Source organism: Dendropsophus ebraccatus, chromosome 2 (genome assembly GCF_027789765.1).
Source record: "Dendropsophus ebraccatus isolate aDenEbr1 chromosome 2, aDenEbr1.pat, whole genome shotgun sequence".
In the NCBI taxonomy this organism is placed as follows: Eukaryota; Metazoa; Chordata; class Amphibia; order Anura; family Hylidae; genus Dendropsophus; species Dendropsophus ebraccatus.
In genome coordinates this window covers 139,863,985-140,152,342 of record NC_091455.1, presented here as the reverse complement: position 1 = coordinate 140,152,342, position 288,358 = coordinate 139,863,985, and the positions used below count along the sequence as shown (strand labels likewise).

The 288,358-nt window shown below is 41.7% G+C and overlaps 1 protein-coding gene across 2 annotated transcripts; it reads right to left on the bottom strand.

The window, feature by feature from the left end:
• Positions 1–48,089: 48,089 nt before the first annotated feature.
• On the bottom strand, positions 48,090–228,802 carry GLI3 (GLI family zinc finger 3). Of its 2 annotated transcripts, none has more exons than XM_069958403.1 (15): positions 228,450–228,802; positions 212,024–212,186; positions 162,912–163,154; positions 131,003–131,108; positions 113,116–113,321; positions 111,002–111,154; positions 102,770–102,971; positions 88,741–88,957; positions 81,243–81,359; positions 78,499–78,639; positions 57,903–58,052; positions 56,774–56,938; positions 54,544–54,834; positions 51,839–52,169; positions 48,090–51,728 (listed from the first exon to the last, which is right to left on the bottom strand). In XM_069958403.1, exons 2-15 carry the CDS (start codon positions 212,145–212,147, stop codon positions 49,594–49,596), a joined length of 4,581 nt encoding a protein of 1,526 aa, XP_069814504.1. In that variant the 5' UTR covers positions 212,148–212,186; positions 228,450–228,802; the 3' UTR covers positions 48,090–49,593. The 2 variants fall into 2 exon arrangements, with proteins under 2 accessions (XP_069814504.1, XP_069814505.1); XM_069958404.1 differs by having other exon boundaries at positions 51,839–52,166.
• Positions 228,803–288,358: the final 59,556 nt, after the last annotated feature.

Below are 288,358 nucleotides of genomic sequence, written 5' to 3'. Positions count from 1 at the left end.
TGACAGGTCTTCCTGCCAGTGGATCTGTTTTGTTCTCAGCTGTCTGTGCTTGGAGATCAGGGGGATGGTCCAATTATGTTCTGGATCAGAACCCTGGCCTCCTATATAACTACCTCAGTCTTGGATATCATTGCTGGTTATTGACTTAGTCTCTGCCTGCTTGTGGATTCTGTTTCTTTGCATCTTCTGACTACTGCTTTGTGTTCTGACCATCCCTGCTAGCTGCCTGCCCTGACCATATTGCCTGTTTATAGACCTTGCTTCTTGGATTGTGTTTTTGTACTGCGCTGCCAGACTGTTGTGACCCGGATTCCTGACCATTCTCATTGTGTTTTGTCTGTCTGTCTTGTCTTTTTGTCCCACCAAGCCAGTACAGGGACCGCCGCCCAGTTGCTGCCCTGGGTTTTAGCCTAGGGGGGCAAGTAGGTAGAGGACAGTGGGCGGGGCTGAGCTTAGGGTGCACTGTCTTGTCTTGTCCTGCTGTCTGGTTCCTAACAGAATAACCAGCCCTACTTTTTTTTTTTTTTTTCTCTCTCCCCACCTGACTATGGACCCCGTGAAAGCTCTTTTGGAGCAAATGCAAAGTCTCAACCAGCTTGTTCTGGACCTTACGCAACGGGTGCAGCAGGTAGAGTCTTTCCTGGGCCAAAATGCTATGCTATCTGCTGCTGCTCCCCCAGAACCTCCAGTGCAGCTTCCTGATAGGTTCAAGGGCGAGAGAAGGGCCTTTCGAATCTTCAGAGAGGGATGTAAGTTGTTTTTCAGACTTTGTCCTCGGTCCTCTGGGGATGAGAGCCAGAGAGTGGGCATAGTTATGTCACTCTTACAAGGACCTCCGCAGGAGTGGGCCTTTTCTTTGCCTCCAGATGCCACTGAATTGTCTTCTGTGGATCAGTTTTTCTCTGCATTGGAATTACTCTATGATGACCCTGACAGGGCAGCAGCAGCTGAGAGGCAGTTGACTACTTTGAGACAGGGCAAGCGACCGGTGGAGGAGTATTGTGCTGAGTTCCGCCAGTGGTGCGTTCCATCCGGATGGAACGATCCTGCACTTAGATGCAAGTTTAAGCAGGGGTTGTCTGATGGCATTAAGGATGCCTGGACAGGGCATCCAGAACCTTCCACCCTTAAGCAGGCCATGAATTTGGCTATTCGTATAGACCGCAGGCTCCGTGACAGACATAGGGAGAGAGTAGACTCTGACTCTTCTAAACAATCTGTCTCCTATTCTGTCAAAACCCCTCTTGTTACCCCTACTATTCCTGAGGACGAGCCCATGCAGCTGGGACTATTAGATGCCAAGACCAGGCGAGAACACCGGAGACACAACGGTCTGTGTTACTACTGTGGTGACAGTGGCCATTACATCAGTTTCTGCCACAAGCGTCCCAAGCGGCAAGAAAACCTGAACCCAGATCATCGGCGTCCAGGTGACTCCCAGGAAGGTCACTTGGGCGCACAGGTACCCTCCGGCGAAATAAACATTGCTAGTTCTACTGTAACTGATTTGCCTGTTTCTGATGCCAATTTATCATGTTCTTCTGCTCGTCCTGTCAGTAAGCCTGTTCTCCATGCCATGGACTCTTCTTCTGATGAATGGGAGTCAGATGGCAATCTTCTAAGTGAAGTTGAGTCCTGTGAGGGTCCTGAGGCCCCTCGTAAAAGGGGGGGGTACTGTCAGGATGGTATCTCTGCAGAGCATTATGCGTCCCTCTGCTCGTGCTGTTCAGCCGAGAAGGCACTGATTTTCTTGTATCCTGTTTCTGTGTTTTGTTTTGCTGTGTGTGAACTCTGGTTTATTGCTCACCTGGGTTGGGAGACACACCCGACTTCACCTGGTGAGTTCTGTCTGGCCATGTCAGGGTTAATCTGTATTTTGGTTCTGCTGTGACTGACAGGTCTTCCTGCCAGTGGATCTGTTTTGTTCTCAGCTGTCTGTGAGGGTCCTGAGGCCCCTCGTAAAAGGGGGGTACTGTCAGGATGGTATCTCTGCAGAGCATTATGCTTCCCTCTGCTCGTGCTGTTCAGCCGAGAAGGCACTGATTTTTTTGTATCCTGTTTCTGTGTTTTGTTTTGCTGTGTGTGAACTCTGGTTTATTGCTCACCTGGGTTGGGAGACACACCCGACTTCACCTGGTGAGTTCTGTCTGGCCATGTCAGGGTTAATCTGTATTTTGGTTCTGCTGTGACTGACAGGTCTTCCTGCCAGTGGATCTGTTTTGTTCTCAGCTGTCTGTGCTTGGAGATCAGGGGGATGGTCCAATTATGTTCTGGATCAGAACCCTGGCCTCCTATATAACTACCTCAGTCTTGGATATCATTGCTGGTTATTGACTTAGTCTCTGCCTGCTTGTGGATTCTGTTTCTTTGCATCTTCTGACTACTGCTTTGTGTTCTGACCATGCCTGCTAGCTGCCTGCCCTGACCATATTGCCTGTTTATAGACCTTGCTTCTTGGATTGTGTTTTTGTACTGCGCTGCCAGACTGTTGTGACCCAGATTCCTGACCATTCTCATTGTGTTTTGTCTGTCTGTCTTGTCTTTTTGTCCCACCAAGCCAGTACAGGGACCGCCACCCAGTTGCTGCCCTGGGGTTTAGCCTAGGGGGGCAAGTAGGTAGAGGACAGTGGGCGGGGCTGAGCTTAGGGTGCACTGTCTTGTCTTGTCCTGCTGTCCGGTTCCTAACACTACCTCTTTTTTAATGGTTCCCTGTGTTCTCACTGCCATGCTGTGTCAGGCTAAATTTTGGGGTGCTTCATATGCTACCTCTGTTTTAATGGTTCCCGATGTTCTCACTGCCATGCTGTGTCAGGCTAAATTTTGGGGTGGTTCATATGCTACCTGTATTTTAATGGTTCCCTGTGTTCTCACTGCCGTGCTGTGTCAGGATAAATTTTGGGGTGGTTCATATGCTACCTCTGTTTTAATGGTTCCCTGCGTTGTCACGGCCCTCCTGTGTCAGGGAAAATTTTGGGGTGGTTCATATACTACCTCTATTTTAATGTTTCCTTGTGTTTTCACTGCCATGCTGTGTCAGGCTTATTTTTGTGGTGGTTCATATACTACCTTTATTTTAATGGTTCACTGTGTTCTCACTACTATGCTGTCAGGCTAAAATTTGGGGTGGTTCATATACTATCTCTATTTTATTGGTTCCCTGTGTTCTCACTAACATGCTGTTCTCACTACCTCTGTTTTAATGGTTCACTGTGTAATCACTGCCATGCTGTTGCCCAGAATTTGGCGTAATGGTGCGATTAGGCAGCCTCAGAGGCATCCATGCATGCTGCCCCTGCTGTTTCCTGTCTATTTCTGTGGTGTTTTCATCATTTTCTGAGGTTGACAGGTTTTCACACAACCTAGTTTCCCATTGACTTCAATGGGGTTCGTTACTCAAAATGAGCACCCGAGTATCGGGAAATATTTGTCTCAAGCAACGAGCACCAGAGCATTTTAGTACTCGCTCATCACTAGCAGGTACAGGTAGTAGTGCTGGAAGTAGTGACTTGAATAAGAAGAAAGTAGAAGAAGTGTAGCTTATCTGAGAAAAAGGTATAGGGACCATCTTTGGGGGTTTTGTCTAGTGTAGAAAAGTACTTTGCCGAGATTGTGCTGAGAGAATAACTTTGAGTACAGAAGAGAATACTTGTACTCACATACAGTATATAGAAGACAACGTTTTGCCCAACCAGACCAGAAAGTGCCAGGTTGGGTAGTACAAGCCCCAGGCCTAAACAATTGTAGCAGACCCCTCCTGACCTCCCAAGGTAGCTGTGTTTCTATCAGTAAGATACTGCAGCTTAAGCTCTTTGTCTTACTGGGGATCAGTCCCTTGCCTCTTGTAGACTGTCCTGACGAATCTGAAGAAGGATCCCTCGGATAGACAAAGTAATCCTAGAGGAGGGTTAGCCCTCCTGTAGAATTAGCACTGCATTTTGGCTAGGGTCTCTTTGTAGAAAATCTGTCTCTGTGACTTAGTCTCTCTGTACCTTCACTACTACTGACAGAAGACCAAAAAGAACTCCCAGGGTGCCAGGCCTAAGCTAAGCCTGGCTTGGAACGGCAGCAGAAAACTCTGTTTTTCCACGCTACAGACAACTAACTGAAGACCTTCCACTAGAAACTAGCTATCCTTATATCGGGGTGACCAGGTCAAATCTCCTATTGGTGGGGCTGTGTATAGAAAGAAGAGGGAAATAGTGTGAGTTGATGAGAAGTGTTGGAGGCACCTGTACCTGTGATTGGTCAAAACAGTGAAGATTTAAACAAATAGTTTAACCTTTTGCCTTCAGCTATGCTCTTACAGGACAGGAGTAAAGTCAGACACCAAGTGGTGTAAGTGCTAATGGCAGCCTCAGCATGACACCTGACAGAGTTATCTGTCAGGTGTAGCAGGCCAGATTAACCCCATCTAGATTATAACCAGGTATAGTTTGGTCTATGAAATAGCCTAGGCCAGAGTATATCCCAGGATAAAAAAATAGCCTAGGTCAAACTATACTCCTCCAGGCCAGAATATACTCCGGGGTGTAAAACAGCCTAGGCCATATGGTATCCCTCCGGACCATAATGTTATTACCTCGTTGGTTTTCTCACCTCTGACCCAGGCCACAGTATACCCCAGGGGATACTTTCATACCCAGGAGTGTAAAATAGCCTAGGCCATAATATAAACCTGGGTATAGTGTAGCCCAGGCCACAGTTATCCCCGGGGATAAACACTATATTTGGGGGGGGGGGGGGGGTAAAACAGTCTAGGCCAAACTATAAGCCTCCAAGTTATCATGTCACTGGTTTTGTTACTTCTGGCCCAGGCCACAGTACACCCCAGGGGATATTTTTTATATCGGGAGGTGTGAAATAGCCTAGTTCAGAATATATCCCTCCAGGGATCATAACTTTATCACTTCACTGATTTTCTCACTTTATCTCTAATTTGGTGAAAAGTGTGCAAATCTTTTTTTGATCATTCTCAGATAAAAAGCTGCTTCCTCTTGTTGGGAAATACAGTGCAGTGCTTACATTGAACTGACAATAGATGGCGCTGTCCCATCACTGCTAGTGTTGAGCTGATCTGTCAAAATGTTCGAGTGATTCCCGGTGGCTGCAGAATTCGGATGCTGCCCTAGGTATGCCAGGAGAACATTGATACAACCTATGGTCATGTCCATGTTTTCCTGGCAGCCCTAGGGCCGTATCCAATTTCTGCAGCCACTGGTAATCAAATGCTGAGTGTTCCAGTTGCCAAACTCGAACATTTTGACTCAGCTCAACACTTATCACTGCATCATCTGCACAATTGTTTTAAGCAGGGGGTGCTTTGTGTAGGCTATGCAAAATTTTAAGGTTGTTCATCATCATCATCAAAATCATCATTTGATGCAAATGCCTTTTTGCACCTGATACATCTTGCACAATTTATGCCTAAATCTGAGTTCACACTGCGTTTTTTGCAGTTCGTTTTTTTCATCCTATTTTGCAAACAAAAAATGCATCAAAATACATCTTTTTTGAAAGTGTACACAAAATTGGATCTGTTTTTTATCTTAGAAGTCAATGGAAAATTGGATCGAAACAGAGGCACACAAATGCATCCTTTTTTTTTTTTTAAACTGAAATTTTTATTAAGGTTTTTGTATATAAACAATAAAGACAATAACAATGAAATGCAAGAGTAAGGCGAAAAAAAATATTCGCAGGCCATAGCTTCAAAGCATCTCAGAAACTACGAACACAGGGGGGGGCATGAACAATAAACTCAGACGACATTGGGGGACGTAATAGAGACAAACATAGAGAACAAAGAGATCAAGGAAAGAGGGGGGGGGAGGAGAGGGGGGGAAGGAGGGGAGGAGAGTTCCCAGATCAGGTCAAGTATAACCTAAGTCTACACAATAAGCGTCCATGGGGCCCAGATAACCTCGAAGGAAGCTACCCTGTTATTTAACATGGCCGTGACTGACTCCATCGTCCTCATCTCCTTAATTCTTGCCACCAGATCAGCCATGGAAGGGGGAAGTACCGACTTCCAATCAGAGAATCTGGCAATCAGAGTCTTGGCAGCGGTCAGCATTTGCAGAAGTAACTTAGTAGGCTTGTTCCCTATGGGTTTAGGGGTCAAGTTAAGGAGACAGGATAATGGGTCTAGGGGGATGGGATGATTTGTGACTGTTGCAAACATGGCACAGGCCCCGGTCCAGAAAGGCTGTATAACTTGACACCCCCAAAAAATGTGATATAAAGAACCCACCTCCGCGTTACAACACCAGCACAAGGGGGAGACGGAACTGTTTAGTTTATGTAATAGCTCGGGAGTGTGATACCAGAACATAAGTAATTTATACTGGGTTTCCTTATAAGTGACACATGGCGATGATTTGGCTGCCCGTTCCCAAATGATCCCCCAACACTCCGGAGAGATCGGCCTCGCCAATATTGTCTCCCATTTGGCCATATAGGCATGTCGGACTGGTGAGTCATCCAGAGGTGAGCCCAAAATTTTGTAGATATCCGAGATAAGGCCCTTCATGCCCGGTCCTGCCCTAGCTAATTGCTCAAAACTCGTGGGCCTAGAGACCGCGGTGGTTTCAAGCAACAACACCATAAAATGGCGAGGCTGCATATATGTATATTGTTCAGAAATTGGCAGAGCTCGCCTCTCACAGAGGTCCTCAAAGGGGAACAGAGCACGTGTCAGTGGATCCACAATATCGGCAAATTGAAAGAGCGCCTGGGCTCCCCATGCTTGGACCACCGCGGTCTCCGTACCCGGAGGGAAAGCTGGAGTAAGCAGGAAGGAAATCAGTGGAGAGGCTACTGAAGAGAGCTTGAATCGCTTGGAGCATGTGTCCCAGATATGCTTAATGAACTTGATAGGACCCAGGAGTAGGCGAGGTAGTGCCACAACCGGATCTGCGCGCCAGAGTAAGGAATTGGGGTGGATCGGGGCCAGCCACCTCCTCTCTATCGCCATCCACTTGCTATATGCATGGTAGGCCGAGAGTTTCAAAATAATATAACAGTTTGGGGAGGATAGTCATTTTGACCGCCGCCACCCGGCCTAGAAGGGAGATGAAATGTTTGTTCCACGATTGCAGAAGAGATTTAACGTCTCGAAAGAGCTTGGGGTAGTTGGCCGCGTACAAGGAAGGGTAGGTCGGGATGAGCCGTATACCAAGGTAGCGGATGGATTCACGGTACCATCGGAATCGGAAATTTGAACTAAGATGGTGAAATTCGCCCTCAGATAGATTTAAAGGGAGAGCCTCCGTTTTTGTAGTATTGACCTTGTACCCGGACAGGACCCGAACTCCTGGAGAAGCCTATGGAGAATCGGAAGAGTAGTAAGTAAATTAGTAAGAGTAAGGAGAACATCATCCGCGAATAGCATCAGTTTGTACTCCCTACCCAGAATGTGAACTCCCCGAATGTCCGCATTCCCTCTAATGGCTGCCGCCAGGGGCTCTATACAAAGTATAAATAACAAAGGAGAAAGAGGACATCCATGGCGGGTGCCATTAGGGGGTGGGAATGTCCCCGAGGGGTGATGAGGCAACTTGATAGAAGCAGTCGGTCGGGAATACAGCCCCTGGAGAGCCGTGACAAAGGAGCCAGAGAAGCCAAAAGCCCGAAGGGTCTCGAACAGGAAGGGCCAACCCAGGCGGTCAAAAGCCTTCTCCGCGTCAAGGCTAAAAATCAGCGCCTTGTCAGACTGGAGGTTAACCGCATCTATTATGTTAATTGCCCGCCTGGTGTTGTCCGCTCCCTGCCGTCCCATGACAAAACCTACTTGATCCTTGTCCACCAAAGAGGGCAGCCACAGATTGAGGCGGTTTGCCAAAATTTTCATAAAAACTTTTAAATCAGCATTAAGCAAGGCAATAGGTCGGTAACTAGAGCAGTCTAATGGGTCCTTGTCAGGTTTGGGGATAAGTGTAATTAAAGAATGGAGCATAGAGGAGGGAATCCCAGAGCCTTCCATAAAAGAATTAAAGAGAGACAGCATTCGCGGGGCTAGGTCCTCAGAGAAGATCTTATAATAAAGATATGTGAACCCGTCTGGTTCCGGAGAGCGGCCCGAGGGAAGGTCTTGAAGCACCTCCAAGAGCTCCTCGAGGGAGATAGGGGCGTTCAAGTGCTCCACTGCCTCCAGAGTAAGGGTAGGCAGCTGGCAGTTCGAGAGGAAGGTTTGTATCTGTCGAGCTCTCATCTCGGGGTTGGAGGGGAGGGAAGAGGGTAAGGAATATAGTTTGGAAAAATAGCGTTCGAAGATCAAAGAAATGTCTGCAGGATGATATTTGGTGCAACCTAAATGATCACGCAAGGCTTGAGGAGACTGAGCGGCAGATCGGTCAGACAGCATACGAGCCAGCAGAGTATGAGCTCTGTTGCCTTTTTGATAAAAGCGCTGTTTGGAGAACAAAAGCAAGCGCTCCACCTTATATGTGGCGAGATCTTTAAGTTTAGCCCTGGCCGCAATCAGTCTACGCAAGACCTGTACGGTTGGTCGGGAGGCTAAGGTCGCCTCTAGATCACCAATATTACGTTTGGTTTCTCGAATGGCAGCCATCCTATCTCTTTTCCACCGAGACCCCAGAGCAATACAATGCCCTCTGATCACGGCCTTATGGGCCTCCCAGAGGGTAGAAAGAGAGGAGACTGAGCCCTCATTGTCCGCAAAATAAGCCCTAATGTGTTGCTAAATAGAATCCTTTGTTACCTGCGTTTTTAACAAGGACTCGTTCAGACGCCAATGGCACTGGCAAGTAGGAGTTAGGAGGGAGGTCAGGGAGACAGTAACCGGCCCGTGATCAGACCAGGAAATGGGCTCAACAGTGGACCCTTTAAGGAGACGTACAGTGGGGATGTTACCAAAAAAGTAATCAATCCTAGTGTGTGTCTGCCGGGGGTGGGAATAAAAAGTGAAGAGTTTCTCCCCAGGGTGCTCAATGCGCCATAAGTCGTACAAATGGTGCTGCCGGATTAATTTTCGGAACTCAGTACATAGCCGGCATAGGTCGGGAGTCGGGGGTACTCCAGAGATTGAGAACCTATCTGCTACCTCAGAGAAGGGGAGATTAAAGTCACCCCCCAAAACCCAAGGAGAGGGAGGGTATTTAGTAAGTCGCTTGAGCACCCCACGGAGAAAGGGGACCTGTTTTCTGTTCGGGGCATATATATTACACAGTAGGAGGGGCTTGCCATGGATAGAACCCTCAACAATTATAAATCGGCCACCGGGGTCAGAATGAGTGGAAGTAACCTGCAGAGGGCAGTTTCGAGACACCATAATGGCAACTCCCCCCTGCTTACGACCCATAGATGCGGAATGTACTAACGGGTAAGAGTGTTTAGCAAAATTAAAATTAGCAGATGTGTCAAAGTGCGTCTCCTGTATGAACGCTATATCGGCTTTCTGGGACCTTAGCTCCTGTAAAAGCAAGCGTCTCTTCATGTTAGAGTTTAATCCCCCTAACATTAAGTGTAACTATCTTAGCCATCTGGTAAGAGAAGTGTAATGGAATGTGCAAGTGTAGCATGACTCACCAGTCTTCAATGCCCGGAACACCCGTGGGAGAAGAGTGGGAACTACCGCATACCTGTAGGAACATTTCTGGGACTGTGGGAGGAAGGAAGGGAGAAAAACACAGAGGGAAAAACAGGAGGAGAAGGAAGGGAGAGCAGGATCAGGAAAAAAAAAGGAAAAGACGGGAGAACAAAAGAACAGAGAAAAAAGAAAACTTCCACTGAGGGAGAAAATGACACAGAGCCAAAAACCCATGCACAAAGTACATGGGAGGGAGCCCAAGGAAAGACCTTAAATGATGAGAAAAGGTCAAAACAGTGAATGGACAAAACAGAAAAAAAGGCTCCAGAGGGGGTGAAGAAAACAGGCCGTAAGCCATCAGCACAAAGAAATACAACAAGTAGGATGGGCATTCCATCCGTGCAGCTAAGTAGTAAATAACCAACAAAGTGATACAAGCCCGCTGGTATTATGGCAAGAGTCCCAGTAATTACGTAGAAAGGGAACCCCCGCATCAGTACGGGGTAAGGTGGCCTACAGAGACCGCTCAGGTAGGCTGCGAGGTGACTCGGGATCGGGACCTCCGGCGCTTATGCTGTACTGGCTGCCAGACTTTGTCCGGCGAGGGAGGAGGAGCGGGGGATACCACCCACTCCGAAATCTGTGGTAAAGGAATGTCCAGAGTCTCGCAGAAGAGCGGAAGGTCTTCCGGGTCACGTAGCGTGGCCGATCTGCCATCCTTCCGGGCCGTCAAAGAGAAGGGAAAGTTCCACCGGTATGTCATCTGGCGTTCCCGTAAGGTCTGCAATAGGGGGCGCAGGTACCTCCTCTTTTGTAGCGTGACCCAGGAAAGGTCCGGATAGAGTTAAATAGGAGCCCCGTCAAAGTCAAAGTCCTTGAGTGAGCGAGCTTTGGTCATAATGCGCTCCTTCAGCACAAAATCGTGGACACAGCAAACAACATCTTGCGGGCTGCCGTTGGTGGATTTGGGCCGCAGGGCCCGGTGAGCCCTGTCAAGTTTGATTCTATGAGAGGCAGGTTCACCCAGAATGGTATTGAAAATTGCTTCCAGAGTTTCTGCGAGATCCTCAGTTTGCGTAGCCTCGGGCAGCCCTCTGACTCGGATATTGTTTCGGCACCCCCTATTGTCTAGATCTTCCAAGTGGCGTTGCATATCATTTAGCATAGACGACTGAGCAGCCACTGTGGTATGTAATTGGGTAATATAGGCACGGGTGGCGTCATGGTTCCCCTCCACATCATCTATACGGCTGGCCACGTGCTGGATATCCTTGCGGATTTCTGAGATTTCAGTTTTAAAAGCCTCTTTGACTTCGGAAAGCAACAGCTGGAAATCGTTCTTAGTTGGCAATTGAGACAAAAGGTTATGCATGTCCCTTTGAGATTGTGCCCCAAAAAAAGATAAATCAGAATCAGAGTCCCGGTTAGCGTGCCAATCAGGATTGTTTTGGTGAGCATTAGTAGATTTATTCCAGGTATCTGCCTGGGATGAATGCTGCCTAGGAGCTCCAATGTTCTTAGTGGAGGTCGTATCCCCCCTGGGTGGTTTAGGGGAAGCTGACATGTCTGCCTGCAGCAGGGGAAGGAGAGAGGCAGGCAGGGAAACACCTGCTAATGTTGAGGCTCTGTGTACACTTGTGGCCTCTGATACCCCCAAAATAGGAGTCTCCGATGCAGCAAGGGGGGAGTCTATTGCTGGGGTACGAGCACCCGATAACCCCCTGGGAGAGGAGGATGGGGGTGATGGCGCCACTGCACAGTTCTCACCAGGTGAGAGAGTCCGGGGACAAGATGGCGTCCTCCCGCCACTAGGTGAAGACAGGGGAGTCCCATGGTGTATCCCTTCCCCCTCACTCACCAGGCCGACCGGGTGCCTCAATACCTCTGAGAGAGTGCCTGGGGAGGAGGATTGTAGCTGCGGTCCGGTTCGGGGAGACAGCCGGGGAATGCCGCATCCGGTCCTGTGTGATTTGCTGCGGACTCGCAGGCAAGATGGTGCCCGTCTTCTCTGCCCCCTCAGCTCCGAGCGCTTCCGCGGCCCCTCTTCCGCCCGCTCAGGGGGAGTAGGCAAGGAGGGAGTCGGTGAGTCGGACACAGGCGGCACCGGGACAATAGAGGTTTCCTCACCGCGGTAGTCGGCTGGCTTCTCCGTCGGGTGATCGAGCCGGGAGCGGTGAGTGCTGCTAGGCCCTGGAGTGAGAAACCGGTCCAGCGTTTGCGTCCGGTTCCCCCGGTGACTCTCCGAATCAGGGCACTGCGGGTGGCTTTTGTGGGTCTTCCCCATGTGTGGGGGGTTCAACTGGGTTGCTGGGGTGCTAATTTGGGCTAGGTTCGGTGCTGCACGGACGGAGCTCCAGCGCCACACGTCCGCTCACATAGCTGGCTCGCTCCCAATGCATCCTTTTTTTATTTATCTATTTTTCTTCCTTTTTTTTTTTTTTTTTTGTGAAAAATGGATGAAAAAACGGACTGCAAAAACACAATGTGAACCCAGCCTAAAACAGCTTGGCTAAAAAGCCACGCAAGGGTAGGATTTTGCGCAAAAACTGAAAATTTGCAAATGATGAATCTAATGAGAAAAATAGTTACTAGAAAACCACGCTTCCTCCCAGTGCAAACATTAAAAAAAGACGCAGGCAAATGAAAATGAAAAACCTGCATGGTATAGTAATCCTTCAGTAATGGCAAGGTGATTTTGGGGCTTTCACTGCTGTTATTGAGCCCTAAGAGTTCTCCCAATGGTGCACATCCCTTTCCCATTCTCTTTATTTCAGGGTAAGGGACCAGAGCTTTGCTGTTTGTCGTCAGTACTCAAACCTGGACTTACCTTCCCTTTTCGTCTTCGCCAAACACAGGATATGCATATATGCTGGAGAGAGTGCACTGGACTGAAAAGGCTAGCATCAGGCCCGGACTGGCCCCCCCGCCGCCACGCTGCTAACCGGAGGCTGAGGGCCGCTGGTGGACTGGGGGGGGGGGCGTACACTTTCACGACACTTCGATCACATCTGGCAGTGGTTGGCCCCTTCACTCTGGTGGCAACCCTCAGCCTCCGATTAGCAGCGCGGCGGCAGGGGGCCAAGGCGCTGCTATTCCAACTTCAGTAGTAGGTAGAAGTAAAGTAAGTAGTAGACTCAACACTGGAAAACTACAGTGTGAAAAAGATATTTATTTGGTGAATAATAGTGTTTCATATGTACAGTGGAAACCAATATACCAGTATACAAATTATTTGGCAATCCTATGTGTGATACGTCTTGAGGATGGGTGTACGTGTAGGTAAAGTATTACACCCTGCCTAACATCTAAGGAGCCGCTTGGGTTGAGCGTCCCCAAAACCAAGCAGAAGACTTCCCCTATCACTAAGTCGGAGAGACAGTCAGGTGGAGTGGAATGTGACGTCACTCTGAGATGTGGGGAATATCCTACAAAATATGCTTGGTAGCTGATAGGATTGAGTCTGCGAAATGAAGCAGTATATACTCTTGTATTGACTGGTGACGAGGCTGCTGTTTTAGAGCAAAGTCTGAGTGATTCCACAAGTCATCCGACGCGTTTCCCCCTTCTTCCTGGTAGGGATGTCTGGGTTCATCAGGGATGTACAATAAGTGGATATTCAGCCATATGATACAACGTCAAAAGAGTCTCTCAAAATGTTCAGCCCGATGTTTAATTTCTCCCCGTGGAGATGAGATGGCTCAGTCAGAGATACAAGTAATGGTAGGTGTATAGGTGAGCACTGGTGTTCTACTCCGGAGGGTGCCCGGGAGTATTATAATAATAGCCTGGGTAATAGTCCTTTAGTAATTCCTCATGGTGGAGGTATTCGGCTTAACTGATAGGTGTAGATGGGATACAGGCTAGACCTTGTTCCTCGTTTGTGATGTGGAGGAGGGATCCGGTGTGGCCGTCCAGACGCACATCTGCTGTCTGGACGGCCACACCGGATCCCTCCTCCACATCATAAACGAGGAACAAGGTCTAGCCTGTATCCCATCTACACCTATCAGTTAAGCCGAATACCTCCACCATGAGGAATTACTAAAGGACTATTACCCAGGCTATTATTATAATACTCCCGGGCACCCTCCGGAGTAGAACACCAGTGAAATTAGACATCGGGCTGAACATTTTGAGAGACTCTTTTGACGTTGTATCATATGGCTGAATATCCACTTATTGTACATCCCTGATGAACCCAGACATCCCTACCAGGAAGAAGGGGGAAACGCGTCGGATGACTTGTGGAATCACTCAGACTTTGCTCTAAAACAGCAGCCTCGTCACCAGTCAATACAAGAGTATATACTGCTTCATTTCGCAGACTCAAACCTATCAGCTACCAAGCATATTTTGTAGGATATTCCCCACATCTCAGAGTGACGTCACATTCCACTCCACCTGACTGTCTCTCCGACTTAGTGATAGGGGAAGTCTTCTGCTTGGTTTTGGGGTCGCTCAACCCAAGCGGCTCCTTAGATGTGAGGCAGGGTGTAATAGTTTACCTACACGTACACCCATCCTCACGACGTATCACACATAGGATTGCCAAATAATTTGTATACTGGTATATTGGTTTCCACTGTATATATGAAACACTATTATTCACCAAATAAATATCTTTTTCACACTGTAGTTTTCCAGTGTTGAGTCTACTACTTACTTTACTTCTACCTACTACTGAAGTTGGAATAGCAGCGCCTTGGCCCCCTGCCGCCGGATGTCTCTGCAGCCTCTATCCTTCTGATTGTGAGCGCTTTCAAAATGTACACACGCAGAAGGATAGAGGCTGCAGAGACATCCAGCGCCAGGAGATGAGAGAGGCTGGGGAGCAGGACATGTACTGAAGCTGGAATAGCAGCGCTGCGGCCTCTCGATGTCGGCCACCTCGGAGCTGCAGCTGTGAGTTTTCGGCCTGTATGACACAGCGTGTCTGTGCCGGAAGCTCACCCGACCCCGCAACTGCTCCCACTGCCACCCGACTGCTCCCCCTGCCCCCCCCCCCAGCTTCTCCCCTGCCGCCGGACTGCTCCCCCTGCCAACAGACTACTCCCCCCCCCCCCCAGCTGCTTCCCTGCCCCCGGCTTTTCCCCTGCCCCCCCAGCTTCTCCCCCTGTCACCTCTGCTGCACCCCAGCTGCCCCCCATCTTCTCCTGCCGTTACCCCAGCTGCTCCCCCTGCCCCTGTCACCCTAGATGCTCCCCCTGTCCCCCATGTTCTCCCCTTGCCACCCCAGCTGCTCCCTCTGCCCCCCATCTCCTCCCCCTGCCTCCCCAGATTCTACCCCTGCCCCCCAGCTGTTTTCCCTCCCCCTGTCACCCCAGCTGCTCCCCCTGCCACCCCAGCTGCCTCCCTTCCCCTGTTACCCCAGCTGCTCCCCCTGTCACCCCAGCTGCTCCCCTTCCCCATGTCACCCCCAGCTGCCCCTCAGCAGACGGGTCGGAGAAGCCTTCATGATGGCTGCGCTAGATGGAGAAAAAAACAAAGAGTGAGCGACAGCAATCGGAGAAGACGTCACCTGTGAGTCAGTAGTAACTGCACTGTAATCACTTCTATAGTGTGCAGAGCCTGTGTACCATTTTTTGTCTAAATAGGTCAGTGTATCGTTTACGTAGTGTACTGACACAGCCCACCGGTCACTGCAGTACACTACCGCAAACTTTGACCCAACTACAACAGCTGCAGGTACTACAACTCCCAGCATATCCTGAGCACTGCAGACAGTCAGTACATGCTGGGAGTTGTAGTGCCTACAGCTGTTGTAGTTGGGTCCTAGGTGCATTATACACTGGATGCTTTGTGGCAGATAAGAATACATAGATCTGTGGGGGCTCAGTGTAGGGAAGTGACCCTAGAACATCACTAATAGTCGTAGATATTTTTGTTCTATCCCCTATTAGTGATGTTCTGGGGTCACTTCCCTACACTGAGCCCCCACAGATCTATGTATTCTTATATGCCACAAAGCATCCAGTGTATAGGACCCAACTACAACAGCTGCAGGCACTACAACTCCCAGCATGTACTGACAGTCTGCAGCCCTCTGGATATGCTGGGAGTTGTAGTGCCTGCAGCTGTTGTAGTTGGGTCCTATACACTGGATGCTTTGTGGCATATAAGAATACATATATCTGTGGGGGCTCAGTGTAGGGAAGTGACCCCAGAACATCACTAATAGGGGATAGGGGTAGATGTTTTTGTTCTATCTCCTATTAGTGATGTTCTGTGGTCACTTCTCTACACTGAGCCCCCACAGATCTATATATCACTCACTGGTTCTATATTGGTGGGCCCCAAGAATCATTTCCTCTGGTGGGCCCCAGGTACCCCAGTCCGACACTGGACAGAAGCGTTCCCCAAACTAAGACGTCCCCGGCCTCCTTCCTTCCTCCTTCTGTTTGATGGGAACAGCGGGCATCAAGCAGAGCGGCACCCCAGCACCCAAGCAGAGTGGCACCCAGTACTACTGACCCCCCCCCCCCCACAAGAGTATATACAATGTATATCCGGGGCAGCACAGTTGACGCAATGGTTGGGGGAGATTTGTGTGTGGGCTGGTGGGGTTTGTGTGCCAGGACTGCTTTTTAGTCCCAGTCCGGGCCTGGCTAGCATTTTAGTCATAGTTGAAATTGTGAGGGGATCATTTACAGTAGAATATTTTAGACAGCATGTGAAGGAGAAGGGAGTTATTGGTGCACTGGGTTTGCAAAATGCTACACAAGCAGAAAGGAAACAAAGAGCATCAAGATCACAGCAAGGAAGGGGTTACACAAAAGCAGCACTGGTTTAAACTGACTCTGTACCCACAATCTGCCCACCCCAAACCGCTTGTACCTTTGGATAGCTGCTTTTAATCCAAGATCTGTCCTGCGGTCTGTTGAGCTGGTGATGCAGTTATTGTCCTGAAAAACAACTTTTAAACTTGCAGCCCTGTGTCAAACTGGCGTGGCCTATAGTGTCTGTACATTAAGCTGACACAACCTCTCTGTCCCCCCTTCCCACCCTCTTCATCATTAGGAATGCTCCGGGCAAATTTTTTTTTACTATTCATCACCTGTGTTAGCACGGCACATGGGCTGGATCATTAAGGCACCTGTGCAGTGTTCAAGACAAGTGAGGAATAGGAGAATACCTGGCTGGAGCATTCCTAATGATGAAGAGGGCGGAGAGGAGGGACAGAGTGGTTGTGCAAGCCTAATGCACAGACACTCTAAGCCACGTCAGTTTGACACAGGCCTGCAAGTTTGAAAGTTGTTTTTCAGGGCAATAACTGCATAACCTGCCGAACGGATTCCAACACAGATCATGGATTAAAAGCCACTATCCGAAGGTACAAGCGGTTTGCAGGGGACAGATTGTGGGTAGTGTTGATCGAACTGTTCGAGAAAAGTTAGGTTCAAGTTGAATATCTCGATTTTCTCGAAACCAAACCGAACATTTTACTGTGTGTTTTAGTTAGAGTTCGAGGTGTAGGGGTCTCATTGGCTGCTAAAATCACATGACCATCTCATATAAAGGTCACTGCATTCTGGACGCCATTTTCTCCTCATTTACTGTGCTGTGCACATTGCTTTCTCAGTGTATCATTGTCTCCCTGCATGTAGCCATTTCGATTAGACAGGTAGTGAGATTAGTGATATTTCTGAGATAAGTATTGAAATTTGAGCGATTAGTGGGTTGTTTATCAAGGTTAGGCTAGCATATTTGCAACAAGCATTTTCCTGTGCATAGACAGCATTGCAGTCACAGCAATACTTAGCTTTGGGATTGCAGGCTGCATATTGGATTTGCCAATCTATAAATAGTGCCCAAAAGTGTATTTTGGCCTGTTCACAGTAATTAAATTATACAGTAATTAAACATACATCTCATTTGTGTACGTGCATTTGTTTAGTGATTACAGGTGTATTCCTATAAGCTGAAAAACATCCTCTGTCTGTCACCAAAAATATGAAATACTTGACATCTCTTATACAGTAATTAAACATACATCTCATTTGGGTACGTGCATTTGTTCAGTGATTACAGGTGTATTCCTATCAGCTGAAGAACGTCCTCTGTCCGTTGTCAAGTATTCCGTATTTTTTGTTATCTGTTATAAACAGTAATAAATCGTACATCTGATTTATGTATGTGGATTTATCAAGAGTGGGTAGATCTGTTGATCTGTTTTTTTTTTTTTTTTTTTTTGTATCTTCCATCAAAGATTTCATATCTATCTTGTAAACATGGTGAGAACCAGAGGTGGTAGGCAACCAATTTCAGGTGTAGGAAGGGGAGATAGAGGTAGTGCACAAGGTAGTGCTTCCACCACGTTCTGGCCCTGGCATGTCCCCAGTATCAGGTGCCTAGCAGGCATTTCTTTGCAAGAAATGCTGTCCCTGCTCTGGCCAAGCACGTTGCAGAACATATCTCAAGCGCGTTGGCTGCATCTGTGTCCACCAAGGTCCATCTGACTACAGACACATAGACCAGTAAGCACGGTCAAGGTCGTTAAATAACCCTGACTACTCACTGGGTGACTTTGGTGGCTGACACTGCCTCTGGTGGCTCTGGGTCTCTGTTGACAGTCTCCAAAACTGCTGGGATGGTGCACAGCCAGGATTCCCACAGCTGCCCACTGATAGCGTTTCAGGTGTTTTAACAGAATGTATTTTTGAAAAATACACCTGTATGAACTTGATGCGCACTACATACATCCTCTTTCTCCTCATCCTCTTTGTAGGCCTCAAAATGGTAATTTTTTAAATGCCTCTTTCTCTCCTGCCATGTTCTGCTACCTAATTTAGTTGAACCGCAACCTCCGTGAACACTACTGGGCTCTTCTAGCTGCCACCAATTGTACCAATTTATTCTCAGTGGGTAAAAAGCCAACTTTTGACAGTCTGCATTGCAGAATATTTTTTTTTTTTGTAAAATAATCTCTTCATCTGTTAGATGAATCAATGTTTCTTACAGAGGAGTTGGTGGTTAAATTTATTCTGAGTGGGTACAGAGCCCATTTTTGACAGTCTGCATTGCAGAACAACTTTTTTAAAATAATCTCTTCATCTGTTAGATGTATTGATGTTTTGTACAGAGGAGTTGGTGGTTAAAGTTATCCTGAGTGGGTGCAGAGCCCATTTTTGACAGTTTGCATTTGCAAAACAACTTTTTTTTAAAATAATTTCTTCATCTTTTACATGTATGTTCTTAAAGCCAAATTTTAGGCTATCAGTTCTTCCATGTTTACAGTTTACTGTTGTGGAGGATAATTACAGTTTCTCCTACATATAGGTGTCAAAATTAACCCGCACATCTCACATTGAGGGGTGTCCTCTGCCTTGCTTTCATTTTGTAGCTGTTTCAAAGGCAGAAGCCAGCAGCTCGGTAAAGGCCACTTTATCAGCTGTTTTTTTTTTTTTAACCTTCAATTTCAAATCAAATAAAAAAAAAAAACAGACAGTGAAAATGCAGCATTGTGATAGTAATGCTTTAGAACATCTTCACATTCTTGCAGTTCTCTTCTGTATTTCAGGTACACATAGTAACAGCTATCCATTTAATTAATTTCCTGTAGAGAGTTGAGCATAATGATTCTCTAGTGTTGTTAAATTCAATTTCATTTATTAATTTTTTTAATCAAATTGAATACTTGAGGCACCCCATCGCAACAGGCTAGGGATATCTGGCTATTCCCGTGTTTTGAGACTAGCAACTTAGGCTCCACGGACTCCTTGAGCTAAGTTATTGCTGTGTTTTGCAAACTGAATACTCCCAAGGGCCATAAAATCAATTTTTGTTTTTAGGTTGAAAAAGTCAGTTTAGCAGGCTGGATCAATGAGGTCAGTAGAGACGGTAGTAGTGGGTGGTTTGTCCATCTAATTTAATTTAAATTTGCCTTCTCTTAGATACTCTTTAAAGGATTTAAAGTGTGAACATTCAAATTACAGGGTCTCTTACATGGTTTCTATGACAACCACACCACTGTACAATGTGTCTGACCAAATAACACACAATGACAGTTAGCGGTGGGTACTGTTTGCAGAGGAAGCATGCCTGGATGCATCTAACACTAGTGATGAACGTAAAGTAGAAGCATACGTTTCGGTCTAGCGTGAATAGTGTACTATTCGATTGAATACTATTCGCTCATCACTAAATTAAGTATTTTACCCTCTTAATTTTTTTTCTGTCATTCTTAGAGCCAAATTTTCTTTACTAAGTTGTTCCATGTATTCAGTTTCCTCTTCTGGATGGTAATTCCAGCTTCCCCTCGCCTGTACAGATATAAAAATTACCCCAAACATCTCCCTTTGACTTGGGGTTTGAGTTTGAGTCAAACTTTGAACTTCACTACTGTTCGAGGTTCGACTCAAACTCGAACATTTTACTCTTCGATCATCACTAGTCCTATTTGCCATGTCACTCACTATACAATATCAGTTGTAATATAGGCTTTTTGTAGCCTCTCAGAATGAAGTAGGGTGAGTTTAGACATGCAGAATTTTTACAGCCCAATACATGTGACTAGCGGTTGTACAACCAGGTCCAGGAGCATAGCTAAGGGCTGTTGGGATCTGGTAGAAAATTTTAGCTTGCCCCGCCCCCCCCCCCCCCCCCCCCCATCCCATCTGATGAGGCACAGTCAAAGGGCAAAAAATATTATTTCCAACTACTAGTGATATTTCCATTTAGGCGATGCCCCTTAATGTGCCACTGTGTCCTAATTAACTGTCACTGTGTCCCCTCATGTATTGCACCACTGTCCCCTATAATGAATGAACTGTACTGTGCCATTCTCTAATCATTGTTTTCTTATCTTTGACTCTCCAGCTGAAAAATTACAACTCCCATCATGGCTGCCAGCAGGGCATTATGGGGGTTGTTGTAGTTCTGCAAACTTGAGAGCCCCAGGCTGCCAAACTACAACTCTTAACATGAACTGCAGGGCATGATGGGGGTTGTAGTTCTAGGGATAATAATCTTACCTGTCCAGGTTCCTGCTGTTCCCTGGGGCTCTGACTTCCTCTGGTCAGGTCTGGCTGCTTTATATGATGGCGGAGCTAATTGCTCAGCCTGTAATTACACAGAGCAGGAGTCTCAGAGGCAAGAGAGGGAGCATGGGGCTCCTGCCAACAGGTTATTCAGTTGTATCAGCAATTGCGTAGGGAGAGAGAGCAGCCTCCCGAATCGGCTGCCATTATTACAGATGATTCACAGATGAGAACTGCAGAATGACAGGACGGGACTGGTCACCATGGCAACTGCTGCGACCCCTTATAGCTACGCCACTGCTTGCAACACACAACATAACATGACTATGACAACCACCGAAAGTCCAAATCTGATGGATTTTTGGTTATAGGTGTAATGCAACTTTGCCAGGATTGACCTCAGTGCAGGTCATATGCAATATAATATCCAAATTTTAGCTATAACAAAGTCACACAACAGCAGGTCATATGAACCCAACTTTAGCATTTAGTTAGTAGCAAACAGTTTGGAGACTTATGTACTTTATTTAATCCTGTGACACCCATGATAATACAGTGTGGGCCCCCAAATGAATGTTTATAGTGTATATATAAAAAAGTATACTATAACATATCCCAACCAAATATCATCTTTCTGTAGAGATTAAAGGGGTTTTCTAGTTACACAGAACATCCTCGGGAGTGCACCTTGGACCAGAAAGCCTCACAGTAATGTAGATAAATATGGTCTCTCTCTGTGTTTATGCAAATTTTCCCTTTGCTCAGAAAACCCCTTTCCATACTTCCATACCGTTACCTTACATTGCAGAACAAAAAGCAATATAAAAGATCAGTTTTACTAATAATACCCCCTAGAGGCCCAAGTAATACTGCCACATGATGACCTCTACCATCACATAGTGAATGCATAATATTACTATCCTGTTACTGAATAACGTGAAAGACCAATAATACTCCTATACAGTAACAACCATACAATAAAAATACGCACACCCAAGACAGGTAGCAGAAAACTCACACAGAGAGCTAGGAATCGGAAATCACACACATTATTTTGGTCTCTTTCTTTTTAAGCCATATAATGTCAAGATCAGAGACAAGTACAGTGGTGCCTTGAATTACGAGCATAATTCGTTCCAGGACCGCGCTTGTAATCCAAATCCACTCTTAAACCAAAGAAAATTTTCCCATAAGAAATCACTGACATGCAGACAATTGGTTCCACACCCCAAAAATAATGATTTATTATTCTGAATAACATGTAAAACAGATGAAACAAACATTCAGAAACAGCTGAATATAAGATATTATAAGTTACTGTACAGTAATGGAGCAGGGCAGATGTGGGCACATAAATGCAGCTCTCTGTCCAGGGAGAGAGGGGTTACAGCTATGGAGAGATTACATCCACAGTCCTGTCCCCTGATGTAAACCCCAGCCTGAAGTGGATCTGCTATGATTTGGAAGGTGAGGGAGACTTCCTGGGTCAGAGTACAGGGCTGTAGACCCCGCTATGCAGACCATGACCCTGCCCCACTCCCACGAAGTACAGGGAGCTCTTAAACCAAAGCAATGCTCTTAAACCAAGTCACAATTTTGAAAAACTGTGAGCTCTTAAACCAAAACACTCTTAAACCAAGGTACCACTGTACTTATTTTCTGATCTATCACTCATCCTTTAAGGGAAACGGTAACCACGGATCTGCATATATTGGGTTCTGGGATATGCGTATATCTGTGCTGCCAGTTTCCTGTTGCCGATTACACCAGATGTACATACAAACTTTTAGCGCTGCAGTGTGATCTGGCGTGTTCCTAAAAAACATTCTTTATTCGGAGCTGACAGTGTCACAGAAGTGGGTGTGTCCTGCTCTCCGGCCACTGCTGTATCTTGAATTCGCCCACCTCCTCCAGAGCGACTGACAGCCGGAGGAGGACACTGGTGGCCTGAAGACACATCAGTAGCAATGACTGTATATATGCACTGCTGGTGTGCTGAGCAACTGGCAGCATGGATGAATGCATATTTATGCTGTCACATCTCTTTAAAGGGAACCTGTCACCCCCCGTACCGGGGTGACAGGCTCCCGACCCCCCGTTAGAGACCCCTATACTTACCTCATCCCGCCGGGTCCCGCTTCTGGAGGTGGTCGGGTCCCGGAGATCTCAGCCGCTGCAGCCCGGTGCGCGCGCTGAGAGATGAGTCCAACGCTCATAGAGAATGACAGGAGAGTCCAGCGCTCCGTCATTCTCTATGAGCGTTGGACTCATCTGTCAGCGCGCGCGCCGGGCTGCAGCGGCTGAGATCTCCGGGACCCGACCGAATCCAGAAGCGGGACCCGGCGGGATTAGGTAAGTATAGGGGGCTCTAACGGGGGGTCGGGAGCCTGTCACCCCGGCACGGGGGGTGACAGGTTCCCTTTAAGTTAAACCCGTCAATAATTTAGCTGAAAATGAAAGTCAGTCTGTCTGTCCGTCTGTCCCATATAGACTTCCAAACGCCTGAACCGTTTGACCCCAAATTTGGCACACAGCTACATTGGGCAGGTTAGAGCGAAGGTCCCATCCCCGCCAGATGTACAGGAGGGGAGGGGGAAGGGGAAGAGCGCCCCATAGAAATGAATGGGAAAATATCCACACTGCACACACAGGTGATATAATTAGCTGCAGCAGCTTGCCAGCAGAAACGGCAGTTGGGAGCCTTAGCAACCAATAGGATAACTACTTTCATTTTCACAGGGAGCTGTGGTTGCTAGGGCAGCTGCCTTACAACATCCACAGAAATAACTGGTAGACCCCCTTTAAACACCACCATATCAGACCTGACCAATACCGCCATACTAGACCTGACCAATACCGCCACAGTGTGACTGGTTAACACTGCCATACCAGACCTGACCAATACCGCCATACTGTGAATGGATAACACTGCCATACCAGACCTGACCAATACCGCCATACTGTGACTGGATAACACCGCCATACCAGCCCTGACCAATACCGACACACTGTGACTGGATAACACCGCCATACCAGACCTGACCAATTCCGCCATACTGTGACTGGATAACACCGCTATACCAGACCTGACCAATACCGCCATACTGTGACTGGATGACACTGCCATACCAGACCTGACCAATACCACCATACCGTGACTGGATAACACTGCCACCCCAGACCTGACCAATACTACCATACTACCATCTAGAGACACTAGATTTTCTGGCAAGTCTGAACAGGAGGTGGAAGACAACAAAAATAAAAAAAATTTAAAAGTTTTTTCCTTCCCCCTGCTCTCTGGTGCTGCCCCCATGCAAGGTGCTGCCCTCGGCAGACCACAAGTGCCTAATGGTAAATACGACCCTGCAGGTATACAGGACACTACATGCATACAGGACCCCAAAACTATACACTACAGGTGCACGGGACCTCCACCGACTATATACTACAAGTATACAGGACCCCAAACTATACACTACATGTATACAGCACCTCCACCAACTCTATACTACATGTATACAGGACCTCCACTGACTATATACTACAGGTATACAGGACCCCAAACTATACACTACAGGTATACAGGACCTCCACCAACTATATACTACAGGTATACAGCACCTCCACCAACTCTATACTACAAGTATACAGGACCCCAAAACTATACAGTACAGGTATACAGGACCCCCCAACTATATACTACAGAACACTACAGGTATACAGGACCCCAAAACTATACACTACAGGTATACAGGACCTCCACCAACTATACACTACAGGTATTCAGTACCCCAAAAGTATACACTACAGGTATACAGGACCCCAAACTATACACTACAGGTATACAGGATCCCAAACTATACCTTACAGGTATACAGGACCCCAAAACTATACACTATAGGTATACAGGAACTCCACCAACTGTATACTACAGGTATATAGCACCCCCACCAACTCTATACTACAGGTATACAGAACCCCAAAATATACACTACAAGTATACAGCACCTCCACCAACTCTATACTACAGGTATACAGCACCTCCACCAACTTTATACTACAGCTATACAGGACCCCCAAACTTTACACTACAGGTATACAAGACCTCTACAAACTATAAACTACAGGTACACAGGACCACCAAACTATACCCTACAGGTATACAGGACCCCAGAACTATATACTACAGGTATAGAAGTCCTCCACCAACTATACATTGCAGGAATACAGCACCTTCACCAACTATATATTACAGGTATACAGGACCCCCAACTATACAGTACAAGTATACAGGACCTCTACCAGCTATACACTGCAGATATACAGTACTTCCCAAACTATACAGTACAGGTATACAGCCCCCCCAATTATACACTACTGGTAAACAGGTCCTCCCTCAACTATACACTACAGGTATACAGCCCCCCCCATCTACACTCTACAGGTATACAAGACCCCCTCAACTATACACTACAGGTATACAGCCCCCCCAACTACACACTACAGGTATACAGGACCCCCTCAACTATACGCTACAGGTATACAGTCCCCCCCACCCCAACTACACACTACAGGTATACAGGACCCCCTCAACTATACGCTACAGGTATACAGTCCCCCCCCCACCCCAACTATACACTACAGGTATACAGGACGGATGTTGACGTTTTTAGTTTATTTTTAATGTGCATTAGCTACAATTTACATACAGTGCAGAACTGTCGGGTATATAGGGGCATATAGGGCTACTGGCGATTTTCCCTTAAACAAAAAAAAAACAAGGACATAGATTGGCCTCCTGGGCACCTTAGAATAAATCTAATTAACACACTGACACTTTATACCCGGGAAGCGCCGGGTACATTTTCTAGTATGGTATATTTTCAAGTTTTAAACAGATAAAGTATATGTGGTGTGAGCCCCCAGTGATGTTGTGTCGGAGGATTGGCAGGTCACTTGCTAGGTGGTGAAGTGTGACGCCACTCCGGTGGTGGTTGGCTGAGATACAGTCGGACCTTAAGGTGTTACTCTGTGACACCAGTGCCAGTTGGACACACAGGTGTGATGGCATGCCTGCTTTTATTTTATAAGGACGGTTGTACCTTTTTCCTCTGTGGTCAGTGTCCTGCCGGGCTGCTACTGGGTCCCTTGGGATAATGTAGTCACGGATGGCCGGACCGGTGTAGTGACCCTCCCGGACTTTTGGAACTACCACCCACAGAAAGGGGAAATGTCCCAAGGTTGCGATGTATAGTGTGTCAGTGTGGGGTGAAGTATCTTTAGCATAAATCAACTTGTTTTTACTTGAAAGGTACTTGTGTGCAGCAAGTTATACAGCTTTGACAAGATAGATAGTTCCCTTAATAAAGCTGTTGAGACACTTGATAATACTTGTAGACAAATACTTGACAATATAGCAATCAGATCTGTGATAGGAATGTAGTAGAGGATACAGTTGTGTGAACAAAGAGATAAGATTGTGTTAAGAGATACAAAGAAGCAGAGTAGCAGAGAGGAGGATGTCGTGAGAGTCTCAACCCAAGTAGTACTGCGCTCCGCCGGGATGTTGGAGGATGAGGTAGAAGAATACTTAGAAAAAGAAGAGAATACCTGTGCCCTTGTATTGACTTTTGGGTCTTCGCACCACCTTATGCCCACTAGATTTGGGGATCCCATCCTGGAGGGTGACACAGGGCCCAGACCTCATTACCTGGGATAAGCGGAATGCTGACCCGGCTGACAAGCGCACTGCGAGATAGAGCAAAGTTGCTAAGACCTATAAACTCTATCTGGATCAGTTCCTAGCTTACTGCTGTCTGTGGATTCTGTCCTGCTCTATTACTCTTGTCCACAGCGTGGGTTTAGTTTGTCTCTGACTTCTGTCCTCTCCTGAAAGGGGTTTAACACTATGTGGTGTTGTGTAGTGTTACTGAGAAAAAAACTGTTAGCTGCGTTTTGTCTTGCGTCCTACCCATACGTGATTCTAGCTAAGACTGAACTACTCTTCCTGTTTCCCACATGACTTCCATCCTCAGCGTATCTAAAGTGCATCTAAATACACACATCTATAACAGTGACATCTAGTGGCGAAACTTTATTACTACCTTCATCACCACATGCATACAATAGGTACAGACTTTTACGAAGGGTGTAACCAATAGCAACACCAGTGGTGGGACAGCTTATGTATTTACATACTATAGCTGGGTGCAGTCTAGAAAGGGTTAAATCAGCATGTAGACTGGTAGCACAGGCTGTAGCTGCTTAGTGCTATGTAAAGTAACCGTCAACCGGCAGCAATTAGCTGCAGAGATGTTTACTTTTGCTGCAATCTCGTGCAATGACCAAAGGGCAATACAGCTGCAGGGGACCCTCAGGGGAGGAGGGCCCTGTTTGCCCCCCCCCCCCCAATGCCGGCCCTGCATACAGGACAGAAGTGGTACTGTGCAGTGCCCATATATATAGAATACGAGCAAATAATGAAAATTACACCCAGCATACAAGACAGGACAGTAGTAAGGGGTGCTGGGGGCTTCTGATGGTCCCTGTAGTGGGGATGGGCAAAGGGCAGCAGTGAGGGGTGCTGAAATCTCCTATAGTTCCTTGTTATGGGGATGGGCATAGGGCAGGACAGCAGTGTGGGGTGCTGGGGGCCTCTATAGTTCTCTGGTGGGGATGGGCACAGGACAGGACAGGACAGCAGTATGAATCTTCTCATCAGTCTTTGTTGCTCTTCAATGTCTGCCTGACCAGAACCCTAAGGACTGCAGCTGAAAACAACCCCCCCCCCCTCCTGGTCTATACTTCCCGACTCCACTGTCACAGAACCCTGACAAATGGCAGATAAAGGGCTGAGAGGAGCAGGGTAGCCAGGTAGCCATCGTGTGAAGAGAAGGGGAGTCAACTGCAATGCAGCAGCTCAGAACTCCTGCTCCCTTGTATAAATCTAAAACTTGTTACCTTAAAGGGGTTGGCCACGTTATAGTATAATGGATCAGTACAAAGTATTAGTAAGTGTACTCACTGTATATACTGACAGCAGCTCCCTGTGTACCTCATAGAGCTAATATCAGACTCCCCTCCTCCAGGCTGTGGTGCCCTGTTCTGTTTCGTTTCAGTCCATAAAATGGCTGACATGGAGGAGCATGTGACCACACCCTGTCCCCGGTGTCCTCCATAGACATATACAGGCTCAGTGGTGGACACTGGGGGGTGGAGCCTGGTCACATGCTTCTCCATGTCAGCAATCTTATGGACCAAAACACCACAGAACAGGGCAGCACAGCCTGGAGGAGGGGAGTCTGATATTAGCTCTATGAGGTACACCGGGAGCTGCTGTCAGTATATACAGTGAGTACACTAACTAATACTGTACACTGAGCAATTTTACTATAAAGTGGCCAACCCCTTTAATGGAGTTTTCCGTTTACAGCAGTGACAACTGGACTCAGTTCAGCTCCTGCGGCTGCTGTATGGGTGACAGTTCCTTGCAGGCAGTCCTAGGCTATAGGCAGGCCACAACGGCTGCTCAGCCCTCTCCACCAGCAGGGGGCACAGAAAACTGTTAAGAGCTGTGTGCCAACAGAGGTAGGTTCCTCATCTCATTTATCCCTGCTATGTATTGGCCTGTACTTGCTCTTTCTAAATGTAGGCTGCTTGGTGGTTATAATCCGGTGGCAGCAGGCCACCAGACACTTTTATAGTGTCAGAGCGGCCTTAATGACATCCAGCCGCTGCTGCCCTTAAAGTGTCACTGTCGTTAAAATTTTTATTGCAGAAATCAATAGTCCAGGCGATTTTAAGAAACTTTGTAATTGGGTTTATTAACCGGAAAATACATTTTTATCATGAAAAAGCAGTTTGAAGCTCTCCCCCCTGTCTTCATGGTTTTCCTATGGAGAGAGAAAGTAAAGGCAGCAAAAACAGGACAACAAAGAGTTAATTTACGTTCATGTCACGGGCTCTCACCTCTGACATCACCACTGAGCTATCTGACCACTAATTAGGGCTCTGAATAGCTCCCCTGCTGAGCAATCCTTTGTTCTTGTCTCTCAGCTGCCCCCTAATCTCGCTCCTTCCCCCTCCCCCCTCCCCTCTTCATAGACCAGACAGGATCCCACTGATGAGAGTGATGAAAAAACAGTTGAGACTTTCTGATTCTGAGGAGTGGACAGCAGAAAGGAGAGGAGGGGGGACCTGGGAAAAGGCTTTTTACATGCAGATAATGGCAGATTTGGCTAATAAACCCAATTACAAAGTTTCTTTTGATTTCTGCAAAAAAAAATTTAACGACAGTGACACTTTAAGTGTACTGGGGGGTGAAGAGGACGGCCCTCTGCCCCAGCCCGCCCCTGATTTGAGGGTGCCGAAAGGGATTCAAGTTTTAGTATCTCAAGCTCTGGGACCCAAGGCTCAGATTTATCAAATTGTGTAAAATAGGAACTGGTGTAAACTGTGCACAGTAACCAATCACAGCTCAGCTTTCATTTTACTAGCAATGAAAGCAGAGCTGTCATTGGTTGCTACGTGTTGATTACACAAGTTTCTATTTTAAACAATTTTACATAGTGATAAATCTGGACCATGTACGTATTTTCAAGACATTCATGACACGTCACATATACGAGGTAGAAGTATTTGTGCAGTCCAGTGGATAGGCTATCAATACTTTTCTCCTGCAAAACCTCTCTAACTTGTTATAAAAAAGGAGGGATAACTCACTTATACGTATGCTTGGCTTCCAATGACACGCTTGGTTATTGCAGTCCCACTTTACTCCCCAATCTCCTCTTTCATTTAGAGCCGTATTAGATGGCCCAATCACTTTCGTAAAAGAGCGCCGACGCTCATTTACTGAACCTATTACAATGTTCAATTATCGTGCAGCGATTGTTAGAGATGTCTGTGCAGCCCTTGCTTTTAAACTGAAGGAGTAGAGTTCATACGTTACTTCTCCACTCTCCCCGGTGTCTTCCTTGATTCTCCTCTCTCCCTGCAGCCGCCAGTGCAATTTAAGAGCTAGTCTTTGAAGTCTCAGGCCTCTCAGTAGGTCTGATTTGAAACTTGCATGTAAATTTAGCTTATTTTTGAGAAAGGGGCCATGCATAGTGAATGCAGAAATAGAGGGAGAAATCACCAATTCATGTTGCAATCAGACCTGTCGTGTCCCAGCTGTGTCACTACATCTTGTATATCACCTTTCTAAGGTGTCAGGTGTCCCACTCCCACTTGGTGTCTCACTCTCCCCTGTTTGTTCTGTGCATAGCTGAGGGGTCTAATTGTTAACTACTGGTTCTTGTATGTTTTGTTCTGCCAAATCACTGTTGCAGGTACCATCAGGGCCGCTTTAACCAGAGGGCACATGGTGCACGTGCACCGGGCCCACTGGTTAAAGGGGCCCCCCCGAGCAGGCCGGCCGTTGCTATGTGCGACCAATGCGGTCGCACAGGGCTTCGGCCACCAGCCTGTCAGGGGGGAGCGCCATGGATGGGTAATCTACTTACCCCTCCATGGCGCCCCCTGCAGGGCCCCCCCGTCCGCCGCTGCCCCCGCCCGCTGCTGCTGCAGCGCTTCAGCAGCAGCGATACTGACAGAGAGAGAGACATTGGCTCCCTCCCTGTCAGTCACTCTTGTGGCCGCACTTCCTGCGATCACAAGAGGCCGCACTCTCCCTCTAGCGGCCGACGTCACTGGAACGTCAGCGCGAGGGTAAGGGGAGTGCAGCCTCTTGTGACTGCAGGAAGTGCGGCCACAAGAGGGAAGAGAAGAGGAATGCAAGGACCTAGGTGAGTAACAGTGTTTGTTTTTTTCAATGTTATATGGGAGGGGGAGCTATATACTATTTGGGAGCACAGGGGGCTATATACTATGGGGGGCACAGGGGAGCTATATACTATGGGGGAGGACAGGGGGCTATATACTATGGGGGAGCACAATGGGCTATATACTATGGGGGAGCACAGGGGGTATATACTACTGGGGAGCACAGGGGAGCTATATACTATGGGGGAGCACAGGGGGCTATATACTATGGGGGAGCAAAGGGGGCTATATACTACTGGGGAGCACAGGGGGCTATATATTATTGGGGAGCACAGGGGTCTATATACTACTGGGAGCACAGGGGAGCTATATACTATGGGGGAGCACAGGGGAGCTATATACTATCAGGGAGCACAGGGGAGCTATATACTATGGGGGGAGCTATATACTATGGGGGAGCACAGGGGAGCTATATACTATGGGGGAGCACAGGGGGGCTATATACTATGGGGGAGCACAGGGGGCTATATACTATTGGGGAGCACAGGGGGCTATATACTATGGGGGGCACAGGGGAGCTATATACTATGGGGGGCACAGGGAGCAATATACTATGGGGGAGAACAGGGGGCTATATACTATGGGGGAGCACGATGGGCTATATACTATGGGGGAGCACAGGGGGCTAGATACTACTGGGGAGCACAGGGGAGCTATATACCATGGGGAAGCACAGGGGGCTATATACTATGGGGGAGCACAGGGGGCTATATACTACTGGGGAGCACAGGGGGCTATATACTATTGGGGAGCACAGGGGTCTATATACTACTGGGGAGCACAGGGGAGCTATATACTATCGGGGAGCACAGGGGAGCTATATACTATGGGGGAGCACAGGGGAGCTATATACTATGGGGGAGCTATATACTATGGGGGAGCACAGGGAAGCTATATACTATGGGGGAGCACAGGGGGGCTATATACTATGGGGGAGCACAGGGGGCTATATACTATTGGGGAGCACAGGGGGCTATATACTATGGGGGAGCACAGAGGAGCTATATACTATGGGGGAGCACAGAGGAGCTATATACTATGGGGGAGCACAGGGAGCTATATACTATGGGGGAGCACAGGGGAGTTATATACTATGGGGGAGCACAGGGGGCTATATACTATGGGGGAGCACAGGGGAGCTATATACTATGGGGGAGCACAGGGGTCTATATACTATGGGGAGCACAGGGAAGCTATATACTATGGGGGAGCACAGGGGAGCTATATACTACTGGGGAGCACAGGGGAGCTATATACTACTGGGGAGCACAGGGGGCTATATACTACTGGGGAGCACAGGGGGCTATATACTATGGCAGGGCTCCAGACTAAAAAATTTACCTAGGAGCCATTGGCTCCTAACCTGAAAAATTTAGGCGCCAAATAGAATATTTGGTCGCCAACATTTTAAACCATGTAAAATTAATGTTATGTTAAATGGGACTTACTGTGTGCAGAGGCCGCAGCCTCCTCCTCCTCCTTTAGATTCTTTCTTTTCTTAGTTTGAAAACGTTCAACATGGAAACTTGCAACTTGACAACCATATACAGTCTGACTCAGTACTTCAGCCTCACTTGGCTAGCCTTTTAATGAGGCTTACTCTTCTGAACTTGAACTTAAAGGGAACCTGTCGACCCCCGTGCCGGGGTGACAGGCTCCCAACCCCCCGTTAGAGCCCCCTATATTCACCTCATGGCGCCGGGTCCCGCTTCTGAAGATGGTCGGGTCACGGAGATCTCAGCCGCTGCAGCCCGACGTGCGCTGAGAGATGAGTCCAACACTCATAGAGAATGACAGGAGAGTCCAGCGCTCCGTCATTCTCTATGAGCGTTGGACTCATCTCTCAGTGTGCGCACCGGGCTGCAGCGGCTGAGATCTCCGTGACCCGACCATCTTCAGAAGCGGGACCCGGCGCCATGAGGTGAATATAGGGGGCTCTAACGGGGGGTTGGGAGCCTGTCACCCCGGCACGGGGGGTGACAGGTTCCCTTTAAAAGCTTGCAACAGTCTATACATACTGAGCTAGACTTCTGACTGCAGCCATAGTGACCCCCCACAAGATGTGTATATAGATAGATATATCTCTCACCTAGTGACTAATGCAAGTGACCCCCTACAATACAGACACCTGAGGGGCCCTGATAATAATAATTGTGCATATATCTATCTCCCAGTGTCTGCAGCCAGTTTGCCCTACACTTATAGATGGCCCCCTCCCCTTATAGATGACCCCCTCCTCCCCCCCATTATAGATACCCCCTCTTCTCCCCCCCATTATAGATGCCCCCTCCTCCCCCCATTATAGATGCCCCCTCTTCTCCCCCCCTTATAGATACCCCCTCCCCTTATAGATGGCCCCCTCTCCCCCCATTATAGATACCCCCTCTTCTCCCCCCCATTATAGATACCCCCTCTTCTCCCCCCCTTATAGATTCCCCCTCACCTTATAGATGCCCCCTCTCCCCCCCCATTATAGATGCCCCCTCTCCCCCCCCCATTATAGATGCCCCCTCTTCTCCCCCCATTATAGATACCCCCTCCTCCCCCCCATTATAGATACCCCCTCTTCTCCCCCCCTTATAGATACCCCCTCCCCTTATAGATGGCCCCCTCTCCCCCCATTATAGATACCCCCTCTTCTCCCCCCCATTATAGATACCCCCTCTTCTCCCCCCCTTATAGATTCCCCCTCACCTTATAGATGCCCCCTCTCCCCCCCCCATTATAGATGCCCCCTCTCCCCCCCCATTATAGATGCCCCCTCCTCCCCCCCATTATAGATACCCCCTCTTCTCCCCCCCATTATAGATGCCCCCTCTTCTCCCCCCCTTATAGATTCCCCCTCACCTTATAGATGCCCCCTCTCCCCCCCCCATTATAGATGCCCCCTCCTCCCCCCCATTATAGATACCCCCTCTTCTCCCCCCCATTATAGATACCCCCTCTTCTCCCCCCCATTATAGATACCCCCTCTTCTCCCCCCATTATAGATACCCCCTCTTCTCCCCCCATTATAGATTCCCCCTCTTCTCCCCCCATTATAGATGCCCCCTCTTCTCCCCCCATTATAGATACCCCCTCTTCTCCCCCCATTATAGATACCCCCTCTTCTCCCCCCATTATAGATGCCCCCTCCTCCCCCCATTATAGATACCCCCTCTTCTCCCCCCCATTATAGATGCCCCCTCTTCTCCCCCCCTTATAGATACCCCCTCACCTTATAGATGCCCCTCTCCCCCCCCCCCCCATTATAGATGCCCCCTCTCCCCCCCCCCATTATAGATGGCCCCCTCTCCCCCCCTTGAAGATGGCCCCTCTTCTCCCCCCATTATAGATGCCCCCCCTTCTCTTCCCCCCATTATAAAGCCCCCCCCCTCCCTTTCCTCTATGCTAAGCAATATTTAAAAAAAAACAAACACACAAACTCACCTGACAACCCGCTCCCCCGGCGATCCTCTTGTTCTTCAGGCGCTGTCCCCGGCTGATGCGCAGCTGCCGGGGGTGTCCCGTCCTATCCCCGGCAGCGCGGCGCGTCAGTGAGCTCTCTGTACGCCGGGGCTGTGACTTCTGACACAGGAAGCGTCTCTGACGTGCGCTTCCTGTGCCGGAAGTCAGGGCCCCAGGCAGCTCACTGATGCGCCGCGCTGCCGGGGATAGGACGGGACACCCCCGGCAGCCGCGCATCAGCCGCGCATCTTAAAGAGACAGCGCGCCGCCGCCGGGGCCAGTCGCAAATGGCGCCCAGATTAATAAATCTGGGCGCCATTTGCAAAAAGTCAGTCGCATTGGCGACCATTTTGGTCGCCATCTGGAGCCCTGTATGGGGGAGCACAGGGGGCTATATACTATGGGGGAGCACAGGGGGCTATATACTATGGGGGAACACAGGGGAGCTATATACTATTGGGGAGCACAGGGGGCTATATACTGTTGGGGAGCACAGGGGAGCTATATACTATTGGGGAGCACAGGGGTCTATATACTATTGGGGAGCACAGGGGTCTATATACTATTGGGGAGAGCACAGGGGGGCTATATATTATGGAGAGCACAGGGGGGCTATATACTATTGGGGAGAGCACAGGGGGCTATATACTATTGGGGAGAGCACAGGGGGGGCTATATACTATTGGGGGAGAGCACAGGGGGGCTATATACTATTGTGGGAGAGCATAGGGGTCTATATACTATTGGAGAGCACAGGGGGGCTATATACTATTGGGGGAGAGCACAGGGGGGCTATATACTATTGTGGGAGAGCACAGGGGGGCTATATACTACTGAGGAGAGTGCACAGGGGGGCTATATACTAATGGAGGAGCGCACAGGAGGGCTGTATATAACTGGAGGAGCACATGAGGGGCTATATACTACAGGGACACCTTAAAACTATGGAGGCACAGAGGGGTGTAACTATGTAGGAGTACAGAGGGGTGTAACTACTGTATAGGGGTACAAGGGACCTAACTACTGTATGTGTTGGAGCCTAAAATATTTGTCTGGCAGAGTCTGGAGAGAAGATTCACAGCCAGGAGAAGACTTCAAGGTGGCCCAGGCTGGATGGAGAGAAAAAGAAAAGGTGACAGACTCTGATCAGAGAAGACGCCTCCGGTGAGTCACTGGATGTAACTGCACTCTGTTATAGGGTTGTAGTGTTAGGGGTCATGATGTGGCGGTATTATGTAATGGTATCATTGGTGATATCTTTCTGTTTTGTTTAGTGCAGTTTTTATGTAATATGTAATCACTGTATGGTGGAAATAGTGTTATAAGGTAACTACTGTATGTATTGGGGCTCTTGATACAGTGTGGGGGCAAATTCAGTACATTATACAATGTGCCGAAAGGGAAGGGGGGGGGCCCACTCTTGAGGGCTGTGCACTGGGCCCACCAATGTATTAAAACGGCCCTGGGTACCATGCATGCATCCCATCATACTTCTTCCTTCTTTTCCTTTGGTATGTTCCCCACCAGTAGGAGGTTAGACCCGGTCACCCCTATATAAGCTAGTTAGTTCCTGGTGGGAGGTTCGTCAGTTTGCTGCAGTGAGGAGACACAGAGAGTTGTTGCTGCTGCAGTCTACAACCAGGCCTGGCTTAGTCCTAGGCCCTGGGATCTTTGGTCTTTATTCAGTAGTGGAGTTGGTGAGAGACAAAGAGACACAGGGCCTAGGACTAAGCCAGGCCTGGTTGTAGACTGCAGAAAATCTTCAGTCACAGATTTTCACAGTCGGCCTTTTCTGGTAATCTCGAGAGGTTAGCTTCGCCCAGTAGTTCAAGCCTGGGACTCGTGCTACCAAACCTGACAGTCACTGGACTTGTTTGGCAAAAGGCGGTCTTCTTCACTACTTACCCTAACCATGAGTATGAGGTCTTTTTCTTCTTTTTCTGCAACACTAAACAACAATAAACTATCTTGCACAAACAGGCAGAGTATTGCACCAATTAGGCAAGGCCGCCAACACAGCCCTTGAACCTATTCTAAGTCAAGCAACTTACTACTAGCTATTACCTCAAGCACTGCCAACACCAGTACAGTACCTGCACCTACAATGCTGTGTAACGTAAAGTCATCCATTGGTTAAATGCTGTTTTTATTCTTCTCCACCGCATCTGCACCCACACATTGTATTGCTCTTTACAAAGCCCAGTGTCATTGTGTCCGGGGGTGGGTGACACCACGAGTGCCCCAGTGAAACACTAGAAGCTCACCTGCTATCTGCCATCTAGCAACCCTAGGCCACTGCAGACCTACCAGCTATCCTCACTCCAACCCATAAGGACAGCAGACACAGTGACCGACAATCTGTGTAAACAGTAGCAGATTATAATAGGTCCGTTTCGGGCGGGCCACCCAAAAAGACATTAAGTAATGTATTATCTCCTTGCTACAGTTCTGCCATGATTTGCAAAAAAATGCTGCTTTTTTACTGCAATTTTGCACAAAACAGGGCATTACATTAACTATCCTGTACTCTGAACAGCAGGCTAGTGCCGCCATAGTTACAGTGCGATGGGGGGGCCCAGGCTTGATGCACAGCCCCGGGCCTATGGTAAAGTTTATCCACTCCTATGTGTAAGTAATAAAATGCTGCCACTGATCGTCACTGAATTCCGGCCGCAGAAAACTGACATGTCAGTTTTTTCCGGCGGCGTATGGGATCCCATTGCAAATAAGGCATTGTTCCACACCGCAAAACTACGGCCGTAGTTCTGCGGCGAGAACTACGGCTGTAGTTTTACGTTGTGTGAACATAGCCTAAGGCTAGCCATACGCCGCCGGAAAAAAACTGACATGTCAGTTTTCTGCGGCCGGAATTCAGTGAATTTCTGGCCTCAGAAAGACCTGTCAGTTCACACAGTGAAGCGAGCGGCTGCGGCCGGAAAGTTCACACGGCCGGTACTTAAGTACCGGCTGAGATGATCCGGCCGGGGTCACGGAACGGCCGGTCTCATAAGTTGTGTGAACATAGCCTAAAATACAAAGTTACCTTCTTCTGGTGGATTATGCAGAAGGTTGAAAAGAGTGCCCCATTAACAGTGACTTCCCTTTAAGAGAAAGTTTAACCCTTGATACCCTCTCTTTAAGAACGACATTGGTACAGTCCCTTAAGGAGCGACTTTGGTGCCAACGCTTTGAGTGACCAATATACTGTCCCTTTAAGACCAGCTTAAGTACTGTCCCTTTAAATGAGACTTAGTTACCATCCTTTGAAAACCAGCTTAAGTTGTGATCCTTTAAGAGCGACTTGGGTACCGTCCATTTAAGAGTGACTTGGGTATCGTTTCTTTAATAGCGACTTGGGTACCGTCCCTTTTAGAGCGGCTTGGGTACCGCCCCTTTAAGAGCAGCTTGAGTACCGCCCCTTTAAGAGCAGCTAGGGTAGCGTCCTTTAAGAGTGGCTAGGGTACCGCCCCTTTAAGAGCGGCTTGGCTACCGTCCCTGCTAACTGGCTGGCTCAGCTTTGCTACTTTACTGACTGAACTCTGCTACTTATAATGGCAAAAATCATTGCTTGGTTACCATGACAATCTTACTCATGTCAGTGTGACAAAATCGTTAAAGACCTTCCATCTTCTTTGGCCAATAGTGGACATGTGACTGTGTGGATGTGGTGAGCCATTGACTAACAAGACCTTTGAGTTCCTATTGGCTGCTATATTTCAGCTATTTGCATATGTGCTGTGATTGCCTGTTAGCGTTTACAATGTGGCTATTATTTCCAATGGGCCATTATTTTCTACGGGAAATTAGGGGTCTTTAAATGTAAATTTCTTAAAAACGACAAACCCTATCGAAACCAAAAATCGATAGCACACCTGTCACCGCCGAGGACTTCAGAACGTAGTTTGAACTGAGTCTGTGCGCAAAGCGGTCTGGGCTGAATTGACCCTTAGGCGACACTGGACGTACCTGTACGTCCAGGGCCGCCTACGTGTGTTCAGAGCGGGGTCGCGCGGCGGCCGCACTCTGGACCGCCGCGGTCCAGGGTGTCGCATGTAGCCCGGGACCGTGGCTATTAGCGGACATGGTCCGATCGCCGTGCCTGCTAATAAAGTAATCGGATGCAGCTGTCAAAGTTGACAGCTGCATCCGATTACTTGAATGCAGCCATCCCTGGTGTCTAGTGGGGTGGATCGCTCCTCCGGAATGTTATCCCGGAGGAGCGATCCACACATCCTCCTCCGTCCGGGCTCAGCGCCGTAATGGTGCTGATCCCGGCTAGGCGCTCGATTGCTTCCAGCTGCAGCAGCCGGAAACAATCAAAGTGCCTATCTCATCTATCTATCCTGTATTAGTATACAGGATAGATCTCAATGAGAGATCAGAGTGCTCACACTAGAAGTATCCCAGGGGGGCTTCTAGAATAAGTGTAAAAGTAAAAAAGAAAAAAAAAAGTATTGTTATTATTAAAAAGCCCCCTCCGCTAATAAAAGTTTGAATCACCCCCCATTTTCCCATGTTATAAATAATAATAAATAAATAAACATGTTTGTTATCGCCGTGAGCGTAATCGCCTGAACTATTAATTAATCCCATTCCTGATCTCGCACAGTAAATGGGGTAAGCGCAAAGAAATTCCAAAGTGCAAAATCGCATATGCACAATCAAGGTACCAATAGAAAGAACACATCATGGCGCAAAAAATGACACCTGACACAGCCCCATAGACCCAAGAATAAAAGCGTTATAAGCCTGGGAATAGAGCGGTTTTAAGGAACATATATTTGTTAACAATGGTTTGAATTTTTTACAGGCCATCAGATACAATAAAAGTTATACATGTTACATATCGTTGTAATTGAAACAACTTGACGAACATATATAACAAGTCAGTTTTACCCAAGGGCGAGCGGCGTTAAAAACGAAAAACCCTGAAATAAAAAAAAAAGGCGTTGTTTTTTTCAATTTCACACATTGAATTTTTTTCTGGTTTTGCAGTGTCCTTTATGAAAAAATTGAGCCTGTCATTGCAAAGTACAATTAGTGACACAAAAAATAAGGGCTCATGTGGGTCTCTAGGTGAAAAAATGCAAGTGCTATGGCCTTTTAAGCACAAGGAGGAAAAAACGAAAATGCAAAAATTGAAATTGGCCCAATCCTCTAAGGGTTAATCACATAAAAATGGCTGGAAGAAGAAGAATACGCATTACATTATAGTGCTTTTTCAAGCATTATAATTATCATGTCAGATTTACTAGAGCTTCAAGGATAAGCCAGTTAGGGGAATTTCTGTTAAATTTAAAGCCAATTGGGCTATCTAAGCAGTGTAGTAGTTTGGTAAGCATATGGGTTGTGACAGGTTATATAGCAAGGGGCTACCTGGGTGCAGTGTATATGTCATGAGTGTATATGTTTCACTAACCCAATTTCCTTAGTGTACCACACAATCGTTGTCAAAGAAACTGGTTTTAGTGATGTGCAGTACAGGTTTATCAAGGCCCTTTTACACAGCCAATTGCTAGAATAGCTCCTGTGGCCAATAACCGGCCCATGTAAAAGTGACAGCGATCAGCCAAGGATAGGGAAAACGCCCACTCCTTGGCTGATCAAGTCTTTAGTGCAGACTTTCAAATTTACAGTTGTTAGGCACACATCTTACTGTTAATGTCGGATGTGATGCCGATAACAATAAAGGAAAACTGGATCACAAGCAGCAGTGTGTACTTACATCAATGCTGCTTGTGATCCGGCACATCTCTTCCAGCCCTTCAGTCTGGACACCAGCTATAACTTTAGGCCCCGCCTCCTCCTGAATGATTTACAGTTGGTAATGTATAGGTTGCAGGTGTACTTAAAGGGAAATCAGTTCTATTAGCTTTATGTGAAGTTTTTACAGAACTCAGTTCTGTAATTTCTTTACCCTTGTACAAAATAGTCAGCAGTGCTTTGACTACTATTGTGCCAATGGACTAGTGTAGGAAAATATAGTGCTGATCTTCAAAAAAGGCCTCTAGGACTTCCCCAGGAAACTATAGACCGCTAAGCCTAAAGTGAATCTGTCATTTCCTGGGCCCTACCTAAGGTGCTGACAGTGTGCTGTAGCTGGCAGTCCCCAGAGAGCATGGTGACTTGGTAATTTTCCGTGCAGTGGATTACATATAATCTTATGTCTCCTACTATACTAAAGAGTCACAGAGCAGTTGTTCGTGCCACACTCTGGCATGCATCCTCCTGCCTCTTCATGAATAATCAATTCTTCCCGGCCTCCTGCTCGCTCAGCTGTCAGATTGCAGATCAGTCTTCTGTAGGCAGTTTGTCTGAAAGAAACACTTGGGTATAATTGAATCTCTTCTCCCTAATGTGTTGGAGCTGTGGTCTAGGGGTAACTCACCTGTCTAGAGACCTGCCAGCAGTTCATTCTCTGGTTTGAATCCCCTGATGGAAATTAAATAGATCTCCTTTTTCCCTCATTATTGTATAATTTTTAAAGGGGAACTCCAGGTAGATGTTAAAAAAAATGAAACTTCTGCAGAAATATATAGCCTTACTTACCTACCTATTCCATTTTTTAAACTACCAAAAATCCCTTTTTTTTGGGGGGGGGGGGGGGGGGGGTTGTTCTGTTTTGTGTTTCTGCACTTCCTGGTTTGTCAGTTGTACGCAGTTCTAAAGGTTCCAGAATGCAATGCTCACCCTCAGCTGTCCATCACAGTCCTCCACCCTGCCTTTTCCCCACCCAAAGCTGTTGCAGAACATCTATACTGCAGTTTCATTGTGTTACTGAATTATTTGCAATAATTTATTATTTTATTGTGGTCCCACCCACACAGCCCGCTGTATTCTCTACCTGTAACACCACACAGCAAGCTGTATTCTCTACCTGTAACACCACACAGCAAGCTGTATTCTCTACCTGTAACACCACACAGCACACTGTATTCTCTACCCGTAACACCACACAGCATGCTGTATTCTCTACCTATAACACCACACAGCACGTTGTATTCTCTACCTGTAACACCACACAGCATGCTGTATTCTCTACCTGTAACACCACACAGCACACTGTATTCTCTTTCTATAACACCACACAGCACGCTGTATTCTCTACCTGTAACACCACACAGCACACTGTATTCTCTACCTGTAACACCACACAGCACAACGCTGATATTGGAATAAAGTATAGAACTTTTTGAATTTTTTTTTCTTTTCATTTCCAAGCACATATTATGATAAAGCATCTGTTATCTTTGAAGTTGAGCCCCACAATAAGGCTCTGATCATATCAGCACCATTTACTTGGGTTGCTGCATCATTTTTGTAAATACGCTGCAGTACTGCAATGACACTCCAACATGTGTGAACACAGCCCTAATTTCACTGCACACTTCTGCACAATTAGAGAAATCAGTGTTGCAGCTGCTTCTGGCTGGTCAAACATGGTGAATCACTCAGGGGATTGGGGGATCCAGCCAAGCCTCCTGGGAGATCACTCCCTGCCCCCTGTCTGCATCATCAGCCTGTGCTCAGCAAACACACACACAATGTGAGACAGAGGCATGGAATATTTGTCTCCTAAGGGGGGAGAGCAGTGGGAGCAGGAGACAATGTGGATTTGCACAAGGGCCATTCCTGCATTTCTATCAGCTACCGGTGTGGCACAACCGAACAGATACGGTATTACATTGTATAGACACATCTATATAACTTTCAATGTACTTTAATAGAAAACAAGTTTTTTCTTATCCGGAGTTCCCCTTTAAGGCTATGTTCACACATAGTATTTATGCTCAGTATTTTGCAACCAAAACCAGGAGTGGATTGAGAACACTATGTACTCACACTGTTGAAATTGAGCCGATGGCCGTCATTTAATGGCTAATATTGGACATTGTTTTAAAATAACAGTAATTATTTGCTATTAAATGGCAGCCATCCACTCAATTTCAACAGTGATAGAACATAGCCTGTCTGTGTTCTCAATCCACTTCTGGTTTTGGTTGCAAAATACTGACCAAAATATTGAACAAAAATACTGTGTGTGAACATAGCCTTAAAAATTATACAATAATGAGAAAAAAAGACATACATTTAATTTCCATCAGGGGATTCAAACAAGAGAATGAACTGCTGGTAGGTCTCTAGACAATTGAGTTACCCCTAGACCACAGCTCCAACACATTAGGGAGAAGAGATTCAATTATACCCAAGTGTTTCTTTCAGACATAAACTGCCTACAGAAGACTGATCTGCAATCTGACAGCTGAGCGAGCAGGAGTCCGGGCAGCATTGATTATTTATGGAGGAGGAGGGAGGAGGAGGGAGTAGGATGCATGCCAGAGTGTGGCACGAACAACTGCTGTGTGACTCTCTAGTACAGTAGGAGAGATAAGATTGTACATAATCCGCTGCACGGAAAATTACCAAAAAGGCGCCATGCCTACTGGGGGCTACCAGCTAGAGCACACTGTCAGCACCTTAGGTAGTGCCTGGGAGCTGACAGATTCTATTGTGGTGATAACCAGCATGGTTTTACTAAAGACAGAAGTTGTCAAACCAACCTAATATGTTTTTATGAAGAAGAGAGTAGAAGCCTGGACAGTGGGGTCGCTGTGGGTTTAGTGTACCTGGATTTTACTAAAGCATTTGATATTGTCCCTCATGGGCGTCTGATGGGCAAATTAAGATCTATGGATTTAGAAAGTTTAGTCTGTAACTGGATTTAAAACTCAATGATTCCTACTCCGAATGGTCCCCGGTCATAAGTGTGTACCCCAAGGGTCAGTACTGGGCCCCCTTCTGTTTAACTTGTTTATTAATGATATTGAGGCTGGAATTAACAGCAATGTTTCTAACTTTGCAGATGACACCAAGCTTTGTAGTACAGTACAGTCTATGGAACATGTGCAGATGTTGTAAACTAACTTAGACACACTGAGTGTTTGGGCGTCCACTTGGCAGATGAGGTTCAATGTAGATAAATGTAAAGTTATGCACCTGGGTACTAATAACTCACATGCATCATATGTCCTGGGGGGAAGTTACTCTGGGAGAGTCACTGATAGAGAAGCATCTGGGTATACTTGTAGATAATAGACTACAGAACAGCACACAATGTCAGTCATCTGCTTCTAAGGCCACCAGAATATTGCCAAGTATTACAACAGGCATGAACTCTCGGGACAGGGATATAATATTACCGCATTATTAACATCTTAAGGACGGAGCCAATTTTCGTTTTTGCGTTTTAGTTTTTTCCTCCTTGTGTTTAAAAGGCTATAGCACCAGCATTTTTCCACGTAGAGACCCACACGAGCCCTTATTTTTTGCGTCACTAATTGTACTTTGCAATGACAGGCTGAATTTTTGCATAAAATACACTGCGAAACCAGCAAAAAATTCAATGTTTGGTGAAATTGAAAAAAAACCCCACAATTATGTTATGCATGTTCCTCAAGTCGTTACGATTAAAACGATATGTAACATGTATAACTTTTTTTTATCTGATGGCTTGTAAAAAATTCAAGCCATTGTTAACAAATATATGTTCCTTAAAATTGCTCCATTCCCAGGCTTATAAAGCTTTTATCCTGGTCTATGGGTCTGTGTGAGGTGTCATTTTTTGCGCCATGATGTTTAATTTCTATCGGTACTTTTTTGATCACTTTTTATTAAATTTTTCTGGATTTGATGCGACCAAAAATGTGCAATTTTGCACTTTGGGATTTTTTTGCGCTTACGCCGTTTATCGTGCAAGATCAGGAATGTGATTAATTAAAAGTTCGGGCGATTACGCATGCGGCGATACCAAACATGTTTATTTATTTATTTACTTTTATTAAAAACATGGATAAAGGGGGGTGATTCTAACTTTTATTAGGGGAGGGGGCTTTTTTCTAATAATAACACTTTTTTTTTTTTACACTTATACTAGAAGCCCCCCTGGGGGACTTCTAGTATAAGTATACAGATCTCTCATTGAGATCTTTGCTGTATAGTTAAACAGCAAAGATCAATGAGATCAGCAGTCGGATGCTTTCGGCTGCGGCAGAGACCCTGGCCGGCACCAGTCACGGAGATCGTTCCTCCGGGACAACGCGCGGCCCCGCTCTGAACACCTCTTGCGGGCGCAGGACGTACGGGTACGTCATGCATCCTTAAGAGGTTAAAGGGGTACTCCGGGCAAAATGTATTTTTAACCCCTTAAGGACAGAGCCAATTTAGATTTTTGCGTTTTAGTTTTTTCCTCCTTGTGCTTAAAAGGCCATAGCACTTGCATTTTTCCACCTAGAAACCCACATGAGCCCTTATTTTTGGCGTCACTAATTGTACTTTGCAATGACAGGCTGAATTTTTGCATAAAGTACACTGCGAAACCAGAAAAAAATTCAAAGTGTGGTGAAATTGAAAATAAAAATGCATTTTGTTTATTTGGGGGAAATGTGTTTTTACGCCATTCGCCCTGGGGTAAAACTGACTTGTTATATATGTTCCTCAAGTCGTTACGATTAAAACGATATGTAACATGTATAACTTATATTGTAGCTGATGGCCTGTAAAAAATTTAAACCATTGTCAACAAATATACGTCACTTAAAACCACTTCATTCCCAGGCTTATAGCGCTTTTATCCTTTGGTCTATGGGGCTGTGTGAGGTGTCATTTTTTGCGCCATGATATGTTCTTTCTATCGGTACCTTGATTGCGCATATACGACTTTTTGATCGCTTTTTATTACAATTTTTCTGGATTTGATGCGACCAAAAATGCGCAATTTTGCACTTTGGGATTTTTTTGCGCTGACGCCATTTACCGTGCGAGATCAGGAATGTGATTAATTAATAGTTCAGGCGATTACGCACGCGGCGAAACCAAACATGTTTGCTTATTTATTTACTTTTATTTATAATGTGGGAAAAGGGGGGTGATTCAGACTTTTATTAGGGGAGGGGGCTTTTTACTATTAACAACACTTTTTTTTTTACTTTAACACTTATACTAGAAGCCCCCCTGGGGGATTTCTAGTATAAGTGCTTTGATCTCTCATAGAGATCTCTGCAGCACAGATATGCTGCAGAGATCCATGAGATAGGCACTCGTTTACTTCGGGCTGCTGCAGCCGGAAGTAAACGAGTGCCGAGCCGGGGACGGCGCCATCTTGGAGCGGTCCCCGGCCGGCTTCAGAAACGGAGATCGCTCCTCCGGGATAACATTCCGGAGGAGCGATCTCCACCACTAGACACCAGGGAACAGCTGAATCCGGTAATCGGATGCAGCTGTCATGTTTGACAGCTGCATCTGATTACTGTATTAGCGGGCACGGCGATCGGACCATGCCCGCTAATACCTACGGTCCCGGGCTACAAGCGGCACCCGGGACTGCCGCGGTTCAGAGCGGGGTCGCCGCGCGGCCCCGCTCTGAACGTCCTTACCGGCATCAGGGCGTAAATATACGCCCGATGTCATTAAGGGGTTAAATATGTTATTAAGAAAGTTATACAAATCCCTGATATACACTAATTATGGGAAATGCACATATTCTGCTATTTCCCTCACTTTAGTAGATCAGGCAGGCTCACTTCCTCAAAAAAATGTGACGTCACGTCTCAAGTGTATGCACCAGCAGGGGGCGCATGTAAAAGTATAGCATTAGAATAGACGTCTATTCTCCATCACTCCCTCCCTGTGCTGGTAATGTCCCCCTCCCTTTGTCCCACCCCCTGCCCGGTCCTATTACATTTGCTGCAGTGGGGTGAGCGCTCTTTATCTGACGCTCACCCCAACTAGCTGCCCCCTCTGAGCCCATCTCTCCCCTGGTCGGTCCGTGCTCACCCGCCCCCCCCCCATCCCAGCAGGGTGAGAGCTCCTGCACCTACCCCCAACTTGCCGCCCCTCAGGAACTGAGCCTTCTGACCGGTCCCTTGCACGTGCGCTCACCCGCCACCCCGCGGGGTGAGCGCTCAAGCACCTCCTCAGAGTCCGCCCCCTTCATCACAGCCCGCTGCCTGGTCCCGTGCAGAGTGCTCACCTGCCGCCACGTCCCAGCGGGGTGAGCGCTTATGCACCTCTTCCTAAGCATCTGCACCTTCTCCCAATCAATTTGCTTCACAGAGCACGATGAAGCAAGCTGCTTGGGAGAAGGTGCAACCGCTTGGGAAGTGGTGCATTAGCTCTGCACAGGGCATTAGCACAGGCGGTGGGCTGTGATGAAGGGGGGCAGACTCAAAGGAGGTGCATGAGCGCTCACCCCGCCCGTGCAAGGGACCGGTCAGAGGGCTCAGATCCCTAGAAGCAGCAAGTTGGGGGTAGGTGCAGGAGCTCTCACCCCACCGGGACGGGGCGGCGGGTGAGCGCTCCTGCACGGGACCGGCCAGAGGAGAGATGGGCTCAGAGGGGGCAGCTAGTTGGGGTGAGCGTCAGATAAGGAGCGCTCACCCCACTGCAGCAAGTGTAATAGGACAGGGCAGGGGGTGGGACAGAGGGAGGGGGACATTACCAGCACAGGGAGGGAGGGAGAACTTTAATGCTATGCTTTTACATGCGCCCCCTGCTGGTGCATACACTTGAGACATGACATTCATGACACTTCATTTTTTTTTATGAAGTGAGCCTGCCTGATCTACTAAAGTGAGGGAAATAGCACAATATGTGCATTTCCCATAATTAGTGTACTGTATATTAGGGATTTGTATAACTTTCTTTATGTAATAACATATTTAAAAATACATTTTGCCCGGAGTACCCCTTTACGCTTTGGTGCGGCCTCATCTGAAGTATGCTGTTCCGTTTCAGGCACCGATTCATAGAAAGGATGTCCTAGAGCTGGAAAAGGTTCAAAGGCAGGCAAAAAAACTGTTAGGTGGCATGGATCTTGGATGAAACATGTTCCAGGTAAAACCCCCTCAAAAGACAAGGGGGCACTGCCTCCGCCTAGATAAAAAAAGGTTCAATCTCAGGAGGCGACAAGCTTTCTTTACTATAAAAACAGTATCTAATTACAGCAGGCAGATCTGGTCACAGCAGGTAGATGTTGCAGGATTGGTGGGGGGGATACTTACATACACTGATCCCAGGGACATTTGTCAAGACTGGCGTACTAGTACGCCAGTCTTAAATAAAGCTCCATCCCCTTTTCCCAGGCCGGATTTACTAAGAGGCGTACGCCTTTCAGTAAAGCTGGCTGGCTGCTCTGTTTCTGTCTTAGGCATTGCAGCACAAATCTACATACCTGCTCAGGAGAAGGTGTAGATTGCATCATTATTTATGCCTGCAAGAGGGCAAAAATCACAATACATCTGGTGTGGGAGGAAACCACACCTCTTTCCCGCCTTCCCGCGCCGCCTTCAACTGAGCGGAGGGGTAACCGCTGGCATACACCAGGAAGAAAGCAAGAATCTACTCCATCCTTGATAAATCTACCTCAAAATACATTCAAGTTTTCTATTATTAATATGCAACTATAGAGTCTGTTTTAGTTCTTTAGGATAAGTCATTGATGTCATGGGGGTATATGATAGGTTCTAAAGCTTGTTGCCTTTTTTACTGGGTACAGAATACCTATTTCATTATTTATCACGTTTTAAACTGTACCTTTTAACCAGGGGTGTAGTTAGTATTCATGGGGCCCCGTAGCAAAAAATAACTGTACACCTCCCCCCCCCCCCCGCACAATGATTATCAGCCGTATTCAGCCGATAATCATCTTGTGTAATAGAACACAGTGATAAGCCAACATGCACGATGTCTGTCAGCTAATCGTTGTCTTTAAACATGTTATCAGCGATATGTTTCCGCCGCTCCGCGTAATAGGAGCGCTGGCAGCAGACCGCTGCTAACTCCCCTGGGCTATTAGGTCTAGCGATCACCCGGGCAGCACCCCCTCCCTGTCTCTTATTCGCTCGCAGGGAACAGGGAACATGTAGCAAGGGAGCGCTGGCCCTTTGTTATAGGGGCTTAAGTGTCACAAACCCCACTTACATGCTGCAACACAAATAAGGGTTAAGCAGAGATCTCCTTCTCTTCTGCTTTTAACTCTTTTTTTTGTGTTGCAGCATGTAAATTAACTTTGGGTCACTTACACACTGCAGTACATAAGGGGTTAAGCAGAAAGACACAGGACAGCACTTATCTTCCCTGTACATCCCCAGGCCCCATTCCCCCATGGGCCCCATAGCAGCTGCCTACTCTGCCTCTATGGCAGCTACGCCACTGCTTTTAACGATATAGCTGAAGTAAGGAGACAGAAACAAACATGGATAATTACAAAGTTCTTTTTTATTAAGGTAAGAATTTTTTTATTTTGTTACAAAAAAGCTAATTGGTTCTGACAGCAAAAGGTACATTTATTGTGTACATAGTGCTACAGATCCATCCTGCTGGCCCAAAGCTTGAGACTCTTGGATCCACAGCTGTTGAATTGCTGTATTGAACTATGGCTAGCAGGCCTATAAATTTATACTCCTATCTCTAACGCACTTTAATATATTTACAATGTAAAAAATGAAAAGGAAAAATAAGAAATAAGAGTACACATTTTAATACAAAAACATTTGTAAAAAAAAAAATGACAATGATTTCTATAATACATTCTTTTCAGGATGCACCAAACAAAGGCCATTCTAAAAAATTTTAAAATAAGCAGTCATGGAAAGAAAACATTTTGGATAGTAAAATAGTGGCATGCCATTTGCTGACTGAAACTGTTGTAGGATGACAAGTTTGGCAATAATCTTGGTCCCCATTAAAAAATTAAAAAAAAAGACAAACCAGAAACAAACATAAGGCACATAGATTTCAAGAATGTACTAAAATGCTGATATGTTATTGACAACATAATAGGCTATAAACAAAATACAAAATAACGTGAGAGGAAACATAATACCTTTTGAAAAGCACGAACTAGTTTTCTTTGGGAAATAAAGTACATAGTGCTACTTGTAGTCAAGTACTGTACCGTTCCACCATATACACGAGTACCATACATTATGCACATAACAACAATAATTCTACTACTTAAAAGTGGATGCGTCCCTTTCTACAAAATTGCTGTTCCACGAATCACAAGTGAAGTAGAAGTGTGGCTTATAAGAAGTATGACATAGTATCATACAGTGATGGCTTGAGATAATAAGATACCCCTTTCTAAGTATTGGACTTGGTTAACTTCTGGGTTAAAATGTCAACTGAAAAATCATGAAAAAAGAACAAAACAGAAATTTTTTTGGGATGTGTCATTCATATACCCATTTTTCATGCAACCGCCATTAAAACTCACTTTTAAGTTCTTTCCTCTAGTAGCTGTGCAGAATTAGGAGAATTAGGACTTTTAGGTGAGGCCATACAGTATGTAATATGAACAGGCGTATTCAAATAAAATGTGAGCAAAGTAGTTACCATGGATAGTGAGGAGTCTCATAGCAACTGGGCCGTGAGTTTCCAAATACAAAACACTTTATACAGTACCAATTGACTAAACAGAACAACTAAACATAATTAAGACTTTTTTTTTCACGTCAAACATGCACCGACATTACACAGTTATGCTGTCATACACAGTAAAAAGCATATAGACCCATTTGGAGAAAAAAAGAAAAAAAATGGTCTTGAATTGGCAATACTGATCCAAAATTGAAATGGAAGACTATTTCTCCCTACAACACTTTAGGGTTTGAGTCTTTATTCCATAAAAGGAACATACTTGGAATGTATCCCATTTATTAGGGATAAAATTGCTAAAATACGTACATACATATAAAAGAGTTGCTTTCTTGTTGATGCAAGTTTGTTTTAGTCTCCAGTCTATTGCATAACAGCAAGAAACTTGCTTTCTTCTGCAAGTGAGGTTAGCAATGAACTCATGTCCCCGATTGCCATGTTACCGGTACTCACTGGCATGGTTGGGAATGTAAGAGACGCTCGAGGTGTGGTAAGACGTGATGAATTCCTTGACAGATTTTGAATGATGCTTGGGCTAAGAGCTCCTGAAATTAAACTGGCATGATCCCCATCATCTATAATGGCATCAAAATCAATTTGCACCCCATCTAAACTGCTGCCATCAATATTATTTACTGTGCTGGTCACTTGGTTAGCTCCTGGAGAAAGAAGCTCAGATGCATTGGTATTACTGCTATCTTTAAGGAGACAGCTTGCTTCTGTTATCGTGTGAGAGCTTGGTTTTACCCGCTGTTGAGTGTATCCCATTGTTTGGTCATAGAACTGACCTGAATAATTCTGTGGATTGGCACAATGCTGCTGTGGCTGCATTTCTAGTTTAATACCGTTTGCTTTGTAAATTTGTTGGTTACTTGCACATGACAGATAATTTCTGGCCTGTTGATTCCCACTGGGCTGTGAGGTTGACAGTAAGCTCTGTGTACCTTCCACAATGTGACTGTTTTGAACTGTCTGATTAGATCGGTTCATGCCTAAGAAATGCATACCATGGACCATATGTTCAGTTGCAAATTGCTGTAGATATTCCTGGTTTAGAAGATTTTGATTCTGGACGATGTTAGCTGCATTAGATGATTGCTCAGTATAGTGTGTGGATGGTACAATGTTCTGCTGACCATTACTCATTTGATTGTTGCCTATAAACTTCTGCCCCCGGATAACTGGATTGTAGAAACTGCCTGCTATTGGGTACTGTTGATCTTTCATAGACAATGAATGATTGTACAGGTTAAGATTTTGCTGTAATGCTTGAGGATTGTTTTGCATATTTTGATATCCTCTTTGCTGTGATTGTCCACTTTTTGACATGATTTGCTGTTGGACCATCATATTATTGTACATTCCAAACACTTTATCTTGTTGAGTATTTAAGCGATGTCCATACCTAGCTCTGGAAGGGGAGTGCTCAGCACTGCCTGAGGTAACTTCATTCCATTGTATAGGAAGGTCATTTTTATTATTTACTTGGTCTGTCTGCTCAATATTGTGGAAAGCATGATTATAGGAGTTATTATTCATTTGGGATTGGTCATAGTTGTTAATGTTCCTTGCTGTTTCTGCATTGTTTTGTGGTTTGTCTAACTCAATATTTTGAGTGTTTTCGTACAGGCTTTGGTTTTGCGAATTAAGGTACTGAACCATATCATCGGGCAAGAAATCTTCATCATCCAGGTTCCCTTCTGCTTCCATGATCATAGCTTCCAAGGCAACATTTTCACTTATACTAGGAGGACATGGAGAATACACACTGCGGGTATAGTTTTGCAGAGCTAAGTTGCGCCTTTCTATAGGTGGAGCCACATCGTGAGTGCTGATGCTGTTTAGGCTGTTGAACCGCTGAACTCTACCAGTGGATAAGTTTGCAGAAACCATTTTTACAGGGTCACTTGCTCTTCGCATAGCATTCCCTTGAAGCTCATTTGATATAAAATGTCTCCTTCCAAAAGTGCCAACTCCACCATCACTACACCTTCTAGGAACATTTGATGAAGAAAGAGGAGATAATCTACTATCTCTACTATCACCAAGCAATGCCATTCTAGTCTTCAGACTTATCATGTCCATGTTTGGCAGTGGTGTAGGTGGAGGACCACCTGTAGCAGCAGCATATTTTGCTTTTAACCTGTATTGCTGTGCAGGAGTAAGACTGAGGAGGCTTGGTAGCCCATCACACTGACTGGATTCGCTAGATCTTCTTGAGGCATCAGTGGATATGGGATCATAGGAATCGGCAACACTTATGTTATGAAGTCTTCCTTCTACCTGGGAAGCTTCACTGGATCTTCGACTAGAAAAGCACGGTGAAATTCCAGAGGACCTTCTACTGCTTAAGTAGGCAGAACTAATTGTGCTCGTATTGCTGTCTCTCCTGTTATTCAAAATATTTAGTACTGTGATGTCCGTGCTTGAAAGTTCATTCCTGTTTGGAAGTGCAGCCATAGATCCTCCTAAATTTATGTTGCTGCCCAACTGCACACCTAGAATAAAGAATGATAAGAGAATAAGTTTCACCTTAAAAAGGCAAAAAGAAAAGTAACCACAAGAGAACACAATGCAAAGAAATAAAGTATAAAAAGAGAAATAATACCATTTCCAGTGATTGGTGGTAGACATGGTGTCTTTGAAGGTGGAACTGGGTTCAGTCTTGGAAGCACTCCATTAATCTGCTTTATTCTTTCTACTTTGACTTGTTCCATCCATTTGGTTCCTGTCATGATCCTTCTGCCTTGTAAACCAAGTCCTGTGGTTGCTGTGGAAATGGTAGAGTCCATGATTGGGGTATCATCCAGGGTGCTGAGGTCTCCTATGCTACCTCCATTATTCAAAGTAAGCTCGATCCCACTGTTGGTATAGTTGCTGATGGGGGACTGCTCGCTGCTGCATGAAGACTTACCACCAGGGCTTGGCTGAGATGTCTGCTTGACAGAAATGAAAAAATAATACTATTAAATGTGCAAAATAGCAACATACATTGATAATTAATAAAATGATCTAAAATAAAGATCTGTTTATTCGTTGGCCTCTATCATACAAGCACCACAAATACTATGCAGGTCTAATTGTTTTTAATGTTTAACAAATGTAACACATTTCAAAGTTATATCTGGTTTTTATATACTTTTAATAGTTTTAGAACAAAAGCAGTGAAAACAAATGATAACACACAGAAACAAGCACGAAAACAACACAAAACAATGGTCAACTATTGACACCAATGCTATCAGTTCTCAAGGAAATGATAGAAATCATAGCACAGAACTACTATAGTTAATACTGTGGAAATGAGAAAATTGTATTTCTGATCCAAACATAGAAAAGATTAGCATCCCTCACCTTATTACCCACTGTCCTTAGAAAGTATGAGAAAGACATTTGAGAACATCAGACAGAAAAAAACATTACATTAGTACATTTCAGTTGTAACATTGTAATATATTAGTCACTAACACATCATCTGTGTCTTTCTAAACAAGTTAGTTGGACTAATTCAGGTTTAAAGGTGTGGTCATATGAAATATTCCTAAAATAATATATTGTGTGAAACACCACAAAAGTTCAACAGACAGGATCTGCCAAATGCTAGGATCAGTATTTTACTTGCAAAAAAATGAGGCCATTGGTAACATTACATCAGTGTCAGTCAGATCTGAGGGACAGCATTTGTAGGCATGTTGTAGCAATTAAAGCTGACCTTCGGTGGTAGTACAATAGCTTTGTAAATGGAGAGGAGTGTTCTTGAAAACCAAGGGGAAAATATTGAACATTTGTAGCTTGATTTGCATAGCTACAGTGCTACCTACCCATGAATATTTGTACTAAAAAAATTTAATACATGGCAAGCGCATCCTCTGAAGTTCCTGCTGTCCAACTAGTGTCTTAGGGTGGTATTACACGGGCCAATGGGGGCCCGATAATACCTGTAAACGAGCAGCGATCTGCTAGATCTTTGCTCGTTTACTTGGCCTATTACACGGCCCGATAATCGTTAAACAAGGGCTGCAGGGACATCATTACCGATGTCCTTGCAGCCTTTGTTTAAACTGTATACATATCTAATCCATGGTCCAGGGTTCCTCTTCTTAACTTCTCCCCGGTTCCGCGCACTTCAGCTTCACAGCGGCTTGTCTCTGCTGACAGGCCGCTCGGCCAATCACTGGCTGCGTCGGTTCCGGCCTGTGATTGGCCGAGGGGCCTGTCAGCTGACACAGGCCGCTGAGAAGCCGGAGCGCACGGGACCCGGTAAGAAGCTCTGAGGAAGAGGAACCCTGGACCATGGATTAGGTATGTATTCTTCTTTGCTAATCGTCAGCGTCGGCCGTGCACTGCTATTACACGTAGCGGTGCACGGTCGGTGCACGATGATTATAGGTCTGAACTTATATCAACGATCAGCCATTGTCTTTAGTACACAGAACAATAATCGGCCGAATAGGATTATCGTTCCTTGTAGTAGTACCCTTACTTGGAGCAGCAGACATCCCTCCAGTGTATGTATGTGTGTGTGTGTGTGTGTGTGTGTGTGTGTGTGTATATATATATATATATATATATATATATATATATATATATATATATGCGCAGTGGTCCCTCAACTTTCATTGGGGTTACAATGGGGGTTACATTACTTTTAACTTAACATCTTTAACATGATCTCTGTTTTTATAGTTTTACTTCTTATGGTCACCTTAGCCTAGAATAATTGGAGCATATTAGGTCTCCAAGAATTTAAAGCTTATGTAATAATACCTCACTATAGCATAAAACATTGAATGAGGTCATCTTCAATGTTTTTGCTGATTTTCTATCTTGTCTGGGACCTGCGTGTTCCTATTTGTTACATGCTTTGTACTTGACTGACCTTTTCAATAAAAATTTTGTTTGGAAAAACATGATCTCTGTTGCCCAATTCTTGTCATCTATGGGGGTTCCAGTGGTCAGACCCCCACCAATCAGAAACACAACTGGGGGGTGATTTATCATCAAGCGCCCCTGGTGTACACCATGAAAAAGGGGCAGATTAGCAGGCCAGCTGTATCCCCCGCTTTACTGATACGTGGGCAGGGGGTGCGACAAGGCAGGGAGAAGGTGTGGCCTACTCCCGCACCTGATTTATTAAAGTTTGCACCTGGAAACAGGCATAAGCCAGGCAAGAATCTACAAAATCTACTCAGATTCCATTTTATTAGCAACTACTAAGATATAAAACCTGTTATTGTGATTGGTTCTTGTGGGAAAATCCAGACACATGGAAGGGACAGGACACAAAATGTAAAATGTCTTTATCCTACATACCATTGGCTTTTCAGTCTTCACCGATTTCACATGGATGCATTCTTCATGCTTTGAGGTAGTGTTATTGAGGTCCTTGTGCTCGCCATGCACACCCTGAATTGGATGGCCTGGTGACCGGGACTGCGAATGGCTTCCTGGTTCTCTTGGTGGAGGAGGTCTTGGGTGGATGTCTCCCCGCTGTTTCTTTGTTACATGCGCTTCAGGACCATGTACTGTTTTAACATGTTTTCTCAAAGAGCTTGGATCTGTGTAACGCTTAGTACAGCCAGGGATCTTGCACACATACGGTTTCTGCAGAAAAAAAAGAAAGAATAGTAAGCAATTATACTTATTGCTGTAATAATGGATGTACTGCTTTAAAGGCACATTATTATAATCAAAACCGAGCACACGTAATGTTTACCAGAAACTGTCTACATAGAGTAAACACCATGCAGGCAATAGTGAGCAACATGACTGATGCATTTTTTGTTGGAACCACAAGATGGGGCTAGCTTCCAGAATTTTAACAGGAATTTAGACTAGCAGTATGGTATCTTACGTCTATACTGTACATTTGGCATGACTGATACTGATACTAATTTAGAATTTTGACTCACTTATATGACTGGATATATACTGTCTGCCAGCCTAATAAGGATGCAAGGGATGCATATGAAGGAAAACAAAGATAAAAAAAAAAAGGGGAACATTTTCTGGAACCTGAAAATTAAAGACTGGAATACACACATTAAACTAAGGAATCATAGAAGGAGAATAGACTCAGCAAAGATACAATAAAAATTTGCAGGAAAAGTCATGTTGGAAACCTAAAACATACCATGGAATGTCAGTTTTTCTAACTTTATTGTAATGAATAGACATGGAAAGTCTGAGTCATAATACAGAACCCATAAAAGCTCATATTAAATCCATTCTTTTTCTGCTTTAACTATATTATCTAGTGCTCACTCAAAAACAATCTTGCTGTGTCCACTTTCATATTGGGCTTTACATATGCTAGTTACATATGTACCTTCCTGCCTCAACTTAAAAAGAGAAGTACAGCTCTGCAGCACAAACTTCTAGTCAATAACTAAAACATATTGCGAACTAGGTGAACAACACATTATTCAGCACTAAAGATGAGCAAACCTTGAGCATGTTCAGATTCAAGAAGTTGGATGCAGCCCTAGAAAGTCCCGGAAAATATGGATACAGCCTATGGCCATGTTTACTCAACGTATGTATTGCATAAATCACAATAGAGCACAATAGAGCGTGTAGCTCTGGCCACACGTTCCGTTGTGTGCAGTGGCAAACTGGGATGTGTGCGCACACAGATGCGCCCGCAACCCAATTAGCCAGAAATGAAGATCAATATCGGCCGGGATGATCTTCCCTGACACTGGCCATTCAGTGACCCAGGCGGGTCACAGAACGGCCGGCGTCTTACATCATGTGAGCATGGCCTATGCATGTATCCATGTTTTCCAGTCTTAGGGCTGCATTTACTTTTTCAGCTAACAATATTTAAATACTAAGGGGGAGATTTATGAAAGGGTGTAGATATACACCTGGTGTAAACTGCCCACAGCAACCAATCACAGCTCCTCTTATATTGTACCAGAGCTGAAAGCTGAGCTGTGATTGGTTGCTGTGGGCAGTTTACACCAGGTGTATATTTACACCCTTTCATAAATCTCCCCCTAAGAGTCCGGGTTCAGACGAACCCGAATGTGGCCAAGGTTTGCTCATCTGTATTCCGCACATATTAATTTTGCAGTAATTTTTATTTGTCAGAAAAATAACCTTCAGTAGGCTTAAAGATAAAATACAAAGTAAAATAATAAGCAAAGTGTAGACATCACAACTTCTTCTTATTATTGAGCTATCCAATTCTTTGTACAATATTAATGAGCACTTAAAATTCCAGGATCCTGCAAAAACTGGAGATCTCATCCTAATGTGGCACATTCCTAGCATAGTTTTCATCTAAGAAACTACACAATTAAAAGATTATCATGATGAAATATTCCCCAGACATTTGCTATTAGCATTGCTCTAAATTCCATAAGAACAAAGGTATAGAAATTGATCACAATTAGAGATGAGCAAACCTCGAGCACTCTGGGGTTCATCCAAACCCGAGCACAAATGTCATCTTTAAGATTAATGACTGTTTTAAGTGTTCTAATGACATCTTAAAGCTACAGTATGGGGTATAAATGTTATGGCTGTTGGTGCTTACCTCATTGGAATGAGTTCGGTTCTGATGCTTCGCTCTGTCTGATGCGTTGGAGAAAGCCTTGTTGCAGCCCTCATGCTCACAGACATATGGTTTTTCTCCAGTGTGAGATCGCAAGTGAGTTTTCAAGTTTTCTAATCTGGAGTAAGCCTTTGAGCACCCTTCAAACTAGAAGAGAAGAAAGGTTTTTTTTTTTATCAAATTGACTGTAACCACTGGTAACTATTTATAAGAGAGTACAATTTTTTTTATTTTTTTTTTTTACCACAATGTAGTTTAAAGAGATGTTTTATCTGCATAACCCATCTTTAGCCCTCTAAAGGCCCTATTCCACGGAACGATTATCATCCGTATTCGGCCGATATCGGACGCTACGGATAATCGGCCCGTGGAATAGAGTGCAACAATCAGCCGACATCGTTCATGTCGGCTGATCGTTGCAGTCGCTTGTTTTTCAACATGTTGAAAAACAAGCGACTGATACAGCAACGATCTGCTGCCGTCGCTCCGTTGAATAGGAGCATCGGCAGCAGACGCTGCTGTATCCTATGGGCTGCCCAGAAGTTCAGCGATCACCCGGGCAGCCCCCCCGCAGGTCCCCGCCGCCCCTCCTGCACTCACCCGCTCGCTGCAGCCGCGTTGAATAGAGGCGGCAGCGAGCGGGGAACGAGGAGCAAACAAGCGCTGAGAGCGCTCGTTTGCTCCTCTAGACGACCCATGAAATAGAGCCATTAGATGCCAGAAACTGTTCTTTTTTATACTGTTTCTATTTATTATTATTATTACTGGGGCAGCAATCTTGCCTGAGCTATTTATGACAGCATAAAGAGATATGCTTTACAGCAAGCCCAATGGATTTACGCATAATAGACTAGTGTGAAATGTGTTATTTACAATTTAAATGAATTGGCAATAGTAATGCATGACCAACTTCAGTCTTATTTAGTCAGAGATACTGTTTGCAGTGGCTGTTCTATGTAGCTAATTCATATTTAGATATCCATATCATTTAATAAATTCATATGTCTTTAATAAAGCTAAGGAGTCGATTTAAGTCCTGTCAAGAATTCTTCCCTCTTCTCGTCCATGAATGAATCTTGGTGTTTTTGTATGACATATCACCACTACTTACAGTGCATTTGTGTGGCTTCTCCCCTGTGTGTCGCCTCATGTGGACTACCAACATATACTGAGCCTTGAATGGCTTTTGCTCTCGAGAACAATCCAGCCACCGGCATACAAATTCTTTTTTTTCTCCATGTATGTGATCGTTGTTTATATGCTGTAAATAAGATAAAAATATCATTTTTATCATTCTCATTAAAATAAAACAAAAAGACAATGAACAATATAATAATAATAATAATAATAATAATAATAAATAGGAGTAGAAAGTGTTAGCATTGTGTGTTGCTATGGAATTATCTTATACCAACTTTAGTATAAATTGTATTCTCCATTCCAGACAACTCCTTAGTGAAGTATTACTAAATCAGTCACTTTATTCCATAACTAGATATGTTGGGACGGTATAATCACAGTCACTTCATAGAGTATGCTTTTTAGTGATTTTAATGTGCCACAACAAATTACCAATGACTTCCAATCATGCTGTGTACATTTCTTACTTCACCATACACCAATGTGGTTACTGTATTTCATCTTGCACCTTTCTACAAGGCACAGTAAACCTCTAAACTAGTATAACTGTGTCAATAACGTCTAGGTCAAGGTTGTCAGGCAGCTTTATGTTTAGAAAGCCACAGGGACTAATCTCTGTAACTATTCCAGCTGTACTGATTCCGGTAAAATGACAGCAGGCGTTGTACAGACAAAGACATATAAACCTTGTTTCCTTTCGAGGGAGGAATGGGTCAAGCAGCAATTAGAGTTGATGACATTTCAGAAAAGCCTAAAGGGACTGTTGCAAAGTCCAACGCTTTCAGCAGAGGCAACCTCAAAACAGGTTAGGAATGATCTGGGTACAAATACAGCCGAATGAATAGCTCCACACTGTGAACTATCAAGGAATAGGAAAACTCTCTACTAGAATGAACTCTGTTTTCTTAAAGACTCTTGTACACAACTCAAAGACCATGTACAGAACATCTGCATCTACAGTATTCTTCACAATATTCTTCACTATATGCTATTTTTTCTCTGCAATGAGGTATATAAAATCAAAGACCCATAATAGGCTCCGGTTGTTGTTTTAAAGATATGGTTGTGCACATGAGGACATAAAAAGTTCTGTATAAAAATTGGTGAGCTTTGAAAACTTAGAAAATTGTCCCGGTAATGTCAGTTACAGAGAGTTTTGTTGTTAAACTATTTCACTATTTGAGTATTTGATGCAAACAAACTGGCGTACAAGTAGTTAAAGAACGTAATGTGTTTGACCATGCATTCTTACAAACCTGTGTAGTAGCAATTCTTCCACAATACCTCTAGGTGGAGCAATGAACCAGTATGTTCCATAAAATTGCAGCCTTTCTGCCTATTATAATAATCATATACACACAATCCTTAGCCTGAAGTGATTTGACTTTGTACAGACGCATTCGCATGTTGGAAAAACACTAATTACATGAAATCAGAACCTGACAGGGATAAATCTAATAGTTTAATTTGACTGCTGCCTGGGGTACAGATCCTGTAAAACCAAAACTCCAAGACAAAGACAGGCGCATAATACAACACCTGTAACTTATCTTCAAAAACAGCCCAAGGGGTTCTATGAAATGAAGCATCTAATTTTCTTACCTGAAGTAACATTCACATGGTTGGTAATGAATGTTTTAATACATTTTAAGGTTGCTTTTCTGACTCAGGGCCATGTCAAAAGGGCAGTATGACAGCAGAATCACTGTGTTGTGTGATCAATAGTGGGGTCAATAGTGTTTTGACATATCATTGCTTCCCAATGAAAAAAAAGATTCCTTATTACATACAGGGCTGGGTTCACAATGCGTTTTAGCAGTCCGTTTTTTTTTTTCATTAAAAAAAAAACTAAAAAAAAAAAGGATATCATAGACTCTATGACAAGATGGCCAATCAGACTGAGGTAAGTTGAATTCCTTCTGCAGTTCAGTACAGCAGTCTAGACCCCTGCAGTCACACTGTAGGGGACCCGATTGGTAGGTGACAGGACACACTCCTATCACACTTATAGGCTATGTTCACAGGACGTCAAAAATAGAGAAAAGGTGGCCGATTTTGATATTTAAACAAACGTCCGTTATTGCTGCAATTTAACTGACTGCAATGGCAATGCATTAAAGTCAATGGAAAGACGGACATCCAATGCGCACCATGTATTGAATAACGGACGTTTTAACAGAGGAAATTGAAATAATGAACATGATCATTATTTTTGGACGACTTTTGCAAACAGCGGACGTTTTTATTAGTTTTAACACACAGTTTTTCGTTAGTCACCATTCTTTCTCCGTTTTTTACTTTAAATCCAATGGACTTTTCAATTAAGCCGCAACTTGTAACCCCAAACTAGAATAATGTACAAACACCAGTCATTGCACTAAGGGGAGGCCAGACAACTAAATGAAGTCCGTTATTTTAGAATCAGAACAAAGTTTTTGTACGGAGAAGAAAAAACGTTATGTGAACATAGCCAAACGCTGCAATCCTGGCAATTAAGGAGTTAAAAGGAACAAATCAGCACAATTGTGCTGATATGGTTCCCTGCAGCATAGTATAGAGGTACTGTGCAGCGGTAGCTTTGCAAAGGGTGAAAAAGAAGTTTTATTATGCCACACGAGGCAGGGAGAGGGGCAGCAACTAGTCATCTGGGCAGGGAGCAATCCGTAACTAATCAATGCTCTCTGCCTGTCAATCATGACCACACTGCACACTGACAGGTAGAGAGCTGTGACTAGTCACAGACGGATACCCGCCCAGATGACTAGTTGCCTCCTTGGTATGCTCCGTGAGCTGCACAATAGCTCTAATCATGCTGATTGGTTCCCTTTAATGACATGCTACAGTGCGATCGCTGCTGCCTGACATTAAGAGTGAGGGCCCAGCTGCTGATAGCAGCCGATCCTTACCAGCTACGAAGCAAGCTCAGTTCCTGATAATGGCGTATGGGTACAGCATGGGTTGTCTGGTCACAGGCGCCCATGCTGTAAGTGTACACCATAGGTTATCTAGGGGTTAATAAGGTTAAAAAAATACAAAAGTTCATCGAGTTCAACCTACAGTATAACCCTGGTTAAGCATGGGTGTAACTGCTTGTTAATGGCTCTCTACTCTTTCTCCATGAGAACCATATGGACAAGGGGTATCTAGATGGTACAACCCCTTTTATACAGTACATACTATAGCTCCAAATGCTGGTACAGAAAAACATGCTAAATAGTTTTTTTTATCTCTAAACAGGATCTGCAATCGTAGTTGTTTCTTCAGTCTCTTGTATTCACCAGTTTATGGTATTTTACAACAAATATTTAGTTAAAGTAGTAGTATTTTGAACAGTTCTTCTGTTTTGACAAAAACATTATATTTGCACAATATAAGCACCCCCTTTTCATACTGCCCTTAAAATGATAGCATAATGTTATTATTATTATTATTATTATTATTATTATTATTATTATTATTATTATTAAAATGTCCCTTATAACATTTTATTTTCATTCCATATGTTGGGAGAAAGCAATATTAGGCAGTGAAAAGTGTGGAAAAAAACTAAACTAATAGTAAATCAGGCCCATTATACATGCACTTAGAATATGCAATGCATACTACATAAAGCCTTGTGCATGTAGGAAAACAGTGTATAATATTAGTAACTGCGGTCGTCACTGAAATAAAAAATATGGGGAAAAAAGAGTTATATGAACAAGAGACAATTGTGTCTGTTTGTCAGATTTTGCAGGGTCTCCTATCATTCTACCTGTCAACCTTTTGAATCCCTGAGATAAAGTGAAGCTGTGTAACCAGGGTAGTTTATACTCCTGCCCCCGTTTCATAATATACCTTGACTTTCTTTTTTATCCGCTGGTTTTGCAGCTGCCCGCACATAACAGTCAATAGGTTAAACATGCTCGGTTTGTATGTTTAAATACGAGTCCGAGAATTCCCAAAAGAGAAGAAAATCCCTGGCTCTGGTACAAAGAAAACATAGTACTTTGCTCCAAAGAGCTTTCTGTGGCAATTTAAATGTACAGAGACAGACACAATATCCTGCAGAAGTCAAATCTACCTTATAACATTCCTGACCCCAAGAAGAAGATATGCCCCCGCAGGGACTTGTTCAGAAGGTATCTATTCAGAAAAATACACTTATCCATAATGCAATGCTCCCCTTCTTGTTACAACAAGACATTCAAAATGACAATAGTGCAATGTGAACTCAGAAAACAATGACTTGTGCTGTATACTTCATATTGTTCAGGAAACACAGAGCAAGCCTCTTATCCAGGCTTCTGCAGATTAGTGAACAACTAACAATATAAAATATTAATAGTATAGATAAAAACACTTGATATACCAATCATTTTACTAAACTAGTTTGGTTTTCTGAAATTTAAGATCATCATGTATCTTTTTGAATTACTGTAGTGAATAAACTGCAATATATATATAATTTATTTATATAGTCAACCTGCAATAAACTAGATAGGCTATAAAAGTATAAAGTCCCCCATATAGTCCATAGAAAAAGAAGTGTTGCAGCAATGTGCATTCTTCTCCAGGAGGTTGAGGGTTAACAGTGCTCTCAGCCTTCGATTTACAGTACATGCTTTCATAGCGGTGTTGTTGGGTTTGTCTTTTAGACTCTGTCAACACGGCTGTAGAAGCCTGTAGCAATGTGATGCTGTTTTACGTTCCATGGCCATCCTGTGCTGTGCCTAAAGAAATGGATTCCAACAGGAAGCTAGTTAAGGAGGTGGTATTTATGATGTGACATGCTTCCCTTGAGATCTGCACTTTGTTGGCCTATGTAGTCTCCATGGACTGAAGACCAGCTCTGAATGATGCATTTAGTTCCATTTTTTTTTTATAAACTGAGAACTGTGACTGCATCAGTACTAGAGGAATACATAGCTAAACTAAAGGCAATGCTGACATGGTTCAGTTGGGTTACTGTAAAGTGCAGCTCTATCCAAGACTACACTATTAAGATATTAATAAGGAGTAGCTACTCCATTACAGAGTGTTGATGCAACAGAAAATACACCAAAGTTGACTCTAATGGCAATATGTGACCTATTAGTTGATAACAGGCTGCCATAAAAGTCAGCTAGCCGTCTGTACTGAGGTAGGAAAGCACAAGGTGTAGGCTCCATTCAGACCACGTCAGGAAGGGATGCTGACGTACAGCCTAATGTGCCATGGATGGACCCATTGACTTAAATTGTGATATGTTCAGACCATTTACATTTGACCAATGTACAACCCAACATAAACATGATATAAAACACTCTAAAGCTGCACAAATTTTGGGATAAATGGACAGTCTGGTGAAGTCTATATTTTTCTGTTCCCAGCTGCTTGAATTTTGGAAGTGGCGCAAGTATACTGTAAGTTATTTGGTGGGTAATAAACCTTTTTCGTAGTTTAAAGTTCTGTTTCCAACTGTTTCAAAGTATTTACTTGTGTGCCACTTTTGTGCCGAAAAAATGCTAGCTTTAATTTGAAAAATCCCCAGGAAATTCATTTTGTTCCTGAAAAATATTGGATTTCTGATTTTTTTTTTGCTGCAAATTTTGGCACAAAGTGCATTGACCCAAACAACACTGCACTTATCGGTGGGTTGTGTCTGGCATTTGATATTTCAGTTGCAATACCAGACACAGCCCCCAGAAAAGGAGGACATGGGGGGGGGGGGGGTAATAGATCCTTTAAAAAAAAAAAAAACCTGGAAAACCCCTTTAAAAGTGTCCATTCAGATTTCTTGATGAAAAGAGTGTTGTCACTGTTCTGCACTGGTTGCTACACAATTCCCTTCTGTGTTCATTCATTAAATCAGTGTTACCATGGTACAGACAGTTTATTGCTTAGTGAGCTTCAGTTTCATATTAAACATTTCAGCAATGAAAGGGGGATAAAGGGAAGGGTTTTATTCCATCAGGTGCTTTTCCAAGCACACATCTGCAGGGCAAAACAATGCAAAACATAGGCAAAAGTAATGAAATCTCTACCAAATGGACCAGCCCCAAGTTGCTTAATATAGAATCTGCATTGGTTTTACTGGGTAAATACAGCCACGGAAAATGTTGCCCTTTTTCCATATAAATGTAAGGCAATTTTAGGATCAAGAGAGGGAAAGACATATGCAATTTTAATGGTGAGACATTCTACATATTTTTCTATTTGCAAGAAACACATTTTTATAGTGGCTATGAATTTTCTCATAAGGTATTAAAAATAAATTTCAGCTTAATTCAGGTATTGATAGCTGGAAAGTTAATAGCTTAATATGGTACATTCTGGTGTTATGGAAAAAAAAATTATATAACACCTCTAGTCTGGCTCACAGACTGAGCCTTGCCAATCTCTTCCACACGGTGCTGACATTTTTATAAAGCATTTGCATTGGTCCAAGGCGAGCGTAATTGTTTCCACACATCATGAAATTCTATTGCCAATTTAGTGTTTTCACATGTTTATGGCAAGAACATAGAAATTTGGGAGACAAATTTTACACTTCAAGACATGTTTTGTTTGTAACCACTATAATATCAATGTAGACAGTTATTGTACCCTTATTGTAGTCATCATTGTGTTCTGTGTAATGGAATTGGGATTCTGAAAACAAGCTGAGATTCTGAGAGAGGATTGGACACCTAAGCTTAAAGGCTTGCTCTGAAGAAAAAAATAGTTTTCGAATCAACTGGTGCCAGAATGTTAAATAGATTTGTAAATCACTTATATTTAAAAATATCAAGTCTTGCAGTACTTATCAGCTGCTGTATGCCCTACAGGAAGTGGTTAATCCTTTCCAGTCTGACATTATGCTCTCTGCTACCACCTCAGTCCATGGACAGTCTAGAGACAATTTACCATGGCTTTGCTATGATTTATTGCTGTGGTTTTCTCCTTCCTTTTTGGGTGATAGTATTATACATTTTTTATGCACTTTATTAGATTCTGTCATTCTGTCATTATATGTTTAATGGACATACTATATATTGGTATTTGTTTTATAATTTATGCAGAGTAGCACTATGAGAAAGTATTGAGAAGTTTTATTGGGGGTGTATTTTTGTATGCTATAATATGTACTATTGTTACTGGCAGGCAGAGCTGGGTTATACATTGTCTCACACACACCTACACTTAAAGGGGTTCTCCGGAGATTAAAAAAGATTTGCTTAATACATTGTTTAAATAAAGTTATATTACTTGTAATTGTGCAGAGGGAGCGGTGACTGCCACTGTATATTAGCATATACAGTCCATGGATGAACAAACCCCCTGCTCTGCATATCAACAGAGCTGTTTGGCAGTGCTAGAACAGAGCAGGAGATTGGAGCCCTGCAGCTTGTGTCAGGAACTGCAGGACTTGCCTTGCTTAGCCCTGCAGTTCCCGACACAGATGTTGGTAGCAGCAGAGAGGCCATAAGAAAGAGGCGTAGCCACCAACAACCATCACCACTACCTGGCCCGTTGCACTAATAAAGATACAGCAGGATACCACAATACAATACTACCAAAGAAAAGCTTTTTTGCATGGAAGAAAGCAGAAATTTTTCTAATCCCGAACAATTACTTTAAAACTCCTGGATCACAGTGCAGAATCTGTAACAGCACCTCAGCATCAGGTATGAGATTTTAATATGTAGTAGCTATTCAGCTGCTGACAAAAGTTTATAGAAAGTATCTAGAAAGCCGAAAACTGAAATGCCTTTAAAAGGTGCATTAAAACAGCAGTCAATGCCACATTTTATATTTTGTTCACAGAGACACAAGCAGCCAAAAATCCGTTATTAACTGCTGGCCACATAGCCTGTGATGGGAGCAAAACCCGCTTCCTGCAGAGAAGGCAGACAGGATACTATTAGGGAGATCAGCCAGATCTAGAACAGGTTTACTTAGTCCTGTTTCCAAACACATAGTACATTGTGGGTTTTTATTGCACATTTCCAACATGGAGGAATCCACTAAAATTATTATAGGAATGAAAAGAGTTGGCTTGGAGAGTCTCATCAACTTGGCACCATTTTCACTTGGCACAGTATCTATGTACTTTCTGTGCTATGAAGTCCAGGATTCACTTAGTCATGCTAATAAACTTTATTAAAGTGCACCATAAATACAGATATTGCACAGGTCAGCATCTGGACTTAAACTTTAAAAAAGGAAATCCAATGACATTTAATTGTTATAAGGGTAAAAAGGAGATCATTGGTAATAACTAGTAGGATCTCTAACTTTTTTTGAGGAAGAACCTAATGTCACCAACCATGAGGCTAAACACAGCAATCTTAGCTGTGCAAAGTGACAGGTCCAGGGCAGGTTAAAGGTACAGTACAGACACATGCAGACAAAACCATGCCTGTATGCACTGGCCAATGGTGCAATGTTAGGCATGATGCAAACTAAAGAACAGAAACACAATGGCCTCACAATTACTGGTAAAACAGTGCAGCCCTTGGCTGCTGCATGTGGGTATGGTTTTGTCAGCATTCAGCAACCCCAGCACTACAGTATACTAAACTAAACTATCATTATCCCAAAATGAGCTTTAGGCTATGTTTACATGTTTTGTTTTGTTTTTCTCTCCGTTTAAATATGACACCAGTCATTTTGAGGTTAAAATGATGTCCGTCTTTTCCCTGTTTGGCCACTCGTCAGTGCAAAGACAGCTGTTGTACATTATTCTAGTTCAGGTGGACTGATTGGCCCTTGGGTGTGTCTTTAATTAAAAAGCCATTTAATTTAATAGTAAAAACGGAAAAGTTGACATGATCATTATCTTGACGTCAGTGCAGACAACATCCATCATTTTATACACAAAGTATTGGATGTCCGTCATTCCATTGACTTCAATGCATTGCATTAAAGTCAACTACATTGCGGCAATTATGGACGTCTTTTTAAATAGAAAAGGCGCCCGTTTTTTCTTTTTTTGGCATTTCTCTATTAAGAACAGCACTCTATTCTGGGAGTAGTATGTTAATAAAATAAAGTCTAAACAGATAAAGGCGAGAAGCAACCCTAGTTTACTACTTTGGGGAGATGTAAAAGAGTGTATATGGCATTATCCAATATAACTGAAAAAGAAAAAAAAATATCTTCCTGATTCCTCTTGGCTATCTTAACAGAAACCCCATATCTTTCAAATATCTTTTTATACTCTCTGATCAACACTGGCAAAAAACATAAAATTTCCTATAAACCAACATGCAATGCTTCTAGAGGGGCAAAAAAGTAGTCTGTCTTTGTATGCTGTGGAGCTTCAATAAACTGACAAGTATTTCCTGTGGCAGCACATGGTGTGGAGGCGATGAGTGAGAAGAAGAGACATCAGTCATCAGTAAAGAAAAAAAGATAAGGGCTGATATGTTACAGGGGGTAGCGACAAACTCTTTCACTGTAGTGGAAATCATCCACCAACCAGTTGAAATAGCTAAAACTATAAAAGGTTACTGATTCTATTTTACTGAAGATGTACGAGAAAAAGTTTGATCTATGGGGTCTAACCATGCAACTTAAAGGGGTAGTGCGGCGCTAAGAAATTATTCACAAAATAACACACATTACAAAGTTATACAACTTTGTAATGTATGTTATGTACATCGCCCCCTTCCTCGTGTTCCCCGACCCCGCAAGTTGACCCGGAAGTGTAGTGTACCATACATACCTGACGCGCGTCGTCCCCGATCTTCTGTCAATAACGTAATCTTCGGGAGGCCGGCCGAATCGCTGCAGCCGTCCCTGATGCCGGCCCCCTCTGCCGCGTCATCGGCTTAACATCGGCATCATAACTGTGCTCAGCCAATCACGGCTGAGCAGCTGATGAAGTGTGCCGTGTCATCAGCTGCTCAGCCGTGATTGGCTGAGCATAATTGTGCTAAGCCAATTGCGGCTGAGCATAGTTATGACGCGGCAGAGGGGGCCGGCATCAGGGACGGCTGCAGCGATTCGGCCGGCCTCCCGAAGATTATGCCGTTGACAGAAGATCGGGGACGGGGACGACGCGCGTCAGGTATGTATGGTACACTACACTTTCGGGTCCACGTGCAGGGGTGGGGAAACATGGGGAATGGGGCAATTCACATACATAACATACATTACAAAGTTGTATAACTTTGTAATGTGTGTTATTTTGTAAATAATTTCTTAGCGCCGCACTACCCCTTTAAGAGAGCTGAAACGATCTACTGCTAAGTTCTTGGTGCCAGATACTATAGAACCCCTTCAGAGATCTTGTAGAGTTCATGCCATGAATCACAGCTATTTTATTAGCATGAGGAAGACCTACACTATATTGGACTGGAGGTTTTAATGTTGTGACAATTTCTTGCTTGGTTAAAGGGAAAATACCAGCAGGTTAGAGGCAAGTAACCTGCTGATATGTCCCTATAGCGCACAGAGGGCCGAGGATGACGGTATGTTTCTTACCTCCATCCTCAGTGCCATTTGTGTGATATTAGCTGTTTATCTCCTATGCTAATGAGGTATTTTGATGCACTGGGACAGGATATGAATACCAAGATATGAATACCAACTTCCTCTTATTTTGTAGCCCATGGTAATCATAGTCCCCTACACTCCCCCCACCCCCAGGTATTCTTTCATTACCCCTTGAGGGAGGGTTGGGGGTTTGATGTGCATTAGGGCCTCTCATCTAGTTCCACAATTTTGCTCCAATTTACTGATACCTTAGTATTTGAGAGAAGTTAAAAAATTACTGAAATTTTTCACCAATTTTATTACATACAATCCAAATTATTTAGATAAACACAACATTTGATGAATAATATATTCCATTAGTAAATGCATCCTTAAATTTACAAGGAAAATAAAACACCAGAGAACCTTTACTCTAGAGAGCACTATGAGGTATGCGGAAGTGAATTGGGCATGTCTTACAATCCAATTTTCAGTGGGTTGGAGACGGGACAGACAGCTTAATATGATGCCAGTTTGGCGGACAAAGCAACGTCTAGCTGAGACATGATGAGTGAGTGGATTAAAATCTTGGAAACATCTTAAGTCAGAAAGTAATAATTTCTTGATATGCTTTGTAAGTGATGAACCATGAATAATGAGTCTGGGATGTGGATGAGATTGTAACAGTTTTTAGGTTAACATGGGGACAACATAGCAACAAGGGAGAAACAGCAGAGAGAAATAAATAGGCTGATGGAATACACAGAATGAAAAGAGGTTGGGAATGGACAAAATATTTGGTTGTCTAAAAGGTTAAGATATATAAAGTATACATGTATTGCATAGTTGCTGAGACTTTTTATTGGGAAATATTTCTTTTCAACTAGAAATGCTCCAAATGGAAATCTTTATTTCTCGCACACACTAGGAAAAAGTCAACAGGTTTTTTTAAGTTTAGGGAGTTTACTGGAGTACCTGGGGGAAACCCACAAAAACATTGAAAGAACATACAATTCCCATGCAGGTCCAATCTGAACCTAGAGCTAGCGTTGAGCAGAAAGGCCGAACTGATCAGGTTCGACAACTTTCTCCGAACCCAAACGCTTGGCATTTGACTCCCTGTGGCTGCAGTAATTGGATGCGGGTAATATGAGGGTATACAGCACAAAAAAAACAAAAACAAAAAACAGATTTTATTTACAATGTTAGGGCCAGTTCACACAAAGTGTAACACTCTTTCTCTATGGGAGGGCTTGCGCGCCTCTGCTTAGCGTGGCTCTCAATCTTGTCTTTATGGAAGATTGGTGACTGTGCAAAAAAGAAGAGACATGTCATGTTTTTTTCCATGCAGTTATGCTACGGTGCAGCACTTCACATATGCACAGGTATTGGCCATATGAACATAAGCTTAAAGGAATAGGAAACAATAGTGTTATCCATGAATCATGTTGCTAAAGCAGGGCAAAACAAGCAGAAAAAAAAAAAAAAAAAAATATATATATATATATATATATATATATATATATACTGAACTCAAGCAGAACAGTGAAAAAAAGTGGAGCCTCAGTTGCGAGTCTCCTAGTGGGGAGAGCACCAAACCACCCTGATATGTAGTCCCTCAGTTCCTCGCTCTGTTGCGATATTATATATATATATATATATATATATATATATATATAGATATATATATAGATATATATATATATATATATATATATATATATATATATATGTGTGTGTATATATTTTTTTAAAGTATAACTTAAAACATATTGGTCTTAGTCACCACCCCTGGGCTCCTAATCTCAGAAAAAGCAGGGATTTCAATCATATTAAATTACTAAATCTTTTCCAACAAACTATATATCTATTTGCTTATCATCGCCAGCTCAAATATGGTGATGATGGATCAGTTCAACATGTCAGGTTTTCTTTCGCAGCTCAGTTCCATTGAAGTGAATGGAATTGGACTGTAATGCCATACACAACCTGAGGACATGTGTGGTGTTGCAGCTGTGTTTTTTTCTAGTCCTAGATAAACCCCTTTAATTTGTTTTACATAAGATCTTGGATGTACCTCCATTCAAACTTCCTTCTTAATTTTTTTCTCACACTATTGTATCCTTCTCTGACATTTGAGGCATGTACAACTACAGTTTTCCATGTAGCCTGTGTCATCTGCTGCCAAACATCCAAACAGCTTGTTGACCAGTATCAAACTGTAGGATGAACTGTTGAAGGTTTTTTGGAAATCACAATTCCTTTCCTCAGTCAACAATACGCTGTTAGCCAATTCTTAAAGTAAAAAGATTTGTTCAGCATCTTTCTTTGGTGGGAACATTAAATGGGTAAAATCATGGACATTTTTAAATATTACTTTTTCATAAATAAAATTGGACATACACACTAGGGCCAATTTCACAGGAAGCAGAAACTGGAGTACCCAAAGGAAACCACACACATGTAAAGAGAACATACAAAGTCCATGCACACAGATGTCAGATCTGAACCTAGGCCTGTGCTGCAATAACACTTATTGTGATTAAAGTGCCCTCAGAAAAAGTGCTGCAATAACACTTATTGTGATTAAAGTGCCCTCAGAAAAAAGGCTTTTACCACCTTGTGAAATAAACATTTTTAGCCTCTAAAAACGTGGGAAAGTAGTATTACGGTATGTGCACACTGAAGAATAAGCGAGGAATTTAAGAGAAATCCGATCTTAAGTTCTGCTTCAAATTCCTCCCATAAAGTATGAACAGAGCAATGTCCTACTGTCTTCATACCGCAGAATTTCTGTTGTTCATACCGCGGAATTTCCAAGTAGAATTTTCTGCTGCAGATCCGCTTTCCGTCCAAAGAATTGACATGTCGATTTTTGAGCACATTCTGCTAGAGGAATCCCACAGAAGTCAATGGAGGCTTAAATTCTGCTTGAATTTCGTTCAAATTCTGCTCAAATTCTGCCCCTATTCTGCCAGAGCTTAATAGGCAAAGAATTTTAAGCAGAAAACTTTCCTCTATAATTCCTTGAGAATTCCCTAGTGTAAGGCTATGTTCACACTGCGTATAAGTCCGTCCGTAGTTCGTACGCCGACGTACATGTGCAGCTAAAACTACGGGCGAGGGGAAAATCGACATGTGGCCGGATGCGTACGAACCGCGAACATACGCCCGCAGTACAGTTACGCTTCCCTAGCTTGATTCGAAGCCATCTGAAACAGGTAATTTACTTGGAAATCTTCGCCCAGCCCAATAAAACTAACAGAACCTTTTGGATCGAAAAATCAAGTTCAATTTGGCTGTAATAAGTACATCGTACGGGACCGCATGGAAATCCACGGCCGTGAGTTGGAACATTTCCGTCCTCAAACAATGGTCATTTTTCACGGCGCCGTATACGATCAGGCCGTAAGCTCATACGTAGTGTGCACTGTGCGGGCGTATATCGTATACTTTCAAGCGAACGCATCAACCTCAAAACTACGTGCGTACAGTATATTCGCGGTTCGCACTACGGACGGAATCATACGCAGTGTGAAAAAAGCCTAAAAGTTAATATGCACTATATAAGTAGAGACAACTTGTAGAATGGTCCTTAATTTTAAACTTTCCTGCGCTATATTGGAGTATAAGCAGAATTTCGCCATTTTTTAATTATTTGTAAATACTGCATTCCACTTTACATGCCAGAATAAATAGCTCAGCAGCAATCGTATCCTATGTATGCTCACACATACCACAACAGGATTTTCTAGCAAAAAATGATTTGTGCTCTCATCCCCATCACGAGTGATGTGAGACCAATTCACAAAAAGGAAAACAAGCACCAGACCTATCTAGTATTCTCTGTGATCAATAAAGTCCTTACTTAGTGGGCAATCCTCAAAACAAATTACTGCCACCCTCTGTCCTTCTTCCCGGATGTGGCTTTGTCTCTGTCATATAATGCTGCTCCTAATCTGAGTGTTGTTCTTCCTTTGCTGGCACGTATATGAAATGGATGTCCCTAATAGGTGCGGATGTCACAGCAATATAAACGAGTTAGGCAAAAGGTTTGATTCATGGTGCTACATCTTACCGTCCGCTGCTGTTAGTGATTATGGATCAACTCCCAACCTAATGACACTTCTTATTTAATCAATAATTTCCATGCTGAGCAGACAGGCCTCTTACAGGGAATCGACAAGACGCTACTGATAGCAACAAGGCACTGTTATTAATCTTTCCTTTGCCAGCTTATCAGGCAACAATGAAAAAGAACCACCAAGATAGATTTGAAGTAACACTGACTGGCGTTCATATTCTAAAAATCTGCTTAGCAGTTCTCACTTTTCACGTTTCTGCATCTCTTAGTATTATTTATTCTAAATGCTGTCATTTTAGGAAATATTAGCAACGAATTGTATATAAAAGCAATTCGTTTAGAAAAAATTTACAAATCAGCGGGACCTTTACTAGATTACTTAGGCTAGGCTAGCCAATACAGACTAATAAATCACAGTTTCATTTGAGATGTCAGTCGCCACAGCGCCTTGCAACAATGTTGGCATCTGTGATTCAGCGAAGCCTTTTCATCTTCAAATAAGATGCTTTATACTGATAAGAACAGTAATCCTCTCCTGATCAAAAAAAAAATCTGCATTTTACCAATTAAAGCTTCTGCCAGGAGCAGCACTGAGACTCCAGTGAAGTTTATCTCTGCTAAACACAAGGAGGAATACAGTCGGAGCTTTGTTTCATTTTCAGCTTGAATACTTATCTTTCTTTAAGAACTGCAGTGCCTAGGCCTGGTGATATGCCTGTCCCATACCTACACTACAGCTTACTATATGACGATAAATGCAGACACAACAACTAGACATTCTGCAGCTCACATAAGTAGAATCGTTGGTTGTAAACAAATAGGTGCACTAGAAACAGAAAGTACACAGCACACTGTAAATAGTCCACTGGACAAGTTGTAATTCTCCTTTAAGAAGTAGAAGTTCTTTAAAAGAAAATCAATGGGAAACATGGAGGATTAGGAAGAACCTTGTTGGTGACCATGGTCAGCTTTATAAGAATACATTTGTGACTCTCCAAGATGGTTTCTTTACAAATGGAGTCAATGGCTGTATGCCTGTATATACCGAAACTTTCCATTGTGGGCACTATATTTTTCAAGAAACCATCTAGATTGCCCTTTCATTATTTTCTTTCTTATTATCTTATGATATATGTTTATCCAGCCATGTTTAAATTCAATTATTGTAGATTTACTAACCACATCTGTTAGAAGTTTGTTCCACATATCTACAACTCTTCTCAGTAAAATTATATTTTTTCATGTTGCCTCAGATTTTTCCTCCAACTAACCTCAGACTGTGTTCGCTTGTTCAGTTATTGTGATCACTTATTAGGACTTTTTACCATATTTAAAGTAATTACAGCAGTTTTTTGTATAACACGTGCATTGATGGAGGCTTTTTCATACACTTTAAGGTTATGTTCACACTACCTAAGTACCGTAGTGATCACGGCAGTGATTACTACGGTACTTACATAGTGCTGCCGCTGAGGGAATCCTGGCTGGAGTGTATACACATAGTATACACTCTGTTCGAGATCCCTGAAACTGACATGTCAGTTTTCTGCGGTCGCTATTTATTGACTATCTGCCGCAGAAAACACTGTTAATTCACACAATGGAGTGTGTCTGGACGCACGCTCCATTGTATGCAGTGGGGAATTCTAATGTGGGCGCGCCCGGATGCGCCCGCATCAAAATTCAGCAGTGGCAAAGATCATCAAAGATTACTGCAGCCTGGAAGGATCTTTTCTGATACCGGCCAGTCTCTTACAGAGTGGAACATGGCCTAATAGAACATTCATTGCGCGACCTAGCTCCGCTGGATCAACCACCACACGGTCTCTGCCTGGTTTTACTGTCCGGCTTCCACCAGCCCCGACCCGGCTCGGACCCCAGCCGCCCCGGACCTCTTGTTACCAACTAGCAGACCTCAACTACTCCGCTACCCATATAATACAACAACTTACACAGACCCCTGATAAAGGTGTCACCACCGAAACGTCGGAATTTATGTCTGTGACTACACTATATACCAAAATAAAATTGTGCACAAGAGCACTTGCATCAAAAAGCATTTCTTCTATGATCATTGTCTACACAGTGGATAATTTTCTAACAAGAATATCTCTACTTTCCACTTGGAAGAACCATACTGAGTGTTACTCCTTACGCCTACAACTAATAGAACATGTGATTAGATTTAAAAAAATATATAAAAACTTTAGCTGTTTATATATTTTTTGCTGGCTGTTTTGTTTGTTCATTTTATAGTATGTGAGGTTCTTATAAGCAAAACTGTCTGTCCCGTGTTTAGACACTCCTAAACTTATATTGGTTAAAATTACTTGGTTCAACACTGTTTATATAAGCTATACCAAGCTCAGAATAGAGGTTTTCACTTTTTAAACTCTGAATTTTTATTCTTTTTTTTTTTTTTTTTTTGAACATTGAGTAGTGGAAACATTCTGCTTCTTTCCTAGTAAAAATAAGAGGAAAATATTAGGGCTAATGTGGGGTAACTGCCTGGGAACATAAACTGTTACAGATGACTGTAGATAATTATAAACAGCTCTGCTCCGCACAGAGAACGGTGAAACAACAATTGTTTTTAATACAAAGCTGAATTAATGCAACACACTGAACTTGTCCAGAAAACAAGGGGAAGATTAATGGAGTCCAACTGTCTTTTGACCTTGTTTCAAAGCCAGGGAAAACTCAAAGTATGGCCAACACTCCATAAATTAAACACCACAGGAATGGTAACAAGCATCCAGAGAGTCTTGAAGTAAGACTACACACAGCACTGTCTTTCTGATGAGGGGCTTTTTACTGCTTCCCCAGTCATTTGCTTGTCTGCCCGGTAAGAGATGGCCTTTATAGCTTAACCAAGAGCTGCAAAAGCATAAAACTTTAACCACTATTTTTTTTATCCTAGATTTTTTCCTAGAATATGTTACGTCTCACAATATACTCTACTAGCTGGACAAAAATTGCAAATTAGGCAGACCATGGAACCGTACACATTGGTTGAAAGAGGGCATCATCCATTGTTTTTCAACATCTGTTTCTCAGTTTTTATATAAAACAGTATGCGTGTTCAACACATTAAAAAGAAGCTTGTTTCTCAACCAATACAGGAAAGAGACAGGATTTAAAACTGCTCAGCAAAACTCTGTTGCAGCCTATACCCCACCGCATGGAAGGATATCAATTATAGATAGTGACTTGCTATAGCAGGGAGCCTGTACTGTCACACACTAGATAGACAACCATGGAGAATCATGAATCCTGCTATTAACTGGATGTAGTAGTGACGATGGATAGGCGCTGTAAATAAGACGGGGAGTAAGGATGGTTTAAAACACCTTGTCTGCCGATTAATGTATCATGAAAGCTACACTATATCAACAGTTGAAAGGTGTTTTTCAATTTCTCAGATGTCCCTTTGTAGGGTGGCATCTATGAAAATTGCATGTGGATACCTGACCTGCAATATTAAACTAGGTAACTTTGTTCTCATCTACTGACATAATGGTACAATTGTATCCAGAACACCGAATTTATGATGGAGGCATCATTATGGTTCTTTCTTTTATTATGTGGTAAGGAGAAGCTTGCCATGAATATTTATACAAATATTAACCCTGTATGCAAAGATACATGGGAACTCACATGACACTAGTATAAGCTTGTCCAGGATTGGGGGGAGCTCTGTTTTCTAGAAAACAGCACTACACCTGCTTGTAGGTTGTGTCTGCCATTGCAGTTCAGCCACATGCACTTCTATTAGTTTGAGCCGCAATACCAGGCAGCAGAACATGGACAGAAATGGACAGAAAATGAATACCCTTTTCTGGGATTGAAAAATGTTTTATATGTTGCTGGGGCAATGGTAAAATGCTAAGAATAATTAATACTCACCCTATTCACTGGCCACATCCTGTGACTTCTCGTGTCTTGCTGGTCTCTATTTGTTCCTACTTTGGAGAAGATATCTAAGCAGCACCTGCCCGCTCAGCTAATTCTGACTAAAAGTACTATTACAAGGCCGACAACCACCTAATCCTTTTAGTAAACAAGCGCCAATCTACTAGATCAGCGCTCATTTACTAGAAACGTCGCTCAGGCACTGCAGCCACCAGGACCGGGAAGCTGCGAAGCACAGGAGGGAAGACCGGCAGCAGGGAGAGGTAAGGTGTCAGGTGTTTGGGGAATCGTCAGCCATAGGCCGGGCATTGCTATTACACATAGTCATGCACAGTCAGCGTCTGGCGATTTTAGGTCCAAACCTAAATCAACGATCAGCCGATGATCATTGTCATCGGCTGATCGTTGTCTCTATTACACAGAGTGATAATTGGCCTGATTCGGCCGATTATCACTTTGTGTAATAGGGCCCTAAGATGGCTGGCTAAGATGGCTAATCATTGGCAGAGTGGGCAGGTCCTGCTCAGACATCCCATATCAGAAGGAGGATAGTGACCATTCGGGGACCAGTCGCTGGACAAGAAACTGAAGTGGACTGAGATGTTTGATTTGTTATTTATCTGTACCAGCTCCCCAAAAACATATAAAATGGAAAACCCCTATAAGCTGTCCTTGTTTGTTAGAATTTCCTAGCAGACATACATCTTGGTAAGATGCGTTTCAGACAGCTAAAATACATTTTAATGTTTATATTGTGGCTCAAACCTGGGACACCCATTGCTGTACTGACCCACCATGTGCAGATATGTTATGTATGTTTCACGCTGACCTTGTTTTTAATTTTTGTAAAAATCTCTGTAGTATGTTTGTTACAGTAGGTTAGTGAGATCTGTGCGACACATTCTCAGTAAATCCCTGCAGCATGTTCTCATACTATATGACTGGTATATTCCTGTTCATATTTTGAATTTTGTATTTTTTTCAACAGAAATTTCTCAATGTGGTAAAACATAGTGCACAATGAGAGAAAGATATCAGAACGTGTGCAGTTGCCTATAGCAATCATTCAGATGTTAGCTTTTATTTTTCAGAAGTCTTTTTAGAAAGAAAAGCTGGAATCCGATTTGTTGCTAAAGATTTGATACCACTCCCCCATGTGCTAAAAACTGCACTGTTTCTATGTGTATGTCCACATTATGGAATCCCAGCGGATTAACTGCCACAGATTCTGCAGCTTGCCCCCGCTCGTGGCCGCACGGATCCCCACTGGTCCCATAGGCTTCATTCTATGGTTTGGTAGATTCCGCCGGAATCTGCCAAACCATAGAATGCAGATGACAGTGTATAAAAGAATCATTCCTCTTCTCCTATTTCCCCTATCTCCCCCAGTAGAGGGATTCTCTTTACCTCTTCATCCCCATTCTACCAATATACCTATTACATTGCATGTGTTTACAGTAGGTGTACTTGAGTGTTAAACAATAATGAATTACAGCTACAGCGAATGATTCACACTGAATGTATATGGAAAACATTGTTCAATAAATCTAGATTTTAAAAGAAAAGATGCAGACAATGCGCTGCCTTGGTTCTTCCTTTGCATAAGTTCCCCATAAACAATAAAAGTAAATATCCCTCCCCTTTGCTTGAGGATGAAGAAGACTCTACGGTATTAAGCTGAGAGGTGGTCCAGAGGATGTAAGGGTCAGAAATGATTTTCTGCCTGAAGCAAACAATCTTCTTTTAACACAACTAATAATGTATTAAATTTGTGAAGAAGAAAAAGACGCTTTGGTTTATAGAAGAAGTCCTGGCTTCAGGTTAGTATTAATTCATGTTCAGCTTACTATTACTCAATAAATATCAAAGTCTCCTAGAGAAAAAAAAAATGTTTGCTGGCTTACAAGATCAGAGCCATTACAGTCTCTGCTGAAGACTTTATTGAATTTTGCAGTAAGCTTTAGCTGACTGAACAGGTCAAGCACCACAGCTAAGACTTCCCTTTATGCTTTGAAACTCATAAAGACCTCTCCAGCATGCAATGCTGCTAGCTAAGAAACTTGACTCAACACAGGGTCAAAGACCCTGACCTCTATGGAGAAAGGTCGCATAGCTTTCAAACCCCAGTTCCTGAATTCCATTAACTTACATGCACTAGCTGTTCTTGTGTGTCAAACTCTCTGGAGCAGGCTTCCCAATGGCAGTTTGTCTCATAGACGACTTCAGGCTCTTGTTTACTTTCATCTTTGTCCCCCTCCTCTTTCACCAGAGTCATTCCATCTGGCTGATCCTAGACACAGAGTTAAAAGATGGGAATGTTAAATTACGAGGAGCTTCCATGGAAAGACAGAGAGATCTGCCTAATAGCTTAAACTTTAACATTCCGTCAGTGATATGGATAAAACATTGACATAAATGTGAAGACATAGTATTATTAGCAGAAAGTTGTATTATTTCACGGGACATGCACATATTTTACTGAAAACCTTTAACATGGAAATCAAGATAAGAAGATGACAAGGAATTTAAAATTGTCTGCAATATATTATACTAGAAAAATTACTGTGCTGCCCAAGTTCTAAGTAGCCATCTTTTTGTGTGTTCACTGGATTTGGTCCAAGGGTGCCCAGATGCTAATACATACCAGTGTTGTTTAGGGGAAATTACTAGTAGCCCTATATACACAAGCAGATCACACTTGCCAATGAGAGTGTGCTGTATATGTCTGGCAAGGTCAGGACCTACAAAAACCTTCCCTGACACTCAATGTGCTAAATTTGTGGTCAAATGGTTCAGATGTTTAGATGCTAATAAAGCAAAGACTAATAATGGCTGATAATGGAACAACATTGAGCAAGTGCAGTTGAAATGGGCAGGTTTTTTTTTTGCAAAAACATATGGTAAATAATGAGCATGTTCATTATTTTAACGCCTGTACTCAATTATGGTAAATTTTCTCTATTGTATGTGTAGTGATCGTCAATTCCCCATTGACTTCAATAGAGCACATTAATAAATTGAGAATATGGCTGTATTTTTCACTGAAAATTGTGGATGTATTTTGATATTATTATACTGTTTGTGAACATAGCCCAATAAAGTCAATCGGAAATTGGAGAGCACTGCACACACAGTATAGAATAATGTAATTAATTACAAGCATCTAAATAAAGAATATGCTCATTATTTAAATGCTGCAAAATGGAGCATTTTCTTACCTGTTCACACATTTTATTACTGAAAATTGCAACCATATTTAGATTTTTTTTACTGTGTGTGAATATAGCTTAAGACCGTCTAGTCTAGATTTTATACTGACTAAAAATTAAGCTATGCTCAGACAATGTTTGTTTCTGACCGCATTTTCACCTAAAAATTTCATCTAAAAATATGTTCAAAAACAAACATTGTGTGTGCATACCCTGAGACAGATTTTGATCCTTTACACTCCCAATCAAAAGCTCATGTTCAGTGCAAAACACTATATCAGCTCCTGGGGAAGTGTAGTGATGTATCACCCATTGAGTGGCTGCCAATGTCTGGTTGCATCAGTTCTACTGCTGCAGGAAACCCTTTTAAATGTCTTAAGGGTGCGTTCCCACGTACAGGATCAGCAGCGGATTTGATGGTGCAGATTTGATGCTGTGTTCAGTTATTTAGTTACAGTGATATAAAATCTGCTGCGGATACGGTACGTGTTAACCCACCCTTAGGCAGCGGGGAATTCGGATGCGGGTGCGTACGGGTGCGCCCGCATCCAAGATCAGCGGCAGTGAACATCTTCTCTGACGCCAGCCATTCTGTGACCCGGACGGGTCATCAAACGGACGGTGTCTTACGCTGTCGGAACATGGCCTACCCTTGCGTTCACACGTACAGGATCTGCAGCAGTTTTGATGGCACAGATTTAAATCTGCAGCAGATCCTCAGCAGATTTGATGGCCCAGATTTGATTTGTATTGAATCTGCAACTTCAAACCTGCACCATCAAATCTGCTACAGATCTGCTGCAGATCCTGTACGCATGAATGCACCCTAAGGGTGCCTTCACACACCGGATCCGCAGCGGATTTAGTGTCAGTGCATCCCTATGAGAATACATACTCGCAGCGAGATTGACATCCCACTGCGTGTATGTAAGTTAACCTCCTGGCAGCCGGAGCATACATCACCTCCTCCCCGCTCCGGCTTGCTTCGGGGGTTCTCGGTAGGACGTCTTGCTCAGCCAATCAGTGGCTGTGGAGGGGCAGGCATGGGATGTCAATCCCGCTGCGAGTATGTATTCTCATAGAGATGCACTGACACTGGATTCGCAGCAGATTCGCAGCAAATCTGGTGTGTGTTAGGGGAACCCTAAAGGGGTTTTCTGATATAAACATACCTGTCCCCTGTCCACAGGATAGGGGACAAGTATGAGATCACGGGTGGCTCGACCTACGTATCCCCGAGGATCTGTAGATTGGTGCCCCAGCCCCTTATAAATGGAGCTGCCGGAAAGAGCTGAGTGTTTCTAAAAATACCCGAATACAGGCAAGAAAAGACATTTGGGGTGATTTATCAAAGGGTGTAAATTTTAGACTGGTGCAAACTGCCTACAGCAACCAATCACAGCTCAGCTTTCAGCTCTGGTAAAATTAATGAGCAGCTGTGGGCAGTTTGCACCAGTCTAAAATTTGCACTGTTTGATAAATCTGGGCCATTGTGTTAACATAGCCTAAATGTCCATTACATACAAATAATAAAAACTGAATTTTAAACCTAAAAAATATAAATAATATAGTAGTAAGTCATATATAATAATATATAAGTAAACATAAAATATAAGTCATAAGACATAAAATTAATGTATATCCTGAAAAAAATATCATAAAACATAAACAGAGATATTGATACCTGTATGTTCCCTGCAACAGGACTTGGCAGCTCATCCTCAGGCTTGATTTTAGACCGCTTATTGTGCATTGGATCTCCTGTACTGCTCACCGCAGACTCACTTGTTGGTTTATTCTGCTGAACAACAAGATAAGTTTGTAAACAACAGGCAACACCTAATGTACTCTACATTATAAATTTACCAGTGCAGTTTTTTAAAGCACACTTTTAGCACTTTTTTGTTATTTTTTATGTATATTTTTGTAACATTCTTAGTTAAGTTTTGTTCACACATAGTATTTCCGTCTTTGAAGAAACTTTGTAATCTTTTCAGCTTAGGTTAAAACATTCACAAACTTTATTGCATATTTCCTAAAATTGGCCAATTTACGAATTTTTTCTCATGTATATGTAGTGAGACTGGAATCATACAAGGCGGGAGTGCTGATGATCTACCAGTTATCATTTCCTTTCTGTCTTTTGGTCAGTCTTTCTTCAACTAAAACCAGGAGTGGGTTAAAAAACAGAAATCGTGCAATTCTATAATTTTGCTCTGTCAGTTCCTCAACTGGTTTTGGTTAAAAAAAGACTGACCAAAAGACTAATGGAAATACTGTGTGTGAACATAGCCTAAGGGTACAAACACACACAATGTATACGCAGCAGATACGCAGCAGATTTGATGGTGCAGATTTGATGCTGTGTTCAGTTATTTAGATCTAATCTGCTGCGTATCTGCTGTGTATCGCAGCAGATACGCAGGACTAAATAAGGCTCAAAAGGGACAAAAAAAAACTGAACTCAAGAACAAAGGGACATAATCTGAGCTTAGTTAGGGGAAAGATCCGAGGCAATGTGAGAAAATATTACTTTACTGAGTAGTAGATGCTGGGATCAAACTTCCAGCAGAATTCAAATATGGCTGGGATATATCCTAAGATAATAGTAAAAGAAATACAAAAAGGGCAGACTAGATGGACCAAGTGGTCTTTTTCTGCTGACAACCTTCTCTCTCTCTCTCTCTCTCTCTCTCTCTCTCTCTGTAGCAAGTATTAAGTATTATGTAGAATCTTTTCGAAATTTAGGCAATACATTAGGCAATTGTTAATTTCATATTTTCTTGCATGGTGGTTAGAGACAACATAATTCAAGTTTTCACTACTTTCTCCACAATATTTGTTTTTGGACTTGTCAGTGTAAATGATAAAAAGTTGAGATGGAGCTTTTATTTTTTTTAGCAGACAAACACAATGAACTATTATAGGTACAACTGGAAAAACAACACAAAAGGCAATTTGCCAAGCCTTTAAGCTGATGTCATCAGTTATTTTAATGAGATTTAAAGGGGTAGTTTAGCAAGCAAAAAAAAAAAAAAAAAATCTTTCAAATCAAGTGGTGCCAGAAAGTGCCAGAAATTTTAATTTACTTCTATTAAAACCTCTGTCTATGTCAGCAACTGTCCAGATCCCTAGCAAATCCTTATAGAAACCCCCTCCTGCTTTGGGCAGTTCCTGTCACAGACAGAGGTGGCAGCAGAGAGCACTGTGTCAGACTAGAGAGGATATCCCACTTCCTGCAGGACATACAGCCACTGATAAGTATTGGAAGATCAAATGGCACCAGTTGATTTGAAAGAAAAATTATTTTGCTTAAATACCCCTTTAAATACACAGGCCCATGTTCATTGTACTGCAGAATTACTGACATTCATGCTACATACCTTTTTTCCACAATAAAAATGTGTTTGAGAAAAAAATATACACAGGCCCAGATTTAAAATAGAAACTGGTATAAACTGCCCGCAGCAGCCAAACAGCTCAGCTTTTATTGTACCATAGCTGAAATCTGAGCTGTGAATGGTTGCTATGGGCAGCTTACATGAGTTTCTCTTTTATATACTTTGATAAGTCTGGGACATAGTTGATATTTTGTCATCAGTCTGTATCCTGCTGAACAGAATTATTTGCCTCTGTTTCCTACTTTTTTTTCTAAACTATTCAAAACATGTTAACAAAAAGTAGAGATATGACTGTGGAATCAGACTGCACAGGGTTTGTTTGTAGCCTTTGCACGCTGAAATGTCTGCAATGCATATGTGACACATACAAATAGTAGGAGCCTTGAAGTCAAAACTTCAAATTTTTTTTCCATATGCAATAAAAACTTTAAAGTACAAGAAGTACAATGTGGCCAGCATGTACAGTAAGCATAAACACTTTGAACAGCAATCTCAAAGGTTCACTTAGTAAAGAAACATCATTTATCTCCTGTTTAGACTGAGTAATGTGTGGCCCATAACGATGGTTTTACCGGCCACACAAAAGATCAGATTCCACTGGCCGATGATCTGGTGACTAAGCTTTCCTAGGAACACTCATTAACAATAATCGGGCTGTGTAAAGGGACCTTTAATGTGTGGTCCCACAATCTTGCCCATATACCGTAACATTCAGTTATTACTACCCGGCAGCCATATATCAACCTCTTTAATGCTTTACTATAATAAAAAAAAACAACAAAAAAAAACTTTTGACAAGTCCCACAGAAGTTTTGATCATGGTATCCCATGCTAGGAACTCCACCAATCTCTAAATGCAGCGTGGAAAAAGAATGCGGTGGAGCACGCCACTCGCCAACTCGGAGCTTGATCCGTCTTGTTAGAGACAGATGCCACATACCTGTAATGGAACCCATCACCTGCAATGAGCTAGAGCGAGCAGCAAGCCAGGGAATCGAGCGCACTGCCCTGACTGCTTTCTACTCGCACTAACCATTCCACAGATCTTTACAACACTGTTAAGGTTTATTTGCACTAACCATTCTTAGGCTATCCCTGGCTGCAAATGAATGCTTATCTCGATCAGTGCCTTAAAGACTTGAAGTGTCTTTACACGGCACAATTAATTGAGCAGCTGGCCTGCAGGTACAATGCCTGTATAGTTCCTGCAGCTACTTAAATAAAATGCTATTGTCAGCACATCCCTGGCAATAAACAATGATTTTTAGCGCTGCTCAAAAGATGTGCGATCAGCTGACGAGCAAGGGTTTTCCCTCTTCTTGGCTGATGGCTGACACTTTTAGACATGCCGATTATAGGCTGAATGGCACTAATGATTTATCAAGATGGGTAAGTGATTAATCTACTTACCCAACCATGCCGTAACGAGTGCTCATAGTTAGATGCAGCAACACTGACAGAGCAGGTTTTAAAACAGTTTAGTTTAGAGCAGTTTGGAGGCAACATGTAATCACTGTATGGTGGTAAGAGAACAGTTTTACAAGAAAAGTACTGTATGTAATGGGGCTCTTGATACTGAGTAGGGGCACTTTCAGGACATTATACTGTGTGTGTAGAGCACTGATTATGATAAAGTAAATTCCTTACAGGGAGCCATCTACCCTAAGGCCAGCCCTGGTGTAAACACACCATGAAGCTATGTCAACAAAAGGCAACAATGTCGGCACTGTCCCAGTGTTATGAAACAAATATAAGGACCTCCACGTGACACTCCCTTCTACGATGACACTAAACCACTCGTAGTGTCTGCTATAAAAGTCCAGTAGTATCTTTACACCAGAGGATATGATAAAGGCGTCACTCACCAGATTCGGTAAAAGATGCTTTATTATGACAGTAAAGGCATCAGCAACAGGTGCTTTCCACAGAAATACAGAGCGACATCCGTTTCATGTGTAAAACCCTTCTTCTCGGCTCACAAAACTGAGAAGAAGGGTTTTACACGTGAAATGGCCGTCGCTTTTTATTTCTGTGGAAAGCACCTGTTGCTGATGCCTTTACTGTCATAATAAAGCATCTTTTACCGAATCTGGTGAGTGACACCTTCATCATATCCTCTTGTGTAAAGACACCATGAGGCTTTTTTCACACTACCTTTGCAAAAAAGCACGGGAATAGCCAGTTATCGCTCCAAAGAAGGAAAGCCTGTGTCTAAGGGGTGCCTCCCAGTGGGGAGTTCACCAAACTAACCTGATACGTAGCCCCTTAAGTCCCACTCAGTTGTGAGTATTGGAACATAAATAGGGAAATACCAGATTGGCCTCCTTTGTGTCAAAGTCTAACTCTGTACTAAGGGGACAGGGTGGGCACCACCAGGTAAAGAAATAAATAAAGCTGGGTGCAGCTGACTACCCTAGGCGCAAGACAATGTGAAGCAAAAGAAGGACAGAAGGAAACTAGGGTAACTAAATCAAGCGCACACCAAAATGAAGTAGAACAAGAATAAACTTTATTAAGTACCAGCTGAACAAACAATATAAAAACATCTAAAAATCCCCGAAAGAGGGGAGACAAACTGCAGAACCTATGAATAAAGGTGAAACTGCACTGCTACAGTGTTCTGGGCCAAGAAGGGCCCCCCAGGCATGGGACTCAAGAAAGGGGGAAAGAAGAATATATATAACTATGCGATCACAAACAATGTTAAGAAAGATGATAGGAATAATAATCAGGAGATCACAAAAATCATAGAAGTCATACCCTTAAAATATATCACGTCCCCATGTAGCAGAAAGGAATACCCCACGCGTATCGCCGCTACATTGCGGCTTCGTCAGGAGTCCTGGAGTCATCTTTCTTAACATTGTTTGTGATCGCATAGTTATATATATTCTTCTTTCCCCCTTTCTTGAGTCCCATGCCTGGGGGGCCCTTCTTGGCCCAGAACACTGTAGCAGTGCAGTTTCACCTTTATTCATAGGTTCTGCAGTTTGTCTCCCCTCTTTCGGGGATTTTTAGATGTTTTTATATTGTTTGTTCAGCTGGTACTTAATAAAGTTTATTCTTGTTCTACTTCATTTTGGTGTGCGCTTGATTTAGTTACCCTAGTTTCCTTCTGTCCTTCTTTTGCTTCACAAAGTCTAACTCTGTGGCGAGTATTGCGACGTGACAAGGGTTACCATGGCTAGGCATCTATCCACAGACAGCTGTTTCAGGGTATTTGCCCCTCGTCAATGTGGAGAAGGATTCTGGCTACCAAGGGCAATGAAAAATAGACCAACAAAACACAGCAATCACTGAGCTTAAGGATCTCCTTGAGCTCAGTGATCTCTGTGTTTAGTTTTTTTATATTCACACTACATAGCAATGGACGCTGTTCACACTACATAGCAACGGCTGGCTGCTGGGCTGCATTCAGGATGTTCCTGTAGCTGATACCTCTGTATCAGCGGCAGGAACATTTTTTTTCTAACATTGACTTGCAAGCACCGTCATGTGTGCCCACAAATCAATTAACCATTCACTTCAATGGAGGCACATTAGATCGTGTGAACAGCTATTATTTCCGGAAGCTGTTCATTGAACGGCTTCCAGAAATAACAGGCAGGTACATTATTTTAACGTCTATGCTAAATAACACATACCATTGCAATCAGCATCCTTTCTTTAATGAAAAAGAAGGTTGTGTGAACATAGCCTAACACAGGAAAACGAAATGTGTCCATATTACACATATGAAAGTGTGTTACTGGTTTACAAGGTTTACAATTGCTTAACTGCCTTATTGATGACTATAATGCCTTTGAATCTAGACTCTACAGGATAGGATAAGATGTATATGTCTACATTTGTAAAATGAAGTGTCTTCCTTTGGAAATGCATCATGCTAACTTATACAGAAGCTGGTGTATGCTTAGTGATGAGACTGGTGCCTACAGCTGTTCATTACCAATGAAGACAAGAGGCAGAAGGCTCCACTGACAGTTAATTAGGAGCCGGGTGGATTCACATGTTAATATAATGATGTGCATAATGTAAGACATCCAGGACATGGGCACATATACAGCAAAAACAATGGGCCAGACAGGAATGATGTATGTGAGTATAATGTATGCTCCGCATAACTCCTCTACAATCCATCCTACAGCTTTGAAGTGATAGCCTGGGATGGACAGGCAAACTGACTTTGATACATGAGTGCAATCACATTTTCATATTAGAAAAAAAAAATCCATTGATGTGTACCCATAACAAATATTTCAGAAACTTAGCCTTAAAATGTCGTCTAGAAGGTAAATCTGCAAATCCAACTGAACAAGTTTTCCATTATATTTTAAATATGTATAGCCCTGATCTTATTTGCATCCATAGCAAATACATGCAGGATATATATATATATATATATATATATATATATATATATATATTTGCTCTCAATTGAAATAAATGGACATTGTACATTTGTTGTACGTGTAAGAAATATACCATCTATCATGCTTATAGGGCTTCAAGTATGGTGCAAATTATATTTAAAGGGGCATTCTAGAGAAATATTTTTACTTTACTGCATTGACTGGTCACTGACGTCATTTCCACTGTCAGCTCTTCCTGCTCTTTAAACACACAGAAAAGTCAGCTTAGCCACGGGCAAAGTCACTGCTGCAGCCAGTGAGTCACTGAGCAGTTTTAAACCCTGTACCCACAATAAGCAATACAAGTGATTTAAAAAGTTGTCTAACCCCTTCCTGACAGCCCCATGTAAACAGATGTTACAGGTAGGGGAAAGGAAGTATAGAACAAGCTCAGAAGCAGAGTCTGCACTATACATACCTGGTGTCTGCTGCTAACCAATATCAGTGATCCTGTTGATGCCAGTCATTTAACTCATGATAAATGCCGAGATTAACAGTGATAACAACATTTAGCTGGTTGTCTGACATCTTGTCTGACAGGACCATCAATGGCAGCCCCACAATGCATCCTTGCGCCATACCAATCTGTTACCATGACAGCCAGAAAATCTGAAGGCACCTGTCACTCCCAGTTATTGCTCATACAATAGATAGACTACAAGGCTATGTTCACACTACATATATTTCCGACCGTAGTGCGAACCGCGAATATACGCCCGCAGTTATGAGGTTAATGCGTACCCTGGAAAGTATACGATATACGGCCGCACAATGCACACTACGTATGAGCCTACGGCCGGATCGTATACGGCACCGTGAAAAAAGAACAAGACCATTGTTTGAGGCCGGAACTGTTCCAACTCACGGCCGTGGATTTCAATGCGGCCCCGAACGGAATGCATATTTTTTTTCTGTTTTGCAGTATAGTTTTTGTAATGTAAGATGTAATTTCAAGGTAAAATTGGTCACACACAAAACAAGCCTTCAAATGGCACTGTAGATGAAAATACAAATAAGTTATTACAAAGGAAGGAGGAAATATATATAAAGTCATATTGTGCTGGCAATGACCTGCCAAGCGGTGGGGTATATTTTGCTATAAGTAAAAAATCAGTTCTTTAAAATCATTTGTTAAAAGCAGAAGAATTGGTAAAGTATAAGGACCTGACTGACTAGGGCTAGAGTGTGACAGAGGGACAGCTGGGTCAAAGCATCTCCATACTGGGTAGGTCTTTTGAGGCATACCTGGTATACAGTGACTACCAAAAGTGGTCCAAGAAAGGGAAACGAATGCATCCTATCTCGTCTGATCCGATAATAAGCTACTTCATCCAATTTAAGTGAAGATACATCAAGGATGAAATCTCACCTGTATGACCTCTGATGGACCCACGCTGACCTGGACTGGATTCAAGACGCTAGGAATTCCTGGAACGGTTCTCTGGCTGGGAAATGTGGGTGCTGGATGTATTAGTGGGGGGCTGTGTCCAAAAGCTGAGCCTATACTATGTTGCCTATTTATTATATGTTGATGCATCTGTTGCCATGATACTGGAGTAGGTGGATACGTAAAACTCAATGCTGGGCTGAAAAAAAGAGAAAAGCAAAAAATAATATTACAAAAGGTACATAAAACCATTAAGTTTTAAATGTTATCATCTTTGCATAATGGTACATTAAATATAATACTTTACGAGTAGATGGGTGAAAATATTGAAACCTAATATGTTGTACATAGCAGAAAAAAAAAGCTCACTGTAAAGGGAATGTAACAACAGATAATGACCTACTGTGTAAATCAAGTTTTTATGTAACACATATTTTTATATCTAAAATAAACTTTCAATCTTGCAGTTTGCATTCTGGCCACTAGACTTATAGCTAAATTAAGACTTTCTTTTTCTTCTGTGATGGTGAGTAGCGGGCTGCTGGAAAGTAATCTGTACAGAATTGGAGCAAAAGCAGACACCAGTAGATAACAGAAACAATGGATAATGTCTACAGCTCAGCCTCCCTCTCCCTGTGCACTGACCTTTGCACAGGTCACAGAGGTCGCAATGCATGCTTACAAATTTGTCCCATGCAAAGAATAGAGTCTGGAGATGTTCATTGTCCCTGTGTCTGTGAGGCTTGCTGTAATGCATGTCACTAAATGCCGTAAAAAAAACAAAAACAGCTCAGATAAGATGGCTGCCCCCATAATGTACTAAAAGTGAAATGAAAAGAAATTCTATCAGAAAATAGAAATAGATTAGAAAAAAAGAATGTTTCCATATCAGACACTGATCAGTACAAACAAATCTAGGCAATACAGTCCCTTTAAGGATTTTTCGAATACACCTGATGAAATGGGAGACTGTTTTGGTTCACACAATAAAATAAAAGCTAAATATGACTTTAATTTTGAGTGAAAATATAACAGTGCATGAACAGATTTTGCTAAATCAGGTGGTAAATAAACATGTTTATTATTCTGATGGTCGCTTACAATTATTACTGTATACAGTGTGTGCACTGCCTATTGATATAAATGAAGTGCATTACTATATTATAAATACACCCATATTTACCTTTATTTTATGGTTTGTGCAAAGCCTAAATCTTAGAATGTGAAAATCCCTACATAAGTTTCCAGATCACATTATCAGGAAAGAAAATCATTTGGTAAATGTGCCTTGTGCACAGTGCTTGTCATATCACTTATTTAGGGAGGGGGGCAATGGAAGGTTCTGCTCAGCCAGAATGTCACCTAAAAAGAATTTCCATCACAGCAGCTTGCATTAAAATCTGCTGTAAGACTGCTGATCAATGGATTTCAGTGTGGGGATATTCCAATGGGAGATCCCGTCTCTCTCTTCCAGTTTAACATCATTAAATGTCTATTAAAGCCCATTATGCATGCTAATACCTGTCATCACTTCATTACTCCTCTGTGTTCCTGAGCCTACGGTTCAATTCTGAGGAAAATTATATTACAGCATAAAGACTTCACTCTTCAAGCAGGCATTGCCAAACCACTCTTTATTGCACGCTTCTCAAATAATTGTTCCCAGTGATACACTCCAATCGCTAATAGGAGATAACAGAAAGTTATGTTTAATTCTCACATTTTATTCTTAATGCAACTCTTTACCTTCTAGCTTGATCTGGTTTATTTCTTTTATTGGAAATCTTTACCGAGGTTCACCGCTTTTTTTTTTTGCTTTCAGGTTTTAGCTTTCTAAAGTTGTCTTTATATGTGATATTAGTACTGTATTATTCCTATATAACAGATTTATCCCTACATTTACTGTACATAAATTGCCTTGTAGGAGTTATAGAGGTAAGGCCACTCAATAGAAGAGTCGGGGAGGCCAGACTGTAAATAGCCCCAATCTGGAATGACTGACCCTCCAGAGCATTGGATACATTGACTCAAGTCCTCTTCTTACAGGCTGGAAGCACACTACACATGAGCCAAACCCAATATGGTGGGACCCCCAAAGAAGCCTTCTTTCACAGAGATACATGTTGGGCTCTTTCACCTATATAGAACACTTATTCTTCTTTAGCTTTTTTGCTACTCTCTACATTCTCCGATATTTATTTATTTATGGGGAAACATCTACCTTACAGGGATCTCTGTTCTTTAGATCTTCATCCCTTTTCTGTTATTCTGCTACGTGCTCCTGTTTATTATAAAGTATTTTATTTCCATGTGTGTTATTTTGTTGGTACCTACAAAGAATAGGGGTTTAGTTTTGGGCACCTCCACCTTCATGGTCCTACAATGTCCGTACAAGTGGAGATTGAACTTCTTTTACAGATTGCAGCTATTAATATTGCAAAGACAGCCTAAAAAGCTAAACCCCATCAATAAAAGCAAGTGGTGGTGGGTTAGTGATGTAAAACCTACTTACAAGTTTCTTTCAAATGAAAATGAGAGACCTGTTGGCCTTGAAGGTGCGGCAAATGTACATTTGAATGTTTGTGTGTTTCTTTGGAAAATTCCTTTGTTAACTTTTTTAAGTTTTCCTGATTCATATGTGTCTACATGCATCATTAAGTATAGAGATAGTAAAGGTCCACTGAAGCCTCTTTTTTTCTACAACTCTACGACGGTAAAAATATTAGATATTCTTCAAGTAGAAAGTTCTTTGATAACCCCAATTTGCATTAATACTCAAAGGCTGGGAACCAATGTAGAAACTACTGCTGCGATACTGCTGCTGCAATAAAAAATAAAACCCCCATCCATGTAGGAGGGTCTATTTGAATAGGAGTCAGGCATAGTTCTATGGGACAAATGTACCATCTGCGCATTTTTTGTGATTGCATTTTTCTTTTCTGTGCTGAGCAAAAAAACCTGGACCTTATGCAAAATGTATTAATAGGCGCAAGGTCCTTGATGAATCTTGTGCATTTTTTGTGCTAAAACAGCTTGGCTAAAAAACAACGTCAGGGCAGGAGTGGAGTACTGGAGTGCAATTTAGGAGTAGGAGTGGAGTACTGATGCGCTAATATGAAACAAAGGCCCCTGCAAGCGTAAAAAAAGAAAAATGGTACAGTCAGCGCATGCTGCTTAAAAGTAGCGCAAATGCCTTTATAAATCTTGTGCAAATATTTACGCTTTGAGCAAAAACTTATTATTGGCCAAAATAGTAGTGCAAACTCAATAATATATGTACTCCTATATGTTTATTATTTAGTGTTCATTTACCCAGGGCAAAGATTCTGTTCTGACCAAATTGCTGGGCTATCTTAAATTGGCACTGTGTGCACCATCCCCCAGAAAACAGTGGAGCATGTCTGGCCAGCCTATTTACTTAAGGCTGTATTCCACGGCCTGACTCTGAGGAGCAAACAAGCACTGTGAGCGCTCGTTTGCTCCTCGTTCCCCGCTCGCTGCTGCCGCGTGTAATAGCAGGTGAGTCCAGGGAGGGCCAGGGGGAGCTGCGGGGGGGCTGCCCGGGTGATCGCTGATCATCCGGGCAGCCCATAGGATATAGCGGCGGTCTGTCACCACTGCTCCTATTCCATGGAGCACCGGCAGCAGATCGCTGCTATATAAGTGGTTTGTCTTTCAACATGTTGAAAGACAAATGACTTCAACGATCAGCCGACATGAACGATGTCGGCTGATCGGTGCCTCCTATTCCACAGAACGATTATCGGCCGTAAGACAATAATCGTTCCGTGGAATAGGGCCTTTAGTCACACCCTGGCTCAGTGGGGCTCACAGTCTATTATTCTTTATAGGGGTATTTTCAAAAACCATTTTGCTTTTGGACTGAGAGGGAAAACTAGAGAATCAACACCAGTTTGGGGAGAACATAAATTCTATAATTATTTTGGTAAAGTTTTGACCCCAGGCTAAACACAACAATCACTGAGCTCAGGCAGAGGGAGAGTCTCTCAAGTTACAACTCTCAAAACACAAGAATAGCCAGATATCCCTCCTGGGAAGGAAACCTGTTGCTAAGGGGTGCCTCTTAGTGAGTAGATCACCAAACCATCCTGATATGCAGTCCCTTAAGTCCCACTCGGTTGCATATATTAGGATAGAAATAGGGAAATACCAGGGCGGCCCCTTTTACATCAAAGTCTAACTTAATTGTGAGTATTGTGACATGACAAGGGAATTACCTAAGCCAGGTATCCATCCACAGACAGCTGTTTCGGGGAGAGATTAGTACTCATTCAAGAGTCTATATTGATGCCTTGCCCCCTAAAAAATTTGAATATGTAAAAAAAAGGGCCTCAGTTATGAGTCTGACTCAGTTTTGAGTATTGCTACATGACAAGTAAAATACCAAAGCCAAGCATCCATCCACAGACAGCTGTTTCAGGATATTGCCCTTCATAAGTGTGGAGTAGGATTCTAGCTAACGGGGGCAATATTTGGTGATCTCACTAGGATCTCACTAGAGGCACTCCTTAGCAATGGGTTTCCTTCCCAGGAGGGATATATGGCTATTCCCATATTTTGAGACTGGTAACCGAGGCTCCACTGACCCCCTTTTTTGCATATTTAGGCTAGGTTCAGACTATGTAACTGTGCGGCTGTATTTGCGGCTGTAATTGTGCGGCAGTATTTTTGGTGGTTCATGCGTACGCTGCACAGTGCACACTATGTATGAATCTACGGCCCTATCGTAAACGGACCCGTAAAAAATGAACAAGGCCATTGTTTGCGGCTGGAAATGCGGCCGTGGATTGACAGGCGGTCCGTACGGAGTACTTCAAAAATAGCCGGCAATGATGCCGAATGCCGATGCCTCTAATTGTTAATATATTAAATTAATAAAACACATTTTCTTTGTAATAAAGTCCCTTTCGTTGTTCAATAATTTAATTCTAACGAATCCATCATTTTGCAATTAAATATACTAATAATTATAATTATACTAAATATATATAAATAAATGTATATTTATATATATATTTATTTTTTGACAGTATATTTAATTGCACAATGATGGATTCGTTAGAATTAAATTATTGAACAACGAAACTGATTTTATTTCACTGAAAATGTGTTTTATTAATTAAATATTAATTAGTACAGGAAGCTCCAGTAAGCCGTTAATTCATATTGCCGGCAAAAGAGCTTTCTGTACTAATCATCACTTTACTTTAATTAAAACATCAAATGTTTCTTCTAATTATGTTATCACAATAGCATTATTAGAAGAAACATTTAGAATTATATGTGCGCTCAGCTGATTGGCTGATCGGCTCAGCGCACATATAATTAGTGGGTCTGCAGCACAGTGACTTCATTGTGCTGCGGACCAGCGAAGAGGATACATCGGGGTGAGTATAGAGCTCTCCCCACCCCCTCCCCAGCACTGCACCCCTCCCAGCAAGGAAGGGGGGGTCACTTAACCCCTTCCTTGCTGGGATGGGTGCAGTCTGACATCAGTCTGGCCCCCAAGGGGTTCAGGGGGATGCAATACATCCTCCCTTAACCCCTTGGGGGCCAGACTGTAAGCAGCGATCTGTAAAGATGCTGCATACTGTAAGGAGCACAACACCACTCACAATGATGGGTGTTGTGCTCCTGTTTGTGTGTTTTTTGTGTGTTTCTCCCTTTTTGTTTTTCAGATATCGGTATCCTGGGGATTACGTCGGATTCTGTGGACTACGTCGATGACCAGCGGTTGTTTTTTTTTTTTTGTTTTTTTTTATAAAATGGTCAATGAGGGGTGTGGGGGTGTTTTTATTTGAATAAAAAAATGTTTTAACTTTTGTCTTGTCTTTATTTCTTTACTTTATAGACTTAGTAGTGGAAGCCGTCTAATAGACGGAATCCATTACTAAGTTGGGGCCTAGTGTTAGCCGGTATAAAATGGCTAACACTAACCCCCTATTATTACCCCAGTACCCAATGCCACCAGGGGTACTGGGAAGAGCCGGGTGCCAGTGATCCCGAAAAGTCAAAATTGGCGCTCCTGGACCGGGCGGCAGCAGGCTGGTAAGATTTAGGCTGGGGAGGGCCTAAACCAATGGCTCTTCCCACCCTGGTGTTACCAGGCTGCTGTCGTTTGGTTTTTAACCAGGCTGGTTATAAAAATAGGGGGGACCCTATGCGTTTTTTTAAAATAAATAATAAAAAAAAACGCATAGGGTCCCCAATTTTGACGCTCCGGGACCACTGGCACCCGGCTCTTCCCAGTACCCCTGGTGGCATTGGGTACTGGAGTAATAATAGGGGGTTAGTGTTAGCCACTTTATACCGGCTAACACTAGGCCCCAACTTAGTAATGGATTACGTCTATTAGACGGCTTCCACTACTATGTCTATAAAGTAAAGAAATAAAGACAAGACACAAGTTAAAACATTTTTTTATTCAAATAAAAACACCCCCACACCCCTCATTGACCATTTTATAAAAAAAAAAACAACAAACAACCGCTGGTCATCGACGTAGTCCACGGAAACCGACGTAATCCCCAGGATACCGATATCTTAAAAACAAAAAGGGAGAAACACACAAAAAACACACAAACAGGAGCACAACACCCATCATTGTGAGCGGTGTTGTGCTCCTTACAGTATGCAGCATCTTTACAGATCGCTGCTTACAGTCTGGCCCCCAAGGGGTTAAGGGAGGATGTATTGCATCCCCCTTAACCCCTTGGGGGCCAGACTAATGTCAGACTGCACCCATCCCAGCAAGGAAGGGGTTAAGTGACCCCCCTTCCTTGCTGGGAGGGGTGCAGTGCTGGGGAGGGGGAGGGGAGAGCTCTATACTCACCCCGATGTGTCCTCTTCGCTGGTCCGCAGCACAATGAAGTCACTGTGCTGCGGACCCGCTAATTATATGTGCGCTGAGCCGATCAGCCAATCAGCTGAGCGCACATATAATTCTAAATGTTTCTTCTAATAATGCTATTGTGATAACATAATTAGAAGAAACATTTGATGTTTTAATTAAAGTAAAGTGATGATTAGTACAGAAAGCTCTTTTGCCGGCAATATGAATTAACGGCTTACTGGAGCTTCCTGTACTAATTAATATTTAATTAATAAAACGCATTTTCGTTGAAATAAAATCAGTTTCGTTGTTCAATAATTTAATTCTAACGAATCCATCATTGTGCAATTAAATATACTGTCAAAAAATAAATATATATATATATACATTTATCTATATATATATTTATTTTAACAGTATATTTAATTGCAAAATGATGGATTCGTTAGAATTAAATTATTGAACAACGAAAGGGACTTTATTACAAAGAAAATGTGTTTTATTAATTCAATATATTAACCATGAGAGGCATCGGCATACTGCAGAACCCCGGTAATAGCAATTCATGTAAACTGTTTCCCTGCTTTCCCAGATGCATCCAGAGGTGTTTGCATCAGTTTCTTAAGATTTTATTTGTTATTTTTAGTTGAACCAGATTTCCAAGTAAATGACCATATGTTTTCAGCCGCATGTCTATTTTTCCCACGGCCGTAGTTTCATCCGCACATTTACAGCCGCATAAAAAATACAGCCGCACACATACATAGTGTGAACATAGCCTTAAACTCAGACTAATACAGAGATATCTGTTCATGTACTGAAGTTGTAAAGCCTTCCCTACTGCATTTACTATATATTTCAGATTATATACTTCAGTATGACGTTTATCTTTCCTGACTGCTATATAAAATAGTGAATGGTCAGTACAGTGCACTGACATTGAAATGATTTGTTTTTCTCCTCCAGATCAGCAACCACTTCCAAGATAAATGAACACCTCTCACACTCAGCCACATTAGATTAAAAAATACACATCTTATAATTACAGGCAAATTAACTCATTAAAGCAAATATTTCCAACAATGTTCATTACTATGCCTCCTTGATAAAGCACAGCCTAAAACAGGACTGATTCACAGTAATTATATTACTATTATTATGACTTGCAAGAGCTTTTTGCTGTTTAGGACAGAATATCATTAGAAATACCCTAAGAGAATGTTGGCAGTATTTGAACAGAACTCTTTTCATTTTACTCGCCGCCACTTTTTTTTTTTTTTTTTCTCTTCATAATGCAAAGCCCAAACATGGGGAACACAGTAATTGTTCTCTGCAAGAGTCGGTAGGAAATCAGTAATAATGTTCAGTTATTACAAGCCTATAGTCCCTGCCAGTGTTCCTGAAAGGAACTATGAATGATTACAGGCTGACTTTGCTAAGGTAACCACTACGGATGATTGATAGGGCATTAATCAAAAGATGCATATCAGCTTCAGGATTTGTTCACAAGCTCCCTTCTAATAGCTGATTTCATGTTCACTGACTTCTATGCCAGTTTGCTCAATGTATTCTTCAATGTACAGTACAAACCATTCATCACACGGCACAATGATTTAATGCTCCCTCTTCCTTTCAGTGAACATATATTACAAAGTGTAACTACCCTGTTCTGTTCATTAAAACGTTGGAAAACAATGTCATGTGTGGATTTAGAAGAACATTCTGCATTGATAGAGAACAAATGTTCACTGAAAAATAGGAAGAATCCTTCACTGAATCAATACAGTTTGGTATTTATTTTAAGAATTTCATTTTGCCAATTTTACATAAATTATTTACCTGACTCCGCTCTTAATTGCTGTCATTTACAGCCCCCCCTCCTCTCAGCTCTATATTCTGTAAAGTTACTTTTTCCTGTACTAATGTTGAGTCATTAGCTACCCAGCTAGTGTGACCAGGAGCACAAAAAACACTTCCAGGTAAGATGAAAGGTTGTAAAAGTTATTTAAAAAAATCATTGCTCATATATGTATATAATAATTTGAAGCTGTTGTCCTATGTTTCCAAATTATTATCTTTCTACGTTTCACTATACTCAGCTATAACAAAGTTGGTGTGCATACTCAACTAGCACTCTATTCAAAGAAAGACACTTGGGACCCTCATTCCTGTGTTCAATGGGGGTCCTAGCAATTAGACCCCATTGATAAGACTTTGATCTTATATTCTGTGGACAGGTAATAAGTTGTAGTCTTGGGAAAATGTCTTTAAAAAGGCATTCCAGCGCAATAAAATAGTTTAAAAATCAACTTAAAAGGAACTAATCATGGTCAAAACGGACGCGCTGCTTTACATCTGCTGTTATAAATCCCCCAGAACTTTTCTTGAACATGTACGTTTGAAATCTTCCTGAACCGTATGCTAATTATTGCTACATGTGGGCCATGTGGGCCATACTCACCTGTCCTGATCCTCTGCATATCCTGGTCTGATGGCTCCTGGCCCCTGCCATCTCCTTCCTTTTACTCTAGCCAGTGATTGACTGAGACACTTGTTGCTGAGATGATGTGTCACAGGAAGAATAAAGCAGCAGGGACCATCTACCCAGGAGGGGATAATGAGAGGTAAGAATGTTTTTTATTTGTAGTGCACCCCTAGACCACTTTTAAACAATTTTATTGTATCGGAATGCCCCTTTAGGTGTTTATTGCATATTAGCTTATCCCATCTTACTGCCAATTCCGTTGATAATATACATTATGTTTTAAGATGGGGAAGCTTCTTTATGTTTCACTATTATAACATAGGTATGGGGGTTATCCTGTCAACATGATAAAAGGAACAAATATTCTTCATGCTTAAACAGTAGTCAACATTTACTGCTATTAAATTGGGGATAAAATATAATGTTGTTACTTTAATTTCCTGGCTAAAAAGCATTTTGTGCAAAAATGTGTAACTTTTGTTGGTTTAGGCTGCTTGCTTATAGGGGACCTTTTTGGTGGGAGAGGGGTCTCTCAAGGTCTGAGGAATTCACCACAACTTACTCTAGGAGCTGTTGGAACTTATATAGAAAGCTACACCAGTATATTGCAATTGGGACCGGTCCATGAAACATTCCTTCCATTGTTTCCTATTTATGCCTAATGTTGAACCACGTTGACAGCATTCCTGGCTTCCACGCCCAATAAGGAATTTTATAGCCACCCAAAATATTAGTTAAAGCACATCAAATAGCTCCTCTTTTACATAAAGGAAATGTAGATTCTTGTGGGAAGAATAAAAACAACGGAAGAAAGAGGTAGCAATCATGCTACTATAAACCCAAGAAGACGGGCAGCTCATTATGCTCTTACTGACAGCTGCAGATGGGAAGAATTTATCATCTCAATCTACTTCTGTGCAAAATTTTCCTCTGTAATAACAAGGCAGAATTTACACTTTTGCTGGGTCATAGAGTCTGTGGCTATTAATCCTTTGCTACAAATTCATTTCCAAATTAAAAGTCTTGCGATTCTACGTTGCAATAAAAAATGACAGGGAATAGTAAACATCACTAAACATTTACTAAGGTAAATGAAAACGCCTCTAAAGTTTATAGAAGTCTGAAATGGTTTCTGACACTTTTAGAATTCTGATTTGTATTTGCTGAGTAGTGATGAGCGAATAGTGAGATATTCGAATATTTGATATTCGTACTAATATCCTGCGAATATTCGAATATTCGATCGAATATTCGATCCCATTAAAGTCTATGGGAACAAGTATTCGATTAGTGAAAAACATCTATTTGACCATTTGGAGGGTGAAACCGGAAGCTGGGGGATTTGAACACTTATCGAATATTTATTGAATATTAGCAGGATATTTGTACGAATATCAAATATTCGAATATCTCACTATTCGATCGAATATCTATTCGATCAAACAGTATTCGCTCATCACTATTGCTGAGATTAAATGCATGGGGATTGCAATGTAAGATTATCTAAGAAAGACGATTATATAAGAAACAACTTGCTTCAGAACCGAACATAGTTCTGATCGCTAATTTAAGGAGCCATGAAAATAAATTCTACTAATATCATTCTACCTGTATGTACTGTACATGACATTTTCTGCAGATACATCCAGTACAGCAAGTCATGCATCCATTACAATCAACTAAACACATTTTGATCACCCATCAACAAATTTGGACCCGCCTTAATCAGTGATTGGCTAAGCAGGCATTCCCAGTGCTCGAGTCGATCCGAACCCAAACTTTCGGCATTTGATTAGCGGTGGCTGCTGAAATTGGATAAAGCCCTAAGGCTATGTGAAAAACATGGATATAGTCATTGTCTGTATTCATATTTTCCAGACATCCTTAAGGCTTTATCCAAGTTCAGCAGCCCCAGCTAATCAAATACCGAGCGTTCGGGTTTGGATCCACTCGAACCCGAACCCGGTTCGCTCATCTCTACCTGTCACCATCAGGCTATGTTCACACAACGTCAAAAGTAGAAAAAAGGTGGATGATTTTGATATTTAAAAAATGTCAATGCATTGAAGTCAATGGGAAGACGAATGTCCAATGCACACAATGTATTGAATAATGGACCTTAAAGGGGTAGTGCGGCGGTAAAGAATTATTTACAGAATAACACACATTACAAAGTTATACAACTTTGTAATGTATGTTATGTCTGTGAATGGCCCCCTTCCCCGTGTCTCACCACCCCCACCCGTGTACCCGGAAGTGTGGTGCGCTGTACATTACCTGTCAAGTGCCGACCCCCGTCTCCGATCTTCAGTCAGTGATGTCTTCTTCGGCCGGCCGGCGAACAGCCCTGACTGTTCCGGATGCCGGACGCCCTGTGCAGCGTCATCCGATGCTCAGCTGCGATTGGCTGAGCATAACTGTGCTCAGCCAATCGCGGCTGATGACGTAACATACATTACAGACATAACATACATTACAAAGTTTTATAACTTTGTAATGTGTGTTATTCTGTGAATAATTCTTTACCGCCGCACCACCCCGTTTAATACCTCGGACGTCAAAATAATAAACATGATCATTATTTTCGGCCGTCTTTTGCAAACAGCGGACGTTTAATAGTTGTTCACACAGTCTTTCTTTTGTCACCGTTTTTTCTCAGTTTTTACTATTAAATTCAATTGACTTTTTAAATTAAGCCTCATCCAAAGGGCAATTAATAACCCAAACCAACAGCCGTCATCGTACTAAGGGGAGGCCAGACAGCTAAATGACGCCTGTTATTTTAGACTCAAAATGACGGACATAATTTTAAATGGAGCTGAAAAAACGTTGTGTGAACATAGCCTCAAAGTGACAGCAACAAGGGGCTGGATATATGAGTTTCTACTATTTTAGATAATGACTTCTCCCCTAACCCCTCTTAGAAAAATGTGTTACTCCTAGAAAAAAAACATCTAATAAATCTGACATATTTTACAACCACTTCAGTATCATCAGTGGTAGTGTTAGGTAATACATTTCAACAAAGACAGTAGTTTCTTCCTATATTTGGCAGATCAGGCTGTCTGGAAGTCTCAAGCACTGTCAATCTGCTATTTGCCTTGTATAGCGTTTTAGTGGTATGATGTAAAATGAGTCATAGCTCTATTCCTTATTAGGCCAGTGTGTGGAGAACTAGCTGCATGTACATGACAAATATGCAACAGAAAATAATAGCACCGCATGCAGGGAACAGGACAAAGACACAACTCCATTGTGCTTGAAACATTTGAGACTAAAAGAGACTTCTGGAAAGATTTTTCTTTCTTGTGGGTCAGTGAACTGCATTGTAATTTCATTAAGATGTGGAGTCTCAAATTGCCAACTTAACTAACTTAGAATAATAATGCAGCTAAACATTAGACCTCATGAAAGTCAAACTTTGTGGCAATGCAGATGTGGAATTTACCAGAAACAGCTGTGATCAAACTTACAATAACTGATTGTATTCCTTTAACTAGGATTTTTTTTGCCCGTTGAATGCATTTATCAACATGCTATAAAATAAGGCAGAAATACATGAATCCATATTTTTTTCTGATGTAGGCTCTGTTTCCATCTGGATTTGAGGCTGTATTTGGGACTTCCACTACAGATTCTATCATATTTGAGGAGTTCCATTATATGCCGTTGGTATCTGTCGTACAATAGATCCGGCATTTTGTCAATTTTGTTGTTCTTCTCTTATGATGGAGAAGAACAATACAACTGACAAATCTAGATATGAGAATATGTTCATATAACCACAGTGGACCCCAAATTTTAATACACTTACAATTCAAGGCTTTAGTGTTTCTGCCAGTTTTGTAGACCACTTGCTTTAGGAGCGAACTACATACCTGCCAGAGCTCTGATAGGGTAACCTGCCATGTGCCAGGTTCATACATCCTCCTGAAAATCATCCTGAAATCCAGTAGCTATCACTCCAGCCACTGTGAATTAATTTAGGCTGATTCTACCTGTTCTGTAGATAACACTATCAGCAGTGTCCTCATTACTATGAAAGGCAGGATTACAGTGACAGGTAACACCTATATATAAATTACAAAGGATCCATCATAAATAATGGGTGATAGATATAGCTCAGCTTCTCCCTGTAAACGGACCTTTGTACAGGTCACAGAGCATGCCTAGAAAACTATCATATGGAAGGCAGTAAACTTCACCAAACTATTGTTTTCTATGGTCTATGTGGCTGCTGTATAGTATAATTTTGAATGGTCATCAAAGCAGCTCAGGATGGCATCCCTCTTAACAATGTACATAAAATATTTAAAAAATGATAAACATAAAAAATATTAAACAGATAATAGAGTCACAACTCATATATTTTATTTCTTAACAAGCTCTGGTCAAATGAAAGCTGCACAGGGATTGGTTTTTATAGGAAAGCCAGACAGTTCTGCTGGAAGTCATCTTATATTATACACTGTGCAACAATCTGGAAAAATTAAATGTGACAATTAATCCAAAAACTTTGAAAAACTGGATTGTAGCTAATTAGAAATTATTTTTCAAAGTACCTGTATGTGTTCCCTTGTTCTCTACAATTACAGAGGCCATCAATCAAAATTTGTGTTTATAAAAAATATAGTGAATAGTTAAGAAACCTAGAAAAAAAAATCAAGCTTTACCTTATTGCACTTGCTGATAAATGTCCATAAGAGCCACTGGCTGATGAGCTGCTACGTGAGTTGTTGAGAATGGTGACTAGAGAGTTTGGAGATGTTCTGATCATGGTCTGAAGGTCAAAGCTGTGATCAGAGAGTGGGGAAATAGACAATGTTCGCTTCCTGCTCGGTCGGGCTGCGAGCCTAGGGCTGGGAAACCTGGAACCTTAAAAGAAGAGAGAAAGTTACAACTAACTATACCTCAGTATAGCTGCACATTAATTTCCATCTGTCAGATTTGGTCCACATGTATTCTGCAGCTTTCTCATAACAGAAATCTGTGGCCCACATTTTGTAAATTTTTTTGCACGGACAAATGTATGAGCTGCAGAAAAATTGGGATGTGCAAATCCAAGGTAATGTGTAAATGCATGATGTTCTTAAAACAGTGTAGACCTGGTTTACTATAGAGTGGGTCAAAACAGCGAGTAGTTTTGACAAGCGCCTTCACTCTACACCTGTGATCTACTGGCTACATTTGAGGAAAATTAGAAAGAAAAATGTATCTTCCCAAAGCTTCCCTCAAGGGAGCGTTGTTTATTAATGTGCAAGTGCATGATAAATTGCTAAACAAAAGGATAAGACTCCTATGTATTAGCCCTCTCATTTCTGGTGATTTATGAATCTGATGGCTGCTACGACATTCCATTCATTAATTCACCACAAGCGATGAGATGCTGCCGCTGCTGCCTGGGTCTCAGCTACTGACAAGTCTGTGCCTTTTTTTTTTTTTGTAGTAAAAATGCAGAGCTGAAAATAAAGAAAAGGTCCCATTATGGTGCAGTCCTTTTCATTGTGCTCCATCTGGATTTTTCCTAGGACTAAAACCTAAAAAAAAAAAAAAATGTCATAATAATCATTCAGCCACTATCTGAGGTACTGTAAATAATGTGTGAATTAGAAGATACTACTAGCTCATCAATGAACAAAACACTGTAAAACATAGTTATACCACTCCGGTTGCCACTGATGTTTTTGGAAACCTGTAAATAAAAAATCTTTTGCACATACTGCGAAAAACAATTAAAGGCTGGGTTCACATACAGTATGACACTGGCCGTTCTGTGATATGGTTGTGTCACAAAACAGCTGGTGTCAGTGAAGTTCATCTCGACCGGTACTGCAGTACTGGCCGGATGAACTTCATTTCTTTAGAATTGATATGTGGGCATATTCAGGTGTGCCCACATACCAATTATGCATAGTTGACAATGTATAGTGTGTCCGAAGCCGCAGTTTACATTGTCTGCTCTGTCAGTCTTGTACGACCTCTATTCATTGAATAGCGGCCGCACAAAACTGACATGTCAGTTTTTTCTGCGGCCGCAAGAAAACCCAGCCGAAGTGTACACAGAGTATATACACTCTGGCCGGGATTCCATTAAAATCAATGTTATCAGCAATTTCATTAAATAATGGCTATGGTTGCAAAACTGCAATTTCTGCCGTTGTTTAATGAAGTTATTAGAAATGAGCGAACCTCGAGCATGCTCGAGTCGATCCGAACCCGAACTTTCGGCATTTGATTAGCGGTGGCTGATGAACTTGGATAAAGCCCTAAGGCTATGTGGAAAACATGGATATAGTCATTGGCTGTATCCATGTTTTCCAGACAACCTTAAAGCTTAATCCAAGTTCAGCAGCCCCCGCTAATCAAATGCCGAACGTTCGGGTTTGGATCGACTCGAACCCGAACACGGTATGCTTATCTCTAGAAGTTATACATAGTGTAAACTTAGCCAAAAAATGTAAAAGGCCACCGGGTCCTGGGATTTGTTTAATCCTGTGTAGCTTCAAAAACACCTCATATAGTGCCAATAGAAATCAATATAAATCTTTGCAAAGTCAACTGTCAGCTGATGTTTTATTATGTCTGATTTAAGGGAAGATGACATGACAGGGCAGCATCAGTCCTCCCCTACTCATGACATGTAACCCCATAAAAGTCTTCCTACTACAGAGGAGATTAACATAAGTTATCCACCATGAATATGATTTATCTGCTGTTTAGATAAAGCCTTTAGCTCTTTTTATAAACATAAACACAGGAAATTCCTTCTATGCCCAGAGATAATTATCTGCTCTCAATGTTTTTCCAGTTAGGCCGACTGCTGAATGTTAAAAAAACTAGTGCATATGTGTCTTCTATCACTTTCAGGCTATGTTCACACTACGTATATGTCCGGCTGCATATTTTTCGCGGCCGGACATATACGTGTAAAACTCCGGCCGCGATTTACGCAAGTTGCGGCCGGCTACGTACGGTCCGCGAACTTACGCTCGTAAGCTACGTACGCTTCCCGAGCTGCGTACGTAGCGATCTGACAGCGGTATTTTACTGGGATATCTTCGGCTAGCCCCGGACACCCCACAGAACCTTTTGGATCGGCAAATCAAAGTGGAAAAAAGAAAAAATCACCACTCCGTACGGGACCGCATGTTACGCTACGGCCGTAAGTTACAGCATTTCCGTTCCGAAACAATGGTCTGGTTCATTTTTTACGGCGCCGCATTCGATCCAGGCGTAAGTTCTTACGTAGTGTGAACTGTGCAGCCGTAGATCGCATACTTTCCATTGCACGCAAACTACGTAAATCTCTGGCCGCTTATTCACGGAGCGCGCTACGGCCGGAAACTTAAGTAGTGTGAACATAGCCTCAGCCATTGTACCCCTGTAAGGTGAGCTTTTTTTTTTTTTTTTTTTTTTTTTTTTTACAAAGCTACACCAAACTTTTAAAAAGTCACCAAATAACAATTAGCTTTTGATTTCAATTAAGTGTAAATATTAAAAGTATAAGTATGATTTTTCTGCTTACACAGTGTCAACCAATGGGTCGCTCTATTCTTTAAACTGGACTTTATCTGGAACATTCCTAGGTGAATTGAAAACTGGTGCAATTTGCTCCAAAAAACTTACATGACAGTCTCACATGATATGTTTGGCACTTTACATCAGGTCAGACAAAAGGGTTAAGGCTATTTTCCCACTTTGGAAACATATCAAGTAAAGGTCTCTATGTATTTAATGAGACAGTTGCCTTTACCTGATATGTTCCCAAAGTGGGAGCATAGCATAAGGATTAAATGTGCCAAAACTTTAGTTCACAATTTTGGTTTTAAGTAAGCCAGCTAACAGTTGGTCTATACTAAAGTGAATATTACATGGCCTGACCCGTGGTGTAAGTGCGTGCCAATCTGCTCTGTTGAATAAGGCTGTCCTGGTCCTTGTCCTCACTGAATAGATGGCCATGAATCACTTTTCATTTTTTTCTAGAAACAGCCAAGAAAATGCATGCTGACAGCCCATAAAACAGTGTCAATAAAAGCTTTCAGAAAAGAGCTCATGAAGTCACAGAAGTCTGTAACAAAATGTTTTTATTCTGAATGTCAGCTCTTTCCACACAAAAGGCATATAAAGGCAATGTTCACACTGTTTTTGTTTTTTTTTTTTTGTAAAGAACGGATGCTGATTGCAATGGAATCAGGGGCGGCATTACACTGAAGTCAATGCAATGCCGTCCGCTGTATGCACACATTATTATTATTATTTTAATGCCTGATCTTTAGAACGGGCGGTAAAATAATGTACATGCCTATGATTTCAGAATGCTGTTCAATGAACCGTGTTCGGAAATAATAGCGGATGCACTTTACATTGAAGTGAATGACTAATTGATTTGAGGGCACAACCGACAGTGCTCGCAAATCAATTGTAAAAAAAGAAAGTTCCGGCAGCTGATACAGAAATATCGGCTGCAGGTATGTCCTGAATGCTGCCTGGTGGTAGACTTATGCAACTGACGCTGATAAATGCTGTGTGAACATAGCCAATGGCTGTAAGACAATGAACAATTTCTTCGGTAGGAAAGCGTTGGTTTTGGCTATGGTACCCATGCCATAGTTTTGGCTTTGGCACTCAATTATGTGGATAGCATGTTTCTTTCTCTGTATGGTATCAGCGGTTGGCTGTCAAACAGTTCAAATGAAATCATAGCAAATCATTAAATGATACAAATGATTCAAAGGAATTCAACACATTCAAAATTTAGATATTTACAATTTTTTGTTTCAGTTACTCGAATCGTCCAAACATTTTAAAATATTTAGTTTTTGTATCCAGTTTGTTTCCTTTACTTTGAAAAGGAGAAAGCAATGCAAATCTGTGTGATTTCCGTAATGTGCACATAGCCTAAGGCTTCATGCTCATGACTGACAGTTGATTCATGCTGCCCAAACCACAAGCAGCATGAAACAGAGACAGAACTATTATTTCCTCCGAAATACTCAGTCAAAAGGCTCAATCAAAAGAATCATAGCTTTAAAGGCTGCTGGGAACAAGGTAACTAGCCATTGAGGCGATCCCTGGTGGCTGCTCCCTGCCCTTGTGGACTGGAGTGACACATCTATCCCTATACACACATCTACTACAAAAAGTAAGTGATGGCAGAATTACTGACATCTCGCAGCGTTCCTGAGTTGCATTTCTAGAAACAGTTTGGCACATGGAGAAAAAGGAGGACCACAATCGGCGCTGCTCTTGTGGACGGAATCTTCATCTTTATTGCTGTCTTGATAAAGATTCTGTCCACAAGAGCAGCGTTGAACGTGTAGACTGATTCTGAGCCGGATGGCGACCTTGGCTCCAGCTCCTAGTAACCCCACTCCTGCCGGGGGTTTCTCAACTCAATAATTCTATTGGAGTTGTGCTCAACCCGACCAGGAGTATTTATTCCCCTCTCCTGTTTGTCTGCACTTAGCGCTCTCCTTCTTCCTTTCTATTTCTAGAACGAGAGTATAATATCAATAAGATATTGACTATACAGCACTCCTTTTTTTGTGTTTCTTTGTGTCTCTGAATGTCTGGAACAGCTATTACAATAACCTGAATCTGACTGTTTTATTGCATGTGTCCATTAACACTAGCTAGAAGGCATACACACATTGATGATGGTACAACGCTTTATTTGTAATCCCCTGTATTAGAGAGGTTAACTGTAATCTGTAGGTCTGACTGGGAAAGGTTTCCTTTTCTCCAGTGATAAATGATAGGACATTCAAAGCCCACCTTAATGACAATTAATTTACAGACTGGGAAATTATTTTAATTGGTTTTCCCACTAGCCTTTGTCTAAATAAAAACACCCATCATCCATTACCTGACTACACACATTCCTGTCATGTGAAGAAAACGAGACTGCGTCAATTGCTTTTGTTTTTCCAGTGTTTCAACTTAATTTGTCTTTCTAGTCATTAGCGCAATTCCGGCAAATAATTAGCATTAGAGGAGATTGAGTGCAATACACTTACATAATACAAACCTTCCAAAAAGATAACAAATTAAAAAAAGACACATTAATAAGTAACAAAGCAGAGTTACTAAGCACGCTCATTAAAACAGAAAGCGCCCAATGTAATTAGATGATTTTATTTCAGTGCTCTTGTGCATGGAGCACACTCATTCATTCTTCTACTTTCTGTGCCTGTAGAATTTATTAAAAATATATATTTATATATACATTTTTTACCCTTAAGATATTTTAAAAAGACAATGTAAATACTATAAACTGCCCTTCATTTCAAGGCTATGTTCATACTACGTTTTTCCCTCTCTGTTTTTAAAAGAAAAAACTGCGTCTGTCATTTCGCTGTTTGGTCGCCCGTCAGTGCAATGACAGTTGTTTATACATTATTCTAGTTTAGGTGACTAATTGGCCTTTGGGTGTGTCTTTAATTTAAAAGGCCATTGAATTTAACAGTAAAATTGGTGAAAGGATGGTGAAAAAAGAAAAACTGTGTGTGAACAACTAAAAAAACATTCGCTGTTGGCAAAAGACGTCCGAAAATAATTGTCATAATCATTATTTTGACGTGTGTGCAGACAACATCCTTCATTTTATACAGTGTGTGCATTGGACGTCAGTCATTCCATTGACTTCAGTGCATTGCATTGAACTCAATTAAATCACAGGAAAAACAGACGTCCTTTTAAATAAATAAAGGACGCCTTTTCTCTTTTTTAAATGTAGTGTGAACATAGCCTAAGGGTACTATTACACTAAGCAATTTTCCGACGACTATTGATTAACAATAAACGATCTTAAACGACCGCTAAGGCAAACGTCCCGAAATCGTTCGCCCAAGTACACGAAACGATGATCATTATTTATGATCATTCTTGCGGTTGTTTAGTCGTCGCTATTGCGTACGTTTCAGCTGTGAGTTCTTATTCCACCGAACAATGTGCAAACGATGAGTGAACGATCAAACGATAAAAATAGGTCCGGATCCTATTAAGCAATCAACGATGTGTAAAGTAGAATTGTCTTACGTGCCCCTAGCAACCAATCAGATTACACTTTTCATTCCTCACAGATTTTTTTTTTTTTAATGAAAGGTGGAATCTGATTGGTTGATAGGGGCAACTGAGCCAATTCTACTTTACACCAATTTCCCCCATTATAATTATTTTTGGGGGTTTTTTTCATGGCCAAGCAACAGACGTTATTTTAAATGGTCCACGTAACCCATTATAGTCCACAGTAAGGGTACCAGTGTCATTATACAGTCTTTTAGAAATAAAAACATGTACTGTATTCATTGGATCTTCTCACCCATAGATATAACACTAAATCGTATCAGAAAAAAGATTTCTGTCTGGACATTTGATTCCTGTCTGCTTCAGTCTGTCATATTCTGTCTGCTTCTTGGAATAGTTGAGTCTAACATTTATTCAATAATCCTTTCTTTAATGAGCTTCCTCAAAAGTTGACCCATTAAATGTAAGAATTAGCATTATTGTACTAAGGCAAAGAGTTTAATGTTTACATGGTAGTACTGGTTTATTGATCTCTTCTAGGCTGATTTATATGGAATGCTCATGTATAAACATCCACATGTACAACATGACTTGTTATATAGCGAAGATTCTACTGGTTCCTTCTACTTTATATTACATCGTCTTTGAGTCAATGTTATAGAATTTTATATATTAACGTGAGGCAATGGGTGACCGTTATTATAACTAGGAATATTATTAGAATTATTTCTGTTTTTTAGAATGATTCCCTTCCCCCTTCATTGTTCGCCATGCTTCTCCTTAGATGTACAAAGTTTTTAGCTCCTGTCCAGCTGTTGAATTTTGCATGAATCCTCTATCGGGCCTGTGACACATTATGTAACCTAATAAGTCCAAAGCTTTGAGGATTTGTTAGTCAGGTTTTATTATATGCTGCTCGAACTTCCATAAGTGTGCTGCTCTATAGACCATCAGCAAGTATAAAGATAACAAACATTTCCTGGTGCAGTACATAACTGTATTTGTGCCAGACTGCCATTGCTAGGGCCAAAAGAATTTAAGATTAAACACATTTCCCTGTGCTTCCCAGTGCTACTCAAAGGCAAGATAAATGTCTTAGCTGGAAATGTCTAATAAGAAGAGCACAAGAAAGCATATTTGAGAATTTCCCTAGTCTCTCTTTGATGTTCTTAGAAGGTCCAGTCAATAAGTTGGACGTTGGATATAATCCCAGAAAATAACTGGGCAAATGTGTAGGGAAAAGTTTCTGATGACTTTATTTCTCTACTTCAATACCGCACAAGAGAGAAAAAACATCAGGGTTAAAGCATACATGCCATTCAAAAAAAAAACTTTTGACATGTAGGGGAGACGTTAAAAGTTTTAATAGGTCTGGGTTAGAGAGTTCAGACTCTGACCGATCAGTAGAAGGAGCAGGGAGAGACATGCTCTTCTACATATCTCTTTCTCTGCGTCTAAGCTAGATGGCCCCATAGACATATATTAACCAACTGCCTTAAACACAGTATGCTGAGCTCACACAATGTACTATTGGTACACTTCTCCCAGCTCATTCTCCATTTTGGAAATCACAGTGCCCTTTCAAATGAAGAAATTTGAACATTATGGGTAATGCACACTTATGTATTTAGGTCTCATGTTACACAGAGCCTGAATATGGCTTCCATGCATTACATATAGTAATATGTGCATCATGCTCCACTGGATTTTTTAATCTCCAATCGCATTCTTTCTTAAAAGCTTTTTACTATGAAACAGTATAGATGGCAATACACTATGGTATGTCTTTCCATAATTCACACTATAATGTTGACAGAAATGTACAGAATGTGTACAATCTGAAACACAAAAATTAAACATAAAACCAATACATTACTTACTTTCCATAGCATGGAGATACTCCATATGAAGGGCTGTAGCTCCAGTACCCGGAGTTGCTGGGGAAGTGATGATATCAGCATATGGACTACGCTGTCCCGCAAGCAGGGCCATATGTTGGTAATATTCAGCCGGGCTTACACCAGCATGTGGAACTGAAAGATACAATACACAGGTGTCAACACAATAGGCATCAAGCTGTTTTATAGGCATGATACTTATATTTGCCATCGTGACATGAACCTATTTAGGGCTTAATAAGTTTGCCTTTTTTCGGGGACCCAGGGATCAGACTGGGTTAAATAAAATAGTTCATTATTAACCTACCTACCTACCTACCCACTATACAGTCACTGGTGATCACTATCTCCTGGCTCTGTCTTCGCACACAGGAAATGGCTGGAAATACTGCTCAGCCAATCAGTGGCTGGGGTGGGTCACTGCTGTGGCCAGCGATCTGCATTTTACGTGTGTTGAGATAGAACCAGAAAGCAGAGATTGTGTGGATTTGGTGGGTATTATAACTTTTTTTTCCCTATTTACCCAACCTGACCATACTAAACTCCCCAGACAACTCCTCTATAATGTGTATTGGTATATATACTGTATAACAATTTTGTAATATGTTGTATTTTTTTGCAATTTTTAAGATTTCTACTGGCCACCAGTGAATGAGAACAGACTGGGTTACATTCAGATTCTAGAACCTCAGCAGACCTTCTGTTATACTTCTAACAACTGTTTTGCTATGGTTGCATCCAGTCAAGGCAGTCATCTTTCTGAAGGTTCTTTACTCTTTAAAGCGACTCTGTAACCACAATCTGTCCCCCCAAAACCACTTGTACCTTCAGATAGCTGCTTTTAATCCAAGATCTGTCCTGGGGTCTGTTCGGCAGGTTATTGTCCTAAAAAACAACTTTTAAACTTGCAGCCCTGTGCCCAATAGCCGTGTCTTAGATTGTGTATGCATTAGGCTGGCACACCCTCTCCGTCCCTCCTCCCCACCCTCCTTATCATTAGGAATGCCCCTAGAACATTGTACAGGTGCCTTAACGATCCAGCCCATGTGCCGTGCTGACACAGGTGATGAATAGTAGAAAATCTGCCTGGAGCATTCCTAATGATAAGGAGGGACAGAGGGTCAGATTGTGGGTACAGAGTCACTTTAAATGAACTTTATATACATTGATCTTCCAATAAACCATAACATTTAATAATCTAGAAGTATCAGATCCTGTTGATGCTGGATTAAAGCAATTCTACTGTACTTTTTCCCCTTTGTCTTTTTATCATTCCTTTTTTTTTTCTTTTTTATTTGGACAGTCATATTTACTGGGTGACAATCTGCCAGCTTTTATGTACAGTACGTGTACCTTTATGCAATGCTGCCAGTCACTTGATCTCACTTTAATATGTTTAAGCAAACATCATAGATGACGTGAAAATTGTGATACAGTTATGTTTTAGAATTACTGATCTTATTTAAAGAATAATGTTTCTTGCCCAGCAGGTTCTTGTCAACAGTTGCGCTTGCTGCGAGAGGACAGAAAGCAAGATGTTTAGTGAAAGAGGAAGTGTTAGCAATTTCCTACCATCCTGCCTTATCTTCTATAATTTATTAAGGTGTCTAATAGATAAGGCATGTCCTTTGCTGTCGTGCAGCCAGCAGAGAAACGACTGGGGATGCCTTTCACATGCTGAATAGGAACAGATTTGCCTTTAATAGTGACTCATTGTACACAATGTTGATCATACCTATCATACCTGGCATTGAGTCTATGCGTTTGTGATAGTCATCTATAAGTCATGCAGTTCCAATGTGGAATCTTAACATTTGGCTAATATTTCAATCTGATCATACTGACAGTGACTATGATTAAGTTAGCAAAAGCTAAAATCCAAGGTTCTCCAGCTAAGATCTGGCATCTTGAGGATTAAATTAGATATCACTTCACTGTATAAAAATTTAGCAAAGGGATAGAACCAGAACAAAAGGGATGTTTTATGTTATTACTGTACGCTATCGAAGATGATTGGGTGAATAACCCTTCGGCAATGATCATAGTTAGGTAATGCAACCATAATGCATATTGTTTTCTATATTATATAGACTCACCGTCAGTAGGGCTGAGCCCACGAGCTGCTGATATCATGGAAAGGGAAGGGCTACTGTGCAAAGATCTGATATAGTCCATGTAGGGATTGATGTAAGGATGAGGAGGACTGAAAGGGGAGTCTGAAGCTGTTGCAGGGTTCCTGTGCGGAGAGATCCGTATGAATGGCAGATCTGAATACGTTGGGCTGCTTGCTAAGGCAGAAGGCCTGGAAAAGAGCAGTGCAAAATTAGTGTAAGTAAAGAATATAAAAACAATGGAAAGTATGAAGCCACACATTTTGCGTTAGCCCCAGCACTGCAGTCTACAATCTGCTAATAAAATGGGCCAACTTAAATGCTACAAAAAATGCCATATTTGTATTCTATAAAGCAAGGAATAAATAATAAGGCAACTATCACAAACTATGTTGTATGTTTGCAAGATGCAATGTTACTTAGAACAGCTAATACACAAAACTGGCTTAGGAATATGGCCTAGGCTGTCAATGTAGAAAAAAAGTTAGCAGCAACTTTCCAGTAATTTCAATATTATACATTTATGTCTCAAACACATAATAGTTGACTTCATAGCAGTTCATTTTCTATAGTGTTTACAAGGGTTCCTTAGCATTAGAAGTACCATTCTTTTCTATTCATGTGTCAGAGACTGAGCTGCAATACAAGACACTGCTCAAAGACAGAAGTGCTGCTATTTCTGGATAAATTCCACCATTTTTATTTATTGACTATGTATTGATCTGTTATCAAGGAATTTCAGAGAGCCCCTTCAAATTCCTAAAAGTGATGGAAATATAGTATTAAATATAGTAAATATTTTTAATACTTTCATTCATTTTACAATTTACATATATTTTGATCAAAACTGGAAAAAAAACCTCTTAGATGAGAAAAAAGACAGAGAGTCTAATTAAGTAACATGTAGCAAGAAGACAGAGGGCTCCTCAATACAGAATAAGATGTGTTTTGATAATGGTGAGAGCTGCTATTGGCAGATGTCACCACAGCAGACTGTAATCTAATGTTAGAGGCAGTTCTACCATGTCTTCCAGGCTAGACAGAAAGATATCTTAATCACAGATCAAAGCAATTCCCGAGAGAGCTCCAAAGCCAATGAAACAAACTATGGATGTGATACTTGTCTCTTTTGTATTATGTCTCTCTCATATCTACTCGATCTGGAACTTGTACAACTTTGTTTTATTCTTAGCACAAATTAAAATAGTTACCATATATACTAAAATATGTAGACTTCACAGCACAGGCAGCACTTTTAAAAAGTAAAATATTGTAAAAAGATTTTGAGGGTTTGTTAAGGGACATGATTATATAATGATTATATATGATGTAAAAATAAATAGCAAGCCATACTAGCCTCTCCTGATCGCCCTGAAGCTCACAGTCTGAAGTCATCCTACTGGTCACTGCTTCTTCCTGCTTCTGAGCCATCTCACATAACCAATCAATGTCTGCAGCTGTGATTGGCTAAGCAGGAAATTCCTGTTGAGACAGCTCGTACTGGAAGTTGGTAGAAGCGTGACAAGCAAAGGCCTGATGACATCAGCCCAGGGGTTGCAGTAGATTAGGTAGGTAAGAATGACTTAAAACACTACTCCTAGATATATTTAAAAATGTTATGTCCCCAGAAAACCCCTTTAAAGATGAATTCCAGTTCTAAAAAAAAAATCTCCTGTTAGGCCCCGCTCACACTGAGCATAAACGGCAGAATTCCGGGGCGGAGATCAGTGTCCTGCACTGTCCTGAGAGTGTCCCTGAGTGAAAGGGAGGGCGCTCTACACTTGCAATTGGTGCAATATATATAAAACTATACAAGGTCCTATTGTATTAATTGATTTATCTCAATACAGTTCTATATATACAACGTTAGAACCAGGGGCGGATTAACTTTACTATGGGCCCCGGGCTGTTTACCAAGCTTGGCCCCTCCCCCAACCCACTGTAACTATGGCGGCACTAACTTAAGTCTTTTTCCTCCATAATGCAGCCTGTAAAGGACCTGTGGTGACATCATTGTCACATGATAAGGTCCTTCAATATATTCTCTAATGTTACTGCATTGTCTCCTGTTTGCAGTTTTGCCCTGATTTGTGCAAAATTGCGGTAAAAAGCAGCGATTTTTATGCAAATCATGACTAAACACAAGCCTGTTTGAGGGGCCATGGGCCTATCAGGAGCTCAGGGCCCCCGGGCTACTGGCCGAAACAGACCTGTTATAATCCGCTACTAGTTAGAACTACCAACATTTTGTACAGAGCCATAACACAGCACTTGTAGAAGTGAATGTGGCTCTACTGTCTGCTTTTAAAGGGGTTATCCAGCGCTACAAAAACATTGACACTTTTCCCCCTCTTCTGTCTCCAGTTCAGGTGTGATTTGCAATTAAGCTCCATTTACTTCAATGGAACTAAGTTTGAAACCCCACCCAACCTGGAGACAAGAGAGGGGGGAAAAGTGGCCATGTTTTTGTAGTGTTGGATAACCCCTTTAATTGCATAGAGCTGAATATAGAGAGGTTTTTTGTATTCCACAGAAATCTAACAGAAATTGTGGTATATTTGCCATATAACTGAGCTTCCAGTCTTCCAGTGAAAGCATTGCCTCTTTTAGACTATATTTTCCACATACAAAATCCCGTTAAGCTTGGTAAGTGGCACACAGATCCCCTATAGAAGACGGACCCTTCTATAATTAAAAATGTCAGCTGCCCTGTTGGCATATGCATTCTGTCATAAGATTGAGGGTGCCTTAAGAAATATTCAGAAAATTCCTTAGACCTTTAGAATACAATAATGGCTTAATTCCTTCACATCAAGCTATAAAATAGACTATAGACTTGAATACCAACTCACTGTCAGCTATGTTGCGTGCAAATGACTAAACTGTGTCACATACAGTATAAGATGCTATAATAGACACTATTCTCCCTTATATTTCTTTGCCCTTAGGAATTAATTTCACAAGATTTTCTTAAAGACTAACAGTTGAGGGCAAATATTTAAAATGAAGGATTAAAGATAAAGAAAAAAGGGTGAACAAGCGTCAAAGAATGCATAGTCATACCAACATAAATGCGATCATTCTTTTTATGATCATTATGAAATGTTAGATTGTAAACTTTAATCTCCCTTCCAGTTATGACAAGATATCTTTTCATTTGTTTCTTGAGGTAGTTATAGCTATGTCACATTGACAGGCAAATTCAGTGTCAAGTTTATAATAAAACATTTATGTCACCATCTTTGACAAAAGGCTTCAGCTATATGTGAGATCTTGATCAACACATGGGGCCCTACCCATTGTGCATGCTGCTTGGGAAGGAATCTGGAGACACTAGTGGAGCAATCTAATTTCTAAAGGTCCCCATACACTTTATACTTTATTCGGCATACCGTGTATTCGTTCTGGAAGAGATATGCATAAAGAATATAGGAATGCAAGATCATGCCAAATGTTCCTGTGTATGGGGAGGACGAGTCGCGGACGGGAGAGAACTGTTGGCCAAACTATCGTCCATCAGTTATCGAGGGTGTATGACCACTTTAAGGCTTCACTGAGATAGTAAGGAGGGCAGTGGATAAATCTGAAGCAAAGCTAGGTACATGTCAAACTAAAACTAACTTTTTTTTTTTTTTAAGGCTGGGTTCACACTACGTGTATTTCAGTCAGTAGTGTGGTCCTCATATTGCAACCAAAACCAGGAGTGGATTAAAAACACAGAAAGGCTCTGTTCACACAATGTTGAAATTGAGTGGATGGCCGCCATATAACAGTAAATAACTGCCATTATTTCAATACAACAGCCGTTCTTTTAAAATACCAGCAAAGATTTGCCATTAAATGGTGGCCATCCACTCAATTTCAACATTTTGTGAACAGATCCTTTCTGTGTTTTTAATCCACTCCTGGTTTTGGTTGCAATATGAGGACCACAATACTGACTGAAATATAGGGCGTCTAATAAAACCAAGCAATTTGGGGACCTGACCAGCCTCTTCTTTTTGGTGAAAGAACACTGTTTACCTCTTTTACTATAATACACCTTTGGGTAGATTTATTTATTTTCTTATTGTAGGGAGGGGTGTTCTTTGTTGTCCATACCAATGAATCAGTGCCGGACACACAAATATTTGAAAGCTGAGCTGTGATTGGTTGCTATGATCAACAAAACACACCTACTGCCGGACACATACTGTAAATTTAAATATCGATTGTCAACCAGATGGAGATCAGATCTTTCAGTTATTATAAAATAAAACTTGTTTGTTTTTGTTTTTTTAATACGTAACTACAAGTACACACTGCATATATTTCAGAGACTATACAGTACTTACTCTAAACATCAAGCAACATGACAGTAACAGTGTAATGAATTGTCTGTTTTCAATTAACTAATCAAGCGACAAAGAAGTCAGGCTATTAGGAGCATGCACTTCAGTATCCCCAGCTCCATTAGTAAGAGATACTGCAATGGTCTGAAGAATCTGGGCTATTCAAAAAGAGGGCATGTCGTGTGAGAACACAGCTCAGGAAGCAATTAATTTGTCAAACAGCCTCTGGGAATCTCACACCTGCAGTTCTCTTATAAATCCATAGAACTGCAAACTTAACAGGGCTTCCTGCACAGCAATAACCAAATGGAGCAACTTAGCTTTGCACCAGTGCACAAAACAAGGGATTTTTTATCTATGCTGATAAACTTCTAGTAGATTTAACCAGATATAAAAAAAAACACCAGCTAGTGTCTCCAATCCAATAGTAAACATCAGACAGTTAAAGTACAAGCTGTAAAAGACACCTCCTCCACATGACTGCCGAGACGGGCAACACAGGATGTACGGAAGCAGAGTCCAAAGCCCCTATTATACGGGGCGAGTCATTCCCCGGTCGCTGCCACCACTATAACACGCGTCAGCAGTGAGCGGGTAAGTATGGGGGGGCTGCCAGGTTGATGACTAGATTGTCCGGGCAGCTTGTAGCAGATAGCAGCGGTCTGCTACCACCGCTCCTATTCCACAGAGTGACGGCAGCAGATCATTGTTATATTAGCCGTTTGTCTTTCAACTTGTTGGCTGATCGTTGTCTTATATTACACAAGACCATTAACTGCCATAACGGCCAATAATTATTTTGATAGACACTTGTTGTAGACTGGTATTTCACTTTTTAGGTTTTTCTCTGAAAAACATGAAATATTTTTAGTACAGAATATTGATTTCAATTGTCAATGATTATCTGCCTTTCATCTGTAATTGCAAGTTTTAACAAAAAATTAAGAAAGAAAATGTCTCCTGATCATACAAATACCTGGAAAGAATAGTTAAAGACAGATCACTATAACCCGAAGACAGCCCTCAAATAGCAAGAGTTAGGCTATGTTCAAACACCGTTAAAATGACAGACGTTTTTATTGGATGGCTGTCATTTAATGACAATTAATGGCTCTTATTATACAAAGAACGGATGTTACTTTACGTTCAGTGACTGCTGTCCGATAAAAACCGCCCTGTTTCTGACAGTGTGTTAACATAGCCTTAACCCACAATGATAAGCTGTTATTGCCAGCAGAAGCTGAGCATGACCATACATTTTACCTCCAGTAGCTTAAAATGTAATAATACATGGTGCCATTCAAGTAAAGAGTGGGATGGGTCTGCTCAAACAAGAGTTGCGATTTGTGTGTGGCTTTTCTGCTCTGGCTGATAGGGAGAACCCCAAGTAGATGAACCCTTTCTATTGAATCCATAAGCTTACACACATGTTAAATGACAGCCTATTTTACTGTAAAACCATCATTTAACGACAAATAACGGACATTATTATACGAATAAAGGCCATTATTATGAAATAAATACTGTCACTTGTTAAATGATGGTCGCCTAATAAAACGTCCACCATTTTAATGATGTGTGAACATAGCCATATACCATTAAAAAAAAAAAAAAAAACATTTAACTTTGCCAATGGTTAAAAAAAAAACCTTTGAACTATGTTTCCACAAAGTAAAATAAAGGTAAAATAGAGGACAAAATATGGCTGGATGTGCTCTATTGAAGTCAATGGGAAATTGGATGGCAGTGCACATGTTGTATAGAATAACAGCTGTAATTGATTACTGCTGTCCAAATAATGACCATGCTCATTATTTTCCACCTGCTTTTGTAAAATACGGCCTTTTTCACTCAAAATTACAGTTGTATTTAGCTTTTATTTTAATGTTTGTAAATCTAGTCTTATGAACCAGTTTAAAAAGAAGATGAGCAACTTTATTCCCAAATACTGCTATTGAGCTGGAATGTTCAGGTCAGTACTGTATCTTTTGATAGGCAATTATGGTCTACAAAAGGATATTAAATATCCCAAGGATATTTGCTAAATGCTTGTGTTATTAAACATGTGCAATTCCCTTTGAGGTTCATTTCATGTGGCTCTAAATTCTGCATGGAAATTTCAGAACAGCCGCTAAGGGTCTGTAATCAGTTAGATGAAGGATTGGGTCTCCCTGAGACCAAAGCCCGGTTGTCATTGATTAGAACAAACAGAACTACATATCAAGGCAGAACGCTTTAAACTGAGCCTTAAAGTTATAATACTGAAGGACCTTTTCACAAGTCACTTTACTGCTATTAGACGAATCCACATTTACATCGTTTTCCCCATCCAGGTCTCAGCTTCTTTATCTGTATTCTTTCAAATCCTGAAATTGCTTGGATAAGAGTGAGGTATTTTTTTCTTTTGCATTTCTAAGAGCAGTCTGAACTTTCAGTGGAATTGAAGAGGCTTTGTGTCAAGTACAGCTAAATCCAGCCTTTCCGTATCAAACCACTGCGAGAAAATTACTGTGAGGATGATAAGGCTGTGAGATATAATAAAAAGTGACTCTACTCAATTTACACTGCAATATTGGTATGACTGAATATTTCTCATTCAGGTGACTGATAAAATCACTAAACTGTATTGCAGATAAATAGAGGAGGCTTCTGTCAAGAATAAACACCATTAATCATGAAGTCTCAGCCACAGAGTCGATGTGCTTAGTACCGCTGTACAACGTCAGGCAAACATTTCATGTAACCTGCACTTTTTTCCTCTCTTCTTCATCTCTTTGCTTAACCTCATAACCTTTGATTATAATTTTTTCCATTGAAGAAGAATTGGACAGTTGCATTGCAGTCCGATAACCTCCTAATGGCTTATCTAGACAAGCCTGAGAGAGGCCCACAGCATCTAGGAGTGGTGTGTAGTATAAGCAGAATAAAAATAAAGAAGGTGATGAAGAAATATTATGTGGAAGGAGGACTCTATTTGCCCATTTGTTACCATTAGCTGATCTCAATCTAATTATAGCTTAAAAAAGGATTACTTCTACTGGCAGGATTACTCATGTTCAGCAACAAGAAGAAGAAAAAATTGAAAATTTAAAGTCTTGAAATAATTATATTGGAGATTTCCAAAATTAGCAGGAAAACAAAGGTGTATCTAAACCCATGGGGAGATAGGGTTTTTTTCAGGATTTTAGGCATATCCCATATTCCTTTCAAAATATAAGCATCTTTATTAATATGTAAATGGTGCTCAAAAGCCCAGAGGGCATTCCCCAGCACGGCAAATAACCAGGGTTTAGTCAGTCTACATATTCTTATTTGCTGGCTCCACACCCGCTTACATCCACCTACCCCGTTTGACCAACAGTCACTAGATAAAGAGGACATGACCTGAGTTTTTACCATACTGGGGAAGGCCCCCTAAGCATTTAGGCCTTATTTACATATTAACTAAGAAACCTTATATCTCAATGCTGGAGAAGACTATGAAGAAAAGGGTACACTCGGAATCATGAAGAATATCCTTATCTAGCCATGTGCTTCTTTACAGCAAGGTTTTCCTGTTTTCCTGCTAATAGGTCCAATTTAGGCAAAGCCCATCATGCTTCATTCCTGAGCAGGTAAAGTGCCCATACTTCTTCACCACCGTCATGTTTGTTAAGCTAACAGCTCTCTCTAACATTCACACTATACAAATAAATGTTCATGAAGGGGACTGGGTATGCTGCTGCCACATAGCTCTGGAGGTGGCTTATCTCTCTTAAGACAAAAGGATTACCTAGTTTAAGGAAATATGCCTCTTCCTTTCGGAGAGCGTTGGAAGGCCTCAATACAAATTAGTTGGTCGGCTGCAGCAGATTTTTTACTGATGTTTATGGAGGCCTTAATTCTTTATGGGTTCCCCAATGAAAATGTTATTTGATCTAAATGTAAAAGGCAAATGTACATTTCGTCTAGTCCATAGACTGTATTGATGGAATGTCAGTAGTATAATGAAAGATAATGAAGATTGTATTGTACAGTGAACAGCAAATTTGAAACCTAGTAGTAAGGGGCCAGGTTAAGACTAAGTAGCAAACTTTTTTAGCAATCTTACATATATGCTTCAAACTTTCTGCATGGATTCTATGAACATTTTCAAAAACACAACTTTCTTTTGTATGTTTATCCAACAAGAAGGCTGAGAGTAATCTGAGATAAGTGGATGTTTTGTTGATTCCTTGTTTACCTCCATGCAGAAATCATTGAAGCAGTCCACAAAAGCTAGTACAGTATGGCAATATACTGTCTGGGAGTCATTCAAAAACAGTTTACTGGTCTGGGGCAGCTGTAAGTGGAGACTAATAAAAAGATTTAGAAACCAATCCTTCTACAAGAACTAAGGGGTTGGCGCCCAAAGGAATGTTATTCAAGCAGAAAATGAGCTGGCAAGAAGGGGTATCCTGGAGGAGAAAGACCAGGGATCCCTATGGGAAGGAAGAAAAAATAAACATTTTAAACAAAGGAAACAAAGAGACATCTAACAATAGCCCTCCAAACACTCGAGTGCACTGGAACTTTACTGCAAGCGCAGATCACAAAAGCTTAAACAAAGGACACCCTTCATGGAAGTACATTTTCTGCTAAATAGCAGTGACCAACATTATCCCCATCTGTCTAACCGTCCTCTACACCACTCCGTATTTTGACTAGCTCTAGTGAGCTTTATGGACCCCACTAATACAAATGTCGACCATGCTTCATCAACAATTCTAGACTTGTCTATGATGGAATATGGCACAGGCTAATAACTAATATTAATATGCTTTAGACATATGCTATTATTGCAATTCTTCTAACTAACTTGCAGTGTGGAGAATTCGGGGCTAATGTTACTTACTACTCTGGACTGGATTCTTTAATATCCACATCAAATGCAGGAAACTATGACTAAGAGGGCTCCTTGAAAATAAAATAGCCTATAAATTGACGTCTGAGGCTACAACCTCTATGAAAGTCTTCCACAAAAAAGTCACTTCTGCTGCTGACCTGATGCTTCTAACACTTTTTCTTTCATGTATGAACCCTGAAAAAAATTCAGGCCTTTGTCAAACAGGATTTAAATTCTATATGGAAGGGATGAAAAAATACTGCAGACTTGAGGAGCCTCTTACAGCAGTCCAGGTGCCAATGTGGCTGCTGGAATGTGTCCATCGCTGACAAATGAAACCATTTTAATTGCATGTATGACCAGAGGTCTATCTGGTGCTGAACTTAAAGAGGTATTCCCATCCGAGACATTCTTGGTATAACCACAAAGTATGCCATAAATACCTCACAGATGTGAAAACCAGCATCTCAAGATGCCCCCAGCCCCCTCTGGCGTAGTTGTGGCAGCCAGGGGTTGTCAGGCAGCTGTTTTATGCAGTTTGCATGCATGACTTCCATTGATGTTAATGGCACTCCACCCCAAGATACACTATTTAAAGGGGTACTTCAGCGGAAAAAAAAAATCTTTCAGATCAACTGCTGTCAGAAAGTTATATAAATTTTTAATCTACCCCTATTTAAAAATCTCTAGTTTTTCAGTACTTATTAACTGCTGTATGTCCTGCAGGAAGTGGTGTATTCTTTCTAGTCTAACACAGTGCTCTCTGCTGCCACCTCTGTCTGTGTCAGAAACTGTCCAGAGTAGAAGCTAATTTCTATTGCTATGGACAGTTCCTAACATGGACTAAGGTGACAGCAGAGAGCACTAGGTCAGAGTGGGAAGAATACACCACTTCTACAGAACATACAGCAGTACTGGAAGACAGGAGATTTTTAAATAGAAGTAATTTAAAAAACTATATAACTTTCTGACATCGGTTAAAGCACCCCTTTAAGTACTACATTGGTTACACAGCCCCCATTAAAGTCAGTGGGAGTTATATGAATTGGGCTGTTTCTGGCTTCTTGACCACCTCTGGCCACTGCAACCAGACCAAATGGGCCAGACGGGGTCCCTCTTTATCAAGACTGGACCCACATCTATTAGATATGTGGTCATTAATATCCAAGATAGGAATACCCCATTAGATTATATGTATATAACAGGAAGAAGCTAAATATAGTAAGGGTATATGGTTACACAGAGAAAGGACCGAACAAAAAGTACAGTACGAAGTACAGTAAAAAATATGAGATACATAAAGTACTTTTGAAAACAGTATGAAATACAGTCTGATTACCGTATGCAGTATAGCATGAATATAGTATATAAATATAGTACAGTATTACAGTGTGGATCCAATATGGGGTACAATATAATAGAACATAGGATAAACTATGAATCACTATAAAATACAGCATGAATACTTTATAATAATAGTATTTATTTGTATAGCGCCAACAGATTCCGCAGCGCTATACTTTATAGCAGTGCTTCTCAAACTTTTTCTACTGGAGCCTCACCCAACAGACCAAGGCAATGCTTGCGCCTCACCAGACTGACCAAGAGGGTGCCTGGGCCTTATTATCTGTGGTGAAAGTGCATTTAAAAGCTGAAAATATTGCTAGGGCTACCTTTCACTCATCCCCCAAGCTCTCTACACTAATAAAGCAAGTACAAAATAAGTTAATAATGTTGCTAAAATGGAGATTTTTGCAAACAGCATAAGGACTGTGCAGATCATAGTCATTTTGTGAAAACTGGCTCCCCAGCTGGGCCTCACCAACAACTAGGGGGCACCTCACTGGTGAGGCCCGCCTCAAAGTTTGAGAAGAACTGCTTTATAGTATGAGCAGTAGCGGTCTTGGGCACCACGCATCCCACGCAATTGCGTGGGGCCCCCGACATCCAGGGGGGCCCCGCTCTGGTGCCCAAGACCGCTGCGGCTAACTATGTGCGCTCGTAACGAGCGCACATAGTTACAGGCAGCAGCGGCACTGACAGGGCAGGAGCCATTGGCTCCCTCCCTGTCAGTCACTCTTGTGGCCGCAGGAAGTGTTTTCCCTGCGGTCACAAGAGGCTGCTCTGTGTCTCTGGTGCCGGCGCTCGAGGCGTCACTGGAGCGCCGGTGCCATGACAACGGGAGAGCGGCCTTATGTGACCGCAGGGGAAACACTTCCCGCGGCCACAAGAGGGAAGAGAAGAGACAAGAAGAGAAGAGGAGATGCCGGTCCCAGGTGAGTAAAAATGTTTTTTTTGTTTTTTTTTGTGTTATATACTATATAGGAGGTAGAGCACACAGTGGGGGCCTATATAAAACGGGAGGAGCGCACAGGGGGGCTATATAAACGGGGGGAGCGCACAGGGGGGCCTATATAAAACGGGGGGAGCGCACAGGGGGGCTATATAAATGGGGGGAGCGCACAGGGGGCTATATAAACGGTGGGAGCGCACAGGGGGCTATATAAACGGGGGGAGCGCACAGGGGGGCTATATAAACGGGGGGAGCGCACAGGGGGGCTATATAAACGGGGGGAACGCACAGGGGGGCTATATAAACGGGGGGAGCGCACAGGGGGCGGGGCTATATAAACGGGGGGAGCGCACAGGGGGGCTTCATAAACAGGGGGAGCACACAGTGGGGGTCTATATAAAACTGGGGGCAGCACACGGGGTATATACAACTGGGGGCAGCACACGGGGGGTATATACAACTGGGGGGAGCACACGGGGTATATACGACTGGGAGCAGCACACAGGGGGTCTATATAGTATACTGGGGGAGCACACAGGGGGCTATGTATAACTGGGTGATCACACAGGTCTATATATAACTGTGGGAGCACACAGGGGGGTCTATATACCACTGTGGACAGCACACAAGAGGTATGTACTACTGGGTGCAGCACACAGCGGTCTTTATTACATTGGGACTGCACAGAAGTGCCTATATGCCTCACTACTATACTGGGCACAGAACATACCTAATTATTAAGTGGGAGCACAGGGACACCTTTAATCTGTGGGGGCACAGAGGGGCGTAACTACTATATAGACGTAGAGGGGACCTAACTACTGTATGTGTTGGAGCCTAAAATATTTCTTTGACAGATTCTGGAGGGAAGATTACCAGCCGGGAGAAGACTTCAAGGTGGCTCACGCTGGATGGAGAGAGAAAGACAAAAAAGTAAAAGACGCTGATCAGAGAAGACGCCTCCTGTAAGTCACTGAATGTAACTGCACTCTGTTATAGGGTCTGTAGTGATAGGGGTCATGGTGTGGCAGTATTATGTTATGGCATCATTGGTAATATGTTTTGTTAAGAGCAGTTTTGAGGTGATATGTAATCTCTGTATGGTGGTAGGAGGGTTATAAGAGGACTACTGGGGGGGGCAGCGCATGTCGAGGAGGGGGGGCATGGCGGGGCCGCAGACATGACTTTGCTTGGGGCCCCAGAAATGCCAAGACCGCCCCTGAGTATGAGTATAGTATAGGGTACAGTATGAATAAAGTATAAGGTACTGCACAGTACTTTTCATGTGGAGGTTGACTGTGTAGTTACTGATGCTGTACTCATCATGAGAGGTATCTTTGTGTTGGGGAAAATGTTGTTACAGCTCAGTGCATCATCAGCCCCTGCAACAGGTTTAGCCACCGTCTATAGAAGCAGCCTGCTTCAGGTTCACTGCTTGTGAATACATGAGGTTATTTCTAATACTGATGACTGCTGCACACACATTTTTCCAAGGTGTTTGTGGTAAATTTTCAATATACAGTATGCTATAAGTTTGCATTCATTATTTTGTATGATTACTTATATTCTTCAGGACAATTTTAGCATTTTTTTAACATATGGATTAAATTCCTTACAATATACATTATGGCAGATTAAGTAATCCAGTACATTTAAAACTATGTAATCCCCTACATCTGCTTTCTGGGATTCTGAAATTCAGCATTGTCCATGCTTACATTTGGAGTTATCCCATTTAGAAAACCATTCTTTATAAATATCTTTTTGGAGAGTTGTATGTTTTGGACTAGGGGCCCTATTCTAGAACAGAACAGATACTGGCTAGAAATAGCATCTTTTCTTGTGGAGGATCTGGAACATCTGCACAGTCATACAGGCAGCCCACCGATTTTAATCGACAAGTATAATGCTTCAATTATCCCTCAGTGCAGCAGGGGGGGCGGGGGATCACCTCTGCTTATGTTTTTTCCCCAGTGTTTACAAATCTTCTATCGGGGTGCCGACAGCAGGATACTCTGTTATACACTCTCAAAAGAGAAGCCTAACAAAAAGTCATCATCCAAATCCCTTTGAAAAGAGCTATACATTTCAATACTAAATTAAGCAAGCATCAAGTATCTCCTAACAGGCAACTGCATAGAATGTGCAATAATAAAACTGTCAGGACTGGCAGGTGTAAACAAGACAAGAGACAGTGGGCCCTAGATCTGAACCCACCCACTGTCACCTGCCTACTTGCCTCAGTCGACCCTAGGCGGTCGCGGACAACCACGAAGACATTCCCTACACTACGTAAGTGAACAAACAGAACAGTACAGACAGACAAACACAATAAAGAGTAATGGAACAAGCCAGGTCAAACCACACGGACAACGAAGTACAAAATCAGCAACACAACGGGATAGTCAAAAGTCAGGCGGAGGTCAGAACACGGGTACGTCAGGCAGAAAAGGAATAGGACGGGGTTCGCAGGAGTAGGACAAGGGGAGCTGGGACCAGGAGTGAACCTAATTAACCAGCACTGGAACTCTGCCTTTGCTTTGCTTTATACTGAGCAAGAGCCCGGTCCGAATCCTCATTGGACCGGCGCTCTGATTCTCCAGGCTGCAGACAGGCAGAGAAACCAGTCAATCACAGAGACCAGAAAGGTGTAAAATCAAGCACAGAAGCTTCTTAGCTTAACTCCTGCATGTCCGGAAGCTGAGAAGCAATCGGGTGTGGTACACAAAAGCCAAACACCAGGCCCAGTTCAGACAAGGCTACTGCAGATTCCTGACAAAAACATAATAAGGCTAAACCACCAACTATATAGTCTATCAAGTAGTTTGGGAATCGGAACAGTCTCTGTCCAAAGCAAATCATGCTGCTAAAATAATAACTTTTACCTTTTATGTTTATGTCACATTCTATGTGTCTATGGATTAGCTCTTAATATCTTCTATGGAATTGAAATTATCTGACTATTCAACTGCTACAGCTGGAAAACAAAGGCAGGTTAATTTGTGATTTTCCTGCATATTCACAAGCAAATGACTTGTCATTCTGTTAATATGGAGCATATTTTATGTTATGAGATTTTAATTTAATCCACTCGTTTGTGATGAAGTCTTAATACGTGCTTGCTATAGTATGAGCACAGCCACATCATGCAGGGAGAATTTAATAATGAAAAACAAATGACAAATTGCCATTCTTTCCAATGCTCAAATTCTATTTAACTTGGAAAGTTCCAAACCAAAATGATATCCCACACAATATATACTATTCATGTTAAAATTATCCAGAGTTGCTAAACGGCACTATGTGGCTCAATGGCTCAGGTAGGGTGCTCTGCCCCATGGTCCCAGACCCAGGTCCCGGTGGTAACACGAAGAGTAGAGAAGAGGCGGCACTCCAGACTTAAAGCGTAACTGTCATTTCAGGTTCATTTTTCTGAAAACATTAAATATCAACAGTACAAGCGATTTTAAGAAACTCTGTAATAGGTTTTATGTACTAAAAGAGTTTCCTTCTGTACTGAAAAAGCAATCTCCCAGCCTCCCCCCTCACATCAGAAGAAGCAGGATTTCTGTCTCCATTATGTGGCTATAGAGAGGGGAGGGGCTGTTAGAAGTGACTGAGCACGGAGGATTTCTGCAAAGCACAACACCCTGCAATCTTCTCTCAGTAAGTTCATAGATAAGCACTGACCTTTCTGACCCCAGAATCATGCGGTTTAGGTGCCCAGAGAGTCTACAAAGTGCTGACCTTCATGTCACCTCTTCCTGCTCCCTCATCTCCCTCAGCCCCTTCATAGGCTTACAATGGAGAGAGCAGAGCCCGTCTTCACTGGCTTCTCTGTAATGAAGACGTGTTTGCCTGATAATGCACAGATAAGAAGTCAGGGGGGGGAGGCTGGGAGATTGTTTCTTGAGTACAGAAGGAGGCTTTTTTGGCTGATAAAACCTATTACAGAGTTTCTTAAAATCGCTTATACTACTGATTTCTGCAATAAAAAAAACATGACAGTTACGCTTTAAGTGAACAAAAGTGGTTTGGTTTATTCACCCAGTATGCTTAAGTCTGGAGTGCCGCCTCTTCTCTACTCTTACTGTTCATGTTAGATATAAAATAAATATTTTAACAAATATTTAAACTGTTGTGTTTCCTCAAAGCCTAAGGAAGTCCTAGTATCCAGAGCATAACCCACATAGAATCCAGGGTGTATTGCAGTTGTGTTTTTTTTTCATAGCTGATGGCTTGTGTTAACTAATTACCATTTAATCATACTGTATGTCTTTCAAATAGCAACTCTCACTCTTGCAGAATTGGCCACCTATTACAAGGTCGGCCATTAATTGGATAATATTACATTTGCTCTGCCAAAGAAAATATATTCCCACCCCTAACTTTGCTTGCTGATATCAGCTGATCAACAAGGGTTTTGGGTGTCCATTCTAATTATCAGCAGGCTGATTCACTGTACAAAGAGACAGCTTCTATAATATATACCAGTTATTTAACAATACAAATCACTGCCCCTTTGTATGCAAAGTTTGAATTTGTTTTTATCATTCTTTTACCTAGGCTGGTAATATGCATTAGATTAAGAAGGCATTTACATTTCAACTTGTTATTCACTATTTATAAGATGGGGGACTCTTCTACACAGACTCCTCTACACAGGTAGATGTCCATGGACTTAAAGGATACATCCAGCCTAAATGAAAACTCTGCTGAAGGCAGGGGGTGAGACCCTGGGAAAAGTGCCCGCTTAGCCAATCTTTCACTGCAGAGGTGTCCCACCTCAGTCACTGACTGGCTGAGCGGGCATTCCTAAGTCTGGGTCACAACATGGCAGGAACAAGAGCTGCAGGAGCCAGGAGAGGGTCCAAGAGCAGTGATGCAGCCTAATGGTCAGCCTTAGTGGGGCTTTTATTTTTATTCTTATATGATTAACAAATAAATTATATTCTGTTAAATTTCAGATATCTTGTACATTTCTTTTACCACAAGTTCAAACAATTTATAAAATATTTTAGTTTACAAAAAAAAAATATAAATAAATCTTTAAAATAAAGTACCATATACTGTTTATTTTGACCTAATATTCCAGTTAATATATTTTACACAGGGCATAAAGAACACAGACACACAAAATGATGGCACTGATCTATTACTTTCCTTGTGGCAAAAGTACCCTGCCACTGCAACTCAGTAATGGCTAGATGAGAGCAAACATCATTAGACATGTACTTGAGCAGGAGTTAGAAGTGTTAATATTAATGAATTCTACTCACTTGTTTAGAAAGAACCTCATTTATCTTCTTCTCTAGTATAATTACAGAGTGAGTAAAGACTTCAACAATGGTATATAACTACAACAAATCCCTGAAGCCTGGTAGCCAAATGTTAGTAATAAAAAAGACTGCAGTCGCCTAAGTATTAGGAAACATTACTGTTACCATCAACGGAAGCACATCTTTACTTACACCCTAAAAGACAATGCTGGCTTTTAGATGCATCATTTAAAGGATATCTGTACTTTCAAAAGACTGGAAAAATTTGCATGGTTTTGTTAGATTAATCTTGAGCTCCTGAGATTCCCATCCAAGGTGCACAGCTGTTTCCTATTCTCTACAGTTCAGGGGACAGGACAAGACCTGGATTGTTTTCCAGCAGTACTCACACTTGGACTTCGTATCCTTTACTTCCCTGTCCAGTCACAGGACAGCACCTACTCCTCTCTGTTATGCCATGACATAGTGCTGTAGAAACTGCACTTAACTAAACAAGCTTGCACTGAACTGAGGCATGATTTACAGCAGAGGTGGAGGATAAGGCTGGTGTGCTAATCCCCTCCCGCCCTATTTTTAAATGGGCACTGTGACTTTAAAACTAGTGTTTTAAACTAGTGTTGAGCCACCTTTACAAACTGTTCGGACTCAACAACATTCTCCAAACCTAAATGCTTGTGGCCTTTGAAGAAGTAGAATTCCACCCTAGGGCTGTCAGAAAAACATGACATGTTTTCCAGGACTCCTAGGGCGGCATCCAACTTTTCCAACTTGCTGGGAGTCAAATGCTGAGCGTTTGGGTTCAGCAAACCCAAACAGTTCCACAGGTCCACTACTTTTGATTGGTCTGGGCCTGGAGGTTTAGTTCCTACGACCAGTGCTACCAGGCGACTAAAACAGACTTACAATGAAAGTCTATAGGGCAATTCTCTCCCCACTCAATCTATCGGTTAATCTAGAATTAGTCTTAACACTCCTTGACCATTTACATTTTTTGAGGTCTCCAGGGCTTTTTTTTAAAGCGACAGGTACACTTGAGCACTTTACTTTAAACATGTCATTGCTAGAAAACAAGAAAGCAAACGCATACATTTGTACAAGTACTTACACATGCAGTGGAGGAATAGGAGAGGGTTCATAGTGATAACGCCCTTCATGATGTCTTGCATCGATTGGCACAGGGGGGTGAAAAGCAGGAAACAGATGAGGTGGATCTATAAATTGGAAAACAAAATGTCGGCTTTAAAATATAATGAATACTTCTAATAAAAAGACAAGTACAGTGACAGACCTTGGTTGTTGTCAAATGTACATAAAGGCAAGTTACAGTAGGTAGTATTAGACAAACCCAAAGAGCAGCTCCTGTTCTTTCTTGTGGAATGCATTTTTTATGTCTGCACTTTACCTGAAAATAAAGCAACCCTTGATCACTACTTGGCGAGTTGCCGCTGCTGTACCTCTATTGCCCCCCAAAGCATTTATGCTTCCACAAAGATTTTTTATGAAGCAGCTCTAGCCATTGTAAAGGCACGTAACTCATGGCATTAATTCTACTACAAGTAATAGGAGGTGTGCTTAAAGGGTAACTGTCATAAAAAAAAATTTTTTGCATCAATCAATACAATAAAGCAATTTTAAGAAACTCTGTAATAAGTTTTATTAGGCAAAAAAAGCCTCTTTCTGTAATTAAAAAAGCAATTTCCCAGTCCCCCCCCCCTCACTTCTTATGAGGCAAAGTCGTCTTCATTACAGAGGAGCAAAATGAAGATGAGTTTGATGAGTCCATTATAAACAATGGAGGGGGAGGAGTTGAGGAGTATGTGTGGGCAGGGAGAGCAGACAAGCAGCCCAGCCGTTTTTAGACTGTTTGGCCATATGAAATGTTGGATTCAGAGGTCAGAAAGGTCAGTGCTTATCTGTTGAGATAACTTTGCAGGATGTAGTGTTTTGCAGTTCTGCCTTTACTGCTCTTCGTGCTCACTCACCCCTCTGGACCCCTCCCCTCTCCATAGCCACATAATGGAAATCCTGTTACTTCTGAAGTGAGGGGGGAGCTAGGAAAACAACTTTTTGAGTACAGAAGGAAACTCTTGAAACTCTAAAACCTATTGATATTTATTGATTTCTGAAAAATGACATTTAAATGACAATTACACTTAAGTTTACAACAGATGTAAGATCCCAATATTTTCAACAATGCTAGTAAAATACTAGTATCAAATGAGTAAAAGTAACGTAAAGATGGTTAAAGGCGTAGTCAACTTTGGAAATCCCATTTTGTTTGACTATCCCACCAATAAGTTAAAAACAAGTCCCCCACTGGGGCCCTCAGGCCTCTGTTGCAGTTTGTGTGGCAAGAAAGTATTGAATCTCCATGTAATGCCACTACTGGGGAGATGATGTTTTACACAGTTCCCATTTTGATAAATGTACTGCCAGCATAATGCATGGGTGTGTCATATCCTGCAAAACAAAAGACCCTCTTAGTATCCCCTCCCTGCTAATGCTAATACAGGAGATTCTTGAATTAAGGAACCCAATCCATTAACTTAAAAGTCCTTAATGGGGTATTTCACATGGGTTTCTAAACCAAACAAGCCACAAGGACTGTAATATAAATCAGTGTCGTGTATACAATAGCCAAGTGCTATAAAATGCTGAGGGCAGCATTTTCCTAGACAATGGAGCATGTCATACTACCATCATCACTCTGCAGAACAATCTTGTCCTGTCCAGGGTGGCAATAGTGGCGTAACGTGGGTAAATATAAATCTATTTCCATTTGTTAAAACCATATTGTGTCTTTGGCCACAAATGATCCAAGTTAATAAGGAATGGGCAGGAATATGTCTTAAAAAGTTGCGCTGTATATGGCATTTACAGTAACAGTTTTGTTAGTCTTAGCAGAAACAGTAAATCATTCATAAGCAGCTATCTCTAAGGCCTAATACACTGCTGCATAAAACATTGGGCATCTGATACAATTATCCTGCCTGCGCTTTATTATTTACACATGAATAGAACAGCTGGTGCTCGTCATATCTCAAATACATGTGAAAAATGTTAGTGTATGTGATCAATCTCCTGATGTTACTCCTTGACAGAATATCACACGACAGCCTCTCTAAAGTCAAGCTAAAACTGCTGAAGCAGAGTGAAGCGCCTGTGGACCTGGCTACCTCCAATTTATCATACAATTTCCTGACTGATGTTCCAAAAAACAGCTGCTAAGCACTGCATAATGTACTGTAAGGCAAGCAAACTAACAGCACGCCACTTCAATCCAATGCACAGCTCTCCCTCTCCTTCTCAGAAGCCATGTAATACACATACTAGATGAGAAGCACTTCACAGTCAATGTAATAAAAAAGCATTAGCATTATAAATAGGTTATAGTTACAGGGACACCTATGTAAATACTCTCAATGTTTTTGGCTTTACATTTTCAAGATGGCAATCAAAGAGAAATTATTAACTCAAGTTCTGGAATGACCTAAACCACATGTGTCACCATGAAGCGCTATGCAGAGCCAAGAGATAAGCTATGTTCACACAACGTCAAAAAAAAAAAAAAGGCGGACACCTTTTCTATTTGAATAGACGTCCGTCATTGCCGCCAGGTAATCGACTTCACAGTTTTTAAAAAATTATGACTTAGTTTAAGAGCATTGCTTTGGTTTAAGAGCTCCCTGTTCTGGGTGGGAGCGCGAGAGGAGGAGGGGAATGGTCTGCATAGCAGGGTCTACAGCCCTGTACTCTGACCCAGGAAGTCTCCCTCACCTTCCAAATAATGGCAGATCTACTTCAGACTGGGGCTTACATCAGGGGACAGGACTGCGGAGGTAATCTCTCAATAGCTGAAACCCCTCTCTCCCCGGACAGAGAGTGCTGCATGTATGTGTCCACAGTCTCTGTCAGACCTTGTGTTCCTCATCCTCTCCATTACTGTACAGTAACTTATAATATCACATATTCTGCTCTTTCTGAATGTTTGTTTCATTTGTTTTACATGTTATTTAGAATAAGAAATCGTTATTTTTGGGGTGTGGAACTAATTGTCTGCATTTCTATGATTTCTTATGGGAAAACTTGCTTTAGTTTAAAAGTGGATTTGGTTTACAAGCGCAGTCCCAGGACGAATTATGCTCGTAATCCAAGGCACCTCTGTATGATTAATCTGGTATACACAACAGGTATTCCCTGATAAGAATGTGTCCTTATTCATTTATTATTTTACTTACTGTTATGGTGTTCTTTCCTTCCAGTACCCCCTCACTTTCTTCTATAGAAGGAGCAGTACATGCATGTTGCACAGTTTAAGCATTTCTGCTAAGAATTGCCATGTTACATGATTGGTAGTAATTAAATAGTTAATTTTTGTATGTTTTTCCTTCCATCTTTCTCACACGACTTTCCTCTTGGCAGCTGCACCTCAAACTCCCTCTATTCTTTCAGGATAAATTCCTTACTTCATATTCTTAATCCCCTATCTGACAGGACATTAAGCAGATCCCAGCCTCTGCATTCTTTTTACATTTTTTATCCTTTTTTCTCTTTTAGAGTATAAAACCTGTAAGAGTTACTTAAAAAGGGAAATTTCACTAGTCTTATAATGATAAGGCATCTGCCGTACAGCATTTTTACATTCAATACAGTGTTAAGTATTGGCTAACCATATGTATATTAAATACCATTTAAAGGGATTATGCAGCGCTTTAAAAACATGGCCACATTCCTTCAGAGACAGCACCACTCTTGTCACCAGTTTGGGTGGAATTTTGCTCCCATTGAAATGAATGGAGCTTGCAAACCACACCTGAATTGGAGACAGAAGTCGTGTTGTCTGTGGAAGAAAGTGGCCATGTTTTTTCTAACATTGGAGAGCTTCTTAAAGTGTGAAACCCAGTACAGGTAGTATGACTGACAAGGTCTCCTGTCACCCATTGCTGAACCCTTATGCTGTCAAATAAGTTGTGTACATCCGGTTTGTGAGAGTCAATCTATAAATGATTCCTGACAGTCTTACAAAGGGTAAACTCGGGCCAGTAAGCATTTCTTCACTTCACACAGCTCATGCACAGTGTTTATTTGAAGGAATCCAATGTTTAAACTAGACGCTCTTTATATACGCTCTGCGACATATTTCAAACAAACAGTCTAGTATCATTAGAAAGGCAAACGGCAAGCAAAAGAAGACAAGCGCTTTACAAGAGGGAGGCAGCCGGGGAAGCCTTTTGTCCTATGTAAACAGTGTCTAGTCCTTACCCCTCCACACTGAACACGTTAAAGCGTTTTTCAAAAGTCTGTTTGCTTACACTTCACTTAGCCCCAACATGTTACATAATGATAATCCACCAAGGTTATCAGGCCTGGTTTCCTCCTATAATTGACTTTTAAGTCTGATTACATTTTAGCCAAAGGAGCATAAAGAACACTTAATCATTGTGCAACTAGGAATAGCTTCCATATGTAATACTGAAACTCATTCACTAAAATCCTACAATACTTATAATATACCAAAACTGAACTCCATGTCCACTTTCCTTACAACAATCGGATGGGAATTACCTTCCTTTACTTATTGCTTGTAGTCTACCTGATACCTTTTTTCTAATCCTGGAAAACTCCTTGAATAACATCTAAAATGTTTGTATGGTCTTCAAGTCAACCCTTTTCCTTCTTCTTTTCTAGCATGCCCCTTTTCCTTTATGACAATGTTAAATTTTTATCATATGGTTATTTATTATAAACTTACATTATAGTATATTTTTCAAAAAATATTTTACAGTGTGGATTTTTGCAGAAAGTAGAATCAGAGTTTGTGACTAAATGGTCTCAAATAATAAATATGTCTAAAAACCTTATACCAGTTAAGCCATCCCTTAAAAAAAAACTAGTGAGGCTAGGTTCACACTGTGTTTTTAGCATCCGTTTAACTGATCTGTTTTTTTAAAAAAAAAACGGATTCCAAAAAATGGATGCATTTGTGTGCATCCGTTTTTGATCCGTTTTTCCATTGACTTCCATTATAAAAAAAAAACGGATCAAAACGGATGCGTTTTTTTTTGACGCACAATAAAGTACTGTTGACACTACTTTTTTGACCGTTAAAAAACCCGGATCCATTAAACGGATGCTGAAAACGCTGTGTGAACCCTGCCTGAGCAAAGTGAAAATAGCCCAAACATGGAACAAATTAACAAAAATAAATAAATAAAAATAATTACCCCGCCCACATTAGGGCTCACAATTTGAATGCCAAATGAACCTGTATGTTTTTGGGGGTAAAAATAGTTCCAGAAACTAAGTAAAAAAAGGGCCTTCTAAGGACAAACAGTGGTAATGACCTGTGGTAATGACTTGTTGTCTCAGGTTTCTGGTTTTGATCCTTTGACAAGTTATCTGGTTTTTCTCCTGTCATCCGTGCCTGTTTGGTGATGACCTCTATCCCTCCCCTGCACACTTATACCTGTGTTGCCTAGTTGGAAGGTGCAATTTAGGGCGGACAATTTATCAATTACATGAAAAAGTTAATGTTGTATTACTGTTTTTCATATTTCTACACCAGACGGACAATTTCTACTTGTCCTTAAGACTAGTCTTAACAACAGGTAATGCAGTTTAGAGAAGCTATGTCACCATAAATGGTCAGAATTTAGAGCTGTAAAATATGAAAAGCACTTAGGGCAATTGTACTAAGAATCTGTATGCCACAGTATATGAAGACATAATAAGGTCTTTCACTCACACAATAAATTAAGTGTAAATCTGTCCTCCAACCATCACTTCCCATATGGTGTAACTTTCTGGCTAGCTTTGCTGCTATAAATATTGAAAACAAATTTGGGGGTATGGGAAGTTCTACATTCTATGATAAATCCCTATCCTGTATGCTTAATGTACACTACAGAAGCATGTGGTGTTTTTTTCCATCTGAAATATAAATGGAGTTGGAGGTGAGAACCCCTGCAATCTGCATTCCTCAGCAAGATTTATGACATTTTTAAACTTTTGGCTCTTTGATATTTGCTTTGCTGCTTGTAGTACCATCCTGACTAATATGTGGTTTTCTATTACACATCCATATCTTTTGCACGTAGAGCAATTGTTACATCTAGGCTTTCAATTCATTTGAAAAGATTCTTATCCTTTTTTTCACAGTTTAAGGATTAGAGGGGCCTGTTTGGGGGGGGGGGGGCACTTGCAATACTTGTTAGGGTCACATATGATAAAGGTATATAAAATTCATATTTTAAGGTCTCAAGAATTACATCAGATTTTCTATTTAACATTATCAACTAAACCTAAAGTGATGCAGACATAATAATAGCAAACATAGTTTTTATGTATCTGAATACTTAAAGAGTACATATAATTTCAACAAATTTCTGACACGTCATAGTGACATGTGGGGTTCCAGATGCTGGGCATGCCACAAATCGGCAGGAGGATAAGGCCTCTTCAATTCGGCTAAGCGAGTAGTGGATTATATGTACCATAGACCATGGGCTATCCACAAAAATTGTCCTGTCGCCCCCCACAACCACGACCACAATAGTAGTAGGAAAGTTGGGCCCCATGTGTAGGATACATTTTAAATAGTTGTAGGTAAGGTTTTTTCTTTGAACAATAGGACTGTAAAAATTTGAAAGGCATCCAACCTACTGATATGTTCCTATGGTGCCAGGGTGCTGAGCATAAAGATTAGTTTCTTACCTCAAAGCCTCAGTCTCATTTTCATTAAGTTGAATGAATGGATAAATATTCATTAAAAAGGACAGGCCAGCCAGGGTGGATCAGTGCACTGAGGGTTGTAGTCCCGCCCCAGTGCACCAAACCACTACAAGCGTATGTATTAAACGACAAGCTTATCGAAAACGCAGCCGAGGATCACCCTGACCCTCACAACCACTGGTCACCCTGCCCTGCCTTCCCCCTTGCATACATAGCACCCCCGCACACACTTGTCACCCTGTTCTCCCCTACTTTGCTCCCTCTAAAATAGATACACACACACACAGACTGGTCACCCCCCCCCCCCCCCCGAACACAGACAGCCCCACCAAACACACAACTGGTCACTCTGTCCCCGACATAAGATAGCCACACACATACACCACACACAACTGGTCACCCTCCCCCCCCCTCACATGGATATCCCCCCTGCAGACGCACCGGTCACCCTGACCCTTTCCACACAGACATAAACATAGATTGCTGCCTCCCATACTGGTAACCCTTCCACCCTAATATAGGCAGCCCCCTCTCCAACACACATAAATACTGGTGACCCTTAAATAAGTAGTTTACATACACAACTGGTCACCTTGCCCCCTCACGTAGATAGCTCCCCAAACACACAAACTCCAACCGGTCACTTCATCATCCTCACACATAGGTAGCCCTGAACAAACACATGCAGGTCCCCCTGCCCCCTCATATTGATAGCCCCACACACGCACACACACACTGGTTGCTCACAAAGATAGTCCCTCACATACACACTGGTCCCTCTGCCCCCCTCACATGTTAGCCCCACACCCACAGGCAATTCTTTACTCTGGTTTTGTTGAGATTTTACACAGCAGACCTGCAACAATTACGCTATTTAGCAGAATGTACTGTAAGTAATGTGCTGGACCTGTTGTAATGATAACCACATTGCCCCCTGAACACAAACTGGTCACTTAGCCCAACCTCCTCACAAAAATACCCCCCCACACACACACACTGGTCACTGTGCTGCCCCTCAAATAGATAGCTCGCCACACACGGGTCATCCTGCCCCCTCATATGTTAGCCAACACACAGAGACAATGCCTGCCCCCCAGCCACCCTCACCTACTGAATATGGTCTATCCACCAGCCCAACCTCCTTTCAAAGATAGCCCCCTCACACACACACTGGTCACTCTGCTGCCTCTCAAACACGTAGCTCCCGACATGCTGGTCTCTCTGCAACCCTTTCCTTTCCAGAATACTTTCACAGTTTTTCTCCTCCTCATAGTGCTCTGCAGATTCTGTAGGACCTGTGGTGACATCACTACCACAGGTCCTGCACAGTCTACTTACACACTGCTAAATGGCTTCAGTGCTGTAGGTCTGCAGTACAAAACAACAAAATGAGAAGGGAATCCTAGCAGCAATAAAAGCATGTGTCTGTTTTAGGTGACCCTGGTCGCTCCCTCCCAAAACAGGCATATTATAATCAGCCACTGGGTATACAGTTACAATGAAAGTCTATGGAACTTATGGTATATGGTATTGCCAGAAGTCCTTTAGACTTCCATTGTACTTCTGCATACCGCTTGCTATAGCTGTGGAAAGGGGAGATGAAGGTTCATGGTACAAGCAGCAGTGCACTTCTGCTCCTTCATTTTAGCAATTGACTGGGGTCTCAGCACCCTGACCCTTACATATACAAACAAATCTGACACCATACTACGATAGGCCCCTTTCACACTGAGCAAGAACATTGGAATTCCACAGCAGAGCTCTCTGCCGCGGAATCCCGCCGCGTCACTTCTTTAAGCGGAGATCGGCGGCAGAGGAGCATGCGCCTTCTCATTCACTTAAAGCAGCACACTGAGCACGTTGGGATTCCACAGCAGAGAGCTCCGCCGTGGAAATCCAACGTTCTTGCTTAGTGTGAACGGGGCCATATGTCAGAAATTTGTTTAGATGCTAGTAACCCTTTAGGGTTTCAACAAATTAAAAGCATTTCCCTTCTATAGAATATTTCAGTTTAGTAATGAAGAAAGCAATAGAAAAAAGACATAGTTTGGTCCTGCTCAATCTCTTTGCTACTTCCCAGCTCTTAGCTAAAGGGGACATGTAAGATTAGAAATAATTTACTAGAAGGGAGCTGAGGTGCAATACCAACCACAGCCTGCAGTCAAGAGTAGACCTTTTTTCTTTTCTCATATAATCCTTTCATTAGCCTTGAGGTAAACATCTAAGTTATCTGAAAAAGAATAGTGACTAAGGACATGCTGCCTGATAACGCCATGAAAAAGCCTACCTTGTTAAAAACTGTATTCCTTACAAGCACACTGTAAGACATGACTCAGCTGATCTGTGTTACAGCAAAGAATAGGAAACAGAGTGGCTGCAGTCAGGACATGCATGCCCCCATTATAAATCAGATCTTTCTAAAAAAATATATATTTAGGTAGAGATTGATTTGTAGGGGAAATCAAGTTTACCATGCTTTCAGGTAAAGACAAATAGAGAACAAATAAAAGAAATGTTCTAGAAACATAACATGAAATGCTTCATTCTTATAAAGAAAAAAATCATAAATTAATATCTTAAATAAAAAAGTAGAATTTTTTGGGGGGGATAATCCGAGTTCTTGTGTGAGTTCCTTTTATCTCAGCTTCCTGTATCGGTGGCAATGCATAAATCTTCAGGATCCATTCTTCCAGCTGGCATTTCATAGCAGCAGTGAGTATTGAAGCTTTAATGTATCAGTTTAAAGGGGAAAGCTTCACTCTGACAAGTGATTGGAATGAGCACTGAAACAGAGTACTTTGTCTCAGCAAGTTACTGAGACTATGGCTTCAGTCTAGTCTGTCCCTTTGATACATGCACACACTGCTCTATACTTTCAGTTGGAAGAGTAATAGTTACAGCATGCAGGGAAACTGGAAACATAAACAAGGATGGGTCTTATTATAGCATAAGAGTTTTGACTTGTTTGTATAGCTCGGGGTCTGGTTCTTCCATTGAATGGAAGAAATGATGTTACTGGCTGGAGCTGCCAGGTTACATTAGCTGCCTATGATCTCACAGCTCACGCATGTTCATTTACAGTAGATTTTTACCATCAATGTTCATCCTGAAGAGGATGGTAGAAGATTTTTCTTATGTTCAATCCCTACGCTATGGTCAGCGTCTAGGACATTCTGGGACATCACAGGAGTATTTTTCTAACCTTACCAAAACACACACACACACACTGTTTCACTAATGTGCATAAACAATATGCATTTCGGAGCGTGTGCATGTTTCTGTTTCCTCCCACTGTTCAGATTGTTTATTGACTTCCCTCTAATTGTTTGAATAGTATTGCTATGCAGCATTAAGCAATAAAAACACTTTCACCATGCAGCTTAATCCTCCTCTTATCTGCACTGGATAATCCTATAATTTGGACACTGAGGGGGAGATTTATCAAAGGGTGTAAAATTTAGACTGGTGCAAACTACCCACAGCAACCAATCACAGCTCAGCTTTAGGCAGTGCTGAAAGGAAAGAGGAGCTGTGATTGGTTGCTGTGGGCAGTTTGCACCAGTCTAAATTTTACACCCTTTGATAAATCTCCCCTTAAATCCTTAAACAGGGTTGTCCAAATCGGGCATAATTTGACAACTTGGCCCCTCAGGCCAATCCATTTCCAGCAATGGAGTTGAGTTAGGAAGTCGTCACTGGAAGAATCTAAAGTCCATTGAGATGGAAAAAAAATCAGACAATGTTTAAGTAGTATTACAATGAGCAATGCAATGCCCCAGTTATTGTGATTAGTGACAATTCTCTAATTCTCCTAAACTTATGTGGAATACACAAATACAAAAAAAAAAAATAATTTTAAAACTTGTATTAGAAACAAATTACACTTTCACAGCTGAATAACCTTTACCTCTACTACATTACTTGATTATCAGGTACAAGGGCAAAGTATATTCAAAGGATGTAATGTATAATAGGTTGAAGACCATCTGCTCCCCCTTCTCTGTCCCTGGACTCAAATCAAATCAAGGAAAGCAGCGGCCTCCTAGGGAGACCAAATGGACAGATGACTTGGCTGTTTCCATTACTCCCCTAGACTTTAAAGAGGTTGTCCAACGATTTTTAAAAAGTGAGAATCAAACATGTGTGACAGGACAGAACAGGAATGTCATTGCCATGAAGAAGTGTACTTGGTCTTCAAGAATTTTTAGGTAGATCATACACGTAAAAGTAACAGCCACATAAAGGACCCAAAGTTTCACAGCAGAACAATAAAAAGGGCCACAATTTAGTGCATTCTGGTTCCATGTTTTCCCCATGTAAGCAACAACCATGTACTTGCCTGTCCAGTCTTTAGCATAAACTTTTTCAACAAAGTGTGATACAGTAGCTCTTCTGTAGAACAGACCAGATGGGCTAGCCTTTACTTCTCACAAGCATCATTGACCCTGATGAATGTCACCATGTCATGAATCGTCCTTTCTTGTATTTCTTTTAGTAGGTAATGACCTCTACAGACTGGGAACACCCCCAAATCCTGCAATTTTAGAAATAATCTGATCCGGATGTTAAGCCACCACGATTAAGCCTTTGTCACACTCATTCTGACCCTTAGGGTATGTTCACACTGAAAAAAAGTGGTGGAATTCTGCAGTCGATCTCTCCACTTTTGCTTAGTGTGAACATACCTTTACACATGCCCATATTTTTTGTTAAGTTGCCATTGAATATATCTTACACCTTAACGGGTACCATTTTAATAAAACAATAAATGTTATTCACTTCATCCGTCAGTGGTTTTAAAAGCATAGCTTTTCAATATTTAGCAAAACATGATACTTAAAGGGGTTATCCAGCGCTACAAAAACATGGCCACTTTCCTCCAGAGACAGCCCCACTCTTGTCTCCAGCTTGGGCAGGGTTTTGCTGCTCCGTTCCATTGAAGTGAATGGAGCTTAATTGCAATCCGCACCTGAACTGGAGACAAGAGTTGTGTTGTCTCTGAAAGAAAGTGGCCATGTATTTGTAGCACTGGATAACCCCTTTAAATATGAGTAAGTGAAGCACTCTGCCTGTTTAAAGAGTCCTTTCTGATGAATGAGGCTGCTAAACATGTCAAAGTTTAATTTATCCAGTACAGCAGACACATAAGAAGTCATCTAAAATCCACCGTGTTAAAAACTTTTTTCCAAGATTTTTTTTTTCATGTATGTGTTGCAGCTGGAATATTTCTTCATATACATTGTGTCTGGATGTAAAAAAAATGAAAATAAGTAAGTTGATTTCTAACACCGTCCCATGGCAATTAGTCCAGGGAACACTTATCAAGGCAATTTCCAATCCAAATAGTTTGTAGCAGCTAATTACACAGCCAGGGCCATGTGCTGAAGGCATTTACAGTCCTGCTGCTGTGATTAAAAATATCAGCTATTACATCTGCATCTGGATAAAGTGGGCTCTTTACAAATTGTTATGGAGCAATTTGCACACAGTTAGTCCTTTGTTTAATCGAGAGATCTGCCCAAACCCTTGATTGTGCGCTTATTTCCCTACGGCTGGAAATGAAGGTTATTTCATGACTTCTGGGACCAGCAATTTATCTATGTGTCTGAATTATTGCAGACAGTCAAACATAAGAACAAAGCTCCAACTCCAAATGCAGAAGCTAGCTTACAGCTGGGACAGGCTTACTCAAAGACTTACAAGCATTAACTTCTATAAATACTAGCATATTAGGGTATATTCACACAGTAGGGATCATTTGTGATTGTCAATACTTGTCAAAAAGGACATTTGGGTTTTACCGCAAACTGATGAAAAGTCACTGCTATATGTGACCATTAATAATGAAACCATGTGCATTTTTTACCTGGCAGAACTGAGGGGACTCTGCCAGGGGAATACAAAGGGGAGAACAGTGATGAGTGAGTCAGAAATGCATCGTGGGCACTGTCGTTTGCTACCCACATGGGCTGCTGCTGAAGCCAAACTCACTCTTGCTGCACTGGGAAAGAGCACCCATTAAGTTTCCCCTTCAGCTAAAATAAGTCATAAAAGGACTAAGGGCCCTATTGCACCAACAGATTTATCTGACAGATTTGTAAGCCAAAGCCAGGAATGGATTTGAAAAGAGGAGAAATCTCAGCCTGTTCTTTATTACCTTTTCTCTGTTTATAGTTCATTCCTGGCTTTGGCTCAAAAAAATCTGTCAGATAATCTGCTGGTGTAATAGAGCCCTAAACCTTAATACAAGCCTGTTATATATTGTTACAAGTGTCAACAATAAAGGATTTTACTCTACTGTACACACAGGGGGTTTTATTAAAGTTGCACCCCTGGCAAGCAGAGGCGCAGATTCTTGCTCCCTTCCTGGCGCATGCCAGCAGTAACCCCTGCTCGCCTGATGGGCGGGCTGGAGGCGCATTGTTGGTTATGCGGGAACATTTTTACGCCCGTCGCAGAAAACACCGGACTTAATAAATGTCCCCCAAGGTGTACAATTTTGCACAATGCCTGTGCCTGGTGCAGGGCCGGCCAGCTTTACTAAGAGCTATAGCTCTTAGTAAATCCAATTTGGGGAAAGGGGCAGGGCTTTATTTAGGACTGGCACTAGTCTCGATAAATGTCCCCTACTGTTCCTACCAAAAAGTAAAGAAATCCCAATTTTTTTCATATATAATTTCACTTTGTAAAAGAAATATAGTCTGAAAAATCTAATCTAACTTTGGCAACACCTATACACTCCTAAAAGTTGTACAGTATCTGGTGTAAAAATGACACTGCCTAAAGTAGAAATCATCTGAGGAACCAGTGTGCAGACACTTAACAAATTGGATGGTAATAATCAATTATGGCCATTATTCTATACAGTGTGTGCACTGCCATTCAATTTTCCATTGACTTCAATGAAGCCATTATTATATTGAAATATAGACGTATTTTAATTTTAGAATCACGGACATATTTTTATTTTATTTTACGACTTAGACTAGATTTACTCAGAGAAAATAAAAGCTAAACACAACCGTAATTTTGAGTGAAAATAAAACAATTTGTTGAACAGATTTAAAAAAAATTATTTTGCAAAGCAGGTCATAAATAATGAGCATGTTGATTATCTGGACCAATTAAATCAGTTACACACATTATTCCATACAGTGTGTGCAATGCCGCACAATTTCCTATTAACTTCAATAGAGCACATTATTATACTGAAAATACAGCCTGATTTTTCTTCAAAATTCTGTCCATATTTGCTTTATATACAATTGGTTTGCAGATGTGGGCCTTTTATTTTATAATCAAAATTAACAGGTTATCTTTCATGTACCAGAACTGATGATCATGCTCTTTATTAAGGGCTGTATTTTCACCTCAAAAAATGTTGTGTGAACATACCCTTTCACTGCGTATGTAATTGGACTATAGTCATGACTGTAGACAGTAACACCGCTGCATAAAGTGCTGAAAAATTGAAAATACATGATTTTGACAGGCTTTTTTTTTTTTTTTGCTGGAAAATTGATTTGTGGTTCTTTGAAGTGGGCGTTTATGTGTTTTCTATTTGATGTGTTGAATGTCTAGCTGTCAGACATATTTGTAACAGACTTTTCAGCAGGGAATTTGCAAATATTCAAACACAACCCTTTTATAATATGTCAGAATTTTTCAGAACAAAAAAATGGGATGTTACTATATAGTAAGGGAAGCAAGTAAAATGAATATGATTGTCTTCTTATCACTATAAACTGGCATGGATTCCTAATTAAAAATACACAGCATCTACTTGAGAAAGAACCATAAGTTCCCAGCTGTTGGTCTAGAGCCCTTTAGTTGAGTTAACGCAAACCCCTCCTCTTATCTCTTACTCTCTCATTCATAATCTTCTAATTCTTACTAAAATCATACCCATTAACCTTTGAACCCCAGAGATTTACTCTCTTCATTATAGGTGTGGCCTGAGGCACCACATGTGAGGAGGCTGAAAGCAAATCTAGTCTTGTAAATCTGAAATGGCTCCAACAGCACTACTTAGCTTTGTGCTGAAATTCTTTATGACTGCTTGAAAATGTACTTCATCTGTAAGTAAAAAAAAAAATCTCCAAGGAGTGAGGTGAGGTTCATTTTTTTAAAGGATCAAAAATTGTTTGAATAGGAAAGTTAACGGGGCATTCCAGGGAGTAACTTCTTTCTTATAATGGTGCTCAGTCAGGTGCTAAAAGCATAAAGAAAACTTGTTAAGGTTATTATGGGGTATTGACTGCCCAACAAATCAGAGACATCAGTAAAACTGCTGATTGGCTGAGTAGGCAATACCATGTGACACTCCCGAACCCAGAAGCAATGCACAGCAGGAGCAAGCTCTGTGACTGGTGGCAGTGAAAGGAGGGTGAATATATTTTTTTATCTTGTTTCTAGAACCTGCCTGACACCATTAAAAAAAGTAAGTCCCTGGAATACTATTTTAAATGAACACAAGACATGAAACATCTTTACAAGTTCACCCATGACTAAAATAACAGATAACAGTGGCGTGGATGATCTCTGCACTCACTGCTATTGCATAAATTAAACTACTGCCAATCCATTCTGATGTTTTAAAGAAACAGACAACCATATTTTTGATGCAATCTTTAAAGGCGTTATCCAGGATTAGAAAAAAAAAACAGATACTTTATTGCAAAAACAGCACCAACCCTGAATTTAGCTCAATTCACTTAAATAGAACTGAACTTCAAAACAACACTCTGGACAAAACAACAACTGAGGACAAAAGATTGTAAGCCCTTGCGGGCAGGGTCCTCTTTCCCTATGTACCAGTCTGCCATTTACCTTATTCATGTCATGTGTTTTGATCATGTAATGTTCCGGTTTGTTAACCCCTATAATCTAAAGCACTTTGACTATAAATAATAATAATAATAATAATAATAATAATAATAAGTGGTGCTGCTTCTGGAACAGATCGGCCATGTTTCTCTTAAGCCTGGATAGCCACCTAAAATGCTTTTTTTCTTAATCAAAACCAAGCGTAATATGTTTCACGTTGTGTCCTTAGCGTTCAACAGACCAGTTATAGTCTACTTTTGACCACATTTGGTCCTTTTATGTTCGAAAGAGTGGGAGTGGTCTATTACCAGAAGAGCGTGCTCATAAAAGGTATACATTTTTGTCTTTTAAACAGTCTCAACAGCACCAAATTTATTAAACATCTTGCACCTTCTAAAAAAATTTACTCAAAATGGACATGTGTTTTTAAGTCATTCATAAATACATTCACCGTTTATCTTTCCCGACTCTATGCTACACAGAAACTGGTTAAGTCACAGATATGTCTTTTCAATTTACTACACAGAGAGTATCATAAAATGAAAAAGAGAAATGGTGTAAAATCCAAATTTGTCCAAAAGAGATTTGTGTAGGTGGTGCCAAGGTCTCTGGCACAGTAAAGCCTCTGTGTAAACCTCAAACAAGAATTAATCCTTAAGGACCGTTACAATCGAACCTTTAAAAGTAGAAAAGCAGAAGCCCATCACTGAGGGAGTCTACAACCTTCTCCCAGTAGTCTTGCCTGGCATACTATACATCAAAGCAAACTGGGACCTGATAGCAGGATTCTGCACGAATCCCTTATCTCAGAGCAAGCGGATGCTTCTCCTCTGATTGTCTTGAACTGCCACCTGTCCCGGCATCTTTGAAGGCAATGCTAAGCCTGTGATGGATCTGACCTCCTTGAGCTGGGATCCTTTTATGTCTTTCTTCATTTTCGGCTCAGTTACATTTTTTACCCTTGCAATGCGCAGTACATGAAACAATGAATGTTCTCCCTCCTGACTCATTTTGTCCCCAGCTATTTAGAAAGAGAGACAGAAAAAAAAAACAATGCTAAGGATTAGATTATACTCCACCCCACAATATGGGGGCTGTCCTCTCGAGACAAGCCTCTTATTTTCAAGTTAGAACTAGATGTCTGCTGTGAGAAGAGGCTTTGCAAGCAGAGTTCTATTAACTGAAAGCCAGAATATTAAAGCTGCATATCAGAGATAGCTTAACAGTATAAAGCCCAGTAATAAACATGTAAAAAGCAAGACAGGGGTAAAGAAGGGAAAATGGGTTGGTAAAAATGCTGTTTTGTTTTGTAAGCAGTAACCTTGCTTAACATATGCCAGTTCCTCGCAGAATGATACAGACATCTCAATAGCCACACGGTTGGTACATATAACCTACTTGGCAATAATACACATGACAACCTTCACATCAATGTATCAGGGTATACATTTCAGAGACAGAATAGCACTCCATCCTGTAGAGCGAGGAATCTATTGGTCTAATAAAGTATATGACAAAACATACAATTTTTCTAAATAGATTTTGATGCCCCACTGGATGCAGTAAAATAGTACTGTGGTGGGCTGAGGATAACACATCTTAGAGGGGTGGTCTGATTTTAAAGGTAAAGAAAGGAAGTCCTCCTTTAGAGCCATTGTTAGTTATCAAGAGCGGGGGGGTTGCTGGAAGATTTTTTAATTTATATGGAGAACTTCTATAGATTGCAATAAGCACAATGTAATGCTTTAACTATCTCTGTGATGGCACTGCAGGAGAACTGAACATTTCCTATTAGGACATCACACAGATCACTGGGGTCCTAACAGTGGATCACTAGTCTGCCCTCGGCCAGCCTAACAGTGCACTAGTCTGCCCTCGGCCAGCCCACCCGCTTTGTTGATATGTATTAAAAAGGTGGGAAGTCTCGTCCCCAGTGCACTAAACCACCTTATTAGCATACGGATTTAACTACAAACTGCATGGTGCCGAGAATGAGGGCAAGTTGGTGTGTTGGCATCCTATATGTGGTCATAATTGTATTGAATAGGGCCGTATGACCACATGCTTTCGGATTGGTGTATTAGCACCGTATGATAACCTGGAGTAGGTAGTGGTAACTCTTGTTGTGTCAGAATAGTAGAATATATCCCTGTGGAGAATGGACGGGAGTTTCCTAGACATGACATAGAGAGATGGACCAACTACCCCCCCTCCTAGGCCCAAGACTCTTGGAGATTGTTGTAAATACTTTGTTTGATTACGTATTTAAATGCATATCTAATAAATCTGTCATTTTTAAGCTTATCCTTTACTATATCATTGATTGTTCTACTAAGCAAGGATCCTTTATCTGTAATTTGAGTTGGTGTCCAGTGAACGACACTACTGTTTAACATACCGAGAATGAGGGTAAGAAATGTACCTTCATCTTCAGTACCCTGTGCTCAATAGTAAGGACATATAAGCTGGGTAGATGCATCTTTAATAACTGTGTCTATCTGAATGTATTGACCCTAAACAATGCTGATAGATGATAGATAGATAGATAGATAGATAGATAGATAGATAGATAGAAAGATAGATCTTATCTATAAACACTTCGATAGGTAATTACTTTTTCTTTAACATGTCCTAAAGATACTGTATGTCAAAAGTTTCAGTCTGTCCGAACACTCAGACCCCAATTGAAGCTTTTTGCATGTCTCTAAGGCATGTCAAAAGTTTTTTCAAGCCACAATGTCCAATTAATTGAGAATTATAATGGTGCGTTTACACAGAGAGATTTATCTGACCAATTTTGGAAGCCAAAGCCAGGAATGGATTTGAAAAGAGGAGAAATCACAATCTTTCCTATATGGCCTGTTCTGTTTATAGTCTGTTCCTGGTTTTGGCTTCAAAAATCTGTCAGATAAATCTGTCTGTGTAAACGTACCATAAGGCAACACAACAAAGCAGGATGCAAGGAATCCCCAGCATGGGAAATAAAACCAGGCTCTTTGATTGAGAATGGTTACACACTGAGTACACACAACAGTTACACACAAGTGCTGACTCCAACATGTTCCAGGCCATTGTGGCCCTTAGTCATGGATGACTTAGACATCCATGACTAAGGGCCTAGTCCAATTCTCAAATGTTTTGAACATATAGTTTTTTGGGTTTTTTTTATAGGGTCAGTATCAGAAATGGTTAAAGTTGATGCCATTTAGTAGGGAGGAACAAATTCCCCAATAAGAATATGATTGTCACTACAATACTATGTGCTAGTGTCCTAAGGATATACCGGTTTGATTTACCAGGGTGTAGACTTGTATAATAGTCTGGCCTTACACAACCAACAATCTGCATAGTTTATGCAGTAATTCTAAGTAATATTGGAATATATCTCATGTAGAAGCTGTTCTTTGTTACAATGTATCCTCTTGATCATAAAATGTTAATTAATCAACAGCACTGTGTGTAGAGAGCACTCTGGGAAATAAAGTAGAGGAAGAAGGGTAACCCCCACTTTGAAAAATAACTCAAAGAAAGATCTTTTACAGTCTCTTGTGGACTTGCTATTTTGTTCCTTAGACGCAATAAGTTGCCTTTTTCTTAGCCAGCTATGGATAACAATGCTTTTCTACTATGCTAATAATTCATGAACATAATGTGCCTGCAGCCGCCTTTGGGGCTCTATGGCCTGCTTGAAACCTGAGTGACATTTCAAAAAAGAGAAAAAGGGAAAAAAAAAGGGACCGCAAGATAATAAATATTAACATTACTCTGACTTTTCAATTAAATCTTACATATGTTTTGACACAGATAAGAGCAGATTTTACGCAACCTTCATTCTCAGCTTTGTGGTTCTACCACTAGAGAAATGTCCTTTTTAACCTTTTTTTTCAATGCATAAATCTCAATGTGTGTTTTTAGACTTTGCTTCTTCTTTCAGGTTTTCTAACTTTCTTTAATCATGTGGAAGGCGATAATGTAGATTGTAAGCTGCATGCAGTAGAATCTAGCAGCAGTCCTTTAACAAGCACCCATTAGTGGACATTACATAGATGACACTAGCACCTATCTCATAAAATAATTACCCAAACTAATCCGTTCTCTTATCTATAAAATCCAATATCCAATTGGATGGTTCATTTGACAGGGTCCATGTCACTATTGTTATGTGTATCCTTATTTTACGATGTAATGTAATTTCATATACTTGAAACAGATTGTTCAAATACCAGTTATCGCCTATCCTCATCCCAAAAATAGGGATTTAAGTTTCCCATCAAAATTGAGCTGAACTGTGCACACATAACTGCTGCTCCATGCACTGCACTCCGCTATCTCCAGCTGCTCCTATAGGGAATGAATGGAGTGGTGTTGCGCACAGGTGACCATTCTGATGAGAGACTCAGGTTACCACTTCTAGTTCCCAGAAACTGTTCTTGAAGACTGCAAATATAATACAGGCGTCAGGGACAGCAGTCCGCCCTTTGCTGAAAACTGCTGCAGACAGAGGCTGTTGAAATGCCTACCTGCACAACCCAACTGTGTGTTTGCAACACAATACAGATTGCTATAACACTAGAGGTACTGTGACAGTGAACTGTTGAGACTTGAAGGGGTTTTCCACTTTATAGTAAAATTGCTCAGTGTACAGTATTAGGCTATGTTCATACAGTGTAAGAGACCGGCCATTCCGTGACCCGGTCCGGTCTCTGAAAAGATCATCACGGCCAGTACTGCAGTACAGGCCGGATGCTCTTTCACTGACAGGGCTTTCTGACATGTCATTTTTGTATGGCGCCGCGAGAGATCCCGGCTAGAGCGTATACTATGTGTATACGCTCCGGCCGGGATCCCATTGAAGACTTCCTTTCCTACAAAGTATGTACTTTTACGAAAAGATACGCTGTGGAAACATAGCTTTAGTAAGTGTACTCACTGTACTTACTATCAGCAACTCCCTGTGTACCTCACAGAGCTAAAATCAGGCTCCTTTCCTTCACTCCTTTCCTTTTCCTTCAGGACTGTGGCATCCTGCTCTATGGTGGGTGTTTCAATAAGATGGCTGCCATGGAGGACATGGAGTGTCCACCACTGAACCTGTATATGCCTATGCACATGCTCCTACATATTGGCCATATTATGGACAGAATCACCACAGAGCAGGGCAGCCCAGCCTGGAGGAGGGGAGTGTGATTTTAGCTCTATGAGGTACACAGGGAGCTGCTGTTAGTAGTGATTTGAGTAGTTACTAATAGTGTACACTGAACAATTTTACTACAAAGTGGTCAACCCCTTTAAGAAAACAGTAAGTTACTTAAATTATGCTAAAAAGACACAAAATAAGGATAAATTTAAAGGGCTGATGGGTATTGTTAATAATAATAATAATAATAATAATAATAATAATAAAAGGACCCCAAACCATATTAAAAGTCCTGATATATATATTATATATATTATATATATATATATATATATATATATATGTATATATATATATACATATATATTCATATCAGTATCCTCACATAGCCCCGGAAAGAAGCAATACTGTGTATCATACCTAAAATATTGACCTCACATTTAGATAATTTCTGACTATGTTTCCCTATCAGTTCTAGCTTCTCATCAGAATCAGCACGTTCTGTCTTACATGCAGAGGAAGATATCACATCCTTTTGGGCAACTCATGGGCAGCACATGTTGACTTGTTTTCATTTTTGCAAGGGTACTAAAGCACTATCACAAATATTTGGTAGGGTTGTCATGGGGTTTAAGTTATGTTTATTCAGAAATCCAGACGGGCTCGAGCTCATCCCTGAGCTGCTCTCAGCAAGGGAGCACATCCCCCCTGCCATGTTTTTATTCCACACATATGTTATGGATGTTTGAAGTAATAGTTACCATCCGTCTGCAATGAAAGTCTTTCAGTTCTGCCTGATAAGTGGAACTCCCCGAGAGAACACGACATTCCACAGGCACACTTTAAACAAAAAAAAAAACTAAACAAAAATAAATAAATAAATTTAAAAAAATATCACCATTTTTTTTTTTTTACAATGAAAAGCATACACATGCCTTTCAAAAATCATTTTCTTCTCTTCTGTGCTTTAAGAAGCTGACCCTTTTTCTTTGGAACACAAAACATTCATAAATCATAACTGCTAACCTTAAAGAATACATTACTCCAGGGCACATTTTTCGTACTACACAATTTAAACGCTATAAGAATACATGTCTGCAAACACAGACCTGAGCCGGACAGAGGGGGTGAAGCTCTAAATGCTGAGCAGTCAAAAGGAATTTGAGGTATAAAAATAAAGATGTTGTCAATTTGCAGAGACAAGATATGATGCAGCAACAAATACAAGAACAAATCTAAAATCTTTATTAGGGAGATTTATGTAAAACAGGCTGTTGCCCCAAACAACTAATCTGGTTACTGCTTCAATGTTTCAAAAAATAAATAAACAACAAGAATCACATCTGGGACCTGAATGTAATCAAAAAGTCTTCTAAAAAATGTTCAAACCTTCCAGATATAAGACAGAGGGCCTTAACCCCTTAACGACCACGGACGTATATTTACATCCTGCGGTTGTTAAGGGAGTGAAAAGAACCGCCGCTGTCCCGGGTGCCGCATGTAGCCCGGGACCGCGGCTATTAGACCGCGGCCGTGCCCGCTAATCAGGTAATCAGATACAGCTGTCAAAGTTGACAGCTGCATCAGATTACCTTCCGGAGCCGCTCCCTGGTGTCTAGTGGGGTCTACACCATAATGGCGCTGATCCCGGCTCGGCATTTGGTTGCTTCCGGTTGCAGCAGCCGGAAGCAATCGAGTGCCTATCTCACCGATCTATGCTGTATATCTATACAGCATAGATCGTAACAAGAGATCAGTGTACTTATACTAGAAGTCCCCCATGGGGGCTTCTAGTATAAGTGTAAAAAAAATAAAAAGCCCCCTCCCCTAATAAAAGTCACCCCCCTTTCCCCATGTTATAAATAAAAATAAATTAATAAATAAACATGTTTGGTATCGCCGCGTGCGTAATCGCCCAAAATATAAATTTTTCCCATTCCTGATCTTGCACGGTAAACGGCGTAAGCGCAGAAAAATCCCAAACTAGAAAATTGCACATTTTCGGTCTCATTAAATCCCGAAAAATTGTAATAAAAAGCGATCGAAAAGTCACATATGAGCAATCAAGGTACCCATAGAAAGAACACATCATGGCGCAAAAAATGACACCTCACATAGCCCCATAGACCAAAGGATAAAAGCGCTATAAGCATGGGAATGGAGTGATTTTAAGGAACTTATTTTTGTTAACAATGGTTTGAATTTTTTACAAGCCATCACATACAAGAAAAGTTATACATGTTACATATCGTTGTAATCGTAACGATTTTTACCCCAGGGCGAATGGCGTAAAAACAAATACCCACCCAAATAAACACAATGCGTTTTTGTTTTTTCAATTTGACCACACATTTATTTTTTTCCTGCTTTTGCAGTGTACTTTGCAAGTGCTATGGCCTCTTAAGCACAAGGAGGAAAAAACGAAAACGCAAAAAACGAAATTGGCCCGGTCCTTAAGGGGCTAAAGATCGAGAGACAAAGATGGCGATATTGTCTATAATGAATTTGCATTTTTTTATGTTGCATTTTTCTAAACAATTCTGATGTTATGTTAGGCATCCCTCCTTGGTTCATTATAGTGAAGTCAATTTTCATCAACCAGCAGTACTTTTCCCTGCTGATTCTATAGTTACACTGTTGAATAAAGTCAGCCATTCCTAGAATACTCAACCTCTTGCCAACCTTATATTTCAGAAAGGAATGCACAACAAGAAATATTCTACCCCAAACACATCCTTAGTGGTATTGTAAATGTATCCTAGCAAAAATGAACCTTTCAACCTTTCTCTTCTGTTCATTTTCCTTTAAAGTCAAAGCAGAACATTACATAGACTGGGGCAGTCATTTAGATAATCTTAATACAGTAGTTCCAGTATACATTTTAATCTTATAAAGAATAAAAAAGTAAATGTAGTAACTGCAATGTACAACATAGAAGAAGGATTGTAACATAAACACTACAATTTACACAGAATGGACAAAAGGTAATGCAATGACAAATGCAAATGTGAACCACCAGTGCCAGCATAGGGATGAGAGTGCTGTGCTCCTTTTTTTGAACCGCTGCTTGGTTCCTCCGCAAGGCGCTGGTCTATTCCCGAGCACTGGCCCGGCATAAAGCACTGGAGATGGGCCCCCAGCCCCCCGTGTGCAGATCTTCCCTCCCCTCTGTGATGCGGCTCCACTGATTCTACAGGAGTTGCGTCACAGTGGGGCGGGGGCAGATCGTCACACTGGGGCCAGTCAGTCTCCAGTGCTTCATGCCCGGCCAGTGCTCGGGAATAGACCAGCGCCTTGCATAAGAACTGGACAGCAGTTCAAAAAAAGGAACGTGGATCCAGCATCCAGTTCTAATATAGGTTATATATACTATATTTACTACTTCCCTACATCCCTCTTATAACTAGTGAATACAAAAGGCACATTTATGTAAAAATTTTATTAAAGAAAAGAAAACAAAGCTAGTAACTATGAAAACATATATAGTAACTTATACTATGATTGTAACAAAAACCATAGAGTTAATCAGTGCATGTCACCAGCGCAGACAGAAGGCATGCCATGTTCTATATCTTCGCTGCCAGGTGCTGCACAGTCCAGGTGCCGCTGCGTTTTTTTTTTTCTTTTTTTTAGCAATGACTACAGTGGACACAGAAGTCTGACCCTTTGGGGATACTGAGAAAATTCTCTGCCGACTCTGCATTATGCCAAATGGTATCACTGGCACCTGTGACACATTTAAGAGGTGACATTTAAGGCTGAGGTGGAGGGGGTCAAAGTGGCATTTGTCATCACCCATGTTTTCTTTGCACGTTCAACTGCAGGGCTATGAAATTAGATCATTTGCTTATATAAACCCCCATGGCTCTCTGAAAATACTGTGGAATGTACGTGCCTCACTCCAGTGTTTTATAGCTTAATGAAAAGCAGTCAAAGTGATCTCACCAGCTTTAAATGAACCAAACTAACACCTACAGTCCTCGGCTTCGTCACTTTCCCCAGTTTTTTCACACATAAAGACAAACAGTAAACTTTGAAATATGGCCAAGTCTTCACTTCATTTAAAACTTGCTGAAACATTTGAGTAACATTCCATAAGGCAAAACTGTAAATTAATATCCTGTGTTATATAGCAACTCCCCAAAAAGCAGAGCATGCTGGAGCCCCAAGAGGGTGGTTATGGTAAGCAAGTGGTGCTCTGCATAACAGTCTACCCTAGGCAAAATTTTCATTGGGTTTATGGTGTTGTGGATTTCTTCACCCACCAGTACACACTTATGGTTGGATTATTTGATATTTATGAAACATGCCCTATATGACATCATTACTAGGACAGAGGGTATTGTTATTCAGTTTTATGGCACAGTACCAAGTAATAGTTATGTGCAGAATACAGTTGCTAGGCCAATGGCCAATACATTTTCCTATGCCTAACTAAAACAGCTCTGGGTAGGGTGTGGCGCTGATCCAACTAGTGTAGAGTATAATCACACAGGTAGCAAGGCTCCAAAAATACCTAAGGGTTATGTTAACACCGTTGTTTTTAGATTTTTTGTTGTTGTTGTTGTTTGTTTGGTTTTTTTTTTTGTTTTTTTTTTTTGGGGGGGGGGGTGTATGAAAGCTGTCTTTTAGAAAGGCCATCATTTTGAAGCCAAGTAATGGTTGTGAACATAAACCTATTACATGCACTGTTTCTGTCTAGAGCCGTTCTGCTTGATAAAATATTACCAAAAATCACAGAATGCACCCTGATTTTTCAGGTGTTTTTTTCGAGCAGTTTTTGCCCATGTGAACATACCCGTAGAGTATGTTCACACAGAGTTTTTTAAGGGTATATGGACACAAGGTAGAAAGGGTATATTGACACTAGGTACAAAGGGTATAAAGATACTAAAAACAACAGTTTTCGGTGCTGATTTGATGTGGTTTTTGATGTGGCTTTAAGGAGTTTTTTTGTTCAAGCTTCTATTGATTTCATTGACTGCTCTTGATTTCAATGACTGCTCTGACACTCAGCACTGTTTTTGTGTTTATAACAATATGGCTTTTTGAACATGCTCCACTGAAATTAATGGAAGCTAGAAACGACATTTTTAGGTATTTGTTGGCCATATGAACATATTTTAAGTAGGGATGGTCCGAACCGAGTTCAGTTAGGGTTCGTACGAACCTGAACCCTCGGTAATGATTCCCGCCGTGGAGCGGGCGGATCCAGGACCGCCTGGAAAACTGGGATACAGCCACAGCCATAGGCTGTATCCCAGTTTTCCAGTCGTTACTCCCGCTGTATCCGACCGCTCCACGGAGTGGGCAGACAGCGGGAATCTGCTGCCGAGCGTTCGAGTTCATACGAACCCGAACCTCGGCAGGTTCGGACCATCCCTAATCTTAAGCTTAGTTTCACATGTAACGCAACACAGAGGATTTTGCGCTGTGAGTTTTTCTGCAAAATCTGCTGTGTTGCTTGGTATAGTTATGGGCTATGGATCTTTGTTCTCACAGAGGATTTTAATTCCGCTGGAAGAAGTAGCCACTGCCACTTAACTAACTGAATGCTGGGCTTTAAAAGAGCTAATACATTACCTGCCCTTGCTCCCACCTGCTTCTCCGGCTCCAGGGTCACTGGCATCAGCCAATCAGTGGCTGCGACGGGACAGCGCACTGATTGTTTGAGGGAGACATCAGTGATACAGGCAGATAATGTATTAGCTTGTTTAAGCCCGGCAGCTGGAGGGTTAAGTAAGCAGGCCATGAAAATAAAGTGCATCGCAGTGGATTTTCCAACAGAACCTGCAGCGTGAAAGCCACTGCAATACAGTACATGTAAAGATACCTTAAAGAGTGAAGTTTATTCAGGATTTGGCACAAAAATCTATACACAGGACTTTTTTTTAGCAGATTTTTAAAGTCCCACGGCAATTCTTGTTCCCATTCAAATCAGTGTGCTGTGTATTTCATTTTTTTTAGCAGAATCTTTGTAAAAATCCACATGAAATAAACTTTAAAAAATAGTCTGACGACAGATGATCCAAAATCACTAATCATGTGTAATGATGGAATAAATGCAAAGCCAGGTTCACACATGTTTGTTTTCAGACAAAAAATTTTGTGCAGGGAAATGTTGTGTTTCTGATTATCTGGTGCAGATTGGCACACAACCTGTGAAAATGCACTGGGAAAACTTTAATTTATTCCCCTATTAACCCTCAAGATTGTTACCTATTGGAAGCAGTAGAGAGACAGCTTTCTTCCCTCTGGAGACAAACATAGTGTGCATGCTTTAAAGGGGTACTCCAGCGGGGGGGGGCACTTTTTTGCTGGGACCGGGGAGGAGGTGGCTGAGGGAAAAGACATCACTCACCTCCCCGGTTCCAGCGGTGGGTCCCGCATTGCGGCGCCCCAGTGCCGGTTTCCCGTCCGCTTCCTGGTGTGTGACACGGGCCCGAGACGATACTTCTCAGGTCCGCTCAGCCAGTCAGTGACAGAGGCGGGATCTGAGCGGACTTGAAACGGATCCCGACTCCTTCACTGACTGGCTGAGCTGACCTGAGATGTCACGTCTCAAGCCCGCGTCAGACACCAGGAAGCGGCCGGGAACCGGGCACCGGAGCGCCGCGATGCGGGACCCGCCACTTGATCCGGGGTGGTGAGATGCAGTCCCAGCTAAAAGTGCCCCCCCCCAGCTGGAGTACCCCTTTAAGACACAATACACCTCTTAGATGTCTGCAGGAAGAGCCAGCCAACCCCAAGGCATATATAATGTACACACTCTTGCCACAATGTCTAAAAATTAAAACCACTGACAGGTGAAGTGATAACAATGACTCATTACAATGGTCCCTGTCAAGGGGTCGTATTATGGCCAAGTAAGATGTACAGACGTGTGAACGAGGCCATTAAAACAAATCGGATTGCATTCTGTCCACAACTGCGGACAGAGCTATGGAACATGTGAATATGGCCTAAGGGTTAGAATATAAAAGATGACCCAAGAGGTACCTGAGCAATATTAGGCAAGTGGATTCATTTTATTACACTGGATTTTTTAATCAGTTTTAACTACAGTGGACTTTTTTTGTATATATATATATATATATATATATATATATATATATATATATATTAACTGGGCAATTGTTTTTTTGTTTTGGCACTATCACTGTTGAGTGTTTGTTATTTTTTTCTTTTTTTCTTTTTTAATAATAGGGAGGGACCACCACTGTGGTTGGGGCCACCCAGTTAAGGAGGTGGGACACCCAAAAGGCAGATACATTGCTATATAAAGTAGCTGAGCACTACCCTTACCCTTACCTTCCAATGGTGGTCACATCTCTTGTATCTTAACACTAGGTTATTGTACATACACTTTTGCATAGCTAAGTTTCAATAGTTGATCATAAAAAATGATTTTGCAGTTTAATAGCTGTCTTTCCAAGGAACAGGATTCTTTCAAACAACTGCTTCTTACACAACAAATTTCCACTTTCCATTTTTACACTGCCCACACCATTTGCCTGTTTTCTAAAAGCCAAAACATTTTGGAAAAAAAGGATGATAATATACCCCTTAATAATGTATCCACGTTTTAGATCAACTCCTGGTCTTGGCCAAAATATGCTTTCATAGGCTTGGTTCACACATCAACTACTTCTTGCGGGATCATCACATCAGAACTATGCTGCCCTATGGATATCTCCAGCTAGTGTGAGCTGTCCCCCAGGGTTCCTCTCCCCTCTGTTTATGGTGATGTTTAACTCACTCCCCTTTCCTACTTCCCTAACAGCAGCAAATCTATCTGACAACCTTAGTTTATCTTTATATGAGTAGAATCTGAACGGTAGGACATTTCTAATGAAAACAAATCAACAATAAATAAAAATTAGTGCAAAGTTGTACATAGCTTTTAACGCGGGTATGTTTTCATTCAGCTTTTAAGCCAAAGGCAGAAGTGGATTTGAAAGAAATAGGAGGAAAAAAAATGACTTGCTTTATGGCAAGCCTCATGGATATCTTCAGACTCTATTCTTTGTATGGCACACATTAGTAAGCATGTTCTGTTACCTCTGTAACCTGTGCAAAGGTAATTCCACAGGGAAGAGGAGGCTGAGCTATGAGCATCATCTATTTTGTTGCTCTATATAATGGTTTAACCTTTCACTGTAATTCTGCCCAGATCATTTTCCAGCAGCCTCCTACTTATCACCACAGACAGAAAAGGAAGTCTTAGCTTGGTTATAAGCTTTATGGCTAGAATGAAAACTGTACAATTTTATGATTACAGTATTTTATAATATTGAAAGTAAAATAGAAAATTAGACTTTAAAAATAAGTTTACATAAAATCGGGGGTTAAACAGTCCTTTTCTCATCACACATTCCCTTTAAGGGTGGCTTCACACTGAGGAATTCTCGCAGATAAATTCAGCGGAATTCCATCGCCTGTACGCGCTCACGGCCACGCGCTTCTCCGCCCGTGCCATAGACACCATTCTATGTACAGACGGATTCCGCATTCAGTCTATGGAGCCGGCGGAAAGGCGCGCGGTCTTGCGTGCGTACAGCCGGCGGAATTCCGCGGAATTTATCCACAAAAATTCCTCAGTGTGAACCCACCCTAAGTTAGGTGGTTAGTACAAGCTGCTGCCTTGCTATCAGGTATACAAACAGATCTGATGTTTTAATGTAGTATATATCATTCAGCAACCAGAATTTAAATAAATAACTGACTGTGGTGAAATGATGCTATGTAGCTTTAAATGTTGCATTTATGGGAATCCATTTTCCTTTTTCAATTTTAATTCTGTCAATAACAGTTGTTTTTTTCTCCCAGTCACATTCTACGAACTGGTCATACGTACATAAATATATTAAAATGTTACTAATTTACACCAGGGTTCAACATCTTAAAAAAATTACATCAACTGTAGTCTTTAGAAAACATTAAAGATGATTATTGCTCATAAATAACTTTTAGGAATGAGTTTCTAAGCAAAAAACACATGTGTTGTCTCATTATTGTAAACCACTGAAAAATAAAGACTTGCTGGTGAAAATTATTAAAGTTGTGAGGCACTTTGATCTGTTCCCCAATGAGTGAGCATTTCTTGTTTTATGCCGCTTACCACCTAATGAAGGGATAATGCTAGCTTTTATCCTTGCCACTTCTCTTCCAGCAGAACCTGTGCACTAATCAGCTGTCCCTGCTAATCAGTCATCTGGTCAATGACCTTTTAACATAAACCTTCAACTTTTGCAAATACTATGGAAGCTGGGGGAACAGACTGGGGCCCACTTTGTAGGTCACCAAGTGTCATCTGGAACTGGAAACCAAAAGGTAAAGTCATATCCTGCATGGGTGATAAATCTGTAAGGAAAGGCATAAGCTCTGACACTTTCATAGGTACTTGAAATCTTTTAATCTGATTCGGAGAAAAAGAAAAATATTGCTCCAAATCAAAAAGAGAGTCCTAAGATTGAGCGTGTTCTCGTGTTTTTAACACTTTCTGGTGGTAGGAGTTACCCAAACTTTGGTTGCAAAAATGTGTTGCAGACTATAGGATATCAGTATTATTTACAGTACCCCCTCGTGCCCCCGTTAAAGTGTAACAAAAGACACATGCAAAAAAAAAAAAAAAAAAAACAAGCTCCATATTTTGGTGCCATCTGTGACAAAAAAAAAATTTGGCTCACCATAGTTATGTCATTTGGCCCATTAGTCCGAACCCGACATGCAAAATTTTATTACAGATAGCTAAAAAAGTTAGCTACAGCCCTAAGCTGTATCCCTGTTTTTCAGTATTCCCTAGGGCTGCATCCAACTTCTTCAGCCAGCAGTAATCAACTGCCTCCAGTAGATCTCCTTCAGAAGAAAATAACCTTGCTTTCTATAGTAACCCACTGGCAATCTCCTCAAGAAACATCTCCTCCTCAGACTCTTAATTGTAAGGCAATGACCATTTAATACTGTGGGCCTGCAAAAAATATTGGGTGTACTAACATAATTTGAATGTCTCACTAAACACCACACAAAATTTGTTTCCAACTTTAATTTTGACATCCATTTTATGACTTTAGTGTAAGGGTTGGACATAAGAATTGGCACAACAAACAGATCATAGCACTCAGATTTCCAAATCATGTTGTTACTCTAGAAGGATTCCCCACACAGCATATCCTTGCCCCTGGTTGCATTTTAATATTGACTAAGGACAGACTGACTCCCTGTATGGCCAAAGTTAGGATGGATCCCCATGTGGCAGATTTTGTTGCAGACATATGTGGGAATGTCAGTACCAAGTTCACCTCAGATAAATAGGACAGTAGCAGCAATGTCTACAATAAAATCTGTCACATGTGAATTTAAAGTGACACAGTCTTCCCCTTTCTGCATTATGTACACAGGTACAAAGGGTAAATTTAGCAGTTTTCATACCTTATTTTATATCATATGTCATGGTGCTTGTTTCAGTAAAAAGTGATCTTTTATCATCTGAGGATTGTGCTACCACTTAGCCCCGCACACATCACCACCATAGGCTCGCCCTCCCGGACTTCATCGCGTATAGGCCCCAATGGTCTGTATTGGTAGCTTAAGTTTTTTCCCATACTCTTGCCCATATGTTTTAAGGAAAGCAAATGTCATGGGAGGTTTCCATATTTTATTAGCCAGAGAGCCTGGAGGACCCAGGGAAACCATGTATTATATGGTGGGGTTGAGACAACTGTTCGCCAGAAATGGGTTGTCCAGTTGGAACAACCTCTTTAAATCCGATATATATGTCCTAATTATACTTGACTAATAAGCCTATACAAATGTAGATGTCCCAGTTTTCTTTTTCAGTTCTAAGGAATTATCTTAGGCAAGGAATTAAGGACAAAGTGTACTGTTTTATTACAATAGACAAAAAAAATACTTCAAAGACTGTGGGTTTCAGCTGGCAAGAAGCATGGGCTCTGTGACTAATGGACTGGTCTGTAAAGTAGAAATTTATGCAACACAGTCATGTGATTTTGCGGTGGGTCTGGTTTGAGTTCAGTTTTTACAGTGACCCTTTATGCGTATGAGCTCATCTAGCAATTTTTCAAAGCTGCTTAGAAAATCATGCAGAAAGCAATGATGAAAAAATACTACAAATCATTGAAAAACATTACTTAGACATTGCTCTTTAACATGAATATATTTAGGCAGGTGTAGGAGCCTTTTCTGATTTTACTAATCTTAAATAAGTAAGCTCTTGAAAATAAGGATGTGATTGAGTTCCATACAAGGAAGACATCAGGAAGTCATCAGAAATCAGGTATAATGAACTCTTAGCACTTACGATAGTGTGGATCAATGTAACCATTTCGTGGGTCCATTGCAAATACAGTGCCTCTGTACGGAATAGAGGGCTCAGGCAAATGTGTAATAGATCCATGAATTTCTCTCTTTATTAAAGAGGTCCTCTCCTCACTAGATGTAGAAGGCTCCTCGTTGATTTTACCCAGGCCTTGTCCTCCTTGTGGCTGCATTGCAATTGCGTTCCTTCTTTCCCTATGAAATGTCTGCCCTGGACTTTCATCCTCTGGAAAACAAAAAGACATTACCATTACTTTTAATAATGTGGATTACTATTACTGCATTACTATGTCATTCATTTATAGGCTATGTTCGCCTACAGTATCTTTGCTCAGTAATTTGATCAGTATTTTGCAACCAAAACCTGAAGTGGATTGAAAACACAGAAAGGCTATGTTCACACACTGTTGAAATTTAGTGGATGGTTGCTATTTAATGGCAAATAATTGGCGTTTTTTTTTTAAACATCGGCTGTTGTTATGAATTAACGGCCATTATTTGTCATAAAATGACGGGCAGACACTAAATTTCCACAATGTGTGAACATAGCCTATCTGTGTTTTCAATTCACTCTTGGTTTTGGTTGTAAAATACTGAGCAAAAATACTGTGTGTGAACTTAGCCATACAGTACATAGAAATAGGAACCGCTGCATCAGTGTGATAAAATGCAATGAAATGTATGGTACAGAATTTTGAGTTAGGAATGAATACCTTTGTATGAAATATTTAAACTATGCTGTGTGCAACATAGATTATCATAGTAGTCACCAAGAAAACAAATGATTGCTATTATAATTACTAGTATAAACACTGTTAGGTTATGCTCACACAATGTTTTTTTCCATTTAAAATGATGTCAGTCATTTTGTGTTTAACCCCTTCCCACACGAGGACGTAACTGTACATCCTCGCGCGGGTGGGGGAGTTCAGAGCGGGGCCACGCGGCAACCCCGCACTGAACCGTTGCGGTCCCGGGTGCGGCATGTAGCCCAGGGCCGCGGCTATTACGGGGCACAGTCCGATCGCAATGCCCGCTTATTAAGTCTTCAGATGGAGCTGTCAAAGTTGACAGATGCATATGAAGACTTACTGCAGCCGATTCACTGGTGTCTAGTGGGGAGATCGCTCCCCCGTGACATTGTTACGGAGGAGCAATCTCTGTGTCTGGTGCCAGCCAGGGTCTGTGCCGTAATGGCGCTGATCCCGGCTCGGCATTCTATTGCCTTTGGCTGCAGCAGCCAAAAGCAATAGAACACTTATCTCATCGATCTATGATGTATAACTATACAGCATAGATCTCAATGAGAGATCAGTGCACTTATCCTAGAAGTCCCCTTTCCTAATAAAAGTCAGAATCACCCCCCTTTTCCCATTTTATAAATAAAAATAAAGAAATAAATAAACATGATTGGTATCGCCGCGAGTGTAATCGCCCAGAATATTAATTTATCACATTCCAGTTCTCACACGGTAAACGGCGTAAGCGCAAACAAATCCCAAAAAAGAAAATTGCGCTTTTGGTCGCATTAAATCCCGAAAAATTGTAATAAAAAGCAATCAAAAAGTTACATATGCGCCATCAAGGTACCGATAGAAAGAACACATCATGGCGCAAAAAATGACACCTCAGACAGACCAAAGGATAAAAGCGTTATAAGCATGGGAATAGAGCGATTTTAGGACTTGAGGAACATATATCACATGTCAGTTTTTCCATAGGACACACGGCATAAAAACGAAGCTCCCCAAAGAAAAAGAATTGAGTTTTTTTTTTTTTTATTTCGTCGCGCATATAATTTTTTCTGGTTTCGCAGCATATTTTATGCAAAAATTCAGCTTGTCATTGCAAAGTACAATTAGTGTCGCAAAAAATAAGGGCTCATGTGGGTCTCTAGGTGTAAAAATGCAAGTGCTATGGCCTTTTAAGCACAAAGAGGAAAAAACTAAAATGTAAAAACAAAAATTAGCTCGGTCCAGAAAGGGTTAAAATGACAGACATCATTTCGCTGTTTGGCTGCCTGTCAGTGCAATGATGGCTTTTGTTACATTATTCTAGTTTATGGTCCATTTACACAGAAAGATTATCTGTCAAAGATTTGAAGCCAAAGCCAAATAGGGATGGTCCGAACCGAGTTCGGTTCGGGTTTGTACGAACCTGAACCCTCGGCAATGAATCCCGCTGTCTGCCCGCTCCGTGGAGCGGGCGGATCCAGCGGGAGGACCGCCTGGAAAACTGGGATACAGCCATAGCCATAGGCTGTATCCCAGTTTTCCAGGCGTTCCTCCTGCTGTTTTCGCCCGTTCCACGGAGCGGGCAGACAGCGGGAATCTGCTGCCGAGCGTTCGGGTTCAAACGAACCCAAACCTCGGCAGGTTCGGACCATCCCTACTACCAAACATTAGTGCCATCTTTTCTCTGCCACATTTAATTCTCCTATAAATTACCATAGACTACTATGGTCCAGGCTGCAGATCTTTGGAAATTGGACTTTAGTAAAAATACCATAAAAACAGTTTAAAAAGTCTAAAAAGTTATATACTATTCAGTTTATACTGAAATGTTTCATTAAGAAATCTGCCAGTGATGGGCACTGTCATAGCTAAACTGCTGTTCGTAATTGCCAGACACACCAGCCAAACTCTGTAAAAATTCACACTTGTGTTGTTACAAGTGCTGACAACTGCAAATACGTGACTTGGCATTTTTTTAATTGCTGTAAAATGAAAGAGCCCCCTAATGCTAACAAACAGAAAGAGCTGTTCTATTTTCAGACAGATTTTTTTAAGTAAACAAAATTGATATAGTGAATAGCAAATTTTACTAAAGATGCCCATTAAAAGATAGAGCATAGCAGATTCTTTATGTTAAAGGCTTCATGTCAACAAAAATGTTTCACACTTTAAGGAGTTTTGAAAAAAAAACCAAACTTCACATAAAAGTAATTTGCTTTTAATCTTTTTTTCTCAATGTAATAAACATTAGAGACATATATATATATTTAATGGTCTTAATATATGAGCAGGGTAAACACAAGCTGCAATAAACCTACAAAAAGGGGTTGGCCACTTTATAGTAGAATTGTTCTGTATTAGTACATACTCACTGTATATAGTGACAGCAGCTCCCTGTGTACCTCATAGAGCTAAAATCAGACTCCCCTCCTCCAGGCTGTTCTGCTCTGTGGTGAGTCTGTCCATAAGATGGCCGACATGGAGGAGCATGTGACCATGCCCTGCCCCCTTGTTCAAACCTGAGTCTGTATATGCCTATGGTGAACACTGGGGGGTGGGGCATGGTCACATGCTCCTCTATGTCGGCCATCTTATGGACAGACTCACTACAGAGGAGGACAGCACAGCCTGGAGGAGGGGAATCAAATTTTTATCTCTATGAGGTACACCAGGAGCTGCTAACAGTATATACAGTGAGTACAGTTACTAATACTGTACACTGAGCAATTTTACTATAAAGTGGCCAACCTTTAAAGGAGTTGTTCAATCCAGACAACCACTCTTTTTTATGAAGCTGGTCAACTCTGGCTCCAGTGTGAGGGGACCAATACACCTTAAGTTAGCAATACACACAAGACTGCTGTCGGCAACTATCTTTCCCAATCTTCCCATACACTGTGTACATAAATTGTCAATGGGAGCTAGGGAAATGGCTCCTGGTGGCAAGTTTTCTAAAGAAAGAAACAAAGATCAAGTATGTTGATATCCAATATGCCTGGTAATTCTCTTCCCTAGCATCTCCCCTTAAATCTTTGTTTTTCATTTCATTTATGTCTATGGAAATCTTTACTGTTGGGCCCCTAAAAAGGAAATTGTTTCTATAAGTATAAAGCCAAATATAACTGTGAATTATATAGAGAATTGGCATTGCTTCTTCTTACACAGTTTTATGTGCCCATTATCACCTCCTTAAGTCGCTCTGGTGAAGCCCTACACAGGCAATATGTTCTAGACTCAAAAATTCTAATAAACTGTAATCTAGTCCAGTACCCAACAAATATAAGCCAGATGTTATATTATTAGAAAATCATACCATTGATCTGCATTTTTAGGCCTGATACACCAAAGTTATGTCAGCATTAGTTAGCATTGGTTTAACATATCATGAAGATTTTAATGCTGCAAACTGTACTACATGATGCCTCATTTTTCAAGGCAAAGCATCCTACAACTCCCACACTAAACTTTTCCTTTGATTTAATATGAACTGCTGAAAACATACCAGTGTAAAGCAACATGTGAAATATATCCCAGAGTATATAGAGCACATATATAGCATCTGAGAGGATAAATCTGTACTCTGGTGCTCAGCGTTATGTAAATAGTTTATATCTCTGGCAGAAAAAGAACAGAGAATTCCCAGGAGATGTCACTGCAAACAGTAAGTATTAACAGCTGTGACATCAGAATGCAAGGGAAGGGATAAATCACAGGAAACTTTTACACGTAGGTACTGACAGATTTCTCGTTTCAGTTCTATAAAAGAGACTAGATGTATACATATCAAATACAAGAGCTGTGAGGAGAAACAGCCCGTTTTCAATCTTGAAAAGTCTCATCACTGACTTGTAATGTTTTACTGGCCTTTACAGAAAGGATCTTCAGGCAAACATCTTCCCACTTAAGGTGTTTTCACACTGTCTTAAGCATTGTTCAGTCGGCTCTGTTTAACGTAAGCAACAGGATAGGTTAAATGGATCCATAGACCTCCCATTTACCACAACGGAGGCCAAAAGTGTTAGGAATGTATGCGTCAGGGTTTGCTGAATAAAATAGTGCAGACCTATGTGCTATTTCATTGAGCTGGATCCACGGAAACATACTGTGAAATATACTAATTTTCAATGGATCCAGCTCAATGGTATAGTGTGGACCTACAGCAAACTCTGAGGCATACATGCTAAATGGCACACTTCTGTCTTTTATGGGGTAGATGGGAGTGTATGGATTTGTTTACCCATGCATATACATTATATAGAGCCCTCTGGACACTGCTACAGTGTGAAAGCCCCCTAACTTCCATTCTAACATGTAACCCTTTCAGCTCTGTGCACTGACAGGGTAGTGTTGTCATAGGAACATTGGGTGATCTCTCAGTCCTGCAGTGTGCAGCATAGCACAGATTTATCTTCCATATATATCGGTTGTGGTAGTTCTGCTTTGTATATCTTACAGCCTAAACCAAAAATGTCTTTGAAGGCTGATTTTGTTAAAAGGCCTGAAGTGTGAGTAATTCATGTGGAGAGCATTGATTGAAAGATGTAATGAAGCCCTGTTCTGTTTTATCATCACATCACAAATAACATCCCTTAATTGTGCCTGAAATCATGGAAATGAAATCCAGGTTTCTTCTGAAATTAACAGCTAGACTTGGACTCATTTTAACAATTATGTCGATGTAATTTGGCTGCGCTAAACTTCCCTAAAATTACACTTACAATGCTAACACATGTTTTCAAATATTGAAATAATTTTATTATCCAAAAAATAGCAAGATTTAACATACCATGGTAATGTTTAGGAAGATGTGCATATCACTAAAAACAGATATTCCAGTACTTTCAGCTGCTGTATGTCCTGCGGGAAGTGGTTTTTTTTCAGTCTGACACATTGCCCTCTGCTGCCACCTCTGTCTGTGACAGGAACTGTCCATACAAGCAGCAAATCCCCATAGAGAAACTCTCCAGCTTTAGATAACTCAGCAGGTCTTCATTGGTAAGCTTGTTGTCAGACACACCCCTAAATGCTCATCTTAACATCTATAATGTAGGGGATTAGTTTATATTCCTATTTAATCCCAATAAATGCTGGACTTATAGAGGAGACTTCCCATAATGCAAACCCCAGGGCAAGCTTTGTGGCTTCACTGAATACATAAGAAAATCCTTTAAATTATACAAAATTGTGAATACGGCTCTGAGCTATAATAACAGTCTGAAATTCAAACCTCCAATATGCCAAATGGTGAGCTACACTGCTGTTCTCTACCCAGCGGGTGGACTTGTTCTCCCTTTAAGAACAAGACCAATAATTTCAGGCAACATGGAATGATGTTTGGTCATAGCTTATACAAGTTGGAGATGCTTGGGCCTTACTGGTTGCTATGTGATCAAAACTTACTTTCTGGAGTATGCATACTCCATATTTCTTCAATTAGTTTCTATACTGACCCTTATCATGTAAGTCTGTTCAAGAGACCTTATACTCTTGGAAAAGATGCATATAACATAGAGACCACTTCTATATTTCATAAATAAGCTGCAAGGGATTGAAAACACTATGATATATTAATATTGTGCACCACATCCAGGGCAAATGTACAATGGAACATTGTGCATAATTCTCTCTAACACATCTGTATATCCTACTGCTAGGCAAGATTGTTCATCATACTTTCAATCAAGAAAACATCTAAAGTAGGAGAAAAGTCTGCAAGTGTGAAAAGAAGTTACACAAAAGTATGAATTGGTAAAACGTAAGAATTCTAAGCTTTGCCGAAATATAAAAAGTAACATTATAATGAATGATGTATTACTTTACAATATGAACCTATGTGTGGAATAAAGCATACTAAATGATTAAAAATATTTCCAAAGCCAACAGGATATGGCAGACAAAAGAAAACGTTTGATTGTCTAGTTATATAATTTCCCGTTGCTATCCAGGATTTGCTTTGCTTTTCAATTCTGCAGGCACTCTCGCACTGACATGGAATTCCATCAGGCAAACATTATGTTAAGAGTTTACCTCCTGCCCCACATCACACAGTTGCCTTTGAAAGAGGCAGATAGAAACTTGACAGTGCACGCACTCCAGAATACAAATAGCTGAGGGATTTGGACAACTTTTTCTTTTTTTTCTTCTCTATGCTAACAGTGAGAAGAAACTTCCCCAGCAATAATTCTGCCTGCTGTAAGGGTAGCAGGCACTTCAGCTGGCCAAGGACGAAAGCTGCCTAATCTTGTTCTGCTGAAGTGAATTGTTCAATAAGATTTTTAAGAGGATGTGTAGACAGGCTGCGCCAAGCCAAATTATTGACAGAAACATACTGTCCGCCATGGCAACAAGTGGGAGTCTATTGCAAAAATGTAAGCAAACAGCCCACTTCTCCGGCAGTAAGTGCCAAAAGATCTCGACAGCCAAACACAAGACAACTGTTACTGCTTGTCCAGGTTTTTCAGCAGACAGCTTTAGAGGCAAAAGCAACATCCGATCAGCTAAAATGTTCTTCCCAGATGAATGCCTCACAGTTTAGGAAAGACATTCCCTTTTTTTTTCTTCAGCATATTTCTACTTTCCTAAACACATATGCACATACTTGGTCTTAGGAACAGATACAATTTGAATTTCTCAGCAGCATCAAAGGTTTGTTCTCAATGCATTAATAATGTCCCAGAAGAGACTGGGGTAGGAAATTACTATCAATTACACAATTTTTCATGTCATTTGTGAACTTTTAAGACATAAAGACAAGTGAAAACAATATATAACGTTACTACTAATCAATCTTCAATGTCCTTACTCATAATAGCATCAACAGCCAAAGTGCTGCCAGGATGATTGCAGTGAAACTCTTTGTATGTAACATAGACATGCAACAGGTTAGCATCAATACATGGGACGACCAAGATCATATTACAACAGTCAGGGACTTGTAACGTCTAGACCAGAATAATAGAGAATACTCACAATCACCCAGAAAATCAGCGTGGCTCTCAGTACGGGTTAATTCTTTCAAAGACATGTCCTACATGTGCAGATATGCCATCCTTTCTCAGGCTCTAGCCCTCTTACTCTCTCTGCCCCATTAGATGAATTAAGATTTTGCTACCATGCTAAATTTAACAAGCTCATTAGTATTCACAGGGAGTTCTTCCTAGTGAACTCTCCCTCTTCAACAATCCTTTCCTGTTTTTTTTGTTTGTTTTTTTGGGGTCAGCCGCCTATAGCTAAATCAGGCTAGTGCCCTTCTATCACAATGGGCTGGTTAGAGCAAGGTTTATTATTTTAGCTTATGTTAAATAAGTAATGGCTTTTTATTCCTTTTACTGCATTATTTTGCAAGAGGTCAACAGCAACATTTTGGTAAAGGGTCAACAGCAACTTCACTCACAAGGCAAACTTGACAAGCGTTGCTACGAAGCAACACTTTGGCATTAACTTAGCTCAAGTTGCGTGCACACCCTGCCAGTAGAAGTGCTGTATAGGAATGCATATTATCATAAAGAGGTAGGGGAATCTATTCTTTGCCAAATTTGCGACTGCACAGAGACTGCTCATTCACCTCTCCCCAGCCAGAGAGCTGCTCAGCTCAATTCACCCCACACAAAGGCTGAAGACCAGACCTCAATGGACCGAGTGAAACATGTTCAAAACTAGGCTCTCTATTGTGACTGAATTTCTTAACATCTTTTCAAAAAGCGGAGAATGCCTTGAGGCTAAAGGAAGAAACAGGCTAATGGTGAATTGGGAATACTGAGCAAATTTCAGAGCCCTTTCCTCCTAGCTTTTGAGGTTGAAAGCAAGCTCTTTCCTTTCAAGTTTCAAAGTCCTTTTTCCTCCCGCAGTGTCACAGAAGGATTTGAAAAGAAGGTAATTGTGCTCACACTCTCCCTGATCAGAGCTTACGTCCTATTTCTGGTATTTCGAAATACTTCTTGCAATAATGGTGCGTGTAGCTCAATCCCTTAGCCGTCCTGTACTCTGCAATTGCTCATTAAATGAACAATTGCTGGTATAAAATGCCTTTTATGTTCAGGGTCTGGATATAAGATAAGCATTCCAGTACTCTAAATTTGGTTTACTAAGGAAACTCGTCTCCATCATTAAATCACAACCACTGAAGTCAGTGTATGAGTCTATCCCAGAAAAGTAGAAGCTTGCCAAAGCAACCACTACATATACCATGCTCAATGGCGGATTATAATGTAGGCGGTTTGGGCGGCCGCCCGGGGCCCGAGGCTCCGGGGGGGCCCATGCCTTGCCGCCCACATTATAATGCCGCCCGGGAGGCCCCCTCGCCACTGCAGGCTCTTGTGACCGCAAGCATTGTTTCGCTTGCGGTCACAAGAGTCTCCGGCTGCCTCCGTCTGATGCGCGGCTGCCGGGGGTGTCCCGTCCTCTCCCCGGCAGCGCGCGCATCACACAGCTCCTAGTGCCGCCTGGGCCCTGACTTCCGGTACTGGGAGCGCACGTACCGGAAGTCAGGGCCCAGGCGGCACTAGGAGCTGTGTGATGCGCGCGCTGCCGGGGAGAGGACGGGACACCCCCGGCAGCCGCGCATCAGACGGAGAGAGGATCGACGGGGGAACGCAGGGTAGGTGAGTTGTATTTTGTTATTTTTGTGTTATTTACTAACTGGAGGGGGCATCTATAAAGGGAGGGGGGAGAGGGGGACCATCTATAAGGGGGGGAAAGGGGGGCCAGCTATAAGGGGGGAAAGAGGGGGACCAGCTATAAGGGGGGGAAAGGAGGACCAGCTATAAGGGGGGGGGGGAAAGAGGGGGACCAGCTATAAGGGGGAAAGAGGGGGACCAGCTATAAGGGGGGGAAAGGAGGACCAGCTATAAGGGGGGAAAGGAGGACCAGCTATAAAGAGGGAAAGAGGGGGACCAGCTATAAAGAGGGAAAGAGGGGGACCAGCTATAAAGAGGGAAAGAGGGGGACCATCTATAAGGGGGGAAAGAGGGGGACCATCTATAAGGGGGGAAAGAGGGGGACCAGCTATAAGGGGGGAAAGAGGGGGACCATCTATAAGGGGGGAAAGGAGGACCAGCTATAAGGGGGGAAAGGAGGACCAGCTATAAGGGGGGAGAGGGAAGAGGGGGACCAGCTATAAGGGGGGAAAGGAGGACCAGCTATAAGGGGGGAGAGGGAAGAGGGGGACCAGCTATAAGGGAGGAAAGAGGGGGACCAGCTATAAAGAGGGAAAGAGGGGGACCAGCTATAAAGAGGGAAAGAGGGGGGACCATCTATAAGGGGGGAAAGAGGGGGACCATCTATAAGGGGGGAAAGAAGGGGACCAGCTATAAGGGGGGGAAAGAGGGGGACCACCTATAAGGGGGGGAAAGAGGGGGACCACCTATAAGGGGGGGAAAGAGGGGGACCACCTATAAGGGGGGGAAAGAGGGGGACCATCTATAAGGGGGGGAAAGAGGGGGACCATCTATAAGGACGGAGAGGGGGACCAGCTATAAAGGGAGGGGGGAGAGGGGGACCATCTATAAGGGAGGGGGGGAGAGCGGGACCATCTATAAGGGAGGGGGGAGAGCGGGACCATCTATAAGGGGGGAAAGGAGGACCAGCTATAAGGGGGGAGAGGGAAGAGGGGGACCAGCTATAAAGGGAAGGGGGAGAGGGGGACCATCTATAAGGGAGGGGGGAGAGCGGGACCATCTATAAGGGGGGAAAGGAGGACCAGCTATAAGGGGGGAGAGGGAAGAGGGGGACCAGCTATAAGGGGGGAAAGGGGGACCATCTATAAGGGGGAAAGAGGGGGACCATCTATAAGGGGGAAAGAGGGGGACCATCTATAAGGGGGGGGGAAGAGGGAGACCATCTATAAAGGGGGACTATCTCCTATAGGATTAGCACCCTCCTCTCCTGACATCCTCTGTGCTGCTGGGACCTCCCCTATAGATCAGCACCCTCCTCTCCTGACATCCTCTGTGCTGCTCGGACCTCTCCTATAAGATCAGCACCCTCCCCTCCTGACATCCTCTGTGCTGCTGTGACCTTGGGGGGGGGGGGGGCAACATCAGGGGACCAGGTGAAGTGGCAATATGTTTATTGGGGGCAGTGGAGGTGGGGTGGGCAATGCTTACTGGGGGTAGCAGCAAGGGACCAAACATTATGTTTATTGGGGCCAGCAGGGAGGGGAGGCAGGCAGTGTTTATTGGGGACAGTGGGGGGGGGGGGGGGGCGCAGTAGCAGATTATAATGTGGGCGAATTGACTGGGGGGGGGGGGCCCAGGTTGGGTGGACAGCCCGGGGCCCAGGGTACATTTAATCCGCCACTGACCATGCTGTACAAATGGCAGTAGACTCATCTACCTCCAATGAACTTCATACAACTGACACCTTAGAGAAATCAGCTCTGCCAGACATTTAAAGGACTACTCCAAAGAAAAGAATTTGTTTTCAAATCAACTGGTGTCAGAAAGTTATGAAGATTTGTGAATTATTTCTATTTAAAAAAACTCAAGTCTTTCATAACTTATCAGCTACTGTATGTCCTGCAGAAAGAGGTATTTTCTGATCATTCTGACACATTGTTCTCTGCTGTCACCTCTGTTTGTGACAGGACCTGTTTTCTATGAGAATTTGCTACGGCTATGGACAGTTCCTGTCTCAGGCAGAGGTTGGACTAGGAAGCCCCATGTCAAACTGGAAAGGATAAACTACTTCCTGAAGGACATACAGCAACTGATAAGTACTGGAACACTTGAGATTTTTTATTTCTCCAGAGTACATCAGCAGTCAGGAGTTACTTCAGCAGCCACGGAGGGTAAGAAGAAGCATCTGGCTTCAGTACCTGACTGGCACTCCACAATCGTTGACAAACACTCATTACAGACCTTTTCCCTGCATAGCCCACTAACCCCTCCATGACCCAAGGTAGTTGATGCAGAGATGTTTAGGTCTCACTGAAGCAGTGTTCCACCTTAGCTTAAGTCTAAATGGTTTAACTGGTGCAGCTGGTGTAAATAAAGATTTTTTATTGCTCTACATATATATATATATATATATATATATATATATATATATATATATATTATTATATATATTTTTTTTAACAGTAATCCTAGTGGTTATTTTTCCTGGTATGGTAATTTTCTTTACATATTTTTACTTGTATAATAGGAAAAAGGGTGAATAAAACTTATTGGGGAGGGTTTTTAAAATATTTTCAAAAACTTTTTTTTTTCCCCTAGTGGACTTATATAAGCAATCATTAGATTGCTTATATTGATCAATTCCCTGATCATAGCACTGATCAGTATTATCGCCAATCCGACTGGACACAGGTATTACTCCTCCACCTGTGATCGATCAGTCCGGATCATTAAGTGACAGTAACAGGCCCCTCTGCCTGTCAATCATCCCTTCCCAGTACGCTGACAGACAGAGAGTGGTGACTAGACATGGACGGGGAGCCACCCAGATTACTACCTCCCCGCCTCTGCCTGCCATGTGCCGATGTCTGTTAAGATTATCCTGGCAGGTACTGCAGTATCAGCCGGATGAACTTCATTTGTGCTGAATTTACCATAGCACACAACGGAGCATGCGGCCACACGAAACTGACAAGTCAGTTTTCGCTGCAGCCGCTAGGGATCCCGGCCAGAGTGTATACTCCCACTGAATGCACTGCAACATAAATTTTTTATTAATCATGGCCGTTGTTGCAAATCGGCAACAACGGTCATGATTAATAGAAACTTTACGTTATGTGAACTTAGCCTAAGGGTTCATGGACATCCCTTTTTATTTACTTTTTTGCCATTAGGAATTTAACAACCATTGAGTTTAAGGTAGCATTTCTAGAGATTTCATCTCTGACATATCATATATGAGCACTATCAATACTTTGTCTCTCTCTCTCTCTCTCTCTCTCTCTTTATATATATATATATATATATATATATATATATATATCTTAAAATGTAAGAATGTAGCATTTAAAAACATGGTTTTAGTTAATATATTACATGTTACTTTAATTTAAATGATGTAAGAATAGAATTGCAGATGCAAAATCACATTAAGAAGGTTAAATGCTAAAATTTTCTCTTTACCATATGACATCTGTTAAAGTTAAGAACAATCTTTTTAAAGGAGGCTATTAGTGAATAAGGTTTTGTTTTAACTTTTTTGTATTTTTGTAATTTTTAAATTTATCAACACAAGCATCTTTTCTTTCTGAAAGTACCAACTCTTTCTGCACTAACATCTGGCTTCCATAAGTCATGGGTATAAACATCTCTGGTCTTTCCATGTCATGATTTGTCCAACTGATAACCATAAAGTGATTTTTCTTTATTGAATTCTATTTAATATATGTAGAAAGAAAGGGAGAGAGGTATAAAACATACACAATTAAAAAAAAAACTACACAAACAGTGTTTGTGAATTTATATATTAGGAGTACCTTCACACGTACTGTATCACAGCAGATCTCACACTGTTGTTTTCGCAGTGAAATCCACTAAGATACTGATTACTTTTAAAGTCTATGGCACTCCATTTTCAGTCCACTGAGAGAATATAGTACCAGTAAATTAATAAAGAGACCATGCTTACCTGTCCACGCTCCCCCAGCACTCTCCTGCTTACTTCTAAGGGTCCTCAACAGTAGCCACACTGACATCATCACTGGCATCTTAAAATAAGTGTCTAGAAATAAAAAACTTTTTTTTGTGCCTTGTAATCTTAAAATGTTTGCTTAGTTTCTCCTCTATAGCCTCTACAGTTTGCTGTATGACCTCTTCTCTATACACAGCCCTAATGATTATCTTCTCCAAACATCTTTTTGGGATCTCTCCTTTACGGTTGCGTAACCTGTCCTTCTAGGATTCTCTTCCCTGTCCATATCCTGAGCTGATGTGTAACCTATTCCCCCTCACTGCTACTATTTCCAACAGTGAAAGAGCAGAAAGTCTGTCTGATGAATTTATCTAACCTTTCTCTTAATGGTAGCTAAATGGTAGGACATTTTTTATAAACTCTATTTAGAAAGTTGCTTAACCCCTTAAGGTCAAAGCCTATTTTCGTTTTTGCGCTTTTGCTTATTCCATTTTAAGTTTAAAAGTCCATAGCGCTTGCATTTTTTCACCTAGAGACGTATATGAGCGCTTATTTTTTGCGAAACCAATTGTACTTTGCAATGACAGGCATTATTTTTCCATAACATATGCTGCGAAACCGGAAAAAAATCATTTGCGCTGTCAAATTGAAAAAAAAATATAAAATATAAAAATATGATATATAACATGTATAACTTATATTGTATCGGATGGCCTGTAAAAAATTCAAACCATTGTTAACAAATATACGTTCCTTAAATTCGCTCCATTCCCAGGCTTATAGCGCTTTTATCCTTTGGTCTATGGGGCTGTGTGAGGTGTCAGTTTTTGCGCCATGATGTGTTCTTTCTATCGGTACCTTGATTGCGCATATACGACTTTTTGATCGTTTTTTATTACATTTTTTCTGGATTTGATGCGACCAAAAATGCGCAATTTTGCACTTTGGAATTTTTTTGCGCTGACGCCGTTTACCGTGCGAGATCAGGAATGTGATTAATTAATAGTTCGGGCGATTACGCGCGCGGCGATACTAAATATGTTTATTTATTTATTTATTTATTAATTTATATTTATAAAATGGGAAAAGGGGGGTGATTTGGACTTTTATTAGGGGAGGGGATTTTTTATTAATAAAAACACTTTTTTACTTTTTTTTTTACTGTAACTAGAAGCCCCCCTGGGGGACTTGTATATAGACAGCACTGATCTCTCATAGAGATCAATGCTGTGTATATACACAGCAAAGATCGATTAGATCGGTCATAGATTACTATGGCCTGCTGCAGGCCATAGCAATCTATTGCCGAGCCGGGATCAGCGTCATTCCGACGCTGAGGCCCGGCACGGCCAGAAGAACGGATCTCCCACTAGATCCGTCCCACTAGACACCAGGGACGTGAGGTCTGAAGCCTCTAAGTGCAGCTGTCAGGTTTGACAGCAGCACTTAGAGGCTTAATTAGCCGCCACGGCAACGGGACCCGCGCCGGCTAATAGAGGCGCTGCCCGGCTGCACGTGTCAGCCAGGATCAGCGCCGCTCTGAACACCCCGAGCGGCACCATGACGTATCAGATACGTCATGGGTCGCTAAGGGGTTAATTCTGCATTCAGGGAAAAGTAAGCAAAGCAGCTCTTCTCCAGAAAAAGTGGGAAGATTTCCAAAAGCTGTAGTTGCCCACAGAAACCAATCAGACTGTTTTATTTTTTAAAGAGGATGTACCACCAGGTACATCCTCTTTAATCTGAACCCACGGATCGAACGGTGCCATCATGGGGGAGTTGGTGCCGCGGTCCGTTTTTCTATGGATTAGCGTCACTCCGATGTTGAGCCCCGTCCGGCTCATTAGAACGGTTCTTCCCTCCGCGATCGCATCAGGGGAAAGGGGGCAAGGACAGGGGGCACATGTACTATCCAAATGATTTGAATAGTTAATTAGCTGGCCACGGCAGCTAATACCTGCGGTCCCTGGCTGCACATAGCAACCAGGGACTGCGGGCTACAGAGAGGGCTCACGCCGGAAGCCCTCTCTGTTTACCCTTAACGGTCGCATGATGGGTATACCCGTCATGCGTCGTTAAGGGGTTAAACTATGTATTTTAACTGGAAAATGTTGGAGGTTGTGTTATATACCCAGTCATCTTATACGCTGGGAAAATATGTTACATCCTTTAGAGGTTAAAATAGACGTGTACATGCTCTATATACCCAAACTGTAGACCTTCTGAAGCATTTTATTGGATGAGCCTGAGCAACATCAGCCTAACATCATTCAGGTATACTTAGGTATCCTCATTCTCAGCTGTAGTATTTTGAGACATACCAGGAGCTCTTTGTTTCTGGACAGCTGAATGATGTTTAATGTAGGTGTCTTTTTTTTCTCTTCTTCAGCAGTTTACAGTGAGTTTGTATAAGCATTTCACAAAGCCTCCATTAAGACTGTTAGTCACCATTTATTTCCAGCAGCTAATTAACCACATCAAAAGGGGTTATCCCCAGAATAAATATAAACATAGAAAGAAAGAGAGATTTCCCGCAGGGTTTACAAGATGCCATTCTCATCCATGCAGTTGTTCTTATCATAGAGTAACACTTCGACTCCACTTTCAGGGTATTTAAAACCTAAGGGGAAAATGGATGAGTCTAAACCCTTCTTGGTCAAACTCTGTAAAAGTATGGAAATGCCCACAGTAGTACAGAAAGGGTTAACACGAGGGAGGCTGTTGGATTTACCTAGGACTAAAACCTGCTCAAGCTGCTTAAACCTGATAATTAGCTCTGCAATAAGCAGTTTAACTACAACAGTCAAGCGTGAAAACCCTTTTAAATACAGAATATTGGTTAATCTCTGGGGAATTATGTATGATTTGACCACTGAAATGCCGTAAATATGACATTATATTCAATTTTTTGCCGTTTTTGTTTTACAAAAGTGATGCATAAGCATTTATTCTATATACATATTGCTTTACTAAAAGGGTCACTAACAACACGAAGGTATATAAAAGTATACCTTGACAACAGTTGTCAAACTTGATGCTGTATACCATTTGGTTTTATAGGCTAATCATTCAAAAATATAAGGTGTCCTTCCACTAGGTTACTATCTAGACAGGAAGCCAGCTGTGTGTACAAAGATGTCTGAGAAATGGTCCTTACAGGGGGCTATACTAGTTGACTTGATACAGAGTCTGCAACTGGTTTAGGACAGAACCTTGTGATGTAGATCATGATTAGACACTGCACTTTGAAGTTTTGAGGCCTGTAACTATAAGGCCATACGCTTTCTGTCTATCTCTCCCAACCTTCTCATACACATGAACATTTGCCATAGCTGAACACAATTGTCTTCAATGGAGAGGGGAGGGATATGCGGCAGAAACACAGCTTTGGCAGTGGCTTATGTCTCCTAAAACAATTGGGTTAGGCAGTTTAAATTCAATATGCCTCATCCTTCTATCCTCTGACATTACCATCAGTGGAGAGTCGGGAGGCCACATTATAATGTAGACATTTAGCAGGTTCGGATGACTTTTATCTAAAGTCTATAGGCACCTTAACCACAGTATGTAGTGAAGTACATAGGAAGTGGCATGTGCAGTATTCTGGCCATGCAGTAAAGTACCTGCATACAAGTAAAGACAGACACCTATTGCCTTTCTCTCCTTAGCCTCTTCTGTACTCTGTAGCTGCTTTCCCAACTTGGATTGGTAGTAGGGTAGGATCAACACCAGGAAGACATCAGGGACCAATGGCTCCAGTGGCCTATACAAATTGGCATAAACATGCTCTACACTGAGGGTATCAATTGGACCCATTGTGTCTTTAGTGTGTATTTGTTTGTGTACACCTGCAGCTAGCCCTACTAGCTGCTACTGTTATATTACAGCATACAAAAATAACAATATAATAATAATAACATAAAAACCACAGCAAAGCTATGTAAAATGAAGTATTAAAGCAAATGTACCAATAGTGAGATTTTCAATACCAACCTGTCGGCGTCACTGTGGAGAATCGGCTGGTGTGGAGCTTTTTTATCGATCAGTCGCCTGGTTGCCAATACTTTCACCCTAATCCAATATGCTAATGAGGTCAGGTTGAAAAACTGAGGCCGGCCCAGCACAGGTAATTCAAGGTTATCTCCTTTCACTCCGCCCCCCCCATGCCTCCAATCTGCCGCACAGCCCCACCTCCTGTTTCCTGCAACTGTGTCACCAATCAGAAAAAGCTCCACACCAACTGACTCTTAACATCGGTGCCAACAGGCTGGTATGCAAATCTCAATATTGGCTGTTAGATGGTACATGCACTTTAACAAATATGATTTGGTGAAAATTGGGACGAGCAAAGCAAAGCCTTTGTTTCTGAACTTCTTGCTCACACATGCATTTTAGCAATATGATCCTTAATGCCAATACCTATGTTATTCATCCAGGGAAGGTTATTTCTGGACAGGACTGAGCATGTCTGTCTCACAGGAGAGAGTGATCCTTAGTTATGTGCTCTACTACATAAAACAATTATTAGATGTCTATTGCCTTATTAAAAAAACAACACTTATGCAATATGATAAAATATCATACAGTGGTAACCTCGCTCATGCTGCCTTTACTGTATGGACAATCTGTAAATGCACCTGGGTGCAGGATCTAAGGATAAGTTCATTTAGTACAATTTCACAAAAGACAAATTCCAGCCAGATAGGCAAAGCGTACCTATGTTTAAACAAACTTTCATTGGTTCCCTATGGAAGTTACATATTTGAGACTGGGAAACAGTGTCCGCCTTTTCTATTTAAAAAGACTTCCGTTATTGCCACACTGTAATTGACTTTAATGCAATGCATTGAAATTAAGGTAATGATGGACGTCCAATGCACACAGTGTATAAAATGAAGGACGTTGTCTGTGAGGATGTCAAAAATAATGATCAAGTCAATTATTTTTGGACGTCTTTTGTAAAAAGCGGATGTTATTTAGTTGTTTACACACAGTTTTTCTTTTTCACTGTCCTTTAACCCTCTTTACTATTAACCCTTTGAGGACCAGGCCCAAAATGACCCAGTGGACAGCGCAAATTTTGATCTTAGTGTTTTCGTTTTTCCCTCCCCCCCTTCTAAGAGCTCCAGCACTCTCAGTTTTCTATCTACAGGCCATGTAAGTGCTTGTTTGTTACAGGAATAGTTGTACTTTGTAATGGCGTCATTCATTTTACCATAACATGTATGATGGAATTCCAAATATATTATTTATGAAGATATAAATAGGTGAAATCGTAAGAAAGAATGCGATATGGTAACGTTTGGGGGGTTCCTGTGTCTACGTAATGCACTATATGGTAAAAGCGACATGACACTATTATTCTATAGGTCAGTCCGAACACAACCATATGCAGGTTACACAGATTCTCTAATGTTATATATGTATTTTTTTTATGAAATCCTTTTTTTTGGCAATTAAATATTAATAAAAAGGGCCTATTGTGACACTTATAACGGTTTTATTTTTTCACCTACGGGGCTGTATGGGGTGTCATTTTTTCTGCCATGATCTCTAGTTTTTATTAATACCATGTTTGTGAAGATCGGACGTTTTGATCACTTTTTATTGATTTTTTTTAATATATAATGTAACATAAAATCGGTAATCTGCGCACTTTTTCCCCTCTTTTCGTGTACGCCGTTCGCAATGACGCTTGTTATATTTTAATGGATCGGACAATTACGCACGCTATGGTATATTATATGTTTATCTATTTATTTATTTTTATATGTTTTATTTATATAATGGGAAAGGGGGGTGATTTCAACTTTTATTGGGGGAGGGGTTTTGGGGTAGTGTAATAGTGTTTTGAACTTTTTTTTTTTTTTTTACACATTTGAAGTCCCTTTGGGGGACTTCTACATACAGTACTTTGATTTTTACACTGACCATTGCTATGCCGTAGGCATAGCATTGATCAGTGTTATCGGCGATCTGCTCATTGAGCCTGCCTGTGCAGGCTTAGTGCAGCAGATCGCCAATCGGACCGCACGGAGGCAGGTGAGAGACCTCCGGCAGTCCTCCGGGTCCCGATCGGTAAGTGAAAGGGGACTCCCCCTGTCACTTGCACTTAAACACCGCGGTCGTTTAAGGGGTTAATGACACGCGGCAGCGCGATCGCTGCAGCGTGTCATTACCGGTGAGGTCCCGGCTGCTCACTGCAGCCGGCCCCCACCTCCTATGAAGCGCGCTCCGCTCCGTAACGTAGAGTTATGTCATGGGTCGTCTGGGGACAGACTTTCATGACGTAACCCTACGTCCAGGGTCGTCTAGGGGTTAAATTCAATAGACTTTTCCATTAAAGACACACCCAAAGGTCAATTAGTCCACGTAACCCAGAATAAAGGACCAACAGCTGTCATTACACTGACGGGCGGCCAAACAGGGAAGTGATGGACATCGTTTTAAACTCAAAATGACAGATATAATTTTTTTATTTTCAAAAACGGAGCGGAAAAAATGGGTTTAGCACATTTATTTAAAACAAAACAAAAAAAGGCATAGTGATGTTTCTCACCATATCCTTACACAGTGGGATATGTTGCAGCCATTTGTCGCAGGTATATGTTGAGAGAACTATGCTCGAACATGATGTATAAATGCCCCACAAGTGATTGTATCTGTATAATTAAGTTTAAAAGTAGATTAAGCACAAAGTACTGCTTAGAGGTTTGTGAACTAACTTCCTATACTCCAGGCTATATATAATGGCTCATATGTTTTCAGTATTCCTTTGCAGTTCATTGGAAGATTGAAATCATAAAAACTGCCTGAGGATGCCAATTTTAATTTAATACTAGTTTTAAAAAATGTATACTTTTAAATTATTGTGTTTAACATTGCCCTGTATAACTTTTTTATTTTTCCACCTAGAGTGCTGTATGTGGGTTCACTTATTGCGCCATGATCTCTTGTATGTATTGGTTCATTTTTAATGCAGATGGGATTGCCTTTTGTTGGCTTTTTCTGGGATGTAATGTGTCCATAATAAACCAATTCTGACATTTGCTATATTTCTCCATAGATACTGGTTACTATGCCGGATCAATGATGTTACATTTTAACAATTCAGATAATTCCACACATAACGATATTAATTTTTCTTTTCACTTTTATTTTATATGAAGAATGGGAAAAGGGGGTGATTTAAATTATTCATAGGGATCCATGTAGTACTATAGTTTTAAACTCATCCATCAAATCAGCCTGCCTATGAAAGTGTATACTGTATAATTAGAATGGAGCCTTACTACAAAACTATATGCTACCATGACAATGGATCGTAGAGAACGCTGCCTGGTATGGAGCAGGCAGAACCTCTGAACCAACTCATACACTTCTAACAGCCCAGTGACTTCATGGTAAAGGCCCTATTACACAGGTAAGGAGAAAGTGAGCGCCGACCTGTCAGATCAGCGCTTGCTTGTTCCTCACATGCGAGTGGGTGGCAGAGGGCCGGGGGGATCGTCCGGGGAGCCCATAAGACAGTGACAGTCTTGCTAGTGTTGCTCGAATTACATGGAGCGACGGGCAGCAGTCTGTCGTCATCATTCACAAATTTTTCAACATGTTCAAAGACAAGGATTAGTTTACATTGTGCATGTGCATTAGCCGTAATGGCCGATAATTGGCCAAATACGGCCAATAATCGCTTGGTGTAATAGGGCCTCAAGCCATGATGGCCAAAGGGTTTATATATATATTTTTTTTAATTTAAGGCTGTCCTGTGTTTGGTCATAATAGGCAACAAAAACAGTACAGTAAAACCTTGGTTTCCGAACACCTCGGAGTTCGAACAATTTGGTATTCGAACTAAATTTCCCCCTGAAGTTTTGCTCGGTATTCGAACAATGCTTGGTATCCGAACAAAACCAGGGGAATAACTGTCAGCTGAACTGATGTTCAGCTGACAATTAGAGGTGTTCGGAAACACTGAGAGGTAGAAGCGGGTGGCTATTTAAACTTGCCGCCGCGCTCCTGCTCCTCTCAGCTGCGGTAGACACCCTGTAAAGAAGTGGGGAATCCCATCATAATGCAGGATAAGGGAGAGTCTGCAGAGGCGACGGGGAGCAGCAGGAGCAAGAAGCTGGTGAGCGGGGCTGCGGGCACAACAGCACGGGTTATAGAGGTGTATAGGCTGGGTAAGTGTATCGGAAGATGCTCCAGGCCGGCGGGGGGGCGGAGGGGCTGCTGGGGAGAGACAGGAGGACAGTGCTGAGAGCCGGCTTCTTTACAGCGCGTCCCCGCAGTGAGAGGCAGGAGCGGGCGGCTATTTAAACTTGCCGCCGTGCTCCTGCTCCTCTCAGCTGCGGGGGACACCCTGTAAAGAAGTGGGGAATCCCATCATAATGATGGGATTCCCCACTTCTTTACAGGGTGTCCCCCGCAGCTGAGAGGAGCAGGAGCACTGCGGCAAGTTTAAATAGCCGCCCGCTCCTGCCTCTCACTGTTCCGGTGAACATGGAGCGTTCTTACGCTCTGTGGGCCGGGTGCTCTGCACCTGACCCACGGAGTGGTAAGAACCAATTAACACATTTACATTGTTCCCTATAGGAACTTACAGCTCGGTTCTCGAACTGCTTGGTTCTGGAACAGCCTTCCAGAACCGATTATGTTCGAGAACCGAGGTACCACTGTATTTCCTTCAGACAGTTCTTCTTTACCCAGTTCAGTGGTACCTTGGTTTGAGAGTAAGTTGGATTGAGAGCGTTTGAGATTGGATTAAGAGCTCACAGTTTTTCAAAATTGTAACTTTTAAGTTTAAGAGCATTGCTTTTGTTTAAGAGCTTCCCGTACTGGGTGGGAGGGAAAGTCGGGGAGGGCGATGATCTTCATAGCATGGTCCACAGCACTGTACTTTGACTGAGGATGTACTCCGTCACCTTTTAAATCATAGTAGATCCACTTCAGGCTGGGGCTTGCATCAGGGGACAGGACTGTGAAGGTAATCTCTCCATAGCTTAACCCCTCTCTCCCTGGACAGAGAGTGCTGCTATACTTTGGCCACATATGTCCTGTTCATTCCTCCCTGCAGTCTCTGTTGGCTCTTGTGTTTGCCAACCCCTCCACTCCTGCTATAATCTGCCTTCACTTAGCTATAAAAAATGCTGCTATAATGTGCCTGTACTTACACTCAGCTATTGACACTGCTGTATGGAAAAGTTTCTGTTACTGTTCTCCTGCACAGCTCTGTGATTCCCACGTCCTGATTGGTCCATGCTGAACCCCCCCCCCCTTACCCATTGTGGTCATGTGACCACACTGACCCACATTGACTCCACATGCTGATTGCTATACTGTACAGTAACCTATAATATTACATATTCAGCTTTCTAAATGTTTGTTTCATTTGTTTTACCTGTTATTCAAAATTTAAAAAAATCTTTATTTTTGGGGTGTGGAAGCAATTGTCTGCATTTCAATAATTTCTTATTGGAAAATTTGCTTTGGTTTAAGAGTCATTTGGATTACAAGCACAGTCCCGGAACAAATTATGCTTGTAATCCAAGGCACCACTGTATATCTATATTTATACTAGATAGATAATGATAGATAATATTGTAGACTTTCTTAGAATGAGAAGAATATGAAAAGCAAATAAAATCTACCCCACCCATGTGAACTTTCAGCTTTTAAATAAATTCTCATGTGCCGGGCATTTAAAATTTATCAAGAACATAATATTTTAAGGATGTTTAATCAGAGGTTTGTAAGATATACCAAGTACTGCAATTTATTTTACATGTACACGCTGTCTGAAACTAACAACTCTTTCCAGCATCTGTAACCAACCATCCAATGAAATAACAGCTGCAACATGTGTGTGTTGGCACAGATACTTGGCATGTGCCAGCAGGCAGCTTATTTATTGAATATTTGTGCATGAAGCCATTTCTTGTTCCTGTATTTCCACAGGAAGAGCCTAGAGCAGTTAAGGGTTAATTATGCGACACCTGCTAAACCTCATTTATGGTCACTGCCAAATTGAAAAGTTATAGAACTTTCTTTTTTTTATCATATTGTTAAAAGCAAATAAAGACAATTTAAGATATTAACATATAACACATCTGTGTATACTACTAAGCTATACATATAACATCTGTGTATACTACTAAGCCATAGGATCAGAAATGTTCCATTAATACAGGATTAGGTCTCTGTTTTAGTTTTTGCAAGTTAAAACCTACTGTATTAGGCTATGTTCACACAACATATTTTTTCGTATATCTATGGCCGTTGTTGCAGATTACAACAACGGCCATAGTTAATACGAGAAAATACGTTAGCCGGGTGTCTATGGGATCCCGTCCGGAGCGTATACACATAGTATACGCTCCGGTCGGGACCCCTAGCGGTGCCGCAAACAACTGACATGTCAGTTTTCTGCGGCCGCTATTCAGTGAACAGGCAGGCTCAATGAGCAGAGCGCCGATAACACTGATCAATGCTATGCCTATGGCATAGCAATAATCAGTGTAAAAATCTAAGTATTGTAATGTACAAGTCCCCCAAAGGGACTTAAAATGTATTAAAAAAAAGCTAAAATCACTAATACACTGCCCCAAAAACCCTCCCCCACTAAAAGTTTATCTCACCCCCCTTTCCCATTATATAAATTAAACATATAAAAATAAATAAACATATAATATACCGTAGCGTGCGTAATTGACCGATCTAATAAAATTGCGAACGGTGAACGGCGTAGATGAAAAGAGGGAAAAAAAGTGCGCGGATTACTGATTTTATGTTACACTATATAAAAAAAAAATTATAAAAAGTGATCAAAACATCCGATCTTCACAAATATGGTATTTGCAAAAACTAGAGATCATGGTGGAAAAAATGACACCCCATACAGCCCCATAGGTGAAAAAATAAAACCGTTATAAGCGCCCATTTTATTAATAATTAATTGCCAATAAAAAAGGATTTCATTAAAAAAATATGTATAACATAAGAGAATCTGTGTAAACCTGCATATGGTTGTGTTTGGACTGACCTATAGAATAACAGTATCGTGTCGCTTTTACCATATAGTGCATTACGTAGACACAGGAACCCCCCAAATGTTACCATATTGCATTCTTTTTTTATAATTTCACCTATTTATATCTTCATAAATAATATATTTGGGATTCCATCATACATGTTATGGTAAAATGAAAGACGCCATTACAAAGTGCAACTATTCCTGTAACAAACAACCCCTTACATGGCTTGTAGATAGAAAACTGAAAGTGCTAGAGCTCTTAGAAGGGGAGGAGGGAAAAACGAAAGCGCAAAGATCAAAATTTGCGTGGTCCACTGGGTCATTTTGGGCCTGGTCCTCAAAGGGTTAAGTGATCTGATCAGACTGTAGATAGATTTTAGTAGTTGTTTTAAAAGGAAATGACAAGTTCAGGAAAGGAATGAAGGGCCTGATAAGTGGATAAAGGCTTATTTCTTTCAGAACATATATACTTGCCGTTCAATCCAGCTTGTTACAGGAGATGGGCTCCAAGTCTATAAAGCCTGTCTCCTACTACAAGTGAATTTGAGTGGCCAGCAGGGAGTTAAGTAAACAGCTGCATGCTTCTCCCAGCTATATTTATCAATTAATTGGGGTCTCCGCACTGAGCCCCTGACTGATCAAAACATTTCACATGTCTGTGGGACATTTTTTTAAGTGAAGGTAACCCTTTAAAGGGAATGTACCACTAGGTACTTTGCTTTGTATTTTTTAACATGAAGAGACTGGCACTGGCAAGGGGATGCTGGTGCCACAGTCCTTTTTTTTGAACCACCACCCAGTCCCTGTGCACAGCGCCAGTCTGTTGCAGAGCAATGCCCCGCAATTAGGTGCTGGGGGCTGGCCGGCACCCAGTACAACAATCTGCCCTCCCCTCTGTGACGCAGCTCCATTGGAAACAATGGAGTCGCATCGCACTGGGCCCGCCTCCAGTGCTTCATGACCGTCCAGTGCCCAGGAATAGACTAGACCTGCGCACGGGATCTGGGTGGTGGTTCAAAAAAAGGACCGATGCATCGGCATCTCTGGGCCAGCACCGATCTGTTCATGTAAAAAACAAAAAGCAATGTACCTAGTGGTACATTCGCTTTGAGGCAAGAGAAAACATAAGCTTATAGGCATAAAGGTTTGGTGATTTGCGATAACTTATCACGGTTTTAAAAAAATGTAAGCAACATTATCGTTGAAGAACAATGATAAACAATAATTTTATATTTTGTCTTTAATCTCTTTAATTCACAGGCTAATTGTATCTAAATCACTTGGAAACAAAAGAATGGGCACAATAACTGACCAGTGTGAATAAGCCTTTAGCTTTACTTTCAGTTACCAAACTTTGTTTACAAACATGTCCATCTAGCTAAATGACAGGAAATGACTCAGGGGTGCAGAGAGATAAACCCTATGGAGAGATGTACATATCAGCCACATGTTTGGCTTCAATAAGTTTGATACAGTTCACACTTGCAGAAAAGACTGCAGTCATTAGGCTAAGAAAACAGCAGGGTTCACTTTCATGTGTCCCAGGAAAGTTTCCGCAATACATTATCTGGACAGTCCTCTGAGATGGTAATTTACTTACAAGGAATTTTGCTATGATGGGAACAATTTTTACGTTTAAAATTTACCTCGATGTGTATAAAAAGTATTTTGCACACATAGCCTTGCATTCCGTATATTTAGGTAATGCTAATTCAAGGAAACTGCACTGAGCCCTAGCTTACCCTACCATACAATGCTATTTGACTCTATTGCAGACCCCTAAATAATCAATATATCCACATTTCCACGTTGCCATTGGGGTGGATTTACCCTAAAATGCCCAACAGACCCCCCCCCCCCATCTTTTTCTTTTTTTTTTTTTTTCATAAAATGCCTTTTATTTTGATCATCTCAGGTACTTACATCTCTAAATGTATATAAATCTGTATACTGCTGACCTTACAGTCATATATTTTGATCTTCCTATAGAATGATTTACTTCAGCCGCTGGGTAGATATTTTTTTTTTTTTTGCAGGCAGAGTTTAACCCCAAACTTTTAACAAAAACTGCCCTTTTTTTTTACACTACTTCCTTGCTACATGAAAATAATTCGTAGACAATCTTTTATGTACAGCATGTACCAACCTATTACCAGAACACAAACTATGTCTTACAACAGCAATAAATATTTTATCTCACAAGCACGCGGCTACAATAGACAGTCTGATTAACATTTCTTTGCAGAAGATGCGCAGCATATCAGAGAAAAAGGGGGGAAAAAAGAATCTACATTTAAATGGCAAGACACAATAAAGTGCGGCACAAAAGCATCCTCAGACATTCACTTTAGAAAAAGGCATAGGTGAAAGGTTTGATTTATGTAGACATTAAAGAGGTAGTATATTGCTTTTGTTGCAGTAGAATTTACATTGCACTTGCATACTCACCTTTGGTTGAGATTGAGGATAGGACTTTTTAAACATAAAAGGTTGAGGTTGTACAAGGTTAAGTATGAAAATCTGAAGATGGTACAAGGTTAAATATAAAAATATCAAGAAGTGAGAATTGTACAAGGTTAAACATGAAAGGTGGAGGATGAAATAAGGTTAAACATGAAGTGCTGGAGATGGTGGAAGGTTAAACATGAAGAATTGTGGAAGGTACAGAGACTAAACAGTAAACAAGAACATTTGTCAGTCATTTGTACATTTCTCTTTAGATTCAATCAAAAATATTCCATTGAAACAGGAGGTAACTGTGGGTAAGTAGATTATATTATTATATATATTATATATATATATATATTATTATTATTATTATTATTATTATTATTATTATTATTATTATTATTATTATAACAAGTCAATTATTGCCTAAAAAGAACTGCATGTGGACAAAGAAGACCACAGTATTAAAACCTACACTGACTATTTTTGTTATCTTGACAAAGGATCCTACATGTAAACACATCACATTGGTGATAACCTTGACTGTACATATAGTAAAGGAACATTTCATAAATGGGATGTTGCGCCTTTTTAGTTGATCATGGCTCGCAGACATTAAGGAATAGATTCCACAAGATGCCAAACATCTTCCATACTAAACTCAACCCATGCCCATTCTGGTGCTCCGTCAGTTGCTGCACAAATTTTAAGGACAGATTTCACAGTTCTAGCCGGAAAACTTTCTTTAGACCATGACGACGCCATCACTGGTCTGCAGAATCCCAATGGTACACCCACAGGATGTGGTTTAGTGTTGTTTTTGTGTCAGATGTGGGCCCAGAAATCTGTATGGTTCAGCAGGAAATAAGACTCGTCACTCCAGGCAACCTTCTGCCATGTGCCATGTGCGCTGAAATCTTTTATTGGCCTATGCAAGGTTGTTTGCAATGATGCAGGGTTGTCAGCAGCACCCGTGTTGTCATTTCAGCTATCAAACCCCAGTCAATGCAATGTATTTATGTTGCATCAGTTGATATATATGTTGCAGTAAAATGATAGAATCAGGGATTTGATCAAATCACTAAAGGATTTGATCAAATCACGGGAAATGATTAAATGACCACGCCGTTCCATCATTTGGCTAGGGAATTGATCAAATCACTGACCCCTTTCAGGGAAATGATGGAACGAACTCTATCATTTCCTCCTGCAACATAGAATTTGCTTCCTGTATTGCCTCTTTGCTCCCCCCAGCCTGTTGGCTCTGCTCCCCGTCCGCCTCCGCTGCCTCTCCGCTCCTCGTTCCGCTCATTTTGCCTAATACCTGCCTCCTGCTCTTCCGGCATGTCCACTCAGCTCTCTGTCCGCCTGCTGGGAGGTATGCCGCTCTGCTTCTCCGTCTGCCTCCGTTCCCATCCTCCTCACCATGCAACATGCCTCCTGATCCCTTGGCCCATTCACTCTGTTCTCCCTTCCGCCCCAACGCCGTGTGCCTGCCGGGAGGTGTGCCACTCTGCTACCCCATCGGCCTCTGCTGCCGTATGCTTGGCAGGAGTTCTCGTACACCCGCGCTTCCATATGCCTGCCGGCGAGGTGTGCCACTCTGCTCCCCCGTCCGCCTCCGTCGCCGAACGTAGAGCCGGGCGACTCCTTGATCATTCATTTTATAATTTCCCTGAAAGGGGCCAGGCATTTGATTAAATTCCTTGGAAAATTAAGCAACGGCGCGTTCATTGCATCATTTCCCGGGATTTGATCAAATCCCTAGTGATTTGAACAAATCTTTGGATTGTATCATTTCACTGCAACATATACATCCTGAAAATTTGTCTTACTTTCCCACTGTTGTACTGTTGAGTCAGTTGGTCCCTACTTTGTTGCTGAGATACTAAATGCACAACCTGGCTCTTACCTCTCTGATCAACAGCAAGCCGCTTGTGATCTTCTGGCAGATGCTTGTTAATGGTTTACCCTTAATAAACTCTTGATACTGCCGATAAATGTGGCTGTTTAGGGCTTACTGGCACCACACCTTTAGACCCCAATTATCTGCCCACAAAGTTACTTTAAGTTACCCCGCTTATCTATGACTGGCATTGGATGTTTTTTAGCTGTTCAGAGAAGAGTTCAACACATTATCTGAGCCCCATACAATAGGTCATGTTGACCATCAATCATTAATAATAAAGATAATAAATAACTGCCACAGTTTTGCAACAACAGCCAATATTTACCCTTATTTTTACATTGTGGGAACATAGCCATAGGCTATGTTCACACAATGTTTTTCCCTCTCCGTTTACATAGACGTCCGTCATTTTGAGTCTAAAATAACGGACATCATTTAGCTGTCTGGCCTCCCCTTATTGCAATGATGGCTGTTGGTACATTATTCTAGTTTGGAATTACTAATTGCCCTTTGGGTGTGGCTTACTTGAAAAGTCCATTGAATTTAATGGTAAAAACTGAGAAAGAACAGTGGAAAAATAAAACTGTGTGTCAACAACTAATAAAAAACGTCCGATGTTTGCAAAAGACGTCTGAAAATAATGATGTTCACTATTTTGACGACCACGGTAAAAACGTCCCTTATTCAATACAATGTGCGCATCGGACGTCCTTCTTTCCATTAACTTCAATGTATTACCATTGCAGTCAATTAAATCGCGGCAAAAACTGATGTTTTTTTAAACAGCAAATTTGGCCGCCTTTTCTCTATTTTTGACGTTGTGTGAACATAGCCTAACTCTGTTTTACTAAACCTGCTTCCCTAAAAAAAAAAATTGCCTATATCATGGCACATCACCAAATTAAACATTACCAAATATATCTGTATGATTATTGCAACTAAATCTGACAATTGTGGAGTAGTGTAGTGGGTTAACCAGCCACAATTGAAAAAAAAAAACAACAACACAGAAGGGGAGGTTAAAAGTTATTCTAAGATTTATCAGCAGGAAGAGTGTTATCATTGGACAGACACAAATGCTGCTTTAGGATACAAAAAAAGAAGGAAAGACACTAAAAGAGAGGAGATCACCCACCTATTTATATGTATATTACGTTAAAGCAGTAATAGCAGAATCACAACATAAGTCGTAAGACAGTCTTTGCATTTCAATGTCAATTTGAATGAGCTAGTGAAGGGGTTACACAAAGATGCTCTATTCACACTTAAGTGAGACGATAAAAGACATTTTGTAAAACCTGTGTCATTGTTACTGTTCACTTAAGAAGTGCCAAGATAAACTTCATTGTTTTACAATGAGGTGACACCACTGAAGTGGCATTTAATACTACTGTATAAGCCATTCCAAACAAAAACATTGATTCAATAAAATTCAGAATAAAAACATTGACTGTATAAGCAATTCCAAATAAAAACATTGGACAGAGCAGGGAATAATATCAACACGAGGACTACATACAAGCACATCAGCATTTTGTTTCTAAACTGTTGTATCTGGGACAGGAAATAAGACTGTAAGCCTCACATATACTTGGTGTCCCGCACAATACGTCATTACTAACTAATGAGTTGGGGAAAAAACAGTATAAAACAACAAGAGAGAGTAGAATTATTCCCATTTTCATATTTTTACAAAAAAAGATTATCACCTGCACAGACACACTACACACAGTAATACATTTTGAAACCAACTAAAGTGGTGCAAAATATCTTCATAAACTACAGCAAAAACATCACATATCATGTTTGGTAAATATAGAAGTAATGCAATTTATATCACAACATATATTCATATAGTCAACCTATACTTAAAGGGCCAAATGTATCATCCTGCGAACGGATGATTTTCGGCGGAAAGTGCCGATTTGCATATTTTTTTATACGCAAATGGCCGATCTGCGAATAAAATATTCACAAATCGGCACTTCCCGCCGAGTACGCCAGGGGGGCGGGAAGGGGGCGTGTAGTGGGCGGAACGGAGGGCGCGGACTCAGAGTCCGCACAATTTACCATCCGTTGCGCCCAAATATACGCCGAAAACCTACTCCAGTCCTCAGCTGGCGTAGGTTTTCGCCGGCGCGCACAGGATTTATGTAGAGGCAGTCCGCCTCTACATAAATCTCCGTAGCGCCGGAGCTGCGGGGGCATTTTTAAGTCCGGCGTAAAAAACGCCGGACTTAATAAATGCCCCCCAAAGGGTTTTTTTGGAAAAAATTATGAATGATGTATCAGTGTGTCAACACCAAGCACCACCTTCAATCAGCTGACTGACACAGCAGTGCGCTGAAAGTAAACAATGTAAAGGAGCCAAAAATCTCAGAATTAGGCCGGGTTTACATATGACCGGTGGTGCGGCTGCATTTCCCTCGGGCGCAGGAGGAAAGCGCCGGAGGGAAACGCATCATTGAACTGATCCCATTCTTTTAAATGGGATCGTTCAAAACATGCGGCGGGGAAATAGTGCTCGCCACATCGACGGACCGTCGGTGTGTTAGGACGCATCTTGCAGCGTCCTGCCGCACCGCCGCTCTGGTGATGTCCCGTCCGTCTCTGGCTTGCGGCGTTCAGCCAAGGAGGAGTGCCCTGCCAGCCCACAGTAGTATATAGCCCCCCTGTTGCTCCCCCAGTAGTATATAGCCCCCCCTGTGGTTCCCCCAGTAGTAGATAGCCCCCTGTGGCTCCCCAGTAGTGTATAGCCTCCCTGTGGCTCCCCCAGTAGTAGATAGCCCCCCCATGTGAGCTCCCACCATTAGTATATAGGCCCCCTGTGCGCTCCCCACCATTAGTATATAGCCCCCCCTGTGCGCTCCCCACCATTAGTATATAGCCCCCCCTGTGCGCTCCCCACCATTAGTATATAGCCCCCCTGTGCGCTCCCCACCATTAGTATATAGCCCCCCCTGTGCGCTCCCCACCATTAGTATATAACCCCCCTATGTGCTCCCCACCATTAGTATATAGCCCCCCTGTGTGCACTGATTGGCTGAGCGGGATGTCTGGGGGGCTGCCACTATACCATCAGTTGTCACACTTTGCACTCATCAGTTGTCATTTTTCCCCCTATGTTTTCCTGTCATTTTCAATGGGATTTTAAGGTCCTCGCAGCGTATTTTCATCACTGATGAGCGCAAAGTGTGACAACTGATGGCAACTGATGGAAACTGATGGTTTGCATCAGTTGCATCTGTTGCATCAGTTGTGACATCAGTTGTGGTCAGTTTTTAGAGAAAAACTGCAACTGACGCCAACTTATATATGTAAACCCAGCCTTATACATTGTTTGTACTGGTGGCATTGGAGTACTGCAGTGCAGTTCCTATTGAAGTGAAAGGTGCAGTAACCCAACACCACCACTACAAACACTGTATGGAGCTGTATGTTTCTGGCTCCCATGCATTAATTATTTCCGGCACTGCTTCTGTGGTGACTGGCTGATAGACAGGGTGCTGGCTTTTGGCTATGGATAGAACATCAATGATTTTGGACTGGAAAACTCCTTTAGGTCTTTTGTTTGATTTTGCACTGTTGACACAGCAAATCTATACCTTCACATTTATTTTTACTTTGTTGGGAGATGTCCTATTAGACAAGGCGGTTGTTGTATTCCACCGATTAACGATAAAAGATTGCAAACAAGCTCCTTTGGGAACAACCCAAAATCATTCACCATAATACACGGAAAGATAGTCGTTAGGTATAATTCAATTACGATCGTAATCACGATAGTTCACATATTGTAGTGTATGAAAGATTGTAATTACAAATGATGCGCACATACACTAAAAGATTTGTGACTGATTAGCCAGCAGTGATTTTATGGTCAGCTCAAGAGATCTGATCAACGACATATGGACAAATTTCCTTTAGACGTTTGATCACTGCCTGCATAGACGTGAAAATATTATCTCTTAAATTTGAATAATATAAAGAGGATCATGTGTTTCATTTAGTGAATAATTTGTTTGAAGTGGCTTGCTGTGGCAGGTGAGTTCACACAATGCATTGAAAAGTGTATTGGAGTATGGTATATATAGCAGTAAAGCAATGCTTATATTCAATAGAGCCTGCAGAGTGCTGCTGAATATCATAAAAAGCAAATGAGAGACAAGGGAATGCTATTCTCTTTATTGGTTGCTGCCCTAGGGACACATGATACATGTTTTCCATGGGAAACCCCTCCAATGTCCTTACTACCACAATTTCTATGTCGGTCATACATATGGGTTATGTCATTTGACTGCTGTTAGTGCTGACATGTAATAAATACTGTATCTCTTCACTGTATGTTACAATTTAAGGGCATTTACTTCCATTTAATACAAATCTCGGTCTAATTTTGAAAATCTTGGAACAATTATAAAAATAAATATAGAAACCTTAGGGTAAAAAAGACAAATCCAAACCATGACGCTCATCCCTATGTAAAAACCTCCACAGTGCACAGTAATAAAAGACATTACATATGACAGTGCATCCAATGTCAATATTTCCACTGTGACTTTTTGTCCTTTTGCTCCTCCAAGGCAGCACCCAAAAAGTATCACTCCAAAATCATTCAATCAATCTCCAACCATAATTACTTTACAGGCTTATCACAGGCAAGACTAATTTGCATTATCTCTTATCTATAGATGCTCATCCTGGTCCATAAACAGAGTTATCAATCCCGTTCAGCGGCCAGCCCACAAATTGAAGTTTTCTCTAGAGGGAATCAGCAATAAACAAGCCTGCGGCAATCTCCTTTGACAGTCAGTGGCAGCCCTTAGGAAGTAACTCTGCTCATGATTAATAGTTCTGCTCTGGTTTGCATCAAACTTTTCCTTCTACAGCTCCTGTTCCATCGGACTGGAATTCTGCAGATGTTCTCATTTTCCATTCAAGATGCAATCACTCCACACAATTCTAAGGTGTATCTGATTCAATTTATATGCTGAATTCATGGTAAGCATAAAAAATCACCCCCGCCTCCTGGCAGTGTATATGCATTCAGGCCTTGCTTTCTAATAAAAGTTTTCCAATTGCTAATTGTGGAATCTTTAATAATGGAAGACAAGACATATATATATATATATATATATATATATATATATATATATATATATATATATATATCTCTGTATGTACATCCAAGCAGAGTTACCAAATAGCTTATTTTTTATCACAGCTGTCAAAATGGATATTTTATAAACTTAAACTTGGAAACAGATCAAAAGAATGAAACAAATAGTTATTAGTGGGGATTAAAGGCAAGTGCACAGATACCAACTAGAATTAATATTAAGTTTATTGGATTAATTTCTCTTTTATCACTATTTATGGCATACAGAAGTAAAAATTAAGTCAACCCATATATAACTCCAGCTTTGCTGCCTCTAAGAACAAAACTCTTCTTTTTTATTGCTTGTGTCCATCTGTACAGCCAATACCCCTTTATGTGTGCAATAAGGATTCTCATTAGGGTGTCTAAGAATTGTACTACATGAGTTCATAATCATTCAAACAGGCCAATATTATCCTATGTAATAAGGCTAGAGACTAGAGCCCTATTACACGGAGCGAAAATTTGATGAATCAGGACCATATGGCAGATTATCACTCTGTGTAATAAAGACAACGACCAAACGAAGAAACAATCATCGGCTGATCGCTGTCTTTTAAACAAGTTTTAAAATCATCCGCTGTCAGGCGCATATCGCAACGTGTAATAGTGATGTGCGGTTGACAGCCGATGCTAGGGTAAAGAAAGATAATAAGAAACTAGAAAATGTACCCGGCGCTGCCCGGGTATAAAGTGTCAGTGTGTTAAATAGATTTGTTCTAAGGTGCCCAGGAGGCCAAGCTAAAGGTGTTGTTTCATCTGAGTTAATCAGTGGAATTAGTGTATACCTGTAGTGCATAGTTGGAGGGGTTCTGTATACCCACAATGTATAGTTTTTAGGGGTCTCGCATATCTGTAGTGCATAGTTGGGGGGCTGTATACCGATAGTGTATAGTTGGGGGGGGTCATGTATACCTGTAGTGTGTATTTGGGGGGGCTGTATACCTGTAGTGTATAGTTGAGGGAGGTCCTGTATACCTGCAGTGTACAGTTGGTGAAGGTGCTGTATACCTGTAATGTATAGTTCGGGGGTCCTGTATACCTGTAGTATATAGTTGGTGCTGTATACCTGTAATGTATAGTTGGTGGAGGTCTTGTATACCTGTAGTTTATAGTTTGAGGGTCCTGGATACCTGTAGTGTATAATTGGTGGAGGTCTTGTATACCTGTAGTATATAGTTCGGGGGTCCTGTATACCTGTAGTAAATAGTTTGAGGGTCCTGTATAACTATAGTATAGAGTTGGTGGAGGTCCTGTATACTGTAGTGTATAGTTTGGGGTCCTATATACCTGTAGTATATAGCTGGTGGAGTTCCTGTATACCTGTAGTATATTTGGGGTCCTGTATACTTGTAGTATAGAGTTGGTGAAGGTGCTGAATACCTGTATTATAGAGTTGGTATAGGTCCTGTATACCTGTAGTGTATAGCTTTGAGGTCCTGTATACCTGTAGTATATAGTTGGTGGAGTTCCTGTATACCTGCAGTGTATAGTTTTGGGGTCCTGTATACCTGTAGTGTATAGTTTGGGGTCCTGTATACCTGTAGTATATAGTTGGTGGAGGTCCTGTATACCTGAAGTATATAAATGGTGGAGGTCCTGTATACCTGTAGTATATAGTTTTGGGGTCCTGTATACCTGTAGTATATAGTTTTGTGGAGGTCCCGTGCACCTGTAGTGTATAGTTTTGGGGTCCTGTATACCTGTAGTGTCCTGTATACCTGCAGGGTTGTATTTACCCGTATGGCAGTGTTATTCAGTCACAGTGTGTCGGTATTGGTCATGTCTGGTATGGCGGTGTTATCCAGTCACAGTATGGCGGTATTGGTCAGGTCTGGTGTGGCGGTGTTATCCAGTCACGGTATGGTGGTATTGGTCAGGTCTGGTATAGCAGTGTTATCCAGTCACAGTATGGCAGTATTGGTCAGGTCTGATATGATGGTGTTATCCAGTCACAGTATGGCGGTATTGGTCAGGTCTGGTGTGGCGGTGTTACCCAGTCACAGTTTGCCGGTATTGGTCAGGTCTGGTATGGCAGTGTTATCCAGTCACAGTATGGCGGTATTGGTCAGGTCTGGTATGACAGTGTTATCCAGCACATTATAGCGGTATTGGTCAGGTCTGGTGTGGCGGTGTTACCCAGTCACATTATGGCGGTATTGGTCAGGTCTGGTGTGGCAGTGTTACCCAGTCACAGTTTGGTATACCTGTTGTGCCCTGTATATACATGTACTGTATGAATGGAGTAGGGGGCCCTGTATATAAATGTAATGTATAGATGGAGTAGGGGGTCCTGTATATACATGTACTGTATAGATGGAGTAGGGGGTCCTGTATACATGTACTGTATAGATGGAGTAGGGGGTCCTGTAAATACATGTACTGTATAGATGGAGTAGGGGGTCCTGTATACATGTACTGTATAGATGGAGTAGGGGGTCCTGTATATACATGTACTGTATAGATGGAGTAGGGGGTCCTGTATATACATGTACTGTATAGATGGAGTAGGGGGCCCTGTTTATACATGTACTGTATAGATGGAGTAGGGGGTCTACCAGTTATTACTGTGGATGTTGTGAGGCAGCTTCCCTAGCAACCATTGCTCCCTGTGAAAATGAAAGCAGTAATCCTATTGGTTGCTAAGGCTCCAACTGCCGTGTCTGCTGCAGCTAATTATATCACCTGTGTTTGCATTGAGATTTTCCCATTCATCTCTATGGGGCGCCTCTCTTCCCCCTCCCCTCCTGTACATCTGGCGGGGACGGGACCTTCGCAATAACCTTCCCGGGCACCCAATGTATCTGTGTGCCAAATTTGGGGTCAAACGGTTCAGGCGTTTGGAAGTCTATAGAGGACAGACAGACAGAAGGACAGACAGACAGACTTTGATTTTTATGATATAGATATACTTACATTTCCAACTCTCCGGGTGTCCTGCTGCCCTGTTCCTGTGTTCCTCATTCACAGCCTCCTCTGAACCCACCTCTGAAGTGACAGGTCACTTAGCATATCACTGACCGCAAGTTGTCCCATCTTGGCCAGTGGCTGAGTGGCCTGTCATTTCAGAGACGGGATTAGAAGTCCCCAAGGCAGCTGCAGTGAGCACAGGAACAAGGCTGAAGGACACCGGGGGAGCCTGGACAGGTAAGTGCATCTATTTATTATTTTTACACCAGAGGAAGGGCTACACGGACATTGCTGACTTTGTCTGTGCAGCCCTTGCTCCTTGATAATCAAGCCATGTATAGGCTTGGTAAGCGAGTGCCAATCTAGCAGTTTGGTGCTTGCTTAGGCTGTGTTCACACTACGTATATTTCAGTCAGTATTGCAACCAAAACCAGGAGTGGATTAAAAACACAGAAAGGATCTGTTCACACAATGGTGAAATTGAGTGGATGGCCACCATATAACAGTAAATAACTGCCATTATTTCAATATAACAGCCGTTGTTTTAAAATAACAGCAAATATTTGCCATTAAATGGCGGCCATCCACTCAATTTCAACATTGTGTGAACAGATCCTTTCTGTGTTTTTAATCCACTCCTGGTTTTGGTTGCAATACTGACTGAAATATACTGACTGAAATATACATATACTGACTGAAATATACGTAGTGTGAACACAGCTTACAGTGTAATACGCCTCTTGGAAAACAAATGAGCAAATGTTTTTACTTTGAGCCATTGTGGGCTTACAGTAGGGGATGTGTCCCTGACTGCTGATTAAAGGAAAGGATCCAGCGATTGCTTATGTGGCCTGCTCCACAACTGGTTGGGCCTTGTAAAAACAAGCTTACAATCAGTAAGATTGACACTTGCTTAGAAAAGGGTTAGGACAGACCCTAAGGGTCCCTTCAGATGACCCGATCTTTGGCTGTCTGCGGCCGCAAACTAATGCTGATCAGCGAGATCTGCGCTTGTTGGCAGTGCTTTTAGAGGCTGGGCCATTTAAATGTACTGCTATCAGAAGTACATCACCAGTTTACACAGGAAGATGTGCGGCCAATAGCGATAAATTTTACAGCCTGCATGAAAGATATAATCAGCCAACAGGTGGGCGTTTTCTCACTCCTCGGATGATCGCTGACACTTTTACACAAACAGTGTAAAAGGGCCTTGAGACTCCTGAAAAGCAGATCTGCCATGGTAATTATATCATACTTATAGGACTATGATTGGCCACAACATGGCCAATGAAAGTCTTATTATCTGTATAAACAATTAGATTTATATGGCAAATCACTGTCACTTTTAAGAAAACAAAATTTAAAGACAAATGTTCACCCATATTGTCGTAAAAGAGTCTGTAGCTTATTTAATAAAAATGAGCTCACAGATTCCCTTTAAAATCCTAAGGGGATGTTCACACAGTTTATAAAAAACACATGTACTGGAAAAACAGCCTTAAAAACAACTTGAAAGTCAGAGTGTTTTTCACATGTGGTTTTGAGTACAGTCGTTCTTGGAAACTTTTTTATAGGCAAAATTTCAAGCTCCCATTGATTTCAATGTGGGCTGCCTACCTAAAAATGTATCATGTCCCTTCTATTTTTTTTAATGCACTAAAGTCAATGAGAGTGAAAAACCACACCACATCAGACCAGGCCACATATTTCCATTGGTCCATGCCCAGTTCTAATGCTAACATAGACACTCTTAGCTCATAGTAATCTGTGGCTTTATGGCCCCATATACAGCAAGCTACTGCTGTAGTAGCTCTTCTGTGTGAACAAGACAGGCTAGCCTTTGCTTCCTACACCCATAACACTGCCACCAGTTGTTCTTTCTTGGATAATATTTTGGCAAGTAATATCCTCTGGATAGTGGAAATACCAACAAAGTCATAATGTTTTGGAGATTTTCAGTAGTGTAGCCATCACATGAGATGAAAATCAGACAATGACACTTCAGATAATATGCTTATTAAAGTATTTCTTAAACATTTTAGGCTAAGCAAATCATGCTACAATTATTCAATATGGCCTCCATTCTTTTAACAACACTCTCCATTCGCAAAACCAAAAATGAATTGCTACAACATGCCGATGTATGCTGTCCTTCAGATCTGATGCAGGTCTATCATGGTAGACCTGGTCCCTAAATAACCAAAAGTTAGACGAGGTGAGATCAGGTGAGTGGGGAGGTCAAGCTGTTGGATATGGATTATTACCTGTTCATCTGTGGAAGTGTGCCAATAGCCTCAATATATTGAAGATAAAATACTGTTACTGCTGCAGTGCCACCTATATGCAACTTTTTGTATTACTTTTGAAAAAAAATTATTTCATAAATGGCAAATGCAATATCTGAAGTCTCTGTTGTCTAATTTTCTTCTCCTTTAGGGCAGCAGAACACCCCCCATACCCCTGAGTTGAAAAGATTGAATTTCACTAACCGTGTGTATTCTAAAACATTTCTATTAAATGTTCAATATTGCTATAATATGTAAAATTATATCAAAAGTACTATTCACATACAAAAATATACTAAACACAAAGAAGTACAGTGGATGAAGCACTGGTTTCAGCAAAACTGAATGATATAAATACAGTATTATACAACACACAAATATGAAGTAATAAGATACAAATGCAAACAAGATTTTTTACTTTTACATTAAACGATAGCTAAACTAAAGCTTAAAATGAAGCATACACAACCTAAATGTTATTTAGGGAGAGCTACAAAATGAGATGTTAATGGATTTGATGTGATAAGAAAGAAGACATGCAAAGTGCTGCAAAACTTCTGTTCCCAATCAATCAGCAGAGATCAGTGACATCACTAAAGCCTTTGATCACAGATCTTCTTTCAAGCGCTGAATAGGGGATGAATTGACCCACGCTAGCAGAGAGAATGGCGAAACACCTAACAGACAATTCAAAGTGAAATATGAGAAGCTCGTAACATTTCCCCTATGAAAACCCAATGAAAAACTATCCCTACCTGAAAAAAAAGCCACATTCCGGAACTAGGGGACAACAAGAGAGAGTTTGTGAGCTAATTATATGATGATGATAATGATGATAATAAGCATAATTATTACCTTCACTATTATCTCTACATCAGTTTTCAGTTTTTGGAAGGGCTTTTCCTCCCTCACTGCATTTAAGCATGCATCTTTGCTTTCACAATTGCTGCATGCAATCCCACTTAAAGTGTTTGCAAAGATGTCATTTCTAAATAGCAGAAAGATCCTGTGTATTATCCCCCTCATCAAATGATCAATGAGTTCATTAATAAGACCTATAACCGCACTGACATGTCATCGACACTGTTTTGAAAGATGATCCCGGCTTCCTGCTCCACACGCCAAGGTCTAAGATTCTCTGTGGCAGCTTGGAGCCCATTCAATATTTTTCTCAGACAGAGGAAAGTGAAAATCCATTTTGAAACCAATTTCAATTAGGATCTGAGAGCTGTTATCACAGGTGTCGCAGAATGGGTCCGTAAGGGGAAATGTCGCCTATCCATTCTGAAATGAAACCTTATCGGGGCTACAAATATGGCTAAGGACAGACTATCTGTAAATTACTTTTCATCCAGGGTTAACTCAGCCTTAAGTTCTGTCATGTGTGATTCTTTCTATCCACTTGCAATAATCTAATGAGTAAGTAGACGCTGCATGCAAGCAGCTTTTATTCTTGCAAAGGGCTTCCCTTCCTACAGTGTTAAAATGCAAATAACCAGAGGCCAGACAAGCCAACTTACTTAGCTACATCACAGAAAGCCTTTATAGCTTATTATGGGGAATAAAAGACTTGCATTCTGAAGTCGGTCTCCGCCCCTCATTGCATTCCTGGTGATTTTTCAATTGCAAACTCCAGAGCCCAAGTTATTTCATTAATTCAGCACCCAAGTAGTGAGGCTTTTCTCTCAAATCTTTCAGTCTCCTTTTAGCAAATTATCCCATGACGGCGGATTTATTCAGTCAAAGACCCCCGGACTTTGAGAAGCAACAAAAGAATCAAGAGACTTTCTGGTCCACCTGCCTGGCGAATGATGAGGCAGGGAAAAGCCTCCCCCAGAGAAACCAATCAAACCATTGTGTGGCACAGTCAGAGCTTTTCAACTGTCAAGCCAGGAGAGCAGGGAATGAGATGAAAGAACGCAGGATGAAGCTACCATTTACACAACCATGTGGGAATGGTCTCCAAAGATTTAATAATTGGACTCCAACTTAACTTTTCCATGTCTTAAAAAAATGGCATCAGTCAGACAGGCCTTCAGAAGATGTCTTGGCAATATCCGACACCGCATAAAATAGACTGATAAATTAATTACAAGAGGTCTGCCAATGCATTGGATATAGCATGCTATTTAAAATCTATTAATATTAATCATCAATAATTGTACAGTTCATACTGTACACACAATACAAGAAGGTTTTAATTCTTTAGAACAGTATTATCTATGTACTCTTTCCTTTGCTCTCGGTATAGCAGCTAGGCCATAGTGCTCATGACTCAACCTGGTACGGGGATGTGGGATGTTTTCACTAGAACTGTTTCCAGCCATTATTGAGAAATTTATTAAACTTTTCTAAAGACAAAAAAATGACTTCCAATACAAAGTGTATATTTTGTGACCAAGTTGTAAAAATATATGGCAATATAAAATGATGCATACCTAAGATGCAAATGTCAAATGCCAAAGGGAATTAAAGGCTAGCTCATCAGTCACTGATGGAAGGAGTGCTAATCACCTGTGCGGCTCCTCCACTACACAGTAAACGGACTATGTCTGGTGGCCTGTTACAGCAGTTCAGCTCCTATTCACTTGAATGGAACCTGAGCTGCAGTTACACATTGTCACCAGTACACAAGTACACAATGAACGGAGACAAACAGGTTCCAGCTCTGTTAACTGTGTAGTGCAGGATCCGAACAGCTGATCAGAGTGGGACACTGGTGTCGGCACCCCTCCGATCAGTGACTGATTAGCTATCCTGTGGAAACAGACATTGTTGGCAGTGCTTATGTCCCAGAGGAGCAAAGAACTGGGCATGTTTAAATCAAAATGTCCAATCTTTCCTTTCTTACCAGCAAATGTCATGGGAATAGTCGGGTTAACCTCATACACATTAGATCATTGGCAGACATTAATTCTGTCATTAAATCATGTACAAGGTTTCTAAGGTTACCGCCTTCAAAGCGTACCTATTGTTTAAACAAACTTCTGACATGTCATAGGGACATATCAGAGGTTTGTATTGGTCGGGGTCCGGGTGCTGAGAAACCCGCCGATCTTTAGAAGAAAGGGGCACATCCGCAATCTGCCTCTCCATCTCACTGCTAATGTAGCGGAGGACAGAATTATAATGGAGCCCTATGGAACTTCTGGTGCAGCCATTACACAAAGTTCCATAGGGCTCCATTATAATTCCGTACACTGCTGCTTTAACGATCAGTGGGGGTCCCAGCACACGGACTTTGAATAATACAAACCTCTGACTAAGTCAGAAGTTTGTTTACATGATATATACCCTTTAAAGGATTTTCAGGGACCTTTTTTATTGATGGCCAATATCGATGGACCAATAACTGATCAATAGGAATCTGTCACCCAGGACCGCTACATAATATGTAAAGCTGCCTGCTTTCTATGCTCTATTTTTACTGTATATGTGGGCACTGCAGCTATATGTCAGCTAGAGTGTCAGAAGGATAGACCATCAGTAAAAAAAGCCATGAAAAACCCCTTTAATATGATATTCAAGAAGTTAACCTGTTGACCTCTGTTTTCACTCAACAACCAAGTTTTTAATGCCATAACCCAAGTCAGTTACAGGGACAGCCATTTTGGTAATGAATAACTTTTCCTTACATTATACTAATGAGCTGAGAAAACAAAATACCGGTAGTTATCAAAAGCTGAACTGTTTCCATACAATATGAACAACCAGAGGTTTTGTAATCGCCAGACCAAAGTGACAATTATTCATTTCCATCAGAAGGATCCTGTCTCAGGAGCATCAATGTCTATGGTAAATGTGATCATCTCTATTAGTTGCATTTACATTTCCTAATTGTGCCTTTGATAACATTACATGTTATGATCTATGGAATTCTTTCACATCTATCACACTGGCAAATTACCATTACGATGGCTCTTAAACCGGTAAATCGCCATGATAAGTGGCCAGTATAAATGGGCCTAAAGGTAAAGTAAATGACATTTCTTATTGTCAGTGAAAGCTCACATAAATGCTGAGGAAACATGGATTATTCTCACCAATGATAAAAACATTTACATTTTGAACAAAGAACCTTATTTTATCCTTAAAATCCTACATAAAATGCTAATCTACAAGCTTATGAGCTGAATGTATTTTCCTTCCTGTGCAGAATGGTTTTTAACCTATTAAACTTAAGTTCATTAGTGTGTGTGCGAAATGATTTGTCCATCTACTGTAGTTATGAAATCAGAGTTTAATTAAAAAATGGTACATGATAAATCTGGGACCTTCAGGAGCATTTTCCTCAAGCACTATATCATGTCGTGCAAAAGAGGTCATTAGTTTGGTAAACTGTGATGACGGGAATGTAAAAAGACTCAATATATGGGGAGGCTGGAGACAACAGGCATAGCATTTCAATCCATGCAGTAAATAGTAGAAAAACAGTCACATATGCTGCAAAATTTAAGAAAAAAAAATTACACTTCTCTTTCTTTCCACTAGAGTCTAGAAGAGAAGAAAAGGCAGCAATATATAGTATGTATAAAGAAACGTCTGAATACTACAAGAAGGCATACGTTCCATGATTACGGTGCGTGCATGGAAGATGTGCTGCAGACCGGAATCATAAACCCCCCGGCATCATGTATCACTATGATGCCGAGGCTTCAAAACAGTTCAAGTGTCAGCACTACTATACTGATACAGTCACACGGCTGTGTCAGTACAGTAATGCAAACATTTATGCTATGTTCACACTGCGTATGATTCCGGCCGTGGTGCGAACCGCGAATATACGCACGTAGTTTTGAGGTTGATGCGTTCGCTTGAAAGTATACGATATAAGCCCGCACAGTGCACACTACGTATGAGCTTACGGCCGGATCGTATACGGCGCTGTGAAAAATGAACACGACCATTGTTTGAGGACAGAAATGTTGAAACTCACGGCCGTGGATTTCCATGCGGTCCCGTACGGAGTACTTATTTCAGCCAAATTGAACTAGATTTTTCGATCCAAAAGGTTCTGTGTAGTTTACGGGGCTGGGCGAAGATTTCCAAGTAAATGACCTGCTTCAGATCGTTTCGAAACTAGCTAGGGAAGCATAACTGTACTACGGGCGTATGTTCGCGGTTCGTACGCATCCGGCCGCATGTCTATTTTTCCCACGCCCGTAGTTTCAGCCGCACATGTACGGCGGCGTACGAAATGCGGCCTGAATCATACGCAGTGTGAACATAGCCTAAGGGTGCGTTCACACCTACAGGATCTGCAGCAGATCTGTGTTCAGTTGATGCTTGATGCTGTGTTCAGTTATTTAAATGAAATCTGCTGCAGAAAATCAGCTGCAGATCCTGTAGGTGTAAACGCACCATAATGGTGCGTTCACACCTACAGGATCTGCAGCTGATTTTCTGCAGCAGATTTCATTTAAATAACTGAACACAGCATCAAATCTGCTGCAGATCTGCTGCAGATCCTGTAGGTGTGAACGCACCCTTAACCCCTTAGCGACCCATGACGTATCTAATACGTCATGGCGCCGCGGGGGGTGTTCAGAGCGGGGTCCCGCTCTAATTAAGCACTTCAATGCAGCTGTCAAACCTGACAGCTGCATTGAAGTGCTTTATGCACACTATCCCTGGTGTCTAGTGGGTCGGATCTCCCCCCCGCGATGCGATCACGGGGGGGGAGATCCGTTCTTCTGCCCGTGCCGGGCCTCAGCGTCGGAATGACGCTGATCCCGGCTCGGCAGTAGATTGCTATGGCCTGCAGCAGGCCATAGCAATCTATGACCAATCTCATGGATCTTTGCTGTGTATATACACAGCAATGATCTCTATGAGAGATCATTGCTGTGTATATACAAGCCCCCCAGGGGGGCTTCTAGTGTATGTAAAAAAAAAAAAGTAAAAAAGTGTTTTTATTAATAAAAAATCCCCTCCCCTAATAAAAGTCCAAATCACCCCCCTTTTCCCATTTTATAAATATAAATTAATAAATAAATAAATAAACATATTTAGTATCGCCGCGCGCGTAATCGCCCGAACTATTAATTAATCACATTCCTGATCTCGCACGGTAAACGGCGTCAGCGCAAAAAAATCCCAAAGTGCAAAATTGCGCATTTTTGGTCGCATCAAATCCAGAAAAAATGTAATAAAAAGCGATCAAAAAGTCGTATATGCGCAATCAAGGTACCGGTAGAAAGAACGCATCATGGCGCAAAAACTGACACCTCACACAGCCCCATAGACCAAAGGATAAAAGCGCTATAAGCCTGGGAATGGAGCGATTTTAAGTGACATATATTTGTTAACAATGGTTTGAATTTTTTACAGGCCATCCGATACAATATAAGTTATACATGTTATATATCATAGTAATCGTAACGACTTGAGGAACATGCATAACAAGTCAGTTTTACCATAGGGCGAACGGCGTAAATGCAAAACTCCCCGAAATCAAAACAAATTCGTTTTTTTTTTCAATTTGACAGCGCAAATGATTTTTTTCCGGTTTCACAACATATTTTATGGAAAAATTATGCCTGTAATTGCAAAGTACAATTGGTTTCGCAAAAAAAAAAGCGCTCATATACGTCTCTAGGTGAAAAAATGCAAGCGCTATGGACTTTTAAACATAAAATGGAAAAAGCAAAAGCGCAAAAACGAAAATTGGCTTGGACCTTAAGGGGTTAAACTGCTTTTTAAGAAAACTCTGAAGTGGGATTTGACCTGGATTAAGTGGTGACCCCACACCTCTGCTGTTTCATACTGTATATGTCCTCATACACAATGTAATTTAGGCCACTAGGCAACATTGTGGTGTTGGTTCTTGAGGGCACGATATAAAAACATGAATATGCAGTCTTCCCTGAGGTCACTATGAAAAAAAAACTCCATCCAGTTCCGCATATGATTCAGCAGTATTGCTCAAGTAAAAGTCAAAGAAACCCCTGAGGCAGCAGCCAATTTTCCTCATCTAAGGTAAAAAAAATTCCATCACAACTCTATATATCCTTCACTCAACAACTCTTCTCCAGGAATCTAGGAACCATAAATTGTAATATTGGTACACTCATGAAAGACATTAACGCCTCTTCTCCTCTTTGCACATAATCTGTCGGTGTAAAGGGTATCAGCTGCAAAGTAAAAAAAATGCTGGCCCAGCGGCTGATCGCGTCTTTTGTGCAGTCATTACAGAGATTATCCAGCGACAATTGTTTTTCTTTCAAATCAAGTGATTTCGTAAAGTTATGTAAATTTGTAATTTACATCTATTTAAAAATCCAATGTCTTTCCAGGAAATGGTGTTTTCTTTTCAGTCTGACACAGTGCTCTCTGCTGACATCTCTGTCCGAGACAGGAACTGTCCAGTGCAGCAGCAAATTCCCATAGAAAACCCTTCCTGCTCTGAACAGTTCCTGTCTCGGCCAGAGATGTCAGCAGAGAGCACTGTGTCAGACTGAAAATAAAACACTTCCTGCAGGACATACAGCAGCCGATAAGTATAGGAAGTCCTGAGATAAAATTTTTGCTGGATAAGCCTTTTAAAATCATTACTACTCCATAATTAATGGACCATACAAATGATCCAGTGATCATATATATGGCACAGCTGCCCAATCGCTTGAGCCTGCTTTGCAAATTGCAAAAATTCTAATATTATTATAATTATTTTTGTGTGTCTGCTGACATTAGAATAAATGTTTTGTCCTGCAGGAAGTGGTATATTCTTTCCAGTCTGACATAGTGCTCTCTGTTGCCACCTTGTCTATGACAGTAATCTCGCAGAGCAGTAGCAAATCCCCATTAAACCTCTCCTGTTGTGGACAGTTCCTGACATGGACACAGGTAGCAGCAGAGAGAACTGTGCCAGACTGGAAAGAGCACACCATTTCCTGCAGGACGTACAGCAGCTGATAAGTATGGGAAAACTAGAGATTTTTTTAATAGAAGTAAATTACAAATATTTGGCACTTTCTGGCTCCAGTTGATTTGAAAGATTTATTTATTTTGCTAGAGTACCCCTTTAACCGTTTACCAGATACAGCTCCATACATTTTGTAGTGGCTGTGCCTGATATTGCTGTTTAAAATTAGCATTATTAAATAGGACCTGTCACCCCCGGTGAAGGGGTGACAGGCTCCCGACCCCGTTAGAGCACCCTATACTCACCTAATCCCGCCGGGTCCCGCTTCTGGAGATGGTCGGGTCACAGAGATATCGGCGCCCAAAGCCCGGCGCGCGCGCGCTCCTCAGATGAGTCCAACGCTCATAGAGAATGACAGGAGAGTCCAGCGCTCCGTCATTCTCTATGAGCGTTGGACTCATCTGAGGAGCGTGCGTGCCGGGCTTCGCACGCCGATATCTCTGTGACCCGACCATCTCCAGAAGCGGGACCCGGCGGGATTAGGTGAGTATAGGGTGCTCTAAAGGGGGGTCGGGAGCCTGTCACCCCGGCACAGGGGGTGACAGGTTCCCTTTAAGTTACATTTCTACAAAGTTAAGTTCAAAAACAGACAATGAAGCCCACCTGGTTCTCAAAGAAATGACCTAAAATGAAAGGTCTCCTCAAGGCAAAGAACTCGGCTTTCACCTTGACACGGTTGAAAAGTCAAGGTGCTGTTTAAATAAGGCAATGACAGGTATGTCATATGTTGTTCTCTTCAACCTTCCTATATCATGCCTGAAGAAGCCTCAAAGATGGCCTGAGGTGCTACCATAAATTCTGTAATTGTTTGGGTTGTAAGGAAATATTAAATTAATGCCGGCATTGCTTCTATTGTCATCTAACAAACTACATTCTCTCCAAACTCAGAAGATGCTTTATATTCTGCAAAAATTACATTATATTCTACATGATAGGAACAGGATTTATTCTGTCAGATTATTGCTTTAGGGACAATCCGCCACCAGGACAGATAGTTTTAACCACATCCACACCAGTTACTAAATGAATAGTGGCTGCTTTCCTTGTTATTTCTAGCAGTACTTCATGAGATGTATATAAAACTAGTCCCAACTGTCTAGGAGAAAGCAATACCACTCGTTCTATGATGGGCAATCCTATGTGTGGAGCCTTTTTAAAAATTGCAGACCACTTCCATCTCAGCACACATGAAATGGCTTGAAAATGAGCCACTTCTGAGGTAGATTAGCACCGTGGCCAGTGGCTGGCTGAGCAGCCATTACCGTGTTTTCTTGTGTGTTAAGCAATAGGAAGTAGTACATTTGGCAGTGAAGTGACTTCTTTTTTTTTTGCCACATGGATTTAAAATATAAGGTGGACAAAGTAAACTGTAGAAATTGCTATTTAAATCCATTAGATGCAGATTTCCAATGGATTTAGAAACAGAATCTGCGTAAATAAGTTAATAGTAGAACAGATGCACACCAAGTGTTTGCGAATTAGGTTCATTATCCTTGTGCAAAATTGACACTATGCAACGCCAATAATTTTTAATGAAACGTTTCTGGCTTTATAAGCCCCTCTTCAGGCTAAAAGTAAACAGGACTAAAAATAAGCAGGACCAATCTGGACGATTAGACTTTGGTCAGCAAAGAACTGGGAAATAAAGTAAATGCAAGAGGTGCATGCAGCAAGTCTGGTGCACAGTAACATAAACTCCAAGATGAAAATGCTTGACAATCCAAGGTGAAAAACTGTTACATGTTGATGGTAATATTAAAACCCCCTCCACCTGTTGTACGGTGGGGTAAATGGCTGAAAAAACGGGTTTAGAATCCGCACTGCAAATCTGCAACAAACCTGCAACACAGGTGTTAGTCTAAAAATAGTAATAAAAGCAACTATGGCCAGAAATAGCATTAATGCCCCTGTGCACACACACTTGGTATTTCTGAAATCCCACCTCAAAACAATGGTTACTCTAACATAGTCACCGGCATACAATGGTCCTACCCCTAAACATGTAATAGTAGAACTGAATGTGGTTCTTTACATTAGCATTAATAACACATCAGGACAGCATTGTCACAGCCAGATAGATGTATAGGTACAGTCCTTTTTTTCCACTTACCATTGGAGGTTGTACTGGAAGCAACTGCCTTCTCACTCACGTCTGTCCTAGTGTGAGTTTTCACAATGGCGTTCTCTACTTTTTTCTTTTCACTCATGGTAGTGTTAAGAGACTGGGCCTCCATGTTGTCTTCTCATAACTTACAACTTCCCAGCTTAGAGCACTGTAGATTACAAAAAAAAGTGTTTAGCCGTTAAAACAATGTAGAACCAATTAGCAACCTGTCACTGCAATATACTGTAGGCAAGATCTATTATTTGTTTTCTGTTCCGAATTAATATAATATTTCATCGTAGCACCATACGCTAAAAAAGTGAAGCAGTAGTGTTTACCTGCAGCCCTGGACTGTGTAAGAGAGGCAGTACAAAGTAACCTTTTATAATGGCAGAGATAGAAGTGCTGCTGTGTACTTGCCACACCAAGACTTTTTAGTGCTCAGCTTTTAGACATATAGACGATATAAATGTAATTCTAACATGAAGGTTACTTATCATGATTACAGAACTTCCTGTGACTGCTATACAGCGTAAAAATGATTTAGTCCCTGTGAAGATCCTATGATTAAATATATATATGCCCATTTGGAAGACGAGAGTGAGTCACTTATGAGGCTCATTAAATGTATCTAGTTGGTCCGCGGAGTTCTTAATTCTTATTAGGAGCTACAGGGGATTTCTGATAAGAGGAACTTTTAAGAATCCAAGTTTCTCATATGAGCTCCATTAAGTAATACGCCTGGACTGCATTTATGAAAACTCCAATGTATATATACATTAATGCATAAATACACAATATACACAAAAGAGTCAGTTATACATGGGACCCTTTAGACGCAATCACTTAACATTGCTAAACACTTGAAAAAAATTTAGTGTCAGGTAAAAGTTATTGTGACAAAGCTTCAATAAATAATTTAACAGACAACTATATATTATATTATTCTGTAGTGTGTGGAAGTATAAAGCTGACCATATATCATATTATAAAATACATATTGGGGGATTTATTAAGATGTCTTATAACAAGACTGTCTTTGTGCCCATAGCAACCATTCAAAGCTCAACTTTCATGTTACCAAAGTTCATTAATATATAAAAGCTGAGCCACAAAGACAATCTTACTACAGGACAGCTTGATAAATCTCTGCACATTGGGGCTATGTTAACACAATGTATTATACTGGTCGGAGTTCAGCCAGAATAAAGGCCGTTGTTATACTGTGTGTGAACATAGCCTAGCACTGTCTAGCAAGGAGAATGAGGCCCCTACAACACAGGCCCCACGACCTTCCATGCATAAAAATGTTATCTGTAGTTCTGCTTTAGCATTGACATCCCATAGGTATTTCAATGTTATTTATTTTCTACTAAAACTTAAAAAATAAATAAATAAATAAATATATATATATATATATATATATATATATATGAATGTCTACTTATAAAAACAATAATATAGATGATGATTCTTATGGATGCCATACCTATGCTATGCTTTACTGACTGTTCCTAGAAGTAGGTAAAGTGTTCTGCATGTAAAGCATGTGTGAACTGATAAGACCCGAGGAGAAGATGGGCTGCTTATCACTATAAGATTTCCTTATACTGAAACCTTCAGGATCTGTACCCTGACTTATTCTGGTGAAAACACAGGCTACCACAAGATTAACAAAGATTGGTGAATGCACCAGAACCATGAACAATACTAATGTCTTCTCCAACATGTGGATTATCACAACCCTGGGACACCTTCAGTTCTCGGGTATAAGAGTTGTGTTTTTCAAAGATTTTAGGGGCAAAGATATCCAGATACACACATTCAAACTAAAAGATAACCTGGGGCATTAAAGGGGTAATCCAGACTTTGGCTGCTTCCACAAAAAGCACCACTGTTGTCCTCAGTTTGGTTGTGGTTTTGCAGCACCAATGTACTGCAAGCCCCCCACCCCTACCCCCAATAGCACTTCCTGCTCTGTTCCCCAGAATATGCCCGCTCGGTCAATCAATTGACTTCCTGAGCAATAACTTATTAGATATGTGTTGGGGCAGAAAACAAGAAATACTGACAATGGGCCTGGGACCAGCAGGGAATAGATGAGTACATACGTTTTTATTTTTTACTGATACCCTGGATACTTTTAGAAGTAAACACATTTCTTTCTTTCTTAGAAAAGGATGATATATCTTAAATGCTGGAGCTCAGAGATGAGTTATTCACTCATAGTATGTACTGATTCACTGATACTCATTGCATTTTGAGCAATCATATTTGGTGAATTACCTACATTTTGTGGACGGTTATGTCCAATGACCAAAATGATGACTTTTAATGAAAACTTTAGATCAATCCAAATGAGAATTTTGCACAAACAACAACATTATAAAATTATTTTTGGCCAAAACCTTTATAACATGCTGTGAAATAAGCTGTATATATGGAAAGATAAAAAATTAATGGAAAATAAAAATATTACACAAAGAACATTAGGGGACTGTAAGACTGCTATCACATAGACACATAGGGGGAGTTTCATCAAACATGGTGTAAAGTAGAATTGTCTTAGTTGCCCCCAGTAACCAATCAGATTCCACCTTTCGTTTTCCAAAGAGTCTGTGAGGAATGAAAAGTGGAATCTGATTGGTTGCTAGGGGCAACTGAGACTGTTTCACTTTACACCATGTTTGATAAATCTCCCCCTTAGTTTTACTCAAGCATATACTGGATATCACTTCCTTTTTTTCCCCTTTGGCTAAATTGTAACACTGTCTACAAAATTTAGTGAATATAAATTTAGTGAATATTAAAAAAAACTTGAAATAATAGAAACACAATGACACATCCTACAAGCTTTGTACTACAGAGGTTCAAACTTTCCCTGAAGCAAAGACAAATTGCCTACACTTACTATCAACTGTTCCTCAATACCCATGCAAAGGAACACTAAACTGTTCTGTTTTCTATATTGACTCCTACTTCCCTCTAAATTAGCACAACTAAGGACATACCATTGCCTAAACACTCAGGAGAAAGCATTACTTTTGGCACCTGAGCTTTCTTTATGCTCCAGGGCTGCCTCTTGGGTTGTGTATTTTAACAGTAACTTTGAGTTTACCAACAGCAGTCCTAGAGATCTTGGGCAACTTTCCTTGTACTAGCATGGTAGTGTTTTTCACACCCTGTATGTAAAGTCCCAGAATTACCTAATAAGTCTCAAACAAAAAAGTTTTGTTTCCTATTTTAATATTTACATTACAAGACAAACGCCTCTGGATATGACCACTCCAGAAATGTATGTAAAAACTTCTGAAAGTAAGTATCTCAAAACATTCTAATTTAATTATCAGTGGCCTATAATTCTCTTTTTACTGTAATGTACCACCTAGACTCCTTATGACTTCTTAGGGCCCTATTAGATGCTTCGATATTCCACTGTAAGCAAGCGCCAATTTGCTAGAACGACACTCACTTACCGAGCCTATACACAGCTTGATAATCGCGTGTGACCATTAGCGATGTCCGTACAGCTCTTGCTTTCACATAGAAAAGAATAAAGTTCATACTTCCTTCCTCCAGTGTCCTGGTGCATTTTACTCACGTTACCTACTCACTGCAGCCACCGCTGACACTTTTGGCCATGTCTCTTTAGTGACAGGCCATTCAGCCTATCAAGGACCAAGACAGGAATGACCTGCGGCCAGTGATTGGCTGAGCAGCCTGTCACTGAAGAGACAGGGCCAGAAATATTAGTAGCAGCGGTGACCAGGGAACTCAGGGAAAAGACAGAATGACACTGGGGGAGCCGGGTTAAGTATAAATTTTATTATTTTCATAACAGCAATCAGCCACGTATCCTTATTACACGTAGTGACATGTGGTTCGCAGCCAATGATTTTTAAACATGTTTAAAGACAAAGATCATCCAATGATCTGTTCCTCGGCTGATTGTTGTTTTTATTGCTTGGAGCAATATCGGCCCTTAGTTATGCCTTAGTTATGTGCTGGAGACGGGCCCAGCAACCTCCAGTGTAATGATATCCCCTCCCCCCGGTGATGCGCCCCCATTAGAATCAAGCAGGGCCGCGTCACCAAGGGGACCAGCCTCCACTACATACAGTGTGCTGGTGCACAAGAAGAAGACAGCACCGAGAGTGGCAACCAGGCGGCGATTTGAAAAAGGGACTGCTCCACCGGGATCATTGCCAGCATTACCAGATGTTACATTCACTTTAATATTATTATTATTATTATTATTATTACTATTATGAACGAATCAATGCATTCCATAACTGAGAGCTTGTAGATGTCAGTAGTTAAACAATATTTTCTGTATAATTTACACAGATATGAACCATATATTATGGAGGAGTCAGTGCTTGAAAACATGTGTAGAATCCAGCCATAGTGTAAATAGAAAATCAGCAAATCTAGATTTACACTATGTAAAAAAAAAATGCAAATAACCTCTGATATTTTTAAGTAACAGCCCTTACTTGCACAAAGATGGATGTTGTTAAGAAAGACAATCGTCATTTTTACATAGTGTGAACCTAGCCATAGTTTACTTGATACAAGTTTTTGTGCATACATAATAAAAGCCATGGTCCCCAAATCAGGGCACGCATAGCATAATCTAGCCATACTACTTAATGTGTCCCCTAATAATAGCAGCTATAGAGCTCTAATAATACCAGCTATATTATTACCCCTTAACATCAGTCATGAGATTCCATCTCTAGGGAAATATAAAATACCAGCCACAGTGATATATATGGTACATTAGCCAATCAATTGTGCCATAAACCAGTAAAACTACAATACTTTTTATTTTAACCCTTAGGGGACACAGCCAGTTTTCATTTTTGCGTTTTCGTTTTTCCCTCCTCGTGTATATAAGGCCATAGCGCCTGCATTTTTCCACCTAGAGACCCAAATGAGCCCTTATTTTTTGCGCAACTAATTGTACTTTGCTATGGCAGATGTAATTTTTGCCTAAAATGTGCCGGGAAACCAGAAAAAAAATTATATGTGTGGTGAAATTGAAAAAAAAAATGTTTTTTTTTTATTTGGGGGGGGTTGTTTTTACTATGTTCGCCCTGGGGTAAAACTGACTCGTTATATATGTTCCTTAAGTTGTTACGATTACAACGATATGTAACATGTATAACTTTTATTTGATTTGATGGCTTGTAAAAAATTAAAACCTTTTAAAGAAAATATATGTTCTTTAAAATCGCTCCATTCCCAGGCTTATAGCGCTTTTATCCTTTGGTCTATGGGTCTGTGTGTGGTGTCATTTTTTGCGCCATGATGTGATCTTTCTATCGGTACCTTGATTGCGCATATATGACTTTTTGATCGCTTTTTATTACAATTATTCTGGATTTGATGCGACCAAAAATGCGCAATTTTGCACTTTGGGATTTTTTTGCGCTGACGCCGTTTACCATGTGAGATCAGGAATGTGATTAATTAATAGTTCGGGCGATTACGCACACGGCGATAGCAAACATGTTTGTTTATTAATTAATTAATTTATTTTTATTTATAAAATGGGGAAAGGGGGGTGATTCAGACTTTTATTAGGGGAGGGGATTTTGTGTTATTAAAAATACATTTTTCTTTTACTTTATACATATACTAGAAGCCCCCCTGGGGGACTTCTAGTATATGCACTCTGATCTCTCATAGAGATCCATGCAGTATAGTTATACTGCATGAATCCATGAGATCGGTGTTCTATTACTTTTGGCTGCTGCAGCCAAAAGTAATAGAATGCCGAGCCGGGATCAGCGCCATTACGGAGCAGACCCCGGCCCGGGATGGATGCGGGGATCGCCCCCCCGCAATCGCGCCGCAGGGGGGCGATCCCCCCACTAGACCACCAGGTATGGAGATTATCAAGTATTTAGAAGCAGCTGTCAACTTTGACAGCTGCTTCTAAGTACTTAATTAGCGGGCACGGCGATCGGACCGTGCCCACTAATAGCCGCGATCCCGGGCTACACGCGGCACCCGGGATCGCGGCAGTTCAGAGGGGGGTCGCCGCGCGACCCCCCTCTGAACTCCCATAGCGGCACGAGGACGTTCAATAACGTCCTGGTGCAGCTATGGGTTAAAGAGGTTCTCACCTCTCTTAAAATATGAGAAATGAATATACAAACCACAATAACACTGGACAACTTCAATGTAAGCAATTATAAAAGGCCATAGTCTTAACATGAGAAAATAACGGCCATGCTGTGAAGTAACAGACACATGTGGATCCTTTCATCCTGTATTTTTCCTGTATGGCTAGGTTCACACATAGAATTTTCGTCAGTATTTTTTCAACCAACACCCTTAGTGGGATGAAAACAGAGAAACACTATGTTCACACTAAGTAAAAAAAAAAAAAGTGGAAAGGGGTCCACTTTTTCTTTTTAAAAAGTCGTACGTTATTGCCACATTTAAATGCATTGAAGTCAACTGAATGACGGATGTCGAAAGCACACAGTGTATAAAATAACGGACATTTTCTGCAGGGAAATCAAAATAATGATCGTGACAAATATTTTCGGACGTCTTTTGCAAACATTGGACATTATTTATTAGTTGTTCACACACAGTTTTTCTTTTCTCATTGTCCTTTCACCGTTTTACTATTAAATTCAATGGACTTTTCAATTAAAGACACAACCAAAGACACAACCACAAAATGATAGACGTCATTTAAAAAAATTATAAACGAACAAGAAAAAACTTTGGGGGAACATAGCCCAACTGTGCACATTTTTTCCATTAGTTCAATTCCTGATTTTGGCTATAAATACTGACGGAAATTCTATGTGTGAACATAGCCTGATAGTGACATTATACTGGAGAAATGTTGTTTATGGAATTGCACACAGTAATCTTCATATTTCACTCCATATAAAGCAGTTTACCTACTTCATATAAGCCATTTATCTGATTGAAAGAAATAATCACCTGGATAATAAAAAGTCTGATGAATTGCTGCAGTTATACACTTTAGCTAAATGCAGACTTATCTCAATAAAGTGTGAATAGAGTGATACATATTTTCACATACTGATATCTGTTCTTTGTGGATACCGTACAAGACATAAAAAACTAAAGCACAAAGCATCCGGCTAGGCGTGATAAATAATTCTGTCAATATGCAGCTTTGCGCAATAAGAGTCCCTCAGTGGCAATCACTATTCTCGGTAATTTTAGAAATACATCTATCCATCAATTCATGTTAATCGATATGATCGCTGCACACCCCAGGGTACATATTTACATATACGTGTGTTCATTTAATAGGCCATCCAGGTTAGCCAGCACTACAAGTACAGCATAATTAGAGGCTCTTACCAGCCACTTCTTTATTACCAGTCCTACTGAATCAAATTATATCATCAACAAATAAGTGAGTACTCCCAATGGGGAGGAGTGAGTATGCCATTCCCACTAGGCCTTTAGGTAGTAGTTATCCATTCACTGTAGCATTCATATGGAAATAAAATTAAATCAACATGTACGTTTGTAAGTCATACCTAATATATTACCCAGCATGGAACTTCATCCCATACTAAAGACAGCTTGACGCCAGACAGATTTCTTTAAATTAGGGTAACTATTACATTATCTAAATAACAAGAATTGGGTGGAAGATATTACAACCTAAACTACCAAATAAATTCCCAGTCAGAGGCAGACACTGTATGTAACACAGTGCCCCCTAGCTGCTGGGAAAGATTACATAACTGTCCCCTTGGCGCCTTTTAGCACCCTCTAGCTTACACGTATTAGAGCAGCCATCTAATTAACACCCTAATTAAAAGATCTGTGAGTTACAGATTGTCTATAAGCAGATGTGGATAAAGGTTCAGTTAATCAGACTAGGATTATGTTATATGGTTCCCAGTGGTAAGGAATACTCTATATGTCTATCACTTTATCAGAGGAAGGAAATGAGGTTATTGTTATTACCAATCAACCTTATAACCCATCTTTGCTCTGAGCTTCACATCACTGAGACATCAAGACAATGTCATTTTATATGGCTATAATATAATCAGAAAATACCCATTATACCAGGATCAGTCCTCTATGTGATGCCTATATACTATATTACCTGCACAGCCCAGCTATCCATTCTAAGGGTCACACAATATATGTTGTACTAAGCAAAATGTGGAAGAATTCTGGCTTTAGCTGAACCAAATATCTGGCATGCTGGTCATACGTGTATTTTATAATGTGTTTTAGATACTTTTTATATCTCACTGGACACTTTTGACAAAAGGGGAGATATAAAATAAGCCAGGGTTTATTAATGATGTGCTCAGTTCAGTATGTGTAGCGTATTAAAGTAAGACAACCGATAGGCATGAACTGCATTTACCATATCTAGCAAGATACGCCAAATCTATCATGCAATGCGCCATGCCACTGTAATTAATTTGGAGCATCTAGCGTCTTCCTGGTCTACTTTTATGATATCAGAATTTAAAACAGTATTTATAGATTTCCCCAATGTTTGAATAATAAACATGAGCTTTACATTCCTGAGTCAAGAAATCATCCTCCATCTTTACATTTGATACTGCCTTGTCCAATGATGGGACTTTGTCTTGGAACAAAACATTCAAATTCAAACAGTTCTGTTTCCAAGGGCTTGTCCTTATGAAGTCGTAGAATTTGGCTCACGAATCAGACCAGTGAGTAAGCCTCCTTGGAATGAAATGCACGGTGGGTGTGAGAATTGCATTTAATAAAACAACAGCACACAGTCCCTCTTAGGGCATTTAGTTTAAAAGTAGGCAGGAAACATTTTTAGCACTTTTATAACATATCCAAACTAAACTGCTGTTACCATTTCATACAAACCTGAAATAAAATCAAAGTTGGTAAACTTGCTGCCATGGTAGATTTCGCCAGTATTTAGAAACATACAACTCTGAAATATCTATATTCCTAAATATAGGAAAACATTTAAACAAGGCAGATTTACTAAGCTAGATGCACCAGAATTCTGGCACAAGTTGCACCCAAAATGGCATACAGAATGAGTATCACAATAGTTGTGCATTTTAGATACGGTTCGCATCTCACCAGCCAGTTTAAAAAAAATGTAAAGAAATAGAGGGCTGGCAAAGGGGAGTACACAATTGCATCAGATGTATTTGTTCCACAGTTTTGGTGTAACATACTGGACTAAAGGAAGACAACCAAGAACTGACACAAAGATGCAGCGATTCTATCATACAGCATACAGCACTGTGATAAATCTGGTACATATTTTGCCTGCCTGTTCTCGTTTTCAGATAGAATTAATAATATATTAGAGTATATTGGGCAAATCTGTGGCAGTGAAATACCTTAAAAAATCCTTGCAGCATATCTTGTGAACTTACCCTAAGGCTTGGCCTACATGAGCTAAAACAAGGACTTGCAACTTTTGTTTCCTAAAGTTAGAACCCTCAAATGCTCAAAAATGTAATTTATAATACACCACAGCAGAGGCATCCAGTAGAAATATGTGCAAATATTAACAATGTGACTGGTGTTCTATAAAAGTGAATATGTCTAATCAGCAATGACCGATACTGACCATGGACTAGAGCAGTGTGCCCTCCAGAAAAACACAGATGTCTTCTTTTAATTTTACACAGCCCCTTTAGCTTTCTACCAGGTTCAGGGCTTATAAGGTAAATTTACTCCTTGTTAGATTTTTACCTGGCTCCTAAGCTCTACGGTACATTAGCCATTCCTGTACTTATAGCCATTTAAGGCTAGTGTCACATATCAAGTTCTGGGCCACATACAGCAGGGAGTTCATAGTATTGTCAGTATAAAGGAAAGACTGATGGTTCTCGCTTTTTTGTATGACCAGAAACGGACACTAAAACAGAATGTGTTATTCCAGCTTGAAGTATTATCCCAATGAGCCATGTCTCATCTGTATTACTCTGATAAAAAAAAAATGAATTCTAGAAACCAACCACTAAATGTGCATAATTTAACTGATGACTTAGAATGACAATGGACTTTGTTACCAAAACAGAAAATGAAACTGTGATCCCACATGTACAGACAGTATAAGTAAGTGGCGGTTCACACCTCCATTGCACCAAGTATCCTCCAGCTGTGCACACTTATCTAAAAAACATCATTTAGAAACATTTGTGGTTGAAAACTGTCAAATGTCTCTAGCCATATGTTTTATAAGTTACCTACATTCCCTGTAGCACTTCACTTAAAAACAAAAGGCCCAGGGGGGCCAAACACGGATATATTCCACATGATAACAAACCGTCTGTTTCTAGAAATGCAGAACATGTTACATAAGACACAGGAGCGCATTTTACATAAGGAAAATTGATAGTAATTACATAGCTAGCCCACACTAGTTTAACTCATACTTTGCCAAAGTTAGAACGGACATTACAGACACAAACTAGTCAGGTGACATTGTATATTTGTGATAAAATAGTCATTCACGTTACATTACTATAAGGTGTTTTAATAATATGAGCACAATACCTGATTTGGTGCATGGGGTTTAGATTAAAAGGTTCTTAAAGTCACAGGGAGCAGCTAAACAGAAAAGGAGGATTAAGTTGAGTGATAAGGTGGGGAGGGGACTTACCTAGGACTCAGTTAGGCGGAAATAACAGCAGTAATTCTACAAGTCGGTACAGTACGCTTTCAAAGTCATGCTGGTGTGAAGTAGTGCGGGGCTGGACTGCCTGAGGGCAATACTAATACAGAGATGACTAATGACTAGGCCGTGCAGACAATGAATTTGGGGGTTGAAAACTAACAGGAACCTTGCACTACCTTGACAAATGGACTTTCACATTTCCATTCATTAAACAACCTTTGAGCACAATATTGGCCTGGGTCTCGTGGGTAATGAGCTGACACATGTTATTGTTTAGAAATAGGATATGACTTTTTTTCTCGCTTCTAATTAATGGACTCGCACCACATTTATAAGAGGAGGGGCTGCCATGTCAAGCACCAGCATGATTATCCTGTGATTAGACAAGGGGGTAGATTTACTAAGATAATTTACTGGAGGGTGATTAACAGGCTTCCGTTCATTTTCGTGGGATACTAGTAAATCAACTTAGTCGCCTTTACTAAGAATTACTAGTGCTAAAAGAACTAGCGCAGATTTTTGTATCTTTGCATATAGTTTTATGTAGACACGCATGACACTAAGGTGTAGCCCACATATAAGATAAGGTCACATGCCCATCTACTAAAATTCTTACAATACAATTAACAAACACTGAACAATGCAAAGAAATAAAAATCATGCTGCAAGATTATATTGTCAGCCATGTAAAAATAAACCTACTTAAGGCTAATGTTTTACCCTATGGTGAGGAGGCTTATTCAGCATGACAGTCTAAAAATGTGGTTCTCTTCTGATATACTGACCTGGAGCAGTCATACTGAATGTGATTAGCTTACTAACTTTGATCCCTCTATACAATGCCTTCCAATGATACTCCAAGAAAAAAAGCAAAGGAGGGCAAATAGCTGAATGAACAAACATGTAGATTTTATATCTAAACGCCTTAGATTTAACCTGACAACCCTCCTCTTTTATCAAACAGTAGTGTATATTATTAGATGCAAAACTAAACCGGCTGAGCAACAGCAATGAACACAAGTACATCTCCAAATTCTATTAGGGTTTAAAGTATTTTTAACAGCAAAAGAGGTATACTCAGCAGCGCTATTCTTGCAGTGAAATAAAAAACACTGGAAGCTTGACAGATACCATTATAAGTGTCTGCACCCGTTTGATAATAGATCCTTTGTGTACAGAAGCCATGACACTAGTGTGGACACATTTTAAAACAACTGATATATATATTTTTAAAATATTAGAAATTTGTATTTTAATTCTCTGTAATGCTAAATATACCTCCCCTTTCCCAAACAAAAATGTACATTTTGGGTAAATAAACTTGAAATTCCATCCAAAGCAGAGAATAAGTATTTACTAAATATCAAAGTTAATGATGGAGCTGTATACATTTCACTGTCCATTAGCTGCACGTCTATACCATGTTCTATTTCTATAAACCTATGACATGGTAAACCATAGGTACTTTGAGGCTGGAGGTTGTTGCTGCTATTTGTTGTTTGTTGTGATATCTCCTCTTGGGGTGCTGCAATTTTTAAATTGATAGTAACAGTAATTGTCCCCGAGCAGCACCACATGGAACAGCAGCATTCCCCTACAAACTTATAATAGAGGCATCAAATCCATCAAGGCTTTGCATTTTATGTTTGCCTTTGCATAATAAGACATCTAATTTGAAAACTTCTAGTTTGTCAGGTCCCTCTCTGTCAGGAGTGATCTGTCCAAAGCTTCTTGAAATTAACAGAGGCCACTTACTGCAGATATTTAGAAAGGGATCTTAAAGTTGGAAGCTTAGTGGACTCATAAAACTGTTGTTGGGGCCAGGAACACATAGCATATTTAATCTGCAAACTGTGCAAGTCTACAATGATTTCAGTGAGATCTAAGGCATGCCCTCAAGGTTTTCTGGGACTTGGGATTAGGGAATTGATAAGAACCTCAGCTGCCCACAGACATGCTATTTCTTCTGCACTTAAACACAAATGCATGGAGACATTTGACTGCTGCTTAGCATTGCCGCTCAGGCTATATAAAAGCTTTGCAAGCTCCTTTTGCTGTCAATATATCAAAGTTAGATGCGAGAAAAGAAAAGGGGGGAGGATCATCAAAGTGTGAAATTTCATTGAAAGTCCTTGCTTGGCTATATAACACTTTTTTTTCCTTAGACCCATTCGAATACCTGGAGAAAGTTGAGAGATGATGAGACTGTTGGAAGTATTGGAAAGTTTATATTGGGCACCCTGTTGGTTTATGCTTTCCCCCACCTTGTCCATTGTATACAGGTTTAAAGCACAGCAAGCTAATTCTCATGCATGAAGGGCAAAGGGTATTGTTGTGTTGTTTTCTTTCAGATTTTCTGAGCCTTAATGGGCATGAGGAAGTATTAAGACTCTTGGGTGATGTCTTGTGGGCCTTGACAGCAGGGGATTGAGCCTGCAAAGGACCTCTCCGCCTGATTAACCTTTTTAATGCCGCAGGGGTTCCAAAAACATTGAAGTTTCCCTTTGCTTTTAACGTGCAAACTGATTAAACTCTACTGTACTGCAAGTCCCTGCAACACGTTACTTAGTCTGCGCTAAACATGGCCTGGGATTAGCCATCCTGTCATGTATATAACACTGTAGTATAAGGGAAAGGCTGACAGGCTAAAGAATAGACACACTTAACCCTTTTGCTGCTGTTCCATTTGATGAACTAGAGAGTGTCCAGATTGTCCATATTTCACAGAGCTCCACGTACTCTCTTAAAGACACATGCCACATATTTCTATTAAAAATATCAGGAAAATGTATAGTGGTCTGAGCTAAAAGAAGTTAAAGGGATGTTTTCCCCTACCTTACTAATGCTTGACTCTTCACTAACTTACATGAAACGTGCCAATAAAATTAGAGGGAAAGGCCAGACCACAAAAGTTAGGGAGCGCATAAAACACGTTCTTTTTAAAATATGACATTATGCCTGCCTGTTATGAGCTAGATAGCCTCTTGGTATGTAATCTATCATGAGGACTGAATAGAATGTAAAAATCTTTTAAAAATACCACCGTGTGAAACAAAGTAATAAATGTAACATATAGAAATAAAAAGTTCCAATCTCCTATAGTTAAAGATATTATTTTACTATAGAATAATTTTACTTTAAGCTTTTAAACCCTAATGATTATTAAATTGATCATTGAATATTAATAGATAACATTGTCTTCAACATATACCAGATAAAGTTTCACATTCAAATGACATAACATGTAATATAGTGGGATTTCTCGAAACACTTTGAGGGTTTTTAGTATGCCTGTGCCTGCCATCACAATAATTTTGAATACACTAATTGGGGTAGTGTAAGACCACAGTTAATTTTTAATAAAGCCCCTTAAGGAAATAATTATAGAATAAATCAGTGTGGCGCCTCTTTACATTAGAAACTGCTACATTAAGGAAAATCTGGAGATGAATAATATGGGTTCAGGGCTTGTAAGACTTTTTTTTATATTAAAACCCCAAATATAATGTCCAAATAAATAAACAAAAACTGAATATTTTCTTTTTTTTTAAATGGACTTTATAAAATAAATATATAAATAAAGATGGCTAAAAGATTTCTATAATAATAAGTTTTTAACTTTGTGTAAGTCTTTCAGGACACAGCTAGGAGACTTACTTTTTCCGGGAGCCTTGCTCTTTTACAATAAGGTATCTAATAACTTCTGCTACAATCTTTCCACATTTATTTTCCTATTAAATAAAGTGATAGCTCATAGCAAATGTTCTTAAATCTTGAATGATAGAGTAATTTTTCCTTTATAGGCCACTAGTACACGTAAGTATCAGCAGTTATACTTGGTATCAATCCTGAACTGGCATTCCTAAGGTTGAAAAACAAAGTTATGTAGAGTATAAATGTAAAGAATAAAAGTTTGGTTTTGAAAATGATATTAGTCCATGAGTTATCTGCCCTGAATCCACTAATCCCATGCTCCCTCTATAATGCTGATCCTCCTCTGACAAAGGTTGCTAAACTTCATGCTTCTTGTCGGGTGAACTTTTGTTCACTCCACACTGAACTGCATTTGTTATCCACTTGAGTCTGAAAAGAGCATGTTAGTAAACAAAGTAAGTACATATGCCACCAAAACCTCAGCGTCCGCTCAACTCCCTTTCTGTCTCTCCGAGCTATTTATTTAAAAGGTGTAGATCAGTTAATCCAGTCTGGTTTGTGGTGTTCTGTGTATTTACTTTACCTCTTACTCTTCCCTTTCTCGCTCGTCTTGGAGAAAGTGAGTGTCTGGCATGATTCACTTTGACCAGAGTCCTTGTTTGCCCCTTCTGCATAGAGCCTGGCCCTCCAGTCACATCATTAAAATATTCTGAATGAGACATGTAACTGTACCAAGTCTGAAAATATTACTTGGAATGGCAAAAACCACAATCAGAACTGCACATAAACTCTAGTGGAAACTATTCCTACACACCAGAATCTGCATTGGTGAACCACACATGACAAGATCTCAATGCATCTTAAAAGAATTAAGCTATATATACATAATATCTTAAAAATACATGTACGAAAATAATTCTTGCCTATGTCTACCACATTGTTCTGGATAACTTAATGCAGTCCTGATCTGTAAAGCTACAGCTCATAACTCAAGTTTCAAAGTTCTTTGTGTTCACTTTCAATCACATCAACTATGCAGCTGGAATCTCATCTAATATTATAGTTAGCATTGTAAGCCCTGTGCTAGAAGCAGCGGTGCATGTTCATTCCCTCCCTCTGTGTCCAGATGTGAGAGCACTGTGTTAAAGATACAAAGTTTCAGCCAGCATAAGGCTGGCATCAAACTCCACTTGAGGACTTGGGACAATTTGAACCCCAGCCAAGAAACGCACGGTGGAAGTTAAGCTAAGCACTGTCCAAAGAAGAAAGGGGAGGGGGTGAGGAACTATACAATGTTCTTCAAAATGATATCTTGGCGCCCAGAGTACTATCTTATAATAGGGTACAGCACACACTTCAAGCAACATGTTTCATCAGGAGAAAGCACTTATTTCTTCCTCAGCTTAGAGATAGCAATGGATGTGAACACTGTACAGTTATTTATTTCAATAAACCCCACATGGATACATTTACTTGATACACTGTACACAAAACATGCCCCTGCTCGCTGTTATCAGCCACATCTGTAGTGTCCATCAATAAGAGGAAATGAAGTCCACAATAATGTCCTGTCCCATGGTCACTGCTTACTATGACATATCTCCTTGGTGTGACTGATATTAGCAGCTCAGGACCTTTCACTATATAGTTCTCCTTAAAGTTTCCAGACTTTTACCAATCCTGTAAGCTCTAAGACTGTGCAAGGAACCTTCTACAGGAACTTCTCAAACTCTTCCAAGGCAAAGTGAAAACAAGCAGTAAAGTTCCTCACTCCCTTTCTGCAACGATCCCAAATCTCTCCCCTCCTTTCCTTCCTTCTATAACAAAGACAGACACACAGTCCCACTTGTAGCAATCTCCTACCTTCCAGCCAAGCTTTCTTCCTCCCTATCCCTGGCATGGACTGCAGGAGCCCCCGTGTCAAGAAGCTGCTCCAAGGTGCCCCCTGGCAGCTCAGCCTGCAGCCCCTCACTGAGCACTTGGCTTTCTCCTTGTTCTTTGCATCAGTCTGAGGGATCGTGTAATGTGATCCTTCCTGTGCCTCCCTCCATCTCCTCAGAGCAGGCACCCCTATGGCATTGTGTACAGGCTGGCAGCACATGCAGGGCACAGCATACTCACATGTGGAAAGTTTCTCGGCAGGACTCTCCGTCCTCTTCTCACACTGGCATGTTCCTCTTCCCTCTCCGTCCTCCTCTTATTCTTTCCCTCCTCCTCCCGGTCTCCAAGTTTTACAGATGTTGCTTCTCTCCCAACTTGTCCCGCAGTTGTACGGCAGCTCAGTGCTGTTCACACTTAGTCTATGGACTATCAAGGGGCTGCACTGCAGTGGCCGAGGGTCTCTCTATGGGGCTTTGACACTACTACTTTGTGGGATTTAGGACATTTTGACCCGCTTCATTTATTTCCCCCCTCCATCTCCTTAATAAATGGATCCGGCAGAGGAGATCCAGGAGGGAGTGGCATAAGTTGGAGAAGACAGAGAGGAGAGTGAATGCACGGCTCAGAGCGGGGGGAGACACGCACGTGTGGCACCACCCCTCTCCTCCCGGGCATTCCAGCTCCCACTCAGTGTTTAACCTCGGAGTGGACACTCCCACCACAGCTAGGCGGGGAGGGATAAAGTGGGAAGGAGGGAAAACACAGAAGCAACGAGATGTTGGCAGCTCCAGCACAGTTTGTACAAGGCACAGGAGCAGACCCAGTGCAGCCTGCTTTACCCAAGTCTTGTATCCAAACCATGGAATGGGAAGAGTGTAAAACAATGCTGCTGCAATGAGGTCCACAGTCACTGCCAGCCTTACTTGTCAGACATGTACAGATTACATTGTTATTATTATTTATTTATTTTTAACTCTGTCATTTCCAGAGTACACAAACATTCCCAGCTGCCCTGAGGGTTGGTGGCTGAGTGCATATGTCCTACATACAGGGCCAGAGCGGCAAGGAAAAGCAGACCTGGCACACAACCCCCACCAGCCCACATACAAATCACCCTCTACCCATTGCGCCAACTGTGCTGCGCAGAAAATTTTCACATACCATCACATACCAGGTGCTGAAGAGTATTACCACCCTGTAGACTATAGAAAATACAGCAGCGGTCAGACCTATAACCCATATAATTTTTATTCGGCTTAGTAGCACCCTAATGGTGCCCCATATAGTAGCCAGTCCCCACCATACATCTATATACTGTATATACTGAGGAAAAGGTGTGTATACATCTATATGTTTACACACTGTATATTTTCATAAAACCCCGGCCGTTGTACAACGGCAGTGATTTATACAGAAATATGCGTGTCATTGCTGCCTAGGAATCTCTCGTGGTGCTGCAAACAACTGACATGTCAGTTTTCTGTGTATGCTATTCATTGAATAGCGGCCGTATGAAAACCCTGTCAGTGCACACTGTAGACCGAGCGGCTCAGGCCGCTCGCTCCATAGTGTGCAGTGGAGAGTTCTGATGCTGGCGCACACGGATGCGCCCGCATCAGAACCCTGTGGCCGAAAAGATCATCCAGCCGATACTGCAGTACTAGCCGGGATGATCTTTTCAGAGACTGGCTGTTCTGTCATTTGGCCGAGTCACGGAACGGCCGGTCTCTTACACAATGTGCACATAGCCATATACTCTATATACTAAAAAGGAGGCGTGTATACATCTTTAGGTTATGTTCACAAAACGTATGTTTTTGTAAAAGTACGGCCGTTGTTGTAATCGGCAACAGCGGCCGTACTTTTTACAAAAACATACGTTACCTATTCCTCTATGATATCTCTCGCAGCGCCGCAAACAACTGACAGTCAGTCAGTCAGTTTTCTGCGGCCGCTATTCAGTATATAGCGGCCATAGAAAACCATGTCAGTGCACACTGTGGAGCGAGTGAATCCGTACGCTCGCTCCATAGTGTGCAGTGGAGAGTTCTGATGCGGGCGTGCACGGATGCGCCCGCATCAGGGCCCTGCGGCCCGAAAGATCATCAGTACCGGCCGGGATGATCTTTTCAGAGACCGGCCGTTCCATGACACAGGCTGGGTCACGGAGTGGCCGGTCTCTTACGCTGTGGGACATAGCCTAATAATGTATACTGTACCCTTTCCCCCCCCCCCTGCAGTGCAGTTCCCCCACGCCCGGATTGGTAATCCACTGCCAGACACTGATCGGATCTGCGGCCGCTGCAAGACACAGGGGTGGGGGTCCGCAGCTGCTACCAGAAATTGGGGGGGAAGGGCACAGCCACTGCCAGACGCAGGGGGGGGAATCGTTCTGCTACCGCAGTGAGCCAATCGGAGGGGCAGTGGGGAGCTCTACGGCCACTGCCACAAACTGGGGGAAGGGGGGTCTAAGGCCAATGCTGGTCACTGGGGGTGTCGGGCTGCTGTGATTGTCACAGTGACGCACATACACGCTGCAGAATGCTGCAGAGCACACACGGAAGACAAGAGAGGAGAACAAACGCCACAGAGGAGCTGCTGGGGAGCAGGTGACTGGTAAGTTACTGTTTTTTTGTCTGTTTTTTTCTGGTGGGGGCACAGTACTGCACTACGAGGGTTGGGAGATGGCAGGGGTACAGTATATAGATGTATACACACCTCCTCCTCAGTATATACAGTATACGGCCATGTTTACACACTGTATTTTAGCATTAAACAATGGCCGTTGTTGCAGGTTGCAACAAGGGCGCTTGTTTAATGACATTGATCAATTACATCACAGTGTATGGAATCACAGCATATACACACTGTATAGACTACGACCGTGGTTTTCTGTGTCCGCACAAAATAACTGACAGGTCTGTTTTGTGCAGCTGCTATTCAGTGAACAGCGTACAACAGAGTACAAGCCTGTGCTCACAGTGTAAAGTACAGCTCCCGGACGTACAGTACTTTACATTGTAAACAATCGCTAACTGAGTGGGGGCACACCCGAACTTTTTTTTTTATTTAAATAAAGTGATCCAGATTCAGACATCTCAGATATTGACCATGTTTGACCCAGCCGGGTCAAATAACGGACGATGTTCATACAATGTGTGAACATGGGCAATAGATGTATACACGCCTCCTCCTCAGTATATACTATGACCATATTCTCACACTGTATCTCTGCATTAAACAATGGCCGTTGTTGCAGGTTTCAACGGCCGTTTTTAATTACATTGATCAATTACATTACAGTGTATGAAACAATGGCCGTAGTGTATACACACTGTATACACTACGGCCGTTGTTCTCTGCGGCCACACAAAATAACTGACAGGTCTATTGTGTGTGGCTGCTATTCAGCGAACAGCGGCCGTACAAGATAGCCTGTACTTACAGTGTAAAGTATGGCTCCAAGTCGTACTTTACATTGGGGGCTATGGCAAATTGAAGGGCAGGCACACCCAAATGTGCCCGCTTTCCAATTAAAATAAAGTGATGTTCACCCAGCTGATACAGCAGTATCGGCCGGGTGACACATGTAAGACAACAGGCGTTATTTGACACAACGGCCGTTGTCTGACCCCGTGTAAACGTGGCCTATAGATGTATACACACCTCTTCCTCCTCAGTATATACAGTATAAGGCTAGGTTCACACTATGTAACTGTGCGGCTGTATTTGCGGCTGTAATTGTGCGGCGGTATTTTTGGTGGTTCATGCGTACGCTGGAAAGTATACGATATACGGCTGCACAGTGCACACTATGTATGAATCTACGGCCCTATCGTAAACGGACCCGTAAAAAAGACCATTGTTTGCGGCTGGACATGCGGCCGTGGATTGACAGGCGGTCCGTACGGAGTACTTCAAAAATAGCCGGCAATGATGCCGAATGCCGATGCCTCTAATAGTTAATATATTAAATTAATAAAACACATTTTCTTTGTAATAAAGTCCCTTTCGTTGTTCAATTATTTAATTCTAACGATTCCATCATTGTGCAATTAAATATACTGTTAAAATAAATATATATATAAATAAATGTATATTTATATATATATTTATTTTTTGACAGTATATTTAATTGCACAATGATGGATTCGTTTAGAATTAAATTATTGAACAACGAAACTGATTTTATTTCAACGAAAATGTGTTTTATTAATTAAATATTAATTAGTACAGGAAGCTCCAGTAAGCCGTTAATTCATATTGCCGGCAATAGAGCTTTCTGTACTAATCATCACTTTACTGTAATTAAAACATCAAATGTTTCTTCTAATTATGTTATCACAATAGATTATTAGAAGAAACATTTAGAATTATATGTGCGCTCAGCTGATTGGCTGATCGGCTGAGTGCACATATAATTAGCGGGTCCGCAGCACAGTGACTTCATTGTGCTGCGGACCAGCGAAGAGGACACATCGGGGTGAGTATAGAGCTCTCCCCACCCCCTCCCCAGCACTGCACCCCTCCCAGCAAGGAAGGGGGGTCACTTAACCCCTTCCTTGCTGGGATGGGTGCAGTCTGACATCAGTCTGGCCCCCAAGGGGTTAAGGGGGTTGCAATACATCCTCCCTTAACGCCTTGGGGGCCAGACTGTAAGCAGCGATCTGTAAAGATGCTGCATACTGTAAGGAGCACAACACCGCTCACAATGATGGGTGTTGTGCTCCTGTTTGTGTGTTTTTTTGTGTGTTTCTCCCTTTTTGTTTTTCAGATATCGGTATCCTGGGGATTACGTCGGATTCGGTGGACTACGTCGATGACCAGCGGTTGTTTGTTGTTTTTTTTTTAATAAAATGGTCAATGAGGGGTGTGGGGGTGTTTTTATTTGAATAAAAATTTTTTTTAACTTGTGTCTTGTCTTTATTTCTTTACTTTATAGACTTAGTAGTGGAAGCCGTCTAATAGACAGAATCCATTACTAAGTTGGGGCCTAGTGTTAGCCGGTATAAAATGGCTAACACTAACCCCCTATTATTACCCCAGTACCCAATGCCACCAGGGGTACTGGGAAGAGCCGGGTGCCAGTGGTCCCGGAGCGTCAATATTGGCGCTCCTGGACCGGGCGGCAGTAGGCTGGTAAGATTTAGGCTGGGGAGGCCCTAAACCAATGGCTCTTCCCACCCTGGTGTTACCAGGCTGCTGTCGTTTGGTTTTTAACCCGGCTGGTTATAAAAATAGGGGGGACCCTATGCGTTTTTTGTAAATTATTTATTTATTTAAAAAAAAAAATGCATAGGGTCCCCCCTATTTTCATAACCAGCCGGGTTAAAAACCAAACGACAGCAGCCTTGTAACACCAGGGTGGGAAGAGCCAGTGGTTTAGGCCCTCCCCAGCCTAAATCTTACCAGCCTGCTGCCGCCCGGTCCAGGAGCGCCAATTTTGACGCTCCGGGACCACTGGCACCCGGCTCTTCCCAGTACCCCTGGTGGCATTGGGTATTGGGGTAATAATAGGGGGTTAGTGTTAGCCATTTTATACCGGCTAACATTAGGCCCCAACTTAGTAATGGATTCCGTCTATAAGACGACTTCCACTACTAAGTCTATAAAGTAAAGAAATAAAGACAAGACACAAGTTAAAAAAAAAATTTATTCAAATAAAAACACCCCCACACCCCTCATTGACCATTTTATTAAAAAAAAAACAACAACAAACAACCGCTGGTCATCGACGTAGTCCACCGAATCCGACGTAATCCCCAGGATACCGATATCTGAAAAACAAAAAGGGAGAAACACACAAAAAACACACAAACAGGAGCACAACACCCATCATTGTGAGCGGTGTTGTGCTCCTTACAGTATGCAGCATCTTTACAGATCGCTGCTTACAGTCTGGCCCCCAAGGGGTTAAGGGAGGATGTATTGCATCCCCCTTAACCCCTTGGGGGCCAGACTGATGTCAGACTGCACCCATCCCAGCAAGGAAGGGGTTAAGTGACCCCCCTTCCTTGCTGGGAGGGGTGCAGTGCTGGGGAGGGGTTGGGAAGAGCTCTATACTCACCCCGATGTGTCCTCTTCGCTGGTCCGCAGCACAATGAAGTCACTGTGCTGCGGACCCGCTAATTATATGTGCGCTGAGCCGATCAGCCAATCAGCTGAGCGCACATATAATTCTAAATGATTCTTCTAATAATGCTATTGTGATAACATAATTAGAAGAAACATTTGATGTTTTAATTACAGTAAAGTGATGATTAGTACAGAATGCTCTATTGCCGGCAATATGAATTAACGGCTTACTGGAGCTTCCTGTACTAATTAATATTTAATTAATAAAACACATTTTCGTTTAAATAAAATCAGTTTCGTTGTTCAATAATTTAATTTAAACGAATCCATCATTGTGCAATTAAATATACTGTCAAAAAATAAATATATAAATATACATTTATTTATATATATATATATTTATTTTAACAGTATATTTAATTGCAAAATGATGGAATCGTTTAAATTAAATTATTGAACAATGAAAGGGACTTTATTACAATGAAAATGTGTTTTATTAATATATTAATATCAATATATTAAACATGAGAGGCATCGGCATCGGCATACTGCAGAGGATCGCAAACCCCGGTAATAGCGATTCATGTAAACTGTGTTCCCTGCTTTCCCAGATGCATCCAGAGGTGTTTGCATCACTTTCTTAAGATTTTATTTGTTATTTTTAGTTGAACCAGATTTCCAAGTAAATGACCGTATGTTTTCAGCTGCATGTCTATTCTTTCCCACTGCTGTAGTTTCATCCGCACATTTACATAAAAAATACAGCCGCACAGTTACATAGTGTGAACCTAGCCTAAGGCTAGGTTCACACTACGTAAGTTTCCGGCCGTAGCGCGTTCCTTGAATAAGCAGCCGGAGACTTACGTAGTTTGCGTATAATGGAAAGTATACGAAGTACGGCTGCACAGTTCACACTACGTACGAACTTACGCCCGGATTGTACGCGGCGGCGTAAAAAATAAACCAAACCATTGTTTGCGGACGAAAATGCCGTAACTTACGCCCGTAGCGTCACATGCGGTCCCGTACATAGTGATGATTTCTTAATTTTTGCAGCTTTTTGTGCCAATCCAAAAGGTTCTGTGGGGTGTCCGGGGCTAGGCGAAGATTTCCAAGTAAAAGACCGCTGTCAGATCGCTACATGGGGCGCTCGGGAAGCGTAAGTAGACTTCGGGCGTAAGTTCGCGGTCCATACGTAGCCGGCCGCAAGTAGCGTAAATCTCCGGACGGAGTTTACCGCGTATATGTCCGGCCGCGAAAATATGAGGCCGGACGTATACGCAGTGTGAACATAGCCTAGTATAAATGTATATGCAAAGAAGGGGGTCCGTGGAGCCTCAGTTGCGAGTCTCAAAACACGGGACCCCTTTTTTGCATATTCAAATTTTGTAAGGGGCAATCAGGGAAGACTCGTAAATAAGTACTCCATTGGATTTTTTTCACTGTTCTCCCGAGCTCAGTGATTGTTGTGTTTTGTTGGTATATATAGATGTATACATGCCTCCTTCTCCTCCTCAGTATATGGCTATGGGACCTTTGGGGGGATTAGCTTCTATGTGGGGCACTATTTGAAGGACTGACTACAGCTGTATTCTCTATAGTCTGCAGGGTGATAATACTCTTCAGTACCTGCGTACACCTGGTATCTGATGGCATCTAAAATTTTTCACAATGGGTATGGGGAGATTTGTATGTGGGCTGGTGGAGTTTTTGTGCCAGGGCTGATATCCAGTGCCAGTCTGGCCTTGAGTGCCCCCACTGAAAAAAAAACTAACTAACCTGTCACCCGCTCCCTAGAAGCTGCTCTGTGGTACGTGTTCTCCTCTCTCATCTTGTATGTACGCTGTGCCCCCCCCCCCCCCAGTGTCTGGCAGCAGCCACAGTGCTCCCTGTCCCCCTCCATTGCCTGGCAACAGTTGCAGACCAATCCCCCCGTCCCAGTCTCTGGCAACGGCTGGGGACCACCCCCCAGTCTGGCAGTGGCTGTGGAGGTCGCAGCCCCCCTGCCTCATTGGCTGGCAGTGGTTGAGAACTGAATCCTCCCCCCCCCCCCACGCCCAAGTGTCTGGTAGCCGCTGCGGACCCCTCCCTCGCCACCCCCAGTGTCTGGCAATGGCCACGGACCCCCTCCAGTGTCTGTTAGTGGCTGCGGATCTCCCCATCCCCAGTGTCTGACAGCGGCCACAGACCTGATTGGTGTCTGGTAGTGGTCGCTACGATACTAGTTTATATGAGTTCAGAAATTTAAATATGCAGACCATGGGGCCCCCTGGACTGGTAATTGGGCCAGTTCACCTTTTGCCCAGTGTTCCAGATTACCAATCCAGGCCTGGCTACATATAGAGGCAGGGCCGTATTAACAGCTGCTGCTGCCCTAGGTACTAGACCTGCAGATGCCCCATCTTCACTCACCAATTAGCATCATGGGTTTCTAGTTTCTGTACATCATATTTATATCTGATCAGTCTTAGGCCACATTCCCACATGCAGCCGAAACCAGACTCTCGTGCGGTAACCAATAGGCGTATGGCCAATAATCCTGGTAACAGCACATGACTACTGAGGAAGAAATGTGAGCGTGGTTTCAGCCACATGCACTTCACTGCATGTAGAAAGACTGGGAGACATTTATGAAGTCCGGGGGTTTTTACGCCGGGCTACAAATGTCCCCGGAGCTCAGGGGATTTATGTAGAGGCGCACTGCCTCAACATAAATCCCAATCACACACCGTTGGTAAGAAAATTTTCACTATCAGATAGAACATACAAGAGCCCCCTCCCCTACACAAAAATCTATAAAGTGGCCTACATTCCAGGTATATGCTGGCATAGCAGTAGAATGGCATTCTGACGTATACCATGATGTCTATGCTGGTCTACAGAACATAATGTACAAATGGATACAATCTTTTACAAGACTTAAACGTGCAGCCGCCTAAGGAGTCCTGCTAAAATACTGTAGACATTTACTATGGACAGTGTCGGATTTGGTTATCTAGGGCCCACCAGTTTAATGGATTCTTGGGTCCACCAATGAAGAACCAGTGAGAAGCAGCATGCTGACTCAATGCCATCCCGGATTGATCTGTTTTCAAAACCCCCTTGTGAATAATAAGTTTTTTACTACAGCTCTCATGACCCACATGTATAAAGCTCCCAGGGTTTTCTAGGAGTTGTAGTTTCTGAGAAGACAACCCTTCAATAAATGATGGTTGTGTAGATGCTCCTAGTGGCTGTAGTCTGTAGGTCATCAGCCCTGAAGGTCCATCAATAAATCCTTCTACAGTGACGATGGTTATCAGAGGATTGTCCATTCACTGTACTACAACTCCCAACCAGGGGCGTAGTTAATGTCTCTTGGGCCCTGGTGCAAGAGGTCAACTTGGAGCCCCCCTTTCCTCGACCAAGCAGTGCTATTGGTATATCTCAAGACCGATATTACCAATAATACCAGTATATTGGAAATATTATCACCATTCATATTACCGCCATACTGTTACTAACTAAATCCTGTATACTGAGACCAATATTGCCAATAATACCAGTACACAAGGGGCAAATATTACCATCACCACCATATTGTTATCCAGTATACTAAATCCAATAAAACACTGTACCAGATTACAAGTAACAAATATTACCACCGCATACTGACTAATGCCACGCATACTGACTAATCACGGTACACAGCTCACTATCACCGCATCCAGTCATATAGAGGTAGCCCCAGCTCTACACAGGCTCTGTACACTATATACATTACAGTGCAGTTATATCCAGTGACTCACAGGGGACGTCTTCTCTGATCGGCGTTCTTCCCTTTTCATCTTTTCTGTCTTGGGCTGTTATGAGAACTTCTCCGAGCCACGAATCCACAGAATCTGCCAGACAGACATATTAGGCTCCTCACACTGACACCATCCTCATCTCTATACACACTGCTCATCTGTATTGGCCCCTTTACACCCTCATTTAGTGGGTAGCCCTGACACTACGTGATCCCACTAGAGTACATGCATTCCTCTGTGTGGTCCACTATAGTACATGCCCTATTTTATACGCCCTCCCCCCTCCGTGTAGTCCCCCTTATAGATGGCCCCCAATGTTTCCCCCTTATAGATGTCCTCGTGTTGTCCCCATTATAGATGACCCCCCTGTGTTGTCCCCCTTATAGATGCCCCCATGTTATCCCCTTTATTTTGCCCCCCATGTTATCCCCCTTATGTTGCCCCCCATGTTATCCCCCTTGTTTCCCCCCATGTTAGCCCCCTTATGTTGTCCCCCATGTTAGCCTCCATATGATGTCCCCCATGTTATCCCCCTTATGTTGGCCCCCTTTTGCTGCCCCTCCCCTATGTTAGCCCCCTTTTGCTGCACCTCCCCCATGTTAGCCCCCTTATGTTGTCCCCCATGTTAGCCTCCTTTTGCTGTCCCCCATGTTAGCCCCCTTTTGCTGCCCCCCAATGTTAACCCCCTTTTTGCTGCCCCCCCCATGTTAGCCCCCTTTTGTTGCCTCTCCCATGTTAGCCCCCCTCTTGCTGCCCCCCCCATGTTAGCTTGGTAGCGGCCCAGTTGCAGGGGCAACCGCTGCAACCATGGTCGCTACGCCACTGCTCCCAACATATGCTGAGGGCTCAGACTGTCAGTAAATGCTGAGAATTGTAATGTGCACAGCTACAACTCCTTGAATGCATGTCGTAGTTGGAAGGTCCTAGGGACATTGTACACTGGATGGTTTGTGGAAGATCAGAATACATGTGGGGGCTCAGTGTGTGGATGTAACACCAGAACATCACTGATAGAGTTAAACCGTCCCTGCAGGCATGCCACAGGTTATGTCACCATATAGCCAGGTATGCCACAGGTTATGCCACCTTATAGCCAGGTATGCCACAGGTTACCCCCACGTTTACAGGTTATCCCCCCATGTAGCCAGGTTTGCCACAGGTTATGCCCTCATGTAGCCTGATATGCCCCAGGTTAGCCCCCATGTAGCCAGGTTATCCCCCCAGTCAAATAAAACAAAAGTTATATCATTGCAATTATACTGAGTTGAAGAACATAGATATCATGTCAGTTTTACTATAGGGCGAATGGCGTGAACACTATCCTATTTTTTTCAATTTCATTGCGCATATCATTTTTTTCCAGTCTTACAGCGGCCATCTTGTTTGGTCTCCCTTGGCTGCAGCTCCACGCACCCAGCCATGACTGGAAGACTGGGGAGGTCTTACGCTGGGGTCTGGATTGTTTGACCACTGTCTGAAGACCTCTCAAGACGTCGCCTTACATCGTCTCTGTCAAATCTTTCCAAGCCTCCTTTACCAGGATTTTTCTGATGTTTCTCCGAGAAGAAAGCTGACACGCTACCTCCTCATTGGCCGTATGATTGTCTTATAGATCTTCGTCCTGGTGTGATGCCTTCCCATGGTAGAGTGTACCCATTTTCAGTGTCAGAGACTGAAGTCATGTCCCACTACATCAAGGAACTTGCAAAATGGCTTTATCCGCAAGTCTTCCTCTTCAGGTGGCGCAGGGTTCTTCTTCGTCCAGAAGAAGGACATCTCTCTCCATCCTTGTATTGACAACTGGGGTCTCAACAAGGTCACGGTGAAGAATCAACATCCACTGCCCTTGATCTGGGAGCTGTTTGATTGCCTTTGTGGAGCCCAGATCTTCTCAAAGCTCAATCTCAGGGGTGCCTAAAACATGATTAGGATTCGTAAGGAGGGGTGAATGGAAGACCACTTTCAACACCAGAGATGGGCACTTTGAATATCTAGGTATACCCTTTGGGTTATGCAACGCCCCAGTGTTCCAAGAGTTTGTCAACAATATCTTCCAGGATATACCATACATCTGCATCTACATCTGCAGACCCATGTGGGTCATGTAAGCCAAGTGCTGGGACATTTAAGAGCTAACCGCCTTTATTCCAAACTAGATAAATGCGTGTTCCATCAGTCCAGCCTTCCGTTCCTTGGCTAAAATTGTTTCCTACTGCGGTCTTTAGATGGATCCAGCAAAGTTGTTGGCAGTCCTTCAGTGGCCACGCCCCATTGGACTTCGAGCCATGGAAAGGTTCCTGGGGTTCGTCAACTACTACTGTGGCTTCTTCTTAAAGACCTCTCTGGCCGAGAGGAATTACACCATAGGGGACCATGAGCTACTAGTGATTAAGTTTTCCCTGGAGGAGTGGCATCCTGGTTCAACATTATCATCCATTTCCGTCCAGAGGAGAAGAATATGAAGGCCGACACTCTTTTATAAGCATCTGACGTCCTGGCACAATAAGGGCACACAACATTATACTACCTGAACTTTTAAAACCAGTCACCACCTCTGTTCTTCAGAACTTTCCCCCAGAAAGACCTATGTACGCCTTACACTCCAAAACAGAATTCTGAAAAAAGGTCAATCTTCCTTGATCACAGGTCATTCTGGAGCCCCTAAGACTGGGCAGCTGATTACCCATCACTACTGGTGGCGGTTTACCCAAGAACGTAAAGGACTATGTGGCTTCATGCACCACCTGTGCCCAAAACAAGTCCTCTTATCAAAGACCAACCAGCCTGCTTCAGCCTTTCACCATTCCTGACCACCCTTGGGCACATATAGCCATAAACTTTGTCACCAATCTTCCTTACTCTGTGAGTCATCTGGGGGGTTACGGATCGGTTTTCCAAAATGTCCCATTTCATGGCTCTTCCCAGTTTGCCTTCTGCTCCTTGTCTGACCAGCCTTTTCTCCCAGTATGTTTTCCGCTTGCATGACCTATCCCAACATATTGTTTTGGTCAGGGGTCTGCAGTTTGTTTCCAGGTTTTGGCAAGCTCTCTGGTCTCACCTCCAGGGGAAGTTGCACTTGCCTATCGAATCTAAGTGATAATCGTTCATTTGAATAGCAGTTAACGAGTAACGACCGAATGAGAAATCGTTGATCATTTAATAAGATCTGGACCTATTTTTATCTTTGCTTGTTCGCAAATCGTTCGCATTGAAAAAGAAGTCGTTCGGTCATTCGCAGTAGTGACGAACGCAATAGCAATGAACGCAATAGCAACGACAAGACCACCGCAAGAACGATAATAAGTAACGATTATCTTTTTATGTAAATAGGTGAAAGATTTCAGGTTTTTCGTAATAGCAGTCGCTTGGATCGTTTATTGTTAACGATTATGCGAACTATAATTATCCCGTGGAATAGGGCCCTAAGTCTATTTGGGAACAGAGGCGCCAATCCCTAATACGCGCAACCGGTTGGATGAGGGCCCAGACAGACAAAAAAGCCAAGTATATGCGGCTCAAAATCCCAAGTTACAAATTCCCACGGCTCTACAGGCAATTCACGGTGACCAGAAGAGGATTTAGAGACATTGTCTCATATTGAAGGCAATGTGGAGCGGAGCATGGACACTAATGTAAGTGAAGCTCCACGCAATCAGAATGGGATGTCTGACCATGCAGCAGTCAAATCGAGGCCATCATGCTTTCCCGAGCCCCCTCCTAGAACCCTTAAAAGGCAAATCTGCAAGTGCAAACTCTTCTACTGATCCAGATCATCAAGAGTGCGGGAGAGACTCTTGCTAGCACTGAGCTCCAGCCACAAGATCCTTCTCCAGCATCATATTTCATGAAAGGTGAATTCACCTTTGTTTTAATTGATTTGGATCCAGGAGAGAAAAAAGCATTAGTGGAACATCTGAAGATATCTAGAGCACCTGAACCTAGTTGAACAGTGTCCTGAGTGGAGACAGGCAACTGTTCAAGACTTTTGTAGGGTAATGGCTTTCTGAGGGACCTCCTATATGGCCGCACCTTTTGTTTGTTGGCAGGAGCTCCGTAAAAAGGGACTACCTCCCAGAGTTTATGCTTTAGGTCTTTAAAAGGCTGAGGGAAAGAAGAAGAGATGTGATGTGGGCTCCAGTGGGATCCAAGCGGCTTCAGAGCACCAAAATGATGCTGCTAGACGGGAAAGAAATCATTATGAGTATACGGGAAAGGGAGCAAAATTGAAGTGCTACTGGAAGGGGTCAATGCAGCACAGAGGATAAAACTTATTGAAATGACAGAACCACTTTACCAATCTTCATAAAAGTATATTATACCCTGAACATAAGGGAAGCAGTCAGGGCACTGTGACATTGTCAGGCCATCCTGTCTCCAGACTATAAGATGCAGGTACTTGTTAGCAAGATATTTTCTGACTGAAAAATACAGTACTTTGGTGTATGCTGTTAAGCAGTATTTGGCAGTGTGACAAGTTGAACAGCAGTAAATACACAAACCAAATATACAAAACCCAAACACAGTTTAAAGTGCAAAGAAAAGTATTCTTTAGCCTTACTACTTCCTAATACATAAAGTAGCTGGGAAACATCTACCAGAACACTGCAAGTATCTCAGTACACTGTGATTATAAAGTTTAATCAAAATCTTCCTTCCAAAAGCCAAATGGCAGTCCTTCCTTTCTGAGTCCTACCATGTTTCCAAACAGGTGTTTACAACAAATGTGAAAACATGTAACAAATTGTGGGATGCTAAATCCACATATTTCTGAACTATAAAGCAAGCTCAGCTACCTACAGTATGTCCATAAAGGATTAAAATGCAGTTCTTAAAATAGGGTTTTTTTATGAGAGGGGGGCTAGGCTAATATGTAGGTCCATGAAAGCCACTGAAGAGCTAATCTGATACCTAAAACCATCTCCAGCGCTTAGACCAGAATGTATTGATTGTATTGGGCCCGTTCACACTGCAGAAAACATGCAAAAATTCAGAGCGGAATCCACAATTCTTTCAGCGGAGAGTAGCTCTTTACTTAAAGCGACTCCGTACCCACAATCTGTCCCCCCCAAACCACTTGTACCTTCAGATAGCTGCTTTTAATTCAAGATCTGTCCTGGGGTCCGTTCGGCAGGGGATGCAGTTATTGTCATAAGAACAACTTTTAATCCGGCAGCGCTGTGTCTAACGGCCGGGGCTTACATTTGTATATGCATTAGGCTGGCACCACCTCTATGTCCTTCCTCCCCACTTTACTCATTATTAGGAATGATCCAGGAACATGTACTGCTGTTTGAGCTTTGCACAGGTGTATTAACGATCCAGCCCATGTGCCGGGCTGCCGCAAGTGGGGAATAGGAAGCAATCTGCCTGGAGTATTCCTAATGATGAGGAGGGTGGGGAGGAAGGACAGAGAGGTTGTGCCAGCCTAATGCATATACAAATGTAAGCCCCGGCCATTAGACACAGCGCTGCCGGATTAAAAGTTGTTTTTATGACAATAACTGCATCCCCTGCCGAACAGACCCCAGGACAGATCTTGGATTAAAAGCAGCTATCTAAAGGTACTAGTGGTTTGGGGGGGGTCAGATTGGGGGTACGGAGTTGCTTTAACATTGAGGCAGTGAGGCAGGCATAATTCCAAGTAGAGCCCAAATAGGGCATTCCGCTTGGAATTTCCACCTGTTTTCTGCAGTGTGAACGGCCCTAACTCTGCTTCCATGCAGAGGACCAGCTGTGATGTCTACAGAAGGTAATAGTGGTTAAAAATATCAAATATGAAAAATAGATATTATATTAGATAATAGCAACTTCGAAAATGGATTGACCCCCACTAAAAAAATGTAACTTTGCCACAATATTTTTAGATGCATACAATACTATGAGGGAAATTTACAAAGCTGTCTTCTAGTAAGATTCTCTTTGTTGCCAATAGCAACCAATCACAGCTTGGCTTTATTTTCTCATATTGGACTTTTAAAATAGGAGCTGAGCTATGATTTGTTGCTATGGACAACAAAGAGAATTTTACTTGATAAATCTCCCACTATGTGTTCATTTTTTAACAAGCTAGAACATCTTTATGTCCAGAGAATGATAAAAAAAGCACAGAAATCGAAAACGTTGTAAACAGGTATAAACTTAAAATGGTAGAAATCAGTTTTTCTAATGACTTCCAACATAAAAAAAAAAACCGGATGCATTTTTTTCTCTTAGCATACACAAAAACATGCTAGACCACATTTTTGTGTATGTTAGAAGTAACCATTTAAAAGCTGCCTTGTCTAGTGCCTGATTTATTGTGATTTACATCTGCTAGCATTTGTGCATAAATCATGGCAAATATTCAGAGCAGATATAGATCTCTGTGCCTCCAGTTGGTGTCTTCATTTTTTCTTCACTTCCTGGTTTGGGATTTCCCATCATGCACTTTGTCTTCTGTGATGTCTAACTGACTCTGTGGAACTGTTAGATGGATTACAGCTTGCTCAGCTAATCAGAGCTGAGCAACCTGAGTCATGTGACAAAGAGACTGGCCTAACAGGGCTTAGACCCGCCTCCCTCTTGATGATGTCATTATTACAAAATGGCTGCCACAGAAAAGCCTGGAGTCGACCGTCATTAGGTAAGAATAAGTTTACTCCACTTCCTGGTGGGGGTTGAGGGGGGGGGGAAATAGGGAAGGGGGGCAGATAGGTGATTGAAGCATATTACAGAGTTATATAACTTTGTAATATGTTTCAATTACTGGGAAAAAGATTTTCACCGGAGTATCCCGTTAAGACTGGCGTACAGGTACACCAGTCTTGACAAATTCCCCCATAGACTTTGCTAGAGGTACCACTACCCTTGCTGCCATTTAACTCCTGAGACCTGCTGTGATCCCAAGATTGGGGGGGGGGGGGGGGGCGACGGGGGGACTCTATGCATGGCAGTTTGTATCTCTCCTAGGCTATTTATAAAATGTCGGCGTTAGATTTTATCCCCAACAGAGGAGAGTTGCTGTGTTATAATCTCAGGATTGCAACTGTGTGATCAGTGTGATCACTTAACTTTAAAAATAAGGGAGGCTAACATTTACCATTGTGCAATCATTTCATACACACACAGAAAAAAAAAACCTCTACATAACAGGAGAGCACCCAGGACCACTTGAAGTGGATCTTCAGTTGTGGAAGGTTATTAAGATCTTTCAGCTTTATTTCAGTGTATTCATTACTTGACACAAAGAGAAACAACAGACTTCCCCGAAGGACTCTTCTATTGCCTCTAAATCCTATTTACATCCCTCTTTACAGTTAAAGAATTTATCCCATTTGCCTCAAAGGTCATGTTCAAAACCTGCATAGTTTTCCATCTAATGGATCAATGACACCAAGAAAACACAGTCAGTTGTCAATGTGCTGCATTTCCTAATTTGCTGTGGATCTCAGCAGACTTACAATTTATTTAATTGTAAATAAGTTAAACATTAATATATTGCTAACATTTCTCTTTATATAAAGTTTTTTATGGCTCTGAGGTAGAGGTTAGATTTGTCTACCCTTCTGATAGTTCCCCTTTAATGGGTATTGGGCAGTACTGTAGGTATGATAAAGGGGTATATGAGGCAGCAGTAGACTGCAGTACCAGAGGTAGCAACAGGGTGGCAGTGTAAAGAACAGGGTTGTGCTGCTATAGAGGATGGAAATGGCTCTAGAAGTGAGGGACCACAGATTTGGGCAACATATAATGAAGTCATATACAATAGTTCCAATGGACACACACCTTCAACATTGGTCTCCGCTTTACGGAGTTAATTTCCCATAGTGTAACAGGTCCAAATAATATAAAGAATCGTTTAGCTTTTAAAAGATAACAATTACACCACACAAAGCTTAATTTTAAATGTAACAAATGTAAATTAATAACCCCGATGCACGTTTCGCGTAAAGGTCGCTTTATCAAGGGGCCCTCAACGCCCCTTGATAAAGCGACCTTTACGCAAAACGGGCGTCGGGATTATTGATGCCAGACACCACTATGGGTAAGCGTCTTATTTGATCACCTTATGTATTTGCGGGATTGGGCTGATACTGTGTATAGCAATCCTATGAGGCTGTGTGGATACACTGCATGGCTATATATATTTACTTAGGCGCCCACATGACATAGCGGTATATAATTATATTTTGTAAGACCGAGGTGTCTTGGTCGTCATTTATTACTGGATTCCCTTTTGCACTAAAAAGATTTTTTTATGTGATTTTTAATCATGTTAATAAAATTTGTTCTATTTAAAATTTAGCTTTGTGTGGTGTAATTTTTATATAATGAAGTCATCAGGAAATATTCTCATATTTATCAGAGCCTGGTGGAAAACAAAAGAGACCATGACCAGAGAAGACGTCAGCAGATATGAGTCACCAAATGCAATAGTTCAGGTCAGAACTAGGTTCAGAAATAGGTCAGAACCCAGGGGCGTAGCTAATGTCTCCTGGGCCCTGGTGCGAGATGCCAACTTGCCCCCCCCCCCTTCTTTCACGACCAAGTGATGCTATTGGTGTGTATATTTATATATATATACACCAAGACAGATATTACCAATAACACCAGCATATTGGAAGAGAAAGTATTATCACCGTACATATTACCGCCATACTGTTACCGACCAAATCCTGTATACTGAGACCAATATTACCAGTAATACCAGTATATAGGAAGGAAACATTACCGCCACACCACAACCACTACCATTACCACCATATTGTTACTGACCAAATCCAGCATACTAAATCACCTCATCCAGTCATATAGAGGTGGCCCCAGCTCTACACAGGTTCTATACACCATATACAATACAGTGCAGTTATATCAGGTGACTTACAGGAGACATCTTTTCTGATCAGAGTTCTTTCCTTTTCATCTTCTTCTCCATCCGTCCTGGGCCGTTATGAGAACTTCTCCGAGCCACGAATCCACGGAATCTGCCAGACAGACATATTAGTCTCCTCAGTCTGGCACCATCCTCATCTCTATACACACTGCACATCTGTATTGGCCCCTTTACACCCTCATTTAGTGGGTAGCCCTGACTCTATGTGACCCCCTAATAATATAGGCCCCCCTCTGTGTATTCCCTCTCCCCCTATGTTTCCCTCCTTATAGATGGCCCCCTCTCCCCCCACCCTCCCTTATAGATGGCCTCTTCTCCCCCCTCCATATAGATGGCCCCCTCTACCCCATCCCTTATAGATGGCCTCCTCTCCCCCCTCCTTATAGATGGCCCCCTCTACCCCCTCCCTTATAGATGGCCCCCTCTTTCCTCACCCTCCCTTATGGATGGCCCCCTCCCCCCCTCCTTTATAGATGGCCCCTCCCCCCCTCCCTTATGGATGCCCCCCTCTTCCCCCTCCTTTATAGATGGCCCCCTCTCCCCCCACCCTCCCTTATAGATGGCCCCCTCTCCCCCCACCCTCCCTTATAGATGGCCCCCTCTCCCCCACCCTCCCTTATAGATGGCCCCTTCTCCCCCCACCCTCCCTTATAGATGGCCTCCTCTCCCTCCTCCATATAGATGGCCCCCTCTCCCCCCTCCCTTATAGATGGCCTCCTCTCCCCCTCCTTTATAGATGGCCCCTCTTACCCCACCCTCCCTTATAGATGGCCCCCTCTTCCCCCACCCTCCCTTATAGATGGCCCTCTCTCTCCCCTCCCCCTCCCTTATAGATGGTCCCCTTTCCCCCCACCCTCATAGATGGCCCCTCTTTCCCCCCACCCTCATAGATGGCCCCTTTCCCCCCCACCCTCATAGATGGCCCCTCTTCCCCCCACCCTCATAGATGGCCCCTCTTCCCCCCCCCCCCACCCTTATAGATGGTGCCCTTTCCCCCTACCCTCATAGATGGCCCCATCTTTCCCCCCCACCCTCATAGATGGCCCCTCTTTCCCCCCCACCCTCATAGATGGCCCCCTCTTTCCCCCCACCCTCATAAATGGCCCCCTCTTTCCCCCACCCTCATAGATGCCCCCCTCTTTCCCCCCACCCTCATAGATCCCCCTCTCTTTCCCCCTACCCTCATAGATGTCCATCTCTTTCCCACCTACCCTCATAGATGGCCCCCTCTTTACCCCCACCCTCATAGATGGCCCCCTCTTTCCCCCCACCCTCATAGATGCCCCCCTCTTTCCCCCCACCCTCATAGATGCCCCCCTCTTTCCCCCTACCCTCATAGATGGCCCCCTCTTTACCCCCACCCTCATAGATGGCCCCCTCTTTACCCCCACCCTCATAGATGGCCCCCTCTTTACCCCCACCCTCATAGATGCCCCCTCTTCCCCCCCCCCCATGCAGGCTGATAAAAAAATAAAAAACTTAACTCACCTGACAACGCGCTCCCACGTTGACCCTCTCTCCTCCTGGTCAGTCCCCGGTGCGCGGCTGCCGGGGGGTGTCATGTCTTATCCCCGGCAGCGCGCGCATCCCAGAGCTCCCTGGGCACCGGAAACGGAAGTTAGGGCCCAAGGCGCCCAGATAGCTATGGGATGCGCGCGCTGCTGGGGATAAGACGCGACCCCCCTGGCAGCCGCACAGAAGCCGGGGGAAGACGGAGCCGGACTCTTGTGACCGCAAGCAAAACAATGCTTGCGGTCACAAGAGTGATTGATCGGGAGAGCCTCGCGACCGCGGTAGCTACGCCACTGTCAGAACCGCTGAATGTGTTTTGGGTAGTGATGAGCAAGTACTAAAATGCTCTGGTGCTCGTTACTCAAGACGAAAATTTCCCGATACTCGGGTGCTCGTTTCGATTAACGAACCCCATCGAAGTCAATGGGAAATGTAAGCATTTTTTCAGAGGACCAAAGCTCGGCACTGGGAAGGTTGTGTGAAAACCCGTCAACCTCAGAAAATGATGGAAACACCCCGGAAATGGACAGGAAACAGCAGGGGCAGCATGCATGGATGCCTCTGAGGCTGCCTAATCGCACCATCACGCCAAATTCTGCCCAACAGCATGACAGTGATCACACAGGATTAAAACAAAGTTAGAATATGAACCACCACAAAATGAAGCCTGACACAGCATGGCAGTGAAAACAGGGAACCATTAAAACAGAGGTAGCATATGAAACATCCCAAAATTTAGCCTGACACAGCATGGCGGTAAGAACACAGTGAACCATTAAAACAGAGGTAGCATATGAACCACTCCAAAATTTAGCCTGACATGGCATGGCAGTGAGAACACAGGGGACCATTAAAACAGATGTAGCATATGAAGTACCCCAAAATTTTGCCTGACACAGCATGGCAGTGAGGACACAGGGAACCATTAAAACAGAGGTAGCATATGAACCACCCTAAAATTTAGCTTGACACAGCATGGCAGTGAGAACACAGGGAACCATCAAAACAGAGGTAGCATATGAACCACCCAAAAACTTAGCCTGACACCACGGAACACCACGGAAATGGACAGGAAACAGCAGGGGCAGCATGCATGGATGCCTCTGAGGCTGCCTAATTGCACCATTACGGCAAATTCTGGGCAACAGCCTGGTGGTAAACCTCAAGACAATAGTGCTGACCCAGACCAAGATGGGCAAGGCACATGCGACCACGGTCAAAGGCCTGGGAGAGTGTTCCCCTGCCAATGCCTGACAAGCTGACTGCTCCCCTTCTCCCCCCTTAATAACTTGTCTTTTTAAGTTACTAGACTGACCTAGGCTGGAACATGACACCCCCTGACTACTTTAGAAGTTGGGGTAATTTTCCCTGTATCCTGTGACTCACATCTTCTCCCCACAGCTGATTTGAGTTTGAGTTTGAATTTGAGTTTAAATTTGAGTTTGAATTTGAGTTTGAATTTGAGTGGCTCAGTAGTTAGCACTGAAACCTTGCAGCGCTTGGTTCCTGGGTTCAAATGCCACCAAGGACAACATTTGCATGAAGTTTGTACGTTGTCTCCACGTGATCACCTGTTCACACTGCTGCAGTTTCAATAGTGGTGTACCCTGAGGCCCTGTAAGTAGCGAGAAGAAGCTAGAGAGTGAATGTCTGCGGTGTGCTTTGAAAATTTAAATTGAACATTAAAAAAATGAGCATAAAGTGGCCTTTACCGGCCTTTAGGCAGGTGTAGAACCTCCAAAAAATTATGCCTGACAGAGCATGGCGGTGAGAACTAAGTGAACAAGGTAGATAAGGCAGGCGTTCAACCCCACAAAAATTAGGCCTTACACAGCATGGCGGTGAGAACTCAGTGAACAAGGTAGATAAGGCAGGCGTTCAACCTCACAAAAATTTGGCCTGACACAGCAGAGTACCGAGGGACAGCCACCGCCATGAGGTTCCTAAAAGCCTGGGGCCTGGGCGGGGGGCACTGACAGAGCCAGTACAAGACACAGGGGAAGGATCAGGGGTGTGACTTGCAGTAACTCAACGGCCTTGGTTCCACTGAGTGGGGTGTGTAGCACCCATATGCCTGCGCATGCTGGTAGTAGTTTAACTGGTAGTGGTGGCTCCCCTGCTGATCCTGGCGTGGTACAGGTTGCACACTAGAGTCCGTCGGTCATCCGCAGTTTCTTTGAAGAACCTTCAGACTTGCGAACATCTAGGCCTAGCCACTTGCCTCCCCCTCAGAAGCACTGTCTTCACCAGGCTTATCCACCCAGCTCAGGTCAGTCACCTCGTCCTCATCCACCAGCTCTTCCTGCAATTCCTCACTCTGCTCCCCACTTTGACTTACAGCCATGACAACAACATCACTGTCTGACAACCGGGTCTCATTGTCACCATCAGACACCTCTTCAAACCCCACTTGCAGGTCTCCACTGTCATCACCCACTGACTGCGTGAGCTGCATAGTTTGGGCATCGGGACAGATCAACTGCTCCGGTTGCTCAGACTCAGGGAAGGGTCCAGAAAAGACATTCCTGGGAGAATGTTGGATCTGAATCCCTCCTTTCCCTGGAAGGCCCTGTGGGAAAGGAGGCTGAGCTGCTGGAGCAAGGGTTCCACTCCCTTGGCTAGCGTGGGTAAACTGCGCGGAAGACTGGGTGGTGGATAAGTTCCTGGACACATAATCTGCTATCCACGTGATCACCTGTTCACACTGCTGCAGTTTCAATAGCGGTGTACCCTGAGACCCCATAAGTTGCAAGAAGAAGATAGAGAGTGAATCTCTGCGGTGTGCCACTGCTCCCTCCTCAACGGGTGCTGCTGTATCACCCTGCCCAGAACCACGGCCTCTGCCCACTGCATCGCTTGGACCCCCACGTCCCCGTCCTCGTCCTTTACCCCTGGGGTTCACCATTTTATGGACACTGCACAGTCAAGACTTGACGCCCCTTGAGAAAGCGATCTTATGCAAAACGTGCGTCGGGGTTATAGACGCCAGACGCCACCATGGGTAAGCGGTATTTATACTTTTGGTAGATATTTTTTAGGTTATGCTAGTCTGCGCTTAGAAGCCCAGAGGCCATGTGGATACACTACATGTGCTGATATTTATGTTTCAAAGACGCTTACCTATACTTGTTCATGTGATCATATGACTTTAATATTGTGGTTTCTGTCTGTCCTTACTGGATCCTTTTTGCACTATAATATGTTATGAGATTTTTTACTCATGTCAATAAAAATTGTGTAATTTTTAAAAGTATAGCTTTGCATTGTGTATTTGTTTTATAGAAAGGCTATCATATGATATATTTTTTGGACCAAGTAAGTTATGGTTAATTAACTCTGCTAGGCAGAGACTAGGATAATGATTTAAGTGTCAATTGGAACTCTTGTGTATAAACAGTCAAGGCTGAAATAGCTACACTAAAGATCACAGCAAGCCAAGAAAATATATTACTCAGACTACTTTTGGAGGTAGTCGTATAGAGTCTGTGTGTAAGTGCTGCTATATGGTGTATGCCACCCTCTTACACAGGGCAATTAGCAGTGAGCTTGGATGTGGCTGCACTAAGAAATAAAGAAATAAGAAAATATACTGGTCACACTAGTTTTTGGAGGTTGATGTATACAATCTGTGGCTAAGTGCAGCTATATAGTGTATGCCACCCAGGGCCGGCGTTAGGGAGGGGCAAACAGGGCAATTGCTCATGGCCCCTATCCTCCAGGGGCCCCCTACAGCAGCGTCTGGGAATGATCCCTGGCTGCTGCTATCAGGGGTCACACAGAGGCTGCAGGACACTGGGCTCCGGTGTCTGCTCTGTGTGTAGCTCCCCCTCCCCCTCCTCTTACTGCACGTGACTTCCTCCTCCTGGTATATAGCTGTCGGGACGATGGAGGAGAGGGCTGCAGGGTGAGAATGTCAGCCTGCTGCAAGGAACATAAGGGGGAAGTACCACTACACCCAGCATGCTAGAGGGAGTAAGTATACTGTATATGCAGTGTGTAATGTGTATGAATGTAGGTGTATGATGGATGAATGTAGTGTGTGTTACATTGTTACAAGTCATGTGTATAGTGTGTGGGCTGGATGGTTTGGATCTGTATAATGTGTTTTCATGGATGTGTTAGTGTGTGTGTGTGTGTGTGTATATATATATATATATATATATATATATATATATATATATATATATATAATGTGTGTGTGTATTAACACTCCTGACTCCAAGTGTTGAGGTGAATAGACTGTGTATAAGAGCTGCAGCAATTCTCTGGCCTCATCTCATCAGTCTTATGTAATTGCTGCAAGTGACCACTGAGGCCGGTGATTGGCTGCAGCTCCTTTGCATAGTGTATGAGGATGTCACTAAGGCTATACGGTGTATTTTATTGAAGAAAAAATAAGGTGGTATTCAATCCTTAGGTGATGTTCATTCTATGGCGGTAATATTTGTCTGTATATAGTGTATATAGAGTCATTACTGCCATAGATTGACTGCCACATAATGACTCTATACTGTATATACACTATATACAGACCAATATTACTGCTATAGAGTGACTGCCACATAATGACTCTATATACACACTATATACAGACCAATATTAGAACCATACAGTGACTGCCACATAATGACTCTATATACACACTACTGTATATACAGACCGTTAGTACAGCCATAGAGTGATTGCCACATAATATTGGTCTGTATACAGTGTATATAGAGTCATTATACAGTGGTCAGTCTATGGCAGTAATATTGGTCTGTATATAGAGTCATTATGCAGTGGTCAATCTATGGCGGTAATAATGGTGTGTATATAGTCATTACGTACATCCCTGCTGCGAGTTTGGCCGCAGCCCGCCCCGTTAACCCCCTGGCCGCTGGAGACTATACATCACCGGGTCCGCGCTCCGGTTTGCTTCGGCGGTTCCCGGCACGTCCCACTCAGCCAATCAGTGCGCTGCCCCGCCTCAGCGCACTGATTGGCTGAGCGGGATGTGAAGCAAGCAGGAGTGGGGACTCGAAGCAAACAGGAGTGGGGACCCGGTGATGTATAGTCTCCAGAGTTTGTCTGCCATTGAGAGCATAGGGCCGGGATCCGCAGCGAGTCTCGCTGCGTATTTGCAGCGAGAGACTCGCTGTGGATACGGCAAGTGTTTTTATACCCTAAAAGAGGCCATACACTTCCAATAACTGCTGGCTGAACAATCCTTCAGCTGACAATTATCTCTCCCATCAGGGTGGCATCAGGGCTGATTGGCTGAGTGGGACGTCCCGGGAACCGCCGAAGCAAGCCAAAGCAAAAAAATATAATAGTACTGAGGACTTCTTAGGGGTCTGTATGCAACATCTGCTGTCCCCTTCCTGCCAGCAGCCGATCACCACAGTGTGTTGCTAAAATCGTGGTAGCTTCACTACAAGTCCCAGCCAGCAGTCTGGAGTAATCAAAAAAAAAATAAAGATTTTATGCCCTTACAAGGGCTGTTGGGTTCTTTCTATAGTATCTCTGCCTACTGGAACGCTAATTCCCTCCCTAGCGCTCTCCTTGACCAGCAACAGCTCTGTCCCTAATCTATTCCAGCATGCATGTGAGCCGAGCGCCATCGGCCGAGATTTTTATATGTCAGGGTCATCTGATCTGGCCAACCAATTGCTGCTATCGACATGTATGGGTCCCATGTGATCGCAGGATGTACCAAAGAGTCTCCTGCATGTTGATTGACTGAGAAATTGCGCCCAAACTTACAGGAAAAGGATAATGCTATTTTCTCGAGTATGCTCGCTCATAGTTTGGGTGGCTGATTTATTTCCCACAGTTTAACATATAAAAGATTTACTATAGGATTTAGATTTTGACCCTATGACATGGTTGTGTTATGGTCTTAGATGTATTTATCTTCATTGGAATCTTAGGCCATATTCACATGGGGTGTGATCAGTATCTGAGCACTGTATATTCTGTATCACAAAACAAATCCCATAAGAGAAAACCAAGAAAACCACCCCCAATTGAAATTTTTGCGAAAGGTTGTCTTGCTTACCATGAATGAGTTTCCAATTAGTTTTGGTAAAGTATGCAGCCTGACTGACGACAATACAGTAATGTAAATACAGGCATAAAGAGGTGTCAGATATAAGATGCATTTTAGTGCTATAAGATGCAAAAAGGTATGGGGCCTCTGCAGGAAGGGGGCCTAGGAAAGCCTGTTCTGCCTTCATGGTAGGTATGCCATGGACAGCCGACCACTGACAGAGAAGGAGAGGGATGAAGGACCTTATCACGTGACCTGAAAGTACTTCTGTGTAAAGATCAGCCCGGCTACAGGAAGAGAAGGGGGAAGCCTGTGAGCTGTAAGTGCTGTGTCTGTGTACTGTATATGTGTCAGTGTGTGTATATATATATCTATGGGTATATATGTACTTTATATGTTAGTGTGTGTATGTGTGGGTGTATATGAATATGTCGGTGTGTGTATGTGTCTGTGGGTACATATGTTTATATCGGTGTGTCTATGTATCTGTTGATATATAATTATATGTCAGTGTGTCTATGTATCTGTGGCTATATATGTATATGTGAGAGTGTGTGTGTATATGTATGTATGTATCTGTAGTTATATATGTATATGTCACTGTGTGTATCTATCTATCTATCTATCTATCTATCTATCTATCTATCTATCTATCTGTGGGTATATATGTATGTCAGTGTGTGTAAATATGTTTGCTCCCAAACATATTCAGCAGCAGTTTTTATTAATATTGGGCTCTAATAAAAGAACCCACCACTAAAAGAAAATGCAGCAGATATTATTTCTGGTTCAGTAGTCCTTATTACACTTATAACACTTTGTAGATGATTTCCCTGTATTCAGTCTATTCATGGTGTATACGTCTGCACTAGTGTTATCTGTGTGTGTATATATGTGCGTCATTGTGGGTGTGGGAGTTGGCCATATATGGGTGATGGGCCGTACAGGATTCAAGGGGCCCCATACAGTTTTCTGCTATGGGGCCCCATCAATTCTAGCTACGCCCCTGGTACAATAGATGACACTATAAGGCCAGGGGTACTTGAAAACTGGCTGTGACACAGGTCCTAAAGCAGGGGTCTCAAACTTGCGGCCCTCCAGCTGTTGCAAAACTACAATTCCCATCATGCCTGGGGCAGCCAAAGCTTGCTTTGGCTGTCCCAGGCATGATGGGAATTGTAGTTTTGCAACAGCTGGAGGGCCGCGACTTTGAGACCCATGTCCTAAAGTCAAAAATTGCAGTGTTGAACTCCCTGAATAATTCTGCAACTGATTCCAATGTTAGTGAATAGTCTCCTGGATAGATTTTTCACATTTACATTTTAGACCACAATTAGTCTAATACTGTCCCTGTCTCCACCAGGTCTGTTGCTGTTGACATCACATATATTATTCATGTGATGCTGCAGCTTGTCAAGGGCCTCAGTGGTCATGCGCAATACATACATGGATGAAGTGGCTGTGGGCATGCATGGCCCCATGGCTTTATTGTGACAGGAGATCAGTGGGAGTCCTAGCAGTCTGAGCCCCTGTTTTCAAACAGTTTATCCCATCCAAGGAAAGGTTGTTATACAATTAGACATTATTCCCTATCTTCAAGAAATTGTCTGATCATTGAAGGTCTGACTGCCAGGATCCCCAACAATCTCAAGAACGGGGACCTGAATCTCCCATTATTTCCCTATCCTGAGGACAGGAGATAACTTCCAATTAAGACACAATCCATTTAATTCCACAATCAATAGTAACCTATGTAAACCTACTGCCAAGCTGCCTACAATGGAGTGTGAGCCTAACCTTGGTTATAAATACCCTAAAATTGTTGCTTTGAAACTTGCTGCAAAACAGTTCTTAGAATTACAGCTATGTGGCTGAATTCAATTATAATTAATTAAAAAAATAAATAAATAATTAACGGCTAAATAAATAAATATGAATGTATTAGAAAGAAATATATGAACTTTCAATCAGTTTTGTTCACAATAGCAGGTCTTATCGGGTATTTTAGATAGCATAAATGTTGGAACCCTAACAGACCCATTATTAGTCAGAGGTGTTTGTCAGGATTTATTAAGATTTGTTGGAAAATAAATCTCTCTTTGTTGTTATAGCTCTTTTATCAACATAAGTAATGATACTAGAGGAAACAGACCCTTAAATGAGGTATTCCTAGCTCAAGTAACATTTTGGCACAATTTTGGAATAATAATTTTTTGTGAGAGTACTGCATGGTAAAATGGACATGCTAAGTTTATTCTACATGCCAGTAAGGATACAGTGATACCAAACTTGGGTTTGTTTTTTATTTGTTTTACTATGTTCTGACTAGAGATGAGCGAACGTCGAGCATGCTCAAGTCGATCCGAACCCGAACTTTCGGCATTTGATTAGCAGTGGCTGCTGAAGTTGGATAAAGCCCTAAGGCTATGTGGAAAACATGGATATAGTCATTGGCTGTATCCATGTTTTCCAGACAACCTTAGAGCTTTATCCAAGTTCAGCAGCCACGGCTAATCAAAGACTCGAACCCGAACCCGGTTCGCTCATCTCTAGTTCTGACCTCTGTTAAGCTGTTTTGCTTCCTTGTCCGTGTTTTTTATGCATCTGTTTAAAGCATTTTAAATTACTTTAAATTTTAAATTGATTACATCACATTTGGTTTAATTACAGATGAACACGGATTGCACATCCGTGTACATCCATGAAAAACACAGGACTTATTGATTTCTAAGGGGAATCTGTTGTGTGCTTCCGTTCCGAGTTATGACGTCCTATTTCATGTGAATAGCCCAATACAAAGCTACGTGTGAATGGAGTCTAACTTTTTTTTTATAAATGATGGGGATGTCTACAGAAATAAAGGGAAAAAGATGTTTTAGGCTGTGTTTACACTGCTTTTTTGCAATCTGTTCAATGTATTAGTTTTTAATTGGTTACTTTTAACGGACAGAAAAACGTAATCAACACTACTTTTGTGTCTGTTAAAAAAAACACATCCGTTTCGATCCGTTTTTTAATAATGGAAGTCAATGAAAAAACGGATGCAAAGGAATGACACACACTAGCATTCGTTTTTGCATCCGTTTTTTGCATCCGTTTTCTTCATAAAACATATACGTTAAATGGAATGCAAAAACGCTGTGTGTACCCAGCAGTAGCATGGTCTGCAGGAAAAGTCATCAAATCAGTCTCAAACGAATGAAAAAGATAAGATAAGACAAGAAGAGAAGAGAACGTCTACAGTCCAAAAAGACATTACCTTCCATTACCTTTGAATCAATGGATGCAATAGCTATGTATTCTGTGACTGCATAGAGTTGTGACATGTTTGTAATATGGCTGTGTGAACTAGGCCTTAGATGCATTTTTCTACTTGTGGCCTTTAGACTGTATCTTCTATTCCAGGAGAACCAATCCTAGTGGAAAGTTTTGGAATTGCATTATTTCTCCTTCATATATTTTTTTAACCCCGCTCTCCAAGACATTAAATGAAAAGTCATACTCCCCTGACAGTGGCCTTTCTTTCTGAGAGAAAACGGATCGGGCAGTTGAAATCCAACATGTTAAAGCCTTTTTTCCCCATCATCTTTAAGGGGACAGATGGGAAGTGTTATACTTTCTAGATAGTTGGCCAGTCCTCCCAAAATTGGCATAGCTGACTATTTTTTCTAATGTGTATAAGGTTGTTCACATTTTACAAATGTACAGTGGTCCCTCAACATACAATATTAATTGGTTCTGGAAGGGCCACTGAATGTTGAAACCATTTTATGTTGAGTCCATCACTTTATTGAGACCTAGTAATTGGAATCCCCACCGCACCAGCCTTTCCACTCTCACTGCACACTTTGTTTGAATCTTCTCTCCTTCTCCCCGGCTCTCTAGTGCTCCATGAATTTGTCTGAGGGACCCTGCTATACAGCGCTAGAGAACAGGCAGCCGCAGCAGACAGCCTAAAGTGGAAAGAGGGGTCTGCAGAAAAACTGCCTTTGGGACTCAGAGCACAGCAGTATTCAGCAGCCTGACAGTTCCGCTGGATAAATGACTTTGCGAGGTAGACATACCCCTTTTAAAATTGCAAAGCAAAATTTTAAATAAAAAAAAATTGAAAGGGAATTAATCAGCAGGTTAGAAGCATCTAACCTTCTAATATGTCCCTAAAGCGCACAAGGTGCTAAGGTTGAAGGTAACTTTCTTACCCTAAACCTCAGCACTGTTTTTGTGTACTTTAATCCATTTGCTAATGAGGCAGCTTGGCGCACTTGTGGTGGAACTACTGCCCTCAGTACACTGATCCGCCCTGGTAGGCCTACCCATTCTAATAAATATTTATCAGGCGCTCTGCAGTGATAAGAAGATAAGGAAATCCTTGCAGAGTGCCATTCCCAATATTCATTAGAAGAGGAAGACTGACCGGGGAGGATCGGTGTACTAAAAGCAGTAGCCCCTCCCAGTGCACTGAACCATCTCATTAGCATATTGATTAAACTACAAAGTACACAAACACAGCACTGAGGATGCATAAATAGAAAAGAAATCCAGAGGGCACTCACCGTAAAAATGGTTCTTTAATTCTTATTCGTGTAACATAGACACGGACGCCGTGAAGCTGTCGGGGGAACCTTGTGCAGGGTAATTCAATGAGTTGAATTACCCTGCACAAGGCGCCCCCGCCAGCTTCACGGCATCTGTGTCTATGTTACACGAATAAGAATTAAAGAACCATTTTTACGGTGAGTGCCCTCTGGATTTCTTTTCTATTTATGCATTCATGGACAGTGTCTTTTGCTATATAGAGTGAGCACCCTGTTGCACCTGGTAAACCCTGGTTAGGCTCCTTTTAACTGAGTAGTGCCGGTCTCTCTTTCTATATGAGTTTTACAGCACTGAGGATGTAGGTAAGAAACTTATAGGAATGACCATATTTACAGTCCTAGCAAATCAATTCACTAGGCTCAGCCTTCGGCTTGTCAGACTGCTGCCTTTGAACTCTGTGCTGCTCCACTTCAGGGGCCTGGAAAAGCAGAATCCAATCCTAGGAAACTTCTCCCACTGCATGATAGAACAAAACAGTTTGCTAATCTACTGCTATTTTACCATGTTATAGATGCAGCAATACAAAATATCCTCCTCTGTAATAGAGAAGTTTTTCTGCTTCTATAAGTTAACAGTTCTACTAGTGCGATTACTAATAGTTTTCATAGCTAATAGTGATAAAGCTTCTCAGTTCTCCCCTGACGTTTCCTAGTGTTGTCCACTAATAAACAGAACTACATCAGCTATATGCAATAATGCACGCCCCAGGCTGTATTCATCCGACCTCCATGGTGATTCCTAATTTCAGAAAGGCTAGGATAGTCCCTCTCACAGATGAGTGAACTTCAAAGGGAAATTGTTTGTATTATGCAGCTATAAGCATGTTATACTTTTTGCACTAACCCCTGTTTTTTTCTGGGATTTCTGAAGATAAATAACAGATTATAAATTGTCTATTTGAAGGACTTTTTAGTTCAAGTTACCTGTTGTAAATCCCTAAATTGTAATGCTCTTGCTATCTTTATTTTATGATGTCTAAGAATTTTCCCATTTACACACTAATATGCAGTAACACATATATTGCATTTTATTTACATAAAAAGGAAATTCTTAGCTATTTTCTTGCAATTCAATTCACAGTCATATATTACCCATTAAAACAATCCACAATAGGATGGCATTGGGTAGGCTCCATAATATACCAATGGAGTCTGTCAGGAGCCAGTAATATCTTTTGTAAGGCAGACCTGACACTGCACATACTGTAGATTCAGCAGCCACAAAACAAGAATAAAGCTTATCTTTTTCAGATTGCATTGAACACAACTGATTGCAAGCCTTTAGGGTGATAAATTATCTTCATGCTGTTTTAGCACCAGAATATTGCAAACAATATAATATGTGAAAACCATATATTATAATTATCACTAATAATTACAATATATAGTTTTAAGATATTATATTGTTTGCAATATTCTGATGCTCAAACTGCATGACGATAATAGGTATAAGTAGCCCCAAATCTCAGAATCATTGGTATGCAATAAAATAATATATAATTTAATAAACAAAGGCCATACACATCACATAGCTATTAATTCTAGCTATCAATAGGACAGGAGAGATAAGATAATGCCGGATACTTGTGACCACTTATCTTTCAGAGCAATATACCAAATACCTCCTTCCCACCTTTTTCTACCAGGAACCACCAGTCCATATCCTTAGGTTAGCCTTAGCCAAGAGAACACATAAAGAATGAGTTTACTGTATACTTTATTCAATACTTATTGACTTCCTGTATTTTATAAATCTTACCCACATCTATTGGAATAACAGGTTTTAGATTGTAGATCCATATGATATTGTCAAGTTCAGGTCACTTGAATCCATTGTGTATGACTGGCTTTTCTCTACTTTACAGCATTAGATTTGAAATAATTGTGGATCCGGCCATACCTCTGAGATAGCTGGACTGTCAGTCAGACTGAGCTCACTCTTGTGATCTCAAGTGTATGGCTAGCTTTAGGAAGTAGTTCTTTGCAGTTCACTAACATATGGATTAAAATTGCTCCAGAGCTGCAGTTCCTTTGAAGAATTTCTACAAGCTAAAATATGTACATTATTGCATGATATTTTTGTTGTTTTCTGGCTGTTTCGAAACTTCACAGTCCAAAATGTGCACTATTGCTAGAATTTCCCAGTTTATTGCATCCCTCATGGATTCAAATATGTGGGAGGAAATTTTAAATGAAATAACCATAGTGAGTAGGTACATTTCCTATTAAAATCAAGCAGTTTGGGAATTCCTTTTGTTTTATTTGTCTCTATAATTGAATAAATATGTTATTCTGCATGTTAAATATGTGAACATTATATTGCTTACATATTTTCAGTTTCTACCAGATGGAAGTCTTGGATTTTCTAATTACTATTATCCATGGACTTTTTTATAATGTGTTTTATTTTACTTAAATGTGCTGTTATAAAATATTCTTGTGGTAATGTGAAATGGATGCACATGTTTTTAATACTCCATCATCATGAGGGGCTCTCTGGCTGTTTCCCAGATAAAATTCCAGCTCACAGTTGAGCTTGATGGATGAGATAGATTTTTTTTTCCACAGTGTTATTAGTGATGGGGTTTGGTCAATATAAAATTAGACTTTGGGGATAAATTCCTTTTTTGATAATGAACTCTTTTTAGTAGTTTAATCATAACTAGTACATGACTATAGATGTAATTACTTTGAAAAAAGAATCTACAGAAAAATATATTTGATTTGGCCTGCTGTATTTATTATTCCTGGAGGAAAGTATTGAGATGACACATATTAATAGTCATAAAACATGTAATTCCCTTATATAGCTTTTTGTTGTAGGGCGTTGTTCCATAACATGTGTTTTATTCACCAATCAAACGCCAAAGTGGCAATAAGAAAACTTAAAATAAAGAATATGTCCAAGGCTAATATGTATAGTTATTCTTAATGACTCTTTCTGACCAGCCAGTAGCACCAATAAGACTTTAACCCCTTCACATCCACAATACATATATATACGTTCTTGCTGCACATGCCCCATAAAATTGTCCATGGTTTAATGGATAAAATTGCGTAACATGCAGCTCTCTTTATGGTAAAAAAAAACAAAACAAAAAAGGAAATGGCGATTAAACTTTTGTTTATTTCTTTACATTGTAGTCAATGTCGATGGCTATGGGGCACCCAGACGTCAGGTAAAAAAAAAAAGAAAAAACGTTGCATTTGTATGTAATGTGTAATGCTCTCCCCTACCATGTCCTTTTCTTGGTTGAGCAGTTGATCAGTACTATGATTCCCAGAATGCATTGCTTTCCTTCCATTAACAAACACACACTCTTCCTACTCTTGTGTGCATTTTTCAAAAAAGATGTTTATAAACATGTGTATATGACAGGGATTTGATGATATAGGGCTGGGGGGCTTGTCAGAGGTGATGACATCACTCAGGAAAGGGGCTTCAGCTCTGAGACGGCAGATGATAATGCATGGTTTTACTAAGGATAGAAGCTGTCAAATCAACCTAATATGTTTTTAATGTAAGTTGAGTAGAAGCCTGGAAAGGGGGGCAGATGTGGATATAGTGTACCTGGATGAGTGTCTGATGCTTAAGTTAAGATCTATGAATTTGGAAAGATTAGTCTGTAATGAGATTGAAAACTGGCTTAACCCCTATGCGTCCCATGACGTATCTGGTACGTCATGTTGACGTGAAGGGAGTTCAGAAAGGGACCCCACCGGGACTCCACTCTGAACGACACTGCTCCAGGCTGCTATCTCCCGACGCTGGTCCAGTTGCCGCGCGGGCTAATTAAGCATTTAAATGCAGCCGTCAAACCTGAAATGAAAACAAATTCCTTTTTTTTTTCAATTTGACAGAGCAAATGATTTTTTTTCCAGTTTCGCAGCATATTTTATGGTAAAATAAAGCCTGTCAATGCAAAGTAAAATTGGTGTCGCAAAAAATAAGGGCTCATATGGGTCTCTAGGTGAAAAAAATGCAAGCGCTATGGCCTTTTAAACATAAAGTAGAAAAAGCAAAAGTGCAAAAACTAAAATTGGCTTTGACCTTAAGGGGTTAATAATCGTACCCAGAGAGTGGTGGTCAATGATTCCTACTCCGAATGGTCCCTGGTAATAAGTGGTGTACCCCAAGGGTCAGTATTGGGCTCCCCTACTGTTTTTACTTGTTTATTAATAACATTGAGGATGGAAATAACAGTAATTTTTCCAGGGCCGGCCTTAGGGTAGAAGGCCTTAGGCCTTCCGTGCCCTGTGCGGAATTTGCTTTTGGCACCCCCCTTTCCTGGATGCAGTGCTAATAAATATTACCAATATACAGTGATTACATATTGACTCCATACAACAGCTGAACCAATGGTACCACTACATAATACCACCACACCATTACTACCACTACATACACTAAAAGAGAATGCAGTTACATACAGTGACTCACAGGAGCCATCACTTTTCCTTTTTCTCTCCATACAGCCTGGGAATTCTTCTCCTAGAAATGAATCCTCTCTCCAGAATCTGCCATAGAATTCTCCTTGCTCCAGAATATAATATTATTTAGGTCCCCCATGTCCCTATATAGTAGTTGGCCCATCTGTTCCCCTGCACCCTCACATAATAGTTTGAAATGCTCCCCTATATAGTATAGACTCCTCTGTGCAGTCCCTATATAATATAACCCCACATGTGCTGCATCCCTATATATAGCCCCCCCCATATGCAGCATCCCCATATAGCCCCCTATGTGCAGCATCCCTATATACAGCCCCATGTGAAGCATCCTCATATATAACAGCCCCCCCTTGTGCAGCATCCCCATATAGTGAATCCAACCGTATTAACTTTGTAACTATGAATATACTTTTCTAAAAATTAAAGGTGTTGTCCAACAAAAAAAATTTTCTTTGAAATCAACTGGTGTCAGAAAGTTATATAGATTTGTATTTTACTTCTATTTAAAACTCTCAAGTTTTTCTACACTTATAAGCTACTATATATCCTGCAGAAAGTGTTGTTTATTTACATTCAGAAACACTGCTCTCTGCTGACATCTCTGGCCGAGATGTCAGCAGAGAGCACTGTTTCTGAATGTAAATAAACAACACTTCCTGCAGGACATACAGCAGCTAATAAGTATGGGAAAACTTGAGATTTTTAAATATAAGTAAATTACAAATCTATATAACTTTCTGACACCAGTTGATTTAAAAGAAAATAATTTTAGCTGGACAACCGCTTTAAGTACCTCTTTATGTGTGTTCTATTATGTGTAAAAAAAAAAAAGGGGGGGGGCTCCCTTAGACTGGAATGAGATGTGGCCTAAAGAGTCACCATCCTAGTCACAGCAAATATGACATGAGATATTACTGTAGAGTAGAGATATTTTCCAGACAGCCTTCGGGCTGCATCCAACTTCTCCAGATAGCAGGACTCAAATGCTGATCGTTTAGGTTTGTGTGATTGTGAACTTTCGCCAGGTTTACTCATCTCTACTCATTTTCTACTTGAAAATCATAGAAAAATGGAAAAAAAAGGATAAAAAAAATGATGAAAACTTTTTTTTCCCCAAAACTGGAGTTTTTGGAAAGACCTAACAGACTACTGAAACAAATAATGCTCCACTGTTGATGACAAAGTTCACTCTGTTTCTGAAATGAGGTTTGATCATAAAGAGGTCTCTATGGAGAAAAAGAAAAGGCAAAAAAGATATCCACTAGAACACCATCAGCAGTCATGTGAGATGTGGAAGAAGGTTTTATGGATTATTGAATCTAAATTTGACAACATTTGCTGTAGCAGAAGGCAGTATGCACAGCCAAAGCTGTAAAAGACTCTTCAAACCATCAGTCATGCATAGTGGAGGAGCAACGTAAGTTAGGAATTTTATCTATGATTAAAACATCATGAATGCTGAGATGTACCTACAGTATATATACTGTATATATATATATATATATATATATATATATATATATATATATATATATTTATGTTATTTATCACGCAGTACTGCTGGGAAAGGTAAAAATAAACCCGAAGAACACTGCTTTGAAAAATGAGAGGATCTTGTCAAACAATAAAGCCGCTGTTGTTCATAGAATAACAACCTGTCCATCCCTGAGCCCAGATATCAACATCACTTAATATGTTTGTCAGCATTGATCAAACACAAGATAGAGATAAAGGGGCAGATATTTTATTAAAAATGTGCCAGAAATCTCACTCAATTTGACTCCTCAAAAAACTGTCCCCATTTATTGTTTTTTGGAACTTTTTTTGTGTCTGACAAAGGGGCGGGGCTTTATAAAAAGAGGGGGACTTGGCTCAGTAAAAGGGGTCATAACAGAGGAACTGTGGTAGGGCCAAAAATATATATTTAGTCATTAATCTTGTAGCCCTGTGTGATTCTCCCTGATTCTCATTGTGTTTTTGCTCTCTTTACTTTACTATTTGGTAGGCTATCTTTTCTCTTCAGGGAATGGTCAGATGTGCAAGAGCTTCATTTAAAAAAGAAGTTTGCCTGGCTTAGGGGGATGGGAACCTGATGGAAGTCTCTTAATCACATTCCCCTAGCGTTATCATCTACTCCTCTATTTTGCAATTTAAGGGGTTGGCCAACTGTGAATAACTTTATGGGAAGGCATGGTAGTGATGGCAGGCACTCACTCATACAATGATGCTCTGGTGTGGTTCAATTCCAGTATAATTAAGTAGCTCTGCCCCCCATTGATCTCCCATCCATGTGGTTGACCAGGCAGATCCCCCATTCTTACATGGCTATGTATAGGGAAGCACATTGCATACATGTTACTCTGCCTCCTCTATAGCAGTACACTATGTTCAAACAGCGAGCAAAGGCGCAGTGGGGGGGCAAGGTGACATATATAATCACATGCTTCTATATAGGAAGCCATATTATGGATGGTGGAGCTGCCTGAACGCAGGCATGGACAGAGGATTGGAGAAGTGAGCTCCATAGTTATACCACACAGGTCCACACAAGAGTGTTAAATAAATGAGTACCATAATGTCATCATCATCGGGTATATCTTCCCATAAAGTTTTTTTTAAAGGTGGCCGACCTTCTAAGTTCCCATCTATCTGACTAATCAGTGAAAAGTACAGATAGTGAAACCGGTATATCTTGCCAACCAGGGGGCGTAGCACGAAAATAAAAAGACCACTGGAACGAGGGTACAAAAGACTACAACTAATACAAAATTATATAAAAACTCTATTTGTTTGAACCATAGGTCCTCTCAGGGACAATTGACATTTCTAGGGCCCCAAGCGAAGTCATGTCCGGGCCCCCCCCCCTCGACATGCGCTCCCCCCCCCCCTCTCCAGTAGTCCTCTTTTAACCCTCTTACCACCATACAGAGATTACATACTGCCTTAAAACTGCTCTGAACAAAACAGGAATATATTACCAATGATGCCATTACACAATACTGCCACACCATGACCCCTATCACTACAGACCCTTTAACAGAGTGCAGTTACATTCAGTGACTTACAGGAGGCGTCTTCTCTGATCAGCGTCTTTTACTTTTTTGTCTTTCTCTCTCCATCCAGCGTGAGCCACCTTGAAGTCTTCTCCCGGCTGGTAATCTTCTCTCCAAAATCTGTCAGAGAAATATTTTCGGCTCTAACACATTCAGTAGTTAGGTCCCCTGTACCCCTATATAGTAGTTACACCCCTATGTGCCCCTATATAGTAGCGCCCCCAGTTATATATAGACCCCTGTGTGCTGCCCGGGTCATATATAGCCCCCCGTGTGCTCCCCCCGTTTATACAGACCCCCTGTGTGCTCCCCCCCATTTATATAGACCCCCTGTGCTGTCCCATAAGTATATAGACCCCCTGTGCGCTTCCCCCCCTTTTATATAGACCCCCTTTGCTGTCCAATAAGTATATAGACCCCCCCTTTGCGCTTCCCCCCACTCCGTTTATATAGACCCCCTGTGCTCTCCCATAAGTATACAGACCCCCTGTGCGTTTCCCCCCTGTTTATATATACCCCCTGTGCACTCCCCCCCCTCCGTTTATATAACCTCCCTGTGCGCTCCCCCCTGTTTATATAGACCTCCGCTGTGTGCACGCCCTCCCATATAGTATATAACACAAAAAAAACAAAAACACATACTCACCTGGGTCCGGGCGTCTCCTCTTCTCTTCACTCTTGTGGCCGCAGGAAGTGTTTTCCCTGCGGTCACAAGAGGCCGCTCTCCCGTTGTCATGGCACCAGCGCTCCAGTGACGCCTCGAGCTCCGGCACCAGGGACACAGAGCGGCCTCTTGTGACAGCAGGGAAAACACTTCCTGCGGCCACAAGAGTGACAGACAGGGAGGGAGCCAATGGCGGACAGCGGTCTTGGGCACCAGAGTGGGGCCCCCCTGGATGTCGGGGGCCCCATGCAATTGCGTGGGATGCTTGGTGCCCAAGACTGCTACTGGGTCCTCTATATGATATAACACTGTGGCCAAGATTTATTGAAGGGCTTATTAAGCAAAAATATTTTTCTTTTAAATCAACTGGTTTCAGAAAGTTATATAGATTTGTAATTTGCTTCTATTTAAAAATCTAATCTTCCCATACTTATCAGCTGCTGTATGTCCTGCAGGAAATGTGTTTTTTTTTTTTTTCAGTCTGACACAGTGCGCTCTGTTAATTTTGAAATAACGGATGGTACTTGCCTTTAAAATGTCGCTGTCCTACAAGGTGACCACCAAACGGCCAGAAAAAGACATAGCGGCAACATAGCGGGAAACTACCTAAACTAAGCTTAGAATCCTAAACTGACCATAGGCCTGCCAAGCGGCCCTATACTGCTCCTATACTAAGCCACACAATATGCACGTTGGGGGTATCTGCATGTGGACAGGCACAAGTTAATATCATGGTCTTTACTTTCTGGTATATCCTAAGATTTTTTAACATGGTTTACAGTATGTGCACATTGCAAAAGCATGTGAAGTTTGTGCAATATAAAATTCACTGGAGTTTTGTTGTCCATTCTTAATCGGTCAGTGCAAAGGTCTGTGATCACCACTATGGTTAATTAGTTATGTACTAGTGGCCTTCATTGCAATGCAATCACATTCTCTTGATGTTTCACTCCAGTATATTTTGCTGCTATGATGTTACTGTCCTGTGTGAATGAATTATTTTAACTCCCTTCTATTATTTTATGTATTGATGTGATTTTTAATTGAGACTAATAAATAGTTGATTACATTTTTGGTGTATTCTGTTGCATGGCATAGGAACACTATTAAACAATTAGGCTATGTTCACACACTGTCCCTTCTTGGCCGTTTTGACCAAATAATAGCCGTGATTATACAAATAAGGGCCATTGTCCGTGTAGTGGATTTTACACAATCTGAGGTCTTCTACTGTAATGAAGAGTCAAACAGGAGTTGTTTGTGCCACACTTTGGCACACCTCACCACTCCCTCCTCCCTCCTCTTCATAAATAATCAATGCTGGCCTCCTGCTCGCTCAGCTGTCAGTCAGTGTCTCTGATTGCAGATCAGTCCTCTGAAGGCAGTTTATGCCCTCAGATATAGTTGAGTCTGTGAACCCAATTGTGTTGGAGCTGTGACCTAGGGGTAACTCACCAGTCTAGAGACCTGCCACTAGTATAGAAAGGTATCAAAGTAATCCTGAGCAGATCACCCTCTAATCTAAGGCTGTCCCTTTTCCCATTTATATGAATTATCTCCCAAAGATGTGCTGGAGGGGAGGTCTTGGAATAACAAAAGAAATCTTGCTTCTTTCCACTGAAGTTACTGCCCTTCTCTACTGCATTCTCTTTACAAAGTGAGGATATGGTCCCGAACGTTTGTGGCCATTTTATTGCCGTATTTTAGGGTTGACATTATTTTGAGGCCAAATAACACCTGTGATTGCAAAGAAAACGGGGGACATTTGGACTCAAATTAATGACTGTCCTAAGAGACAGCTATCAAACGGACAAAAAAACACGCAAACATAGCCCGATAGTGTGAAGGTTTACTATCAGTGCTAAACTATATATGTAGACAAGGAGAATGTACTATCTGTTCCAACATTATTTTGTAGGCTAATACATAGGCTGCCTTCACACACAGTAAAATAAAAGCAATACATGAAAGTAAAATAGGTATAAAATGCAATTGTATATTGAATCTAATATTGTGCTAAATTAAAGTCTATGGAAAAATGTCAGTCTGTTCACACATTGTAAAAAAAGAAATATTTTTTACAACGTGCGCACAAATGCTTGTTTTTCTATAGACTTCAATGTAGCACATTATCAGGCTAGGTTCACACAACGTTTAACAGTGTCCATTGCACAGCCCGTTCCTGCAGCCGATACCTCCATAGGCACAATCTTTTTTCACAATTGATTTGCGGGCACCGGCGGCTGTGCCCGCAAATCAATTAGCCATTCACTCCATTGCAATGTGTGGCCACCGCTGCACATTGTGTTGTGTGAACAGCTGATGTTTCCGGACGCTGTTCAGTGAACAACGTCCAGAAATAATTGTCAGGCACATTATTCTAATGCCCGTTCTAAAGATCGGGTGTTAGAATAACAATGTGAGAACACAGCGGGCGGTAAAGAACGGACGCTGAGGAAATTGCAATCAGCGTCCTTTCTTTACTTAAAAAGAACATTGTGTGAACATAGCCTTAGATTCAAAATACAACCGCATTTTATACCTATTTTACATAGCCTCAAAGTGTGTTTCCTAGTATAGTGACATACCTCACTATGAAATAAGCACTTGACATTGCTATGTAATAGCCCCTAAAAATAGCATGTGCATATTTTATTTAAAAACAACAATAGATTGTAATCAACACAGTAATAGTATTGCTTAAATGAAAGGTAATTGATGAATCTATGTAGATGTAGAAATATGCTCAACCATATTGTATTTGCACATATCCCCATTAACATAAGCATATGTTTCCTATAGCTTTAAAAGCCACTTTTCAAGAACACAACCTCATCAACCTCCAACCTATTATGAGCAAATGTTTATCTTCCCACACTAAACTCTCTGGACTTTAAATCTACTCTTGGAAATGTAAAAAGGCCACATCTATATAATCGCCAAACCAATGAGTACAAATTATACAACAGACAGGAGTGAGGTTATGTGAAAGTTTTTCTTAGAGTGAAAAGAACATCTGTAAGTATTTAATCCAGGCTTCATGCTCGCATGCAAAGAGGGAAGACGTGAAAAAACAGTGCCGAAAATTCCTTTTTGCTTAACGCTAAACTAGAAATGATTATTCATGCACAACATGAATGTCTCTATTGAGTGAATAAAACTTTCACTTCAAAGAAAAAAAAGCACCTGTGCTCGATTCAATTGATGTCACATATAATTCCAAATCCCAGCTAGATTTTTTGTGTCTGCTTGATTAGATAACTTTTGAGACATCACAATTCTAAAAGAGGCTGTAAAAAAACAGAAGGGAATGCTGGGGATGCCGAATCAGAGCTGTCAAAATCAGCCTGAAAAGTGGTGAAGCCTTGAGGAATTTCAATTATTGTAATGCTGCCAGTGTGCAGCCAAGCACACACCAAAGACAAGAACATGTATGTGTATTTCTTATATTTGTGTGGCCATGGATGTCTTATCTATAGTATAGGAAATTCATAATGGCAAAGTTATCAGCGTCTTCTTATACACAAATCAAAATACTTAGGAAACAAAAGCATGAACTTGTGCAAATGTATTATGATCTATTTTGTACATTACCCTGACCACAGCACTAATACAGTATTTATAGGGACAGGTCAAAAGGTCACTAGTTACAGTGACACAAATTATGACTATACATTGTATACATAAATAAACAATTGACAAATGTTGGTAAATGTCATTCTGATAATATAGTGTTTTAATTCAATTATTAAAGGGGTTGCCCACTTTATCACTGATCATGAAAATACTGTATCTGTAATGGTTTGCTATTAGCTTACATACACATCCTCCTGCTGAACTCTATTTTACCTACAGAAGAAGCCTTGTTACCCAGTCCTGCACGGCCGTAAATGTGGTGGTTCTGTCCATAGTATGGCTGAGCATAGAAGAGAATGTGACCATGCTTATTCCTAGGCAACCTCCGCTGTGATTGTGCATGCCTATGGATAGGACCTCCACATTCACCGTACAGCAGGATGGAGCTGCTTAGAGGCAAGGCTTCTTCTGTAGTGAAAACAGAGTACAGCAGGCGGATGTGTATGTAAGCTAATAGCACAGCATAACAGATATAGCAATTTTATAAAACCAGTGATAAATCGTCCAACCCCTTTAACATAATCATAAGAAGGTCCCATAACTATTGTTAAGTGGGCTTGTTGAACTGTTCGGCAATGGATTCGGCAATGTTCTCTGAACCCGAACGTTCAGCATTTGACTCCTGGTGGCTAGAGAACTTAGATGCCACCCTAGGGAGTCTTGGAAAACATGAATACAGCCATAGGGCTTTTTCCCACATTCTGTGGGCTGCTTCATTACAGTGGCGCAAAGATTCCCCCTTTTACCCACTCCTGACATGATATTGATACATCATGCTATACAGAGAAATAATCTGGTACAGGGCTTCCCCGTCCGTGCTGTTTGTGTTTCATGGAAAATGGGAATAAACCCATAGGCCCATACGCTGACAACCCTAGGACGGCATCCAACTCCAGCCACTAGTAGTCCAATGCAGAGCATTCGGGTTCGGAGAACGTTGGCGATCAAGTCTGTTCAACACTGCCCATAACTTAAGTAGGTGAGGTAAACCTCTTGGAAATATAGCCCTAAAATGTCACAATTTCTTCTTCAGGGAGTTATAATATAGACTTTAAAAGGCCAATTATAAGCCACAATTAGTATCTAATATGTTCTCTCAATGCTGCTTTTTCTTTCTCAATTTTTTTGTGTTTGGGCAAATGCAAGTAGCCAAGTAGGAGCAATGAATGTTATTACATACTATGTTAACCAGATGTGATAATATAGCCAATGCTGTAGCACTAATGCTTTGCAACTAGAATTGCACATCTGCACCGTGTGCATTCATCTGAGAAAAAAGAACAGCTGCAGGGATAAGGAAGTTAATAATGCTCTTATTTATATAGTGCCAACTGATTCCACAGCACTTTACGTAGTATGCCAATTTTAGTTAAAGTCATATCTACTAGCAACAAGAAAATAAAGTAGCCACATGTATAGCAAGGGACATATAAAACACATTGAGCAAAACTGTTACTGTATGTACTATTTTACCTATTTTTACCTGTGGTACCTTTTACCTGTGAAATATTTAACATGAAAACATCTCTAGGCATTTTCTGATATAAGGGTCCCTGAGGCCTCCAGTGTCATAGCTACAGAAGCTGATTAGAAAAAAATAAAGTTCACATATCTCAGAATTGCTAGGATAAGTTAAAGCATTACAAAGGTATAATTGCACAAAGTGAGACAGGTCAGGTTTCAAAAATGGACTCTGGTCCTGGGCATATTTATCCAAATACAAACAAACAAAAACACAACCCTAAACAACTTCTCAACCAAAGCAATGCTCTTAAACCAAGTCACAATTTTGAAAAACCGTGAGCTCTTAAACCAAAACGCTCTTAAACCAAGTTACTCTTAAACCAGGGTACCACTGTATATGTGCTTTATTTTCTGGTATACGTGAACAAATTTCCTGAAACTAATCAAAGGTTACCAAAGTAGATGCAGTTACCTGTACTGGGTGGGAGCGTGAGTGGGGGAGGGGCATAGTCTGTATAGTGTGGTCTACAGCCCTGTACTCTGACCCAGGAAGTCTGCCTCACCTTCCAAATCATAGCAGATCCACTTCAGGCTGGGGCTTACATCAGCGGACAGGACTATGGCGGTAATCTCTTCATAGCTGTAACCCCTCTCCCCCCAGACAGAGAGTGCTGCTATACTGTGCTCACCCTATACACTGCTCATTCCTTCATGCTCCCTGCAGTATCTGTCAGTCCTTGTGTTTCCCATCCTCTCCATTACTGTACAGTAACTTATAATATCACAGATTCTGCTGTTTGTTTCATCTGTTTTACATGTTATTCAGAATAATAAATCATTATTTTTGGGGTGGGGTGCATTTCTATGATTTCTTAAGGAAAAAATTGCTTTGGTTTAAGAGTGGATTTGGATTACAAGCATGGTCCTGGAACGAATTATGCTCATAATCCAAGACACCACTGTATTATATTAGATCTTGTGACAGTGGCTTCTTCTAACAAAAGCATATATTGATATTTGATAGTAAGGTTATGTTCCCATTACAGGAACAGGCTGACATTTATTGGGAAAAGGTGGCCATCTATTAATTCCTTAGCGTCTCATGTATGTCATATGGGGGTTTAGAAAGGGGTCGTATCCTGACCCTGCTGACAAGGGCCATTCGCCGTGTCATCCATAGGGCTTTAGTGGATGAATCCCACACAACTATGGGCTCCAACAGCCCATAGTAATCGAGCAACAATCTCTGATATATATACACCATAAAGTTATACAAACCTCTCTGTGCTCCCTGATGTCTTGCAAGCTTCAGCCCGCTCCCTTCAGTGTCTGAATTGTCTTAGCCCTTCAGCTCGCTCCCCGCAGTGTCTCAGCCAGTCACTGGCCGCGGCACTGTCCTAGTGATTGGTTAAGCGGCCTGTCACTTCAGACGCAGCGGGGAGCGGGCCGAAGCTAGCAAGACGTCAGGGACCGCAGTGAGGTATGTATTATGCAAGGACTGCACAGACATTAATAATAATGCCTGTGCAGCCCTTGCGGCACAAATATTTGGCTGTTTATGGGTTCAGTAAGCAAGCGCCGATCTAGCAGATCGTCCCTCACTTACATCAAGTCATTGGGCAGTATAATACTTCCCTTTCCAGTGGCATTGAGCGACAGTCTTGGGGAGTCGACTGAGTATATGCCGCAGTATACTCTGTTACACTTTTTTGCTGACAGCAGTATATTCACTGTTTTATACTGTGCTACACTCTTTTGCTGGAAGAAGTATATGCAATACTGTCCAAAACTTGGGGGGGAGGGGGATATATTTTGTAACAGTGTTATCCCTTTTTGGAAGACAAAGCACAAAAATTAATCTTCCATACAGTATAATAACAATGTTATAAAGTGTAACCAGTGTCCTAGTTTGACAGTGTTGTTGTGGTGACTGGGTATACACTGTTGTATACTGTGCTACAGTTTTTTGCTGAAAGAAGTATACACACTACTGTCCAAAACTTGATAGACAGTGTGGTGGTGGTGAGTAGGGATGGTCCAAACCGAGTTCGGTTTGGGTTTGTACGAACCCGAACCCTCGGTAATGATTCCCGATGCCTGCCCGCTCTGTACAGCCATAGGCTGTATCCCAATTTTCCAGGCGTTACTCCCGCTGGATCCGCCCGCTCCACGGAGCGGGCAGACAGCGGGAATCTGCTGCCAAGCGTTCGGGTTCGTACAAACCCGAACCTTGGCAGGTTCGGACCATCCCTAGTGGTGAGTATATGCCACTGTATACTATGCTATACTTTTTTGCTGTAAAAGTGGTGTATTTCATCCACCTTGGAGTCTTTAATGCATCCATGCATGCTTCTGTTACTGTCCTAGTTCTATTTCCATGGTGTTTCTATAATTTTCGGAGGGTTTTCAGGTACACCAGACACCCTCTACTCTGCCAAACAGGAGGCTCCTATAAAAATGCTTTAGTCTCCCATTGACTTTAATAGGTTTGTTTGTTGAATCACTCGAGTATTGGAAAATACTTGACTCGAGTAAGGAGCATTCCAGAATTTTAGTACTCGCTCCTCTCTGATATTCAGGCGTCTCCCTGCTCCATTAGGAAAAAGATAACACCCAAAAAAAGATATACATACCTAGGAGGAGCTCTTGCAGATTGAAAGCACTTTGAGTGATCATTAGAGATGAGCAAATTTACATTAAAAGCAAAGTAAATTGCTTTGTTAGCTCAGCACTTGGCTTATCAGCCACTCCTTCCCGGGTGTAACGTCTCACAGGACTCGATTAAGCTTGGATAAAGCATAAGTGCATATATATTTATATTATTTTATTTTATTTATTTATTTATTTTTGTAGAACTTGACTATGAAGGATTACTTTTTCTATTTAAGTCTTTTGGATGTCTCATGCACAAGATGTAAAAGGCCTCCCTTTTGAAGCAGGGACATCATTGTAAATTTGGTGCTGTAATCATTTCCATTCATTTTGTGTTTAAGACCTATGACTCTGGACAAGGCACAGGACAGGACACTATGTCACTTTTGGTTTTGACTATGGTAAAGGTAATGAAAAGTAGAAGACACTAATGAACACAGCAAACACCATCTCTTATGCGGCATTGCAAAAGTTCTTCTTAAAGGGCATCGTAATTAAAGGTTAATACTTTTCAAAACTATTTTTAAAACATTCCATTATGCAGTCATTGATTGATGGTGACTCCTATACTTCCTAAAGAAGAAACTATAATCTTTACTGTCAATGTCTTTCTAATCCTCTGTACAGCATAACAATTTTTTTAACAATTTATTTAAATAGTCTCCCAATTCTTAGATCATACAGCAAGAATTTTGGAATTCTTTGCCCTTTGCCTATTGTTCTTTTTAATTCTTTGACTGTAGAGTCATTTCTGTAATTGTAAGTGCCTGCAGTGTTCTGATCATTTGTCCATATAGCTAAAACATACAATTTGGCATACATATGACAGGTTTACAGCTGGATGCAAGTCAGTAGTAGACAAAGCCAAATGTATGGGTATACATTTACTGAATGGAGCGGAGTTGTCATAGCACACCCAACCTGACACTGTTTTGGAAGAAAGCAAATATGTTTTTCGAATCTATGTAGATTTATCAAATAAATGGCCGATTAACTGTATATGAAATTTTTTTATTAATATATCTGACAGATATATTAAAAAATGGACAGTTTGTATATCAGTTTACATCTGCACAGTATCAGTACATCTGCATTATGTATCAGTAATTCATTGACTACATGAATAGAAAGAAAAAGAGCATAAGTCATTTCCTAATTTTATCATAGCTTTTTTTTTTTTTTACAAATTTGAAAGTAACTGCATGATTGACTGATAAGTAGTTTTGTGCTGCAGTGCAGCCAGTTACTTCATTAATATATGACAATTATAGAGAAAAAAAAGTACTGGTGCTGATTCCAAGGGGTGGATTTATCTAGACAAGCTTCTTTGTATGCAGTATGCACAAATTTGTATGTGTTGCAGATGCACGCCAGGTAAAGGGACAAAAAGCAACACCCCCAATCCCCAACATAAGTGAATTAGCATGTTATAGCTGGTAATAGACAAAAACATATTTGTCAAAGAGTACACATAAACTTTAGGGAAAAGCCAAACCAAAAATTTGGTACATTCATAACAAGCATAGCCGAGCTCAGCAACATCAAAAGGCTAGAATAGCACATTCTACAACAAAGCACTGCAGAGTTATTGACCACTTCATAACATCCAGCAAAGTAAAGAAATTAGGTGTACCATTGTCAATGTCTACCAACATTGGCAAAAAAGACACAACCCAGTTGGGTTGTGTACCTATTTTTTTCCCTTTTTGCAGATGTAAGCCAGGCACAGGGATGATAATCCTTCCCCCATCCCAATGAAGAAGCATTTTATTGCTGTTCATAGACAAAAACATATTTATCAGAGAGATAGCATAAACTTTACCAAAAGCCAAGACTAAAATTTGTTACGTTCATAACAAGAAGGGAAGTACAAGTGAGCTCGGCAACATCATAAGGCTGGAAGAGCATATAATACAACAAATAGAAGAACTGCAGAGTGATTATCTTTGTAAAGGAAAAACACTTAACAACACTCCAGTCAAGTCAAGAACACGCTCAAGGAATAAGGGGTTTCTTTGTCAATGTCTACCATCAAAAGACACCATAACACATGAATGTTATTACAGAGGATTCAGCTAAAGATGCAAACCACTGGTACCAGACAAGAACATATAAGATAAGACTGGATATAAAACATCTAAACAAAAGCCGCACAGTTCTGGAGCATATTCTTGATGACGGGAAAGGAACAGTATGGAGAAGAATGGGCTCATCTCGCAAAACAGGCTGCATCAGAAGTCAAACATGGGGTAAGCCATGTAAAGCTACGTTCACACAGTGAAGGAGATCAAAACCTGTCTAGTAGTAAAACTGTCTATGTTGCCTACAGCAACCAATGACAGCTCAGCTTTTATTTCTTACCAAGCTCTGGTAAAACCAAAGCTCAATCAATCAATTAGTGGCCTAAGCAGTAATACTGGCATCACAGCTCAGGGATGGGAGTTATGATGCCAGTAGGAAGGCACGTGAATGCTAAGGCCACTGATTGGTTGCAATTGTTTCATGTTGGCTGCCAGTAAACAGAGACCATGGATTGTGTTGTTTTATGATATTCTTATTAAAAAAAAGAATGGCCAAACCCTTTAAATAACCATCATAATTTTGTATGGTATGCAATCCACCCCAGGTGTACATTGTATTTTCAATTACGTTGCCATTTTGTTGTGCAGTTATTTTGTACATTTATCAAATGTCATGATGCAATATTTGTTTTATATTCTTCCTCAAAATACTGAGTTAGAACAGTTTGTTCGATGTTCTGTGCTATGGCATTGCTAAATGTTTTCCCTGTGTTTCAAAGCCAAGGAACCATGACATACTTTTTGGTATCACTCTGCACCTTTAGATGTGGTAGATTTGAGCATACTTCCTTTTAACTATTGATAGTGCTTATGACTGCTAAATAGAAAAGAATAGAATATTATAATGATAGCAATAATTTTATTTATATGGCACCAACATATTCCAAAGCAATTTACAATTCTAGGAGTATGTACATTAACAATATCAGACATTGCAGAGATACACGTGCAGCCATCAAGTGTGCCTCCCAGTAAGTCCAGCATGAGGTATGGAGGCAGGGCTTTATGTTAGACCTTGATAAATACCCCCCGCCCCCTCTAATTTTTAATTTCTACAAAAGATCTTTGAAAAAGGGCCTAATAAATTGTGTATTCCCAGTGCTTTAAAAAGAAACTGCAACTGAACCTAGGGTAATTGCTATCAAGCTGCAACAACTTATTCCTTTTCAATGTCTTTATTAACCCCTTCCCGTCAGTAACATGTATATATACAGTACATTCCTACTGCACATACCCCGTGCAGTAGGAATGTATATATAAGTTCCTGACTTCGGGGGCTTACTGATGTGTGCGGGACCGTTCCAGTGAGAGCGCTCACGCACACATTATTGTGTCCGGGCCTGAGGTAATGAGAGGCAGCTGTGATCCGGCAACTGCGTCTCATTAACCCCTTAAATGCCGCTATCTATAGCGTTGGCGTTTAAGCTACTCAGTGACGGAACAAGCTCACTTACCTCCGTCCTGTCGGATTGGCAAACTATGTATAGAGTCTGCTCTCAGGCAGGCTCTATACATAGATCGCCGATAACGCTGATCTATGCTATGCTATGCTATGGCATAGCATAGATCAACACATGCAATCTATTGATTGCATGTTTAACAGTGATAAAAAAGTGTAAAAAAAAAAGTGTAATAAAAAAAGTTTTTAAAAGTATTAAAAAACCCTTATAAAGCCCCCCCCCCAATAAAAGTTTAAAATACCCCCTTGCCCATTATAAAAAATAAATAAATAAATAAAAAAATATTACATATGGTAGCATGCGGAATTGTCTGATCTATTAAAATATAACATTATTGTTCCCACACGGTAAACGGTGTAAACAAACAAAAAAACACCAGGATTGCTGATTTTAATAAATTATGGATAAGAAAAAAAATTATAAAAAGCGATCAAAATTTTTTCATTACACAAATCTGATATTAATAAAAACAAGAGATCTTGGCCCAAAAAATGACACCCCAACCAGCCCTGTAGGTGGAAAAATAAAAGCGTTATGGCTCTTAGAAGGCAGGGAGGAACATTGCATTAATCTGACACGGACTTTTGTGCATCAAAGGGCTCTGTTTTGAAGGGGTTAAAATCAGAGTTCACAAGCTTCCCATCCACCATCTGTATTCACGTATACAAGAGCTGCAAAGAAAAGTCAGAAGAATACAAAATGTTAATTTAAGAACAGATTAACTACATCAGGGATATTATTTGTTTTACAGGGGTGGAAAAAGGGTGGGAGCACAGAGGGGGCCTAACTACTATATTGGGGCACAGAGGGGACCTAACTATTTTATGGGAGCACAAATGGGGCCTACATACTGTATGGGTGCTCAGAATGGGCTTAATACTATATGAAAGTGCAGAGGGGACCTACTTACAGCATAGAAGTACAGACATGCCATGATACTATATGGGGGCTCAGAGGGGACTTACTTTATGTGCTGGAGCAAGGAACCTAAAATGTTTGTGGCTTGGGCCTAAAGAGTTGTGGCTTGGGCCTGTTGGGGACAAAAAAAAAAAGAAAAGTGAGCAACTCAAATCAGATACGACATAACCTATGAGTGACTGAATATAAGTCAATGTTTTAAAAACCAGCCTGTGTGAATATTTGCATACACACACACACATAAAACAAAAAAAGACAAACTCTCACTCTCTCTAATAATAATAATAATAAAATTTATTTGTATGGGGCCAACAGATTCCGCAGCGTTTTTTTTTTTTTTTTTACACAGTAAAGAGGTTACAATTACATATGATAAAATTTAATTAGAATAAATAAAAATACATCATAAATACAAGACCTGCTCGCAAGAGCGTACAGACTACGAACTGGGGGTGACACGAGGCACAAGTGTTTTATTTGCCCCTGGTCCAGCCATTGTACATAGAAGGAGCTGTATAAACCAGTTTCACATCAATGCCTTGTTACAGGTAAAATGTATAAAATGCAAGACCACGTCGAAGATATAGTAGAAAGTGAGGAGACAACAGAAGGGGGAACAAGATTAGGGAATGTGTTCAGGGCACACTTGAAACTGTGGGTGTTGGAAATAAGTTGGAGGTCTTTGGGTAGGGCATTCCAGAGAACTGGCGCAGTACAAGAGAAGTCTTGGAGATGGGAGTGTGAGGTTCTGATTATGGAAGATGTTAGTGTAAGATCACTAGCAGAGCGTAGAGCACGGGAACGATGGTAGATGGAGACGAGGGAGGAGATGTATGGAGGGGCAGAGTTGTGGAGAGCTTTATGCGTGAGGGTGAGAAGTTTAAAGTGAATTCTGGATTTAATTGGTAACCAGTGCAGTGACTGGCACACGGGGGAGATGTCAGTGTAACGGCTGGCGAAGAAGATGAGCCTGGCTGCTGCGTTAAGGATATATGGAGAGGGGAGAGCCTACAGAAAGGAAGACCGATTAGTAGGGAGTTACAGTATAAGTATACACTTACACTAGGGGAGGCACCTTTTTGCTGTTGGCCTCGGACAGTGAAGTGGCTTGATTCACCCCTGTATATAATGTCTTCTCCATCTCATTTTTTAAGAGTAGCAAGATAGCTCCCTAGTACCCCACATTAAATGGATATTGTGAAACATGGAGGATTTTTCAGCATGTAAAATAAAACATAAAAAAAGTGGTGAATCAGTTTTAGATTAAAGGGAGGAATTATATTCTTGCAGAATATCGGGATAAACATAATTTACAGTTATTTACCATATGGCCAAGCAAAGTATGGCTTGGATTGTGTAAAGTCAAGTACTCACTGATTTTGTAGGTCATTAAGTATTTTTATGTCTTTTAAAGCCTCTGGCCCAGATAGTTTTGGGATTGAAGAGTATTACATTTTACGTCATATAGCCTCTGATACTGACTATCGAATTATTTCTGTTAGTGTTATACTTTACTTTTAGTCAATCCATCCTTTTACCAAAGCCTGGCAAACCAAAAGATAAGCTTGGTTCTTATAGGTATTGATATTATTGAACAGCGCCTACTTTCTATTTTATCTACTGACCATAAGGAAAGCACTGGCTAATATGCATCTCAGCGTAATCAATCAATCTCCTTAGATGGTAATAAAGCATTTGAATGTACCTCTTGGTCTCATTTATGCAGAATCTTAAAGGGGTTGTTAACCAAATAATGTTTTCTTTCAAATCAACTGCTGCCAGAAATTGCCAAAGATTTCTAATTTACTTCTACCTGCAGGAAGTGGTATTCTTTCCAGTCTAAGGAGCAGGAGATGTTTTGTATAGGCACTTGCTACTGCTCTGGACAGCTCCTGACATGAACAGAGTTGGCAGCAGAGAGCACTGTGTCAGACTGGAGAGAATACACCAAGAGCATCCAATTACTTCTGATGGAGCACACATAGTTGGGAGCCTGTAGATGTAGAAGTGGCAGCTAATATGGTGGAAGATATCCCCTCTGGTTCCAGGGGAGCAACTACCACTACAGGAGATGGTGAGATTGTGTCTGATGACTTGGGGACTGCCCTTAAACCAGAAGGCGAGATGGTGTGTCCTGATTTGGGGACTGCTCTCAAACACAGACTGTCCAGCAGGAACCTCAGGTTCTGCTGATGATGACCAGGGTTCCTGAGGCAACACACCTGGCCAGGTGATGGTAGCAGCCCACCATCCGTACAGCTTGTCCCTGTTCAGGACACTGTTCTCCCAGGTTCAGCCGTTCCAGGCATCTTGGCACTGCCCACTCCTGCCTTTTCTTTACCCGGAACCAGTGTTTATCGTTCTTAGGTGGACTGGAGGGCGTAGGTTCTGCCACAGGAGAGGATGTTAGGCCTTTTTGACAGTGTTTAGGGCCTGTGACTCTGTTCCAAACTCCCCGTCTGGGTCAGCAACCGGGCCTAAAAATGAACTTCTGCCACTAATGGTACTAGTAGTGGGGGTGGTGGGGGCCTCAGGCAAGCTTGCTGTCCTCTCTTGGACTGCTGCACGCTCAGGCAAATTTGAATGCCTCTCAGCTTCTGTGCCCAATGTGACTTCCCAGTATGATCACATGGATCACATGGAACTGTCTTTTCATCCTAGCCGAACTCGACAGCCTCCCAGTAGCTGGGCTATGGTGACAAGGGAGCCATACCATATCCTCCTCCTCATGAGCACCTGCACCACGCTGCGGACCTGTCACCTATACTTTACTGTAGTTTCACTGAAAACATAGGGGCTGAAAACATAGGGGCAGAGATGCAGCTCCCCAGGTAAGGAAACACAGAGACAAAGACGCAGCCTTCTATTGGTGTTTAGCAGGCTTTTCTGGCACAGGTTTTGATGCGGTTTTGACAACCAAAAAAAACCCCTTTTTTGCAGTCAAAAAATGTCTTTGCTGCAAAAGAGTCCCAATAGTCCCACTAGTGTAGCTGCCATATTTTAGCAGTTTTAGGCCATGTTCACACAACGTAAGTTCCATACTAATCACAGCCATTGTTGCAACGGCCATGATTGGTATGGAACTTACGTTGTTCTGCAAGCGGAGGGAATCCCGGCCGGAGTGTATACAAATAGTATAAACTCCCTAGCGTCACCGTAGAAAAATGACATGTCAGTTTTCTGCAGCCGCTATTCAGTAAATAGCGACCGCAGAAAACCCTGTCAGTGCACGCTATGAAGCGAGCGGCTCCGGACGCTCACTCCATAGTGTGCAGTGGGGAGTTCTTATGCAGGCGTGCACGGATGCGCCCGCATCAGAACTCTGCGGTGCTAAAGATCATACTGGACGGGATGATCTTTTCTGAGACCAGCCATTCCGGGACGGCCGGTCTCATACTAAGTGTGCACATAGCCTCAGTGTGGTTTGTTTGAAGTTTTCCTTCAGATTAACCTGAATTTTGCACAAAAAAATTCAGCGTACCTAACATAAGTTTAAGTTTTAAATGATGACCTAATGGCCAGTATTTTCTTGATACACGGTTTTGCGCTGTTATTTTGTGATCTTGTTTAGATCTGGTCTGGTGAGGCATGCATTGATCTTCATATTATTATTATCTCCTATGCTGCTTGACTATTTTATTAAAGTGTCACTGTCATTATAACTTTCAAAATCTAAATCAACAGTAGATGTGATATAAATCAAGTTTGCAATATACATTCATTATTTCTGTTGTTGTCATCATGCTGTAAAACTAAGTTGAACTTACCAGAAATCCAGGTCCAGTCTCCTGAAGGCAGATTTTCTGACTTGTGCTGGTTGGAAAAACAACAGACTAAACAACAAAAAAAAAACAGACTAAACAGATGAAGTCTGGTCAGTACAGAGAGTCACGGCTCAATGCATCAATCCATGACTGCGTGAGCGCACAGATGACCTAGGAAACACTTTTGAAAAAAATAAGAGTCTAAACACAGGAAGTGCTGATAACTAAAAATAATGACTGTAAGTAGCAAACTTTCTTTAAGTCACATCTATTGTTGATTTACATTTTAAAAGTTATAACAACAGTGAAACTTTAAGGAGTTAAAATAATCTTGTCTGGAGTTGTCTGGAAAAAATTCAGCACAAAGTGGCGTAATTGCGGGAAAAAAATTGTGCAAGCTTCATTTCTCCCCCCAAAAAATTGTGCAAAGTGGGTGTTTGTGGAACATTTTTTACTCATAAATGGGGCTTGCACAAAAAAATTGTGCAATCACATTACTCTGTGCTGCCACAGGGAATAATAAAATGCCCTACAGTGTTTTTGTTTTGTTTCAATAATGAAATCCAGGTTGCAGAATATATTGGTGCCATATTAGCAAAAGGGAATAAATAAATATTTAAAATGAATAGTGCATTATATGTAAGTCAATATGATAAAAAGGATGGTATAAGAAGCAAAGTCATTTTAAGAGGTTTCGTCAACAGTAAATGGCCATGCACCTTACAGATCATGTCCATCAAGGACTGCGTGTGTCGGCTGAACCAGATATCTTATGTTACAAAAGACCCGTTTATAATAAGAAGGAACTGCATGTTACTATGATGGAAGACCCAGGAAATCACCACTTCATGTTTGTCTGCATTTAGACAGCTCATAAATTATTGTTATTGTATTCATTTTCTTCAAGGTAAAAGATAAGCAAGTGTTCAGCAAAAATGTTTTCACAGCTAATGCGTGACAAATGTAATCTATTTTTATCTGTAAATAATGCATGTAACACGTAGTATATTTCTTGACAGAGCGAATGTGGAACGGGCACCAGGGAAGAAAAAGCTTAGTGGAACGCTGCCACAATTCAATGCCTGTCCATTCTTTTGTTTTTTTCTAACTATGTATGAACTTTGGGAAAGTAAATGAAGAGAGCAAGAGCTGTCCCAGCTGTTGTTGCATAGGGAAAGGGTTTCACACTTAAGGAATGTTACATTTTAAACAGCTGGGATTCAAATCAGCCAACAAAAGATTTCTCCCGCTTTGCCAATCTATTGCACGACAACGTTAATTAGGTTATGTGTGAAACTGGCCGTCCGTTTATACGTGCATGATCTCTTCACCTGAAATGTAGACCCCATCTCTTTGCCAAAGCTTGTTTCCAAAAAGCTGTTACTAAGAAATATACAATGCACATTACTTGTGTGAACTTTGTTTCACTTAAGAAATGGAAAACAAATTTATAAAATACATATTATATTTAGTTTTACATTTTTATATTAAAATCTAAACAGTGGAATAGAAACGAAAAACTCCTCAAGAAGGTGATATAAAGACATGACTTTGGTTTACAGATGACCAGGTGGTCTGTGTCTGCTTTCAGTACTAAATCTGAGACATGTTATCCCCTCATGAGATAACAGATATATCTCTGTTTAATTTAGACATAAGACATCTCACCTGCAGCTGTTAATTTCTAACACAGGATTTGTGGTCTCTTTGCGTCGCAGAGTTACACAGCCAAAAAAAAAAAATGACTGTATTCCAAAAAAATTATAGTTAAATAGTCACTGTCATTTAAAAACAAATACAAAAAATAACACCTTACTCCCGAAGAAAGCTGTGAAGTTTGGCACCAAAATAACTGGCTTAAATAATCAACAAGAATAAGAAACAGTGGTCCGGCACTATCATTGCATTCAGCACATGAAAGAAGCAGTCTATCATATGAAATAGCAGGGTGCTCTTCCTGTTGGACAGGCAGTCAACAATAGAATCCAATAACAAAAAGAGGAATTCGGAGGCACTTACCGCGTGAAGTCTCCTTAAGTGAAAAATCATATCGTAAAAACCAGTTGCTAGCAGACGGCAGGGACACCAGACAACATTAGAATGTGTGACAGCCGTTTCTCGCGTTCATGCGCACTTCATCAGACACACCAAACGCATGAGCGCGAGAAATGGCTGTCACACATTCAATGTTGTCTGGCATCCCTGCCATCTGCTAGCAACACTTTTTTTAACGATATGATTTTTCAATAAAGAAGACTTCACGCGGTGAGTGCCTCCAAATTCCTCTTTTTGCAAATGACTTACATGACCTGCATCACATTTACAGTCGGTTTTTGCCATGCAAATAAGCCAAATAATAGAAGGTTCAAACAAAGTGTCACTGTCATTATAACTTTTAAAACCTAAATCAACAGTAGATGTGATATAAAGCAAGTTTTCAATTTACATTCATTGTTTTTTTTGTTATCATGCTGTAAAACAAAGCTGAACTTACCAGAAATCCAGGTCCAGTCTCCTGAAGGCAGATTTTTAGTCTTATGCTGGTTGAAAAAATAGGGACTAAACACATTGGTGGACATTTATTAAGTCAGGCGTTTTTTGCAACAGGTTTAAAAATGTCTCTGCAGTGCCGAAAGTGCACAAAGTGAAACCTACGCTAGCTTAATATATTGGGGAGAGGAGAATAAGTCATTACCACACTTCTCTGGCCTTACCCCTATCTTCTAATGGATAGGGCATGTTGATATCCCACGTGTGATTCCTCTTTATCTCTACATATGCCATCCAGAATGCTTTTTTTTTTTTAACTTTGAAGCATTATCTCTGAATCTACAGTATATTAAGGAGTCACAAAACACACTCATACTAGTAAAAGCAGATAGATAGATAGATAGATAGATAGATATGGTATATGCAGAGCTTACCGAAATGGTAAGCTCTCCCTAGGCTATATTTACAGTATACTGTATATAGTGAATGGTATGGCTGCTTTGAATATGTACATAGTCATACACCTTAGATGTATATAAATATATGAGCATTGTACATTAATCTTTTCAGCAGGATAAATCAAATGAAGACAATTGTGCTAACCCAGTTCTAGAAAACTGGTTATTAATTTGTCTTCAGCTTTTCCAAGCCCTGGCTGCTGATGGTTGGAGGTGGGGATGATGAAATGTTTACAAGAGATATGGGCTGAAGGCTTCCGAATTCACTATCCTTCTTTTTGGGTGATAAATTTGTCGTGCTGGACTGGTTTTGTATATTTGTCTTGAGAAAAAGATTGATATTTCTAGGCTATCCCATCATCTTATCTGGCAGACAAAAAATGTGGCTTCAGGCTCCGATTTCTTCCGTGTTTGATTAAATTATAAATATGTTGGTATTAAAATAAAGGTGATAGTGCTACAAAAATAGTAAAAATAAAGACATTATAAAATGTAGCATGCTTTAGATTGTATGGCTGAGCTTTAGGTTGTATAGTAAGGTTATAGAGTTTGGCTGGATAACTCTGTTAGCATAAGTGTAAACTACAATCATTATCATAATGTTTACTATAGCAACTCATTCAATATTCTTTCTGTATCTGCCCTTTCAGCCTCTTTAGATCACTGTATTTTGTGGAATACATTTTTAACGTATGCTACATGTCAAAATATGTGACAAATATGTGCATCCTGTCGTTTACAAGAGCTGTAATTTACACTGTGAACTGTGCTGCTAGCTTTCCATGTGTATTTCAAACACGTGGGAACAAGTGACTTAATCCACATGTAAAATTTGGCAGAAATCCAGGATGCATCCAAAACTGCACCAAAAGTTGTGAGCTGGGTGTCATAGTCTAACAGACCATCCCTGCCTTCCTGATCCCTGTATACATGGAGCTCAAGTGGCTTTGATGCTTCTGCTTCCATTCACAGCAATCACTATTACCAAGTACTAGGTAGCTGCAGTAGCTTACTGTAAGTTCACTCATCTGTGATCAATAGATCCAGATCAGCTGTGCAGTGCATGTTAGAACATTTACAGAATCTGCTGCATATTTTATGTTGCATGTATCAATTAAACTAAACTATAAAAAGCAGCATCAAATCTCTGCAGATCCTGCACATTTTTGGTCCGTAATTACGGACGATCTGTTACGGAGCAGAGTATAGAGCTTGCAGCATCATCATTCCTTATGATGCCGGGAGCTCCAAAACTGTTTAAATCTTCACACTACTCTTCTGATATGTGGTGTCAGTACAGTACCACAAACATTTAAACAGTTTCAGTGCTCCTGGCATCATAAGGAATGATGATGTTGGGAGCTCTGTTCCATATCACATCGTCTGTAATTACCAACCGTGCATGGAACGTGTGAATGCCCTTTAAGAGTAGCATGGTGATTTTTTTTTTTAAACTTTTGATGTCAGAAAGTGATATAGATTTGTATTTTACTTCTATTTAAAAATCTAAAGTCCTCCAGTACTTATCAGCTGCTGAATGCCCTGTAGGAAGTGGTGTTTCTTTCCAGTCTGATGCAGTGCTCTCTGCTGCCACCTATGTCCGTGACGTGACTGTCCAGAGTAGTAGCAAATGCCCCATTTTTTAAAAATAGAAGTAAATAAAAAATCTATATAACTTCCTGACGCCATTTGATTTGAAAGAAACAAAATAGCTGAAATTCCCCGTTAAGGCTAGATTCACACTAAGGGGGACATTTATAAGTCCGGCGTTTTTTACGCCGGACTTATAAATGTCCCTGCATCTCCGGCGCTACGGGGATTTATGTAGAGGCGGACTGCCTCTACATAAATCCCGTGCGCTCTGGTGTGCACCGCCAAAAACCTACGCCAGCTGAGGACTGGAGTAGGTTTTCGGCGTATCTTTTTGTGGAACGGATAGTGAATCGTGCGGACTCTGAGTCCGCGCCCTTCGTTCCGCCCCCTTCACACCCCCTCCCCGCACCCCGGCGTACCCGGCGGAAAGTGCCGATTTGTGAATATTTTATTCGCAAATCGGTCATTTGCGAATAAAATATTGCGCAAATCGGCAATTTCCGCTGAACACCCCTGGACCGCGAGATGATACATGTCCCCCTAAGTATTTTTATGTATTACTTACTTAATAAAAATTTATGCTACAAAAAA

Coding starts and splice junctions, on each gene's coding strand:
- GLI3 (XM_069958403.1), bottom strand. CDS start 212,147: ATGGAGGCCCAGTCTCTTAACACTACCATGAGTGAAAAGAAAAAAGTA. Junction 102,972..111,001: donor GTATCTCCATGCTATGGAAA/GTAAGTAATGTA, acceptor TCTTCTTTTAAG/GTTCCAGGTTTCCCAGCCCT. Junction 88,958..102,769: donor TTATCAGCAAGTGCAATAAG/GTAAAGCTTGAT, acceptor TCTTTTTTTCAG/CCCAGCATTGAGTTTTACGT.